This window comes from Lutjanus erythropterus, chromosome 17, assembly GCF_056507025.1.
Source record: "Lutjanus erythropterus isolate fLutEry1 chromosome 17, fLutEry1.hap2, whole genome shotgun sequence".
Lineage (NCBI taxonomy): Eukaryota > Metazoa > Chordata > Actinopteri > Lutjaniformes > Lutjanidae > Lutjanus > Lutjanus erythropterus.
The window spans coordinates 30,027,050-30,315,407 of record NC_139333.1 but is presented as its reverse complement, the minus strand read 5'-3'; the positions used below and the strand labels follow the sequence as shown (position 1 = coordinate 30,315,407).

General features: G+C 38.8%; 11 protein-coding genes and 1 long non-coding RNA gene across 21 annotated transcripts; 5 read left to right on the top strand and 7 right to left on the bottom strand.

Annotated features, from left to right (window-relative positions):
• Positions 1-4,744: 4,744 nt before the first annotated feature.
• adgra1a (adhesion G protein-coupled receptor A1a) lies at positions 4,745-24,807 on the bottom strand. The gene is made up of 6 exons (XM_084741483.1): positions 24,290-24,807; positions 10,943-11,070; positions 10,500-10,623; positions 8,427-8,578; positions 6,714-6,809; positions 4,745-6,627 (listed from the first exon to the last, which is right to left on the bottom strand). Exons 1-6 carry the CDS (start codon positions 24,290-24,292, stop codon positions 5,127-5,129), a joined length of 2,004 nt encoding a protein of 667 aa, XP_084597609.1. The 5' UTR covers positions 24,293-24,807; the 3' UTR covers positions 4,745-5,126.
• Positions 24,808-29,306: 4,499 nt separating this feature from the next.
• On the bottom strand, positions 29,307-37,495 carry tmem26b (transmembrane protein 26b). Its single transcript, XM_084740952.1, has 6 exons — positions 36,830-37,495; positions 35,695-35,791; positions 35,509-35,592; positions 33,952-34,154; positions 32,706-32,785; positions 29,307-30,654 (listed from the first exon to the last, which is right to left on the bottom strand). The coding sequence occupies exons 1-6, from the start codon at positions 37,015-37,017 to the stop codon at positions 30,404-30,406; spliced, it is 903 nt and encodes a 300-aa protein (XP_084597078.1). The 5' UTR covers positions 37,018-37,495; the 3' UTR covers positions 29,307-30,403.
• Positions 37,496-46,182: 8,687 nt separating this feature from the next.
• LOC146312474 (uncharacterized) lies at positions 46,183-48,044 on the top strand. The gene is made up of 4 exons (XR_014772204.1): positions 46,183-47,338; positions 47,526-47,559; positions 47,654-47,786; positions 48,012-48,044. It is a non-coding gene; the product is annotated as an uncharacterized LOC146312474 (long non-coding RNA).
• Positions 48,045-49,020: 976 nt separating this feature from the next.
• cabcoco1 (ciliary associated calcium binding coiled-coil 1) lies at positions 49,021-60,050 on the top strand. Of its 2 annotated transcripts, none has more exons than XM_084741177.1 (6): positions 49,021-49,668; positions 49,761-49,849; positions 54,518-54,687; positions 56,759-56,903; positions 59,293-59,365; positions 59,450-60,050. In XM_084741177.1, the coding sequence occupies exons 1-6, from the start codon at positions 49,612-49,614 to the stop codon at positions 59,522-59,524; spliced, it is 609 nt and encodes a 202-aa protein (XP_084597303.1). In that variant the 5' UTR covers positions 49,021-49,611; the 3' UTR covers positions 59,525-60,050. The 2 variants fall into 2 exon arrangements, with proteins under 2 accessions (XP_084597303.1, XP_084597304.1); XM_084741178.1 differs by having other exon boundaries at positions 59,430-60,050.
• Positions 60,051-76,253: 16,203 nt separating this feature from the next.
• On the bottom strand, positions 76,254-88,822 carry LOC146312472 (uncharacterized). Of its 2 annotated transcripts, none has more exons than XM_084741494.1 (5): positions 88,613-88,822; positions 85,472-85,689; positions 83,151-83,459; positions 82,845-83,012; positions 76,254-77,907 (listed from the first exon to the last, which is right to left on the bottom strand). In XM_084741494.1, exons 1-5 carry the CDS (start codon positions 88,732-88,734, stop codon positions 76,883-76,885), a joined length of 1,842 nt encoding a protein of 613 aa, XP_084597620.1. In that variant the 5' UTR covers positions 88,735-88,822; the 3' UTR covers positions 76,254-76,882. The 2 variants fall into 2 exon arrangements, with proteins under 2 accessions (XP_084597620.1, XP_084597619.1); XM_084741493.1 differs by having other exon boundaries at positions 83,151-83,462; positions 88,613-88,821.
• Positions 88,823-92,480: 3,658 nt separating this feature from the next.
• Positions 92,481-131,693, top strand: LOC146312469 (AT-rich interactive domain-containing protein 5B-like). Its single transcript, XM_084740457.1, has 10 exons — positions 92,481-92,714; positions 94,957-95,211; positions 108,235-108,463; positions 110,521-110,751; positions 121,279-121,430; positions 121,550-121,817; positions 122,705-122,757; positions 124,461-124,558; positions 126,895-127,087; positions 129,153-131,693. The coding sequence occupies exons 1-10, from the start codon at positions 92,661-92,663 to the stop codon at positions 130,407-130,409; spliced, it is 2,790 nt and encodes a 929-aa protein (XP_084596583.1). The 5' UTR covers positions 92,481-92,660; the 3' UTR covers positions 130,410-131,693.
• LOC146312471 (high choriolytic enzyme 1-like) lies at positions 113,511-114,380 on the bottom strand. The gene has a single exon (XM_084740460.1). It carries the CDS (start codon positions 114,321-114,323, stop codon positions 113,541-113,543), a length of 783 nt encoding a protein of 260 aa, XP_084596586.1. The 5' UTR covers positions 114,324-114,380; the 3' UTR covers positions 113,511-113,540.
• On the bottom strand, positions 117,133-118,220 carry LOC146312470 (high choriolytic enzyme 1-like). Its single transcript, XM_084740459.1, has one exon. The coding sequence runs from the start codon at positions 118,139-118,141 to the stop codon at positions 117,359-117,361; it is 783 nt and encodes a 260-aa protein (XP_084596585.1). The 5' UTR covers positions 118,142-118,220; the 3' UTR covers positions 117,133-117,358.
• Positions 131,694-132,554: 861 nt separating the features above from the next.
• On the bottom strand, positions 132,555-137,994 carry LOC146312468 (uncharacterized). The gene is made up of 3 exons (XM_084740458.1): positions 137,668-137,994; positions 136,416-136,799; positions 132,555-134,619 (listed from the first exon to the last, which is right to left on the bottom strand). The coding sequence occupies exons 2-3, from the start codon at positions 136,600-136,602 to the stop codon at positions 133,352-133,354; spliced, it is 1,455 nt and encodes a 484-aa protein (XP_084596584.1). The 5' UTR covers positions 136,603-136,799; positions 137,668-137,994; the 3' UTR covers positions 132,555-133,351.
• A 4,070-nt stretch (positions 137,995-142,064) lies between these two features.
• LOC146312467 (rho GTPase-activating protein 23-like) lies at positions 142,065-227,839 on the top strand. 7 transcript variants are annotated; one of them, XM_084741546.1, is made up of 24 exons: positions 142,065-142,587; positions 203,938-204,129; positions 207,379-207,409; positions 207,698-207,793; positions 209,428-209,506; positions 209,594-209,654; positions 210,847-212,296; positions 213,534-213,698; positions 214,844-214,952; positions 215,194-215,233; positions 215,362-215,499; positions 216,965-217,273; positions 217,359-217,420; positions 218,629-218,735; positions 218,995-219,107; positions 221,119-221,271; positions 221,389-221,467; positions 223,376-223,449; positions 223,577-223,666; positions 223,757-223,882; positions 223,999-224,043; positions 224,133-224,226; positions 226,545-226,576; positions 226,683-227,839. In XM_084741546.1, the coding sequence occupies exons 1-24, from the start codon at positions 142,579-142,581 to the stop codon at positions 227,685-227,687; spliced, it is 4,659 nt and encodes a 1,552-aa protein (XP_084597672.1). In that variant the 5' UTR covers positions 142,065-142,578; the 3' UTR covers positions 227,688-227,839. The 7 variants fall into 7 exon arrangements, with proteins under 7 accessions (XP_084597672.1, XP_084597671.1, XP_084597670.1 ...); XM_084741545.1 differs by lacking the exon at positions 142,065-142,587 and adding an exon at positions 172,639-172,854; XM_084741544.1 differs by lacking the exon at positions 142,065-142,587 and adding an exon at positions 203,776-203,858 and having other exon boundaries at positions 207,701-207,793; positions 209,594-209,648.
• Positions 227,840-233,333: 5,494 nt separating this feature from the next.
• acbd4 (acyl-CoA binding domain containing 4) lies at positions 233,334-247,594 on the bottom strand. 2 transcript variants are annotated; one of them, XM_084741548.1, is made up of 11 exons: positions 247,386-247,593; positions 245,287-245,416; positions 243,986-244,106; positions 241,503-241,587; positions 241,083-241,203; positions 239,031-239,168; positions 237,350-237,447; positions 236,681-236,891; positions 235,469-235,695; positions 235,297-235,356; positions 233,334-234,097 (listed from the first exon to the last, which is right to left on the bottom strand). In XM_084741548.1, the coding sequence occupies exons 2-11, from the start codon at positions 245,375-245,377 to the stop codon at positions 233,969-233,971; spliced, it is 1,281 nt and encodes a 426-aa protein (XP_084597674.1). In that variant the 5' UTR covers positions 245,378-245,416; positions 247,386-247,593; the 3' UTR covers positions 233,334-233,968. The 2 variants fall into 2 exon arrangements, with proteins under 2 accessions (XP_084597674.1, XP_084597675.1); XM_084741549.1 differs by lacking the exon at positions 235,297-235,356 and having other exon boundaries at positions 247,386-247,594.
• A 2,736-nt stretch (positions 247,595-250,330) lies between these two features.
• Positions 250,331-287,640, top strand: LOC146312465 (1-phosphatidylinositol 4,5-bisphosphate phosphodiesterase delta-3-A-like). Its single transcript, XM_084741080.1, has 16 exons — positions 250,331-250,932; positions 263,036-263,091; positions 263,184-263,295; positions 272,437-272,665; positions 273,396-273,525; positions 273,694-273,919; positions 275,426-275,627; positions 279,242-279,386; positions 279,519-279,671; positions 283,133-283,276; positions 283,368-283,527; positions 284,903-285,019; positions 285,158-285,336; positions 285,492-285,627; positions 286,915-287,064; positions 287,154-287,640. Exons 1-16 carry the CDS (start codon positions 250,842-250,844, stop codon positions 287,312-287,314), a joined length of 2,391 nt encoding a protein of 796 aa, XP_084597206.1. The 5' UTR covers positions 250,331-250,841; the 3' UTR covers positions 287,315-287,640.
• The last annotated feature ends 718 nt before the right edge of the window (positions 287,641-288,358 follow it).

The window sequence follows — 288,358 nt, the reverse complement described above, 5'->3', positions numbered from 1 at the left end:
TAAATAATTCCATCCATATCACAGACTTCATCAGCAGCTTAAATTAAGATCCAACTCCATGACAACAAAGTCAACTTAAATCAGTTAATGAAGGCTGTGAAGATGGAGTTAAAAACTGTGGTTGTGTGATGTACTGATTCATATTTAGTGTGTTACCTACAGAGGATTGTGGTTGACACCCGTCCACCGTTATCAGGTGGAGAAAGCTAAGCAATGTAGTGCTGTGGATAGGATCAGCAGCAAAATCAATAACACAAACTAGCACATCGAGGCAGTGATAGACCAGCAACTCCTGTGTTCTGTGAGGTAAAATTAGCTTACATATTATAATTAAAATTTAACTTTATTGTAATATTTTCCTGTCGGAAAAGGTGATCTAACAGCAACGTCAAGTGATGAAAATATTGTATATGTAGCATACGCTTAACCTGACATGCCAGATGTTTTGTCACACAGACCCATCTGGAAAGTTAGAAACTGTTTGGAAAAGGGCAGGCACTTCCAAAAAACACTTAGTAGGTGATTAGACGAACCATCTGTCTATCACGTCTAACAGGAGCTAACTTCAACCAATCAGATCAAACTCTTTCAGAGAAGAGCAAAACCATCCTGTCCACGGAGAAAAGCATTCAGTGTTGTTCTTTGCTCTTCTTTCAGTGAAGAAATACTCTCCAGTTGTGATATAACTGATGCTATCACAGTATCTACACTAACCTCTTCAGGAGCCACCATTGTTTGTTCAAGACGAGTCACTTCCATGGACGCTTCTGGCTGTCATCACACCTAAAACTATCTCGTGAGTGCCTCACGAGGTAAGTGTACACTTAAATTGATAATGATTTTTTAGTTTTCTAAAATACATGTTGCTGCTGACCCTGTCCACATCTGTGCATTGCTTAGCTTTCTACACCTGCTCCTGCTGAACTCCAAACTGGGGGCCTGCTAACCACCATCTACTGTAGGTAATACACAACCACGCTTCAAAAAACCTGAATTATTTCTTTAAGTTTGTCAAACTGCTACTCCAAAAGTCAAGAATGACCTTTCACTGCTGAAATATGGAGCTGGAGGTCATTAGAACACTACCAACTCCTCTAAAGCCCAATCATCGACACACTATGGCTCCTTTATTTAATCCATACACAAACTAAAATGACAACTTGTGGTTTTAGGGGAAGTAATTGGAACTTTCTGCTAAGCCAGTTTAATTGCCTCCTGCGTTTAGCTCCAAACTTTCTCAGACAGAAAGTAAGTCAGTGTTTTCCTATAAAGACTCTGATTCAGTCTGATGATGGCTTGTAACACTGGTACACAGACTTAATTAAACCTGCCTTATGAAACAGAAAATGAGCCTGATTTATGCTGAACTAAGCCTGGCCTGACTGCTAATGTCGCATTATGAAACAACTCACTGGAGAAAACATATGGAAGTTTCTGGAACGCCTTGAAAGGGTTGCTGATGATCTTCTAAAACCTGAGTTTAAGTTTGTATGATGCTACAAACTCTATGATCTCTCAAAAATCATTGAGAATGAGTTGTGTGTAGTTTCTCATCACAGTGAAAGCTGGCACATAATTTTGGCACTATACAAAGTTTGTGCTTTGTAGCACATTGCACTTTTTTTTTTTGGAATTATTATCTCACCAAGTGAGGGTTACTGTAGTACATACTAGTGCAATATTTGTCAGACAAGAGTCTCTTTGACTCTATTTGGCAGCATACATAAAGTGTCTCCATAGAAAATCTTCATAGGCTTCATAAATTAATCTTTTATCAAGATGTAAAATTCTGCAAGGGTGGATCATAATAATAAACACATATAGCACAAACACACCACATCTGTATGTACCTACTCATGCACAGTTGCACACATAAAAAAACACACACATGCTCACACTGATTCAGAAGTGTTTTCACATGTGTAACCACTCATTTAAAATGATATTGTGTCTAGCAATGCCATTAGAAACATAATAACATTAACAAATATAGATCTTTTTAAAACCATTAATCCAAGTATTTAAAGGTGCAATCAGTGGTTTTTACTGCCTCTTTGCATAATACTCAGTCATTCCTCCTCATTGGCTTTTCTAAACAGACTACTACCACTCATAATGCTCTCTACACACTAGTTTCTTCAAAATTCAGTAAACATGGGCGCTTCAGATTCTTCCACTTGCTGGTTAATAAGCTTGTTGGTGTTTGAGATTTGTGAACTTTCTGCCATCACTCATTTTAAATGTCATTATAGCTGATCTTACAGCACATTTATATTGTCCGCCCATGTTGTAATTGTAATAACGATTTAATCTCCACTGGGGAAAGGAGCCACAAGTCTTGCTCCAGCCACAGAGTCAGAGGACACAAACACAGGCTAGAATGGCAGCCAATCATCTCCAGCAGCTGTGATGGAGCTGGAAAGCGACACAGCTGGATGCTGTGTATTTTGGCCGTGAAGCTTGAAAGTCACATCCCAATAGAGTGTTTTGCTTCTGAAGCCAGTGCCATGGTCAAAGGCAATGACAAAAGTGGAAGTCTTTATAGGTTGACTTCAGATGGTGGGAACTTTCCCCATGGACAAGGACCCTTTGGACGAACTCAGTATTTCCACCGCAGGGACCAGGGTCAAAATTATGTTGGGGAGGCATTATTTTAGTCCTTGCTCAGGGTTAGTACTTTCCACAAATACAGAAACAAAGTGCTGAACATGTCTGATTGGGTGAGTATTCACAGCATGTTACTGCAGCCACCATTTTTAAATCTGTAGCCGCAAACCTTTTTTTTGGTCACTATGTTTGAACATATCAATATAGAGTTACAAAGAAAGCATACAACAAATGGACCAACAATGCTACTGCTGAACAGCAAAAATGCCTTTTTATATGTCAGCAGGTAAGTTTGACTAATGTATGTGGGTATTTAGATTGTAGTAGAAACACAGACAACTGGCTGAAGGAAGCTTTTAGTTCTTTGAAAAGTAGTACCCTGTGACTAGTAGTTCAAAGTACTTTGGGTGGAAACACGGTTTTGATTTTGGTTAGTCTAGACCTAGCTGGTGACCCGAGTCAAGTGGGGTCCAAAAAGAGCTTTTCAGACTGCATTTAACTAGAGGCTAAGGTAGATATTACTTCTAGGCTAAGAAAGCTTTCAAACTGGCACATTCCAAAGTTGGCTTACCCCAGCTTTAGCTCAGGGCTTGCTGGCCCTGCTCCAGAGCAGGGTTAACCCCAGTTTGCAGGGTTATCCCCTGAAAATCAACTAAATGCAGGGCTAAAAGGTGCCAGTGTGAAATGGGGTTAAAGGCTGTTAAAGAGTTGTCACATATCATTCTAGAATGTAAACATTAGTTGCGTGTTCCAATGGACCTTTAACCCAAGAGCAGCCCTTGGCTAAGAATACAGATGTACAGTCTAATCTACTGCTGCTTTTTGTTAATTGCTGATGCACCATGCTTCTACCAGTGATGATGTTCTCCCTCTATGTCTCTCTATCTGTTTTGGGTCAACTACATATTAGATCAAATAGTCCTCTACTCCAAAACCCAAGTGAGTATACGTGCAGCATTTGAGAGATCGACGGGGCTTCAGATTTCTCCCACTTGGTAAATAATGAATATATGGGTGTCTGCGATCTTTAGAGAATGTCCATTTATTCTGATACTATTTTTTCTGATTGATAAATAAAATGTAAAGTATGTCCTGTAATTGAGAAATACTGCGTCAGCCAACTAGTCTGGGAACCAGATGACTCTGCAAGCTCATGTTTCATTTGCTCTGGCTCATACATTTGGCCACCCAATTCAGAAACATTTCCACCAAGCCTGGATCTCTGCTGGCCAATCACATCCATTTATTTAGGAATGGGTGGGTTTGATATGATGACTGACAGAAGGGCGTCACCGGTCCAGATCTGAAAAGTCAGATGTCACACATTTGGAGTGCAACAAACCAGGTGAACGAAACTCCAACTGTCCAACAAGGCAGTGCTGATCAAATATGAATCAAGATTCTGTTACTGCATTGCTCATTTCTCACCTAATATTGTTGACAGTTTGAGACCAGGCTGCCATTTTTTCCTGCTTGAAATAGACTAAGAACCACCCAAATTTGCATGTGTCACTCAAAGCTGTCACATATTTTGCTGCTTTGATTGGTTGTAGGTCACACTTCATTAGTTGTAGGTCTGTCCAATAGGCAGGGACATTTTGATCCGTGCCTGTTGCTAACAGCCTCTCTGATTGTGATTCTGACAGACTAATGAATTACTAATGAATTAGTGCAGTGATGCCAGGCTATCAACCAACAGGTGTTAAGCTTGAATTTGCTGAATCAACTGCCAGTAGAAATTTGGTCAAAAATTTCCACTTCTTATGCAGGGAAGAGGTCCATGTGGTTCCTAGTAACCAAGACTCACCACGGGACCTGGGACTATTTCTGTATATCAATATGTCTAATTCCAAAGGGGATCCAAGTGGACTTGCTATCACCTCTGTCCTAGATGCAGTCTTTGGGCCTATTCAGATCAGATCTGACTGTCCACAAGTCCAATTTGAACCAGGTTTTTTTGATTGATTAATTTATGCACCTTGGGTTTGGGTATGTTTCTCACTGGTCTGTTTGGGATCAGGTCCAAAGTCTTGAATCTGTGAAAACCTCTGGGTTGGTGTATTCCTCGCACTCCTTGTATACCTGACATGTACATCTTTGAACAGTAGAAGGAATGTGGAAAAACTGGCAAAACTTTCAAATGCCCCACATTAAAGGCCCCAGTTGGAAGCGACAGGATATGAACTCAGGACCTTCTTGCCGGGAACGTGCTATCTACTGAGCCACTGTGCCCCGAAAGAGCCATACAATACTGATTGCAACTTTAAATTGCATGGAGAAGAATATTCATTCAACCTTAATTGAGCCTTTCTTGCTTTTTAATATTCTTTATAAAAACTTATTAGTAACACACTTAAAGTTGTCATAAAGGGTTTTGAAATATCATCAGGATACGAGGCCTCACTGGAAACTCAACTTGTGGTTTAAGGGCGAAGCTGAAGGCATTGAGACCCAAACACTTATGGAACAATTCAATTACAGGGCTGCTGGAAGGTCTGGCAAATACAAGCATAAGAAAACTATACAGTGGTTTCATTCCTCCAAGGGCCAGTTCGTATGTTTCCTGTGGCGTCTGAACCAAACAGGCCATCCTCCTGCAGGCTCCTGTTTCGGCCGATGGTACCTCGCCGGTTGACAGTGGCGTGCTGCCGAGGCAGAGTACTTGTATTTCTTGGGTAACCTTGCTGTTCTGGCTCTACGCAGAGAGTATCCTTTTCTTTGTCTATTGTCTTTGACATGCAGCTGTATGTGTCGGAGTCTTGCTGATATTGCAAGGTGAAGGGATCGGGTTTCTCACAGCAGCTTGTAGTGGAAGAGTGATCAGCTGAACTGTACATGTGCCACTGGCAGGTGTGGACCCCGTGAGAAGGCAGGAGGAGGCTGTGACAGGAAGTAATGCTGTCATGCATGTTGTGTGCGTGGCTGTGGCAAGTCATTGAGTCTTGGACACTGTGACAGGAGGTCTGACGTTGCAAACTGTGGCAGGAAGCCAGCTGCTTATCCAAGTGAGGGCTGGGGCAGGGAAGCTGGAGGTCTGGGAGTGGGCTGTTGGAAACCAAAGGTGAGCCTTCAAGGTGGTGCGCAGCATGAGGGCTGTCCAGGTGAGAGCTATGCACACTCCCATCCATGCTGGTGGAAGTCATGTGAGAACGGTAGTCCTGAAGACATGGGCGCGGGCGGTTGAAGGAGCGTGACTTTGTTCTGTTATTAAGGCAGCTCTGAAGAGGCAGAGTGGGACGAGGGAGCTCGTCAGAAAGAGACTGTGGACGTGGTGAGGGCACTGGGTCAGCGAGAGGTGAGATGGGGGTTGGGGTACTGGGACCCATCATGGCGACGCAGCATGGACCTGTGTGATTGGGTGTGGGGCTCTGAGGAGGTGGTGTCATTTTGTGGTAAGAACTCTGCACAAGGTGAGGTGAGAGTAGCGGCTGCTTTCCTGAGCATGGGGAGCTCAAGTGGCAGTGTGGCTGGTGGAGCTCCTGCCTCTGGCTCTGTCCGTCCCCATTCCCTTCATCTGTCTTGGACTTGGACGGGCAACAAGCCCACCAGCGGTGCCAGACATCGTCACGTTTGGCACAGTGCTGGATGAGAAGGAAGAGTCCTAGAGTGACACAGAAAGCCCCATACAGGCAGCTGAATATCATATCCAGGAAATGTCCCAGTGACACCGCCAACGCTCCTAAGGCCCAGGTAGCCAGGAACAGAAAGAGGGTGAAGGCTGTAGCCCGGAGCTGAGATTTAAATGAGTGCTCATTAGCCAAAACCGACACACCAGTAGCAAATGGCGGACAGTCCCCAGCAGGCCCAGAAGCTCCCCCAGTGTCAGCGGGGCAGTGATGGTTTGACTCACTGGATGATAACTGCTGCTGCTCTTCAGTCAGAAGTCGCAGCTCATACTTCCTCTCTGGGTGGCGTTTAAGCTGGATGTAGGCGCATAAGAAGTACACACACATGATTAAGACCAGAAGACCCACAGGGGCATAGAAACCCCCCAGGCTTGGTTCCCACGCCATCCAGCAACTGAAAACACACAGAGACATCAACATTTATTTCATTTATTAAACAATGAGTGAAAACATGACTGTTTAGAAATAGTGAGGACTTACTACAAAGCGTCATCCCTGCTGCCATAGTTATCCATACCAAATGCTGCTGTAACTCCAACAATTATGAGAGGGATTCCATCACTTACGAGATAAAATCTGCAAAAAAGTGAAAATTATTAAGTAGCTGGCTTGGGGATTTTTCAGGGTAACAGGAGAAAATCAAGCTGAATCAAAGCACAGTATCTTATCCAGAGCTATTCTTAGCCCTTAGCCTCTTTTCACATACATTGTTAACCCAGGCTAATGTTAACATTCTAGAATAAAGTGTGACGACTCTTTAACAGTATTTACCCCCTTTTCACTTTGGCCCCTTTCAGCTTGTGTTTAGTCGTTTTTCAGGGGATAACCACGAAGACTTGCCCTTGTCCAGAGCTATGCCAGCAAGCTCTTGGGGTTCAGACCACTTTGGATTGTGCCAGGATTCTGTCAGTGTGAAAGCTTTCTTTGCCTGGAGCTAATTGCTCCCTTAGGCTAAGAAGGCTCTAAGAATGTTTTTATCCCTGGGCTAAGTGCAGTGTGAAAAGCCCTAATGACTTTGATGATCCTCTGACTTTTTATCTTATGCTACCATCTGGTAAAAAATCAAATCATACTTTACTGTGAGTCATACTTTATGATCAAATACCTGCAGAGCTAATGACATTCCCTTCAGCTTCAGCTGTACTTGGTGTTTAGTGCTATTTTGCCAGGTTACAGTGCCAACTACTAAAGATGAGGAGCATAACATTATCATTTTAAGCATGTTACCATACTGACTTTTGGGGGGTTTATCTTAATGCTAAGCCAGGCTAAACACACTGACGGAAGATCTGTATTTAATACAGACATAAAAATGATCTTTCTTTTCTCACTCTCAGAAAGAAAAATAATCATTCAAAGAACTATATAAGTTAAGCTTTAAGATTAGAATGGATCAGAACTTTCAACTATCATCCTCTTACACTTCACTTAAAGTTGAATGAAATCAGTGTGCTTTGCTGAAATGTATGTAACCTAAATAAACTGATTCTATAAGCAGCAGGGAGGTTTGATTCACTGGGACAAGAGGCACCAACTACAACCAATAAGTGATGCAAAATTCTTCATGACTGATTTGTGAAATTAATTCTAATTCGGCTTAATTGTAAGATTTGTACCATTTCAAATTCTTTCAAATTTATTCTTGAGAAAAGAAAGTTCTGGACACTGCTCTCTGCTCAGCATCACAATTTATTGATCACACTAATGTTTTGGGAACTCTTCAGAGTTACTTCAGTGAGTTCAACACTTTTCAACACACCTTCAGCTGAGATAGATGTGTGAATATCTCCTTTTAACAAATTCTTTCAAATTAAAACTCCTCATATGGTTTTGATTCATGGATTTTCATACTGTCAGTGCTTGTCAGTGCTGACAGGGGAAGCAACTAGCTGAGGACAATGCAACAACCAGCTGGCCCAACACTCCAAAATTTGCTTTCTCAAAATCAGCTGAGAAGCTTGTAAAAGGGAGAAAAAGGTCCACAGGCATGTGCATCACTGCCATAACCCTTCGATGCAACACGGCTGAACAGCTTTCAAGCTGTTTTACATCAAGCTCTTCTGACTGCTGCGTGTTGACAGAAGCCAGTGAAGCAGTCATGATTAATTCACACATTGTAAATTAGTGATTTAATCAGAACATTGCTCAGCTTCGATGTACACATAAACGCCTGCTTGCTGGCTCACAGCTTACCTGAGGATGGTTGGTTTGGTGCGAGTCTGGGCCGGTCCATTCCTGTCCTGGGTCCGAAGTGGGTCTTTGGACACATCTTTGCAGATGTTTCTGGCAGTAAACGTCAGCCACAGCATGGTAGACAAAGAAGCATAGTGGAGCACGATGCCAACCTAACACAGACAAAGATGGACACAACAAGACGATTATTAAAAGCAGTGTAAGTTTACTTTCCAAATTTGCATCATGTTGCTAACTGAGCAGTCACAATGTTATGTTAAGAATGTGGCTAAGAACTAAATAAATGAGCATGGCCATCAAATGAACAGATCCAGAGTACAATACACTGAATCATAAAGACAGACAATCACTCTGCTTCTTTTGCACTAGTGCACTTAACTACTCTCATATTATGATTTGTGGAGTCACAAAATCATTTAGGGTACTGGAAATCTAAAAATAATTTATATATTATATTATATTTTTTTGTACTTGAGTAGTGCATGGTGGTTCTGTTTATTCACTTCCCTTTGGACTTAAAAATACTGATACATCAGTAAACAGTACTTTTATATTGCTTTTCTGACCCATCACTTTCCATAGAGAAATATTTATATTAAACATATTAAATATTCTTAATATGAAATATTTTATTTCCAAGTCAAACCTGGACCCCAGGAGAAAGTACAACTATGAAGAGTAATGTACACAGATTGGCATAAGGATAGATGATAGCAGTACTGACTTGATTAAGGCTTTGATATACAGGTATACAAGTTAGAGGAAAATTGAGTAATTAAAGGGCTACTATATGAACACTGTATAAATATTATTTGTTCATTAGAAATATATATTTACACAAGATAACACAAACAAAAAATATTTAATCACTGATTTAAATACAATTTCAAAAAGTTAAAGAGTTAATATATACAAAATATAAAGATAACTAATTATACATATATATATATATATATATATATATATATATATATATATATATATATATATATATATATATATATATATATATATGTACACTTCTTTCCATTTTCATTTTGTTATTCTTAACTTATTTTTGAGAGTTTTTATTGAACAGTTTGTTTTTTTCTTTACATGTTTGTAATGAAAATATATCAGTCAATCAATCAATGAAGCTTCCTCAGCAAGATGATCCTAGCTTGCAGCCATCAAAAGTTAAGAATTTTGGGTAGTTTTTACAAGCAGCAAAACTACTGATAACATTACTCTCACAGTCTCTGACCGCACCAAATTTCTCCCAAATGTCCGACTTGGCCTGCGATGATGTATTGTCCACAATTTTGTATTCATCACTGACTATTTTTGCCTTTATGTCACAAATTTTGATGTACTCGCTAACAGCTAGCCTACATCGCTGTCAGTCCAGTGATATCCCATTATTTGGTTTGATGTGGGGTCAAAGGTTGTCCTGGTGGCTGATTACTCGAATTGATTTAAATGTCCAAAATACGGCACCATCATGTTCATTTCTGGTCTCTCCAGAAAAAGAAAGAAAATATATTTGTTTTCACCCAATGTCTGCTTGCAAGTTTAGCTGTGCCTGTACTCGTGAATTTATATAAATATATTTTTAACCCATTACACAAGTTGTTAGCAGGTTACTAGCATGTACCTGCAGGTACAAACAGATTCTCATACCTGCTAAACATCAGCATGTTAACATTGCCATTAATATGGTAATGTTATCATTTAGCTCAAAGCAAAACTGTAGACTACAAGGTCAGAGAGCTGCTAGCATGGCTGTAGCCTCGCAGTCAGATTTGACAGTGATTAACAGAAAAAAATACAGGCCAGTGGAGTTAAATACCTTCAACAGGCACTGTTCTATATGTCTGAGCAACATCAGAAACCAGAAAATAGTAAGCCTTGACTATTTTAGCTAACGTTCTAAACACATGTACATAATTTAAATTCACTCCCAGTAATTTTAAAGCTGTAATTTCTTGACCAACAGTTGAAGAGGCGTTCAGTTCTCTCACACTGTGTAGAACACATTTTTAAAAATGCTGTCAAATAGCACTATGCTGAGAAAGTAGGAAAAGCACAACTTACAATTTGACACACAAAAGGTAAGCTGATCTGATTGATGCCCCCGGCAAAAACTCCAAATGTCAGCCCCGTGTGAAAGAGGAAGTTGAGGAGTGTGTGCCAGCCATTCCTGCTGATGCGGATCACACTGCAAACAATGAACACAGTTCAGTTATAGTTATAAACGTGGACTTCCTTTTGCCTAGTATGAATCAAACCCTGCATATTTCATGCCTGCACACAGCTGGCCATCCCCTGCGCAAAGTGGTAAGTGTTGTTGGATTGTATGTTTCAGAAGTTACCAAAATTGTCCACCCTGCCAATTCCACCATTAGAGAGGGTTTCACAAGCTGTTCAACATTTTGGAGCAAGCTGAGGCCTTTACAGCAACCAATGGCTCTTTCAATGTACATATGGATATGTGAGTGCTGTGAGTGAAACTGTCTTTTAATAACTGTTCTTCTCACCTGTGGTGGACAATGTAGGTCATGATGGAGACGAGCAGACAGAGCAGCATGACTGCTGTGCAGGCATACACCACTGGATGCAGGTAATCCCCGGGGTATGGTGGGAAGGACAGCACTCTCTTCAAATCCTGCAGAATGACACACGTTTACACAATATTTAGCCCCACAAAAAATGCATAATACAAAGAACAACACAGAGATGCTATTGTTCAGTGAAAAACAATGCAGATTGAAGATGATTTTTAATATAATGCTTTCAGTTTAGCAAAAAGTTATTACAAAACCATCCAGATGGTCCTGTGTTGATCAGGACTTGGTCACGAGTGTGTTGGTGCATTTGTCTGCCTACGTTGTTCAGATTAAAGGCATTTTGAGAAATATACACTTTATTTTGGAGTGTTAGATGTAAGCTTGCCATGGCAGTAGGTGTTACCAGTGTTATGTGGTGTTTGGGCATGCACAGATACATTTACTGCCCACTGCCCCCGCCATCTAAGTGTGATATCAAAACTTAGTCACACGCCGGACACTAAAATTATAAACTAAAAAGTGTCAGCTCCTTAATGCAGCAGCAGAGTGACAGCACAGAATAGCAGGAGTCAGATTTCAAATGTAACGCTGTTGGCTAATAACAGCCCGATAGGAGGTTGATTACTAGATATTGTTGTAAAGACTGAATTCCCTTGAAAAGCGATTATACAGAACCTCAGCATCACCACCGTTGTTGCATGTGGGCCATAAAATTGACATAAAAGTAGTTACCATGAAGGCATTAGCTAGTGCTAATTTGGCTATACTAAGTTAGTCCTCACTGTGGTATCCCTAGTGAGATGTTCAGATTGATACCCATCTTATAACTTTGTGTATTAAATACAGAGATGCCTCTTGCAGGGTCACCACAAATTTTGTTTTGAAGGGTCAATCTCATGTTGGCATCAGCAGACTGATCTATTAATACATTTACTGATAAGTGCTGTCACGCACAAGTCAGGAACACAACCTCTGATTAGTCAACACACTCAACCCTAGGCATTGCTAATGGCCGACTGACAACATGCTAACATTAACAACAATGTGAATTTTCAATGCAGAAAAAATCCAGAAGACACTGGATGTTTATCATGGATTTATTTTACCACATCTCCAAGAAGGCACAGCAATCCAAGGCTGATTACAAAGCTTCTGAAAGAGATATGACTGCACAAGAGCCGTAGTTGTAAAGGTACAATGCTATTGTTAGCATTAGCTAACATTATCCTTTCCTGCTTAGCTTACCTCAGGGCTAACCCCGTCACTGTTTCAGCAGTTGGGAAACAACAGGTGAGACTTTTCTTGGTGTTGAGAAGCTGCAGCATTTATTAAATGACACACTGTAACCTGAACTGTACATTTACTGCCACACTGACAACTGAGTATTCAGTTTAAGTTCCTGCATCACACACACTTTTGTACTGCCCTATTCCTCAAAGGAGCTACGCTACACTAATGACACTTAAGTCCAATAAAATGCAATTATTTAGGCAGTCGAGGTACACCACCATCCCGCCGTAATATGTTGCTTTGTAAGAAAAGATCCATACTGTCACAACTCTGGTTATATACTGGAACTATTTCTTCATGAATAACAGTTTGTTCCATTTAAATCTGTGCAGTGCCGCACATGATTTGGTGTAAATGAGCATAATGTGTTTTTGGCTCATCAATTGGAAGAGTAAAATTTGTTAAAGAAATCTGAGGCACACAGGAAAATAACAATTTAAAAGCCTTCATTAACTGGTGCCTATTTATTTAGCAGTTGAAAACATGGCTAACTGAACAGCACCACAGCGACACTTCTTTCCACAGCTGAGCAGCACTCCATGCAGATTGTTTTGTGACTGTATACCATAATTCCTCAAATAGTGACAATGGCATTAGTTACCATAACTGCAGAGGGAAACAGGCCTTTATTTGAAGCAGGCTTGTATTAGATAGGGCTGTGCTGATAACTGCATTACTGCAATACCGCGGCCATGTGATGCCTACCGTGGGGTTGACTGCATTACTGTCACCACTGCAAGTTCTATTTTTGAAAAGTTTGTGCAATGCTTTTGAGAACAGAGCTATACACACGACAAGTCAAGAACACAGCCTCCGATTGGTTGACGAGATGCTGTTCACCGCCACACCATGCGCACACATGAATGTGGCTCCAAGCTAAGGCTCTACAGTAAGGATTAAGACTAAACACATGATCTAAATGTCTTTCAAGTCAACTTGACATTGGGTCTTTAGATTACACCAGATGAGCAGTATGGAGACATTTTATTATATATATTTTTTAATTGTTCCGTTTGAAAACTGGTCACAATTCACTGTAATTCTTTTGAAGATTCTGAAGTGCTGTTTTCCAGCAGTGTTTTGTGGACTAAAAAACTGAGGGTGAGTGGATAATGACTGAATTTTCATTTCTGGGTGAACTATCCCTTTAAGGATGCTGGTAAAAGAAAACAATCCCGTTCCCTCTTTGCATGCAGCCAGTGCTGCTACCAACGATGCTGCCATGACCCATCAGCACTCATAACATCCAGCCTCACTCATGCTAGTCAGAATGACTACATGAAGCCTGCAGACTTGCTGCTGGAGGTTGGAATGTGCTGCATGTTTCCGAAGCCCTGCACAATTACTCAAGCCACTTTCAATATAAGTGCATTAATGAAATCTCCTGACATGGTCCCAGGATCTAACAACACACTGTCTGACTGGACAAATAAACCTCCCTGTGCATTGTGGTGTAATGTAAATGTATAGTGATATAATGTAAATATACATTTTTAAAATAATATGGATTGCATTGTATTGAAGCAGCTCCTCTCAGCTGGCTGGGTTTAGGCAGTGAAAGTCTTTGTACTACTGCTAACTGTATTGCCTTAACTGCACTGACATCACTGTCTTAAAATAACTCGGTGCACATCATTAAACATGTAAAACATGGTAACAGGGATTTGAGTGTCTCCTGAAATATGAAATCAAATTAAAAACAGGCACATTATCAGACTGTGTTTGGGACTCTGTAGCCTATATTTGTGTTTTGGAACGCTCAGGCAAGAACAATTTTCTCTCATGATGAGAACCCAACCGCACTTTTCTCCCAGCCAGATACTGTCTGGTGATGTGATAGGATGCGAGGAGCTGCTTTGACTGGCCATTATGAACGCCTTGCCTCAGTCCTCTGCTAACACTGTAGGGCTGCAGCTAGGGCTTATTTTTATTATTGATGCAGATCTGTAGATTTTTTTCTGTCAATCCATGAATTGTTTGGTCTAAAATGTTAGAAAAAAGTGAAAATGTCCATGACAAGTTCAGTTCAATCTGAGGTGACAGCTACATTTTTGCATGTGTAACAGTTCAAAAGCAGAATATATTTAATTTACTATCAAAGAAAATAGAACACAACAAAATAAAAGACAATCACATTTGAAAAGCTAGAGAATAATTCTTCCATCTCTGGTTGTATTAATCAAACTGCTGTCTGTGGATGGATGCAACCTAATGTTGTCACAATACCAGAATTTTAAACTTTGATATATGCTAGTATGAAAAAAAAACATACTCTAGAGCTTCAACTAACGATTAATTGATCCTGTCACAATCTTGTCAGTTGAAAAAGAGGTCCACACATTTTCAACGATTATTTAAGCCCAAGATGACAACCTCAAATGTCTTTACATTACATTTACATTATTCCACCACAATCACAATGTCTCTATCTATCTATCCATATATATATATACATATATATATATATATATATATATATATATATATATATATATATATATATATATATATATATATATATATATACATATATACATATTTATATTTGAGATATATATATATATATATTTGATTCAGTGATTAATTGTTGTAGCTCTGAAATATTAAGTATGTCAAAAAAAAAAAAAAAAAAAAAAGGAAGTCCCAGGCACACAGAGCTGGTAGAGAAAATGTCACTGAACACTGTCTGGGTTTACTGCTGCAAACCAAATTTTCAGAAGAACAATAAAGACTGAACTGAGATCTTGAACGAGTATTTATTTCCAAACTTTAAAGATTACGTTGTTTTTTTTCTTGCAGACAGTGCAACAAGCTGCAAACACAATACTGACATACTGTCAACTTATAACACTGATTGATTGTGTGTGTCTACATTTACACATGTAGCATTCATTTGAGTCATGTCCACCTGGAGAATGAATATCAGTTCTTCTTTTCCTTCAGTTCTTTTTTGCTGTCCAACTTCAGCCTGAACTGACAATTGACACCTGACCAATACTGTATTCTTTATTTGTGCAATGATCCCTCAGATGTTCTTATCAAACACATGCTGTTTAAGCAGAGAATTTTTGAATTACAGTCACTGTAATCACTAATATTACAATATGAATATTTACTTTAGTGAAGAAACCAATAATTGCTTAATATTTTGTACCTAATTTTATCGTAAAATCATGTTGAAAATGTGTGTATCAAATATGATACAGTAGGTTTAGATAATTTATTTGTGAATCCCTCGATCTTTATTCTAATGAATTTTATGAAACAGTCTGCATTATTAAACCACAATCACTTAAATACACTCTAAAACAAACTAATCTAAAACTGAAATATCATCTTAAAATGAATTTAGAGTGCAGATTTACATGTTTATATGTGTTTTTTTTTTTTTTTTTGTTATGTTTTACATATGCACCCTGCTCTCATTATAACCAATTGTGTGTTGCAAACAGTTATGAGCAAGTGAACACTTGGTAATAATTGTATTTTTAATACACTGAAACTATTCCTGGGCTGTCATAACTCTAATTACTGTTTGAAAAAAAAAAAAGCACCAGCTGAAATAATAATGTAGTAATGAACAATACTTGCTACTGTTTCTAAAATCAAAATTATTATGATCAATGAATTTTCATACATTCCGATCACTGTAAAAATGATAAATATTGGATCTGATATCTGATAATCAGTCAACTCCTAATAAAAAGCACCACACACTGCCACGCTGAGTTGTCCCTACAAAAGTTGACAAACAAAAATGTGCTGAGATCTTTGGTTGTCAGTCTAAAATGGTGTAAGACTGCAACTAATCATTGTTTTCGTTATCGATTAATCTAGTGATTGTTTTCTACTTTTAATCAATCAGTTGTTTGGGTTCATAAATGTCAGAAAATGTTGAAAAGTGTTGATCAGTGTTTCCTAAAACCCAAGATGATGTCCCGAATGTCTTGTTTTGTCCACAACCCAAAAATATTGAGTTTTCTGTCGTAGAAAATATTCACATTTGAGAAACTGAAATCAGTGATGTTGGACAACTACGTAAAATGATTAATTGATTGCCAAATAGTCAAATAAATAAGAATTGATTAATTGTTTCAGTTCTAAAATGGTGGCACACAAACATGAGACTGATATCTAATCTCTCTCACTAATATACTAACTATTAACTATTTCTTCACTTTATTTCTTTGCTTTTGATTGACATTTCAAATGACTGTTTTCATCCTTTGGATTGATGTCAAATCCATGAAACTACCAACAAATCCACGTTCTGAAACATGAATCACTGCACTTGCATTAATGTTGTTTAGCCGAGCTCAGATGACTTCGCTGTGGAGGCAGCGGTGTGGAGGAGGCTGAGAGAAAGTGACTCATATACAGTAAGTGATGTGCATCTCCTGGACAGGTCGAGCATTCCCTCTGTGTTAAAAGGCAAAACGTGCCTTCAGACAACAGTTAGGCCTTGTCCTTTCTCCCACTGGAGCACACTCCTGCATGTGCATAATTCAAGCTGAAGATTCCTGTGGAGGCAGGAATCAAGAGCTAACTTGGCTCCGTCTTTACGACAGCGTCAACTCGCTTTTCCTTTGTGTTCCAAGGCCTTGTATTTTAGAGACACTGTCACGTCTTCCTCCTCTCATCTCTCTCTCTCACTCCGGGACAGCATGCTCTCTCATCGCGCTCCACTGAACAACCCATCTATTAGACAGAGCATGACTGATTAAATCCTTTGCAGATCCCGTAAAATGAAAAAATACAGGCCTGCACACACAGCAGCAGAGATCTGTGCGCTCTACACTCCACTTATCTCAGATGACCGACCGCACACTGTGTCACGAGGTAAGACTTTGTAATTAGGCTTCCTTTGTTCTCAATCTGGATTTAGAGCATCAGAGCTTTTCACCAGCTTACAAGTGTTGCAGGGACTCCAGATACGAGTTACAAGATGCAAATTCTGATTTTTTTCTCATTTCATTTGACTGATTGAAGATAGACGCCTTCATCTCTTATTTTATCTTGCAGCCCTTCACTTTTTCTTCCTACTGATTACGTTTCTGTGAGATGTACAAGCTCAATCAAACACTCCAAAAAGCACAACCAAAATTATCTGGGTCATCATTATTATTGCAGTATTGTAAAAATGTTCAAAAAGTACAAATGCACACATTGAAATCATTTCACTGTTATATTGAAAAGCTCTCAGGAATTTGCAATGGAATCATGCCACAACGAAACAAACCCACACTGCACACTGTGCCTGCATCTGGGAGACCGTTGCCAGCTTTGGTTGACACTGGACAGAATTTACCGTGAGTTTTTCAAAGGTTATCGTCAAGCTTCAAATTACACAGTAGATTTTGGGTATTTTCCGTTGTGTGCCGGCACTAAAACATGTCACATTCACATGCATACATGGAAAGATGCAGCAGCTCAGTCAATTGCTGTGAAAAAAAACTCTACTGTTGCAACTACAGACAGTTAATACTCTCAATAGCATTTAATAGATACTACATAACAACAGCATTAAGCTCCTGTTTCAAAAATCAAAGAATAATCCAAGCAAGAAATCAAAAAATATAAAAATCACAAAATCATCTGGGCGACACAGGCACTTCTTTTCTGCCTGTCATTCACATCCCTTCAAACATCACACATCAACATGGTAAAATAATAAAGCTAAACATTCATTCATTCATTTTCTGTAACTGCTTATTCCGTAAGGGTGGCGGGCTGCTGGAGTCTATCCCAGCTGACATTGGGCGAGAGGCGGGGTTCACCCTGGACAAGTCGCCAGTTCATCACAGGGCTGACACATAGAGACAGACAACCACTCACACTCACATTCACACCTACGGGCAATTTAGAGTCACCAATTAACCTACCATGCATGTCTTTGGACTGTGGGAGGAAGCCGGAGAACCCAGAGAGAACCCACGCAGACAAGGGGAGAACATGCAAACTCCACACAGAAAGGCCCTGATCCAGCAAGCCAGGGGATCAAACTTATAAAGCTTGACCTCAGACCTTATAAAGCTAAACATTGTTTAGCAAACTTCTGTTTTTCAACTACAAATAAAAATACTTCTTGTACTATTTAAGGAAAATAACAAAAGAAAATGAAAATCTAAGAAATGAACAATGTTTTTAGAGCAAAGTAAACTTTCAGGGGAACCAAGCTCCCATTAGCTCCCCCTTAATTTGGACTATGGTTACCGTGAACCTCATTTGAACTGGTAATACTAATCATCTGGGACTTTAGCATGGTTTATCATGAATCTGATTATCCCTTGTCAAAAACTAATCTCAGTAGACCTTTGAGTACAGATTCAGCATTCAGAACTTGGCTCAATAATGGTATAACAACTGTTAATCATTTTTATGCAGACAGAATTTGTCTCATCTTTTACTGAGCTTTCAGCAAACTATCATTTACCCAACTCTCACCCTTTCATTTTTTCCAAATTAGAGTTTATATCATCACTGTCGGGCAGAAACCTTGTATATCCAAAACTGTAACATTCCAGGAAATGAAAAAACTAATTGAATACTGCTTAGTCTAATTTAGTAGCTCTTTTAAATACTTTTTAATAGTAAATAATAGTAAATAGTAAATATTTGTGAAGCTGACAGACAGACATAAAGCATGGCCAATAATGATTTATATTGTAAAAAGTCAAAATATGAAGATACAAGTTTTGCACATTAAAAGCAACAATATCAAAAAGCAGTTTCCTCATTTCCCTAATCACCCCTGAAACCCTGATTGATGTCATTCTGAATGTGGATCCTAATCGGAGGAAAGGCAGCTCAGTTATTTGTGTGTCCAGTCAAGGCCTGGGACGCCTGGGTCTGGTCTTGACCCAGACTGGCAAATTTTTGGTCAAACATATTTGAAACAATAAACCAGGCTGATGGTTGGATGATGATTTCTTTTATTGTTATTGTTTTTTAAAATGTATTTTCTCTTTGGTTTTTACCGTTAAATGTGTCATGACCTGAGCTGGGTGAGGGTATGGGATGGGGGCTGAGGAGTCAATGGCTTGGTGATGGTCAGAAAATGCTGTTAAACTTCCTGCCATCTATGCTTTAATAACTATCAAAAGGCTTTGAAATTCAGTGAAAAGATTGGCTGAAATCCAATCTCAAAACCCACTGGCTATGGTCTAACAATTATTTAAATTTCTTTTTAAAAAAAAATCTGCATTTACAGACATCTATCGGTTTATCGAGATTAGCCTCAAACTCCATTCGCGGGTCATAAGTTGCTAATTGGACTGTAAACAATGACTGCCACATAGAGAAGGAAGTCTTGGCCTGGATATCTGCTGGCTGCACCAGAAGACTAAAAACATTGTTGTCCTTGTTCTGTCAATTAATGCTGCCTCGTCAAAAATTAAAAAATTAAAAATACATAGCACAAATCAATAGCAGAGTAACCCTAACCCTAACCCTCTACCCAGAGAACCACTAAGTAGCACAACTTGATTGATGGCACATATCGCCAGAACACCTCCTGAGGCTGAGTATCAACAGAATTACTATGCATCCATGGTGTTCGCAGCTGTTTGGTATGCGGATGTTTGGGAACATAATCCAGCCCTTACATAGTCTGTCCGATCACGGTGGTAATTTGGTAAAGGAGGCGCTTCAGAGATTTAGCTGTGCACTTTTCTACAGTTGGTAAAGACAAATTAAAACTCATTTTATAGTGGATAAAGAAACCACTAACATCTGGGTTTTGTCTTCAATGGGAAAGGGTAAAATTGGCATTAATTTATGTCACAGGACCTGAAAAGTAGCTACAGGTATTTATTGTCTTCAGCTCTGATCAGCAGAGCAACATCTTAGTTTAGTTGGTTAGCATGCTAACCAAGTCACAAGCAAGTCTCAAATCTTATCCTTCAAGTGTCAAGCAAGTCCCAGGTCACTGTGGTGAGAATCAAACAAGTCATATGAAATTCTGAATATCCTCCAGTTTCAACAAATCAGTTAAATCAGGTAAAAGAGAGTAGTCATGAAAAATTGTGTGTTATTTTCAGCATTAACCAAAACTGCTGACATCTTATAAATCCTACTGATATTTAAAAATGTGTGACAATCAATAGTAAGCATCCAAAATAAAGAACAATGGTGAGCGGGGCTCTGAAATGATAACATAGCTCTGTTGCTCTAAAGGGCTGTAATGTGAAAATACAAGTATAACTCATCTGTCTAAGGAATCCAATTTTTCTTATTAATTTTGGATTGACATTAGCCCCCGCCATGATACATGCCTCGTGTCTTAGCTTCTGGATGTCTGCTGAGAAAATGCAAATATTTAATTTATAAAAATAGTCAAGTCCTTTGACTCATCTGTTTCAAGTCATGAATACCAAGTCAAGTCAAATCAAGTGTCGCACCTCTGACGCTAACATTTGCTAATTACCTTAAAACACTTTAGACATTTCACTTAAAACATCACATGCCAACCCCGTGGTGGTGCTGAAAGAAAAATCACAAAAGTCATAAGGATACATCCTTTGGCCACCATAGATGTACAAATATTAATAATAATCCATCCAGTAACTGAAACTGCCATTTGTAGGACCATGCCAGAAACAAGACAAAGTCAAAGCCTAGTAGATGACTACAGCGTCTACAGTATGAAGGGCTCTTAACTTGAAACAAGGGCTTTTAATTTGAAACAGAAATAGGAAATGGAAGCAAAGACCTGCACAAGAGGTGGACTGTCTGCGCTCACTGTAGAGCTTTGTTTATGTTTATGCTTGACAAAGTGTACCCAGTGCCAGGGTGCACGCACACACACACACACACACACACACACACACACACACACACACACCCATCATGCCTCTTGCGTTGAGCGTTACCCTCCCAGAATGTACTGTTTGCACCTATTAATTTTGAAAGAGAAACAGCCAATGGGGAAACCCAGAACTCAACCAACCAATGGTGCAACTTCATCAGTCATTCAGTAAGTCAGTCATAGTCTGTCTCCTTTATAGTACCAGCCCATGGCTTTACTGCCGTCCAGCTAAAAGAAGAACGGTTAAAATCAAAGCATCAGAGGCTGAAACATCCTGACTTTTACTTCCCAGTGTGGGTCAAGCTCCAAAACCACACTTCCCATAATGCATATCCAGACATCCTATTACAAATGCGTAGTCTCTCCGTCATGGTCAACATCACAAAGTAATTTTGTTGAATTTGAAAAACCTCATTTAAAACCACAGAAGACATTATGTGATTGCTTCCACAGGCTGAGTAGTACTCAGTGTGACTAGTAAATTCACTTTGCATGTAAAATCAGAGCACTGCTTTAATTAAGGCAACACCTGTGTCACAAATCATGACTCACTGTTTTGTTGTGAGGTATGAGTAAAGTACTTCTTTCAATGCTTTTATTATTCATGTTCATATCGTGTTTACACAGTCCCTTTAGTCAAATTACCATAAACTCCTGTGACCTACTTACTAACTAATAATAACTACTGGAAAAAAGGTTGCAGAGACAGAGAGGTTGGTAAGTTGCCACTGAGCACACACCAGCCAACAGTTTCAATTAAGATTACCCACTCTGAGAGTGAGTGTCAGTGAGCAGAGGCTTAACAGCCCTGCCTCGACAGTCTGCATACAAATAACACCACTTTATACTTTCAAATAACATCAAATACATATGGCAAAGTTACATTTTTACAGTATTAAGAGTGACAAACTGCATTTTATGGAAGTGGATGGATGGATGGATGGATGGATGGATGGATGGATGGATGGATGGATGGATGGATGGATGGATGGATGGATGGGTGGGTCAAACAAACACAGCACTTAAACTCAGGAGGCCAAGATCTGTGTCCCATGTGAAACCAAAACTCAACAACAACCCAAACCTAACAACAGCCATGTTTCCATCCAAAGTATCTGGAACTTTCAGTCCCAGGAACTACTTTTGAAAGAACTAAAAGGTTCCTTGTTGTTGGCATTTCCACTGTGGTCTACAAACCTGGTGACAGATTGTTTTTCCGTGTCATTTTTGTGCAAGACTTCATCGTCTGTCCATCTATCATGCAATTCTTCTGTAACTCATAACCCATGTGTCAAAGTGCAATTAATGAAAAACAAACTGGTTTGGGGCTACAGATTTTTAGAAATGGTGGCTAATTTGTTCAAATGAGATTTTTGCACATCCAGCTGTCTCAGATGCAGGCGTGTTGGAAAGGTTAGGTTAGGTTAGGTTTAGGTGCTTTGCTCCCTAGGACTGGCATAGCACAAAGTCGGGCTTTGGCATAAGCACTGCATACAATTTAAAAGGTTTAAAAGTCTTATTTGTTGTAGAGCTGCGGCAATTAGTCGATCAATTGATAAGCTGATCCAAACAAAAAACAACAACAAAAAAAAACAACATAATAAACTATTTTCAGAATTGCTTAAGTTTTCAAGCACAAATGTCAAACATTTGCTGGTTCCAGCTTCTTAATTGTGAGGATGTGCTGCTTTTCTTTTTCATTTATCACAGTAAAGTAAGAGTCTTTGAGTTTTGGAATAGGGATATTAATGATTAATCATTCATTGACTAATAAATTAATCACTGTTGAGAAATTAAAGCAATTCAAACTTTAATAATCAATAATTAATGTTTTGTGTACCATTTCTCCGGAGCTCACAGGTTTGGTTTGGTCTGCGATGTTAGTCTAGAAATGGTAGTAACTGTGCCACATTTGACAATGATTTGTTTTAGTTTCAGGATTTTAACACATTTTTAAATTGTATGAAGTTGTGAATTCTTGTTTGGTAGGACATGATTTGTCCTGATTCTTTAGAATGTGTGAGATATTCTTATAGCTGAAATTTATTGGCAAATGTACAACAATACCGTTATAGACTGATATAGCTGTGATAGACAAATATTGGCTGATATTTTACCAGCCACACTATTATTTGCACATCCCTTGTTAAACAGAATAACTGTCCCTTTATCACTGTTTGGTTGAAAACTAACTTTTCCAGTTCATGTCATCTCTGGTCAAAGGATAGAAGCTTTATGCTGTTTTCACCAATGTTATAAAAAAAATCAAAAATCTGAATCTGGATTTGAAACAGTCTTTAATACTTTAAGCTCCATAACTACTAAATGGCCAGAGTCATTTGGACCTTTGACCAAACCAGACCAGAAACTAGATAAATGCATTTATTCTGTTAGTTTGTCCTTTTGAAATGAAATGAAATGACACCAAATTATACATTTTATCAAATGTAATGAGTGTATATACTCACAGCAGTATTTTTCTGTAGGATAATAACCATCAGTGATCTGATTCAAATTTTAGATTCATCAAGGATTACTCAGAGCGAGAAACAATAAGAATATAAACATGTTATTTTAACATTATAAAAACAAATTTCACCTAGAACCACCACAAAAAGTAATCACAGTCTATGGGAAAAGGCTGGGAACAAGTACAAAAATAAAAAGTAAAAAAAAGTTAGAAACATTGATGTTTGTAATAAGGGTGCTTTGTTTCAACATTTGAGAGCTTTAACAAAAAAAATCAGTGAGTTATTGGTGCTGAGACAAAAAGTCCCTGGTCTCCCCTACTTTATTTTTTAACTGAGTCTAATTAATTATATAATTATAATAATTATTATAATTATTTGTATTTCACTATCAGGAAATGGGAACTCAGACCAACTGTTAAGTTTTGTTGACGGAGACAATGATAGTTGCTGTGCAAAAATTAATATAACAGCAGGAATTTCCGTGTGGTCAGTTTGACCATCTGTGGATGAAATAAGTCAAAATTATCACATTGTCTTTTTCGTGTAATTTGTATTAAAAAACATTTTAAATGAAAATACAGATACTTTTAGGAAAAGTCAGTTACCAGCAGTATTGTATTTTTTAATTCAACAAAGTTGTTGCTCATATTCATTTAAAAACGGTCAAACTGACCGTTTTATGTTCATGCAGCCATGGCAGCAGTAATGAGGTGTGACACATCATTAAGAAGAGTAGTAAAAGCATCTCACCATTAGTTTTAGTGTTGTTCCACTTCAGGTGTGAAGCTCTGGTGTGTCCCGGAGGCCCCTGCTGCCCCCCTCCTACCCTGCGCCCTCCGGCTCCATGTAGACGAGCAGAATATTTAATGGAGTTGGCGTTCTTCCTCCAACACTCAGAGGATGATCCGATCACAGGAGTTCACCCAGCAGGCCGGCGCTCTGCCTCCGGCTCGGCGGCTCCAGGAGCAGCGCTGGCGGCCAGGAACGGCCTCCCGGGCCGGACTCCATCGTGCACGGCGCGGCACGGCAGCAGCACTGAGCGGGGATCAGAGCAGAACAGTCATCTGACACCGAGCCTACACTTCACATCTTTATCCAGCTCTGAATGATGCACGAGTGTGGGCGGCGGGAGAGAGGAGGACAGATCACGTTCAAGAGGGGACACGGAGAGCGTTTCAAAATAAATTCACCTACATTATAGAGCGCAGACTGGCAGGAGATCAAACTGTAAAGAGAAGCGTGCCATGCTCACGTACGGTTCTTATTTGTTTAGTAAACGTGCTATTAATAGGACCTGACTGCATGTGCGTGCGTGTGCGCTCTGGCTGTGATTTGGATCACAGGATGAACAATCATCCAGTTATTTCTCCATCATAACAAAGCAGTTAATGGATCAAATGACAGATTAAAAAGATGAGAAAAAAAATCTATCAGTGATTTTTAAATGATCAGCAGATGAATGAATTACCTGCGGTGGTGTCTTCTTCTCCTCTCAGCTGACTAGAATCCAGACCCTCCTCAATCCAGGTCAGTGGAGATAGTGGCTGCGCTCCATTTGCTTGTAACGATGTGCCGCATGTTACGTAGTGAGGAAGGGCGGGGAGAGCCGGTTAAAGAAAAGTGCAGGCGGCACATGAGGAGAGGAGAGGAGAGGAGAGGAGAGGAGGCTGTGACGTTTCAGATGACAGTCAGAAGTAGGTTGTGGCAGCTGAGGTGACCATTCATTTTGAGGATGACTTATAAGCGCTAAAGAGGCAAATACCATGTAGATTCAGAGGTGAATCCACTGGTGAGGAAGACGAGTGCCCCCTGTGGTGCCCCCTGACAGATGAAACATGATAAAATGCTCTCCAGAGTGTCCTCAGGTGGACACAACAGAGTGTCCCTCCAGGGGAGAAAATTTGATACAGGGCCATATCAGCTGCCCTACATGAAAATAAACTGGCTTCTATGTGCCTTTAATTGATTAAATAATTAATAGTTCTCTCTGTGTTTTGACTACAGACGTGTAGTAGTTGTTGTACTCTAAATAACACAATTACACAATTTTGTTTGTTCTTTTGTTTTCCACCCTAGACAGCCTGAGTCCACCATGAGGTGAATCTACTTAACTACTGTACTTGAGTGCAATTTTGAGGTACTTGACATGACTATTTCTTTTTTCTGACTTCAGCCTATATTTCTACTCCACAGCCAGTTGCCTTTATATGCAAGATGCATCAAGATTACTTTTCAGAGTGAAATTTAGTTTTTTAGACTACATTTATTTGATAGCATAGCCATAGATTTCAGGGAGGATGGAGGGGACAGATCCTCCGCAGTATTTTAAACGTGAATTTGACCCCACAGTCAGCATGGTGGCAAAAGTTCACACATGTACACAAGTATAGATAGTTGTGTAAAAAAAAAAAAAAGATATTTCTACCAGCTGTATTTGTGCAAAGTCTGAACCCCACCTTTCCCCCACGCTTGACTCTACCTCCATCTGTTTTGTCTTGTTACGTTTTTTTTTTTTTACATCACTTTCATCTTGTTACATCTGCACTACAGATACACTAAAGAATCGTCTTTTCTACAACCCTTACAAGCCTGTTTTGAAAATGTAAGGAGCAGAAAGTACACCCCCCCAAATAAACCCAATTTTCCACGTAATGTTATTACATAAGTTTAATATCACGTTGAGTCGGTGTGAATAAATAAAATACTTTAAGTCAGATTTGATGAAGCAAACTTTCACATAAACTGTGTTGGAGTGTGACACACAGCTTCCTTGGGTGATCTAGTAAATAAAGTTTACTTGATTTGTTTACATTCAGTGTGTTCTAAGCATATTCACATTATGTTTGCTTTTTTGGATGAAAAAACTTGATTTTATATATTTCAGTTACATTTTACTCAAACATATTTCGCTTCGTGTTTATTAGAGCCAAAAATATGTTTTGAATGCACAGATATTTGTGTTAAAGTATACGGAGTAAAAGAAAAAAATGTCCAAAAAAATCATACTCAACAGATACCTACTCTACAGTAGGCAGTACAGTAACCAAGTAATAGTAGTTCATTACTTCCCACCTTTGCCAGTCAGAAGGTGATTTGAGGAGGGATGCCGCCCCCCTTTTTAGCAAAATGACCAAAATACATCTTTAACCCAGTATCCTCCTTCTCCATTCCCAGGGGGTTTGTTGACTTGAATATGTCCAGCCTAGTCTGTCTGACTCAGTATCTGGCTGAGGTTTATGATAGTTAGACCATGTCTCTGAAATATCAGTAGTCTGTGTATTGATAAATCCACAGTGCTGTCTGTGGTGCTGAAGTTACAGAAACATTTGTAATTGCACAATTTTCTCTCAGTCCCGCCATTCTGTCATTTCCATCTTATAATATTGTCTAAATGCTATACTATAACTCCTCAATTCTGCACTATATATTGCCAAAATGCTGTATACCATAGATCAGTGTTTCTCAACCCTGGTCCTCAGGGACCCCGGTCCTGAATGTTTTAGATGTTTCTCTGCTCCAACACACCTGATTCAAATGATCAGCTCATCATCAAGCCTCTGCAGAAGCCTGATAACCAGCTGATCATTTGAATCAGGTGTGTTTGAGCAGAGAAACATCTAAAACATGCAGGGCAGTGATCTCTGAGGACCAGGATAGAGGAAACACTGAAATAGAGTATATAGGCTTGCCTTAATGCATCATCTTTTATTAAATTGTCGCCTGAAGCCTGAACTTGTGTTTTTCTTTACATTAATAATAATAATAATAATAATATTAATAATAATAATAATAATTATTATAATAATAATTATAACAACAACAACAACAACAACAATAATAATAATAATAATAATTCATTATACTTATATAGCGCTTTTCAAAATACTCAAAGACGCTTCACAAAAGACAAGAGAAAGGAAGAAACAACATACAAAAAAACAAACAAACAAGGGATGAGGAGAAGAAACTGTCAATGGTTGAATGCGGTGTTGAACAGATGAGTCTTGAGCAGTTTTTTGGATATGGGGAGAGAAGGCAAATCTCGGATGGCTATGGGGAGTGAATTCCAGAGGGTGGGAGCAGCGATGGAGAAGGACCCGTCCCCCCAGGATTTGTACTTGGTCCGGATGGGTGGGGACAGGAGATTAGCATCAGCAGAGTGGAGTGCACAGGTGGGAGTGTGTCGGTGAAGGAGTTCAGACAGGTAGGGTGGGGCCAGGTTATTTAGGATTTTGTATGTAATTAGGAGGATTTTGAAATGAATTCTCTTGGGGATGGGGAGCCAGTGGAGTTTGTGGAGGACGGGGGTGATGTGGTCACAAGTGAGGGTATGGGTGAGTAGTCGGGCGGCAGAGTTCTGGATGTACTGGAGCTTATTGAGGGAATGAAAACATTCCCACTATAAATTGATGTAGAAAAGGCAAAAATTGTGCATAAAAATCACCAGACTGCAGGAAATTAAGTGTTTGGTGCTCAATGATTTGGCGCTTAATAATTATACAATTTCAACATTGTGCCAACCAACCCTGTGATGGGATTGGTTGGCACAAATTCAAAACATGACTAATCATGAATCCTATGAATTAAAAAGCATTTGTATACATTAAACCATGATTATTTATAGCTGAGACCTTAACCTTTCACTTGCTGCTGGTTACAATATTCTGATATAAATTATGCCTGAGAAACATGGCAGTGTGGGAAACAAACCAACTCCCCTACATGGAACCTCTACAGTGAGTGTGCTTCAGACCCTTCCATAGGGTTCCAATTGTTACCCCCAGGAACAGTTCCCCTTGCATATAAGGGATAAGATCTGTATATAAAAAAAGAAAGTAAGATAAAAAAAAAAATAATAATACTAATTTAGGGACAGTAAAACTCATTTGAGACCAAAAGATAACATCAAAAGCAAAATTTAATCATAAACGTCAATCATAAACTACAGTCCCCATTTGATTCCATTATTCTCCACTTCCATGTCACTGGTCAGGACATGATGATGTTGTATTGTTGCCTGCTTTCACAGTTTTTAGGTCCTTCAGTCAAACCTAAAAGGGTTTTACTTTGCAAATCCTCTTCCGAGAGTGAAACACCAGAACTCAGTCTCTGGTGTCTCAACAGGAAATATTTCTTCATTAGGACTAACACACGAGGTCAGTGTTTTCTGGTTGGGATCTCTAACCAGTCACTCTGCACAAGTTACCATTTTGCCATTACCACATCATAAGATTGTTATTCTGATATAGCAACACATGCTCACACTCATCTTGTCAAATATGAGTGATCCTACATTTCAAACTATGATGCTTTACATAACTACTACTGTCAGTTTTGTATGTGCAGGGCTCTGCAGTCTATTTAATGACAAGTGTCTTTCTGCAGTCTCGCAGAATACATGACAGTCCCCTGAGAACCCAAACCATGATCTTTTTCTAAGCTTTATGAAGTAGTTGTTGTGCCTCAACCTAACCAAGTTTTAGTGCCTTAAACCTTACTAAGTAGTGTCTAAACCCAATCATGTATTTGGTGCCTACACCTAACCAAGTAGTTTTAGTGCCTATACCTAACCAAGTAGTTTTGGTGTCTAACCCTAACCAAGTACTTTTGGTATCTAAACGTAACCAAGTAGTTTTAGTGCCTAAACCTAATCATGTATTTGGTGCCTATACCTAACCAAGTAGTTTTGGTGCCTAAATCTAATTATGTATTTGGTGCCTATACCTAACCAAGTAGTTTGGTGCCTAAATCTAATCATGTATTTGGTGCCTAAACCTAATCAAGTGGTTTTGGTGTCTAACCCTAACCAAGTAGTTTTGGTGTCCAAACCTAATCATGTATTTGGTGCCCATACCTAACCAAGTAGTTCTGGTGCCTAAATCTAATCATGTATTTGGTGCCCATACCTAACCAAGTAGTTCTGGTGCCTAAATCTAATCATGTATTTGGTGCCCATACCTAACCAAATAGTTTTGGTGCCTAAACCTAGCCAAGTAGTTTTGGTGTCTAACCCTAACCAAGTAGTTTTGGTGTCCAAACCTAATCATGTATTTGGTGCCCATACCTAACCAAGTAGTTCTGGTGCCTAAATCTAATCATGTATTTGGTGCCCATACCTAACCAAGTAGTTCTGGTGCCTAAATCTAATCATGTATTTGGTGCCCATACCTAACCAAATAGTTTTGGTGCCTAAACCTAGCCAAGTAGTTTTGGTGTCTAACCCTAACCAAGTAGTTTTGGTGTCCAAACCTAATCACGTATTTGGTGCCCATACCTAACCAAGTAGTTTTGGTGTCTAAACCTAGCCAAGTAGTTTTAGTTCATTAACCTCATCAAGAATTTTGGTGTGTTCACCTAACCAAGTAGTTTTCTATGCAAATCTAATCCATCTGCGACTGTCTGGAAGGGCCCTTTAAAAATGTTATGTAAATTACTAACCAGGGACGAAGGCTGCAAATTAGCTATAGTTAGAAGTCCCATGTACATTGCATTGGTTGCATTTTTACTTAAATATAAGAATGCTTGCATGTATCATCCTTTAAAAATTAACAAATATAATACAAATAGAAAAATTAAAGTTCATTAAAAAAAGTCCTCATTGGCTATTGGTTTCACATGGGACACAAACTTCAGTCTTCTTTGTGAAAATCCTGTATTTGTTTGACTTGTCCATCCTCCCCAACTCCTCTATAAATGCACTTTTTCACTCTTTATACTACATCACCTGACCTCATGGCCTCTAGACATAACATTAGAGGGATACGTACAGCATCATAGTTTGAAGCATAGGGACACTGACCAAGCTGCTGCATTTGACACGTAACATCATTACTGTAACTTTTTGCACCGGGATTACATTGAAAATCAGGAGGTCTTGTCACAGATGAGGACAGAGAGCCGGTAGATGTTGAGAATGACAACCAGGAAGTTTTTGATGGCGAAGAAAATCAGCATCTGGTGCACCACATTGAAGTAGATCATGACAGTGAGGCGGACCACCAGGAAAGGCCCATCCTGGATAAACAAAGCCTCCACAGTACTCCAGATATCAGTCCTGAGGTTGGAGAGGAGAGAGGTGGCGCGTTCGGAGAGGTCGTCTGAGGATGCACCCATTACTGTTGAGACAAAGGAGGACAAATCTCTAAGATGACTGCATTAGCTTGGCTGTAATCCATCTTACTTCACTGAAAAGATGTCTGTTATATTTTCTCTTAAAGGCTGACATTTTCCAAATCATTTCTCTCTACAGTATCTGTTGGCAACTATTGTATGGTTAAGGTTAGAGAAAAGTGGTTACAGTAAATGTAACAAACTATGGTTAAGGAATGACTGAAAGACAGCATTTTGTCTTATATTTGTTGAAATTCTCCCCTGACAGCAATCAATAAATCAAATGTCCTGACAAAAAAAGAGAAATAATCTGGTCTCTGTGGTTGTCGTAGTCCTGTCATCCAAACCAAACATTTTTTTTTGGCTTGAAAGAAATGATTAGATAGCCTCCCTGCAGTGTTGTGCACATTCACAAAAAGAGCTAACTCAAAGTTCAGTTCACAGAGATTAAAATGAACTAGCTCACATTCATTTTTCCACTTTATCTATTTATTTATTTAGTTTGAAATAGAACTTCCTCCTACCAGGGACACTGGAGTCTACATAATGACATTATACATTCATGTTTTTGTATTTATTTTATTTGTAAATGTAAAATTATTTGTAACTCAGTGCAAATAATTAGTTTCTTACAATAGTAGCCTAGTCTTTGGCAAAATTAGAGATAGACGTTTGCTTGGAATGCAGATGATGCCTGACATCTGAAAGAATTCAAACCCCATACAAAACATTACTAGATACTACAACAGTAATGTGATTACTTTGACGTGTGCTTTTATTGAAGATACAGTAGAGTAATATGACTTATTCTAGATGAAAATATATCAGTTGTAGCACATATATATTTAATTCTCATACCAAAACATGACAAGTGCATTTCAAGTAGTCTGTGCGTTGTGGAGCTTTTTTTTATGTTACAGTTGGCCCCAGTCTCCCCTATCTTAAAATATTGAATTAGGATCTCAAAATAATGACTTAATGCCTAAGTCAATACTTCAAAAATACTAAATCATTATTTTGAGATTTCAGAACATTATTTTGACAAAGTTTCTCATTATTATGATTTACTGGGTCTTCTTTTCCCCATTATATTGTCAGAAATGTGCCTCCATAGATACAGATGTTTGGAGATGATTGTATAATGAGGATCTCTCTGTGTTTCTCACTGTTAACAGACTCCAGCCTGCAGTGTGGTTCATACACTTCACTGATAAACCACAGAATAATAGAGAAACATGAGGCTTCATGATCAAAACAAAGTTTTTATATCACGTTGATGCTTCTGTCCATATTCAGACTCTCCCTCTCTGCTGTAATCACACAATAAGGTGACGATGTGAGCGCTATTATCTCTAATGCTCACGTTAATGTTCCTTAATTGCAAACTGATTTGTTTAGTTCACTGTTCACCATAAATATGAGCACCTTCAACACTGCTCCTTTACACTTTTGCAAAGCACTGCCTACCTGTCTGTCTACCTACATACCTGCTACAACAATAAAAACAGTTATGACTGCAATCTTAGTTGTTGTTGTTTTTTTTTCATCTAAATGAGACATGAGGTAGTTAGATACATGTAGTGACTCGTCAGGTTGTGAGCATTCATGTGTTTTGGGGGAGTAGTGTTGAAAGGAATCCTGAAGGGAGGGGATGTTTTTCTTTCAGCTGAATACTTTAAAAATCCAACACACTACTGCTGATTTCTCAAATGTTAGCAACTTTAGTTGGCAACCAGCAAGAAAGTTGGATCTACCACACTGCCCACTCTACTTCCTGTACTGATACTGAACGTTGGACATAAATCATGAACTGCAGAATCAACTGTGAAGGTAATTCCTCAGGATCCTTGGCAGGTAAATTTATTAGGTTTTGGGATCTGTGCAATACAGTATACTATATATCCACATAAAAATACATGCAGTTCTTATTATCATCAACAACCGGTGGAGTTGCTGAGTGGGGCTGTGTAGCTCTGTGTGTAGATGTATTTGTGTTGCTGATAAAGAGCACAGTATGTTCAGTCAAACCTGTCTGAAACAGAAAGCTGTACTGTACCTGAGAAGTGCAGTGGAAACTGCAGCATGCTCCACGTCCACACAGCCAGGATGATGTAGACCATGGCTGGACTGCTGTCACTGTTACACACACACACAAACACACACAAACATGTTTATTTATATAATTTCTGAGGATATTACATCATTGGTCCTCAACATGGGTCCAGGCCCCCCTTGGGGGAAAAAAATACCAGAATAGAAACTAATGGAAACAATTTAATTGATGTTTGTTTTTGACACTAAAGCTTTGAAATAAACATATTCTTATATAATCTCACTGACTTATTTATTTATTTTCATCACTGATTAATCGGTCAGTTATTTTTTCAATGAATTGATTAGTTGTTTGGTCCATGAAATGTCAGAAAATGGCGAAAGGTTGATCAAAGCTCAAGATGATCCTTAACCCTTATCTTGAAGCCATAATATGCCACTTTTTCCTAAAAGAAAACAATGTATAGACTCATATGAACATAATCTCTTTCAATCATCACTTATCACCCATTAGAAATGTGTGCTGGTGTCTGTATCTGCAGAGACTCTGCAGCTCTCTGACTGTATCTTCTTATCTTCTCATTACTTAGCTGTGCTCGGGACGCTTTACGTTGGTATTTGACGTCCACTCAACAATCAGCTTCTTTTTCAGTGCATTTATGAACAGCTTGGACAAATACTGCTGACTTTACTGCACAATCAAAACATTTGGGAGGCTTTTATTTGATAGGAAGCTGGGATGACATGCAGCAAAGGGCTGCAGACAGGACAGCTGCTGTACTCAATACATGGGGACACATGCTGTACCAAATGTGCTATCAGGCCACTAAAATACATATTTTTCCTCTGGCCTGTTGTGCTGTTTATCCATCTAGATTTTTGTGTGACTTGCAGAATTTCGGGGATATCGGTCATAGAGATGAGATAATGGATGGCACGCTTTTAAAATGTATTTTTGGCACTTTGAGCACCACAAGCCGAGTGCCATCTAGTTCCATTATATTGAAGAGAAGGAAGACATCTTTTTGGCTGATGTCTCCACAATTCTGCAGCTTACACCAAAACAGTATAGATGGATTAATAAGAAAAATAAAAAATATGAATTTTTGATTATGTATGAATTGTCATTATAACCACTGACCCAGCCGTCCCAATCAACTGGTCCTGAGTCTGAAACATGTCCATAAAAATATCATACAAGACAACCTTTTAAATTCTTTCTCTCCTCTTCCCGTCCTCCGCTCACTCACTTGATGTCAGACAGCGTCTCAGAGGTGAACTCCAGGATGTCCGCAGCTGTCCCCACAAAGATGAGCAGTAACTGGGAGAGCTGGTCCCTGGTCAGCTCTCCGGCGGCCGGCAGCAGCCACTTCCCCAAAATCAGTAAAATGAGCAGGATTTGATGTAGAGCTAGGATCCAGTCGTTGGCACACACTGAGGACAGAGAGACCCCCTGTGTGTGTGAGAGAGACATGGAGACCAGTCAGAGACAGGATCAGATGATTTACAGGCTCAGAGAGTTTTGTCTACACCAATCACAGATTATGCCTTTCAAATATCAACAGTAACATTCATATCAACAGTTTTAGGCTTTAACAAGGCTTCTACTGGAGTATGAAGACGATAGATTCACCCAGGAGCAGGTTTGGAGAGTAATGGATTACATGTAATATACATGAAATGCCTCCATACTGCTCGTCTGGGACTATCCTAGTGTCCTAAAGCCCCAACATGCCGTTTGCACACCGTCACACCACACACACACACACACAGTTCAGACAGTGTGCATGTCCACATGAACGTGGCTCCAAGCTAAAGATCTAGTTTAGTTTAGTTTAGTTTTTGCACGATTAAAATACATATAAAAGGTAAAAAAAAAAAAAAAAAAAAAAAAAAAAAAAAGGAAAGAATAATGAAATACAGTGCAGGGAGAGGCAAAAAAGCCCCCCAAAAAATACTAAAAACATGGTGTAAATAACATTTTTAGTCAACTTGGCATGTTGGGTCTTTAGGAGACTTGATTACACGAAGATGAGCAGTATGGAGGCATGTTTTTATTCTGTTGTTGTTTTTTTTATGTTTGAAAACTGGTCACCATTCACTTCCATTGTTTGGGAGATTCTGCAACACTGTTTTCCTGTGAAACTCCAGCAGTGTTTTGTGGACTAAAAAACTACTGACCTTCAGTCAGCATGAGGGTGAGGAGATAATGACTGAATTTTCAGTTTTTGGGTGTACTATCCTTACTCCTGTACTTTTAAGGTTATATATTATATAAGTAAAAGTACTGACAAATATACAGTCTTTGTCCTCTATTGTGAAAACTGGGGGAAGAAAATGTGGTCAAACATAGAACACAGTGTAGCTGACAGTGCAGACCAGACTTTTCAGCTTGTAATTGTTTTTATTGAGGGTGGGCCGCTTCATTAAAGGCAGTCAGCTCTATGAATGTGCTCGGGTTATAAGGGGAAAAAACACCCGCAGCCTTACAACAGCCTCTTTGAGGTGAACCAGTATTACCAAACACTGAGCCCCACTGTCTAGACATGTGAGGACATGGAAAAGCAAAAAGTGCAGAAAATCATACAAGGAGGATCTCAGCAGAAATGTTTATCATTCAGTTACTTGGGATATGAATATCATGCCATAACAGAAAAACAAATGCCCCCATATTTCTCAGGCTTAAAAACAGTTCATCTCATCTCTGTTTATTTTAAATTATTTCAACTAAAGATACACTTCAGGAAAATGCTTTTAAATAATGATAATAAGCTTAGATATTTCATGAAGTTTAACCTTAAACCTACCTCAGGTGGCTCGCTGCCATTGGTCGAGTTACTCCAGAGTCGGAAAAGTCTCTTAATATTTTCAGTGGAGTCAAGTTTTTCACACTGCAGTGAGAGAGACAGAAACAATGAACATTCTCACAGATTTATGGCATGAAAGTGTCAGAATAGTAGAGAATATGACAGAAGAGAAAACATGCATGATACCATTGAGTCAGTGGATTTGTTGTCCTGATGATGAAGCTCTAAAATCCATAATGATGGGATAATACTGATGAGGAAGAGGAAGATAGCTGGAGAAAACCTGCAGAGAAAGATAACATCATGACAGAAATATTACAAATATTATTATAATAGCTGCACTGTAAAACAACCACACTGGAATTTAATAGATTTAACTTAACCTTTTTTTTTTTTTTTTTACTTTTCTCAAGTAAGCTTACATACAGGAATTCTTTTAACTGAGGTCCTTTGGTTTCAAGTGATGAGTTAAATAAATGTTTCATCAATTTATTAAACTGAGTTTCTAAAGAAACATGATCAGCACACTTCCCAGCATGCATTGTTTGGGTGTCAAAAATTACTAAATTCTTTGTGTGAAATAAAGTTTGAAGACTCTTCAAACTGAGAAAATGTAAACAGAAGTAAAATGTTTTTGTTTAGTGAGACTGAAGAGTTGTTGGTTCAACTAAATATTTTAAGTTTATCAAACATGTTTTGTCAAGTACAACTGAATTAATATCAAGTTCATTTGGTCAGAAAAGTTTATTTGTTTTTGAATCATTATTAAATTACCCCAACTTGTATTTTCAAATTCGGTCAACTTAAAATTTAAGGCAGCCTGAACACTAACTTTTTTAAGTTAAAACAGCTATTTTTTTTTTGGGGGGGGGGGGGGCTTTTTCGTTGTTTCCTTGTCTTTACTGGCCTTCAAGTTAGTTAAACCTAAAATTTTTAATGTATTAATTTTCAGAACACTTCAGAACTTATAAACAGTTTTTTAAAACTTGAAGTCCTTTGGCTTGAAATTATGAGCTGAATGAATGGTCTGTACAGAGTACAATACATTTCAACTTAATATCTTCAGCTTGTTCCACGTTTTCTTGTTTACAACTGAATTAATATCAAGTTTATTTGTCTAGAAGAGCTAATTTGTCTTGAGTCATTACAAATTATCCCAACTTGTCTTTTCAAATTCTGTCAACTTACAATTTTAAGGCAGCCTGGACACTAACTTTTTCTTTTTAAACTGTAATTATATAGTTTCTTTCTCGTTGCTGGTCTTTCTAACCAGTCAGCTAAATATTTATCCCATGATAATGAATTGTAATACAGCTCATACCATTTGTAATCGTTCCCCCTCCTCCTCTTCAGGGTCAGGATCATCTCAGCCACCAGAGGCAGGTAGAGGATGGTGAGAAACCAGTAGAGTCCATTGTCCTTCACCCACACCACCCTCCACACCCCTATGAGAGAGACGAGGATGAAGAGAGACCTGGTCACCACGGCACAGATGAACTTGAAGAACATGTCTTTAAGTCTTTGAGTGGATCACAGTGGAGGAGCTGTGACAGTCCTGACTGCTGCTGCTGCTGCTGTGGGGGACAGACAGAGCGGTCGTATGTGAAAGATCTGAAGGAGTTCAGTGTTACAGAGGAGGGAGAAAAAAGGAGCCGAGGCACGCCTCCAGCAACCTGCAGGACTACTGGGTTTTGTCTGTGTACTACTTCAATCTTGATCATATGTCAGGAGCCTGTAGGGACATGCAGTTGTAGACTTTGAATCACTGTGACCATATCTGACTCTTGTTCTACGGGCTTACAAAATAGCATCAATCAGTGAAATACATTCTTTAACAATTAGTCTGGTGACAGTCTATATTTTTAAATAAATCTCCTGCACTGACCCAAACCAAATGAATTAATCTACCGATACATGCAAGCAGAGGTGGCATAAGTCCACATTCTGTCCTCAAGTGCAAGTACAGATACTTGTAAAAAAAAAAAAAAAGAAAAAGAAAGAAAAAACTGGTAAAACTAGAAGTTCTTGGCAAAAATGATCAGACAGTGTAACAACTTGAAGGGAATTCATAGGAAAACAGGAACATATCATAGGACTCTTCGCTGATGATGTTAATATGACTCTCCAGGACCCAGACAGAACCTTTCCTAAACTGATGTTGATATTGGAGGACTTTGATAAATACTCAGGTTATAAATTAAACTTAGCAAAAACAAAAATTCTCGCTTTAAATTATTCACCAAGCGAAGAAATTAGAGAACAATACAAAATCAAATGGAATACTAAAGTGATTAAATATCTGGGCATGGTATTGGCAAAAAATCTAATTAAAACATTTGAAATAAACTATAATCAGATCAATAATAATATAAAGATGGGCAGGGGCGCCACCGGTGGTGGTGGTGGTGGTGGTGGGAGTTTAGGACGATTCTAAGGGCCTGGGCCTGACAGGGGGCCCTTTGAGGGCTATCAATATTATTTTAATAGTATTATCTATCATACGTTTTTGAAATGAAATATTTCATTTCATCTGTTAAAATAAGCAAATTATATATGATTGTGATTTGCTATTAAAAACAAAATCCTTGAATTATGTATGATTATCATTTCACCCCTCTCCCTTTTTACAGAATGGTATGATCTGATTCTGGCAGAGGGGCACGTGAAATGTGCATGTAAATGCGCAGCATTGGCTACTCAGCTGAAATGCGATCAGGTGCGTAGGAAACATATTAGAAGTTGATAAGCATGAAGTCTGGATACCAGAAACGTAAGGAGAGGCAGCAGAAGGCAGAACGAGACAAGAAGGGTCGACAGTTAGTGACCCAGTTTTTCCAAAAGAAAGGTATTATTCACTGACACTCGATGCCATGATACAACACACTAGATGCTAATGAGAGAGACTAGCCTATTTCGTCTTAACCTGGTTGGAATATCAAGGCAAGTGCTGTGTCATTTTATTTACATACTCCACGTGTATTGCCATCTGAGATCAGATAAATGTCATGTAGAACTTGAACTTAGGCTACTGTAGGTTACTCTTCAGCATGCAGTGTCATCATAGTTGCACTGCGCCAGACTGGAGCAGAAAGCAGCGAGGTTTTGTGTTGAAGCGGTGGAATTGTCACGAAGGCAAAATGACAAGAAGTTGTTGTATTGTGAACTGTAGGCTACAAACAGAGTTGCTAACGGGATCAGGATGTTCAATATACCTAGGAAGAAGAAGCATCCGTTTGCATATTTAATGTCAAATATGTAGCCTATAGACAAAGGCTCGAATTATGTAAAGTTAGGCTACGTTTGAGAATATGTCGAGGGTGTCTGCAAGTCTTTGGCTACAAACTGGGGATTAGTAGACAAACTACGACTAATAAACAACACATTTAAACTGGGCATTCTGATGGTTATTCTATTACTATGGGCTTTCTGCCCCGGATTGGCGTGCACAGGCCCAATGTTTGTAAACAAGACACCCATGTATGTGCAAGATAAAATATTAGCCTACACAATGCTGGTGCTAAGAACTGTTTTCATAACTAATGAGGTGCCCTCAACATACACAGTACAGATTCAGCCTCAGGGATAGGACCCCAGCCCTCAACCCAAATCCCAGTTGAAGGAGAAGGAGGTGAGCAATACAATCCACAAACAAGGGATTTAGGGTTACTATTTTATTTTCTAGGCTGCAGTGAGCAGCTAGGCCTACTAAACTAGTGAGCAAATTAAAGTGTTGGTGATAAGAGACAACTGTCAACACTAGAAAAGTCTCTTACATTAAAATGAAAAGAGATTTATTTTGTGAGCAATTATTCTTAGGTAATTTGTATGAAGTTCATTCAATCCAGGGTGTCAACTGTTTCAGTCGTATCTCAGTGGATTTATAACAGATTATGTATTGTGCACATTATAGACACTTCAGAACTAGGGGCCTCTTCAGGCCATGATGCAGAAGCCAGAGACAAGACCAGAGGTGTTGCATCACAGGAAGAGGAGAGGGCAAGTAGCATCCCAGCCGATGATGATGATGAGGAGGAGGCAGCAGTGAAGGAACAGGCTGAGTCAAGGGACAATACAGAGACTGAACAGCATGCAGGTGATCTGTTGTCTGCTGATCCAGGGTTATGGCCAGCTCATTTAGATGATCGTGACAGGGCAGATATCATCAGGAAATTAGCTGTTAAAGATGATCAAAAAATGCCCAAAGATTCAGATAGGAAAACATTTCCAGATTACTTAAAATATACAAAGGAAGCAAATGGGAGAGAAAAGATGAAAAGAGAATGAACTCCATTGTAAGTGGCCTAACAATATCTAACAATATTTGCTCACAAAAGAAAACCAATATGTGGGGGTGAAGGGGCGGGGCCCTAAACTGTAATCTTTCAGGGGGCCCAAGATTTCTGGCGACGCCCCTGAAGATGGATATCAGGAGGTGGTCAGCCTTCAATATGGACTTTGAGACACAAATTGATGAAATAAAAATGAATGTGTTACTGAGACTGTTACCTTTTTCAATCTATCCCACAAATGATCCCAGAAACACAATTCAGACACTGGGACAAACTTATATCTAGATGTATGTGGAAAGAAACCAAGGGTTAGGTATAGGACCCTTCAGTTACCAAAAGAAGAGGGTGGGCTGTCCTTGCCTAATCTGAAACAATACTTCTACGCAGCCCAGAGGAAAGTTCCTGGTCTGTACATGCTGCCCTCTATATCAGGCAAGATGGAAAGACATAGAGGCCTTTCAAATCCAAGCAGAATTAGGGGATATAGGAAATAAAATGGGTCAACAAAGCAATAATGAAATTATTAACAAACTCTGGATATCTGGAGCAAGATGATAAAAGAATACAAGATGGAGGGAGACGTTAAATTATTAATTTGCTTGTTCTAGATCCTAAATTCAAACCTAAAATCAGTGATGATGGATTCAGATAATGGTGGGACAGGGGCATTACAGCAATATGTACGTTAACTCACAAAGGGTTCTTAAAAAGTTTTAGAGAATTACAAAAGAAATACGGACTTGAAAACAGACTTCTTCAGATACCTGAAAATAAGAGATTACTATGATAAAAGAATAAAAACCAACTTTGTCTGGAGAGGGCAATGCAGTGGTAGATATTCTGACTGAAGCCTATAAAAAGATGAGTAAAAAAATAATCTCCAGAATATATCAGGGTCTTTAGAAACACAATGGAAACAACACGGGATACATTAAAGCATAATGGGAGAAAGAACTAAACATAGAAATATCATGAGAGGATTGGCGTTCAGTGCGGAGTGCACAGCATTCATCCACGAGTTCAAAGAAGTGGAGAGTATTCGGTTGGAAAAATTTGATCCACTTCTTCATTACACCACATATTAAAAGCAAACTATCCCAACCACAGGAACAGTGCTGGAGGCAGTGCAGAAACATGAACGCCAATGTCCAAAAATTCATACTTTTTGGGAAAAGATATGTCTAACTGTGGGAACGATTTTGGGTTATAACATCCCTAACAATGTCCTGGTCCTGTATCTGTGCTTTGAAAAATGAAGTGATTATCAAGAAAGACTGGTATTTGTGTAAAATACTGTTACTGGCATGAAAAAAAAAAATCACTAAGAACTGGTATAAATCAGAACCTCCAAATATCAATCAGTGGATGGACAAAATTAAAGAAATCCACACAATGGAGCGGATGACCTTCTGTCTGAGGTCCAATGGACCGATCTTTGACAGGAAATGGGAGAAGACACTACAAATTAAACAGGACAGGTAAAGACACTGGACATGATACATCACAATATGGTCATCAGAGGAGCCCCCACAATTTCTGTAAGTTTATTTGTCTTCTTTACCTGTTTGTTCATTATCTGTTTTACCTTAAGCAGAAAATACTACATAAAAAGTATATATAAAAAAAACAAACTAGAAGTAGTGTTGAACTTACAACTCTGCAGTAAAAGCGAACAAATACAAAAAAACATACAGGCTCTGAAATGTATAAAAGTAAAAGGTCACTCTCTGAAGGACATTTCTACCAGTTATTTCAGTGCAAACTCAACTGAACCTCAACTTTTCTCCACAGTTAACTCACCCTCTCTGTTTCAGCTTCTTCTTTTACGCCACTTTTGTTTTGTTATGTCCTGTTACATCTTTTATCTTGTTTTTGTCTTGTTACACCTTTTATGTTGTTTTCATTTTGTTACATTACATTCATCTTGTTAAATCTTTCTTTTTGTCATTTTTGTCTTGTTACGCCTTTTACATCATTATTGTCTTGTTACATTTTTATGTAATTTTCGTCTTGTTATGTCCTGCTGTATCTTTTATCTTGTTTTTGTCTTGTCCCATCTATTTCGTCTTATGTCTTTTATGTCGTCGTTGTTTTGTTATATCTTTTACATAATTTCTGTCTTGTTACAGTGGAGGATATAATTATTTGATCACCTACCAATCATAAAGAATTAAGAACGTACTCCCAATCTCAATTCATTACCTGCATAAAAGACACCTGTCCACAGAATCAATCAATCAGACTCCAACCTCTCCACCATGGACAAGATCAAAGAGCTGTCTAAGGATGTCAGGGACAAGACTGTGGACCTGCACAAGGCCGGAATGGGCTACAAGACCACTGGCAAGAAGCTGGGTGAGAAGGAGACAACTGTTGGTGCGATTATTCGAAAATGGAAGAAACACAAAAGATCTCATCTCGTGGGGTATCAATGATCATGAGAAGGGTAAGGAATCAGCCCAGAACTACACAGGAGGAGCTTGTTAATGATCTCAAGGCAGCTGGGCCCACAGTCACCAAGAAAACCATTGGTAACACACTACACCGTAATGGATTAAAATGCAGCGCTCGCAAGGTCCCTCTGCTCAAGAAGGCACATGTACAGGCCCGTCTGAAGTTTGCCAGTGAACACCTGAATGATTCAGAGAATGCTTGGAAGAAGGTCATGTGGTCAGATGAGATCAAAATCGAGCTTGTTGGCATCAACTTGACTCGCCATGTTTAGAGGAAGAGAAATGTTGACTATGACCCCAAGAACACCATCATGGAGGTGGAAACATTATACTTTGGGGGTGTTTCTCTGCGAAGGGCACAGGACGACTTCACCGTATTGAGGGGAGGATGGACGGGGCCATGTACCGTAAAAATCCTGGGTGACAGCCAGGTCACTGAAAATGGGTCGTGGATGGGTCTCCCAGCACGACAATGACCCAAAACATCCAGCCAAGGCAACAAAGGAGTGGCTCAAGAAGAAGCACATTAAGGTCATGGAGTGGCCTAGCCGGTCTCTGGACCTTAATCCCATAGAAAATCTGTGGAGCGAGCTGAGACTTTGAGTTGCCAAGCGACAGCCTCGAAACCTTAAGGATCTGCAAAGAGGAGTGGACCAAAATTCCTCCTGAGATGTGTACAAACCTGGTAATCAACTACAAGAAGCATCTGACCTCTGTGCTTGTCAACAAGGGTTTCACCACCAAGTACTAAGTCATGTTTCGCCAGGGGATCAAATACTTATTTCACTCAATGAAATGCAAATCAATTTCTAGATTTTATATGATGTGATTTTCTGGATTTTCTTTTTGATATTCTATCCCTCAATGTTAAGACAATCCTGCCATTAAAATTATAGGCCATTCATTTCTTTGTTAGTGGGCGAACTTAAAAAAAAAGCAAGGGATCAAATAATTATTTCCTCCACTCTATATCTTGTTACATCACTGTCATATTGTTATGGCTTGTTATGTAATTTTTGCCTTGTTACACCTTTTACATCATTTTCATATTGTTAGCTTGTATTCGTCTTGTTACAACTTGTACATCATCTTTGTCTTGGACACTTATTTTTTAAAATTCAGTTCAGAATGTGAATGATGAATTAAGATAGATATTACCTTTGTGTTAATAGTTGTATAGTGTTCAGTAATAATTATTCACTTTGTTTACCTTCCCTACTACATCACTGTATAAGGATATACAGCAAGGATAAGCAGCTGAGTGGAATGTAAATTATTAATATATTAATATTAATATTATGATATTGTTATTATACTTAACGTCAAATATGAATTTACAGAATTGAATTTTGTTATGCACCATCTCAAATATGATTTCAAAGGTATGACAGAAAAACATAAATTACGTAAGAAAATAATTGTTGGTCCGTCTATGTTTTACTTTTAACTATATGATTATTTTTACTTGTTTTTATTGAAAACATTGTAGTTGCTCATATTTATGTAAAGTGCATAATAACAGGCCTCCCTCAATGAGAAAATAATAATCCTGCTGACAGACAGACATGATCAAATTAAAAAACTATATAAGCTGTTTTTCATATTTTTTTTCCCCTGTGAAGCACTTTGAGCTGCATTAAAGGTGCTACATAAATCATGCTCATAATTATTATTATTATTATTATTATTATTATTATTATTATTATTATTATTATCAGTGGTAGTAGTGATATGAATGAATAAATGATTTCACAAGACAAGATTAAAATAATAATCCATGCTTAATGGAGTTTGTGAACGCAACACACACATATTCCATATTCATTTCTGACAGTCTATTCTAGTGAAAATTGTTTCTAGCTCTCACACACACGCGTGCGCGTGCGTCCATGGCAACGGAATGGTGACGTCAGCAGGTGCTATATAAGAACTGAAAGGCCTTTAATTTCTCATTTGCGCCTGGATTTGACACTAGTTGACCCGATGCAAAGCTTGTCTACTGGAGACTGGAAACTTGGACAACATCTGTTGGACAACGATTTGTTGAGAAGAAAACGAAAGTAAAAGCGAGAGGAAAACTTTCTTTCTTTCTTTTTTTTTTTTTTTTGTGCTGCTGTTAATGGAGGAGCAGCTGCTGGTCAGAGTCAGCCACTGGTTTAACTGCCATGCAGGTAAGACAACTTTTAATATGACACGTTATTTATTCATTCATCTGCCTGAGACATTTTAACTACAAAATGCATGTTAATTGTTGGCATTTTAAAAGGTTAGTTCCAGTGGTGGACAGTAGCGAAGTACATTTACTTGAGTACTGTACTTAAGTACATTTTTTTGAGTATCTGTACTTTACTTGAGTATTTTCTTTTTTGGAATTTTATTACTTTCACTCCACTACATTTCAAAGACAAATATTGTACTTTTGACTTCACTACATTTCTAGGAAGGTTGTTGTTACTTTTTGACTAAGTACAGCTTTTTCTTTTCTAAAATGCAGTTGGTCACATGCTGTGTTCCTCACAGAAGGAACTCTGTAACAAGAACAAGCAAGTTCTCCCTCTTTCATTCAAACAAAAAGCAGTAATGGTGATGGCAGGAGAAAGACAAAATGAAATCTCAAGATGTTATTATAATTATTAATTGTTCCAGGTAGCTTTTAAAGTTGGATTGTTTTTATTGGGGTGAAAAATACCACATAATTCATGTATATATACTGCCTCTGAAGACAGAAAGAAATCTCAGTTATTTAACAGACTTGGAGAACTCCTTACAGTTATCTTCAATCTAATGTTATAATGTGATTTTAATACAGTTACATCAGAAATTGATAACAGCTGTCCTTTTTGTTTTTGATTGTATTTCTATGCTGAAGTTTTTATAGGTGTTTCTACAGACTTTGTGTAGCAGAGTGGTTCTACAAGTAAATCAGTGCATCATTAGATGGTTTCAGAGAGTTACAAGCTTCTGTAAATGCATCATGAAAACAATACAGCATGTATTGATATTAGAAAATGTACTTTGTAATTTGTACTTTTGAATACTTAAGTATTTTTAAAAACGTACTTTTGAATACTTAAGTAGTTTTAAAAGCAAGAACTCTAATACTTTAACTTGAGTAAAATTTTGGCTGAGCAACTTTCACTTGTAGTTGAGTAATATTTGACCAAGAGTATTTATACTTTGACTCAAGTACCTGGATTGAGTAATCTGTCCACCACTGGTTAGTTCTGATTCACCAGAGTCATATTATTGTATTGGGTGGTATCTTCTAAAAGGGGGGGGGGGGGGGGGGGGGGGGGGGGGTGCACCAGGGACATCCTAGTCACCTGCAGGAGGAACACAGGTTCCACTGTTGGTTCAGGCCTGTGGAATGAGGCACATACACACTTCATTCTACACTGGCGTGCAGGAGGCACGAGGTCCAAGAAAACTAATTAAAACTAACGAGGCTAATTCTGTTCTTTTGTGTGTGAATGCTGTTTTATTATCTTAATCTTAGCATGCGTTACATTTATTGTTTTTATTCATTTCAGACCTGCTTCCCTGCTGGTTGATGTTGGCTGGTAGTTGTTAGGAAAGTAGATCGCCGACGTACCAGGTATTTTAAAGTTTGGTCTTAATTTTTATTTTTAATTGGTGTGTATTTTAATAATTTTTTTTGTAATATTTTTTTTATAATTGGTAATATTTATTTCCCTGCAGAGCATCAGTGGTCCATGTACTGCTCTTGCTGTGGAGCAATTTCTCGTTTTTTTATTTTTTGTTTCTGTTTTTTTTTTTTTTCTTTCTCTAATCCGCCCTGGTAAGTGAGACGGTAGTGGGCAAAAAGAAATGGGTATTGTCTGTGGGGCGGACTAGTTTTCTTTACTTTATTCATATTTCTTTGTTTTGTTTTGTTGTTTTTTTGTGAGCTTACTTCCCCCTCACCACCGGTGCAATCCCACTCATTCAGTCAGGATGGGTTTAATGGGTGCTGAGTGTGCAGTGAATATATTCACATGTGTAAACTCTGTGTGAAAACTCTTGTGTTACTTTTATATGATAACACTTTATAATGAGGGTACAAATCTTATACTAAGTAATGTTTAACTAATCCATGATAATTTAATGCAGGATGTATCATGAAGTCCTGTTTCTCACCACTAACTAGTGATAAAGTCACTATGACTTTATGTTATTAGCTCACACTTAATAGTTCATCAGTTAATTCACAGTTACTTCATACATGACGTAACATGCATCAAGTTAGCTGCATTTCAGTTATGTGAAAGTTTATTTATGTTACTATATCTAAGTTTATTATGTAAATGTTTCCATCTGATGGCCAGTTTTATTAGAAAATGGCTTAATATTTCTATGACAGCAGGTACTGTTTTGCCGTCAGAGAGGCTGAGCAAATACATGGGTCTAAAATACACTTTTATTAAATTGGAATCCAACTAATTTAATTGTATGAAATGTATGAAGTTACTGTGAATTAACATTCATTAACTTATGATTCATTTAAGGGTGAACTAATCACATCAAGGTACAGTGAACAGCAGCAACTCAGGTGGTGGAAGAAGATAAAAGGAGAGAAATATGAAAACTGGTTAGTAAGACATACAGTATGTGACTGTTGTTATGTTATAGTCTGTTCTAAGTCACTGTCTTTTCAAGTCAGAAGCTTGTAAGTGTAAGACTGAGAGAAATTCATGTAGGTTGCAGTGTAAATTAGCTACGTAGTGTGTTCAACACCTGTTTACACATATAATATAGATCATTTAGTAATTCAGAGATCATTCTGGCTGTCTTACTAATAACTGTGTGTTGTTTTCTCCTCTTGTCTTCCTCCACCACCTGAGCTGCTGCTGTTCACTGAGGATCAAGAAGGTGAGTGTGAGATTCTGACTCACACAGGAAGTTACCTGGAAGAGGTTTAATAAAGGATGTCATGGATGTGATTGTGTTAATGAGCTAAATCTTATATGCTATGTCTTTTTACACATATATGATCACTTATTAAACAATTTAGAGATTTCTATTGCCTCACTAACCATCACCTTTCTTTCTCTATTCTACCGACTAAGCTGCTGCTGTTTGAACTGATAGGTGAGTTTGAGCGTCTGACTTTTAAAATAAGTGACAAAGAACATAATGTATGTTATTGTACATAGTGTATACTATGTCATATATACATACAATATAATATCTCTATTTAGTAATTGAAAGGTGATTTTGGCTGTCTTATGAACCATTTTCTTTGTCTTTCTCTACTCTTGTCTTACTCAACCACAAGAGCTACTGCTGTTTACATAATGTGGAAAAGAAAGGTGAACTCCAGATAGATGTACTACTTGTGTTTGCCTTTGCAAAATTATTTAATCATTCAAGGATGATTTATTCATGCATTTCATCTTTTTACAGACTCAAAGTTCCTGCAGTATATCCCGAGTTTCACTGAGGCCAAAGAAAGAAAGTTCCTTCCTGACAAGATGAGAAGGCTGAGTGACCATGAGATGAAGAGTGGCTCTTGCCTGTGGACTAAGTTACTGACTGAGTACGTTCCATATTACAGGAATAGTTTGACTTAATGGGAAATATGTTCATTTACTTATGCGCTTACTCAAATGAGCTGTGACACAACTGTCTTGTGTAACATTATTTCAACATGGATTAACCTGCAGGCCAACACTTTATTGTCCACTATTATAACTAATGTTGAGAGACACTGACAGCAGATTAAGACCCGGATCCATATTAATGACTTGTTTTAATATCACAGGCCAGAATTCTTCTGGGAGCCACTGAGAGTGGACGTCAATGAAAGTACACAAAGCCAGAATCACACCAGCAGTCCACTGAACACTGAAGCACCTTCAGCATCCAAATATATCTGAATAAAAGCAAAACTCAGACATGTCAAATGATCCTGTGTTCTGTGAGATCCCTTACCCTCAGTGATGTTGGGTTAATGTGAATCTTTTTTAACAGTAAAACACTTGCAGGTTTCATTAAATGTGAGGCAGAAACAACTTGACAGAAAAGAATCCATTTCAACAAGCATCTATTCTGACTTATCTGGAGATCTGTGTAAAAGCCACAGCAGCTGTTTTCACACCAGTCCACATTCTAGATTTTTTAATGAATTTTTTTATCAATGTTGATCTATAATAAAAAAGGGGGGGTTACAGGATTTTTTAAAAATATAATTAACATATTAATGTATGATTTATACTTTCAAAATATAATATTTATACTACTAGTACTACTACTAATGATAATAATAATGAGCACCTTTAATAACAGAGTTTACAAAGCATACAGTGACGTTAATCAGTGATAAAACAAAACAATTGTTTTGTTGTGATTGGCTTTTATCAGACAAATATTTCATTAACAATAAAATGGAAGAGGACAGACAATATTAGTCATTAGTGATTTCTAATTTTAATTTCAGAATTTTGTGAGCAATGTTGACAAGAAGAGGGTTTGATCGTTACCACAAAACCCTCAGACAAATAAGGTAAAATAAGTGTCATTTAAGTTGATCCATAGATTCTATCCAGTGAAGCATTTCTTACAAAAGTCAAAGAGACTTAGATGTAAATTGCTCTTATATGAATTGTGCAAAGATGTCAATGACTTCATACTTGATAACATTCTCACAGATTTTTCTCTCTACTATAGAGACATATTCAGCAGACTGCCTTGTTATTCACTGCTCATTATTTTGAGTCTATTTAATTTAATTAATTGTAGCAACATTTATACATATTGTATATGGAATATGGCGCACCTTACGTGCGGGTAATGTGAGTTATGATTAAGAATGGCGGAATGATATAAGTAAGACGTGACAACTTTTGTTGTCAGTAATCTTTTGTCCTACGTTTTGATTCGGAAATTGAAGTGGATCGAGTTACACAGATGAAATAGTCCTGTGATCTCGCTTTACCCACAGCCCTTCTTTAGTTTATTTAAACAAGTAAATTTACAGTTAAGACAGAAAGAGAATCCTGTCTTACACACACACAAACACGTAAAATATGCTAATGCTTTTTTCTTATTAATCTGAGTGTAAAACCCCATTTTTTTTTTTGTTTTAATGAATATATGTATCTCTAATTCAGTCCTTTAGAAAGCAAAAAACCTATCAAAACTGGAAATGTTTGTAACAGATTTGATGATTTAACGTGAATTTTCTATCACATTTTTTTTTTTTTTTCATTTTATATCTTATCTATTTACTTGTATGATGTTGGTGTAATATTACAGTGTTTCGACGGTGTTGGAGTTTTCTTGCTAATGTTACTGTTGTCAATAAAGTTGGGGAAAAAAGCTCGCTGATAGTGTGTTACTGTAGCAACGAGTGGAGCGTCAACATGTCCGCACGCCGGGAAAAGAAGGAACGACTAAACGTAAAGAATAATAAGCTACAGGTTATAACTGCTCCTTTCTGCTCAGTTTGTTGTGTTGTGTGTTTGTTAATTTGACAGGAGTAATTTTCTGAGTGTCTGTCCTTCCTCTTCAGACAGAGGACACAGTCTTCCTACAGTGGGACGCGCTGACACACCAACACATCCAAGAGCTGCTACAGAAACCTGCCGATGAACTGCAGTCGTGAGTAGCTTTTTTTTCCCACTTCAGTCGTAAGTAGTATAAAAGTAATGTGACTTGACTCCTTTTTGTTACTTTTGATTACCTCAATAGTAATTGGTGAAATTGTTGAGTCTAATGTAGTTTTTTAAGTTTGTTTGTCCAGATATTCCTTCTTTTGTTATGCACAGATGCGTGTGTAGATGAATAACTGTGGACATTTAAATGTACTTGTCAAGATGCTGTCAAAGATGAACTGCCAGTAGTAATGGTATTTACAGGTTAGCTAGCTATAACCGGATTTATGTGTAGTTAACATTAACAGTTGGTCTGTACAGTTAACGTTAGCATGTGGTCTGTGTAGCTAACATTAACAGGTGGTCTGTGAAGCTAATGTTAGTAGTTCGTCTGTGTAGCTAACTTAAACTGTTGGTCTGTGTAGCTAACATTAACAGGTGGTCTGTGAAGCTAGTGTTGGTTGTTGGTCTATCCTATAACTGTGTCTTTAAATTAGATATTGAGTTCTTAGATATTTTTTACAGCCAAAGACAGAACTATCACAGTACTGTGTTGTTACTCCTCTTTTCTGATTTAAAGACTAAATAATGTTAAAGCATTTTTTTTCACTACAGGTCATGATAATAAACTGACTGTAAGATGAGCTGCTTTCATGCAGACCAGAGTGGTGTTGTGAGACTTGAGAAAGTGTTATGTGATCACACTGTGCAATGTATTTTAAAATTGTAGTCCTGCTAAAAAAAAAATCCCTATTTTTACTAAATGCAACTGAAATCTTTTGTAATGTGATGGAATACAGTTACCTTTTTTGTATCCTAACTACGTAATTCTTTTGAATGTAATCTTTAACTCTTGAGCCTGCAGAATTGTATGAGTATCTATAACATTAAATTGATAATTAATGTGTTGTGGTTAATATTTGTTTGTGAAAAACACCTGTAATGTAACACTGGGTAAACAGTCTAGACTTTCTCCACAGCAGCCATATTGAAATGAAACAGTAGTATAAACACAGCTGGTACCAATGATACTAATTAAGGTCCTGTACCACGTAGTGAAGCAGAGCCTTTCCAGTGTTCCATGATAAAACAACAGCAGCCTGAGTCTGTTTGACCTGTGGAACCCGTGGAACCTTAATTAGAATCATTGCTAACACCTGCGTTCATGTTAGTCCTGCTGTGACAGAGGTCTATTTAGTTTAATCATCATTTCACAGCTGTTTCATCAGGATGCTGAATGCATCATCAATGCATCATTCACAGACGCATGGCCCTGCTTTATTTTTATTTTCACTCTGTTTATTATGTTCCTCTATGTTCCCACTGTGTGTCCTCATCAAGTGTGTTGTATTGTCAATTGTTGAGTGTTGTTTATATAGGGTGAAGTCAAAGGCCATTTTCCACAATGTTGATGTTGTTTGACAGCTAGTCATAGCCCCAGGGGCTGTGTCAGCATGATTTTGATTATTTGCAGGTCAAATTGACAAGCTAAACTGGGCAGTGTTGGTTGAAAATGTAGTTTACCAACTTACTAGCTGCTTCACAATGAAAACTGAACTGTATCTTAACTGCTCTCAAAAACAGGCCAACTAAAATGACTTTCAAAATGTAGTTTCAACTACCTCCAAAGTATGTCACAGGAAATTATCACAATTACAGCTGCAACAGTTAATAGATTATCAATTATTATAATTATTATTATTATTATTAATACTTTGTAGCCATTTCGATAAAATCCTGATTAATTGTGCAGCCCTATTTGTTATTATACAAATGTCCTTATCGCAACATTGAATTAACTTTCATTTTATACATTATATATATATATTTCTTTTCTACTTTCTATGTAATTTTAATACATTTAATGTATTTTTATCATTTTTGGAGCATTTTTTGTAAATACTGATATAAAAGATACTACAAGAAATAGGGGATGTCATGGTTTTCTTTACAAACTGCGAAATTTAGATAGCAACCTTTTTTCAAGATTGTTCAACCTTAATATAGAGAATTTTACGTTTGTTTGTTTATTTATTTATTTATTTTTAATAAAGTGAAAGAGTTTGCTTATAAGCTTCCAAAACCCAACTTCCTGTAATCAAGAGTCAAAAGAAACACAAATATATAGAAAAAGATATTTGATGAAAAAAAAATGACCAAATTAACACACGTGCATGCTGTATTTAAGATGTAAGTTTAAAACATTTATTTTCCAGATTTCAAAGCATTTAAACTGAAAATAAATTGGTGGTTTGGGGATTGATGTTTTGTGGCTGTGCAGGGGGAGGTAATAGTAGATGGTGTCTGTAATCCCTCCAACAAGATGCCTTAACTAGCCATCGTTGTCAGCGTTGGTCTCAGGCTGGACATCCTGTTGTCCTCCGATCTAAGCAGGTGAACCGTCTTTGTCGGCATTAACATTTGATATGGTTGGATCAGAGACTGTTAACTAATTTCCGATGCTTCCCCAGAGTCCGATATCTCAATGCAGATGTCGAATTCTCTCAAAAGTTCCTGTGTTTAAATATGTTGATAATGCTATGGTGATAGGGTTATAACCTAACACTGATGACATCATAGAGTCCATGCTAGATCAAAGGACAGGGTATGTGATGTCATCACATTCCCTTTGGTGATATCACAGCCACCTAACATTCTCCATCCATCCATCCATCCATCCATTGTCTTCTGCTCATCCGGGGCCGGGTTGCAGGGCCAGCAGTCTAAGCAGGGATGCCCAGACTTCCCTCTCCCTGGACACTTCCTCCAGGTCTTCTGGGAGGATCCTAAGGTGTTCCCAGGCCAGCCGAGTGACATAGTCACTCCAGCGTGTCCTGGGTCTTCCCTGGGGCCTCCTCCCAGTGGGGCATGCCACCTCCCCAGGGAGGTGTCCAGGAGGCATCCGATATAGATGCCTGAGCCACCCCAGCTTTCTCCTCTCGACATGGAGGAGCATTGGCTCTACTCCGAGCTCCTCCCGGGTGACAGAGCTCCTCACCCTATCTCTAAGTGAGCACCCCACCGCCCTGCAGAGGAAACTCATTTCAGCCGCTTATATCCAAGATCAGTGCAACAACTGCAATACTGCTGCCGCCACACCAATCCATCTGTCAATCTCACGCTCCATCCTCCCCTCACTCGTAAACAAGACCCCAAGATACTTGAACTCCTCCACTTGAGGCAGGAACTCTTCTCTGACCCGGTCGAGAACCATGGCCTCGGACTTGGAGGTGCTGATTCTCATCCCAGCCGCTACGCACTCGGCTGCAAACCGCCCCAGTACAAGCTGAAGGTCCTGGTTCGAAGGAGCCAACAGGACAACATCATCCGCAAAAAGCAGAGATGAGATCCTGTGGTCCCCAAACCGGACACGGTCGAATGCCTTCTCCAAGTCCACAAAGCCCATGTGGACTGGTTTGGTAAACTCCCATGAACCCCCAAGCACCCTGCGGAGGGTAAAGAGCTGGTTCAGTGTTTCAGGACCAGGATGAAAACCGCATTGTTCCTCCTGGATCCGAGGTTCGACTATCAGCCGAATTCTCCTCTCCAGCACCCTGGAATAGACTTTCCCAGTGAGGCTGAGGAGTGTGATACCCCTATAGTTGGCACACACCTATATTTGCAAAGTGGCCACATCCATATTTCCAACAGATTGGTAATGTTGCTCTGTATTCTCTGGATGTGTAAATATGCAATATTTAATATCCCCTTTTCTGGCACTAATCTTCTACCCCCACTTTTAACTATAACTAGGCACCCATGCACCCAACTACTGTAAACTATAGTTAAAGGAATAGTACAACCAAAAATGAAAATTCAGTCAGTATCGATTCACCCTCGTGTTAATTGTGAGTCGGCTTTAGTTTTTCAGTCCACAAAACATTGCTGGAATTTCACAGGAAAACAGTGTTGCAGAATCTCCCAAACAATGGAAGTGAATGGTGACTTGGATTATGCCAGATGAACAGTATGGAGGTATTTTATGGTTTCTTTCCAGTTGTTTTTTGTTTGAAAACTGGTCACCATTCACTTCCATTGTTTGGGAGATTCTTCAGTGTTGTTTTCCTGTGAAACTCCAGCAGTGTTTTGTGGACTAAGAAAATAATCCCGACCCTCAATTGGCATGAGGGTGAGTAGACAATGACCGAATTTTTATTTTTGGATGAACTGTCCCTTTAAACTAGTAATCAGACTACATGAACTACACCCCAACACTCCTTTGTTTTTGAGATTTCTGGGTAACACATAAGCTAACACATAAGTCATGACACTAACCAGGATTTTAAATGCTTATGTTAAGAGTTGTTGTCATGTCATGACACCTTTTCCATTAATTTGAATTTTACCACTTTAAACTAATATTTTGACTTGAAATAGTAAATGGTGTGTCAGGTTCTTCTCCATACTGGACTTAAATTCCAGGAATACTAAAGTCTTTCAGTATTTATCATGATGTTGGCCTAAAGGTATCAAATTTAAAGATATGCAAGCTTTTAAAATCCCTACTGTGTATAGGCTATGTTTTTATTGTAAGAATGTGAAGTCCCTTTTGGTTGCTAAAAGTCTAATTAACCAAAAACAACAAAAATTGTTTCATCAGCATTTCAGTGATTCTATGTTTGTGAATTATTACTGCTGGCAGTTCTGATCCGGATGTTCTCTCTGTCACCTGCAGGGAATTAAAGGTGGTTCTGGGTTTTAGGAACTATCAGACTTGTATGAAGGAAGCTGCCCTGCTGGATTTCTACATCTGTGGTTTCTGGTGGGCAAAAGAGGCCAACTTCAGCCCCGCACAGACCTCCTTCACCATGGCTGTTCTACACATGCTGCTGGAGAACATCAGAGGTGAGGAGGCGGACGCGCAGCAGGCACACTGGAATTCACTCCTCTTATTTTAAACATTTATTTGAATACTTATTATTTAATCATATCAGATTAAATGAGATTACACTTTAAAGGACCACACTAGGGGGTTTGCGGGTTTTGCATGCATTATCCAATTCACTACAACCATCATTAACATTTCAGTGTCTTTTGCTAACAATTCCAGGCAGCTGTTAGTTTCCATTCATTCTTGTACAGCATGAAAATCATGTAGCAGACTGCATCCATTTTTGTCTAAATGACATTATTGATGCATGGTAAGGAAGCTGGATTGCAGAGTGATTTGAAAAAGTCTGCTCTGCGTTATTACCATGTAAAGACAGTGTAACTCTTTCAAGAGTCTGTCAATAGATTTTCTTTATTTTGACCAAGTTTTTATTATATTTTCCAAAAGGTTTGTACGTCAACAGACTCCCTAACCTTCACCTAATCACATAACATACTGGTATACCAAGACACCGATTTTTTTAAATTACTTTTCCTCCTTCTCCTAATAAATGTGTAACTTTTAAAGGGATAGTTCATTATCTGCTCACCCTCATGCTAATTGAAGGTCAGGTTTAGTTTTTTAGTCCACAAAACACTGCTGGAGTTTCACAGGAAAACAGAGTTGCAGAATCTCCCAAACAATGGAAGTGAATGGTGACCAGTTTTCAAACACATAAAAACAACAGAATAAAAACATAAAATGCCTCCATACTGCTTGCTTGGTCTGATTCAAAGCCCCAACATGCAGTTCGGACACCGTCACAACACACTTACACACACACACACACACACACACACACACACACACACACACACACACACACACACACACACAGTTCAGACAGTGTGCACATGAACGTGGCTCCAAGCTAAGGATCTACAGTGAAGATTCAGACTAAAAACATGGTGTAAATAACATTTCTTTAGTCAACTTGGCATGTTGGGTCTTTAGGAGACTTGGATTACACCGGACAAGAAGTATGGAGACATTTGACTCTTTAGTTACTCAAACTGATTAATCGATCAGCAAAATACTTGATTGATTTAATAATCAATTAATAATCGGTTATTTGATTAATCATTTCAACTCTACAATCCAGTACTATAGCCTGTCATTAAATCCTGCCTGTTTAAATAAGAATATTAGAGATACACCTCAGTATAAGGCTATCTGATGCAGAACCACCACAATGTTAACTATAGCCTCAGAAATGACCATAGTGTTAAAATGACATTTCAAGTTTCACATATACAGTATATGAGCTCTTTCAGGGCTCATGAATGCTGGGATAATGTGTTAGATTGCAACAAATTGTACAGATGTTCCTTTCTTCAGTCTGTGTAATACTTGGCAACCTTCCAGATTTTCCAAGGAGACTCATGTTTGTCATTGCCCTCTCTGTATTTCCTCACAATTCTCCTGTCTTTCTTCCAATTTATGATGCATTTCACACCTTATTTTCTTTTTCATGATCACAACCTGTTTCTGACTATACAGCGTGTGTACACCCCATACAACTCTAAAAGTTTCCACCCAGGCAACATTACGGCTACACCAAACCAGACTTCCAAAGAGTTTCTATTTCTTATGTAAAGTTTTAAAGACAACGGGCATGTACTTTGTAGTATCTGCTGCATCCGTTGTCTTTTAGGGGCAGGGACAAAAAGATTTAAGCAAGTTCACACCTGAGGGTGGAATTATTCTGTAGTCTTTCCTGAGAATTTAAAGTAAATTAAAAGTATACAACATAAAAATGCTGCTGCAGTGTATTCAATATTTTGTTATTTTCATTCTGTAAAAGTCTCCAGAATGCAGGAGACAAAGGCTCTGAAACTCAAGTTTTCATATTGAAATCCACTCTGTTTTTGAAGTCTGGTCTATGTATGATGACAAACTACAAAACATGTGAATTAACAACATTAATAAATGAATGTAGAATGTGTTGCCACAATGCAGGAACTAGCAACTTAAAAAGTAAATACCTTGTATAACTGTATGCCGCTACATGTCAAATATGGCCTGTGCTTCTTTGCCATATTCCAGAGAAACAGCTGTCTTTAGTGGAGAACTTGGTGGAGTTTGCGAAGGCCTTAGAAGCTGCCTGCCGCTGCTCAGCTTCAGAGGCCGACACCACTGCACTTCTGAACAGAGAGAAGGCCACAGCTCTCATAAGTTACATCAGAAACAGGTCAGGAAGAGCTAGGTAAACTCTAGATGTGGACTTTTTTTTTCAAAATCTGTGTAGAGTGTGACTCACTCCGAGACGCCTGGAAGCTTACAAATGCAAATACCTCCTGTAAACCCCAGCCAACATGTCCATGTGGGCTCAGCGTGCGTCACTGATATGCTGGCATCAGGTTGCATCCATCCATTTGCTCTGTGCAGCCCCATGTGGGTTATGATGGTGTTCACTAACCTGCATGGTAACAACACATAGCAAACATACAGTTTTGACATCAGGACCCGATTTGTTCCCTTTAATGGTCCCGTCATTAACCCACATAATGAAGTCCTGATCATCACCGCTCCATCTGTAACACACACCGGCTTTACCTGCAACACACAGGTGGAATACATACAGAACATGGAGCTGACAGACAGATCTGTATGCCAGGCTGACAGGGACAGTGTGGGCGGTGGACATGTTGACTGGGTTCATTCAGGAGACACAGGGATCACAGCATGTTTAGTGAAACACAGCAGGTGGACAAACAGGACATGTTGGCCTCTCAGTCGCTTCAAATCACAAGACATGAAAAGGTAATACAGATTAAAATGTTATCAGTATGTTGTCAAAGTTTCAAAAGTAAAACTACGAACCTTTTCAGAGAATTAAAATAGTTTTTATTGAGTCATTAACATTTAGGCACCATTTAATGTTGTAGACATTCAGGCTGAGCTCATTTGTACTTGATGTATATTATTATTATGCATTAACAATCGATCATATTTTACAAGCTGATTTGTAAATAAAAAGATCATATGCAATTGATGTTGTAACTACAGCCACTCAATAAATGATGTAAAAAGTATAGGGCTGCAACCAAGCACTATTTTATTATTGATTAATATGTTGATTATTTTATTAGTTAGTTTCTTAGTTGTCTGGTCCATAAAATGTCAGAAAATGATATTAATACAGATACTGTTTATCCATACAGATTCTTATCAGTACTCTTATTTATATTTCTCACCATAATTTGGTGCAAAAAATAATGACATGAAAATATGTGAAAATATTCAACAGCCTTTGTTTTTTAGAAATAACAAGTTTAATTTAACAATTAAATTTAGTAAAGTTAGCCCACATTTTTGAATGTCTTGCCCTGTCCAGCATTTATGTAAGAGACCAGTAAAAGACTGGTACTGATTTAGTATTGGTTTAAGAAAAACGGTAAAGAACAGTAAACTGAATATTGTTGACTTGTGGACAAAACAAGACATTTGAGGACGTCATCTTGGACTTTGGGAAACACTGATCAACATTTTTCACCATTTTATTGACCAAACAACCGATCAATGACTGAAGAAAATGATGAACAGATTGATGGATAATACAAATAATCATTACAACTTGACCATGTGCTCTAAATGTCTGGACCTATTTTTCAATTGACAAGATTTTGACAGGATTAATTAATTAATCAAGGAAATGACTGACAGATTAACGGACAATGAAAATAATAGTTACAGAGATATTCTTATGGTGATGGCAGATGAAGACATAAAATAAAATACTTTTCAAACATACACATTCACTGAGGAAAACAAGAAGAAACTATAACTGACAGGTTTCTTTGACTTGGGTTCTTCTGTGATCAGAGAATTTTGACTTTTTATTCTTAAAAAATGACTCAAAATGATTAATCGATTAATAAATCCTGTCACAATCTTGTCAGCTGAAAAATAGTTCTGAATATGTTTGGAACTATTTTTCACGTCTTTCCTGTAACAGTTATTTTTTTGTTATTATCGATTAATCTGTCGATCATTTTGTCTATTAATCCATTAGTTGTTTTGCCCATAACATGTAAAAAAATTGTGAAAAATGTCACTCAGTGTTTCCCAAAGTCCAAGATGACGTCCTCAAATGTCTTGTTTTGTCCACAACTCAAAGATGTTCAGTTTACTGTCAGAGAGGAGAAAAGAAACCAGAAAATATTCACATTTAAATAGCTTAAATCAGAGAAATTGTACTTTTTTAATTAAAAAAAGTACTCAAACTGACTTATCAATTATCAAAATAGTTGGCAGTTAATTTAATGATCGATTAATAACCAATAAATTGATGCAGCTCTAATAGGACACCATGTCTGCTTCCAGACAGGTGTCACATTTTGAGACATGAAACTTTGTTGTCTTATCCTTTAATTTATCTCCCTTCTGTATAAATATGTCATTTATCACAGCTGGAAGGTGCTGGAAAAGCTTGAAAGTGCTTGAAAAGTGCTTGAATTTGAGTTCAGAAAAGGTGCAGGGACCCTGGACATGTGAAATAGTTCTGTGCTCTTTTAGCCTCTATTGTGTTTGAATAATTGAAGTGATGCAGCTGACCCTGTGTATTGTTTTGGCTGCAGTGTGTTTCAGAAATACACACTCTATGAGCTTCTCTTCAGCACATCCAGAGAGGAGCTGCTGACAGGCATGGAGGTGAGGCGGCCTCTGATTCCTCTGTGTGTGTGTGTCCATGTCTTAATGCATTTAAATATCATTTAAAAAATGCCCGTTTTCCAGAGGAGCATCGAGGTGTTCGGCTGTCAGGATGTCACTCCACTGGAGGAAGGCATCTCCACTGATCTCTGCTTCTAGTGACCGGCTCTGTCTCTCCAGAAACACAAACAGGTGATGATGATGGACAGATGGTTGGATGGACGGACAGCATCACTGTGAGCAAGGACTGACAGCAGGGCATCGTCCATCTGTGGACTGAGACTAGAGAAGCAGTCCACATTATCTTTGTCCTTTGTCTCTGTACCATTCAAACAGCTCATGTGACTATAGACTGCCTCACATGGATCACATAACACATAAATTAAACGATCATTTATTATGAACTAGGCTCATTTTATACTCTATTGGTCAAATGGTATGTAACAATGACAGATGTTATACCTGGTAGTCATTTCTTAGTACAATAAATTCAAGTGCTGGACCTAAAAGAGGGAGGTATACCAGTTATTCTACACATTTTCAGCTGATTTGTTTTCCTTAACAAAACTTTTCAAAGTTTACTAGCTAGCTAAAAGGTAAAAAGTTAACAAAATGCTACAAAATGTGGCTAACTAAAAGGTAACAAAAGTTAAAAATTGTTCACTGACTAGTTAAAAAATTAACAAAATGTTACAGATTGTAACATTGTTGTAAGATTGTTGTAAAATGTTAATAAAGCATTACATGTTTGCAAGCGAGCTGAAAAGTTAACAGGATGTTACAAATTGTTTTATAACTAGCTAAGAAAGTTCATTAGCCTAGTTAGCTTACTCGTGATGGCTCAGCAGATAAGTTCTGATTTCTCCTCCTTTGAGAAAAACGTGTTGGATGAATTAATGGAAAAATATGGACAAATAATAGAGGATGAAACAACACACAACAGCACAGAAAGGAAAACAGAGACTGGCAGGCAGCAACTGGCAGACTGTTATAACAGATCAACTAGCGATCCTTCTTCAAAGAAGTTGATTGTGTTGCTCAGTCTGTCTCAAAAAGGCAAAAAGTTAAACCACTGTCACTCAAGCTCACATTACATCATAAAAACATAAAATCATCATTAAATCATGCAATAAACAACAAAGTAACAGTAATACAACATCTATATGATGAACAACGATTGAGTCAGGTTTAAAAATCCTCTAGGTCCAACCCAGCCTCGACTATGAAACTGATGCATCTGCAGCGCCGTACCTCATAAGCACACTATGATTCAATTTTAATTGTTCAAACCTTCATAAGTGAAGAAGTTGGTCTTTGACCACTGTACATACATGTACTGTAAAGCTCAGCAGAGTCAGAGCAGATTAATAATGCAGGTAGGAATGCATGAATTTCAGATGGGATGTTAACATCTGTCAATAATGTATGAGCTTATATTGCAAGCTTATATGTTTTATTCCATATAGTGTTTCCCACAGTGAACAGGCTTTTCAGTAGTTTGGTGAAAAAATAATAAGGCAACTTGTCATCATGAATCAATCTCAGTTTCTGATTTTGAACTCAAATGTTAGAGGAGATGGACTAACAACACTGTCAGTTGTCTTCCTGGTGTTTGTACTGTGAACTGGATGGTAAATAAAAAAGTCCACTCCGTGCCCTGGGTGCTCTCAGCCCTCCATTCAGCAGCATGTTTCAGATGCAGACCTGTTTTTAGCCTGTCACAGATTGCCTGTGCTGTTCTGGTCTGCTTCCTTGTAAATGGTATTTTATCCCCTCCATCCTTTCTCCCTCTCCTCTGCATCTGTGGTAATAATAATCACCACATGTTTTATTTAGAAAGCTTTTATCAGGGCACAATCTCAAACGGCTACAAGGGGAGAGGGTTCACATAGGAAAAGTTCTCTGTCCGTCTGTCTGTTTGTCTGTGAGAGAGAGAGAGTGAGGAAGGATGTTTGAGTTTCCCAGGATTCTAACAAGGCATGTGGCTCCCATCAGGCCTTAGGAGAGAACCAGGAGAAGGTTCACAACACCTTCATTGAGAGGAACATAGTGACACAGAAAATAAATTCATCTGTATTCATATGACATTATAATGCATTTATGAGGCTTTATAAAACCTTTATAAATGTTTATAATCATGCATGCATGCCAGCATTCATAACTCCACGCCAAAGTTTCAACAGTGAACTCAAGTCCTGGGTTGCATTTTACATTTTTAATTCAATATGTCAAAAGAATAATGTCTTATAAACATCAATAACAAGCCATAGTATGACTTTGTGGCCTTCATGTAACATGCCATTTCACAAATGTAGAATTTATACTCTGTTATATTTATAACTGGCTAAAGTTATGGTTGTTATAATGTTTAATAATACACTATGGCATGACATTTAAATACAGTGATAGCGCTGTATAGAGTTATTAGCAATTGTCTGGTGTTTATAAGACATTATTCCATTTCAGAAACAAATAATTTAGAATCTTATCATACTCAGATTTTTCTATTAAACACTATTGTCTTTATGGCATGGTGCTATAGAGCATTATGAATGCTGAACTTATATTACATTATGTCCACCACTTTAAACTACTGACATTTATGGAGTTTTAGAAATCCTTATAAGTGCATTACAATGTCTTATGAATGTGCCTGTAATGCTTTATAGACATTACTTTCATTGAAAAAAATAATTTGCAAAGAAAAGTCATCCATCAATGTCTTAAAATACAAACATTATTATTAGAACATTGGCGAGTCAGCAAATAGTTAACAGTTAAACAGTTGCCTATTTACACATCCTGCAGGTACAGAGGAACATTAATACTCAAGTGGAGTCTTGTTTGTCTTCACCTGACGTCCAATACTGCCTTTTAGCTCTGTCTTCACTTGTAGCTGCTAAATACACCACTACGTTCTTCAGGTGCAGGTGCTGTAAAAAAAAAAAAAAAAAAATCATACAGAAATTTAATTAAATCAACAAATATTTTCTCATTAATCTGCTTACATATGCTACTTTTATTTATTCAAGCCAATTTCAGAACACTTCTGAACTCATAAACGTCTAACTCGACGTCTTTTGATTTGAAAGAATAAGTTGAATGAATGTGCTGCTTAAAATTCATCATTTTATTAAATTTCTTTAAAAAAAACATACATCATTAGTATATTAGCAAACATCCCAGCATGCATTGTTTGAGAGTCAAAACTCTTCTGAGACACATGTTATATATAGTTCAAAGAAAACATGTATGATGGAAAAATCTAATAAATTATAATCAGTGTTTAATGTTAAAAATGTCCATCAGTGTGACTGAACAGTTGCTGGTTCAACTCAAGTACAACGGAATTAATATCAGATTTATTTGACTATAAGTGTTTCATTACAAAATTACCTCAACTTTGGAAAACAAATTCATTTATTCATAAAATGAAAACAATTTTTTTACAGTGTAGTCTCTAACTGTGTCTTTTTTCCTTAAAATCAGCTTCCTGTTGCTGCTTGAAACAAGGCTGATGAGAGTCACTGTGTCTGTAAAACCAAGACGCTGAAACACTGGAATTACACATAATTATTTCATTTGTTAGTCATAATCAACCACAGTTTGTCTTCTGCCGTTCTGTGATAATACATTGCAGTTTATTCAACTGTCTGGGACCAGTTCTGGAGAAAATGTGACAAGAATAAAACCTGATGTAACCTCAGAAAGAATGCTTTTATTACACCAGAGAATTTACAGAACAAATGTGGCGTCACATTAGAGCTGCAGTCAAAACTCAGTAATTACATTCAGCATGTTTGTTCATCCTGGAGCTGCTCAAGTGAGCTGAACTATTTCATGTTCAAGTTCATTGAAAATTATGAATTTGATTAACACAAAGAAAGAAAATTCTATTGGTACTCAATATTACTTATAATATATAAGTTAGTAGAACATCTAATTGAATTTCCAGTTGTCACTGCTTACTACAATGAATTCATTTAAGAATTCAGTTTTACAGTGATGAGGACTAAAATCTACTTGTGGTTCTAACTTCTTCTAAGATGTGTGGAGGCAGTCTTTAAATGTGTGTGTGTGTGTGTGTGTGTGTGTGTGTGTGTGTGTGTGTGTGTGTGTGTGTGTGTGTGTGTGTGTGTGTGTGTGTGTGTGTGTTGTATGACAGTTGTCAGATACAGTCTGCCCTCTTCTGGACAGTAATTCACATTGTATCGTCCAGGTTTACCTGCCATGTAAAGAATCCCAGTGTTCATGTGTAAATGAACGCATTAAGAAATTTGAAAATAAATGAATACATAGAATGATGCTTCCATTAGTTTGACAAAGAAATCTTAACTCAAGATCCAGTCATTGTTTTTTTTCTTAATCACATCTCATGGTCTTCATCAGTCAAAGGTAAAACAGTTTATGGTCTTTCCGCTGTGTAATGTTCATACATTTGTTTCATGTTCCTGTCCACAGCTCTCACCATCAGTTCTATCAGTTATAATGACATTGTTCTCTGCAGAGTTACTGCTCAGATTTCAGAACACAACCTGCTGTCCTTCTCACAGTTTTTATCCCAGTATATCAGCATTAAAGTCAATTTATATCACTGGTAAAAACAACAAAATAGTGAATTAAAAAGTCAAAGTTATATCAGTCATAGTTTTATGTAGTATATTTTATTTTTATTAAAACAAAAACCCACTTAATGTAATATATATACTAAATATGCACCACTTCACTTTTTTCAGTTCTGATTCTGATATCTGATGTTCAATATTTGCTGTATTATTATTATTATCATTATCACAAATAGTAAGGAGTAAGATTATATGAGGCTGAAACTGAACCTCAGTTAAATGATGAGACGTTACTTGTCAGTTGATGTTGATGCACATCCAGTCAGAGTTTTCAACATCTGGAAAGCTTGCTTAGTTTGTGTAATGTAACTTAAGTAACTTTTAAACTTTTCTCTTTTGGTCCATGGCTGAAAATATGGACACTGATTGGTGCTGGTATTATAGAAGGGGAACTCACTGATTGTAATGCAGATGCCATCAATTTCAAATGAATTTTGAAATGAATGATTTATAGATCACAGGTGTGGAAGTTACAAATGTTCTTCTCTGAATCTGTGTAAGCAAGGCTTTTACAGTGTCTTTTACAAATCTAGTTTACACACACCATCAGAAATTATCTCAAGACTAAGTTCAAGTATAATTCTTAGAACATGTTAAATGAGGCCTCTGGTGTTGAGTCAGGATGTTGAATCGTGTTAACTTGTTAAAACAAATGGGAGCATTTCTTGTGTTGGGAATAAAAAAAGGCCATATTGAGGTTTGTTTATTAGTCTGAAGAAGAACATTGAATCATTTTATTAAGGGTCCTTCTTCTAGCATGTTCCTTGAGTTCCTCTTGCCAGCTGACATGCAGTAGTTTTATATCTGGAATGACCTCATCCTGCACACAAAGACGAGACAAAGCACGAGTCCCAGAAAATAACTGCATAAAAAAAAGTGGAAGACTCACTGAGCTCTGTTCCTTTAATGACATCAGAGTTACTCAGCAGTTTTAGTGGAAACATGATCCTACCAAAACACAGATTTACTGCTTTTAATCAGTGCAGAATATGACCACTGAGCTCGTAAAGCAGATGTTCAATTACACCCCTCTAAAAACTTACTTCTCTCTCCTGAGGGTCTGTGGATTCCTGAGTCCTCAGCAGTGACCCAGTGTGGGTTCATGACTGGACTTTCATGTGACACCAGATGATTCTTCATGAATACTTTTCTGACCACAGGTTCTCTTTTCTGTTCTAATTTAACAGTGAGATAATGGAACACTGGAGTGAAACCTGAGCTGTCACAGTCAAAACTCACAGCAAAACTATTTAGGTCAGGTTTACTCAACTTGCTTTGCCCGGGGGTCACTTTTGCAAAATGACAGGATACCAGGAGCCAGTTAAAGGGATAGTTCGCCCAAAAATAAAAATTCAGTCATTATCTACTCATCCTCATGCTGATTGAAGGTCAGATTTAGTTTTTTAGTCCACAAAACACTGCTGGAGTTTCACAGGAAAACGGTGTTGCAGAATCTCCCAAACAATGGAAGTGAATGGTGAGCAGTTTTCAAATGAAAAAAATAACATATAACAACTGAAATGCCTCCATACTACTCATTCTATTGTGATTGATTGGTGATTGCAATATAATTGATGATAAGTAGGAATGATCATTTTTGTGTCACAATTTTCATTTTCACAAAAAAACCAAAACAAAACATAAAATCATGATGATGTATATTTATTGAGGTCTGAACCAAACAAACATGTAGAGAACAATAGTTTTTGGCTAGAACATCTCTGCAGCCCTACATCACTTCATTATAATGCTGCTTCTTTTATCTTTTTGATCATGAAATTTATTTTGTCAAGGACTTATTGGATAACAAGGGAGATTTTCTTACATATGATTCATTAGTGTTAAAGTATGGAGATGTATATACATACATATTTAATGATATTTGTTTTCATTTGTCATATTCTTTGCTTTGTCAATATGTACAGTGTTACATCATGTCAGTGAAGCAGTTTGAATTGATTTGACTTCCAGAAGGTATCAGTGCAGTCTCTTTATTATGGAGATTTATGATTAAAAAAAAAATCACAGGATGATTTAAGTGTCTATCACCTCCATATTACAAACTATAAGTGGTTGGTGAATTGTAAAATTCTTATCCTTTTAAAACATAATTTCTCATCCATATCATTTTCAAACATGTTGGGAATATTTGTTTGATATTTGTCTTCCTCCCAAACAATTTTTAGGTAAATTTACTGTTCAGCTAATTCAACATATTTATGGGTTTTCCCATTAAAACCTTTTCACAAGATGTTGCAAATAAGAAAAAATGTTTAAATGATGGTGAATAACTGATGATGATGTTTGTAGATTTTGTGCTGAGGAGGTTGAGAATATAATGCTTTTATTTTGGTTCTGTTCTGTTGCTGCATGTTTCAGGCAGCAGGTGGCAGACTGGTGGGCTGAACAAGTTACCCCCTCTCAATATAATGTTAGGTTTTCAGGATGATCACAGCAGTGTATTGCTGAACACTGTTGTGCTGCTTGGCAAAACTTCTATATTCAGAAATTCAAAAACGTGTTTCTTTTCTCTGGGATTTTTTTTTTGCATGAAAAGATGAAAAGATCATTTTGAAAGGTAGAGCTAAATAACTGGTTATAAATAAATGGAAGTTCCTGGCAATAACAAAGATCTGGGATGCTGAATTGTGATTGATTGTTAATATCTTTTTATCCTCATATTTTTTTTTTTACTGCAAGAAATGATTTCTTATACGCTATTTAAAATGTATATGCATGTATGTATGTATGTCTGTATGTCTGTCTGTCTGTCTGTCTGTCTGTATGTATGTATGTATGTATGTATGTATGTATGTATGTATGTATGTATGTCTGTATGTCTGTCTGTCTGTCTGTCTGTATGTATGTATGTATGTCTGTATGTCTGTCTGTCTGTCTGTCTGTATGTATGTATGTATGTATGTATGTATGTATGTATGTCTGGCTGTCTGTCTGTCTGTATGTATGTATGTATGTATGTATGTCTGTATGTATGTATGTATGTATGTATGTATGTATGTATGTATGTATGTCTGTCTGTCTGTCTGTCTGTATGTATGTATGTATGTATGTATGTATGTATGTATGTCTGGCTGTCTGTCTGTCTGTATGTATGTATGTATGTATGTATGTATGTATGTCTGTATGTATGTATGTATGTATGTATGTATGTCTGGCTGTCTGTCTGTCTGTATGTATGTATGTATGTATGTATGTATGTCTGTATGTATGTATGTATGTATGTATGTATGTATGTATGTCTGGCTGTCTGTCTGTCTGTATGTATGTATGTATGTCTGTATGTATGTATGTATGTATGTATGTGTTTTGTGTTTAGTTCTATTTATTGTAAATTTATGGTTATTGTCATCATGTTTGTAACACAAGATACACTTGCTATTTATGTTGTGTTCAATTAAAAATAACAATAATAATAATTATAATAACACTGTTTTATCTTTACCAAAACATTGCAGCTTCTGTGATTTGGATATTTTTTTTGTCCATATTACGATTTCAGTAATATTTCAATTAATTCTGCAGTCCTAAACAAACAATAATAATAATGCTATTTATTAGATATAATGAATAAACACTAAAAGGCCCATAACTTATCTGTCTTTGAAATTCTTTATTTTCAAATTAACAGAAGCTGCAAGTACATGGAAACAGTACCTGCTAATGATCACATACTTAACCATGAAATTTAGTCATAATTTGCGATTTGTGTCATTTCAAACATATTACAATCTATTTACCATGAAATTATGGGACCTGGAAATTGAAGTGTTACCAAATTACCTTCTACTACAGGGTAGTAGGACAGCAAGAGCTGTGGAGCTGAGGACACAAGGAGCCTGGACGAGGTGGGACCTCCCCAAAAGAAAGATCACTTGGACCGATCTGTGGAGGCTCGAGCCGCTCTTCATATCCTCCCTTCTCCTACAAACCTGCACAGACGGGGGATGCAGGAGGGCCGTATGTGCAAGTTGTGTGGTCAGAGAAGAACCATGGCGCACATCTTGTCAGATTACAAGACGTCATTGACCCTCGGCAGGTACAGATGGCACCATGATAACGTGTTATTGATGCTGGCAGACATCTTGGTACAGGAACGAAGGAAGAAACACCAGGCCGAAGCCAAAAACTCAACCAAGCCCTCCTTACTTCAGTCAGCAAATGGATGGGAAATAAAAGTCGACCAGTTCCCAGATGTTGTGCTGTCCACTACCCTGAGGCCAGATGTAGTCATCTGGTCAAAAGAGGGATGGAAAATCGTTTTGTTAGAGCTGATTGAACCATGGGAAAAGGTTTGTGAGGAGGCTGCAAAGAGGAAAACCAGCAGACACCAGTGATTGTAGGGGCAAAGGAAGGCACAGCTGGCTTTTCCCAGTGGATGTGGGCTGCCGGGGATTCCCCCTCACAGGCAGCACGGAATCTGTCAACCAGTGTCGGAGGAAGAGGCCAGGAGAGGAGAAAAGCAGTTCAGAGTTTGGGAGAAGCAGCTGAAGGAGCCTCCTGCTGGTTATGACACAAAAGGGAGGAGATGAGCTGGAAGCCAGGAGGAGCAGGGCAGTGAGCTGACCACCACTGACACCACCCGAAGACCTCATCTCCTGGCCAAAGCTACAACTAGACTAGCCATGACTGGACTAGTTTGGAGTTATCATCTTACAGATGTATGTAAATCTGGGTTCAAGAATTGACACTAGTCCTGCAGGACTTATAAAGTCCTAGGAGTATAAAAGATACATTTACAGAATCAGAATGATCTTTCTTCTTCTATCTTATTTCTGTGTAACTTTTGTTCCACTTCAGCTAACAGTTGTCTTCCCCTGAAGATCTCACCGTCTGATCCTGCAATTTGTAAAGATCAGTCCTCTCTGTTACTAACAGCCTCACCTTTCCCATCATGCAACACTGCCATATCTGTCCCTCCTTCCTAGGAAAACTGTGTGATTCCGTTTATTTTCTTTGTGAATTAGAAAATGGTCAGAGGACAACCTGCCACCCTATCAGGGGCCAGATTTGGCCGGGAAATACCACTACAGGTAAGAGGAAAACATGTTTTTTGATTTTGGGGTGAACTGTCTCTTTAACACTGCACTTTGCAAAAGCCAAATAAGAAAACATGTTGTTCCCTTAATATATATAGTATACATTCAATACAATATACAGTGACCATATTGTCCCTCATAATCATTTATGTTCCCTCAGAACAAATGACACAATACAGAAATCAGTACAGTGGTATTCAGGTTTGGGGAGTAACAGATTACATGTAACAGGATTACATAATCTGGATTTTTAAAAAAGGTACTGGTGACTGTATTCCAATGTTAAAATAAAGAATGATATCCTACCATACACAGTGACACACACAGCTGTCAATTCATTATCATGGACTCTAGTTAAAAAATGCTTCCCTGGGTGGAAATGTCAACATTTTTGTCTTTAAATTAATCAATCAATCAATCAATACACACAACAAAGGAAGGAGCAGCAGGATAATAAACCTAACAATCAGCATAAAACACTTAGAGCTACCCTTAATCTATTATATTGCTATTTAATTGGCATCTATTTTGGTAATTGATCAGTTATTTTGAGTCATTTTTTGAGTAAAAAAGAAAGTCTAAATTCTCTGATTTCAGTTTCTTAAATGTGAATATTTTCTGGTTTCTTTACTCCTCTCTGACAGTAAACTGAATATTTTTGAGTTGTGGACAAAACAAGACATTTGAGGACTTTAATCAATATTTTTCACTATCTTGTGACATTTCATGGTCCAAACAACTTATCGATTAATTGAGAAAACAATCAACTGATTAATTGATAATGAAAATATTTGTTAGTTGCAGCCCTAAAAACACTTTATTAGGCAAAATAATTTCACCATTTTTTATGTTGAGGTAATCCAAAAGTATGAAAAAGTAATCAAGTTACATTACTTTAATATTATGATACTTGAATTACATTACTGACTACATTGTTAACAGGTAATTAGTAACTGTATGAGAATACATTTTTAAAGTAACCCTCTTGACTCTGGTAGTATTATGGTAATAACAATCCCACAAATCATGTCTCCCTCAGGGTGCGTTCACAGACACACCCTCAGTCTCAGTCTGATGTGTCCAGATGTTGGTGGTGGTGGTGGTTCATGCCTGCCTCTCTTCACTCCCAGCACATTCCTCCATCGTCATGTCATGTAAAACCCTGTTTTCTCTGCAGAATCACCACCAGTCTCCACCCTGAGGGGAACCCTGCCAGTGGAACTCAGCAAATTGTTCCTCCAAAACTTTTTTACTTGATCATTGTTGCATTAACACGAGTCACGGGCTCCATTCCAACTCTTAATTCCTGCCTTTTCTTCACAAATTCATTAACTCATTGGCACACTGTTTTAATTTAGATGTATTCCTCATCCTCTCAGGCATTATTAATGTTACTTACATAATGATGGTATGGCTCTCTGTATTTATCATCCCCCTCTCCCCAGAACATCTCCCTGCAGTGACTGCACTAAATGAGCTTCCTGCACCTCCGCCTGACTTTGCTTTATTACTCAAAGTGCTGTAATGCTGTAATGCAGTGGTGATATATGGGCGGGGGTGATGGAAAATAGTTGCATGAGCAAAAATAAAAAGTGTGACAAAGGTCAGTATTTATGGACGTACCAGTTTGTGCTGCATGTGCTCTGCATCATGACCTTATAGACATGCTAATGCTAGGATCACATGACAGGATATTTCTGCCCTCTGAGATGATCACTGCGTCACAGGAGGTGATCATACAGTCACACAGACCACATGTTGGATCCCAACCAATCAGAGCTTGTATGACGTACAGTGACTTTCATCTAACGGCACCAACAACCATCCTTCACCTATTAAAAATACCATTATCACCATGTAAAAATACTTCAATTAAAGGTGCAAATGTATTATCTGCAGAATGTAGTTAGAGTAAAAGTACTCCCTCTGCAGTACAATGTCCCTGTGACTGATGTGATCCTCTCTGACATTAGATTGTTAACCCTCTATGGTACGCATTATGATGCCAGTGAGGTAAAAAATGTTTGGAGTGTTTTTATGTCTCAAAATAGACTAAATAAACATAATTTGAAGAATTTTTATTTTTATTTTTGGAAGTTTTTGGGGTTCGTTGCCTGTAGGCAACATTGTACTATAATGGTGCATAAGTGAAGGATGTTCCAGCACTTTTTCCACTCCAGATTCTTGGCCTTTTCTATTGCTTCTGGAAGAGGAATTGCAAACCAGCAAACTTGCTGAGCATTCAATAAAAATATACAGAATAATTCACTATAATTGTCTTTTACAATGCACCCCATCTTGTGCTGTACTAGAAATACCTATCACTGTACTGTCACTTTGGCTGCCCTCATCCTCATCCATGTCACTTTCATCCTCCTCATCAGTCTCCCTTTCTCCTGGCAAGTATTCTTTAAGATCATCCTCGTCACTACTTAGTCCTAGGTCATCGTCACTGTGCTCAGCTAAGCTGGAAGTTTAATTTCTACCCTTTTCCTTAGAGGAGCATAGAATGAGGCTGAATTCATTCTGTCAATGAATGAAAATGTGTGTAAATTATAAGAAAACAGGACAGGCAAACTTCACTAGTAGACTATATAGTAATATAATATAATATAATATAATATAAAATATCTTAAACACACACTACCAAAATCTTATGCTGCTATAGTGATTCCATAATGGTTCACTGTTGCATAAAGGCAACATTGCAATTTTCCATGATGGCACGTTGTTGCCTCAGGGCAACAGCTGCATTTTAACATGTTTCCAGTATTAAATTAGTAAATAAGTTGCATGAAACTATCAAAACTTAAAGTTTCCTCACCTATTAGTGTGAAGACATTTTTTTCCAGGTGGAAAAGGGACAGGAAATAACTTTTTGAGAGTCTTTTTTTGCAGCAAGATAGCAGAGCTGTCTCCTTAGAAAAAGCCCACCAAGAAGGGTTTCAAAGTGGCTTCCTGGAGGTCATGTGACAAATTAAAGCATTGTTACTGGTTCCCTATGGTTTTCCCTCTTTTTTAAAGTATTGCATCATTTAAAGGGATGCATTGTGGAGATGTGACAGGGCAAAAATGGGTTTGTTGCCTGAGGGCAACACGGTACCATAGAGGGTTAACATCGAGGCCTCAGTGTTAGAGCAGAGTTTTGCTGCTGTAGCTGCTGGAGGTGGTCGGACAAGTTACAACACCAAGGGTTTCATTTGGAACATGGGCTTAGGACGTAATTTTAATCTTAAGAAAGACCAGGTATAACCAGGTGTAAGTAGTTATTTATGAAACCTTGGTCTAGTCTAGTCCACTTGAGTCAAGTCTAGACTTAAGAGATGTACCTGCTGGTTATGTTGCAGTTTGGAAAACATGCGTCCAAGTCTGCAGTGAACTTAACATCAGCTTTATGAACAAAGTGACAGGAAATATCAGTTAGAGATGTGAGAAAGTAATTGCAGCACTCTCCTAAACTGCATGTTTGTGTAACATTCTGGATTTTGTCATGCTGTTTCCTGTTTTATTTTGTAACGCTACCTCTTGTGTCATTTCAGTTTCCTGTGTTTTCCCGCCTCTCTTCAACCACACCTGAGGCCACGTACTTACCATCCCTGTGTATATATACTCCCACCAGCTCCATGTCTTTGCCAGATTGTCTTTGTTCTCTGTGACGTTACTTCTAGCTTTCGCTGTGTTTGGTTCCCTGGATTGTTTGGACTTAGCCTGTTTATTGGATTGTAGGATTGTGCTTTTTCTCTGTCTGTTTTGTTTGCTTTTTTGGATTCTAGTAAAGACAGTGATTTGTGTTTGAACCTCACTCTGCCTCCTAAATGTGTTTCTCTACACTTGAGTCTGAACCTACCAGAGTTCTTACAGTTTTTTTTGTTTTGTTTTTTTTAATCACCATTGGTAGACAGTAATGAAGTACATTTACTTGAGTAACTCCACTACATTTCAAAGACATATTGTACTTTTGACTCCACTACATTTATAGGAAGGTTGTTGTTACTTGCTCTTTTTTTCTTTTCTAAAATGCAACTGGTCACATGCTGTGTTCATGTTCCTGTGTAGCCAAGTAGCTCAACAGACCAGTGAGTTCTTGAAAGCAGAGTTGTAGTTTGTTCGTGGTGACAGACTGTACGGTAAATGTTGCAACTACTCGTAGTAAATGTGTGGGGAGGAAAAAAAAGCCCAGCTGTTTTGAGGTCCTTCTTGTTTTTGATTTTTAAAAGAAAGTACCCCAGTACTTTAACTCGAGTAAAATTTTGACTGAGCGACTTTCACTTGTAGTTGAGTAGTAATTGACCAGGAGTATCTATACATTGACTCAAGTACTGGGGTTGAGTACTTCGTCCACCACTGTTTGTCCCGCACTATTTACAATCTTCTCTACCACAGCCGGGAGCTTGCCTTCCGAAAAAAAAACCACCTAATTTCAAGGCAACTATTTTGGCTAAATGTTGAGCGTTAAGTCAAACTCAAACTCTCAAGTTTTGAAATAAGCTAAAAAAAACCTATTTCATTTTCTTCCTTCCTTTATATAAACTCAAAATTTTGACTTTCAGAAACCCAAGACATTCTGTATTTTAAAAATTGTTCACCTGATTTATGACTATTGCTGCTATTGGTTGCTTAAAATTTAAATGGATGCAATTGAATTTATTAAATTATTAACCACTGTTCACTTTTACTTTAATGAATTTCCTAAATAATTTTTGAAATACAAAATGTTGATTCCAAAACTCAGATTCCCATTTTTCTACAAAAGAAGAGAGAATGACAGAGATGGTTTGAAAAACCTTTTAAAAGTTTATTTCAAAACATAAGTTTAAATTTGATACAAAACTCAAACATTAGTGAAGACAGCTGCCTTAAATTATGAGTTTTCTCAACTTTCTTCTCCAGTGTTCCTGACAAAATCCTCATCTGTGCTGCACTACTTCAGGGGAAATCACTGACTGTAAGGAAGGTGCATCAATAAGTTAAGTTGAGATTTACGGATCACAGGTGACGAAGTTCCCAGAACCTGAGTAACTTTTTTTATGCTCAGTATCTTTCATGAATCGAACTTAGGCACACTGATGGAAATCTTTAGACTCAGTTCAAGTCCAAAATGAAGCCCCTGAAGTGGACTTCAGTGATTTCATGTGACAGTAACTTCATCATTTCTGTTATAACAGCTAATATAAATGTCAGAATTTATCAACCTTAAGGCAGAATTCACATAAAAGTAGTTTCAGGTGAATGTGGTGTTGAACAAGTGACGACTTATGACGCTGGTATAAGCAACTGTAAAATGGATTAGAACTGTACACTGTGATGAGAACTGTCAGTGTGTGTATACAGTCTATGTACTGAAAAACACATTTACAAAAGGCTTGTGGTGTTCTTTACAGTTTATTACCAAAAATAAAAAAAAAAATGTAGTGCAGTTGCTTGCAAATGTGCATTTGATAAAGCTTCATTAGTACCAGAAGCACAGAGGCAGCAGTCACAGACAGAAAAAAGCTACACAAACATGCAGATACACTGCTGCCTGCCACAGTGCACACAGCTGAAACTCCCTCCACACCTGCATGTCACTGCTCTCTATGTTCCACAGTCTGGTGAAGATTTATTAAATGTGTTTACAAGCAACTGCCTCCAATCTGCTTAATGATTATGCTTCTCATTAGTCTTTACTTTCCACCAAGTTACTTTTTTTTTTTTTTTTTTTTTTTTTTTTACCAGATGTGTAAATAAAAGAAGACGCAGGTTTAAAAAATGTTCTTGTTCCTTTAATGCAAAAGTGTATGTTGCCATTTTACTCAAACCGGGTTACAAAAGTTTTTGCAGAATGCTTCACAACACAAAGTTCATGAATGGCTATAAAAATATAATCAATGAACTTAACATTTACATGGCACTCCTATTTACAGTCCATCTACACAGTAGTGATTATTCATGTTTTTCTTGAAAATGAGTGTGTCTATCCCGAGAACCCCAGAGAAAGCACTTATTTACAAGAGAGAACCTCAGCTCCAGTCAAAATGCATTGTTCATGTTCATAAACAAATACAATTCATTACAGCAAGTAGATTGGTGTTTTCAAAGTTATTCTATAAAATTGAGATAGTTTTCATATTCTGTTTGAGACCGAAAAGCCGGACTTTGGTCCCACAAACAGAGTCTCATTTTTTTTTTTGGATGGTTCAGACATTCGGACCAATTATAAGAAAGTGTGACAGGATATGAGAGCCAGAAGAAGGAAAAACAATGCACCAAAACAAGATGAGACACGGGACCAGATGGGGACAGAAGGAGACCAGAAGTTTAATTGACATCTGGTCTGACAACTTTGTAAAGAGTCAACTAGAAAAAAAAAACATGGACAATGTGGACAATTTTCAGTTGTAGTTTCACTTTGGTGCTGCTGGTAGTAGTGTCATAATAATATGTTTCTTTGTTCGTTCTTTCCATAAACAGCTTGATTCAGACTTTTAGGTGTAAAGGCAGACTAAGATTTTGGATGGATTCTTGAAGAGATTATGGCCGTCTTTTTCGCTGCTACAATGAAAGGGACAGATTTTGCCGTACCGTTCAACGTACATCCATCCATTATACGTTGCCATCTCTGCCAGAGTTTCAGCCAGGGGAGTTTTGGATGAAGTATGAATTCAGTGTTCTTCTTGGGTTTTCTTGAGTTTTGTCTGGTTCCAAATGTGGCAACAATCCACTTGTTGAACCTCAGTCTGCCGTGTTTCATTTTTCATTCACCACACACACACACTTTGCACCTTCATCGCTCAGCAAAGTTGGTGGCACCATTCCATTTGCATGACTTAGACGGCAGAGCCTCCAAGTTACTGTACTTACTGTATTATTGGCCAGAAGTACTTGTTCTTGTTAATTTATTAATTAAAGAGTTCAGTGTGATCCAACAACGCGCACACAGCTGTTTAATATGTTTGACGAAGTACACTTGGCTTATATATTTTTATATTTTCCCATATGTTCTCAAGCAGTGGTTCTCAAACAGGGAGCCATGAGGCGAGTCCAGGGGTGCCTTAGGATTTTGTGACCAGCATACATTACACAACTCATCAAAAACTTTTTAACAATTAATCAATTAATCATCAACTTTTCTGATAACAGATTAACTGTTTTGTGTCATTTTTTTAACCAAAAAGAAAAAAAAAAGAAAAAATTCTGTAATTTCAGCTTCTTAAATGTGAATATTGCCTGGTCCTCTCAGACAGTAAACTGAATATCTTTGGGTTGTGGACAAAACCAGACGTTTGAGGACGTCATCTTCGACTTTGGGAAACACTGATCAATATTTTTCACTTTGTTTGACATTTTATGAACCAAATAACCAACCAATAAATTAAGAAAATATTCAACAGATTGATCAATAATGATGATAACTGTTACAGGAAACACTTGAAAAATAGGTCCAAACATGAAGCACACAGACGTTGTGTTTGGACCCATTTTCAACTGACAAATCTGTGACAGGATTAATTAATTAAGAAAAAGACCAATAGATTGATTCACAATAAAAATAATTGGTTGCATATCTAAAAGAGTTTCTTTTAAAAAAAAATCCTTCAAAGAGAAGCCCAGCTGTCATCATTTTGCAGTTGTTCGATGGTGATGTTGTCTTGACCCTTGGTGTGCCTTATGCAGAAACAGTATGAAAACCACTGTTCTAAACGTACGGGGAAAACGTTTTCCTGTTATATCCTGAGGAAAAGTCTGGACAGGCATTCCAGGGAATCCTGTTTCTTTGGATTAAACATGCTGCATGGTGCCAAACAGCTAAATTCAGTACAGAAAAGGGTTATGGGTATGTGACTAGAGGGGAGGCTTCAGACTGGCCTGTCCCGTTTGATATCAAGAGCTCCCTGATAGTTCGACATGAGGCAGCAGATGACCCACAGCTGATTGACTGAGCCCACCATGGACAGAGGAACAGGCCCGTCCCAAATGTGGTACTCCTTCACCCTGTGTATGACTTTCTCTGCTAAATTCAGGCAGGCAAAAGCCTGGAACCTCTGGGCGTCCTCCATGCTGGGGTGGGGAGGTTTCTTCAGTCGAGGGATGATGAGCGTTGCCCCCACCTCTGACAGCATCCCCGTAATCTGGAAACCCTTGTGGGTCACCACTCCGTCTCCGGGCTCCATCAGTTCCAAGATCTGTGATTTCTGAGTTAATTCTTCATCTGATATGGAGCCTGCGTACAGTTTAGACACGAATGTGATCACGCCACATGGAGCAACGCCAATCAGACCTTTAAAGCTGCTGTGGTTTTTACATTCGGAAACTTTCTCTGACCGCAGTGAGACGGAGGATGCCGTTTCACAGAGGATCTCGGTACTGTCGATGCTCACCCTCGCCTGAGGGCAGTAGAGCCTGAATTTGTCAGGCATTGTGGCCTGAACTTGCTCTCTCGTCATCCACAGCGGCAGTGAACCAAGAACCTGGTAAAGGTAGCTCGTCCACGTCAAGATGGTGCACCTAACTGTGGACAAGCTGACCTGAAAGATGGACGACAAAATTTTCTCTTGAAGCCCAGCTGCAATGCGACAGAGGAACATGAACAACTCATCGACGAGCGGAAGTTCTCGCTGAGTACCGGGTGTCACTGGTGCTGTTCGCTGGGCCTTGGACCAGTACACAAGCCTTGAATCAGAGGGGTAAACCGACTCCCAGAACACAGTAAAAACCTCTTTCGAGCTGAATCTTGTGTAGTACTGAAAGTCCTCGTCTGTGTTACAAAACTTGAAAATCAGTGGCTGCTCCTTCTTAGCTGTCAGCTGCTCGAGCTCAATTTTTAGTGTCAAAACTTGCAGCTCCAACTCTTCAATTCTGTGATTGGCACTCTCCAGTGTACCTTCAGGAGAACAAAGAGTACCCTGATGAGTATCACAGTCCATTTTCACTTCACAGTAATAACTGACTCTTACAAGGTGAAGAGTAATAAAATTAAATAAAGTTTACAATGAAATGTCTGTGGAGGTTCTAAGTCATTCAGGTCATGTTCATATCTTAGACTATTCAGAGGGTTTGTTAGAAAAAGACTTTAAGTTTTAATCCTCATCACAGTTGGGTACTGAACTCTGCACCGACAGAACTACTTTGGTACTACAGAGTGGGGATGTTCCTGTTTCCCTGTTGTTTAAACACAAATTTTAATTTAGACTAGTCGATGAGTAACAGTAAGAAAACACCGGCAAAGCAGCTATTAATTATTACAATTATAATATTAATTGATCATGTTAAACACTGTCTGAATAATACTATGTATTAAGAGCCATTTGAAGCTGTTAATCACAGTCTACATTCGCCAAATCGTGTTTGAAATGCTGCTGCAATGTGGTACTTTGCGCTGTGCAATACAAACACATTAACCTACAAAACATGACAACTCATAAAATGCGTCACTTTTTCAGACTGAAAAGGACCACAGTGTCTGTGGATAAACTACATTCTTTACCCAGAGCTGACATTAGCTGCCAGCCTGACAGACAGTGTGGCTAATGTTAGCAGTGCAGCTGCTGCTGCTCTGCTTGCAGATTAATGTCTGTATCTGTGCTGCATGTGGTCACATGTTGCTCCATCGAGGGGTTATATACAAGTTTATTATGTCGCAGCCTACATTCAACTTAATTTTCACCTTGTAGATTAAAACACTGCCAAACTGTGCTGGTTTTACAAGCTGTCATCTGTCCGACTGATACAAACATCCGGGGTTACGTGGACAATATGGGCACACGAGGCTACCTGTATAATGGCGCCGCAGCCCCAACTAGTGGCAGGCAGCTGCATAACACCTTAGAGGCAACAGTTAACTGGCATTGTACATGAATAAAATATTGATAAATAGTTTAACTGACTAGTATTTCTGGTGTCAACAAGCGAGACTGCTGATGTTTAATCGTTTAGTTGACTACTCGCACACATCCCTACTACGGAGAACCAAATTTTGATACCTGGGCGCCCAACTGGAGAAGCAAGTAACTGAAGAGTGAAGAGAGAAAGTGTGGTGAAACTTTAAAAAACACCAGATGACACTTGCTGCAATATTTATAATGTGAAATGCAAAGCTGGTGAGGGCAACATGTGTAATCAAACAAAATATAAAAGCTGAAGAGTGTACAGCTAATGTTAGCACCAGCGACAGTACATAAAGATGAACGTCACGTCTCCAACTGTACGAAAAATGGGACTACCTAAAGACTTGGTATTTAGCAACGATGAGTGTGGTTTTGCAGAACGTAGCAGTGCATGCTTCATCCAGCTCATGAATGAGCTCCATGACCTTTCAGGCTGTGCTCTAACACTACAAAAATTGGAGTGAGAATCAAAATAAAAGCTAATTTTATTTAGAAAGCTTAGAAAATTAGCCAGACTAGACTGAATAATACACACATACTAGGGCTGAACGATTTTAGGAAAAGATCTAATTGCGATTTTTCTGGCAGATATTGCGATTTCAATTCGATTCACGATTTTTTCTTCAAATCAAGCTTCAGTGCAATATTCACAATGGATAGTAACATTTACAATCATTATTAATTATTCAAACTAGGTATTTGTGAGGGCTTAAAGAAAAATAACATTAAGAGAAAAACTACTGACTATACTGAAGACAGTTCGCACACATCATCACATTAAATCCGTATAAATAAATAAATTAATAAACAAACACACACACACACACACACACAGGTCTGGTCCATTCATTAAGTTCCATATGACGTTCGCTGCATTGTTGGTTATGATGCACGTCAGAGGAGTGTAACTACGATGCGAGATAAATGTGTTAGCGAGCTATGTTGAGTCTAAATCCAGGGTTTTCAGTGTCACGAAAGTGGCTCTCTTTTAACCTGCTAGATCACCGTGGTAATTTATGCTAAACTCATGACCTGGTCGGGAGCAGGTTATGTTAAGAGTTTCAGATTAAATCGTCTGTAAAACGCGCCGTTCTTTAACTTATAAGTGTCCTAACAAGGTTGTTTATGAGCGATATAGCTTTTAAACTGAGGGAAGACATTAAAAATGAAAAGCTGCTGAGCTGTATGTTCGTAATATCACCGAACGAATCCATATAATGTAAAAAAGGAACAGCGGCACAAACGGTATACATCGCGCTGTCATGGTAACCTCCGTTTGGTGATGCAGAGTCATTTTTCCCGTTTGCTCCAGATCATATTAACACTTTAAATTGACATGGTATATAATCCACACACTAAAATAATGATGAAGCAACTACAGACACTTTGAATACTTTTTACTGTTATCTGTTTTGTCTTGGTGATATTGCAGCTCAGATCACTGATTAGAAAATTCATCATCATTTATCACGGAAAATCAAATCAAATCAGTAACACTCATTTTACGTTCGTTTAGCCAAAAACTTCAGTGATGTCCACGTCTCTGTCATCAAAGGACAGTGTCAGACAGACTTCATCATGTTTAAATCTGCTGTATGGAGTTTTATTGTTTAATGTGCAGTTTTCATGTTAGAATAAACGGCAGCATTAAGACCGCATTTAGTCCATCAGTCATTTTCTGACAGCATTCTTCTTCTCCTGCTTTATTTGCAGCAACAATGTTGCTTTTTGCCGTAATGTATTTAGTATACTTTCCACAGCTCATAATTATAACAACTTGATCTTAAGTGGCTCGCGATCACTTCATTTCATGCGGAAGAAGAGTCAAATGACGCAACAAACGCCCCTTTTATGTGAGCGCGCACAGAGTCTGAAGACGAAAGCCTGGATTAAGAAAGTGAGTTGATAACCACCGTCGTGATATCCGTTATCTCTGATTGAGGTTTTAGGCTTTGTCGATCCAGATCATACAAAGAAAGCCTGGCTGTGTTGAGCTTGCTTCTAGTACAGCCCTCAGGAGCACTGCAAAAAACCGCAGCTTTGGCGATCACGTGATCGCGTTGTCTGAAATTGCAATTTTGATCAGAAAACGATAAATCGTTCAGCCCTGACACATACAATATGATATCTGTTTAATTGATGTTTGTATGTAAATGATATTAGTCTACCTTATCAATAGATTTAGTTCAGAGGTGTAGTGAGAAGCAAATCCAAGAAAACTTTGTCTATCTACCTGTTTGAAACAAGGCAGAGTTTACTCACCTATTTTCAAATTAACTATCAGTCAATGAGAGGAAACATGCCTGTGTTTTTACCAGTACATCCCTGATTTTGGATTTATTTAAACGTTATGATGGTCAATTTGAGAGGTTATTGACAGTCAGGTGAAAGTCACTTAAGTCAGAAATCAGTGAAGTCTGATGTTGGTAAAGGGTACAGCTGTGCAAGGAGCCAAAAATCAGAAATGTACCATCATGAATTGATGATCATGACAGATAAAAAGTCATCTGTTTGAAGTTAGAGTCTGTAGGTTTAATTTTGGGATTAAGGCAAAAATTAGGTCACAGTTTTGCTAGCTGACAAGACTGCAGATGTTACTGAACAGTTCTGTGACTAAAATATCTGTCTCAGTAACAGACTCTCTTCTCCTCCATTAAACGTTCGTCACTTCACTGCATTATTATAAATCATGATGAAGTGTCTCTCCTCTTCATCTCCTCGATGTGTGTCAGTGTGCAGTTTGTTGTGGTCTACAACATCCTCACTGGTGTCAAGTGAGTGGCACTGATGTAAATTATCCTGCTTTCTTAATACAAAAACATGAAAATCGTGCACCGTTTAGTCATTATATAGACAGACCTGAAAAAAGGTGAGGATTTTTCCCCTCAGAGGACAATATTTCATTAAAGAAATAAATTATTATTAATAGTAATACTAAAGAAATAAAAAGATGAATATAAATAGTGACCTTTTCCTAAAATACTGCTGATTCTACGGTGTTGAAAACTTTAAATCTGAAGCTTGCAGTGCACCATAGAAGCTTCATTTGATGCACGTGAAATGAAGCCTTTAGTGCGTTTTGGCCTTAATGCAGGACGTTAGGCTCCACCCCGCAGCAAGTTTTTAAGAAGTACAAAATATCCTGGATAAGGGCGCTGCCATCTTGCGCTGGTGATGTCATTTGGAGCCAGAGCCTGTGCAGCAGTGACCAGTGTTGGAGCCGTGGTATTGAGCTCCTGCCCACACATACTATATCACCAAATAAATTAAAAGGAAACCGAACACTGACACTTGAACAAAATTTAGCATGTTAAGAACTACCTAAAATGACAGAAACCGTCTTTGTCATGTACTTTGATGTTTTAGTTTGGCCCATGAGATATCGAGGTGCGCTCGATCATAAAAGACTCATGGATCACACCAAGCACAGCCGCACACACAGACTCACCAAGTGAGGCTCAAGCAGGCGTTTTCATTTTGTGCTAAAGGCAAAAGCAAAAAGGCTCCAACTTATTTTACTTCTTTATCTAAAAAGCCAACTATTCAGTCAGATAGCAAATTATTATGAAAGTAATGCAATAGAATTTCGAGCAGTTTCAAGCCCTTTAAAAAAACATTAAAATTCAAGCATTTTCAAGGATTTCCAGCACCTGTACAACCCCTGTATTTTGTGTGGTGTGTAAGATGTTGTTAATAAATAACACAAAGTTTGGACTTATTTTTTACAGCTTGAGTTCCATTTTTGTTATTACAGAGAGGGTAAAGTATCTGTGTTGTATTGGTTCAAATTCAGTTCAGATGAGGATCAAAACTTTCAAGTCTCTTCACACTCCAAGTGCTACTACCAGTTAGTTACAATTTAAGACAATGCCACACATTGTTTCTGCAAAACAGAAAAAGCCCTTAGTCTAATAAGCCTTACTGTCATACTTACCAGCAGGACGATGGCAGGCATAGTCGTGATCTCTTGCCACTGGATCTGTAGGTGGCGGCTCCTCTGTGCTGTCCTCTGGGACAGCCACTTCCTCAGACTCATCAGAGACGGCAGCGTGAAGACGCTTTCTTGACCGATGGAACAATGACTCCCAAGCCCTTGAGTCTCCTAGAGGTGTAAAATATACATAAAATCACATGTATATAAAATTGTAAGCATCTAAAATATTAATAACCTAATATAACAAATTATTGTGATCTTCATTGTAAAACATAATGTGTACAAGGTTGAACACTGTCCTCTTACCATAACCCCAGTCATTCCAGAGGAATCTAGACGGCACTGCTCCTTGTATAAGCTGGATTTTCTTTTGGTCAGATATAAATGTATCCTCTGGGCCAAAGTGTTGATTACACACGTAGGAGCCCCCGAGGTAGTACCTGAAAGAAGACCCCTGATCTCTTTTAACTGCCCTCAACCAACGGGCGCACATTTCTGCGTCCGAAGGAAATTTGTGGAAAGTCAAATTGGGACATTTTAGTGTGGTATTTTTACAAAGGGGAACACTGCAGTAGCATCTTTTTTTTGATGGCAGGTCCATGATCGCTGGACGGGCTGCTGTTGAGAGATGGACACAAGGAGAAAGAAAAGAGTCAAATGAAATGGTTTAGCTTGAATTCACTGAGTGAGCATCAGGGTTAGAAATTAATATTTAAAGTGTGAAAATCTACCAGCCACTGACAGAAGTGTTCAAATTCACCAGCCACTGAATAGCAAATTATTATTTTGTGTCTGAAATCTACCAGCCACTTTCACATGCAAATATCTCCTCCCATTTAATTTTGTTTTTTTAAGTAAAGGACGCTACCCTCTCCCTTGTGCTAAAGAGGGTGTCTCCAATCAGAAGATGAAGTGAAGCCATCAGTCACAAAAAGAGATTCAGAAAAGATCATTTTGTCACAGGTGAATGCGCACTTTTATGTGTGTGCATGAAATTAAACTTGTGGTTTCCAGCAGCAACCTGTGTCACACATAATTTTAATACACAACAATGATTATCTAATCTGTCAGTAAAGGTTTAGTTACAACTCCGGACCAAAGTCCAGTGTTGAATTTGACTACTTTATATGGTTTTTTTTTGTTACAATCTCTAAAAGTTAATGACAATAGTCTCTGAGGTGTCAGGCATGACTGTTTGGTAAAAGAAAATGACTGACAAGCCTCACAGGTCTGGTAGGAGGGCCTCTTTACACAATTTTGCTAAGCATCCTGGGGAGTTGCATGCTGATCCCAAATATTGTGCTGATGCTGCCAAAACCTTCAGTTGGGAGCACCAGCGCTCCTGGTAGGGAAAGTTAGTCTGAAGCCTTGCATGCTAATTCTAAACAACAGTTTGAAACAGGTGAGTTATTATACATCAACATAAAAAAAACAAATCTTAAAAGTCTTTAAATCTGAAGTAAATTTTCTACAACTCGTGGTACAGGGAGCCATGCAGCAACAGTGCTAACTGCTAAAGTTGCTGCTAGCTAGGCTGCCAGCTAGCCTACTTTCCCAACAATTTAAGTGGGCCTGGGTGATATTATGGATCAAGCAGGTCCTGACTGACAACAAGTTGTGTACTCCAAAGGATGGAAGTGGTTAGGGTGATAAAATAAGTTTGCTGTATTAGTGCTTCGGCATAAACAAAATCACAATATTTTTTGAACAAATAATCATCAGTAATGTGGATATAATGACTAAGTGGGTAAAGAAAAATAACAGAATATTCAGAACAGTCTATTAAGTTCAGAAAATGATGCCACTTTACTGTAATGCAGCCTTTAAAAACCAGGAAAGACAACAGCTATCAGTGTTTCCTCTAGGATTTTTTTCAGCAGCGGGGGCAGGCGTTCTTCTTAGAGAAATATTTCAATAAACTCATCTGAAAAATTCAGTCAGTTGTTACATAATGGCGTGTAGATATTAACGTTAGCCTAATACTATCAATTAGTTTACTCACGTTAGCGACACTGAGTTGGCACTGGGCCAAATTAACTTAAACTACCGATAAGTTACGTAACGTTAGCTGGTCATCAACATATTGTGAACGTCTGTTTAACTTGTAAAATCTATGTCGAGTTATCTCAAGCTAATAACTTACGTCTACCTCTTCTCCGGCTGGTAATTCACTGCTTTATTGTTTATTTGTAATTCGGGAATTCGATCCTCTGACTCTGCCCTGTCGCCTAGGTGCTTGACGCGCTTGACGACCGCGCCCCCCAAACAACGCTAGCATCATGCAAATGAGCATGCGCAAGTATATTTCCATACTGAGCAAGATAGTTATCTGCAGTTTATCTTAGTGCTTGAAAGTACCCGACAGGAGTCTGTTTTGAAGGTGGAGAGATGCGGCGGTGGTGTATTTGCGTCAACAATAATAATAAAAAAAAAAAGAAATTTGAAGGAGTGGCGGCTAGGATTTAGGAGTGGCCAGCCGCCACTCCTAAATGAATGTAGAGGAAACACTGGCTATGCAATATCATGATGTAAGGACAACTAAAGTCTAAGAAATACATATATACAATACAATATTGATATACTGCCCAGCCCTACATCTCAGACATTTCAAGCATCATCAGACTTACAAAGGTTCTGTGCTGTTGCAGAATCAGGATCTGTTCCTTCATCCTCTCCACCAGTAGGGGCCATTTGATTTTGCTGTTTAGGAGGCGTGCTGAAGTGGTCTGGGACTTGGAAGGTCTTCCCCTCATTCCAGGCGAATCGTGTCGGACCAGCTTCTTTACCATTTGGGAAATGCCAACTGCAAACTCGAGAGTTGCAGTTTGGGATGTAGTTTTCACGTCTGTAAAATAAGAAATACATTACTTCAACACATCCAGGACACTTGAATCAGTCATTACACAGACCAGGGGCGTCCAATACGAGGGTAATTCAAAAAGTTCTGAGACAAATTGAAAAAAAACTTTATTTATGAAAGATACAAAATTATTTTTCAACATAAGATCCACCTAACTCAATACACTTCTGCAAGCGATGTTTCCACCGAGAAATTCCTTCTTGATAGAATTCTGGAGCTTGTCTAGTCAACCAGGTCACAACCTCCCTCTTCGCTTCAAGTATGGACTGAAATCTTGTTCCTTTCAAATGTTCCTTCAACTTTGGAAATACGGCTCGAGAAGGTGAAGAGTCTCCATAAACATTTTGCAAAGCTTCAATGATTTCTGTAGGTTTCCATTGAAGTTTTGTTAGAAATTTGATGTTTGCTCGAACTTCAAATTGGCTCATTTTGGACGGTCAAAAAAGTTGGTTTTGTAATATGTAACCTGGAACATTGAATAACAAAGTTAGAATGCTGTAACTTGTCAAATTTGTTTAGAAGTCATCAGTGGTACGATTCAAGGTCATTTTGTTACACTATTTTGACTCAGTTTGAATTTATGTCATTTGTCTTAGAACTTTTTGAATGCCCCTCATATAAACTTGAGTTGGTTTTTTTTTTGAGCAATTTTAAAAAAAATATCCTGCTGATGAAGAACAGATCAACAGATAGAAACAGAGGGATGCAGGTGGGTGGGGTGAGCCAGTGTGTGTGTGGCAAGAAGCAAAAGGTGTAGTTTGTGACTAACCACTAAAAAAAAGGTGGAGACATAAAATTAAAATGGTCAATCAGCTTTGCAGATGTGACTCGTGGGATCACGGATTACTGTAGAAAGTGAGTTTGCGAGGAGGAAAATCATGATGCCAGGTGAAAGTGTAACATTAAACATTTCATTACTACAGCAGTTAGACAGTAATAATGCATGTTACATACAAGACACATTTGTCAGGTCTGAAAGTAGTGCAGCAGGGTCACATTTTACTGATTGTGAACTATGTAAATTAAAGAAAAGGCTTTTATATTATATTTATGTTCAACTACACTGCAAGACGACTCTGAACTGTAAATGAAAACTAGAGCTGAAAACAAAGTTAACTTTTATTTGATTTGATTTTAAAAGTCTTTGCTGTTTAACTGTAAATTAACGTTAGCTTTTATGTTTCACTTCATTTTATGTCAAACAGGGCACTTTTACTTTAAAAAAAAATATGTTGGTAAAGGGATAATTGTCATTTTCTTCAGTAATAATTATTAGAACCCTTAAAATATGTTGCTTGTAAAAAATGTTTGCTTGACCCAAGAGAAGTCTCAGTATACATGCACATGTGGCAGTGGTTAATTCTGTGTTGTGTTTAAACGCCCACTGCAAGATAGCAGTGCTGTTGTCTATCACGCCTGTTCTGATTGCATAAATAAGTAAACTTTGGTGAGTTTTTTATACAATGACGGCTTTCTTAAAATTTGATTTCAAAGAAGAGCAATGCATCATCTTGCTTTAAGTATCACAATACACTGAACCATAACCCCTGCAAAAAATATTGCATCTATCACAGGACTTTTGCTGGGCCTTGTGTCAAGAGGACAGGCAGAGCTGAGACACACAGCTGCACACACAGACAGCTGCCGAGAGACAAGGAGCTCTGGAGAAGAGGGACTGGGGGAGACAGGAGGTTCTGGAGGAGTCACACAGGATTCTGCTCTGAAGCAGACCTGTTTACAGGCAGGAGGAGAAGTCAGAGTTTACATTGCAAACTTCTGGGATTAAAAACTGTGTTCTGCTTCTCATTTCTTAACCTGACGACTTCGCTAAAGTACCTCATTATAATGCTGTTTTCGCTCACATTTTTCCTTTTCAAAAAACTGTGATTTGGATAATGCATTTGACCATATTGCAATTTTGATCTTACTGCAATTTACTGTGGAGTCCTGTTTACTCTTTACCATAAGAAAGCCTGTCTGCTAACACTGACTGCTGACTAGAGGCGAAAAGCACTTTAAAGTAATTTAAAGTACATATCTGCCTCATGAACACACAGAGAGGACTGAGGAAAAAGAAGAGAAGCTGGACAGAATTAATTAGGGGAGGGCAATACCATAATATTTCAATCTAATACCATGTCATTTAGGGGCAGATGCTTTATATTCTTAAATAAGCCATATGTATTTTCATGTAGGGGAGAACAGTGTGCCATTATTTATGAGGTGAATGCATCATCAGTAAACTAAATCTGCCTAAATATGGGAATCCTTTCACACTTACACTAAAATATTATTAATGTATTATTATAACGTCATATTCAGACATTTACATACCTTTCTACCACACACGCTTTCATTTACAGCTGTGAAATATCTCCATGCGAAGCTCATGCAAGCTGATCATGTTTAGACACAGAGCTGCTCAGATCGTCCCCAATAACTCAAACCGATTCCAGCAAGTAACCACTATCGTGTACGACTTCTCGCGATTATAACAAACCAAATGTCAGAAAGATCGTTCAAAATCTAGTGAGTTAGAGTTGATGCTCATTGTATTGTTTACAAGCGGATGTTGGTCTCCCTAATACGGCAGGGCCATGCAGCAGCGGCTGATGACGCATGTCTGAATCTACCATCAAAATGACAACACAAGTCGTTCTGTGCTAACAGCAGAGCCAAACGTTGTTTCACCTCGTAGTTTCTCTCTTCCACTATCGTAAAATCGTCCGCAGCTGCACAACATTGTGGTTTGTCATTTGTTAACCAGTTTCTATGCTAACAACTATGTTAACATTGTATACGCGTGTTTATAGTAGCTAGCATATCGGTAAGTTAGCTTAATGCTAAATGCCTTGTGAGTCAGAAAACCAGAAACTGTTCAGAAGTTTCCTCAAGAGTTGTAACTTACCTGATCAACTGCAGCCACCTCTTCTTTTCGTTCTCGTCGCAGGGAAAACGGTAGAACGACAACTGGAAGTACTGTTTAGTCTCAGACCTGTTTAAACAGTATGGAACACAGCACTGCGGCATGATGAAAAACAAGAACCTCAGGCGGCTGGACCCGGAAATGGTTTGACCGCGGGATTGAAACGTCACGACTAACGTCAGCCGACGTTATGGTCGCGCGTTTATGGCATGTGAGCTTGATTTTCATCAGAGTATATTCATAATTATTAACTAAGTACTGTATCAACCGTAGGTTAATTATAACTAGCAGTGGCGTTGATAAATGAATCGTTTATAAAGATGCTGTGGTAGCAGCACTTGGTTTACATATCCTCTTCCTCCTCCTCCTTTTCTTCTATTCCAGCAGAGTTTTTCTTCTTCTTCTTTCGACTCGGCAGACTCGACGCTACAGTGGCGCATTGCTGCCCTCTACCGTTTGTTTTTTAAAGTTCATTGACAGTTGTTTATATTCTCTCATACTATCTAATGCTGTGCAGATATTTCAACAGTTTCTTCATATTAGTCCAGATGTTCAGGCTGAGTAAAGTGCGCACAGTAAAAATCACTTCTTCTTCTGCTGCTGCTTGGGAACTTATGCCGGTTGGCAAACAACTTTATGGTGCATTACCGCCACCAACTGGTATGGAGTGTGAATCTGGACTCTAATTTAGATTTCAGAATCAGAAATACTTTGCTGATCCCCGGAAGTCAGGGATTGTTTGTGTTACAGTTGCTCCCATTCAAGAGTAGAAGTATATATGCAAACATATAGAAATATAAAAATGGAAACAGAATTTGTAAGTATGTAAAAAACATGTAAACAATCTTGTTTATTATACCACTATATACAATAATATGGAAAAGTAGAAATAAAAGATGTAACAATATGTAAACGACAAAATATACAACAGTGGTACACATAATATTCTAAGAACAACAATAATGCTGAGATGTGGGATAATAATTCTGATTTAAAACATGTAAAGTAGAAGAGAAAAAAGAAACAAAGTTATTTTTTATTGTTCAACTAGGCATGTACAACATTAAGACAGTTAACAGAGATTTATTATCCTTGAGGATGAAGTGAACAGACAGTACAAGTGATACAAAAAATAAAAAAAACAACTAAGCAAGTGTTTTAAAACATTCATTCATTTCCAACTAGTAGAGGTCTTTGGCACATTTGGAATGTATCAGTTTAAGAGACTTGACAAAAAGTTGAATTTCATTAGAGTAGCCATGAAGATGGGCGGGGATTTAAAGACATTTAGCCTTGTAAATAAAATAAAGCTCTTCTTCTTCTTTTTCTTCTTCTTGGAATTAAAAAATATACAGAAAAAATTTATTATTTTAAACCTAACCATGCCAAGGTAAATCTTACCTGCCATTATCCCCAAGAGACCTAACAATGAAAAGTCCTGGTGTTTTGATTTTGACTTATTGCAATTTCTATTTTTTTTCTAAATTCTCTAGATATTGGCATAATATTGTTATCGTGAATTCTTTGGTTCACAATAAGTGGGATCTGAAAATCTAATGTCACGACAGCCCTGGTACACACACAGTGACACTTTTAATGAGAGCTCTGCCCACCTGTGCAATTTTTCTTTTCTTTTTTAGGCATATTTTCCATTCCATTCTCACTTCAGACATTTTTTATTTTAAAAATTACTGCTAAATTCAAGTGTTTGTGCTACCAATAGCAGAGAAAGGCCACACCAAGTATCTTGTTATGAATTACAAATAAATTTGCTCATCAAATTTTATTAGTTGTTTAGAATAAAATGTGTGAGAAATGTATTTGATTGTCATTTGTAATTTGAAAATACAAAAATATATTCTGTACAATAATAACTGATGATAAATGATAATTATGACATTTTAGACATTTAGAAGCCTCAATATGGGTCTGAACTTAAAGGAGTAATATGTAAGAATTATAATTTAAAACATTCAAAAATGAAGTAGAATTGAATGTGAAGATGTTTATGTATTTTGTTGAGTTGAGAGGCCCGCCCAGTTTTTTATTACCACATTGTACCTCAGGATGCCATAGTGACTGTCTGGCATCAGGACAAAAACATTCAAGGAGTTTTCTTGCAGTGTTTGGCTCCTGGCACCTGAGGCTGACCCCGCCATCAGCCCCGTTCAGGCCTCAGGATGTGGGCGCTGACTCCTGTCTGACCACACTCTCACTCCTCTCACGCCTCTGCTGTTCTGATCGGATCAGCTGTAAATCATCTCAGAGATTGTGTTTGGTCCCCAGTCCGGCCATGTTCACTGGGAGGCTGCAGAGTTTACTCGCTAACAGCAGCTAGCAGCAGTTAGGGGCTATTCAGCCGATATGATGCCCCCTATTTGATGGGGGAATAAATTTGCCCGGTGGTAAATTCTTACCCACTCAGCAAAAATTGGTTGAAAAGACGTTGAAAAAATGGCTTTGCCAGTCATGTAAGAAAAGTTTGATTTTGGTTAAGTTGAAAGTGAAAGATGAATTGAAACCAGTTCAGGTGGACTAAACATAGTCCAAATTTCAACCTCTATATTTGGGATAAACAAAGGCCACAATGGACCAACCAGATGTAGCCCAAAAGAAAACGCTGAAAATGACGTCGGATGCTCGGTGGGTACATACTGCACCTTTAACTCTTCCAACATTACAAAAATGAGATCTGCTAATTTTCCACATCATAGATTTGAAGTGGCCAATCAGGACATCTTGGAGGTGGGATGCTGTGATTTCAGTAGTGCACGCTGGGTGATTTATCTACTTAAATACCAAAGCAGCTCCTGTCCTCAAGCTTCTAGACATGAGTTACATAAATAAAATATGGAATAAGAGACTGCTGGAGTTGTTGTGCCATTCTGTTTCTTTGTTTATACCAGAGGATACCATTTTATTTGGAAATAATATGACATATAATACATGGATTTTAGGTATTTCATACACACAAATACCAGCTCTTAAAATATATTTTTTTTGTCTAGCAATATACAAATTTCAAAATAAAGTAATTGCACTGTAAATAGATTTAATTGAAATAAACACATTTCAAATAAGAGAATAATATGACACATAATGATGTAGTAGTATGACTTATAATAATTGTATTTTAAGTATTTCAAATACACAAATCCAAGCTCTATATTGTTACAATTTACATCTTATTTTTTCTGCCAAGGAAAATACAAATGGCAAAATAAAGTACTTGTATTGTAAATACATTTAAGTGAAATTAAATTGAAAAAAAAAATCAATTTGAGACTAATATGACATACAATAAATGTATTTTATTGTATGAGAATAAAATACATTTATTCTCGTATAATAAATGACATTACATGAGAATAATGTATTATTTGAAATTAATATTACATACAATAAATGTGTTTTAAGTAATACAAATACATAAATACCTAGCTCTCTATGGTATTTTGTTACACACATCCTTTTTTAAGCCCAGCAAGTTACAAACTGCAAAATAAAGTAACTGTATTTTGAAATACTCTCTCTCTCTCTCTCTCTCTCTCTCTCTCTCTCTCTCTCTCTCTCTCTCTCTCTCTCTCTCTCGTCCTTGTCACAGGTCCTTGCAGATTCATAGAGTGATAATAATATAAATGGGGGACGTTAAGCTTTCAAAATAAAAGCAGCAAAAATATAAACTTTAAATATGCGTTGGAAATATCCGTTTTACCTCATCCATGAATGCGGGCTGAGCTCTCTCCATGTTTGTGTATTTCTCAGGACTGACAGAAGATAACCGGTTCACGGTGACGAGCTCACTGAGACGTTAACTCCTTCTAAAGTGATTTCAGCGGAGGAGAGTCCCCAAACTATCTGAGTGTGTGTGCGATCAGATCGGCCAGGACAAATGTTGTGTGTGATCGTGCACATTTTCTCCGCACCGTGTGAGAGCTCTTCCCTCCTGATGTTGACGTGAGGCTGCCTCCTCCCTGCAGACTTCCAGGACCAACCTGCGAACCACTGAAGCCGACAAGTTTGGAGAAAAATGTGCGGAGTTGAATCAGTGTGCAGAGACGACATGGAGCCCGGATCACTCACGGTACGCTCTTACTATCACCACGTCTATTATTATACTGTCAGCGATTCTATTTTGTAAATGCTATTTTATTTTGATCAGTTATCTACTGGAGAGGCTTGTTAATATGCGATATACTGCAGTGTTATTGGGGGAAAAAATCTTATGAATAGGGGTGACTGGGGACGGTTGTAACCCTTTTTGAATTTCTCTCAGCTACTCTTTGGATTAGATCAACCAAATCTTTATATATTAAACATTTGTCCGCTAATTACCCTTACATTTAAAGGTTAAAATATATAAGCTATCATTCATATTATTTATTTAATAGAAAGAAGTCTGATGTTGAATGAATTAATGAAATAATAGTTTATTTCAGATAAAAATGTATTATTTCACACAATAAAATTCACAGTTAGCAACCAAAAAACGCTTTTTTTCCCCTCTATCCTATAAAATGAATCAAGATACGATACCTCAGAATATCAGAAAAACTAAAAAAAAAAAACATTAAAAAAAAGAAAAAGAAAATTTCCTCTGAATTATTTATACGTATGAATCATTTTACATTGTAATCCTTCATTATTTTGCTCTTCAAGGCTTTTTTGAAACTCAACAGAAAGTTACACAATTTCGACTCATGACTCAGTCCTGAAACACATCTGTATTTCACACTGGTTCTCACTTGTCTCAAAGATGCACAACCCTCTTAAATGATAATTTCCTTCTTTTAATTAAAAAGAAAAAACTGAATTCAAACAGGAGGGATTTTATTTCAAACTCCAAACAGTATTTCCATTCATTTTAAATTAAAAAAAAAGTCTAAAAATGTTAAGGTGCAGGACTCTATAAACAACTGGTCGGTAGATTCGTGGTAATCAGCTTTATTTATTATTCTATTAGCTCTTTCTGAAGTTTAATCATAAGGTCTATATGTGTTTACTTATATTTAGATAATTTACCTTTGATGTATTCCATATGTGGCTTCCAACAAAGTTTATGATTTATGATCACTCCCAAGAATTTTGTTTCATATATTCCTTCAGTTTCAATTCTATTTAAATTCTGTTTTATTTCACAATTGTCCTTTGCATCACTGAACACCATAAATGTTTGTTTTACCATCATTTAGTGATAGCTCAGCTGAGCCTCTGGGGACAGTTGCAACATGTTGAAGGGGCAGTTGCAACATGTTAAAAATACATTATTTAACCAATCGGCTGAAGCTTTATGTCTCAGTAAGATAGTATTCTGAAAACATGCATCGTTTGTTTTTACAATAATATATCATTATTTATTTATGTATTTAGTAATGTTTATTAAATAACTGCTACAGAGTTTTGCTAGTTTATGCATAAATCACAGGCCTACCCTCAGTCAGTGTGGACATGTTTAAGATGCTGTTCAGTCTCTCTATATTTAAGTGTGAGACAAGAAGAGTGGAACAATTTGCAATACAACAAACTTATATTAACCATGCTTATTTTACACAACTGCAACCGAGTCTAGTTCAGTGGTTGCCAAACTAGGGGGCGGCCCCTCTTGGAGGGGGTTGGAGCCACTGGGGGTGCTGTGGATGACCACGGGAGAAATGTAGAGTGAAACAAAGTTGAATGAATATGATTTATGTTGGGAAATAAACAAACAAAAGTTTGCCAATGCTATTGCGCTAACTTTATTAAACTAAACTTTAGCGTGAATCATTTTTAATCAGTTGCTTCCCAAGTGATTATTAATTATTGATATTAATTGTGGGGTGGGGGGACGTGAACGTTTGTCGGCTTCTGAAGGGGGGCGGGCCAGAAAAAGCTTGGGAACCACTGGTTTAGTTTATATTGAATAATACTGTAACAACTTGTTGCAACTGTCCCTATCTGTCATGACAAAACATAATGTGCTAGCAAGACACATGCAAACCATTTCACTTGGAAGACACCAAAACAAGGACTCAAACTCTGTTTGAATTCATACAAATGGTCGGGACAGTTTGATAAAAATAAACTCATGAAAAAAAGAACTTTCAAACCCCCAAAACAAGTTTTTTTTTCAATATATACAGCAGCATAGGTCAAATGTGTCTTCTGTCTTTGTGGTGGGGGGAGAGGCTCTAACTGAGCATGTCAGAGTAAGTTATATCTCTGTAGCATAGATTGGATTAAAAAAAAAAGCATTGTTGCAACCGTCCCCAGTCTCCCCTAATTTGTGATTTTATGCTCCTTTTTTCTCACCTCTAATAATCAGCACCTTGTGTTTGTTCCTCCTGCAGTGGGTGGGCTCACCCTGCGGCCTACACGGACCGTATATCTTCTACAAGGCTTTTCGGTTCAACCTTGGCTGTCAGAAGCGGCTGCTGTCGCTGGGAGACTTCTTCTTGGTGCGCTGTCAGCCGGGGGAGCCGCTCTGCATCGCCGAGCTGCAGCTGCTGTGGGAGGACAGGACCAATCATCAGCTGCTGTCCAGCTCCAAACTTTATTTTCTACCAGAGGACACGCCACAGGGCCGGAGCGCCAGCCACGGCGAGGTAATTTAACCAACACACTCGTTCCTTGCTGCGTCCTGTTCAGCTGTTTTGGTCACAGCATGTGTTTCACATGCAACTATTCATATTACACCATGAAAATGTTCCAAAACCACGTTTCCCATGTGCAGAGAGCATGATTAACATGTGAAAATCACATGTGAAACACATGAACTTCACATGTGATTTTGCACATGTGAAGTTCATGTGTTTCACATGTGAATATCTACATGGGTTTCACACATCACATTATGAAAATGTTCCAAAATCACATTTCCCATGTGCAGAGAACATGTTTAACATGTGAAAAACACGTTTCACATGTTTCACATGTGATTTTGGAAATGTAAAATTCATGTGGTTGTGTAAGGGTATTATGTATTTTCAAAAAAAATGTAGGAATCATACAGATTTAATAGACGTCTTTTTTTTTACATAGTCCGTGTTTTTCTTCTCCCTGACACTCATCCATTGTTCTCTTAGCTCTTCGGTTGTTTTAACAGCGTACTTCTCTAATGCAGGACAAGGCTGTTTAACTTTATATCTTCAATAATAAACTAAACTTTAAAAATAACAATTTTATTTATTTTTCTTCACAGAAATAAATAAAATGCTGAATACAGGCATACTGTATATTTTTAAAGAAAAACTTTTCTTATACCCCTTAAAATCAAGAGACCATTGCGACTCTTTTGATGCTTTGGTGACCCGAACCCGTAATTTACACTGAGCGCGGCTGCGCCATGTAACGGCTGCACCGCGGTTTTGCTCCGTCATGCACGTGACTTTAATTTACACTAGCAGCGTTTCAGAAGCATTTCAGCAGCGGAGTGTTTCGCCTGTCTGATTATGTTAACTTGCTCTGATTTTGTTGATTAAGTCCTCTTTCCTTGCTCTTTGTGCTTCTACCATGGATAAGCAGGCTACGTAGTTAAATTGTTTATTTTCTGTCTGTCTTTATGATCGCGAGTCTGCATGGGGTCTTTTATTTTGAAAATCGACCAGATTCACCCCTGTTTTTCCCATGCCTGACTTCCTACCCGTTCGACCTGCTCTGTGCCAAGTGATGCACCGTCCGTCAAAAACAGACTTGCTGCATAGTCTCTGCGGAGCGGAGCGCCAAGCCGCTTCTGGGACGCTGCTGAGATGCGCCACGGCGCTCACAGTGTAAATTGCAGCATTGACTAGAATGGGAGTGCATTTCTCCGAGTAGCCGTTACGCGGTGCAGCCGCTCAGTGTAAATTAGACGTAAGTGGAGGTCAGGACCCCAGGTTGGCCTGTGCTTGGCGGTTGTCATCCAAGTGTCATATGCACCACACGTTTGAAATTTTCATTTAAGTTTAATACATTTGTTAATGAAGGTGCGTACACATTGGCGCGGGACCTGCCACATTTGGCAAATCAGTCCATCAGACAGTGAGAACTTTGAGTAAAATCCTGACTTTTTGCATGTATTTTTGTCAGGATTAAGAAACCCCTTGCTGCGTGTAAAATGAAGTTAAGTGAGATATTTGCATATCATCTAGGTCAGTGGTCCCCAAACTACCGGATAAGGCCCGCCTCCACATTTGGCCTGGCCCCCTGAACAATACCAGAGACGCGTTATGATTTTTTTTTCAGTCTGGCCACGCGATCGAGACTAATACACGCATAGAACGTGACATTCTATTCCACCCTTCTGCAGTCTGTGCCCCTATCTGAACCCCCCCACCCCACCCCCAGAAAAAAAATCCTAGACTCGGCCCTGTCAAATAGAACGCAATAATGGCGAAAAGGTTAGGTAAGAGAAAAATTGATTCAGAATGCAGGGTATTTAACCTGCAGTGGACAAACGATTATTTTTTTGTTCAATGCAAAGAAAAGGCTGTTTGTCTCATCTGTCAAGAGGCGGTGGCGGTATTCAAAGAATACAATCTGCGCCGACACTATGAATCCCGTCACAAAGACAAGTATGATAACTTGCAAGGCCAAATGCAAGCAGACAAACTCTCAAAGCTAAAAAGTGGACTGTTAGCTCAGCAGAATACATTTGTACGCCAAGCTCAGCTGAACCAGTCATTCATTCGGGCCAGCTTTCGGGTTGCTCACCTGATAGCAAGCAGCGGTAAACCTTTCACTGATGGAGAGTTTGTCAAGAAATGTTTGAATGCTGTCGCGGAGGAGGTGTGTCCCAAGAAGAAAGATGTCTTTAATGCCGTGAGTCTGTCGGCGAGTACAATCACCAAACGCATTGAAGAAATCGGGGGTAATGTATATGCCCAGCTGCAGCAGAAGACGAAAGAATTTGGCTTTTTTTCATTAGCACTGGATGAGAGCACGGACGTGCAGGACACAGCGCAGCTGCTCATCGTCACACTTTTTCTGTTACAAACTGACCCCGGCCCCCCATCAGAGAAGGGAAAAGTTATGTGGCCCTCACAGGAAAAAGTTTGGGGACCCCTGATCTATGAGAAGAGAAAGATTATAACAAGCATGAAGTATCTGGCGTTGAGCTTGGCTGATAATCATTGCCTAGAAATGTCAGAACTTTCAACTGAGTTTGGTCTGTGTATCCAGTGCTGCGTTCCATTAATCTCGAAAGTTGGAAGTCAGAGCTGGGGACGACGTCACAGCAGTTCCAGTTCTGGTCAAAAAGTTGGAAAGTCAAAAAAAAAAAAAAAACTAAACAAGTGGTTCCCAGTCCCTCCTTGTTCCAAGTGTGTAGGACAACTGCAAAAGTCACGAAAAACAAAAAAGCCCATATCTAGAGCCAGTGTCGGGCTACTGTAGAAACATGATGGGTCAACATGGCGGCCCACACGTAGATGTAAAGGACTCATTCAAATGTTACAAAAACAATTATTTTACACACTAATGACACACTGGACCTTTAATATTTAAATCATAGCTGGACATTTATGAACTAGCCACTAACTAAACTCTGTGAAATGTTCTGTCATGTTTTACAAAATAACTCTCCTGTTCAGTTACATTTGTTTTACGTGTTGTTGTTTCAAAGTCTTCTCTTCTGCTGGTTTGTTTGGCCCTGGAGCTAGGTGAGAGGTGTTACAGACTGTGGTTCCTGTTGGACTTTTTTAGAGGAAACTGACTCACAGATTGGAGATTTTGTTTTTAGCAATGATTCATATCACAGGCCGTAATATGTTCCGCTTTCTGCCTGCTGTGACACAATGGACTGATAAGATATTTCCCTTTAAGCATAACTAATGACACCATGAAACAAAATATGTAAAAAGCATTTTCCATTAAGAACAAGTACGCACCAAAAATTGATGTGATAACATATTCAAATGATTTTAGGTGCATTGATATTAGTGTTTGGCAGAGGTGGCAAAAGTACACACATTCTGTACTCAAGTAGAAGTACTGACACTTGTGTAAAAAAAAACTAGAAGTACTGATTCAACTTCTGTACTTCAGGAAAAGTGAAAAACTTCATGAGCGTCATTCTCAACTTATTTCATTTTTGTGTTGTTTTTTAATATTACATTGTTTTCATCTTGTTATGTTTTTATGCCATTTTTGTCTTGTGTCTTGTTACATCTCATTACGTCTTCTTACACCTTGTCACATCTCATTACACCTTTTAAGTTATTTTCATCTTGGTAACATCTGTTACGTGTGACCATTCTTTTTTTATCTTGTCATTTTTGTCTTCTTACGTCTTTTTACGTTGTTTTCATTGTGCATTGAAAGTAAAATAACAAGCCTGTTGTGAAAATGTAACGAGTAGAGAGTGCAGATATTTGTGTTAAAATGTAGTGAGTAAAGTTGGCAGTAAAAGAAACACTCTACTACTATACAAGTATAGTAATCTAAAAAATCTACTTAAGTATAGTAAGATAGTATTTGTACTTAGTTACCTCCCACCTCTGTTTGCCTGCTTACAGTGACGCAGCTGATTGTGTCTGTTCATGTTTTACTGGCACAGCTCAAAGTGTAGAAAAGACACTTCACTATAAATCTGAGAGTGCTGTGTTTAGTGTGTGTCTGTGACAGGATACACTAAGTGTGAGTGACAGCTGAAATGGGCAGGTTAGAGCTTGAAACGTGTTTGAGGGTTAAGACGTGATGCAAGCTGACAGGTTTAGTCACTTTCCACTTTTCTTTCTCTTATTCTACAGACCTGCAAACCTTTAAGAGGTGAAAAAGGCGAACCAATCCCCTGTAGAACCGTTTTGTGATTTTAACAAAGCACTCTGGTAAATCTTCTGTTCATATTTTCTGCAGACATTACTACTTTTACTTTCAAGGAAAAAGTACTAAGTAAGGTACTAAAGTAAAAAGTACAAAATAGATTACTACAATAAAAGTAATGTTACTTCACGTTACTTAGTACTTTTAAAATTTGTGCTTGTAATGAAATATTTTTTTACATTATGATATTAAAGCTTTTACTTAAGTAAAGGATCTGCAGGTCACAGAATCTGATGGGTCACTAAATACAGCGCAACATCATCACTAGCTTTGACTTATTTTGCTGAGTCACCAGTTAACACAGTCACTCATTAAACCAGAACACCGGTGGGTCTTGTTTCATTACGTTTTTATTTCCATCGTAACTTGCAACAGTGATGGATGTTAAAATGGGATGAGAATATGGATGCAGTGGGACTTAACCTTAACTCAGCAAGTTAATACACAAGACACTGAAGTTAACGTTAGCTGAAGTGCTAACAAGATGGCACGCTTTCCATTGTAAACAGGTTTGGAAAGATTTCATACGTTCTGTTAGGACACTTTTCAACTTGATTTGACAGGTTAATATTATTTTAGCAACAAGTTACCAGGACTGCTTAATGACCTGACAGTAAACGTTTCAAATCAATAGTCCAAGATTCGACTGAGATTCTTCTTGTCGAGGGTTTGGTTTTTTCTTCGTTGTCAGTCTGTGTATAAGAGTTACAGGATAAAACAGATAGAAGCTATAGAATTTTATAGAATTTTATGTTAGCTGGTGCACTTATTGAAAAATATCCTCTGGACCACATGCACTTTCTGGTTAAGTCATGACAGAGGGTGAAAGGAGTTGTTCATGAAAAAGTTTCAGCTCTTGTTTTTTTGTCTGTGTACACAGAGAAATGCAACAGCATGACAGACTGTAAACTTAACAGGTGACGTTTGCTTCTTTGCTTGTTGTTTGTGTTTGTTTTTGTCACAGACAGGGTCAGATTGGATCACAAAATAATCTCAGTATGAATTTTCTCACCAAATCGTGCAGCCCTGGACCTTACTTGAAAGAGACAGTTTGTTTAACTAGAAACAGCTGTTTATTTGCTCTCGCCAAACTTGCCAGAATTCTTTTGCATCATCGTCAGCTTAACTCAGACTTTACAGAAACTAAATAAAACGTTCCAAAAATGTCTTGGTTCATCCTTCAAGTGTCCCAACAATCACCAGCTCTGGTTTGGTCCAAATACATCCTTAATTCACGGTGTATAGGAGGACGGAGCATGCGGCAAAGGTGATGCTGGACAGCAGCTGCAACCTCGGGAGAGAAGCTCTGCACGTCCAATAACTGAACTATAGAAGGACGCACACGTTTAAGTTCTCAGACTGTGTGAAAATCTTTGATTCGAAAATGACAAATTTTGCCAAAAAGGACTATTTTGCAGATATGATTGTATTTGGAGCCAGTGTTTTTATACGTATGTAACTCATGAAAAATGAACAAACAGCATCAAGAGACTAACATGCAAGTCAGAATATTCTTAATTAGAGTGAAGACGTCTCAGAATTATATTTGGAGATCAGTATCTGATTGCATGCAGGCCTGCAGTGAGTGAGAAGTGCTGCTTCTTCACTGCTCTCTGTCTGTATGAATTGATTAATGATGCCTGTGCCTTAAAGGGAGCCAGTGGCATTTCTGAAGGTTACTGTGTCACACTGCTGCAGTCTCCAGATGAATTTCATTTTACAGCATCAGTGCCTGAACCAGCCTCCCTCTGCTATTAATATTAATATTAAGACAATATTATGCAGTACTCAGCGAGGTAATTTGGGATGTTGTAGCGCTGCCTATCAGGCAAAGTGCAGCTGTGAGCAGTGAAAGTGAAGCTGGTTTAAAAGGCTGGAGTCTCATTGTGTTTGTGATTACTGGGGAAAAAAAGGGTTAACATTCTTTATGGTTTAATTTGCCATTTATTTTCACCAATCATCATCATTACATTTCTCTTCAGCTACGTTTGGTACCACATTAATATATATATGAGTTCTGGAACGTGTGTAAAGGAAAAGCCGCAAATATTCACTATGGAGAAACTGGAACTGGACATGTTTTTTTTTTTATTATTTTGCTTGGAAAAATGGCTTAAACAATAAATCCATATACAGATACAATACAGAAAATAGTCCATTTTAATCAAGTAGTACAGCTAGTTTTGTTTGTACCAAGCAGGATCACAAATGTGTGCAAGATTTAGAGGGATCTATTAGCAGAATATGGTAAAAATGGAAAATAATGTTGTTGTATTGTTGTATTTTTATTTTGTTATTTTGTCACAGGTACTGAGAAGATTTGTCAATGTTGTTGATGTGTATGAATGCTGTGTGCACTTTTGTAAGGTCTTATTTTATGCTGTTTTGACTGAGTCCAAAAAGCCCCAAAAAGATTTTGTTTCTTTGTAGAATACCCTCCAGGTGCACTTGTTCATTTCCAAATAAAGCAGATTTTGTATTTTGGAATCCTGGGCCTTTTTGGTGAGGTTACTGAGAACACACGCAGAACAGACTGTGGTTTTGTTCTCCCTGCAAAAAAGCTCCCTTTGATTTTTAATGAACTATACAAAAAAAAAAAATTCTTGGCACAAAAAAATCACAACTTTTTTCATGGTTTTCAAGTTGAAAACATGCATCACATTATTTTTAGAATAGCTGCTGTGAAATCAGGCATTTTAGGCCACAACAATCCCAAAAAGAGCCCACAAAAATCCTGGAGGGACTGATTGTTACATGTAAGTCTGAAGTCTTTGCACTAAACTCTCAAGACAAGACTGACAAGTTCCAGGTCATCTCCCAAGTCCTAAACTTTGAGTTTCAAATCTCAAACAAGTCATAATGTCACAGTAAGTTTCCGGCCTGTTTGATATACAAAGTTACTCAGCTGCTAAGCTAATATTAGCTAAGCATTAACTCAATTACTATGCTAATAGCCTCTTTGTGTTCCTGTTGACTAATTTCCCTGAGACAAAATTTAATTTAGACTAGTCAGCTAGTCTAATAGAAAGAAAACAGTCAGAAAGCAGCTAAAATTGAGCACAACTTATTAAATGATCATGTTAAACACTGAAAAAATACTGTTCTTATTAAGAGCATTTTGAAGTCATGAATCACAGTCTACAGTCACCAAATTGTAATTTAAATGCAGCTGAAATGTGTGTCACTTTGCGCTGTGCAATACACACATTACACATTAACCCACAAAACACGACAAGAACTCACTAAATGTTTTATCTTTTCAGACTAAAAGGATCAGAGTGTAGGTTAACAGCATTGTTTACCTGTTAGCTGCCAGCCTGCTACACAGTGTGGCTAACGTTAGCAGTAGCAGCTGCTCTGCTTGCAGGTTAATGTCCATGTCTGTGCTGAATGTGGTCACATGTTGCTCCGGTCAAGTGATGATATACCAGTTTGTTCTGCCACAGTCTACTTTCAACGTTATTTCCATTTTCTACATCAAAACACTACCAAACCGCGCTGGTTTACGAGCTGTCATCTGTCCGACTTTGCTGCTAAAAACATCTGGGCTTGTGTTGGACATCAGGGCATACGTACTGGGCGAGAGGGACTGTTGTCTGATGGGGTCACAGGCCCGACTAGTGGTGGGTGGTTGCATAACAGCTTCGAGACAAAAGTTTACTGGCACTGTAAATGAGTAAAATATTGATAAGAAGTTTAATCAACTAGTGTTTCTGATGCCAACTAGCGAGGGTGGCAAAGTTTAATTGTGTAGTCGACTAGTCGCGCACATCTCTAGCTCTTTGTGCAACTTCAGATGTTGAATGAAGTTGCAAGTTGTTGCATCTGCACATTTTGCATATGCTTTTAAAAAAATGAAACTAAGGATCATTTCATTTGTGTAGAAAAGGGAGCTCAGTAATGTAATGTTACTTCTTCAGGGTTCTCTTCTACAACTTGATTGGATGCTGTCAGATTGGTTCAAACAAAGTGGATCAAGTGGATTAAGTGAATAGGATTAGAATGAAATCTTCAGGAAATCAAGGGAAATGATCTGATTTGTGGATTCACACTTTTTAAATTCAGACTTTTTAATCTTGGGGTAGATCTTTGGGGATGTATCAAGTATTTTTAAGTCAAAAGGTTCAAGTCCAAGTGAAGTCACCGGTCACTGGTGTTAAGTCCAAGGCGAGTTTCAGTTTTTTGATTTTAGTCAAGTGAAGTCTCAAGTCAAATTTGTGATTCAAGTGGGATTTGTGTCCAGGTCATGTGGTTTATATGTAGCAGCATCATTGTGTAGAAACCTACATCAGGTCTTGTAGGAGAAGGTTTTAAAAAGGGCTTGGGAACATAGTATTTTGATGCTAAAACAGATATATTGACCAAAACCTGAATGTTCTGGGAAGCTACAGATGATATAAAAACCTTAAAATCCTCTGTGCAGCATTCAGAACCTGAACAATGCAAACAATAGAAAAATAATCATCTCCTTAATGATGAAAGGTTCCTGTCCTGCTTTAACTCGTTGTAACTTCATTGTATCACAGTGGCAGTGATCTCCTCAGTGCAGGAACATTGTTATGGATACAGTATGTATTGTGGCTGTATCATGTCGTCACTTGCATAACAAAATGCTGACGTATTCATCCAGTAAGACTGTGAATTTCTTGGAAACCTTATTGTGTAATGAACTAATGTGTGTCATCTTGTTTCTGCTCTTGGTTATTGTAATGATATGAGTCAACAACCCCCCTCCTCTTTCTCCACATTGTTTTTACTTTTCCTTTCTGGCAGGAGCAGACGATCACACCGCCGCTTTGTAAAGGGGAAAAAACTGACCCTGGATCAGAATGTGTTTGGGTAAACTCTGTTATCAGCATAGTCTGGCTCCACACGTGTAATGAGTTGACAATTCAGTCTGGTATCAGGCTCTGATCTGCAGCCAGTTTAAGATTTCTGAAAACATTTTCCCTCAAGGAGGAAACCAAAAAACAACGTGATAATTTGAGATGTCATCTGCAAGATATTAAACTTCACAGTTTGCTGTAAATCTGCTGTTTCCCATGTGAAACTCGGTTTGACTGGAGCTTTACTCCCAAATTCTTGTACATATTTGTGGTACATTGTGGACACTTCTACACAGGGTTCTGCCTCAGTTTCCACGTTCCAGCCTCGTGTTGGGTTACTGATTTAGGAATGTCTCCATTAGATGTTTTTTGCTCCACAATCCATGTCTTGAGTCAAGTCAGACTAATTCAAGAATCCAAGCACTGGAGATTATTTCTTAAAAGAATAGTCCACCCAAAAATGAAAATTCAGTCATTATCTATGTGCCCTCATGGCAGCTGAAGGTTGGGTTTAGTTTCTGAGTCCACAAAACACTGCTGGAGTTTCACAGGAAAACAGCGCTGGAGAATCTCCCAAACCACACCGCACACACACTTCAGACGGTGTGCACGCCCACGTCAGTGTGGCTCTGAGTTACTGATCTACGGTGAAGATTCAGGCTAAAAACATGGTGTAAATAATAAGTTAACTTTTACTGCTTCATATTCACTTTCAGCTGTGTCAGAGTCAGTGTTAAGTTACTGCTGATGAAACCTCTGAATGTAAATACTTTGTGCTGCTTCATCATAAAAGTGTTTAAAATAATGAAACAGCACAGGACATTTATTGTGAAGGCTTTAAAGAAACAGAGACATATATGAATGGTTTATCCACCGCTTTACAGCTGCTGGACTCGAGCCTCCTTGAGCTCGTCTTCAGTTAAGACACAACGTCAAGCAACTAGCCCCGTTGTCATGGAAATAACCTGATTCAATGGCAGAAAATCCTGCAGAAAATCCTGAAACTTGTGATAAATGTCCAATGACTCTAGCATATAGTACAAAACAAGGAGTTTCCGCCTCCTTATGTCTGAGGCCGTGGTGCTCATATCGACAAGTTGCAAAGAGGCGTGATGACAAACATAACTTCTAAAAGTGTGTTGTTCAAGCTTGCTGGTTTGGTGGGAGGGGCTAAGCAGAGTGATACAAGCAGCAGAGTGAGAGGCAGGTTTTCCAAAATAAGATCTCGTCTTTGTCTAGCCTGTGTCTCCTAGACATGACACTTTGACCATTTTCTCATACTTCTTAAATTCAGGTCCTGAGAAAGTGCCTTTGTCTCGTCTCAGCCTGAGATTAATTTGAGCCCAACTGAAGATCTTAAAACATCCTTTTCTTTCTCTCACTGCACTGATCTTAAATTTGTCTTAAATAATCAGTTCTTGAGGTAACAGTGAGATCTAAAAGAAAACTTTACTTAAATGAGATCTTAAATTTCTCCCGGTGGTCAAATTAAACTCATGTTTCTCCATACAGTTGACAGGGAGAAACTTCTGAGACACCTATGAACTCAGCAAACATCTCCTGCTTTTCCTCTGTTTTGCTCCTTTTGTCTCCTCAGAGAGGGTCAGGAGAAACAGATGAGACTTCAGTGAGCTCAAAATAAGAATCTTATTTATTTCTCACGAGACAAAGAAAATGATTGTGAGAAACAAAATTTAACTCTCGGTAGAACTGATTTTAAAACTCTAATGTGGGTGTGATGTCATATCCCTGATGTTTTTCTTCAGCTGGTGGAAAATTAGCACCATATGGCTGATGTGAATATCAGTGTGACTGGATGTCAAAGTGTGTCACTTGCAGTAAGATGAGAAGCCTGATAGTGTCGGTGCAGCAGAAACACAGTGAACTCTGCATACTGGATTCTACATGTAAATGATCCAGAGGGCTGATGAACAACAATTAGCTTTTCTGCTGTTCCTTCCTTTTTATGTAGTTCTACTGCACACATTTCAGGAACTAAGTAACGGCCTTGTTTTCAGTTTGCTGACTGTGCATCAGAAGGTTATACAATATGTTGTAAGTGGCAACATTCAGAAGCTGCAGGTTCACATTGTGCAGCACCATAGAGAACACTATAACTTACTGATCAGACTGAACTGTCTGTTTGAGGATGGAGAAAAAAATACACACACAGATTTATTCAATTCCCCTCTCCTTTCAGCGTGTCCTTTAACAGACAAATCTGTGATATATTTATTGTAATAAATCATAAAATGATCATGATGTGTCATCAGAGATCAAGGAAACATGTTAAGTTGAAATACTTGCTTCACTTGACATGAACGCTGCAGCCGTGGTGACCAGAGTAACTGTTTTGTACGTCCAGTTCACATTAATCAGAGTTCTAATTGATGCCAAATCTTTGCAGAATATGTAAGTGTCTGTTTTTGAGCTGTAAGAAATCATAAATAATCTTGTAGATGTTTATTACTATTAAATTGAGCAAAATGTTAATGGAGTTTGGCAGCAGTGAGACAGACAGCCACTTATCTCGTTGTCCAGAGTGTGTTATTTCAGAGTAGTGGGTTTTTGTTTTCAGGATAACAGGCTGAACTTAACATTGACAGACAACTGACAGTAATAAACAGCTGATCAACTTACAGTGGAGGACTTGTCTTCACTTGTTATTGTCAGTTTACGAGGTTGCATGCATCTTGTGCTCTTGCAGAGGTTCTGCAGCCTGTCTGTCTTTGCCATGTCTTGTATTGTATATTGTATTGTATAGAACAAAATGTAATATAGTACCAGCAGCATCGTTCTAATGTTTACTGTGTATGAGCACATTAATACCCAGCAGCCCTCCATCTTGGCCAGGCTCCAGCCTTTGCCTCATCGTGTTAATAAATCATGTATTTATCTGGTGAAGCAGTCCAGGCGCTCTGAATGATCAAGGCCCCGTGTGATTGCAGGCAGACTGCAGATACATAATGTAACAAGGTCACTCAGTATCAACAATGTTCCATTAGAAAATAAACACGATTTGGTCATTTGGTCTGTCAGCAAAACAGAAAAGAGAGCAGACAGCTTTCATATACTGTTTGTGTGTGTGTGTGTGTGTGTGTGTGTGTGTGTGTGTGTGTGTGTGAGCCTATATTAGATTAGTGGTATACATAATGTAACATTACTCAACACAATAAAATGAAATTCAAAAGTAATGTTTTCATTATTGATGAAAGCTACATATTTGACAGTTATGTTAATAATGACGTGTTTGTATCAACCCCTAAGGATGCTGTTGACCCCTGTACACTAGCTAGCTGCTTAAGCTAATGCTAACATCAGGGTTGGGAGGGTTACTTTAAACATCTATTCAGATACAGTTACTAATTACCTGTTAAAAGTAATGTAGCTTGATTACTTTCTGTTACAATTATTTTCTCAATAATCGATTAGTTGTTTGTCAGAAAATGGTGATAAATGTTGATTAAAGCTCAAGATGACATCCTCAAATGTCTTATTTTGTCCACAACTCAAAAATATTCAGTTTACTGTCAGAGAGGAGTAAAGAAACCAGAAAATATTCACATTTAAGAAGCTGAAATCAGAGCATTTGTTTTTTTAATTAAACAAAATGACTCAAAACAATTAATTGATTATCAAAATAGATGCAGATGAATGTAATAGTTGTTAATTAGTTTGTTCAGCTGTTCTTTCCTTTGTTTTGTACATTTTATTGATTGATTGATTGATTGATTTGAACAAAAAAATGAAGTGAAGCATTTTTTCACTAGAGGTCATGATAATGAATTTGCAGCTGTGCTGTGCATGATAAGATATCGTTCTTTATTTTAAAATTGTAATCCTACTAATAATCCCCATTTTTACTAAATGTATTTTTTTCCTGTAACTGTAATGGAATGAAGTTACCCTTGTTTGTATCCAGATTACATAATTCTGTTACATGTAATCCATTACTCCTGAAGCCTGCTCACTGTATAGTTGATGTGTGTGTGTCTGCTGCAGGACGAGGTGATTGCAGTGTCTGAGAAGGTTGTAGTTCGACTGGAGGACTTGGTGAAGTGGACAGTATGGGACGAGCACGCCTGGACCAGAGGGATGAAAGCCTTACCCCTGAAGATGAACCCAGTGAAGACAAACAGAAGCAGGACGGACTCCTTCCTCCGTTACCACGACTCAACTCTCAACTGTGGCCTTCACTTCAAAGACGTCTTAAAGGAGAAAGCAGCGTTGGGTAAGAGCTGATGTCTCACCTCTCTGCAGAGCTGTTTGACATTATTTTCCAAAATTATTTTCTTTGTTGGCACTTCCACAAGAGACAAAGGGTGGATGAACAGTGCGTTGCATAAGCCTTTTTTCCACTAGCGCCCAATATAATGTTCAACTGTCCTTGCATGGTTAAGTGGACGTCAAGGTGTCCTACTCCTGCATGGAGAGGAGCTGGGACAGTCAGTAACGGAGGCTCTTTCCTGTCAGCTGTGACATCAGACTGCTGCTGTCAAATTAGTAGTCTCAGTCTGAGAGCAGAGAATTGTCCTGTGGATGGGAGCTGGTTAATATCTCCTCTATGTGTAAAACTGACGTGCTTGTAATGTACTTTAAAAATATGTCAGCAACATTTTTTTCATGAGTTGAAGTAAAAGGTTTCAGACTTCTTTTGTGCACACAAAAGGTTTATTTCTGTCAAATGTTGTTCACATTTTTAACGGGAGACATGTCTGGACTGCAGGCAGCTCAGTCTAGTACCTGAACTCTTTTACTACAAAGACACGCTGTTGGAACACAATGTCCACAATGTGTCTTGTCAATGTCTTTATGAAGTAAGCAGGGACGTCTCTGAAAAAGACGTCATCTGGATGGCAGCACATGTTGCTCCAAGACCTGTATGTACCTTTCAGCATTAATGGGGCCTCCATAGATGTGACAGTTACCCATGATGCCATGGGCACTAACACATGCTCATGTGGACTCAGCACACTGCACACTTTTCCACTTTGCTTTAATCATGACATGTATGGGTAATTTTGAAGTAATTTGTGAATAATTTCTAAGAAATTTAAAATATATTGCCAAGTATTTACCAGGAAATTATGGGACCTGGAAATTGAAGCATTACCAAAATTCATTTGATTGAATTCAGTTACTGATTAACAGTTAATAAGTAACTAATACTCTGAGTTAGAATACTTTTCTCAAGTATTTGTCTAACACCAGTACTTTTACTTGTAATTGAGTAATATTTTAGTAATGTAACAATACTTGTACTTGAGTACAGATTTTCAGTACTCTTTCCACCACTGTTATGTCATTAATGTAGCAGGAGACATCAAACATGTTCATGAGACACGAAAAGGAGCTGGAGTCACAGCTGACTGTCTGTCTGCCAGATCAGTGATGGTTTGTCTGCAGTCTTTGCTTCTTTTGGAGCCAGTACATATTTAAATGACTCATCGAAGTGCTGATAAGACACAATGGACCTGGGCTGCATCTCATTTCTCTTTTTTGTGGCAGATCTATCAATAACATCCCTGCACACTTCATTCATTTAGTTTGGATAAGTAAGTAAGACATTATTTTGTGTGCATGTGTGTGTGTGTGTGTGTGTGTTATTTATTTGCACATTTATTTGTTTTCATCTAATAAACACCAAACAGAGACATTAAAGCTTTTATGAATGCAATAAAAACAGTGGAATGAGGACAAGAACATTACGCTTTCATTAAACTGTCACTGATGAATTTCAGTTTCTCTGCTTTTGTAAAACTCAAATCTAATTTGCCTCCTCATTTGCATAATTACACACAGCATAATAGCGTTCACTTTTCTCTTCTGCTTTGTTGAGTTATAGTTGTATTTTCAGCTCACCTCTGGCCAAAATTACTTTAAGAGCAATTTCACACTAAACTCACTCACTACAGTAATGACTGTTTGCCTTGAACGATTTAGACGAGACATGCAAGTAAAACTAACAGCTTGGTCGAGAGTGTTAGTGCCCATGGCATCATGGGAAACTGTTACATCTGTGAAGGCCCCATTAATGCTTAAAGGTTCATACAGGTTTTGGAGCAACACATGCTGCCATTCAGATAACGTCCCTGCTTATTTCAGTAAGACAATGAGAAGACACAATGTGCACGTGTTCCAACAGCGTGGCTTCTTATTGATGAGCTGTCATTTCCTCTCATCTCTATACATTCTGCAGCTGGCGTTGAGGTGTGCTGCTAAACTGACTCAAACACTTCAGAGATGTTTGTTGAAGCCAGCCATGTCCCCTTCTGTCTCTTCATTCAGGTGAAGGCTTGGGCCAGAAGCAGGTGCTGGTCCTGTCCTACCCCCGGTACTGCAGGTACCGCTCGGTTGTTGCCCGGCTACGTGAGCAGCCCAGATCCCTGCTGACCAACCAGGTGGTTTTGGCGTTGGGTGGCATCGCACTAATGTCTGAGAGCACGCACATCCTGTACTGTCGAGACACGTTTCACCACCCCACACTACTGCACAACCAGAGCATATGTGATGAATTTGGTGAGTAAGACTCAATATAACAGTCTAACAATATATTAGAATTTAACAGGGATAGTTACTGTATTATGTCAAAATTTTCACCAGTGACAATTTTTAATCTTCTTGTGAAGTTCTTCTTCTTCTTTGGGGTTTAATGGCAGTTGGCATCTATGTGTGTTGCATTACTGCCACCCACTGCATTAGAAAAGCTTTACTGTGCAAACTATTTACACATTTACACATTTTAGTCATTTCTATTCTTGATAGTTTTAGTCTAGTTTTAGTCGACAAAAACTAAAAGGGTTTTAGTCCACTTTTAGTCATTAATTTTAGTCAAAAAAAAACAACTTTAAAACATTAAAATGACTTTAAAACATTAAATTAGGCCAATGCAGATACAGGAAATTGTAATTGAGGTTGACAGGTTGTGTTGCAAAGCAACAGTTAACTCTCTTAACGCTTTTGTATAATAACCAGATTCCTTACCAGTTTGATAGTAGCCTAGACTTTCCCACCCGTTTTATTTTCTGCTGGATTATGTGTAAAGTATAGTCATAAAAAAATCATCACGTCTTATCCGCCCACCGAGCCCTTGTGCTGACGTTACCGCCATGGTCCATGAACTGTGTGTGTGTGTGTGTGTGTGTGTGTGTGTGTGTGTGTGTGTGACTGGTCCAGTGTGCACTGTGCCTGGATGTGGGCGTGACCAAACAAGGCAATGCAGGTGCATTGCTGATATCTTCAGCAGACAGATTGTACACACAGTTGGAGGAAATGCATTTTGATATTCCTATAGCCAGGGTTAGGAGGGTTACTTTAAAAATGTAATCCAGTACAATTACAAGTTACCTGTTAAAAAATGTAATCAGTAACTTACTCTAAGTATCACAATATTAAAGTAATGTAACTGATTACTTTTAGTTACTTTTGGATTACTTCAATACCAAACATGCAAATAAAGACGAGAGAGTGTAAAAGATGTGTCATCTGTTCAGTGTATTTTTTTGAGAAACATATAAATATAAATAAATAATAATAATGATGATAATTGTGACAATCATTATTGTTATTGTTATTAATAGATGTAAAAAATCACTACCTGAAAGAGGTGTGTCAGGTATTAACATGCTTCAGAGTGACCTACATGTAATTTGCCTGCCCTGGTGTCTGTATTTCCTGTGACATGAAATGTACAGGAGCTGACTTTAATTACAGGAGTGTCAAACATGATCATCTGCAGAAACTGATTTCCTTTGCACACAGAAGCAGTTAGCCTTAATGGTGTTGTACCAGTAGCCCTTTCTGGCAGAAATCTTGCTGTTATCACTAAAAACATGATTTGTTTCCCCCCTCTAAACCCAAGAAAGGCTTTTAAAGTGTTAAAAAGAGACTGGATGGTTATAATTTACTGTTATGATATTAGATGTATATAAACTGGGTGATTCAGTTTTTGGTGGTCTAGCGTTATCACTTTTTGGCACGACACAAGTCAGCATCAGCACCTACAGTCCCAAAATGTTTTCCAGTAGTAGTTATACAGTACAGTAGTAGCACAAGTAGCAGTATTGACAGGTTATTGACAGGTTATTGATGTGTTAGCAAGCTAACCAACCTTAACTTTAGTTTACAGGATTTCTGTGTATTTCAGCAAACATTAGTGGTTTGTCTTCATACCTGTAGATGTTTCTTTAAGTTGGACATTGAGTCCCTGGATGATGACAGTATTTTGACAGCTGGGAGACATAATTTGATTTAAACTCAAAATGATGCTGGAGTTTCCATCCAGTAAAAGCATTTCTTTCCCCGGCAGTGGCCATAATGATGAAGGATCTTATCTTACATTATGTTTACACACAGATCGAGGCTATGAGGCTGGTCGTTTCATGTGTTGATTTGTTGTGGTGTTGTGTCATAAAGTGTTGCAATACGTGCGCACTGTGCATGTGTCTGCTGCATTGTAGTACGTCCCATTTGATTTTAAAATGCAAACCTGCTAAGTAATCCCTGTTTTTATCAAATATACCGTTAATCTGATTACATTTTTTTCTGTACTGTAACAGATTACCGTCACCTTTTTTTTGTATCCTAATTACATAACGCTGTTACATGTAATCTGTTACTCCCCGAGCCTGCCTACAGCCAACCCACTAACATTTTCGTCTCGTCTCCTCTCGCAACGAAAACAACAGATACGTCTCGTCATATTTTCGTCATCAAAGAGCTGTTTAGCTCATCACCGTCTCATTTTAGTCATGAAAAAAAGGTGCGTTAACGAAATCATTTCGTCATCGTCATCATTAACGAAAACAACACTGACCCAAAGCCATCCCATTCACAGCATTGTTCACCCTATAACCCAGACCCATTTGTCTGAGGTAACTATCCAGATCTTCTCCCTGCACCATCCAACTTCTTAATCCTTTTGGATTTCCCCTGAATTTCAACCGCACAGTTAATCACCACTGCAATAATAGTCTCTCTGGGAGTTCCCCCTCACTGACTTGCAAAGAATGGATGACTTTCAGCACAATGAATCAAAAGGTATGGAGGGAAAGGGTGAGTAAAGAATCAAAAACAGAATCAAAATAAGGAATAAAGACAGATAAATACTGGTAGTCAACTTTATTTTTGTGGGGGTTATATTAACTTTATAATAGATATTCTACACATGAGGACGGACCATTTATTCTTTATATCTATTGTCTGAACATTTCAAAGAATACTGTCACAGGAACAGAAATCGATAGCTGATGATGATCACAGGTTCTAGTAACTTATTAAATGATGACTTTGGATCACAAGTGTAGTTGTCAGCAGCCATAGAGCAGGTTGATCCTCATGATGTCCCAGTAGGACATGGCGTACCTCTGGCCAATCTGAATGTTGGGGTCGGGGATTGGGGTGATGGAGTCTCTGCCATACTGGATGGAGAAGGCTGTTCTTCCATAGTGCATGATGGAGGAGTAGTCGTAGGGAGTGTTCAGGTTGTTGGTGTTCTGCTTGTAGAAGTTGTAGGCCATCTGCGGGTCGATGTTCTCCCAGTTGATCCTGACGTAGCCGTCGCGGTCGCTCCTGGTCTGCTCGTGCTGGAAGCCCAGAGCGTGGTTGATCTCGTGCTGGATGATGCCGTGGTAGAGGCAGCCTTGTCTGTTGAGAGAGAGAACCTGTATGCCTCCCACTCTGCCCAGAGAGGAGAAACATCCGGCTCTGTTCTCCACGCTGATGTAGTCATACTCGTTCTGACGGGGGACGAAGCGGAGGCAGGTTCTGCTGTGGTAGTCCTGCATGGCGTATTCGATCTTCTGCCTCTCCCAGCTGGGGAACTCGCTGCTGATGGTGTAGGGGATCATCACCAGGCCGTTGGAGGCTTTCCTCCACAGGCAGCTCTGGGACCAGCACATCATGGCATTTCTGGTCCTAGGAGCCAACAAGTCTCCTTCCCACAGGATCTCACTGGTGCCATTGTTGGAGGTCAGAATCCTGGTGGTGATGTCGACGGACTGGTCTTCGTCTCCGCTCCCTTCCTCCATGAGAGGATGTGCCTGAGAGAGGCGGAGCAGGAGCAGCAGCAGCAGGCTGACAGAGGGAGTCATCTTCAGGGTGGATCTGCTGGCTGTGGAGCTTCTGTGGAGAGCTGCTGTGGAGAGACTCCTTGAAGCTGATGTCTGACTGTCTTCAGTCCAGGCTCTTTATACTCTTCTCTACAGGTGTGTCTGCAGGAGGATTATGGGTTGGGGTCCACATTGCTAGACCTAAATAAACCTCTTCCATAGACAAACCTACTATTTCAACATGGTTTGTTTTCTCTGCTCAGTAGATGGATCAACACAGTTAGTTTACTGGGTTAGACATGTTTTTTTTCCCCTTTTTTCGATGGGACATAACATCAGTAGTTTTGCACGCACAACCGTATGCATATCTCACCAAGAAGTTGCCATGATGAGTTGTGTTTGTTTGTATGTTGTCAGATGAATGGAGATCCAGTGTTGAGGAAACAACTTAAAACTGGTTGGTATTAACGCTTTACTTGACGTGGTGTGCATAAGGCATTCACTGTCAAAGTAATGACACCTGTGAACTTGAAGGAGTCATAATGAATGTTTATGACTGTTGTAATTAAGTGTAATTCAATCAATATTACCATTTTAATGCTGACATTGTGAAACTTAAACTGTTTATATTTATATTCTAACATAACATTTTCCTGTCATATGTAGTTGGTTTTAACACTGACTGTCATGAGACATTTATAAGTGGCTCATGAACACTTTCTTTGATCTCAAGTAAAGTGGTACATCTTAGACTTGTTATAAAGATGTTATTAAGATTTATTACACTGTGAAATGCTTTTGTAATGATGTTCTGAGTTATATCCTGGATATCAGATGAAGTGGTACCATTTGGATTTGCCATAAATATGTCATTAAATGTTATGAGGCCAGTTTGATAAAGTACCAAGGTGATTTAACTTAGAGAGTTAGCTGATGGACAGACTGCAGTTAGCTAGATTATATGTTGCTAAAGTAGGTTAACTGCTGTCTGCTGTTATCTGTTGCTGGTGTTAGCCAGTTAGCTGTGAGCTAGCTGCCTAGTTAGCTGATTCAGTCCAAATCCAATAAGTTTGATATGATCAAGTTCAATATCCAAATTGCAAAAGCTCAATTTTTTTTGAAATAGGTAAAATGTGGACCAAAGCAACATTACAGTGATGTACCTCAAAGTTACAGCAGGGGAAAAAAGAACAATGGATCTATTTTAGATGATCACTCAGGTGTGATTTCATGCCAGTTTGCTGTCACTAGTGAGGAAATAGCTTGGACACTTTTCATGAGCGCAGCAGCAAGTCATTTATTATAGTTGGCCAGTGTGGGGGTTGAACCCATGACTTTGATGTTATTTGCACTCATGTCCAATCATCTGAGCTAACAGACCCTTCCTGGGTGACTTTTGAACAAAAATTGTTCCAGAATGAATGAAGGACAGAGCAAAAAAATAGCTTAATTTCATTTTGCATGTGAGAGTTGGTGGAATTAAGTTTAACATTTTTCATTTATTTTGTCTCTGAAAAGAACGTCTCAGGTTATGGATACTGAGTTAATAAAGGGTGATCTTCCTCTCAGAGTTAAAACATTCTAGACATTGTTCATAAGGTAAGACCATACATATATCCACCATGTTCCTTCAAGTCAGGATGGAAATTTCAACCACGAAGGGACTCAACTCCTCAATCTTCTGATCTGAAGTGAGAAGTCTTGTCCATCTGACCATGTGGTCACGATGAGATTACTTCTTTTTTTCTTTTAACTTTTTTTTTTTATGATTTAATGTTTGTACCAAAATCTGTTCTGCAGCAAATCAGGGACAGAAGAAAAGACAGTGGATCCATTTTATATTTTTAGTCAGATGTGATCTCCCTCTAGGTTGGCACCTCACTTTAACCATCTGAGTTAATCACAAAGTTGTTCCAAAGTTAAAGTAGGGGAACAAAGACCAGTAGATCTATTCTGGATGTTGAGTCAGGAGTAGTCACCTCCCAGCTTGGTGTTACTTTTCATATTAACAGCAGCATCAAGCCATTGGAGACACATTTAACTCATTTGTTAAACTACAAACGCTGAGCAGTGCAGGGATCAACCCATGGTCTCAGCATTATTTCCACCACACTCTAATTATCAGTGAACCAGTATTTTGGGAGAGGTGATTTTTTTTTTTTTTTCCCTAAATAATAAGTGACAGAACAAAGAACAATGGATCCATTTTGGATGTTTAGTCAGATGCAGGGCTGTAGTGGGGGGGTAAACATATTTAAACGCTGTTTACAGGCCCTTTAAAATACAAAATAGTGTTTCCCCACCTTTTTATGTTGGTTTATTCATTTGTCAGTTCGCTATTTTTATGTTTGAGTCAACTTCCACTTTTTTAAAGTATTAGATGACAGTTCAGAACACAATCTCAAATATGTTGCCTTGCACACGCCCCCACCTCTCTCCCTCCTCTCCCATCTCGCCCTCTTCTCGGCCAAAATACAAGGGACAAGGATACAACACCACATGTCTGCCGTAGCGTACGTGCATTATAATCAGCTGAAGCTGCCACACTGACCATTGAAAGCCACATGCACCTGCACGCCATCACGCTGCTCATCCTGGGTCTATTTTCTTTCTCTGCACAGCCCTCCGACAGGTATAAACTACAAGTACAGTTTTCAAAAATGGTTAAAATAAATACCTAATTGTACCAGAGGCAATGCGATGCAGCAGGCTAACCTTGTGGGTGTTGTTACCTTGTAAATCAATGAAATCAATGCGTATACATGATCCTGTAGTTAAAACAATGTTCTTGAAACATTTAGAACTCCATTTCCAATGATGCTGTCTGGATATTACTTAACAATGAATGCACTTTGTGTACAGAGAGAACCAACTTCATTTTTATTGTTTCATTTTGCATGAAGTTTTTCACAGACAGACATTTATTCTGACTGATATTCAACTGTTGAACATTTCAAAGAATACATGCACAGAAACTGAAAACTGTAGCATGGATTGCACAGCTTTTATCAGGTTTTGATAGAAAGTGTGGATTTGTTGCATAGTTAACTCTTGATCAGGCATCACAAGTGTAGTTGTCAGCAGCCGTAGAGCAGGTTGATCCTCATGATGTCCCAGTAGGACATGGCGTACCTCTGGCCAATCTGAATGTTGGGGTCGGGGATTGGGGTGATGGAGTCTCTGCCGTACTGGATGGAGAAGGCTGTTCTTCCATAGTGCATGATGGAGGAGTAGTCGTAGGGAGTGTTCAGGTTGTTGGTGTTCTGCTTGTAGAAGTTGTAGGCCATCTGCGGGTCGATGTTCTCCCAGTTGATCCTGACGTAGCCGTCGCGGTCGCTCCTGGTCTGCTCGTGCTGGAAGCCCAGAGCGTGGTTGATCTCGTGCTGGATGATGCCGTGGTAGAGGCAGCCCTGTCTGTTGAGAGAGAGGACCTGTCTGCCTCCCACTCTGCCCAGAGAGGAGAAACATCCGGCTCTGTTCTCCACGCTGATGTAGTCGTACTCGTTCTGACGGGGGACGAAGCGGAGGCAGGTTCTGCTGTGGTAGTCCTGCATGGCGTATTCGATTTTCTGCCTCTCCCAGCTGGGGAACTCGCTGCTGATGGTGTAGGGGATCATCACCAGGCCGTTGGAGGCTTTCCTCCACAGGCAGCTCTGGGACCAGCACGTCATGGCATTTCTGGTCCTAGGAGCCAACAAGTCTCCTTCCCACAGGATCTCACTGGTGCCGTTGTTGGAGGTCAGAATCCTGGTGGTGATGTCGACGGACTGGTCTTCGTCTCCGCTCCCTTCCTCCATGAGAGGATGTGCCTGAGAGAGGCGGAGCAGGAGCAGCAGCAGCAGGCTGACAGAGGGAGTCATCTTCAGGGTGGATCTGCTGGCTGTGGAGCTTCTGTGGAGAGCTGCTGTGAAGAGACTCCTTGAAGCTGATGTCTGACTGTCTTCAGTCCAGGCTCTTTATACTCTCCTCTACAGGTGTGTCTGCAGGAGGATTATGGGTTGGGGTCCACATTGCTAGGCCTAAATAAACCTCTTCCATAGACAAACCTACTACTTCAACATGGTTTGTTTTCTCTGCTCAGTAGATGGATCAACACAGTTAGTTTACTGGGCTGGACATCTTAAATTGTCTTCAACCAAAAAGACTTGACAGTGTCTGTGAAACCAAACTTTACTTTTATTTTCTTATGTTGCAGAGTCAAATGAAGACAGGGCTCCTGCACACTGTCCAGTCCCTCCAGGAAGTTGTCTTGTGCAACTTTTACGCAAATTTGACCATTGTTGGTTCCTGCATGTTCCACCAATCACAGCAGTCCCCCATGCAAATGCGATATATGTCCATCTCATTCAAAATCCTGGGGGGACTGACTGTCCTTGACTTGCAATAGACTTTATTAGAATACAATGTTTGGGTCCTTAGACCTTCATCAGATAAAACATAAGTTCATTAAAACATACACTCAGTATCTTTTATCATTGTACATATTATATGAGTCTGATCAGACATGAATGTAAACTGCATCTTGACTGGTTGGTACAACTGTGTGGTATATTTGGTACAAATGTATCTACTTCTTGGCTGTAACTGTTGCAATCCCAATATTGGTCAGACAAAAAGTGCAATTAGATATTTTCTTCAAATTGATCAGCCTTACAGATAACAATGTCAACAATACATGATGTTATAAACAGAAAAGACGGTACATCCCAAAGGGAAGGGAAAGTTCAAAATAAGATCATCTTTGTTTAGCCTGTGTCTCCAGAAATCAACTCAGTTTAAGGTCAATGTGAGACTTTGACCATTTTCTCAAACTTTTTAAATTCCTGAGAAGCAGCCTTTGTCTCGTCTCAGCCTGAGACTAATTTGAGCCCAACTGAAGATCTTAAAATGTTCTTTTTTTGTCTCACTGCACTGATCTTAAATTTCTCTTAAATAATCAACTCTTGAGATCACAGTGAGACGTAAAACTCAGTTGTCTTAAATGAGATCTTAAATTTGTCTCTGTGGTCACATTAAAGATGGTTGTCAAGGAGAAACCTCTGAGACACCTCTGAGCTCAGTTGAAGATCTGTTTTTTCTTTTGTTTTGCTTCTTTTTTCTTCTAAAGGGAGGAGAAACAGATGAGACTTCAGTGAGCTCAAAATAAGAATCTCATTTATTTCTCATAAGACAAAGAAAAGACAATTGTGAGAAACAAAATTTTCCTCTGGGAGATCAGAAACAAAGATTATGGGATCTGAATGTACAGTGTTCAGTGTAACTCGTGCTTCTTGTTTGGCAATGTTTTTTTTTTTTTTTTAATCATAATCTGGGTTGAGAAAGAGAAGGTTATGCAAGTTTTAGCAGCACATATGTTTCTACCATTTGTCATATTAAGAATTCAACGGAACACCCACATAAAAGATTTGTTATCTGTCTGTCTATCTCTGTTTGTTTTTTCTATTGTACCATTTCACAGTATTAAGCAACTTTTTTAGGAGGAGCAGCAAGTCTCCACAACACACTCACTTCACCCTTCAAGAGCCAGTACTGTAGTACAGTAATCCTTAAAGGGACAGTTCATCCCAAAACAAAAGGACACATTTTGGCCTGTAGTGCTGTTTATCCATCCAGATTTATTTGGTGTGAGTTGCAAAATTTTGGAGATATCACCTGTAGAGATCTCTGCCTTTATTCCAGTATAATGGGACTAAATGACACACTTGTGGTGCTTAAAGTGCCAAAAAAAAACAAAAAAAAAACTTTCAAAACCAGTGTCTCCTTACAAAACATTACTCAAGATAATCCACAAACCTTATTGTGAGCAGTTTTAAGTAGGAACTACTTCCTTTCTGTGGTAGAATCAACCCAAATTACTTTAGAATCTACCAGAACTACTTTTTTTCTAAAAGACAGAAAATGGTTCCAGCATGAAACTGTTCACTGTGTATTATCTTGAATAAACAGGTCATGATTTCTGAATTTTTTTTTGTTAAGTTGTTCAGGACCCAGATGTAAACACGGACACAGCAGGTAGTTGCAGGTGGTGAGGTGGATTTATTGTAAAAAATAATGGTTGAAGGGGTGAGGCAGGAAGATGAGCATGATCCTGGGGGCACGGGAGAAAACGACTTTAGGAAAGACACAATAAGATCTCAACTAATATTGAGTGGCTGATAGTATAACACTGAGCAGATCGAATAATCTGGCGCTGAACACCAGAAGAGCTGACTTCTTGAGCAGTGATGAGGTGATTGAGAGCAGGTGCAGAGTTCAGCCATGCGCCAGATGAGGTAGCCACACCCACCACACACACACACACACACACACACACACACACACTCACACACAGGTAAGGAGGAGACGAAGGGGAAAACAGAGAGCACAAGAAAACACAAGGAGCACCACCAGCTGAGTGCCATTTAGTTTAATTATATTGGAGAGAGGGCAGACATCTCCATGGCTGATATCTCCAAAACTCTGCAACTCACACCAAAAAAGCTTCAAGATGGATAAATTGCACTACAGGCCAGGGGATTTTTTTTTTTTTTTCAATTTGGGGTGAATTGTCCCTTTTAACATCCAGCATGTCAGATTAGAAAGATCTACTGGAAAAACATGGCAGAAATGGAATGTAATATTCACAAGTATGTTTTAATTAGTGTACAGTACTGAAAATAAAAACCCATGTGCTTGTGTTACTAAAAATGAGGCCTGTATATCTACAGAGGGGGCGGGTCCTTTTCCACAGAAGCCGCCATGTTGCACCGCCATGTTTTTACAGTAGCACAGAACGGACTTTTTGCAGCCTTCAAGCTCACTGGTAGATGCCACTAAATCCTATGCACTGGTCCTTTAAGTGATTCAATTTAAAGAAGCGCCTGTACAATATTTAGCATGCAAGTAACATTTCAAGACATTTTAACCAGGTTACAGTGTTTGCACCTACAGTCTTCAGCGTAAGCGAGCACATTGAACTTTTCTAACATAAATGATTGATGTCTTTTTCTGTCCTCAGCTCCCAATCTGAAGGGCCGCCCCCGGAAAAAGAAGCTATTATCCTCTCTGTGTCACATTTCACAGGGTCAGAGGTTAGAGGTTAAAGATCACTGTCAAACCTCACCGTCTCCAAAGGAGACTGAAGTAACAGCAGGAGACACCTCAGACAGGGTACAATATATTTTCTACATATTTTCTCAAACACAGTAGTAATTGCATTCATTTGTGTATTTTATTCGTTGATGCTTTTGATGTGGACACTGAATTTCTGTGTCCATTTTTACTTCCAGGTGACGGCAGACGAAACAGGCAGAGACAGTAGCAGCAGTATAAATCACAGGAGCCAGAGAGCAACACTAGCACTGTCAGAGGAGAGAAGAAGAAGAGGAGGAAGAGGAGGAGAAGAAGAAGAAGAAGAAGAAGAAGAAGGAGGAGGAGGAGGAGGAGGAGGGCTGCAGTACAGAGAGGAGGAGCAGGCTTTCCTGGTGTCTCTGTATAAATACATGAAGGAAAGGAAGACACCAATCGAGAGGATCCCCTACCTGGGCTTCAAACAGAGTAACTTACACTACATTATTCTTCAATTATGCTGGAAATAATATTCTAAAAGATCAAACTCTTGACTATTAAACCAGGCCAACCTCCTAGTGATTATTTTTTTTGTTAAATGTAGTCAGCTCTGTCAGATGGGAAATCTGATGTTGAGTTGACGTCTTGCAGAGTTGACAAAATTATACATCTTTTTCATTTCACAGCATAGTTATAATGAGCAGCCGTTTTATTTTTTAAAGTTACTCACAGTTCTCTTCATCAAAATACACATTCCATAATGATCAGAATTCTTATTTAACTTTTAGAAGAACTGCTTGAGCGGTATGCCCGCTTTTTCTTTTTAACCAGGAAGAGAGACAGGGGTCCTTGGGGTGTAGCTAACCTTTTTTATGCCTGATCAAATCAGAGTTGATGGAAATCTGGGACACAACTTTAAAGGGCCAACATTTTCATTAAAAAACATTTTTAAACAAAGATGATTATAATAGCACATTTTACACTGATGTTATCAGCAGGTATTTAGTTAGTATTTAGTTTTAGACTTTGAAAGTGTTTAACACATTTTTAAATTGTTCAAAATTGTGACAAGAGTGTTTTCTGGCATAGAGCAAGTTTAGAAATTGGAAAAAAAAAATCTGACCAAAATGTTTTATAAATTACATGTATTTCACATTAATACATTTTTAAAGAATAAATTCTCAACCAAAAAAAAATTGAATTAGAGAGTTCGTATTAATAATTTTAATAAGTTTTTTTGGTAAGACATGATTTGTAGAATGAGTGATATATATTTTACTTAAAGGAAAAACAGAGACTTGTTAACATGGAATTGAAAGCAGTGACACATGGTTGTGTAGCTGTGATTTATTCCTGTGTGTGTCTTTGTGTGACAGTAAACCTGTGGACTCTGTTCCAAACTGCTCAGAAGCTGGGAGGATATGAACTGGTGAGTTTTATAGATTTATTCTAGCTTGTAAGGTGATAAAGTTACTTTCTGTTTAGTAATAACACAGATCAAAATGTTAGTAAGTCATTATCTCCATCTCCTACAGGAGAGATCATGTGTGTGTGAGAGAGAAGTGTCTGATATGTTATGATCCACTGACATGAATAAATCCCTGCTGTATGTCTGCTAGTATTAAACACATGAGATGTAGACTTCATTAAGAAATCAACTGTAACTCATTTAATTCTGAATTTCATGACATTTGGTTTGTTATAATCTCAAGGTCAATTGTATTTGATGTTCTAAATAAATAACAAAATATTCTAAATGGTGGTGCAGTGGTTAGCACTGCTGCCTCACAGCAAGAAGGTCCTGAGTTTGATCCCCCAGCTCGCTGGGTCAGGGCCTTTCTATGTGGAGTTTGCATGTTCTCCCCCTGTCTGCGTGGGTTCTCTCCGGGTTCTCCAGCTTCCTCCCACAGTCCAAAGACATGCATGCTGGGTTAATTGGTGATTCTAAATTGCCCGTAGGTATGAATGTGAGTGTGAGTGGTTGTCTGTCTCTATGTGTTGTAGCCCTGTGATGAACTGGTGACTTGTCCAGGGTGAACCCCGCCTCTCACCCAGTGTCAGCTGGGATAGACTCCAGCAGCCCATGAATAAGCGGTTACAGAAAATGGATGAATGAATGTAAAAATGTTCTGACTATATGAATAAATAAATAAATATATAAACATAAATACATTTATAAACAAATGTAAAAGTAAAAAAAAATGTTATAAATAAAATTTTAAAAGTTATAAAATAGATAAATGTTTAAAATAAATAAATGTTCTAAGTAAATTTTTAAAAAGTTCTCTGAATAAATCTTTTCTAAATAAATGTAAAAAATGTTCTAAATAATATTTAAAAATGATAGATAAATAAATAAATGTTCTAAATAAATATAAAAAATCTCTAAATAAATGTAAAAATGTTCTAAATAATTTTTAAAAATGATAGATAAATAAATAAATGTTCTAAATAAATATAAAAAATCTCTAAATAAATGTAAAAATGTTCTAAATAATTTTTAAAAATTATAAATAAATAAAGAAATGTTCTAAATAAATATAAAAAAAATCTCTAAATAAATGTAAAAATGTTCTAAATAATTTTTAAAAATTATAAATAAATAAAGAAATCTTCTGAATAAATATAAAAAAAATCTCTAAATAAATGTAAAAATGTTCTAAATATTTTTTAAAAATTATGAATAAATATAGAAATGTTCTAAATAAGATTTAGAAATTATAAATAAATAATGTCCTATATAAATATAAAAAAATCTAAATAAATGTAGAAATGTTCTAAATATTTTTTAGAAATTATAAATAAAGAAAGAAATCTTCTAAATTAAGATAAATATTTTCTAAATAAATAAAATATTTTAAATAAATAAAAATAATAATAAAAATGTTCTAAACAAATAACATTATATCCTAAATAAATTCTGAAAATGTTCTAAGTAGAAAGAAAATGTTCTAAAATAAAATGTTTGAAATCAACAGAGACACAGTGGCCTGGAGATCTGCACTCCACTGAATACACTCTTCTAGTTAGTAGTTAGTTTAGTAACCACTGGTAAAGTTCTTAGTCACATCTTATAACCCCTTTATGAAGGCTGCCTCACTTCATTGTGTGTGTTTGCGTGTGTGTGTGTAGATCACAGCTCGCAGACAGTGGAAGAACGTGTACGATGAGCTCGGAGGAGACCCAGGAAGCACCAGCGCTGCAACCTGCACACGCCGACACTACGAAAGGTCAGTGTGTGTGTCATCTTTTAGAAATGACACACTCGCACTATAATATGTGTGCGACACTGAATGACATTTCCTGCTGCATGAAGCTCTTTGTTAATAAGATGTGCCCACACACTCGCTGGTGTAGTTACACGGCTGACTTTTACCTCTGTGTACAAACACTGAACACCCTGGAGGAGCTGCAGCCACTGGTCCTGGAACATTTGTGTTGTTCTCAGTGGAGAGGTTCACCACAGATCGCACTCTGCCAAGAATAAACCGCCGCTGCCAGCGCCAGATACTCATGCAGCAATTGATTCTCTAAAAACAGCCTTCAGCTCTGCCCTGCCTCTCTTCACTCAAGCACATCCTTAAAACACCAAAGTCCCTGTGAGTGTAATCCAATCCCCCGAAGGCTCCTGTAAAGCTCTGCACAGGGCCTTCATGGATTAACACACTATATAAAGGATCATTTCTGTAGCTGATCTTTAATTATTTTCCTTTTTCCATCATGATTGTTGTCTTTTCTTTTTATTTTAGCTTTGAGTTATGTAACCTTATAACACTGACATGCTGAAAATGTTAGCAAACAGTGGCTAATTATCATTATCAGTAATCTGACGTCATGTTTGTGTTCATCTGGCAAATGTAAATCTAAAATTCACTCTCTTTTAGCTCTGTTCTGGTCTCCACCAGCTCCTGATGGAAATATCTGGCTCTTAACCTGCTAAATGTGACACTTTTTTCACCAGTTAGTCTGTAACTGTGTGTGTCTGCCATGCAGTGAGTTTACCAGAGCGTTTTCCACTGAAAATACCTACCTGCTCCTCCTGTTAAAGGCAGTTTTTCCAGGATTTTAGGGGGATTTATTGGACATAATGTTCATAAGTATGTTTTCATGAATATATATAATCACCTATAAGTTGTATTTTGTTACCTTTAATAACAAATCGTTCATTTAAAATATATGAAATGCATTTATTTCATTATAAAATCACATCACAGCAATAATCACAGTTCCTGAGTGTGTTGTTAAGTTTCTCACCACCTCATAATAAACCGTCTGCACTGTCCACTCGAAACCTTAAAGAGCTTTTAATCTGAAACAGATACAGGAAGTGTTGAGTTTATATTAACAGGTGTTTAACACAGTTACTTTAACAGGGCAGTATCAAAATGAGGTTTTGTACTAAAAGTACAGTGAGCAGTTGAAGTCAGCTGTTGTTCCAAAATGCAAATGTTAGTTTTTGTCAGTGTTTGTACCACGTTCTGTTCAGAACATGGTGGTTCATGTTGGTGGACTGATTGACATTTTTGTGCTAGTTTGTGGTTTTAATCATTAGTGAGGTGGCTGTTTAATTTCTTGAGCCCAGCTGAATTTTGCTACTGTGTTTAAAAGCCCCTGTATTAAATATCATTAACAGAGGTGGGAAGTAACTAAGTACAAATACTTTGTTATTGTACTTAAGTAGATTTTTCAAGTATCTGCACTTGAGTATTTATTTTTCTGACAACTTTTTACTTTTACTCCCTACATTTGAACATAAATATCTGTATTTTCTACTCTTTACATTTTCAAAACAGGTTTCTTTAGTTTTAATCCATTTGAGAGGAATTATTGATTATTTTTATTTTGCATCACTGTGCGCTGCCTTCCAACATCAAGACTGATTTCAACCTGAATGGATGAAACAATAACAAAAGGAAAGATGATTTCTTTGTGTATACATCAATGCATAGACATGGCAGACATAACAATATGAAAACATTGTAACAAGACCAAAAAAATGACAAGACAAAAAATGTATTAAAAGACAAAGACAAAAAAGACATAACAAGATGATAAAGACATCAAAAAAGATGCAATGAAACAAAAAACAACATAAAAGATGGAACAAGGTGAAAAACTAACAAGACAAAAAAGAAATAACACTGAAAACTACATAAAAGAAACGAGACAAAAATAAAAACAGATCTAGATGAAAAGATGTAAGAAGACAAAACACACAGACAGACAGACAGGGAGACTGAAGGTTCAGTTTGCACAGAAACAGTCAGTAGAAACGTCCTTCAGAGGACGACTTTTTACTTTTATACATGGAGTACATTTGAGAGCCTGTACTTGAGATAAATCAGTATTTCTTTTCTTTCTTTTTTCCATAAGTCTGTTCTTGGACTTGAGTGCTGACTGTGTATTTTTGCCGCCTCTGGTCATTAAATTAAACTGTTTCAGTGCAGCAGCTTTTCTAAACTCTTGAGATACTTGTGATAGTTATTCAGTAACAGATTCGTCTCTCAGCAGCTCTTGACCCAGTGTCTGCTCTCATTATTCATTCATCTGTTCTCCTCCTGTCCAGACTCATCCTGCCTTATGAGAGGTTCATCAGAGGGGAAGAAGACAAGCCCCTCCCTCTGCTCAAACCCAGGAAACAGGAGACGAGCTCAAGCAAAGGACCATCCAGTAGTATCTGTACTCCCAACCTCAAGACCAAACCATGTCCTGAGAAGGAGGACATCCTGGAAGTCAAGGACCAGGACCACAGCAGATCAGTCAGTCTCTCTGTGTTATCCATCATTACATTGTCTTTGCTTCCCTCATGTGGTTCATGTGGTTTATAACATCAGAATGAAAACTGAGGACAATCCTTCAAGCATACATTCTGAAAGTGCAGTGTAAAACTCCATGTTATGTGTCAGGCGTGCAAAAGCAAAACTGATATTCTGATCAAGTACATGCAGTGCGCTACAATGTGCAGAATGTCCATTATCTAATGTGCAAGCTTTTCTTTCTACAGGTAATATAGTGTCTTGTTTCATTTTGAAACAAATAATTCCACAAAATAACCTTAATGCAGAGTAGTCGTCTTTGTCCTACCAGGGAATTAGTATAATTGACCTTTCCAAAGTCCTGCTGATTTTTGCTCTGTGCTCCAATAACAGCTGAGCAAACCTTGTGCCCTGGTCTCCTTTCCTGTAAAAGCAACATATATGCATACTTCCCAACCTTGAGATGTCAAAAACAGCCAGGATTTCGATGCCAGAGACTTTGTTTCCTGCATTCTGGTGACTTTTAAAAAATGAAAATAACTCAAATAAATAGTAGGTACACTGCAACAGCACTTTTATGTTGAATACTTTTAAATTTCATTTTATTTGATGTGGCAGATTTTACAAATGCATGCCTTTTCCTTTAAAACTGTCCTTAAGAAACAGGAATCTTTTTTCCAGGAAGTCTGGTTTGGTTCAGCTGTATTGTTGTCCAGGAGGAAACAGTAGACTTTTGGAGCTGCAGGGCTTAGACATGCTGTACAGTGCCAAAACAGGTGATAAGGAAAAGGGAAAAGGAAAAGAAGGTGTGAAAATTTGACAGAAATCACGACAAATAGAGGCGAATTTTGTTCATGTGATTAAATAGAGCGAGGGCAATGAAAAGTGGGGGTTGCAAGTATGCATACAGGGTATTAACCTAGCTAATGTTAGCAAAACAGTAGCTAACTATTTAGCTAATGTTTGCAAAATGCTAGCCTACAAGCTCGCTCATGATTTATGGAGTTTGGCTACTTAGACAGGTAACATTTTGCTATAAATAGCTGACTTAAGACGTGAATATATGTCACATGTACAGGTCCCCCAGCAACGTCTTTGAACCATCTTCAGAATGTGGTTTTCTTTCCAGCATAAGTGTCCAGGAAAACAGGAAAGGAGAAAGTTGACTGAGGTACCAAGCTTGCTCAGCTGTTGTTGTTTCACTGAGTGAAAAGGCTCATTCATGTAAATCATGAACATTAACTAAGTACTGTGTTAATTGTGTGTGAGGCCCCATCATTTCTCACTGTTGTTATCAGTAGCTGCACAGCCTGCAGGAGGAGGAGGAGTCTGTAACTGATATCAATACACGTCTCAAAATTAACAAACTGTGATGTAAGTGGAGAAGGATAGTACATGGCATGCCTGCACCACCCTGGGAAAAAAATAATAATCGCTGCGAGAGATGCAGCACATGTTAAAGGTGTTTTAGTGTCATCTTACCAGCCCGTTCTCACAACTACTGTGTCAAATACACCTGCTTGTTCACTGCTTCAAGCCATGACACTGTAGATAACCCTGTATAGTCATTTGTGATGTGTTGTCGAAGTCAGCCATGTATGGAGGAGGCGGGATAGATTGATGAATAGTTCAAACAAACACAGGACTTTCACTCAGAGACCAGGGTTTGTGTCCCAGTTACAGCAACAGACAATAAACACGCACCTCTTTTTAACGTAACTTATTATGCAAGTACTTTTTGTGTCTAAACCTACCCAAGTCATTTTTGTGCCTTTATTTTATTGATAACTTGATCGCAGAGTCCTGGTTATTAACCAGCTAGGCAACTTAAGAGAAGAAGCTGAGAAAAGCTACTTGACAACCTATGTTTGGTGCTGAATGATACAAGGAGTATTCAAGGATACATATTTCAATAAACTTATGTAGGCAAGAGAAATATATAATGTACCCACATCATCACAAACCTTATCTCAATTTAAACCAAGGTTTTTCCTTATGTCTCATTTATAGTGTTTCTGTATCTTTCTAATTTTTCTTCTTTTCTCCTTCCCTTCTTTTCATCTTGCAGGAACTGATGGAACAAAACTCTCAGTTGAAACTTAGACCCCAGATCTGCATAGCTCGTCTGGATCCCCTACAGCCTTCACACCGTGTCAGAAAAAGACAGAGCCCAACACAGGATCCGAATGATACGGAGATCCAGCTGATGCTGCAGCACAAAGTCGAGGTGAAGAGGAAGAGGAGGTACAGTGGGTGTGACCCTTCCTACTTGACAACTTCTCTGATGGCAAGTGACAATAAGAGTGTGCTTCCACTGGCAGCTCCGATAATTTCTAACCACGCCTACTCAGCGGTGGACCTCTGGCAGCACCAGCAAGTACCACTACAAGACCAGTGCCATGCTGGAAAACCAAGAAACCTGCAATCTCCATCAATCCCAGAACCCCCCAGTGAACAAGCTGAACTACCAAGGACAGAGGACACCTCTTCTGGCTTCACAAGTCTCTTCAGCTCCTCCGGAGCTAGCAAGGTGATTGTGTCTCCTCTTGTCAAGAAAAAGCTCAGCAGTATTGGATTACCCAATCAAGACCAATTCAAGTCCAACTTTGGCCAGCCCCCTTCACTTGTTACCTCTAGTTCAACCAATCGTTTCAAGGAAGAGGCAGCAGAGCAATCAGCTGTCGCCACAGAGTCCTCAGTGGTGGTAATAAGTCGTCCTTCGGTGATACAGCATGCGGAGAGCTTCAAGGCACGATTTCAGAAAGGTGTGATTAAGAACAGCACGCCGCCTCCTTTATATTCTCACAAACATCATTCCCATCTTGTGCCACCTTCCTACTCACCCTTCTTCTCCAACCAAAAAGAGCCTCAGTGTCCATCAACACCTCTGCTCACTCCGAGGATGCCCCGATCCAGCTGGACACCCCAAGGCTTCCCCAGTGACCTCTTCTCATCTTTCGCACACCTTCATTGTTGGCAGAGGGCTGCTGAGAGACCTGATGGGCCAGTCAAAGCAGACTTAGGTCATGATGGATCTAAACAACCCCAAGAGGAAGGAGCTACTCTCTCAAGAGACCGTCATAGCTTGGCGGGGTTCCTTCAATCTGCTGATGGGTCAAAGTACTCCACACCTGCTGATCAGGACAAAGCTTTCAATCCAAGAACAACAGTGTCTGACGAGCAACCCACTGATCTCAGTCTACCAAAGTCCTCTGTTAAGGCACTTCACCATCCCTACAGATGTTCCACAAGATATCAGGAGAGTACCTCCATGCTCTCTCAGAATGGACTCACAGCTGTCAACGTTGCATCAATAAGACAGTAACACAAGATCACAAATAGTGAGGTCAAATTCTGTTTTTTCCTGAATTGTGATGTGAACCCTACGATGGCAGAGCAGGGACATTAAAATTAATTAAAAACGGAGTAGGGGGAGGGATGATATTCTGAGACTTGGATATGAACTCACAAATTAACATTAACGAGAAAAAAACTTGAATTTTCTGGGATTGCAAAGTTATCTTTTCATTGCAGTTTTCATTGCACTAATTTCAATGAGTTGTTGATTATAGAGCTGCAAACATTAATCGATTATTAATCATCACCAATCAAAGTCAAACTTCTCTGATTGCAGCTTCTTAAATGTGAATATTTCTCCTTATAAACCAGGGTAGAAACCCCAAAGTCAAATATAAAATTTAAAAAATGATGATGTCGAGCAACAAACACAAACTCAATTCTTCCAGAAAACCTAATCTCAGTGTCACCAGCTTGTCCACACAGTTGCTTTCCTAGGAAACACTGAAAGACAACACGAGACAGAAGCTTGCTCTTACAACGTATTTTTCATATTTTATGGAGAAACACATATTTCTCACACATTTCTCAAAATAAAACTACAAAACATAAACAGACAATTTTATACTCTTATAATAAATACAAATCTTTGAGTACAACATAGATACCTTGGACTCAATGGGACACAAACACATGCTGGTACAGAAAAATTGTCTCAAGGCTCACCACAAATTTCTGTTACACTGGTTTCTTTCTGTGAAATCATACTGGATGGTTTTATTGGATTTCCCTGTAATCACAGTGGTGCTGTGTGACCAGACTGATCCTTGCTGAAAACACTGGATCTGCCAGACGAAGATGACATGACATTATGGACAGTATAAAGAGGGTGACAGCTATAAACTCTCATGAACCGTACAAGTCACCATCCACAAAGACAAACAGAGCTGGGTATGGACAGAAATACAGTCCTGTTGAACTTTTTTTCAAATTGTGAATGTTGTCTAAACACAAGTAGCAGGACAAAAACTCCAGCTAAATAAAATTCAGTCTATAACTTGTCACATTTTGAGAGTGATTTAACAAAGCAAGCTCACCACAGGGTACCACGATAACCTGACTGAACTGACATTTCATTTCACTTCATTCATTTGGTCTGACATTGTGTTTAGATCAGCTGATTTCTTGCTGGGAGGGAAGTTATTTTGTTTTGCTCTTAGTAATCAGCAGTGAGTAACAAATCCACCCTGCTGACGCTTGTTTTAAATGTACACAAGAGAAAGAGGAGCAGGAGTGTGTGTGGAGTTTTGAGTATGGCTTGTTCATGACCAATAAAAACAAACCAGTTTAAACCTTGACTGGTCTTCGTCCACCTGACCGTTTTATACATTCTTAGATTTGAAATCTTGGTTTGTGCATGACATCTTGAGGAAGACATCTCTGAATGACACTTGTTATCCCTGTCTTCTTGATACAGTGGGGCTCATATACACGTTGCTGCTGATACACCCACCAAACAACAGAAGACATACCTCAAAGCTTGTTAGGCACAGTTTCGAGGAAACATGTCGTCCAACCCAGAAACTGCTCAGTGACTAACTGGGTTTGTATATCGCCCAAGCCCTACTGTCATGGAGTTATAGAGATATTCAGATTTTCAGAGCATTTCAAGGACTTTTCACCAACTTAAAAGCTGAAAAAAGCCTTGAAATGCTCTTTTTATTTATGATTTTTTTTTTTTTTTACTGGAAAACATCCACCTAATGAGAGAGATCATGTGAGGCAATCAAAAGCTCCACCTGTGTGGTGGGACTGTTTTGTCAGCTGGCAAACCTTTGATTTAAATCAGAACTACGTGACGACAGAATAAGTAAACATGATTATGAATCTGACCAGACAATCAGTTGCGGGCTTCAGTACTTGACTTGACACAAACACGTTTCACTCAAACCCCTTTTCAACCAAACTGAATCTGGTTCTTCCAACTGGTTCCATTCAGGATACTTGGAACTAGGAGCAGGAATTTCTTGATGAAATGATTACAGATGCATTTTGATGTATCAAGATTTTTGATTTCTATACATGATTTATTTCTTCTAAATGTATCACTATAAATTGCTTATTTTAAAATGTGTTTGTAATGACTGACATACAGTGCGGCTCTGGTCCTTTCAAGTTCACAGAAGCATAAATGCTTCCATACAGATTGTATCCATCTGCAGGTGATTACATTCAGCCATTCTCACCAAAACTCAACAAGTAGCTTAGAGTTTAGAACATAAACACAAAGCAAGTCAGTCTTATTTCACCATCCAGTTGGTTCACCAGTCTTACAAAATCGATACAGACAATGATAATGTTGACTGGTTTCTAACTGGTTTCTAAATTTCTAATTGTCAACTTTTCTGCATCAATTCAAGATCTTTCGGTAATGAATAATGGTGCATCTTAATTTTTTTGAGTCTATTTTTTAAGAAATAATTCTCTGATTTAAGCTTCTTAAATGTGAATATTTTCTGGTTTCCTTACTGAAACACTGATTACCATTTCACCATTTTCTGACATTTTATGGACCAAACAACTAATCAATTAATCGAAAAACTAATTGACAGATTGATTGACAGTGAACATAATCGTTAGTTTCAGCCCTCTATTCTAAGAATTAATTTGGAACCTTGGTGCTATCTTGAAAACCAGCCTGTTTTTCCACCGGTTGCGCGTAAAAAATGTCATCAACGGATGGCGTTGCACGATGCTAAACGACCTACAACATTTGACACGCCCACTTCAGTTTACACTTCAGGCTCCAGTTGGAACAAACTTTTCAGATTCCAAAGAAATTTATTTATGGTCAATATTCTCAGAGAGGTTCAAAATCAGGTGCATGAACTGGAACCAAACTGACTTCATGTTGGTGGAAAAGGGGTGACTGTACCGAAAAACGTATATTGTTTTGATAAGAACCCCAAACTATGTGTGGCTCAGCATGTGACAGTCTAAAGTTGACTTCTGACCAAAGCTGCAGCTGCACTCTGGACACTGATACGGTCTCTCGCCTGTATGTTTCCTCATGTGAACCACCAGGTTGCCCTTCTGTGCGAAGGATTTGTGACACTCTTGGCACTGATATGGTCTCTCTCCTGTGTGTATCCTGGTATGATTGACCAGGTCTGACTTCTGACAGAAGTTCCTCCCGCAGAACTGACACTGATATGGTTTGTCCTCTGTGTGGATCTTTATGTGTCTTATTAAAGTCTTCGTCAAGGAGAAACATTTGGTGCAGCAAGGACACTTGTAGGGTTTCTGTGCCGTGCCTGCTTCGAACTGAACAATGAGCTCGGTGGATTTTCCTGAAGGTCTTCTTGGAAGGAGATTTTTAATGTTGAGATGTTTGGGCTCAGCTGGATTCACTGAAAGGAGTGGCTGATCGTCTGTGGTGCTGTCTGACTGTCCACCATCAGCTCCAGTTGGCTCCGTTTTAATGCGATCAAGTGGAAGTGCTGCAGAGGTGTCTTTATCTATGTCTGCAACAGTCTGGATCTGGTAGAGACACAGCGGCTGCAGAGACTCCTGTTCAAACTCATTTCTATCATAGGGAGTGACAGTTAGAGGAAATGTCTTAACTCCTGAATCTTCCTCTTCTTCAGGAGTTACTGATCTCAGGTGAATTCCTGCATCCGCCTTTTCACTGAAACAGTGGTATGGTTTCTCCACTGTGTGTTTCTGTCTGTGAACAAGCAGACTGTGCCTCTGCTCGAAGCTTTTGTCACAATCTTGGCATTTATACGGTTTGGCGCCTTTGTGCGTCCTGGTGTGAATGATGAAGTCAGACTTGTGGCAGAAGTGGCGCTCACAGAACTGACACTGATACGATGAGGATCTGTCCTCCGGGTGTTTTTTGACATGTCGCACCATTGTCTTTTTGGAAGAGAACCCACTCAAGCAAACGGGACATTTGAAGGGTTTCTTCACTTTGAGGATCTTCAGTGGCATGTTCAGGTCACACTCCTGCTTCACATCGTCTTCTTCCTCGATATCGACCAGGATCTCCCGGTCGTTCAGATCATGTTCACTGGCAGGAGAGGAGTCAGGATGTGTGTTGTTCACGTTGGGACAGGGGTCTCTTTGCTCTGTTGTGGTGTTTTCTGGTTCCCAGCACACACTGACATTCACACTGGCAGCAGGCTGCTGTGGACCAGACTGCAGCTTCACATCTGTGGCACACATCTGGAGTGGGTCTGAAGCACAGGAGAGGACAACATTTATTTCACAGACTTTCACGACTTAAATGAATGAAACAATAACATGAACACGGACATGACTCTTTTCCTTGCTCTGCTATCTTTATGGATCAGGTCTATTTTTTACCAGAGCAGCTTTCATCTCTGAAGTAGGGATCCCACTGTGAGGAAATTTTCCCACAGTTAATAATGTTGTGACAATACCAGTGTTCAGATTGCACCAGGCACTTCACAAGAAAAGATATTAATCAATGTTATAAAATAAAATTATCCAAACAAAATTCTCTTCCTGCCTCATTTTAACTGTAACTTGGAAAATGTAAACACAGGTTTTTGTCACTTGATTTCAATGAGAATCTGACCAGGGGGCAGGAATTAAGAATAAATATACAGAAATAGACGATCTTCTCACGGATGATCTTGTTAACTTATGTAGGTCATATGGAGGCAGTAATAAACTGTTTCATAACCAGTACAAACTCCTCACAGTAACTTTAAGTTAAAAGGAAAAATATTTTTTTAACAAACACGTCAGATTTATTATCTAATAAAGGTCTTTCTTCCAAGTTGTCGATTTCCTTTGTTTTTCTTTTTTAAAATTGCAATAAATATGGTATGAGAGACTTTTTTATCATGGTATTATTGTACCATGAGTTTTTGGTATCATTACATCCCTAGTAACAACATCACAGATATTTAACATAAGCCAATAACGGTTTTAGATTAGATTTGCTGTCATTTAGGGTGACAGGAGAAACGAGTTAACATTTAGAAAATAAAATGGCGATCAAGGACATTTAGGCAAACATTCACAGCAGGATGGATGAGAGTCATATTCCATAGCTTTAAACTACTTATCAGAAATTACCAGAGTTACAGAAGAGTCATGTTTTATTGACAATAAACCGCACAATTAATCACAATTTAATTGAAATTGCAAGTTGGCCAGGAGCAACAACTAATCAATAGAAATCACATTTGCAATTTTTTGATAAAGGAAAACATCATTATAGTGAAGTCCTGTAGTGCTCTGATGATGCTCTGGCCTGCAAATCTTCAAATGTTCTCCATTTGCAAGAAAACAATAGAGCTGTGACAATTAATTGATTAGTAATCAGTTATCAAATTATTCACCAACTATTTTTCTAATCAATTAATCAATTTGAGTGTTTTTTTAAGAAAAAAAAGTTAAGATTCTGATGGTACATTGAATGTTTTGAGTTGTGGACAAAACAAGACATTTGAGGATGCCATCTTTGGCTTTGGGAAACACTGATCAACATTTTTAACCATTTTCTGACGTTCTTTAGGCAATTCAAATCTTAGAAAATAATTCACCAATTAATTTACTATGAAAATAATAATTAGCTGTAGCCCTAGAAAACATGTTTTCAAATGTCTCATCATCATGATTTTGTTTTTTCTTATAGTGGAAAATTATGAGGCAAAAATGACCATTCCCTCTAATCGTATTGCATATCGCAGTGGCAATTTCAGTCAAAATAATCACAACATGACTTTTTTTTTTTACCATCTCTTGCAGCTTTAATTGACAGCATCTCTAACACATCTGGAGTCTTCTTGAATTCCATTCAGGAATGATGCATCGCAGAGCAAATCAAAGACTGGAAAATGTACTTTTCTAATCCAAAGTTAGCCTGTGAATATTAGTGAGCTGCACACCAGTAAATCACTGACCTCTGGAAAAACTTTAGTTTTGTTTTTATGTGTTTTTATAATTTGATATAATGCCATGATTTCCTTCATAGAAAGCAAACTTATGATAAACTGACCTTCACTGTGTGATTTGGCAACATCCAGCAGTCTGCGGTGGCTGTCCACCACCCACTTAGAGCAGGACATTTCCTCTTCATACTCTATAATAGTTCTCTCTACGATCTTGAAGATCTCTTGAGCGGCTGCAGACAAACACTCACTGACGAGTGCTCTCAGCAGCTCCATCGTCGCTGACTTCACCATGCTGAGGTGGTCTCCACGGTCCAGTCGAAGGACGGGGGTGTTTATTGAGTAGACATGAGCAGTTGAGCCTCCTTGTCACTTCGGATTGATCCACAGCTCCTCAGATCCCACCTCGCTCTGGCCATGTCTGCAAACACATCATGTTGTTCTACTGGCAGGAGATTCAGCCACAAGAATCAGGAGAGTGAACTGGAGATCTGAAAGATATTTTTACAAGAGAAAGAGAACTCATTCAAATCTGAAGGCAAAAATTGTACAAGAATAAGTACAGCATTCATAAGTGCCTTTGATTTACTTCTTCTTTAGCTTGTTCACATGCATGTGCACACTGTCTTAACTGGGTGAGTGTGTTGTGACGGTGAGCGCACAAGTGAACAGCGTGTCAGGGCTTTTGGAGACTTGGATAGATGACCAGATGAGCAGTTGTTTATTTTATTACGTTTGAAAACTGGTCATCATTCACTTCTATTGTTTGGGAGATTCTGTGGCACCGTTTTCCTGTGAAACTCCAGCAGTGTTTTGTGGACTGAAAAACTAAACCTGACCTTCAATCAGCATGAAGGTGAGTTGATAATGACTTAATTTTTATTTTTGGGTGAACTATCCCTTTAAGAGACAACAGCTAAGTCTAATGTAGATTAAGGATTACTTGTGGTAAATTTATCAGTTTTCAGGTAGTGGAAAAAGTGCTGTTTCAAAAAATACCAAAAAATACATGAAATACTTTACTCTATTATTATTTTGGTTGCTATTGTGTAATCTTTCATACACGTATTTTAGAAACATATTATGGTTCACGTGTTTACACTTTGTCTGTTGCTTCAACAACAGTGCCATTACACATCCATGCTGTTGTCTGTAGCTTCTGTACTTGAAGTTGCACACATGATAACAAAAGTGTGAGAACTTTTAACCAAGTTTGTTGTAGTCAGCGGTTTACACGATCAGTAGCTACACACAGGAGGTATTTCCGCTACACCAAACAGCTAAGCTAATGTCAGCTCAACCAGCTGTTTTTATGTGCTGTCAGTCATAACAACAGCTAAATGTAATGTAAGTTCTTACCCTGCTGACGGTGTCACTCGTTTTCTTTTCAGCCACTCACTACAGAAGCAGCGCAGTTAGCTTTAGCTCGGGAAGGCTAGCTAGCTAAGCTGTCAGTTCACAAACAGGAGCTTGTGAGAGAAACAACCTGCTAAATACATTTATAACACAACCTGTTAACTGCCAGTTTTACTTTATTAATGTGCAGCTGGCGTTCCGACCAGTACAAGCCTCACAGCTAACTATCCAGCTGTAAGGTTCCGTTAATTCACTGCCCACGGTCAACTTAACGAGTCACAAGCAATGCTAAAAACATAGCTGACCTGTGCCAGCTTCTTCTTCTACGGTTCTTCTACGGTTCTTCTTCTTCCTCTTCGCATCACCACCACCTACTGGAGTGGAGTGTGGCTCCTTCTTCGGTTGCTATCCATTGTACCGATAACAATAGCGCCACCTAATGTTCAACTTTATCACACTTTTCTTTGTACTGAATCCTCAACGACAGGTGACGACCAAAATACTGAGCAGACCAACACTGTTATTATTATTATTATTATTATGTAATTATGACTTTTTTTTATCTCATAATTTCGACTTTTTATTTCATTATAATGACTTTTAATCTCATAACTAAGACTTATTCTCAATTTAGACTTTTTATCTCATTATGTTGACTTTTTATCTCAATTATTATTTTATATCTCATAATTATGAATTTTGTCTCATAGTTTTGACTTCTTATCTCATAAAAAAGACTTTTTATATCATAATTTTGACTTCTTGTCGTAATTTTGACTTTTTATCCTATGACTTACCATGGGGACATTTTTCTTTTTAAACTGACAGAAATGGGCTTCCATATTAGTATTGTATTATACTCACCCACATCTAAATGTAAAACTTTCCAAACAAAACCATCATCTGTAATTATCTTATCATCTCTTATGTATGATGATTACAATGCTTGTTTTTAAACCCGTGGCTCAAAATGTCACAAATTTATTCTATTCTTAGTTTGACTGTAGCTCCATGAATCTGTGTATTCAATCCATGTATATGCAGCATATTGCGCACCAGATGGTGCTGTTCACCTTTCATTGTAAAGTCTTCACAGCCTGTTTGAAGTATCTGGGATTACTCTGTGTTCTGTATACCACTGGACTGGTACGCACACGTTGCTTAATACGCCCCTGTTAAACGGAGTAATATTAAATTTTAAAGATGCGTTCACTGTCCAGAGGCAATAATCTGCAGAAATAAGCAGAAAAGCAATAAATTACATAACTCTGGTGAATGTTTGTTTCCCAGGCCACGTGTCTGTGAACACTGAACTACTGTGCAAACAGGAGTAATAAGAGTGATTTGTGAAGTGGAGAACAGTGGGCCGCTGTGGCGGGCCAGCCTGCCCGTTCCTGTTGTTGTGGGGTGGGAGTTTCCAGCTATACAGCTCAGGGGAAGCACCACAGGATGTCCTTTTCCTCATTCCTCAAGGATAGAATGACTCTACATGTGTGTGTTACTGGGTTTCTTGAGTGTGTGTGTTTCTATTAAATTACACAAAGGGGAACATGTTTCAAATATGTCAACATTCTGGGATTTCTGTCGGTTGCTTTTACTTCTCAGTATTAAAAGTCAGGTCTAATCCAGTCAATATACATGGCCTCTCTTTGATATAATATAGTCTTATTGATTTAAAAATGGTCAAATACCATTTTTTTCCCTCTCAATATCAATTCTGAGCATCTTTTTTTTTTAATGTCACATCAATGCATAGACTCACATACTCACTAATCCACCTAATCCAGCATTTTAGACTGCATCATACTGGTATTGATGTTGGAACAACCCTATATTGATCACATAGTTATTGAACAACTCATCAATACTTCTCTGGTCATCAGTAGGAAACCTTTGGGCAGAATTCTGTGCAACTTTTTGATCAGATTTTCACAAAGGTGCACAGCTTTGACTCATTTGTAGCAGCAGCAATGCTACTGTTGGTAATGGTATCCTTGATTTTAGTATAGGGCTATGGTGTTACATGGTCTAAATGCTTTTTAAAAGATTTCCCCACCGTGATGAGACATTACAAATCTGTCTCAGCTGGTTTCTGAGCTCTAATTTGAAGAAAAGTTAATTTTGGGTTTATCTAATAAGGATGAGATAAGAAAAGAGGATGCTCTGTTGTTGTTGTCATTGATTTTTATCTGATAGCTTTTGTTGTTACAGGTGACATCTGCCTGTAGATGATGACATGAAATTCACAAAATAAGATACCAAACTCTAACCTGACACGCCAGATGGTTCGTTACACAGAACCATCCGGGAAGTCGATCTGAGAAACTGTTTAGAAAAGGGCACGCACTTTCAAAAAACAATTGGCAGGTAATTGGATGAAACATCTGTCTATCATGTCTAACATGGTATAACTTCAACCAATGAAATCAACGCTTTCATGGATGCTTCTCGCTGTTGTCACACCTAAACCTGTGCCTGTAGCTGCCAGTAGTCCCTCCTAGGATGCTGATTGGCTTTTGTGATCTCACAAATCCAGCTGCCTCGGTAACCAAGTTAATAGCTGAGATCTAGGAATACAGCAGCATCACTAAGAAGAAGTCAGACAGGGCAAGGAACATGAGCAGGTTGTCAGACAGGTTGTAAACAAACCCCCAGACCAGCCAGACTTCTTTGAATGACAGAACGCATCAAATCATGATCAGAAACTGTACTTTGTTAACTTCAGTCACAGTTTACAGACCCACTTCCTGCTTCAGGTTTGAACTTGCCTTACCTACCATAGCTGTACATAAAGTTCTCCTGTGTACTGATTAATTATTTCAGGTGCACTCACTGTCAGTTTTACCTCCAAACAAAGTGGGTCAGATAATTTGGATGAACCTGTCTGATTGTTTCTTCTCTTGTTGTGTGTGGACAAATATCTGTACTTTGTACCCTTCATATTTTCAAAACAGCATTGTTTTAATGCTTCTGAGGGAAATTACTGATGATTTTTATTTTGCATCATCACTTGCAACTTTCCCAACATCAAGACTGATTTCAACTTTAATGGATGGAACAATAACACAGAAAAGATGATTCCTCGGTGGTTCCAGCAGTGCACTGACACGACAGGAAGAAAAATGGCATAAAAGACATAATAAGATGAAAAGGATATAAAAGACGTATCAAGACGAAAATGACCTAAAAGACAAAACAGGACGAAAAACAACATAAAGTATTAAGAGGACAAAAATAACTTAAAAGACGTAACAAGATGACAAAGATCTGAAAGACATAACAGGACAGAAAACAAGATAAAAGACATAACAACATGACATAATGACATAATGTGGTGAAAATTACCTAAAAGACATAAAAAGGTGAAAAACAACTTAATAGATGTAACAAGGAGAAAATCACCTAAAAATTATAACAAGCTGAAAGCAACATAAAAAACATAACAGAACAAAAACAATTTCAAAGACATATCAAGACGAATATGACCCAGAAGACACAAGAGGACGAAAAACACCACAAAAGACAAAAACGACTTATAAAAAGTTGCAAGACAAAAATAACCTAAAAGATGTAACAAGATAAAAACAATATAAAAGATGTAAAAAAGTACTAAAAGTACTTCTACCTTTGCCAGGGTCTATTTTTTTTTTTTTTTTTCAGAAGTATCTGTGCTTCTGCTAGAGTAAACAATGTGCGTACTTTTGCCACCACTGAAATTAACTACTCACATGTAACTTGTTGTATGTAAATGAATTACAAAATAAGGGATGTAATTGTTGTAGTGTGTGACAGTTACTGAGGAGAATTATGTAATTAAATTACAGGTATTAACAAAAATACTGGTAATTACAAAGAGGTAGCATCCAAATATTCCTTTCAAGTTGTCTGGTGGAGATCTGCTCTTGATCGCGTGACCTCTTCAAGTTCTCTGTGGGTTTGTCACTATGAGTGTCCCCTTTCTAATAACACATAATTATTTGATCCACTTTTATTGTGAAAAGTGCAACTATAAGTTTGTCTGCTCTTCTGCACAAATTTCCCCACACTGTTCCCTCAGACATTTTACACTGCGTGAGACCTGCAGGAAATGACAATAAAGCCCTTCACTTTGCAGCAGGGACTCATCTGGTGTGAAGTGTCCCTGATCCATTGACAGTTTACCAACACTGTCATCAGTGGAGGTGTATGAAGCTTCATAGTGAAGCACTATGAAGGAATGAGTGCGACAGCTGCTGGGGGAATCCTACTACACCATCAGGTCACATGGTACACACAGACACACATACTCTATCCCTCTGATCCCTGCACCCTCCCCTTCCCTCTGTCTCTCACTAATGCTGTGTACAGTGAGGGAGGGAAAAGGTTTTAGAGGAAGGAGGAGGAGGAGGGGGAGCAGCTGAGAGGCAGAGAGAGCAGAGCAGAGCAAGCGAGAGGAGGAGGAAAAGGAGAGGCAGTGAGCGGTGTGAGCCCAGATTACAACCAACCACATACTGGAGCAGGGAAGACAGGAGCGTGGAGGACAGAAATAAAGGGATACTCCGACTGATTCTCTCCTTCTGTGTCAGTGGCAAGGAAAAAATATAGGGGATTGCACACAGGTTGTGGTCAGGAAGAAGAGAGTGAGAAGAAAGGGGGAGAAAAAGAAAGAGGAGGAGTATTGTAATTCAAAGAGCGAGCGTTTCAGAGGACGGTGCTGTCACACAGGAGGAGGAGGAGGAGGAGGAGGAGGAGGAGGTGGTGGTGTGTGAGTGAATGAGTGTGTGGGTTTGCAACACACCAGCAACACGAGTGATACAAGCCGTGTGTGTGAAGTGAACTCCCACCACACCCCTTCATCATCACAACCCCAACATCATCTACCGAGAAGCAACCTGAGGTTTCACAAGCCATGCTGAGGACCTGGAACTGAGCACCATGGCCCAGGTGAGGAGAACACACACACAAACACACACACACTCGTCAGTATATCAAACGGCTGCATGCTTTTGCATATGTATTAGAATGCCAGAGGTCAGAAGTAACTATGTACAAATACTTTTCTGCTGTACCTAAGTAGAGTTTGGAGGTATTTGTACTGAAATTGAGTATTTCTTTGTCTGTCAACTTTTTACTTTTACTCCCTACATTTGAACACAAATATCTGTACTTTCTACTCCTTACATTTTCCAAACAGACTCATTTCTTCAGTGTTAATGCAAGATGAAACCAATGTTAAAAAAAAATGTATAAGACAGAAACAACATAGGACATAAGGACATAACAAGAAGAAAACAGTGTAAAAGACAGGACAACACGAAAAGAATGTAAGATGAAAATGATGGAAACAGCATAACAAAATGAAAATAATGTAAAAGGTGTAAGACATAAGACGAAAATGATGTAACAGTGCAAAACAAGATGTAAATTACGTCAAAGATGTAACAAAACAAATATGATATAACAAAAATTACACTGAAGATGTTACAAGATGACAATGATGTAACAATACATAACAAAATTACATAAATGATATAACAAAACGAATACGACATGATTAGACAAAAATGAAATAAACGTCGTGACAACACGCAACAACATAACAAGATGAAAATTATGCAAAATATGTAAACAAGGCGACAGTGACATAACAATACATAACAAAACTGCAGTGACGTAAAAGGCATAACAAGATTATAATGACATACAAGACAAAAACAACATAACAATAAATAACAAGGCAAAAATGATGTAACAGACGTGACAAGACAATGTCATACAAAGGTGTAAATGACGTAAAAGATATAACACAACGAATACAACGTAACAAGATGGTTATGGCGTAAAATACATAATACAATACATTACAATATATAAATATACAAATACAATACATTTGTTATAATATGATAACGAAAACAAAGTAATAATACGTGAAAAGGCAAAAATGTGGTAAAATATGTAACAAGACGAAAATGACATAACAAGCCAAAAATTATTAAGTAACAAAATGAAATTGACACAAAAGACGTAAAAAGATGACAATGACAAGATGAAAACGACATGATGTAAAAGACATGACAAGACGGCAATGACATACAAATGCGAAAATGACATAAAAGATACATAACGAAAAATTATGTAAAAGATGTAACAAGGCGGCAACAACGTAACAAGATGAAAATGACTCAAAAGACGTGATGAGACGACTACGACATAACAAGATGAAAATGACATAACAATACATAACAAGTAACATGACAGATTTGATGTATTAAGACAAAAATTATAGAAAAGATGTAACAACAATGGCATAACAAGATGAAAACTACAGAACTACATAACACTCAACAAGATGAAAGTGAGGTGAAAGACGTAACAAGACAAGATAAAAATAACGTAAAACACATAACAAGATGAGAGAGACCAGACCATTGTGAAAAGTTGAGGTTCAGTCAGCTTTGCACAGAAACAATCAGTAGAAATGTTCTCCAGAGAGCAACTTTTTACTTTTACACTTTGAGTACATTTCAGAGCCTGAACTTTTTCACTTTTACTGCAGTAAAGAAGTTGAATCAGTACTTCTACTTTTATCAAAGACTTTTGTTACACATGTATCTGTACTTCTACTTGAGTAGAGAATGTGTGTACTTTTGCCAACTCTTTTGAATAAACAAAATTGAATATTACAGAAAGAGAGGGAGACTCCAGCAGAGTCCACCTTAAGTTTTCATCAACCAGAACATGCCCTTTGTCCTCTCTTTGTCTCGCTTTTACTTCCTCTCACACTATCAAGAAACATGCAGGCACCTAGTGTGTGACATGGAGTGAGCACTCAAAACAAGTTACATGTAGGGCCTGGACTTTTGGGGCCGATGCCAATATGATTATGAATATTAATATATCGTCTGATATACAGGATACAAAATAAATAACACAAGTTTTTGCAATCTCTCAAAATTGGTTTACACTGACAAAGATATGTACCTCAGGCAGGTTATTTTGCTGTTTAACAATAAATCTTACTGTTCAAATGGATATCAGGGCACTGAAACAGCAAACTTTCACTGATTCTTTGAATAATTATAAATAACTCAATTTAAGAAAAACACACATAGCAAAAGTTATGTATCTATTAAACTCGAATTAAGAAAATGTGTCAAATATGAACAAATGCTGCATATAAAGCATGAAAATAAAAACAACCCACATTATTCAGTTTAAAGGTACATGCTTGAATGAACAATGCAGTCCATAGTGAAAGACAAGTCTTCACATTTCTGAGAGTTTGAAGTACATCATTAGTGAGAAATTATATAACATTATGTGCATGGATCCAAGGCTGGATTACCCAGTGGGTGAAGCGGGAAACTGCGCCAGGAGGCTGGACCCTCAGTGTCCCTGAGGGCCCCAGTGTGTCTGTGTAGCAATTACTTTGCCATGATTTGGTTAGTTTCAAATTTGATTGTCATTATCGACCACTAACGCGCAACAAAGACTGAAATCTTAAGAGCTTTAAAGTCGTACTGAACTTAGTGTGTGAGGAAATACAAAGATACTGCATTTTTTTTTACATTTTTCAAAGACAATATTTGGACATATTAGTGGCAACATTGTCTGAACATCTAGCTTCTGAGTGTGTGTTTCCTGTGGCATCAGCTGACTGAGAGACAGTGTTGCTGGGAGAAACACTTCTGCAGGACAGTACTAAGTCATACTCTACAGAATACTGACACTGAAACATTTTCAACAAGCCCAACAAGTTCAACACGTAGGAGCTGAAGTTGGTGTTCAACTAAGAACCTGGGAGCTAATATCAGCTAACTTTGTGGATCTCCTGAGCTTGTGGTTGCATCATGAGAAGTCGTGTACGTGATATGCTTGGCATTCAAGTGGTTAAGTTGTGAGATCATTGCTGCTAAAAGGCATGGGTGCCAAAACCTCTGGCATCTAGAATCCACTGAGACTAACAACTTAGCAAGCAGGTAACATGATGCAGGAAATACAGAGGCATAATGAAAAGATGAGGCCCTTGAAAATATCAACATTTTCCTCTGGATATACAAAGAAAAACACACTACTAAAATTATAGTGTCTTGACCTGCCATTTCTGAAAATGTCACCAAACACGTCACAATTCACATCATGAATTCAGAGAAAATTTTTCATTTTGGAGGTTGGAAATACCACAACAGGGGGGCGTTGACACTGACACTGGCTGACAGTAGCTAGTGTTAGCCGTCTTTCTTTTGGGTTCAGCTGTGATGAAAAATTACCAGGTTGTCAAAAGTCTCGTGACCTCAGCATTTGTTCACAGAGTATCACAGAGTAAAGCAGAGAGTGCTACAATAACAAATGGTGAACCACTAAAGTCGCCCAGTAAAGTGTTTATTGTAATTTAAATGACTGAACAAACTGTCCAAACAGATATTACCAAATTAAAGTACCAACAACTGATATTTGCAACCAACAATTCACACTCTCTGGAGAACATCAAGTATATATGAATCCATCCTGGTCTGGACCTTGGAAGTCCAGATGAAACAGTGTTCCTTGAGTCCCTAGCTTCAGTATCATGACGCATTTCCGAGTAAAACAAATGCTACATAATGCTGGGAGGAATTTAACTGGGACATTGAAAAGTGTGCGTGTCATAACCCAGCATACCATGCTGTTGCTTACTAAGGAATCTTAAAAAAGTCGAAGGTTGATTTATGGGTGGTTATCATGATATTATTGGTTGAAATTAGGCTTGCCATCATCAATCACAGCTTTATTTCTACAGCAACATATTGCATATTCTGTGACATCATTACATGGCCTATAATACATATAAAGTAGGGCTAGACCGATATACTGGACAACTGATATATTGGGCCGATATTTGCCTTTCATAGCAATATCAGTCTATAACTATATCATAATATATGTTGTCTGATATGAGTGTGATATGAAAACTTTCTTTTTTAACAGAACACAATTCAGTTTGTGTTTATTTGTTAGCTTTATACGCATCTTTTTATTTATATTTGATCAATTAATTCAGGTTTAACATATTTTTGCTCTATTTGTGTTTTATTATTATTATTATTATATTATTATATATAATTATTAGTGAAAGTTTACCGTTTTAGGGTCATTTTGTGCAATAAAATTTATTGTTAAACGAAAAAAAAAACAAACATCCTGCCTCAATTACATACCTTTGTCACAATTGTGACAGTTTTGTGTGCGACAGCTTTAACATATGATTTCCTTTGCTGTGAGGATCTCCTTTATGTGACCACCTCTGAGACAGTCATTTCTTTTGGGCCAGTAGGGGGATCTGTGGTGTCTTGGTGACTTTTTGCCATAGTCTTACTCTAGTTTTATCCAAAGATTTTTAGGGGGATAAAAATGACCAAAAAGACTTGTGGTTAAAAAGGGAAGAAGATCTACTGGAACAGTGTGTGTTTGGGGCTTTCAGTGGAGGGACTGCAGTGTACCAAGTGCAACAAAACCCAGTGAAATGAAGAGGGGAGTATTTTGGGCTCGTCTCTATGAGGGAGAGGGCATCTCTGTGAGAGAAAGGAAGGTTGTGTATTTTTAGCCAATCGGCTCAAGTGATGCTGTTTATTCTGTCCGTGTTATGCGTGTGTGTATGTGAAGACTGTGGGACACACTGTATGGTCTTTTCATAGTTGGTGACAGATAGACAGTAAGAAAAAGAGAGCATGGGAGGTCTGTGAGCTCTTTATAGTATATAGAGGACAGTTGATCCTTTAAGATAGAGCAGGCGTTGAGTGGTGTGTGTTAGGGTGGAACGAGTCATTCTGCCCAGCCAGCAGGATAATGGAGAAACTATGTAGTCAGCCTGAGTGTGAAAGGTGCATTGTGTTTTTGGAGGTTGAGCATTTGTGTGTGTGGAAACGTCAGGATATCCTGCTCTTGCTCTTGTGGACAGACAAACACAAACTGATGAACTTTACAACAATATGTGAAACTAGACTAGACTAATACACCACAATTATATTATACTTTTATTACAATATGACTCATGTAGTGCACTTTTGGCTGATTAAATATTTAGTCTTGGTTGACTATGGGAAGACTTTAACCTTTACTTTACTTTAAATGACATTTATTGATCTGATTCCATCTAAATACACAAGACAAAATGTAATTAATATTAATAATACAAGTAGTATTAAAGTTGTATTAAAATATTAAAGGAGCTGGAGATGAGAAAATCTATATCAATGTCATGTCTGTGTCTGAAGAGAATCAATTTTCCACATCAAAGTGTGTTTACAGGGGTTGTGGAGATTTTTTTACTGCCACTGATTAAAGGGACGTATAGAGATAAAGCTGTATTAATAAACAGCCAATCAGTGGATGGTGGAGAGGCGAGGTGGTAAATATTCTTCAGCTAAAATGATCATTGGATGATAGGGAAGTCCTCACACAGAGGCCTGTATAATCATTGGATAATACAAGTTGAGAGGTGGAGCCTCAGGCGTGATGGAAAGTTGTATGAAACCTTTGTGTCTGGGCCGCACCTCTTGTGTGTACCTGTGTGTGACGGCTACCTCGCTCAACTGCTGGGGCTCGCACCCATGTGGGTCACACAGACTGCATTGCTACTGCAGTGCTGCTACATCGAGTTTATGAAGAGAAGTGAAGGGCTGTAATCAAAAAGCTGTCTGTGATTTTTGTTTACCCTAGTTCAGAAAGAGAAAGAAAAAGAGGACCCTGGAAAAATACTGTCCATGACCCGATTTTGTCACTTCTGTGGCATATTGTGCAGATATAGGCAGTGAAATTGGAACAAAAGTTGTCATGTTTCTGGAATGATGTTGATATGACTGTCAACAGATCATGTTCACTGTCTATTTTGGCTGAGATGAGGGGAGTCATTGAATCTCTAGTTCTAGTGTGGCTGCAGCCGTGGGTTGTTTTGCAGCTTTAAACTCATATAAGGCTTTTCACAGTGCATACTCTTAGACCAAGGCTATCCTTAGCCCTGGGTTAAGAGTTGACCCTGGGATAATTTAGCCTCTTTTCATACTCACATTGTTAACCCAGGGCTATATGATTCACACTGCCCGTCCTCTAGCCCTGGGTGAAATGTCAGTTCATACAGCAACTCATTTAAATGTTTTAGAGTATTCCTTGACTAATCCTCCAATCTTTTAGCCCCTTTTCACACTGGCTGCTTTAAGCCCTGAGCTTAGTCAATTTTCAGTCCATACAATCTGTTCCCATGTTTCCAAAATCATTGATAATTGATTTGTTTGCACAAGATGAGTGTATATGCAGAGAACCAGCACAACAGACCAGCCTACGTTGAATGCATAGGTAGACTATAAACATGCGCTACAGCCCATCTTAGTCCACGTATACCTGATATGCATAAAGACACACAAATCATTTAACAATACCATTAGCTATCCTCTAAATAAAATAGAGCCATGTGCTAGCTGTTTATTTACCTTGCAAGGTGGTTGGATTTGTGAGATGACAAGATCACCACCAAATTCATCTGCATCAAAAGTGGTTACCTCTAATCAGCATCCTAGGAGGGACTACTGGCAGTTACAGCCATGGTTTTAGGTGTGACAATAGTTAGAAAAGTCCATGGAGGCGACTCGTATCGAACAAACAACGGCAGCTCCTGAAGAGGTTAGCATAGATACTGTGATAGCAACAATTATATCAGAACTGGAGAGTATTTCTTCATTTAAAGAAGAGCAAAGAAGTTAGCCCATGTTAGATGTGATAGACAGATGGTCCATACAATCACCTGAGAAGTATTTTTTGAAAGTGCCTGTCCTTTTCCATATAGTTTCTAAGGACGACTTCCCAGCTGGTTCTGCACAACATTCATTGTTTCACTTTACTATCAATGAAGGAAACACTGCAACAAATTCTAAGTATGAAAATATAATAGTAGAAAATATAATAGTATTAATGATCGCTCCAAGAGAAAGGCACCATCAATCCAAAACCATCAGTATCAGCAGCTCATCTGTGTCAAACTGTGGTGTGAACTGTGGTGCAGCTGAAAATGAGAGTGCACGAGATAAAGGTTTATAAATACATATCCTGCATTCTATGTGAACAGCACAGAGGTCTGTGTGAGCTTCAGTCCACATACATGAGTTTTACTCTGTGACTCACTGAAGTGACTCAGACTGAGCTGACATGTCCTCTGCAGCGAGTCCAGCTCAGCAGCTCTGCTGTCTGAAGCCTCCGGGCCTCTCCGAGGACTTCTCCTTTATATCTTCTCTCTCAGGCGCACTGCACTGGCCACTTGTGCTCTAATGGCCAGTGTGTGTCCTTACATGTGGATTTCACTCAGTACACTGCCCTCACACACTCACCCAGCCGAGGGACGGGCACAGTGACAGAGGACACAAAGACGATAAGAAGGAGGATGGACAGAGGGCATGTTTGTGTTTTCGGACAGACACTTTTATGAACTGTATCCGACATTGTGTAACTCTATAATCCTACTACTGAATAACCAAATAAGCAATCAGGTCTGATCAAAATGTTACATTACATATAACAAATTCAAGTTAAAGGCCCTCCAAAGTGGCTTCAAACACCATCAAAGGTTATGTCTAAAGCTACAGAGTGGAGGTTATAGAAAGATTGGATCATGGTTAAAATAAATGCACACTGACTGTTGGTGAAGGTGACTGGATGGATGCATGGTGAAAGCAGCTTCAGGATGTGTTCAGGTAGTACTGCTGTTGTTTCTATAGTTCAATACACAGCAAGTTCTGAGCACAGAACACGGGAAAAAAAGACTTGAGACTAAAAAACACAGCCGAAATGTATTTCGTGCAGACGAGGTGTTCGGCCAACCGTCTTTCGTCCTCCTGGGATGCCTCCTGCTTCCCCCGAGTGTAATTTCCAGCTGTTTTAAGTGATGTGCATGTAATTTCCATACTCTGCGCTCTGATTGGGTGATTTTTGTTTCATGTTGCCACTTTGGTTTGACCGATGGATGATGTCATCATCTGGCATGATGGCTGACAGTCATTGGCCACTGAGACCTCCACCATTGTAACATCATGATTTAAAAGCCTGCTGTATCTGAGATAGTGTGTCCCCTCAGAGCTGCCATAGAGTTCAACAGAATTGCACTATGTCTTCATATCGTGCTTATTATTTTATTTACATGACTAAGTTCCAGACATGGTGGATAGTTAAAGACCCTTTTAGACCCCTACAATGATACCATCATCCTTTGTGATATTTCTTTGTTGACATCCTCATATGCCAATTCAACAGACATTGCTCAACCCTAGATGTCACTATCTTTGCCACTATTGTTGCACAACTGTATCATGAACCATGATAGTGAACAACCTGTTTCCAAAGAATATTTTCCATTACCATTTATTTCCTCCTTTTTGTTTTTTTCAAGTTGAGTTGATATATGCATCTCAACTCTTCCACTTGTTGCTGAGTCTTTGTGTATGGATCCAGCATGGGGCCAGGCCATTGTTCTGATGGCCCATTATTCCTTAACTCCAGTGGCTCTAGAAATGTCCCATTATACTGAAAGCCCAATTTTCCAACAGTCCAACAAATGTCTGTTGCTCCAAAGGCCGATTGCTTTGAAAATACACACTTTCCCTGTACTTGTTAATTCAGTGGCTGCCAGCCAAGTCCATGCTGCTGAACCAGCAGGGGTTTTGCCCTTAATAGTCTATCTTTCTGGCTTTACACCAAATGACATTTCAGGTGATTTTACTGTTGCTGACAAATTTCCAGTGTTGGAATAAAATTCTGTGAGTTCTACCCGGCATGCCCCTGTCACCTGAGTCATTAGATGTAAGCAGTGATATAACACACACGGAAATGTTGATTAAATCTATACAATGAAAATTAGGGTTAGGAGTAGGGTTACCCAAACTTAACAACTGCAGGGAGAGTGTGTATTTTTGGAGCAGGAGACCTTCAGAGCAGTGGGAGTTTGTTCTCAGGATAACGGGCTGTAGGAAAAATGGGCTTTTGGTCCATGGGGACATTTTTCGGATTATCAGGGTTTTGGAATAATGGGCCGTCGGAAGAATGATATAGTACCACTACCAGGGAGACTGAGGTTCAATTCATAATGATGGGTTTCCTGACCCCTTCTTTAGTCTTTGAATCTGTCTATGTGAATGTAGGCTAAGACATTTTGCAGCACTACCAAGCACATGATATGCAGTACTTGTGATTCCACAAGCAGCACCACAGGGCAGTCTATTTTTGACGGATGCCACGTCAATCTGGACAGAGCAGAAAGAGCGGGCAAGAAGTCAGACACAGAAAAATCATGGAGAATCTGGTCAGTTTTCAAAATAAAATACCCCATGTATACTCATGATCATAAAAGCAGACAAAAAAAGAAACTATTTAACTATGTCGCCTTCTTATCCGTGGTAGAAGCACAAAAGACAAAGAGAGAGCAACAAATCAAGAAAATCTGAGCGAGTCAGCTGTGTGGAGAACGATTCAAAACCATGGCGCAGATGTTCTGCGCCCAGTGGAATAAACTGGTTAGAAAGAACAGTCATTATTCACATGGTCACAAGAGGTCCTATAATAAGGACAACAAGCCTGACAAATGGTATAATTTTCATGCAGCCATACAGAGTGCAGTGTAGCCTGGCTACAACTTTAGGGAGATCATCTATGTTTTGTTTTAGGCCTGTCAATAGAAATACAAGTGTGTGGGTCTTTGGTAAATATTTTTAAGAATATATTTTCAACAACATGTGTATGGTAAAGATACTCAACACACTTTCACAATAAGCAGTAATCACGCAATAATATCCTGCCTTTGTGCTTGTTTGATACGTGTTTTTAATGTGATCAGGTTTGTTATTGAGTTCAAACCATAGAGCCACAAACACACTCCAGAAACATTATGAAGTGAGACACAAAAGCACTGTAGGGCTATTCTTACATCCGGGCCTGTAATCGACATCCCAGCACCAGACCTGACTGTTATCAGCTCGCAGCAGAGGAGGGGGGGGTGGAAGGGGAGGGGCGGGGGGGGGACAAAAGAGAGAGAGAAGCGGGAGGCGGCAGTGACAAATTACAATGACAATTCCCCATTCCTGCACGCTTCTCAAATGTTTTCATGTCACAGGCAGATCCGTTTGATCACATTTAGTTCAGGTCCCGTCTGACAAGATTTCAGCTGCCGTAGATTTGGTCTTTGTGTAGCTGTGTGGACACAGCAGAGAGTGAAATGTACTGTTACAATAGTCTTTTTTTTATTCAGGGAACATTATATTTTCTACAGAAAAGTATTAGGACCAGGAATAAGGAGGAAATTTTAGAGGAGGAAGACTTTTTTTAAAAAAAAAAATTTGCATTTTGAAAATAAAGTTTTTGGCCAGACAATAGAAAATATAAATCAGAAGGGGAAGACTTTTTTTGTTCTTTATTCATTCTTTGATTTATTTGTGACATTCTGACTTCATTTACAACATTTAGATTTTAATTTTGACATTTATACTCAACGTTTCGACGTCATTTTGGTCATTTCAGCTTTACTCTCGACATTTCAATTTCTGTTATGATATCTCAACTGTATTTTCAGCATTTTGGCTTTGTTCTTGACATTTAGACTTTACTCTTGACTTTTCATATTTTATTTTTAAAATTTCAATTTGTTTCTTGTCATTTTGACTTTATTTTCAACATTTTGATTTTATTTTCAATATATAGGCTTTACTTTTGATGTTTTTGAATTTATTCTTGACATTTTGACATTTCAGCTTTATTCTTGACATTTCAACTTTAGTGTCAGCAGTTTGACTTTATTCTCAATATTTTGACTTAATTTTCCGTATATTTTGCTGCAGTAAACCTAAATAAATCACATTTTCCCTAAATGACATAACCAACAAATTACTTTGAACATTTTTTTATGTACTTGTAGTAAACTTTGTTTTTTAGTCATGCTAAAGGTGCAGCTCCAGGGATGATGAAGGTGGTCATCAACTTTGATTTTACATAAATACAGACAGTTTGATGTTATAACATGAAAGGATGTGTTTCACGCTACAACAAGTTAGTTTCACATTATTACAACATACAAAATCGTCACGTTGTAACATGAAATTTGTTGTGACAATATACACAATAATTATCTTTAATGTGAAATTAAATGTTATAAAGTGATACTGATCCATTTTTATTTTTCTGGTGTGGCAGCAATTTGAACTCGGATGGTCAGATTAAGATGCCTAAGTTATCTGGTTAAACTGCAATAATTTATCCAGCAATAAGATCACATGCTTTTATAATATTCATCATTCAGTACACCTGTTACCTGCATCAGTTTTCACTAAGCTTCAGTCTGTCCCACTTGTTTGTCTTTATTAAAGCAGAGGAGCTGTTTTCAGGATCCACCCATTAAAGTTCCAGTACAATATTTTTCTGCCACGTGAACCGCCGTGCCTCAGAGAGACGAACATGCAGACATTTGCGGCTGCAATGCCATTCAAGACAAGTTGCAGTAGTGACCACCGTTCACTTTCATTTTTAAAAATAGCGTGCACGGCTCAGCCTGACTGTATAATGCTCAGCTGCTTTGAATTGCACTGCTGCTTGACTGCTTTCTAATTAGAAGCGTCTGGTTTAAACTCTGTTTTCCTTCTTTTTGAACTGCATGCAGAGGACGAGTGGAAATGTTGGGAATGTTTTTAAATGGGCCTTCCACATCGGAGCCTTTAATATAAATTACTTTTGGTAAATGAACTGCAGTTTTGGTGGTGGTGAGCACTTCAGAGATATGTTTTACTCAAAAGATAAGAGCTGCAAACCTGCCTCATAAAAGTTAATTTTCAAGATGCTTAATTTCAGCAACACAACACATAATCCAAAAATATCAGCATCAGTGGTGTCCTGTCCGAAAATAGAAGAACCGAAGGACCGAAAGGAATGGAATGGGAATTATCTAATGTATGTAACTGCAGTTATGTCCACTATCTCCTTCAATGATCAGTGATAGCAAAGACAAACTAGCCTGTGGCACACACACACACACACACACACACACACACACACACACACATAGAGTCCATGTTTTAGCAGCTGCTCTTCATTGTTTGCCCATGAATTCATGCATTTAGACACAGTTCACCAAACAATATAGTGAAATGTGTGCTGTTGATTTAATGAGCGAGGAATGCAGTGGTGAAATGAAAACCATCCCAGCCCCTTGCTTGCTATTGTCTCACAGACAGTCAGACTTTATTTTGATCCACCTCAGTTTCCTTCAGAAATATTCAGTTTTTAGCATCAGAAGGTGCCTCAGCCAGACCATATATTTTTTGCCAGAAGAACACAGTCCTCCTCTTAGAAATAAAAAGTTGTTTTCAAAGCAACAAAACACACAGTCTATAAACCGAACCTGGTCTGATATGACACTTGAGACGCTGTGAAAGCCTCAGCAGCACAATTTGGGGGTGTCCCTGTAAAAACTATTTGTTACTTGCAATTGTATCTCAGATGTCTTTAAAAAGCATATGTTCTGTATTCAAAGTGCAAAATATTTATTCAAAAATATTAACACAAAAATGTGCTGTGGTGTTTCCTCTTATAGTGTAATTTAATACTTGGTTGCTTCTGGTAAGGCAGGTCCTAGTAACAGAGTCCAAGTTTCCCACAGTCCAATTTTTTCAAGGTTCTAGGTTCCCAGTGTCCTATGTTGCCAGGGTCTTAGGTTCCCAGTGTCCTAGGTTCCCAGGGTCCTGTTGCCAGAGTCCTGGATTCCCAGAGTCCTGGGTTCGCTAGCTCCAATGTTCCCAGGGTCCTAGGTTCACAAAGCCCTATGATCCCATTGTCCAAGGTTCCCAGTTCTTTATGTTCCCAGGGTCCTAGTTTAGCAATGCCTTGTGTTCCTAGAATCCTAGGTTCTGAAGCCCCTATGTTTCCAGGGTCCTAGGTTCCTGAGGTTCAATGTTCCCAAGGTTCTGTGTCCTCAGGGTCCTATGTTCACAAGGCCCTATGTTCTTAGGGTCCTATGTACTATGACCATGGACAATGGGAACATTTGAGATGAGGGAGATAGGACCCTTAGAACATCAATGACACCCATCCCGGTACAGTTAGTCAAAATCATGTTTATGTGACATCATAGTTGGGTGCAGTAGATGTGCAGCAGAGCACACTTCTGACCACAGCCAGTATCTGTGATGGGTGCGGTGGGTGAGGTGACATATTGAAACAGCTGCTTCTCAGCTCAGTGTCAAGTGTTAAAGCTTCTGCCTCAAGAGAATCTTTGGAAATTCTTCTTCAGAATTTTCCAACGCGTTCAGTATTGTCTTGATAATTGTTTAAATCATTAGTTATCTAGTATGTCCAGAATTAGTGTGTCCTTTACTGAAGGTCTGACATCATCAGCGTGCTGCCCCGCTGGGCTCATATATGACATCATCAGCGTGCTGCAGTCTGCATGGCTCACACCTACAGCGGCTGATTGTACCATCTGTGCTGTGACACACAACTCTGTGGGGATGGGCTGTGGGGTTGTGTGAAGCTTGTGGTGCGTTTGTGTACAAATGTAAGTGTGTGTATCTGGGTGTGTGTTGTTCAGCTCCGCTCTACTTCATTCAGCTGTATCAGAGCTTTAAATAGAACGATGAAAGCCTTCTTTTTGTGGTGTGTGTGTGTGTGTGTGTGTGTGTGTGTTTGCTCCTGACCTGATAATAGGTTTCCTCTAGAGTGCATCCCCCCAAGGGTCCTCCAAAGAGAACATGTTACGTGTGCGAGAGTGTGTGTGTATGTGTGTGTGTGTGTGTGTGTGTGTGTGTGTGTGTGTGTGTGTGTGTGTGTGCAATACATCTGGCAGTAAAAGTAGGCAGTCTGATCTCTTGTGCTCTTTGATTTTACTCTCCACATGTAAGTAGTTCACATTAACACACCTGCACTCATCCACACCTGCAGTGACCTCTCACTTCATCATTCTCACATTCAGCAGACAATGTGCTCACTCACTGAAAAGCATCACTGCTCTGACTTTTGCTATAGCATTTTATCATTTAACTGGTCATTTCACTCTTGTTCGATCTGGTTTCAACCATTTATTACACTGCACTCCCAGTGCATTTGAGCTAACCAGATGTGAAAAAACATGACCCCTGCCATGAAGTTTCTGGCTACTCATGAGTACCAGGAACTTTTAATGTAACAAAGAAGTTTAACAGGTTTAAACACCTCTTGTCACTGTGTCTGTAGTGCCTAACTGGCAACCATGGAAGCATTATGAGAACTAGATATTGAATGGTGCCTGTTTATTCCAGTGAAACTCGTTTTCTTTCTTCCTGGTTTGTTTCTGGTTTATAAATGGCTCTTTTCCATATACAGAGCTGTCCTGCATTTCCATTACAACACGGCTACCCGCCTGAAGGTGTGTCTTTTAACCAAAGACGAGCTTGAGGAGGCTCGAGTTGAGGAGTTGTAAAGTGGTGTATAAACCCTTCATACATGTCTCTGGGATAAACCCACCGTTTCCTTACTTTTTTCACAAGAAAAGTCCCATGTTGTTTTCTAATTTGAACACTTTTATAATGATGCAGCATAAACAGGAAATGTTTTCATTTGGGGGTTTCATCAGCAGTAACTTAGCTACAACCTCAACACAGCTGAAAGTGAATATGAAACGGTAAAATAAAGCAGACACCCGAAAGTACGAACAGCAGAACAGGAAGAGAAACTGCATTTCAAAGCAGAGATTCAGTTAGAAGCAACAGAAGAGACTTTTAAAAATGTCTTTCTCTCTGCTCACCTGCACACACATGACTTGAGAACCACAACACTCTCTTGTTCAAGGGGAAGAAAACAAGGGTCGTGATGGGTTACCAAGCATGACGTGACCACAGCCTACTTGGAGTTGACCGAGCTTTGGTCCTATTCCAGAGTATGTCCATCTTGGCTGCGGCTTGGTACAACAATGAAAATGGTAATGGAAATGCAAATCAGCACGGCACAACTTGACTCACCAAAAGTGCCAGTGGAAAAGCCCCAAAAGTCATATCACAAAGAGTGATAAAGGTGGAGGTGTCGACTCTATCCTTTTTGGCTGTAGTTCATTGGATCTGTTTAAACAGTGGTTATCATTGCTCATGCTTGCTATTTAGTTTCTGTATAGCAGTTATTCCCAGAGACTGGGTTGTGAAATTTGATTTGGGTCACCAAATGTATAATAATGAAGAAGGCTAAAATGTCAATGAGATGACCTGTTAACTCAGGTAAAATTCATTTATTTTTCATTTATAAAATATTTAACATGTGTATGTTTTCAATAACACATGTCAAATTAATCTAAGGTGATACAGAAATGGCAGTAAAGATGGTCAGGAATGTTCAAATGAATTTTTTCAGATTTATTGATAAGATCTATTATGAATTGGGTTGCAAACATTTAAAAATAATACTTTAGGAAACACTGCTCTATAGCAGTTAAAACAAATAAGGACAATGTTTAGATAAATAAATACAGAATTTCATTTCAGAATTTTTCAATATATTGCGACTGTATTAACTAGAGGTATCTTGAGTGGATATGTCCATAGAGAATAGCAAAATGGTCATTCAGCATACAGATGTTGTGGATTATTGTCTTAATTAGTGTACTGTTTTGTTTTGTTTTGTTTTTTTTATCATAGCAGATGGGGGTGTGGGAGTCTCATCTGCTCTCTACATGTGTTTCCATTTGACCAGAGTGCATGAAATTCTCCTGTGCAGTTCAAAAATGAGATCAGTAACACATGTTCTTTATTCAGTCTTGTCTGCAGCTCAATTAAAGCCTGTTTACTGGTAAAAGTCTTAATGTGAAAATTCTTGATTTTCACTTTATTGCCACAGATTCAAATGATAATTACAATACATTTTTGGCCTTAGATCAGATCTGAGCTCCTAGCATCTTGAGGATCTGATCTGTTTTAGGTGCAGATATCCAGTTCTGATTCATGCTTACTGTAGGTGCAAGCTGCTGGAATTTGACATGCTCAGCCAAAAGAAACACTGACGCACTGTGTTTGGAAATACAGAAGTTATTATTGTTCTTGTGTACCAGACTACAATCTACAGCATTCACAGAGACTCTTTACTGCTTGTGATCGCTCTGCTCAATGCTTAATTATTGCCCACATTGGAACAGTGACATCACATCCTTCTTCTGTGTAATTTTATTGGTTGGAGGGTCACAGAGCCACTCCCCTGACTTTAAACATGAAGTTCAGTTTACTTGTCATGGTTGGTACCAGTCTTTGAAAACTGTTGTATAATGTCTTCTGTGTCTCTGGAGAAGTTCTGTCAAGTTTGAGTAAATAACTGTAATGATGTCATCCTGATGTCATTAGGGTTATTTCCACCTGGAATTGAGATGAGAAAATTTATAGAAAAAAGCCTAGAGTTGAGGAATTTCAAAATTGTATGAGGCAATAAGTGAAAAGATGGGAACTGGTTTACTGCAAAAAAAATCATACTGGAATTCAGTGGAATCAACTAATCTTTTCTCTTGAAGTCAACATAAATATACAATATTACAATATAAAATTTATTTATTCAAGTTAATTAATCTTTTTAGTGTTAATTTTTAGAAGACCTAATACTAATAGATGTACGTTTTTCTAACTTAAAGTCTTCTGACTTGAAATGATGAGTTGAATGAATGAACTGTACAGAGTTCAATCAAATCATTAAATTAAGTGTCTAAAGAAACATGATCAGCATATTAGAAGACTTCCCAGCATGCATTGTTTGAGAGTTAAAACTCCTCTGAGATCCTTCATCTTTCAGACTCTGCCCCCTTACACTTTTTAATACATTCACTTATGTGCAGTTTCATATATTGTCTTTTCATCAGTGTTGGAACAAAGTGTCTCCAACAGGAGCAGCTGCAGCTGGAAGTTCTTTGTGTGAAATGAAGAACTGACTCTTTAAACTGAGAAAATGTCAAAAGAAAACAAATTGGTTTGTGATGTTCATCAGTGAGACTGAAGACTTGTTGGCAACTTAATATGTTCAGCTTGTTGAACATGTTTTCTCATGTACAACTGAATAAATGTCAAGTTTACTAAACTAAAAACTTTATTTCTTTTGAATAATTTACCTTGTTTTGACGTTTCAAGTTCAGTCAAAATAAATGTTTAAAGCAGCCCAGACAAACTTATTTAAACAAAGTTTATTTACGTTTATTTTCACAGTGTGTTATGGGAAATTTCAGTCTGTGCTGCTTCAGTGTTGACCATTCAATCCCCTAACTTCATGGAAGTGCAGCTTCACTAGAAAGAGTCTGATTAGGTCAACAGTAACCACCTTTAGTTCTCATAGCTTCTTATGAATGTTGCCCAAAATGCCAGCTAATGTTTTTGAGATCATGCAACAAAAGATCAACATTTCTTCAGCTACAAAGAATTAGTAGACCTCTGATGCCTCAACCTTATTGCCAGAAAAGAACATTGATATTAGATAACAATGCAAAACCCCAGATTATGATTCACGTTTTTTAAAGTAGCAATTGCACAATTTCACACGGTCTCACTGCCTGCCAAACTCCATTCACATTTTACTCAATTTAACCATTACAAACATTTACGTCTTCTACAGGATTATTAATGATTTCTTATGACTCCAAAACAGATACTTAATCATTCAGGGAACATTCGGTATTAATTTCAACACTAATTTAGTTGAAATGGGCAAACAAAAAGTTACTAGAAATTTCAAAGGAGGGACCATGGATGGAAATTTGTTGTCAGAGTAGAGTGTATTTCAACTTAACATGTTTTCTGTGATCTCTGATGGCATGTTGCAGTCATCTTACCATTTATTACAGTAAATATATTACAGATTTCTCCATTAACATCCAATACCACCATTGGCATTACTACAGTTGGTTGTGTGACTGAATTATATTATAGATCTCTGTTGCACATGCCATTACCACGCTTTCCAAGTGACTTAATGTGCCCATGATATAATATCCAACCTTCTAAGTCAAATCAAATCAGACACATGAGAGTTTAAATGTCGGCTGTAAACATAATCAATACAAATCATATTAAAACAGTGTAGATGACAGCAAATATCAATGCCAGATGGAGCACATGAATAGTGAAAGCTGTGTGTGTTAAATAGACTGTGACAAGGTATATTGGCGGCAGCGTGAAGTGTTTCCACAGTAGCAGCAGGTTTACTTCAGGTGAGTAAGCCGAGCTGGCAGCAACAGTCCAAGCAGGAGCCTACAAAGTAAATGACTCCTGATACCACTCACCATCTTGGCAACATTAAGCCTGGAGTGCTTGTTATGCATTTAGTTTGTGTGCAGGCGATGCACATGCATCAGTATAATACAAATATGTGGCAACAGCTAAATGGCATTCAGTGGTGGTAAATGTAACGCCCTCGAATAGCTCCGATGCTGTTTTGAATTAAATCGATGTAATCAGTCAAAGTTTTGTCAGGAAAGTACTGTAAACTCTGCCAGAGATGTGTGACAGGATGCAGAACAGGCCAGATAAGACTTCTCTGTGTGTGTATGTGTGTGTGTGTGGTGTGTGTGTGGTGTGAGGGCGTGCGCATGTGTGTGAGCTGGTGAGCGTGGTGAGTGGTGGTGGGGTTTAAATCCAGCAGATTAAGGCTGTTGTGTAATGGTATGTGGGCCGTGCTTTGTGAGATTGACATGTGCTCTCTGTGGGGATTGTATCAGTGGGTGAACTGGGGGGACGTCACTGCTCCTCTGACCGCCAGCTGTCTGTCTTAGAAGACTTAACATTTGTCGTCTCAGCAACTTTTTCCATTTCATTTGAATTACGTTGGAATTACACAAAGAGACAAATTGCCACAAGCACTTAATTTTTAGTATTCAAGAGCAAAATTGAGGCTGTGAATTTGCATAATGACTATCAGCAATAGAAAAGGTCACTCTTATTCAGGATATTTTTAGAGCAAACATTTTGGTGGATTGTGGTTTGAATTTAGCATGTTCAAAGATGAGCACAGTATTGAGCAACAATGAAAAAAAGCATAGTGTGTTTCACCCAGTCTTGAGAAGTGGGACAAATAATGTCCCACAAAAAAACTTAAAAATAAATTTCTAAACTTGCTCTGTGTTGGAAAACACACAACTACACAACTTAAATGCACTGTTATGAAATGTAATAAAGCCTTCAAAATCTGAAACTAACAACATCTACTGATACCATAGGTGTAAATTTTGATTTTCTTGTTATGTTTTTTAACAAAATATGATTACCTTAAGGACTCCTGTCTCAGTTCCTGGTTTTGAATACTGCTCAAACACTGGTAAACTTTCTATTTTGATCATTTCATTAAATTTCATTTAAGTAAATAATTTCATTAAATGGCATCTCTGTTCTACATCATAGCTAAATAAGAATTATGGCTCAGAAATGTGTATTTTGATTAACATTAAGAGCAACTTTAGAAAATAAAATTGCTACTTACTATGACTATGCTGTGAAATTAAACGATTAAATGTTTTGTGTAAGCACTTGGAGGTTAGCTTGTTACAAGGTTTCATTGCCAAGAGAATCAGCCAACCCCCCCCCCCCCCCCCCCCCCCCCACCCCCCCCACCCCCGACAATACAGCTTTGTCCGGATTCTCAAGAATGAGTGAACTATTAAGTAATTTTTACTTGGAAAGTCTTACAAACAAAGGTAAAAACAAAGGACACAGAAAAAGGATGTGCAGGATGTGCACAACCTTGTAAATTGACAATAATAAGCGATGACGAGTCCTCCACTGTAAGTTGCTGTTTATAAATGTCAGTTGTCTGTCAATGTAAAGTTCAGTCTGTTATCCTGAAAACAAAAGCTCACTGCTCTGAAATAACACACTCTGGATGATGAGTGGCTGCCTGTCTCACTGCTGCCAAACTCTAGACAAAACAGACATTTGCTCATTCAGCTAACGTTCAGCATTAATTAGACCTCTGATTAAAGTGAAACTGCCTTACAAAACAGTTATTCTGGACACCTTGGCTGCAGCGTTCATGTCAAGTGAAGCGAGTACTTCAACTTCACATGTTTCCTTGATCTCACATACTGACACATTGTGCTCATTTATGATTTATTACAGTAAATACAGTTCAGATTTCTCCTTTATATACTCAAAAATCATGTGAGAAAATGTCTCAATAAACTTTATACAGCATTGTCATTTGTAACACCCCATGGGCGTGTCTGTTTTAAGAGACAACACTCCTCTGAGTTTGTGATGTAGAGTGGTTTGACAAACTGCCACCTGGTGTAACTTTCCTGAACTTTGGTGAAACTTGTTCATGAGCTCTGTAGAGTACATGAAGTCACAGAGATGTGTGTGTGGTGGTCCTGCTGTGCTGCGGGCGAGTGACACTGATGTGAGGTGATAGTTCTGTAAAGTAGAGCCTCTCTCTGAAGCCACACAGCTCTAATTCAATCAGCAATTTACATGTGATCGGGCCGGGACAGTCATCCCTGCAGAGAAGTTCCAACACGCCTGGACCACTGATGCTGAGGTCACGTGCTGTCTCACACACACACACACGTAGGGAGCTGTGTGTGTGTGTGTGTTTCAAGTGTGTGTGTATGAAAGCTACATATCTTGGCACTATCTTGTCATCCACCACGTGTACACAAACTCTTCCTTACATGTTTCCCCTTCATTGTGAGTAAATATGAGTCTTTAACTTCCCTCAGCAGTAAACAGTCAGCTCGCCCTCTAGTGGTCAGTTGTCACCACTGCATGTTCCCCGTAGCTTCAGTGAGGATTAGATGGATTAGATATTTAGCGAAATCTCCCCATGCTGCTGTAAATAGACAGATGGGTGTGTCCCCCACCCTCCCCCATCATGCAAACACACACACACACACACACACACACACACACACACTCACCAGCCTCTCTGTTGCCATGCCAGGCCACAACATGACAGAACACTACAGAACAGAGACAGATGTTTCTCTATTTAAGACTTTAATTCCAAAATAAGAGTATCCACAGACTGAAAGATTATTTATTTTTTTATGCCACTAATTTTTCTTTTTATTCGTGGAAAATATGTTTTTATTTGTTGATATCATGCTGAATAGTCTCAGTGACCAGTGACTCCATTGATAAAAGACAACAAGAGCAAACAAATTATTCTCTGCAAAAGCAATCATAGCATATTATTATTTTACTTTCAAGTTATTATCATGTTATTGTTGTGTCATTAAACATACGATATGATACGGTACAATGCGATGCAACATGATATAATAATTTATTGTCCCCATGGGGAAATTTGTCTTGGACTCACGTGCTGCACACAAACATGTCTCCTCAGTTGCGCTAAATCAAACAACATAATAAATTGCACATAATCCACATTGCACATTCCAACATATTGCATATACAAAGAACATAACAAATATTGCACATATCCTGTGGTAAAAACACCATGAAACTATTGCACAATCCCTGCAGCCTCAAACAGCATTATTTAAAAGCTTAATGGAGGTAGGAACAAATGATTTTTTTAAACCGGTTAAGTTAACAGTGGGGAACTCTATCGTTTGCCAGAGGGAAAGAGCTCGTATGAATGTTTTGCATTATAATGACAACTTAGACTATTAGAATGTGATAATTAATATTTTCATAATGTCACCTTATAACAGTATCAGTCATATTCTATACTGAATCTTTTTGTGGTAACAAATTATCATGTTATCATGAAACCTTGTTATACTGTAAATCAGAAGAGTTTTTGTATGGTGTTATAGTATGATTATTTCTGGCTATAACGTGAGAAACATCTTGTTATAAGGATCAACATTTCAAGTCAGAGCATGATTCTGAGCAGTATTCTTTTTTTCCAGTGTGGCAGCAATATGCTGCTATGTATATAAACTGTTCACAAAAACCTTCTAGTTGTTAGAAATTGTGAATTAAGCCACATGGTTCCCATGGTGCAAAAATGGCTACAAATATACAATTTATGAAAGTTTAGAGTAAAATTCAACATTAACTAGGGTTGTGAAATTAATCACGAAATTATTGAGATCGCAATAAGGCCAATTAAGGGCAACATCCAAATCGCAGAACCAGAACTAAATTGCATTTTTTTTGTAATAGAAAATATGAGTACATTTTGTTCTCCAGATGAAAGAAAACATGCTTGTTTCGTACAGACCCCCCAAAAATATCACTGCAAAGGACTCACAACCTTGGCACATAAAGCGTTTGCTATACTAATGGAGCCACTTGGCCACCAACCTCATAATTTTCAGTGGCTTGTGTTTGGTCTGGGCTGCTTTTCTTTGTGCCGCTAAAGCAGTGCACACTGTGTTGCACATAGCTTGGCGAGCTTGAACCCCACCATGTTGAAGTTTGTGTGCAAGCTTGCACTGAACCCAGCAGTCTGAAAGGGCTTTAGCACATAACCTGACATACCAGATGGTTTGTTACACAGAAACATCTGTGAAGATGTCCTTAGAAACCGTTTGGAAAAGGGTAAGTACTTTCAACCATGAACACATCTGTCTATCATGTCTAGCATGAATTATGTTCAACCAATCAGAGTGAAAACATGGAGAAAAACCTTCAGTGTTGTTCTTTGCTCTTCTTTCAGTGAAGAAATACTCTCCAGTTCTGATATAACTGATATTATCACAGTATCTACACTAACCTCTTCAGGAGCCGCAATTGGTTGTTTGAGATGGGTTGCTTCCATGGACGTCTCTCACTGTCATCACACATAAAACTACGCTCATAGTTGCCAGTAGTTCCTCCTTGGACACTGATTGACTGCTTTTGGTGCGGACACAAATGGACAACTTGAAGCCTGGAAAGATGGATTCTCGTGTGATCTTGCAAATCCAGCTGCCTCGCAAGATAAAGAAAATAAAGCCTTTCTTACATTACTGTTGGCTAAATCTGGTGTGATCACACAGAATCCTCATCAGACTCCACTTTTTAATATTTGATCTCTGTAATTTTACACACACATCCTGTTCTTCACCAAAACAAGGTTGCGGTGAGGTTTAAGACAACAAAGCCTCTGTAACAGGAGGTCCAGGGAAGATGTGGCGTAAGGACAGAGAGTTAACTGAGGGGGGAGGGGCATGAGGGAGGTCACAGGGTACATGAGGAGGGCGACTGGGGGATGATGGGACGACGTGGATGTTAGGTCCCCACAGGCCCCCTGCAGTGAGGATGAAACTCTTTTCAGAACAAGGACAGATTAGTGCCTCCATAGCACCACCACCACCACCACACACACACACACACACACACACACACACACACAGTCATCCTGACAATCACCACTTTCCAACACAATGTCTCGATTAAATCCTCAGCAGCCTTGTTTTTATCGGAGCAGGGGGGTGTTAGGATCAGGACCTCGGGGCTGCTGGGTCCTGTCTGCGGTTCTTGCTCGCAGAACATTTTGGAACCCTTTGTTTAGGGATGTTTTGGCTTCAGTAACTGCTGCTAATCTCCTCTGATGGAAGATCAGATACAGTAATTCTAATTAATCCCCAGTCCTTTCATCCACATTTAGGGTAACATTTGAATCTAAAAAAGACAAACATGTGACCAGCTGAGCAGGAACTCAGGAACAAAGGCAGAATATAAAGAGGGGGGGCACGAAGGGAAACTCAAAACTCATTTACACATTGTTTCACTTGTGTTCAGGATTTCCACTGAATTCTTTTGCACTGACACGGGTGTCATAAATTAGAAATACAGTATATCTGCTGTCTGTCCTTAATGTATGGACAGAGACGGGGAAGACAATGGGAATGTTTTCTGCTATAGTCACTCTCAATTTTCTGAAAGACAAAAGTAGAGTGAGGAGTCTTATATCTCTGACCGAATTCAAGGCTCTAGTAAGTATTTTGTGTAAATCAGTCCTTTAAAAATAGGCTTTTAGCTCACATTAAATTCCTTAGCAGCAGTCAACCACTGCTGTTTTTTCTTTTCTTTTGTTGGGGGTGGGGCATAGGTGGGGTACTATGGGGCAACTGATATGATTATGACATTTTATCTCATAATTTTGACTTTCTAGCCCATAATTATGACTTTTTGTCTCATAATTATAATTCAGACTTATTATCATTATATGACTTTTTATCTCATAATTTTGGATTTTGATCTCATAATTTTAATTTAATGTTTGGTCTTATAATTTGGACTTTTTAGATCACAATTATGAGGTTTACTCTCATAATTTTGACTTTTACCATATATTTTGACTTTTTATTTAATAATTTTGTCTTTTTATCTCATAATTAGTACTTCTGACTAGAATTTTGACCTCTTATCTCACAATTTTATGTTCTAGCTCATAATTTTGACTTTTTACGTTATAATTTATGCATAATTATAACTTTCTATCTCATAATTCTTACGTTCTGTCTCATAATTTGGACTTTTTAGCTCACAATTTTGAGGTTTTATCTCTTAATTTCAACTTTGTGTCTCATAATTATGACTTTTACCTTATAATTTAGATTTAATGATCTCAAAATTTATTTATTTTTTTTCTCATAAGTAGGACTTTTTATCATAATTTTGACCTTTTATCTCATAATTGTGACTTTTCATCTAATAATCATGACTTACCATGGGCTTATCACTGGCAGAATTGGGCTTCCATGAATATCACGTTGGGAGCTGAAGGATTGGCAGTCCTGATGCCGGCAGCATGATAAAAAATTAAACCAAACTTCATCACCGAGTGAGAGCAAACAGGAAAAAGCCCCCAAAATCCCAAACTGACGTGGTCTGACGTCATGATGTCAGATGGTGTTGGCTGATGGGAGTTGGACCGGTGCTTACATAACAGAGTTTAACCGTCCCTCTGCGGTCCATGGTGCCTGATTGCATGTCAAAAGTGATGTAAGAGAGACGTGAATTATTAAAACTAACATGAAATAATGACGTTTTTCATGAACTTTGACAGAAATAGACTAAATGACACTCATTTATTCATCTGTACATCATTACATACTCATCTGTCATTGGTTGGTTTGTCCACATCGGTGTCTGGTTGATGGGATGACAGACACAAGTTGAAATTCCCTGAAAAGTCCTAACTTTGTGTGTATGTGCACGTGTGTGTGTGTGTGTGTGCGCGCCTGAGTGTTCATTACGTGAAGCTCTTTGCCCAGAGAGCCATTTCATTAGGAGTTCCCTGCCTGTCAGGGCCAGAGAGAACAAGTGAATGATCAGTGTTGGTAACTGTGACATGTGTGTGTAAGTGTGTGTGTGTGTCTGTGAGAGCAGTGCAAGGCCAGTAGAGGGTGTATGAGAGTGTATCTACACTCTCAGCTTCTTTCTTCTCTTTCTCCTCTTTCTCCCCTATGATTCTATGCCCTGTTATTACATAATGACTCTGTGTGTGTGTGTGTGTGTGTGTGTGTGTGTGTGTGTGTGTGTGTGTGTGCATATACGTACATGTTTGCGCATGCTCTCTCTTCTGTCCTCAGGGCACTGTCGGCCAACATCAGCATTGGGGCTGTGACTCTCGCTCGACTGACCATGAGCGCGCGTGCTCACACACACACACCTGCACACACACACACATATACACAGAGACACACACACAGACACACACACACACACACACACACACACACACACACACACTCACGCTCCTTCAGGCATGACTATTCTCCCACTAGATTCCATAACACAACACACAGTCAGATAGAAAGACAGTCTGACAAAATGGAGTGAAATACATCCAAGAAAATGTGGAAACACACAACAAACAGTCTGATGAAAAGATCGCACACACTGATGGAAAATGACAAACTATAGGTTGTCATGTGACCTGTCTCTACAGCCTGACCTGGCCATGTAACCCTGTATCATACGGTATACTATGAAGGCCTGATAATAAGCAATTAAATAAAATAATGATAATAATTACATTTCTAAACTGGCAGAAAACATCCTTGTTCCAGACAAGAATTAACAACTTCAAGCAATTTAAAAATGTGTTAAAAGTCTTCAAAATCTAAAACTAACAATATCTACTCATAACACGGGTGTAAAACATGCTATTATAATCATCTTTGTTTTAAAATCGATCTTTTAAATGAAAATGTTGGCCTTTTAAAGTTGTGTCACAGATTTCCGTCAACTCCGTCAGATTTAATCAGGCATAAAAAGACTTAACTATATCTTGAGGACCCCTGTCTCACTCCTGGAGGGAATACTGCTCAAGCACTGGTGAACTTTATATTTTTAGACAAATTCATTCAATAATACTCCTATCAGATGTGTCTCAACCATATCATGTCAACTCTGTAGTCCTTCTAAATCAAAGCTACATAAGATTTATGGTAAATGTGTATTTTGATTAATATTCAGAGAACTCTGAGCAACAACAAGAATGTAGACATCAGCTCTGTCAGATGGAAAACTGAATGGAGTCGACATTTACGTTTAATTTTAAATGTAATCACTTGGAGATTTGGATGTTACAAGGTTTAATAGCTAAGAGTTAGATTTTTAAAAATATATTTTCCAGCATAATTGGAGACTAAAAATGAAAAAAAAACAACTCAAAATATGGTTTTGTCCCAATTCTCACGAATGAGTGAGGCAATTTTGAGGGAGTGACGAATGAAAGTTTAATTACACTGTTTTTTAATTACAGTTTTTCTCAATTGCTAACATGAGTCAGTCAAAACTGAAGTCACACTTTCAGAACTTTTCACACAGTCAAAATAGACCAAACACTGCTGTCAAACAAAATTCATTCACAGACCACATTTTCCGAAACCTACAATCTTTTCTCAGTTATACATTACCACCGGCAAAACACTGTCTATCTGCAGCACGCTGTTTTCAAAATTACATAAAACAGAATGATATCAAAATGTTTTTGCAGCAACCATTTTGAAACATATGACAATCTTAGCAGAATACTAACTCACTCATGAGTGATTATACCATATTTTTTATGAGTACATCATTACTGTAGTGCTGAAAATTCAGGGATGTCTGTTTGCTTCAACTGTCTATTCAGTTCTTCATAAGTAAGTGTACTCTCTGCAAAGATCTATACAGAAAATAAAGAACACTGAAGAAAAGTACTGCATTTGAGAGTTATTCTTGTTACTTATACTTCAGTACAGTTGCTACAGGTTATTTTTATTCTATTTTGAGATAAATCATTCAAACTTCATAAATAAAAGGTCATTATTTATGTAATGCTCTCTGTGGTTTGTGTTTTTAGATCAGTGAGTGACAGGTTTGTTTTCTGAGTGAGAATTTTTCTCTTTATTTTGGTCTAACAAGCTTATTTTGAGACGTGTGAAGAGTTTTGGTGGTTTGAGTGAGTTTTGGAGGTGAGATCAACTGTTTGACCAAGATCCATGTTGGTAATGCTGCAGACTGTATGAGGAGTTTTGAAAAAGTGGCTTCAGTGTTGACTGATGCTTGTTAGTAAGTGAAAAAAAAACTGTAAAGTGGGTCAGCTGTGGCTCAGGTGGTAGAGCAGGTCGTCTTCTGATCACAGGGCTGTCAGTTTCGATCCCCACCTCCACCTGACCACATGTGGAAACGTCCTGGGGCAAGACACTGAATCCCAGGTTCAGCGGGGATCCACAAACCAGAGCATTTCTGACTGCTGGTCTCAAGCCCAGATTAATGAGGAGCATTGCCTCAGGAAAGGCATCCAGAGTGAAACCCATATCAAATATGCAGATCCATGAGTTGGGGGGAGCCTGGTCTGGGGCGAGTAGATTATCTCCTGTGGCGACCCCTAATGGGAGCACCAAAAGAAGACGACTTTTGAAGAAACTACTGCCAGCCCAGATTTTCTGTTTAAATTAGTAAATAATCACAAGCCTGATGAAGTAAAGTTAAGGGACCACTGTACAGGTTTTCGTGGCATCTAGTGGTGAGCTTGTCTCAGCTCCACTTCCAAGCATGTAGCAGGGGCGTTTCCAGACTTTTCTGGACTGGGGTGGCCCAAGTGGGGCACTGACTGAAGTGGCATATGAAGTGACAGTTTCTTAGATTCCTGTGTTTAAAATTTTAATTTAAAAGATAAATGACCAATCACAAGGCAAGTGTGAGTGGCACCATACAATAATATCAAAAAGATATTTTACCTCCACTGTGACTCTTTCCTCAGGCTGTGAGACTTATATTCATCCTCAACATTATGACAAATATTTTTATTTTTATGATTTCTTATTGAAGTAAATTAACTTTGTAAAAAATAATATAAAAATCAAACAGTTGGTTCAAACTAAAACCCTGCCTCTCACCAGACAGATAAAAAGTTCTGAAACTTTGTCATGAATCAGGAGAAATACAGGAGAATTGTGATCATGGGAGGAAATAGGGAGAGGCCAATGAAAAACAGGAGTTTCCTGGTAAAGTTGGCAGAGTTGGCAAGTATGGGACAACTTTGACCATCAGAGCCGTCTCCATGGCTTCATAGCCTGAGTCAGTGATTTTCAAACTTTCTATGTCCAAGGCACACCAAAGGCTGTGCCAAAATCTCAAGGAACACCCGTATTCATGTTCCTCTTGAACCTACTAAAACAATGGAGGCAATGAGTACTGGCCAATCAGAGTCAGAGTTCCCGGAGTGTGGCTGGCAGAAATGGAAAAGTAAGTTTAGACATTTGTGGAGGAAGTACTCAGATCTTTGGTTAAAATAAAAGAAACAATACTGCAGTGTGAAAATACTCACAAGAAAGTAAAAGTTCAGCATTCAAACTCTTACTTCAGTTAAAGTACAAATGTATCATCAAGAGTACCAAAAGTAATAGCAAAGATTGGAAGTAATTAAGTACAAATACTCCATTAGTGTACATAAGTACATTTTTCAGATATCTGTACTTTACTTGAGTATTCATTTTTCTGACAACTTCATATGCTCTACATTTGAAAACAAATACCTGTACTTTCTACTCTTTACATTTTCAAAACAGGATTGTTAATTTAATTTTGATGCAAGAAAACAACGTAAAAGGACATAATGAGATGAAAACAATGTAAAAAGCATTGAATGTAAACAATGTAAAAAGATGTGACAAGATGAAAATGACATAAAAAGGCGTAACAAGATGAAAACGTAAATAATGTGATAAGACAAAAATCACTTAAACATAAAACTAAAATAATGTGACAAGATGAACACAATAATGACGACATGACAAAAACAATGTAACAATACATAACAAGATGAACACAACGTAAAAAGATTTAACAACGTGACAGCAAGACGGAAATGATGGAAAAAGATCAAGATGAAAACAAGATGAAAATGATAGTGGATGAAATCAGCATAAAAGACATAACAAAACAAAAATTACATAAAAAACATAAGATGAAAACAAATTTAGAACAGAACATAAAAAGACAAAAATTACGTAAGAAAAAGTAACAAGATGAAAACAACATGAAAGACATCACAAAATGAAAATGATGTAAGATGAAAACAATGTAAATAATATAACAAGATGAACATTACTTAAACATAAGACAAAAACAACATGATAAGATTAAAACAACGTAACAATACATAACAATACAAACAGAGCATAACATAAAAAGATGTTACAAGATGAAAATTACCTAACAAAAAGAACTAACAGCCAATTTAACAATAAATATAGTATTTAATTGAATTATTAGTGATGCTTTAATGCATAAACGTCACTTTAATGCTGCTGTAAAGTTCTCAAATAAATGTAGTGGAATAAAAAGTAGGCTCCATTGTAGTGGAAGTATAACATAACAGCATAAAACTGAAATACTTAAGTAATGTGACAGTACCTCAAATATGGTCTTAAGCACTGTACTTAATAAATTCGTTATGTTCAACTACTGTGTTTACAGTTCTTTCAATCCAAAGGCGCGCGCCTAAATTCCGCCTTTATTTTGAAGTCCAGCTTGGCAGACTTCCGGTTCTATTGTGTCTTAATATGGCGACATGACGCTGGTCGGAGCGGGACTGTTTACGTTGCGTAGAGAGGGAGAGGCGGGCGGACCGTTCACTCAGTTTGGACCGAAGCTGAAGCTCCTCCAGACGACAGGACCTGAGAGACAGACATGTCCACAATGTTGACAGACAGCAGAACAGTGTGAAAACTGTCCTTTTTTTTCGCTTTACACACAACAACCACACGCTGAGAACCCAATGAATGGAGTTGCTTTTTGCCTTGTTGGAATTCCTCCTCACTCAGACACTGAAGTAAGTCACAGCTGAATTTACTGAACAAGTGTTTCTCTGCTCTCACTCATCACTCAAAGTATTCACTGGTTTATTCACTTGTTTTCTGTCTTTATTCTGCTGCATTTCTGGGTTTACATTTGTTGGTCGGGTGATAACAACCCTACAGATACAAGCTCGTGTTAGAGGTGCAGATCAGCTGAAGTGTGTGGAGCTGTTTGAATCTATATCTTCTCCAGAATGCAAACGACCTGGAACAGAGCTTTTACTGCATTTAAAGGGACACTGATTGATTTTTAAAATGTTTTTCATTCAACTCTTGTAGCCTATATTAACATAGTCACAGGATAAATGTACTGTATATATTATCAGCCTGATATTGTCACAGTGTGGCAGATGATATTGGTATCTGAGTGTATGTTGTCCAATATGCACCAATATGAAAAGTTTTTCTTTTTTTTTTAGACCTTAATGCAGATTATTTTGATTTATTTTATGCTGAATCTTACTGAGTTGATCTGTCTTTATAACAGTCCAGCTTAGATGCTGCAATGTTTGGGTTGATGTCGGTTTGTGTGTGTGTGTATATAAATGTTACATACGTATCGTACCTCAAAATCATTTATGTTATATATATAAGTAAAATTAAAAACAATGCTTCAGTTGGTAACACAAATGAATAGTTAATGAATAGAAATGAAAAGATTTTTCAAATCAACTTAATAAGTTAGATGAACACAATTTCTTTAAGTCAGATGTGCTTAGTAATTTGATTGCTTTCAAATTAACAGTTTACACATATGCAACTTAAAATGAAAGGAAGTCAGCTTAAAAGTTTCCAATTTTCCATTTCAAGTATTTGTTTTACCTGAAGGTAAAATACTGCTCCTTAACAAAGTAATAGTGGGACCTTGGTGTGTCATTTTAGTTTGTTAATTGCTAATGACTTAACACGAACCTGACTTAATGATAGCTGGTTTGTTCTGTGAGTTTACTAAAACTTAAACAACACATAATACATTATTTGATCACAAAATATCATTTAGTCTTGCATTAAATCTTCTTTCTGAGTCATCAAAATGGTGGCTGAACTGTAGAAGGAAAAATCTGGAAATTATGTGGACGTCATATATATACTTCAAGGCACGAAAGTCACTTTTTGGATGATAAGTATTTTTCTTCTGCCGTCTTAAGTTCAAATCACTAAGACTTTAAACTTGCATTAATCTTATCCCTGAGTTACTGGTATACAATGAACATAAAGATGCTATGCTAATAAAGGTTTTGCTAGGTAGCATGTAAGATTTTATCATGGCTGCATGATTAGGGGCAGTTGTAACATAACACATAAGAATTTACAACAAAGTTACATTTGCTCCAGAGGCAAATGGCCCAAAATAAGCACCTTGTTTGTCTGTGTTGACATATTTTTCTGTTAGAAAATGAACATATTTCCCTAATTGTAAATGTTACCTTTAACGCAGTTAAAATAAGTCAAATCTACAATGTAAAGATGACCAACTTCGCACTACTCAAAAGAAAAAGTTGAGACAATCAGTTGTCACAATTTTGTTGAGTTTATAGACTTTGGATTTGGAGGTTATCAGGGCTTAAATATTTAGAGTTAGCATTACATGTACGCTTTGACTACAGTGAAATTAAAATTATTGATAAAGGCAACACAAAAACTTTTAAGTAAAGGCAACTGTCATTCCCGTCTCATTGCAATAAGTTAACAACTGAATGATTATAAGTATAGAGACCCATTATTTCATATGCATTAAAGTTCATATTAATTAATGAATACAAAAAAGAAAATTCTGCTGGCACTCAACATTTTTAAGTTGGTAGAACTTCTAAACAAAGTTTCTGCTACTTATTAAATTTAATGAATTTTTAACATTTGGTTTTACAGTGATAGCAGGCTAGACTTTTGCAAAAACCGAATTAAACTTTTGCTTAAATCTGAAACAATTTGAACCATATATGAAAAAAACTTTGTTATTAGTAACTACTACAGTAATGTGATTGCTTTTTATTTGATATACACCAGATTAATGTGACTTATTTTTTTCAGCGTTACAATTGTGGCCAACCACTGTTATAGTACTTGGTCAAGGAAACTGTAACACTCTGACTTCTTGCATTGAATTTAATATTATAGTCTTGTCCTTATCAGTGAAAATATATCAATTATATTATTAATTAGTGCACATATATATGTTTCTTATATCAAATATGACTAATGCATTTCAAGTAGTCTGAGTGAAAATATAAAAATTGTATGTATAGATGTATTAGTTGGGCTGTAGTTTTCACACGGTTCATATCTGCTAGTTTAGCGTCGGTGTGCACCGTAATGTCCGGGCAGTGGGACTGTGTGTTTGGTGATGTTCTGGCACACTTGTCCGTGTCTTATGCAACTTGTCAAATTCCCCAGCTTGAGACAAAAGTGCACGCTGCAGGCTGTTCAACCACAAAATGTTAATCCATGAATAAGTGATGACTTCAAGTGCACAGTTTCAGTTTGAGAGCAGAGGGACGCAAACGCTACGTCCAACTGCAGGACGCAAAACCTAATAACTCGCAATCAGTTCACCAAAACTCAGCCGTGTCTTGGACTCAGCCCGTGTTTTTTCACCAGCAGAGGATCATATGCTGCATTCTGCAAATAACTGAATAATTTTCTCCATGATTTCAGGGAATGCAGCACATATTTCTGCTGTGACAGTTTAACCGCCCCTCCCCTCCCCAGTGCAGAGATGATGGGGTACGGGTGGGTGGGCAGAGAGACAATAAGAAATTGGGCTGGAATGCATGTATTTCCATATGCCAGCCCACATATGAACAGTCAGTGACAGAAGGCACATTGTAGCCGTTAGTCTTCCCTCAGTGCAGAAACATTCATTCAAAAGTGGCACAAACATTTCAGGAATACCTTCAGAAACCATTAACCTAATGAAGCATATTAATGAGGGTTGTTACTAATCCTGATTCTGACATATTTTTCTCGTCTCTCATCACTTTGATCGCTGCCATCATCACACGGCACATTGTTCTTCGCTGGGAGCGCATGATGAGCTATTTTCGCCTCTCACTGTGTGGGTTTCATATTATTCACAGCTTATTACTGTGGGATTGTGTCATGGCCCAGTTAGCATCAGGGTCATGGGTCATACACTACTGATAACTGCCATCAGTGGTGGAAGTTTCAAATTAAAGTTACAATCTGTCACATTTTCATACAGGATTAAACAAGACTGGGCAACAAAATAACAACAACTAATGATTACTTTCATAGTTGGTTGATTATTTTCTCAGTTAATAGTTGTTTAGTTGATCAGTGTTCAAGACGATGTCCTCAAATGTGTTTTTTTTGCCCAAAGATATTCAGTTTTTTGTCAGAGATGAGTAAAGAAACACTTCATTGATAGAAATGAGAAAATTGTTCAATAAACTCAACGTCACAGTGAAAGAACAACATACAAAATCTTTCAAGTTTCGCAAATCGAGGGTTCCTTTCCAGACACGACTGAAGAAAAGTGTTCCAGGGTTCCCCAAACTCTATAACACAACATTAAAAAGAGAGTACAATAAATAAATAAATGTAATGCATAGCAAAATGTAAACAACCAGTACGGGCAATACATTATGTAAATAATATAGTATAGTATGAACTGAGCTAAATCCAGAGCTAAATGTAGCTCAGCCTTTTGTATTCCAGGCAGGCAGGACGCAGCAGTTGCTCTGTGCCTTACCTCTCCACGCCCAAACTTGTGATGAGTCTGAGAGAAATTTCTTATCAAATATTCTTCATTATGAAGAACGCTTGCAGTGATTGGCTGCAGACAACATCAAATCATTTTTTTCCAGATCTGGGTACCAAAATGATTGAATGCAGGTATTGTTTCACTGTTTCAAGTTTGGATGGATTATTTCAGTTGATACCTTAAAGTATTTAGGGCTGCAAAAAAAAGTCATATTGTGATAATTTTGACTGAAATTGTGATATGCGATAAGATTAGTGGAACTGATCAGTTCATTTTCATTGAAAAAAACTGTTAAAATCTTGATGGTGTCATATTTATTGAGGTCTGTACCAAACAAACATGTTTTTTTTTTAGATTTTTAGGCCTGAGCACCTCTGCAGCTCTATAGCTCTACAGTACTTCATTATAATGCTGTTTTCCTTTGTCAAAAAATTGCGATTTGGTTCTGTGATTTGGATATTGAAATTGGCCATATTGATTTTATTTAAATATCAAATATTTTATGTATTTATTAATGGAACAGTTCACCCCAAAATCAAAAATACATATTTTTCCTTTGGCCTGTAGTGCTGTTTATCCATCTAGATAGTTTTGGTGTGAGTTGCAGACTCTTTGAGATGTATGTCAGTATGACTGTAGAGTTGTCTGCATTCTCTCCAGTGTAATGGAACTAAATGGCATTCTTGTGGTGTTCGAAGCACAAAAAACATTGTTATTCAACATAAGTCACAGATCTTAACGTTTCATGCAGGAGCTGCTTTCTTACTATTAGAAAGAAAGTAGTTACAGTCGATTCTGCTGCAGAAAGAAAGTAGTTCCTATGTGAAACTGCTCATAAAAAGGTCTGTGGATTATTTTAAGGAACCAGATCATGATATCTGGAAAGTTTTTCAGAGTTTTTAGTGCTTTCAGCTCCACAAGCTGAGAGCCATTTAGTCCCATAATAATGGGGAGAAGGCAGACATCTCTACAGCTGATACCTCCAAAACTCTACAACTCACACCAAAACAGTAGCACTACAGAGGAAAAATGTGTATTTTTGATTTTTGGGTGAACTTTCCCTTTTAAAAAGGTCCGTCCAAAGGCATTTATTAGTTTCTGACTTTGGGAATATAGTAACATGTTCCATTACTGTAACTGTGGACTATCTCTATAACCAAACACCCATTCAGACTACTCTCTGCAATCTTTCTTCACTTCCATTTACTGAGCCTCCCCTGAAACATCCTCTCTATATATTTCTCTGTGTGGTGGCATACTACTGCACTGTGTCTTGAATTTGTGGTGCCACTTGGAATTTATATGGTGGCTCCAGTTGCATTTTTATCCTGAAACAGTGCCAGTGGGCTGCATATCCTCCTCCATATAAATCTGTCTTATCAGTGATGGGCTTTTTACGAGCGTCTGGCGCGGCTCCCGAGGATGAGTGTGGTGCAGCCTGCAGTCAGACGATGTCATACGCTGGATGTTGCAGCGAGCAGCTGAGTCCTCAGATTTGTGGTGGTTGAAGAGTAAAGAGCTGTTTTTTACAAAGTCAGCAGCTTCGTCTTTGTTAGTCACAAAGGCAGACTACTTCTCTGTTGAACTTATAGACTTATAGACCATGTTTGAACAAAAGTTTGAATTTATAATAAAGGGTGGCAGCACTGGTATCAATCCACCCAGCACTTGTGTGCAGCATCTGTAACATGGGTTGCAGCTGGTTTTAAAGCATGCTCTCCTAAAAACACTTGAATTATGGCTGCCACTGACTTTTTTCCATTTCCATTTATTGCAATAAAAGTGCAAATTATTTTTTGTCACTACCTTTGTGCTGACTTTCCAATAGTGGTAAAAGTTATGATTAAAAAATTGTACTAAACTGGTCTCATGTAGTGCGCCTATTCTGATAGCTAATGTGTAATTGATTTCTTTTACGTAAATATTTGAATAGCACATAATGACAGTGTTTTTCAATATCCTCTGACCCAGTAACTCCAAATCAATACCAAGCATTATAAGACCCACTGCACTGGACAAATAAGACACACTTATTATTGTAGGATTTTAGAGCTTCTTCTAGTTTATCATGATTTTTTATCAAAATTCAGCATTTTTTGACCGACTTGTTGGACCCGTTCACCGGTCACATTAGAAAGTTCTTTTCCTTCATCAATCTTGACTTGTCTTTTATCAAAAAAATAAACTAGGAGAGTGAAACATGCATAGAAGTGTCGAGTCGTGTGGAAATAAACTGTTATGTTTCAGAATCCCCACGGAAAGTTTCGTCAGTCAGATAGTGATTTTGTCGCTTCACTTCACTGTGTACTTTGTGCATGTCAATTTGCCACCATTGTCTCACAAACATCCAGGGAAAACCCTGACTATTGATTAATGTTACTATTGTTTTATCGATTTATTGATTTATCATCTAATCTATAAAATTCCAGTAAATAATGAGAACTTCCCGGGGCGGCTGTGTATGTATGGAGGCTGTCAGTCCTCTGCAGCAGCCGCTGGTTCAACTCCCGCCTGTGGTCCTTTGCTGCGTGTCATCCCCTCTCTCTTCACCCACCTTTCCTGTCTACAAGCCCAAAAACATAACTTATAACAAATAAATAAATAAATAAATAATATGGGGCCAATAATATCAGCCAACTGAATATTGGTCAGTTAATATTCTTTAACTACATCGCTGTTATTTATCTTGAAAACAAATGTAAGATGTAAAAATGAAGCAGTTTCATTATGAAGTTCCTCATCACACTGTTAGTCATCATGATCTGTGTTGTTTCATGACTTCCCAGATTGAGTGTAGTCCTCCTGGCTTTTCCAAATGTCTGGGTTATCTAAGTTCCCCTCCTCCTCCATCAGATTCTGTGTGTTCACTGGAGCAGGCTCCTCTTGCCTTATATGTCTGCATCAGGCTGCCAAATGTTGCCCTCAGCTCAGGCAGTAAGGGGTAATTAGTTTGTGCTGGTTTCACTCCACATGCTCACAGGAATAAAACAGTGGCATCTCTCTTTCACAGCAGGTCCAGGATTTCACAATAAAGGCTCGTTTACTGAGAGGCTTCTTTCTGTAGAGCTGGATCAATTGTTCTCATCATGTAGCAATAATGTCAGCCTGTATGGCACTTCCTCTTGATTGATCCTCTATTGATTGTTTGTAGGAGGGTCTTAGTTCATGGTCACCTACACAACAACAGTCATTGCCATAGTAATGATGTAGTGATCTAAGCTCTCATAGTGCACTGAGTCTAATTAACTCAGTAAAAGTCTGTAAAGTGCACTCTCATGATTCAGCGTAATTCTAATGGGACAGAGGGAGGAGATGATTTAATGTGATGCTCCTAACAGTTACATTAGAGTGCAGTTGGATAATGCTGACTGATAGGTTAAGACCCATACTGGAAAATTAAAGTATAATGAAAACAGTAAGTGTGATCAATATAATTTAAGTGTTTTTTTAATTGAGATCTTGTTTATATGCCTATGAACTTTTATTCTGACGGTTGATGTTCGCTGTGTTGTTGCTGTGTGTGAGGTTAGTGTATCTCTGGCATTATATCTGATGACAGTGAGATGGAGTGTGTCAGATTTAGGGGAATTTTTTGTCCCAAAGTCCAAGATGATGTCCTCAAATGTCTTTTGTTTTGTCCATGAGCCAAACATATTCAGTTTGGGTCAGACAGGAGTAAAGAAACTAATTAATCCTGTCACTGTCGTCAGTTGAAAGTTTTTTCTGTAACTTTATGTCTTTTACTTTATATTAAGTCTTTCTTGTTATGATTATTTTCATTATGTATTAATCTGTCGATCATTTTCTCCATTAATCAAGTAGTTGTTTGGTCCATAATATGTCAGAAGAGGATGAAAAATGTTGCTCAGTGTTTCCTCAAATGTCTCATTTTCAATATATTCAGTTTATTGTCAGAGAGGAGTAAAGAAAACAGAAAATATTCACATTTAAGAAGCTGAATTTTAGAACTTTTTAAATTAAAAAATGGCTCAAACTGATTAATCGATTATTAAAATAGTTTGTGATTAATTATTGCAGCTCTAGTTCACTGTGCAGTTTCGTAAGTTTTGTTAGCTATCTTTTTTATCCTGTTCTTGTCATCTGAACAAAAATCAAAAAATGAGGAGAATCTCAGTTGACTGAAGGGTCAATGACAAATGATTTGACTGATTCCAGGTTTTAGAAAAAGACTAAAGACAATTTTCCTTCAAATACAAACTGCCCCATCATTCTGCCTCTTGATTCACGACCTCTTTAGACAATAGAGAGCAGAATAATCAGGTGGAGATGACGCTGCTTCTGTTTCTGCTAATGGGAAACATTTAGTCCTATCAGCATGAAGAACTGAAAAAAGCAATATCGCTAAGTGACTTCCCCAATAACAATGATGAAGTTTCCCCATACCAACAAGCACTTACACCCCCCCCCCACACACACACACACACACAGTCAGGGGGAGGGAGGGGCTGCTCAGGAGTGACAGGGAGCAAATAGCCCGCTGCAGATGGGGAACTCTCATTGTTGTGGGGGTTCTATTTTTTTTTTTGTGGACTTGGCGGCTTGGCTGTGTACTGTATGACAGAGTGGGGGCTGTTCAGTGTGTGTGGGGTGTGTATGTGTGTGGGTGGGATGGGGGGGTGGACAGGGTGAGACTTGCTGCGAAATGTGTGACAATGGAGCTCTGTTAAGCTGTGTGTACTGTGTGTGTGTGAGAGAGAGAGAGACAGAGGAATGATGTGGGTAGATGGTGTGTGGGTCAAGGTTGAAAGGTCGGACATGAGGCCAGTACAGCCTCGTTTAATGCTCATGGTTCCCACCTAAACCCATGGAGGAAAGGTGTGTGTGCGTGTGTGTTGTGAGGACATGAACCTGTCCACGCACTCACATTGTGGGGACTCTAAGAAATCCTGTCACAGTCTTTTTATTTTTCCTTTAATGATTGTTTTCATTATGTCGATCATTTTGTTGATTAATCTATTAGTTGTGGATGTGGATTAATTATGGTGAATAACTGTAATAACTGTTAATGATTGTCAATGACATTAATGACTGTTAATGATGTTAATAACCTTTGATGACTGTCAAGACTGTTATGTTTTTACTGTCAATGACCATCCATGATATTAATGACTGTTAATAACTGTTAATAACTGTTACTGACTGTCAGTGAATCAGAGAATTTCTACATTTTTATTAAAAAATGGCTTAAAACAATTAATCGATTATCAAAATAATTGGTGGTAGTTAATACTATTCATTGCGGCTCTTCATGTACTGTCCTCTTAAGTGATGGAAACACATCTGTGTGTGTGTCTGTGTGTGTGTGTGTGTGTGTGTGTATGTGAGAGAGAGAGACACAGAGAGAGGGGGGTTACTGTGCACACACTGGACCATTCTTCTTCCAACAGGTGGGCTGCTCAGGAATGTGTCAATGAAAGAGTGGTGGTGATTACACTGCTGCAGTGGAATGATGTGTGTGTGTGTGTGTGTGTGTGTGAGAGAGAGGGGAGTAAAAACACTCGGCGAGATGAGAAAAAAGAGAAATGAAAGCAGAGAAGAGTTCAACAGAGAAACATCTGTTAGAATGAGATCGATGAAACAGATGAAAGCAGAGAAAGTGACGCTCAGGAGGGATCAGGTGCAGTCAGTCGCTGCTGCTGTCCACTCTTAACTCTGTATGAATCTGTGTGTGTTTGTGTATGTTTATGGTTGTGCACATGCCCCCCTTTTACTCTGCCAATCCAGAAAGCTCCAGCTGGATCTCTCTGGGGCGGATCTGGGCCCATCTGGGCACCCAGCTGCTTCCCTGCACTGCTGGGATCAGGTAGCACAGTGCAGTCCTGAGACCTCACACAGTGCCTCATGATGCAGCAGCACACACACACACATGCACACATACAGGGAGGGAGGCTTGTCTCTGAAGAGGTTCAGGTCTACTGGTGTGTTTGTATTGAGCACCAAATTCATCCACTCATCTTTGACTGTGAAGTTCTGGTAAATTGACTGCATTTAAATTGCACTTTTCCAGTCTACTGGCTTCAAGGGATGTTCCTGGGGACAGTGAAATAGACCAATTATCACTAACAGCAACTTATCCTAAAGGTAATTAATCACCTGAAGATGCTGATTAAGTTGTCCGTGCCTCACTTTATGTTTTATCATCCATGGAGGGTTAGCTCACTGAACTGTTGCAGCTCACACGCTTGTGGCGTCAACACAGAAAATCTTTCTGCTGTGGTGCTGCTACTGCCAGCCTTGTTCTTCTACACCGAGTCTGCAGAACACTTGAAGAGAGGAAAAATATTGTAACCAGAAAGCAGTGTGATCCCCCCCCCCCCATTCTCTCTCTCTGAGAGAGGGAGGGAGAGAGAGACAAGAGGGAAAGCACTGCCGTATTTGTGACATATTCTACTCATAAAGTAGTGAAAGGTGTCATGTTGCTATGGTGCTGATGATATTACCAACCGATCATTTTCACTGTATTTTTGCTGAGAACCGTGCATGTCTCACTGAAAACGTAGGCGACATCCTGACTCTGTGGATGAAGTGAAACACACAGCTGCTGAACACGCCGGCTGAGCGGCGTTCTGTATCCTGTTAGTTTGGTGATGCACAGCTCCCACAGCCAGACTGGCCCCACCGTTAAACTTCAGCGCTGGCTGCAACCATGCTAAAATTTGATGCAGCTACTACAAGCTGACACGGTGCACTCTTCAACTTTTTTCAATATATTTTGGTTGGACATGTTGCCTTTGCTAACTTTGCATTTTGGATCACAAATGTTGCAGAGGTTGTTGTCTAGTTTTGAAAAGTTGAACCATACTTGTGACCACTTTCATAAATTGCTGTGACTCTCTAGTGTTCTACTCTAGTCTTTCACCCAGATGTCCTCACAGGCACCAGAATTTGGCACAGATTGATTTAACATGCATTGATATTAGGTAGTACCAATGCAATTCAGTCGGTACCCTTAAAAGTTCAGAATTTGGTAGCCAGTCCGGACTGTAACGTTGCATGAAGCTGTTTTTTCCACTCTTTTACCCTTTGGTGCACAACATGGGTCTAAAAAGTGGATGAGTTTATATTTTCTATATATTTGCAGCAAATTAACATCATCACTCAGTTTTCCAAGAATTCCTCAATTAACTTGATCATCTCATATCCTTATTTTCATTTTTCCTTTCATGCTTTTTGGATAAAAATCATTTTTGTATCACTATTCCTCTAATCACAACATTGTTTCCCATTTGATTTCATGTATTCTTTGCCATATCTTTGAAATAAATGTATTTTATCATTTAATGTTCCAGGTATTTATTAAATATCTTGTTTTTGGTTATCACAAATCATTCTTTTTTATGGCAGATGCTATTAACACCCAGGCGTCAGTAGCAAACCGTGGTATTTCCACCCAGAATGGAATATGGAATGAAAAATGTAGTTATTTAGTTATTCATGTTCAGTAGTACAGTTTTTCCTGAACCTAACAAAGTAGTTTTCATGCCTTAAACTAAATCTAGGAGACACTGAATCCCCCCTCCCCCCAGAGCAGAAGGGAGAGTCAGGTACCCAGACTTTTATTCAAGGATGAGAACCACTGTTCTAAATCACAGCTAAAATTATTACAATAATAACTCACAAATGTACAGTTCATTTTAGACTCATGTTGTGTATTATAGCTAGTGCATCAAAGGGTTGAGACTATATATTTGTTATTTTATTGACGTGTGATATTAAGTAACCACTGGACTCGCTCCCAATTTCCCACGGTTTGGTCTCTCGGTTAAAAGTTAAAGAGTAAAAGAAGACTGATACAGTCCACAGCACAGAGGTCCAGTATTATCTCAGTGTCAATCACTGACTGTTGTTCACCTGCAGGGCCTCGTGTGCTGTTGGCTTTATTGTGCGGGAATCAGGCCAAAGGTGTCAAACTGGCACCAGGAGCCCATCTGGCTTCATGCCTGGTGTTTGGCACAGTCATAGCCAAGAGTCAGCAATGCTAACATCAAAGGAAGGACTGAAGTTGTAATATGGATTAGCTCACATGTTAACACAATTTGTTCTTTGGTCAGCACTTAAAAAGCACTGTGGTGTGATGACAGTGGGATCACACTACACAATGACCCTGACGCTAAACCTATTATGATGAAACTGATGACAGATCTTCTGTAAATCACCGGTGTAAAAATAGGACAGGCTGCTGTGTGAAATAATTCACAAATCTGCTCTCCCGTGTAGAGCACCGAGGCCGTGCTTCTGTTGAATCCTTGTGGAAGGCGTGTTTCTGTAAGGATGGGCGAACATCAAAGACCAGAGCTTCGTCTGCTAAACACCGATTTCATCATTTCCACGTGTGTTTCTGAGCAAAACACAAATCCTAAAATAGACTGAGTGCTTGTCAAACTTGCCAGGTCAGAAGAAGGCAGAGCAGCTAATACAGATAACCAGATTCAAAACAAAGAGAGTGAAGTGGCTACAGAGCTCATCACTCTGTCAGTGGAAATTTGCCCATAACAGGCTTGTTTTTTTTCATCTTCATGTCTGCATACAACACGCTGAAAGAATGTACATTTAATCAGGTCATTTCATCAGTATTGATGCTTAGTAATAGTTTTCTTGAAGACAGAACAGAAAGACAGTTTCACGTTCACAAAATCACAGAAGGGGGAAGATGTCTCTATTTAAAGATGGTCTCTGGTGTCAGATGTGAATGTCCTCATTGATCTTTCTCCAGACGTCCACAGACTCCCTGCTGAAGACCTCTGACCTCTTCCCAGTGGACGGTGTGAGTGGTTTTGGTCTGATGTTTGCAGACAGCTGATGTCTGTTTCTGGTGTTTGTTCAGTCTCTTGAGTCCTTTCTTTTTCTTCTTCTTTTGGTCGCTGTGCATGTTGTTTCCACAGTGGATTACATAGACATGTGCTGGATTGGCTGAAAATAAAGCAGATGGGAGACCAGACTTATTTTAAGTTATGGGTTAAGTTTCATTATGGCCGTGTTGTCAGTTGCGTCGCCTCCGGCGCACAAGTAACATCACTTCTGTCGTGGACTTGAACACTGAACACGGCACATCTGCACCACAGGTTTGATCCGTGCTGTGCACAGCTGCACGCCCCCACCAGCAGCATTTCAGAAGTGTTTCAGCAGCAGAGCATTTTGCCTGCCTGATTATGTTGACTTGCTTGGATTTTGCTGATTTGGTCCTTTTTCCTTGTCCTACCATGGATAAGTAGGTTACCTAGTTAAATAGCTGCTTTTCTATCTGTCTTCCTGATCACAACTCTCCATGGGGTCTCTTATTTTGAAAACTGACCAGATTCTCTCTGCTTTTTCTGTGTCTGACTTCCTGCCCGCTTGATCTGTTGTGTTGAATGGCAGCGATCAGCATCGGCTGACATGACCACAATCTTTTCCTAAACCGTACCAAGCAGATTTATTGACAAAATCTAAACGAGCAACCATTTTCCAATGTAAGCCATGTGGGTAATGTCATGTGAGTTATGTCATATGACCTACGTAATGTAGTCCAGTAAGCCAGTTGCTGCTAGTGCTCTACACCAGTAATATATTTTGCGAGTAATTGAGAGTTGACTTATTGTGGTGTTTATGTGTGAAGATGTGTTGGTTATAACAGGTAAAAATCAACACTGCATGGTTTGGCTCGTGGCCAAAAGTGACGATGGAAAAGTCCGACTTAGATCAGTAGATTATCTGTGTCTCGCTGGCAAACCTGCCATGGGAATCTGATTTTTATGGTCTGCATGTTTGATTTTGCATAAGCTTTTTATGCTGGGTGCCCTTCCCAACACACCCTGGGCTTGGGACCAGTAATGTGTGTTCAGAGTAGCTTCTGAGCTGGAGTGTGGTATAATAATATAATAATCAAACACTGCACACTTTGAGACAATCTGTCTTGGAAAGTATTCAGTTTTACATAATCTAGTTTCTGTATTTTACCCCCCACAGTGCTTGTGCTTTGATCAAAAACATAGTACTTTACAGTATGTCAGACTAGTTAATGGTATAGAACACAGTGTGTGTGTGTGTGTGTGTGTGTGTGTGTGTGTGTGTGTGTCCTTTGCTGTTGCTTCCTTCCTCTCTTATAGCTCTACTGCATTCTTTGAAAGACAAACAGCCAAACTGTTTGGTCCCGTTGCCTCCTCAGACACACAGAGCCACTGTCTCATGCAGAACAATGCTCTTATAGATCTGCCAGGCTGCTCTGCGGTCAGTACTCGTCCACAGTAAAGATACAGTGTCAACTTGACCAAGCTGATCTCAGAGCAGGTCTGTTCTCAGGGCACAACAATAAAGAATGTTTGGAGGTCTGTGGTCACAGAACGTCCCAGGCCAGAGTCACTGACCGCTGCTCGTGTTGGCTCAGCCAATCCTGAGTGGGTTTGTTTTCTGCCCAAAGATGATAGTAAGTCATTGAACATTATTGTCACTCAGCATCACTGGGTTCTTTGACCTCAAAGTCTGAGGGTAAATACTGGGGCTGATCAGGGCATATTTTAACACATCAGTATCTTATAAAGTAAAGCTGATGCTTTCTTTACTTAACTACACTGTGTTTTGTCCACCTCAGCCTGTTAGTGTGCAACAGTGCAAGCAATGCGAGTGTATGTAAGTGAAAATTACACTTTGCAAAGTCAAGTGATATGGTTCCTTGACAACAAAAACAACAAAAAAATCTTGTAACTTTCTGACTTTAATCTCAAAGAAAAGTATTTTTTTCCTCATAAATCTTGAAAGATAATAGGTAGTTACTTCTCTGAGAAATTGTTTGGTTGCACCTGTGCATGTGAGTGAAGTGGACAGGTCAAAAGATTCATTCAACTCCAGCTGTTAACATCTGTGGAGCAGCAGGGATCAAAGCTTGCAGGTAGCTTCTTATTTTCAGCAGCTGCTGACTGCTGATGATGATTGGTGACGGTGGCAGGTCAGATCAGCAGTCATTCTTTTCATCGTTTTGAACTAGAACCTTCAGTATCTGGACTGAGTAGCTCTCTGTGAATTGTGAAAATGGTCAGACCTCAGGATGAGGTGAAAAGACAGACCGGTGTCTCAGTTTCTGAAAAGAGACAATACACTGGCTCATGTGTGTGTAGATTATTATTATTATATTATTATATTTAGAGAATCCTAGGGAGAGCAGTCATGTCCCAGGTGACAACGATTCAAAGAAAAGCAGAAATATGAATTTGGAGTTATTTTTAGCTCGGGATGATTTTCACAGTTGACTAAAAATAGGTCAATTAGTGACTTTTCCCTGCCTTCATCACAGACGTATTACGAGTACGTGTCCTCCTTTTATACTCATTCATGCCTCCAATCTCTTCTACTCATGTTAGCATATTTCGGTCAGTGCACTGTATATATTTATCACGCACAGGTCAATTTATCCAGTGCTCTTATTCCATGTGACAGATGTGAAGAAGATGTTCAGCATCAACACACACACACACACACACACACACACACACACACACACACACACACACACACACACACACACACACACACATACAGACTTTCATCTTCCACTGTTAGACCCCATACAGTATCATGACAATGGTAGCTCTACTTCAGTGACCTGTATTTGTAGTTGAGGTAGGAATTGAAGATCGGTGTGTGTCTCTGGATGAGAGGAAGTAAAATAAAATTTCAAAATAAAATGCAAAGCTGTTAGAGATAACTGTATATGAAAATAATAAATAAATTAGGTCAGAGATGTAGGAGTGTAAAGCATGATTGTTGTAGATGTGCTGCACACGTTGACTGTGTCAGGCGGGGACTGTTCTGAATGCACTTCACGTCTGTCGAGGAACGGCTCTTTGTGATGCAGTGCTGCCCACTGGTGGCTGTAAAGTGAAAGTGTGAAGTGATAGAAGGTCCTCCTGTGTCTTTGCTGTGTCTGTCTTCTTCTTCTTCCTCAGCATTGTAAACATGTGTTATACTTTGGCCAATTACCTAAAAATATTTTAAGAAGACGCAAGTATTTATTATGGATTTGTTATGGAGAAGCTGACATTTTCTTTACAGCTGCAAGGAAGTACTTTCCAGCCATACTGGGCCAAATGGATACAGTATTCTAATTAGAGCTGCAATGGTTAATTGAGCAACTGATTAATAATTGATTATTAAATTAATTGCTATTAATCACTAAACTGTTTTGAAAATTGATCCATCAGATTGAGTCATTCATTCATTTTCTGTAACTGCTTATTCCGTGAGGGTCGCAGGCTGCTGGAGTCTATCCCAGCTGACACTGGGTGAGAGGCGGGGTTCACCCTGGACAAGTCGCCAGTTCATCACAGGGCTACAACACATAGAGACAGACAACCACTCACACTCACACTCACACCTACGGGCAATTTAGAGTCAACAATTAACCTAGCATGCATGTCTTTGGACTGTGGGAGGAAGAACCCAGAGAGAACCCACGCGGACACGGGGAGAACATGCAAACTCCACACAGAAAGGCCCCGCCTTCGGATCGAACTCAGGACCTTCTTGCTGTGAGGCGGCAGTGCTAACCACTGCACCACCGTGTCACCCCAGATTGAGTCCTTTAAAAAAAAAAAAAGTCAAGATTCTCTGATTTCAGCTTCTTAAATGTGAATATTTTCTGGTTTCTTTACTCCTCTCTGACAGTAAACTGAATATTTCTGAGTTGTGGACAAAACAAGACATTTGAGGACGTCATCTTGGACTGTGGAAAACACTGACCACCTTTTTTCACCATTTTCTGACATCTGACAAAACAAACAACTGTTAATCGATGAATTCAGATAACAATCAACAGACTAATTGACTATGAAAATATCATTAGTTGCAGCCTTAATCCTACCGCAAAAATGCCAGACAGTGGTGTTTGGTGTTTTGTCAGAAATCAGAAACAAAATTGAAAGTGTCTGAAAGCCGGAGGGTGGAAGTGTTGGTAGCAGTTTGTTTTGAGATGGTGGAGAAGTAGTCTTTCCCTGGGTGGAAATATTTCCAGTATCATAAAATGACATGTAGGACATCAACACTGCTGGTTTCCTGATGTTTCTCGGGAGAGGAAACTGATGGTTTTAGAAGGAAGAGAGGACATTTTGGGGTGGGGACTAACACCAGGGTTTGTGTAGTCAGCTATTGTTCTCACACTGTTATTAGTTAAACACTAATATTTGTACTAGAATCAATTAGTAACAAGAGGAGCTACTAAAACACAGTAATTGTAGCCATAGTCACTGTATTGTCAGTGACTGACACTAACCTGTGTTTACAGTGTGTGTGTGTGTGTGTGTGTGTGTGTGTGTGTGTGTGTGTGTGTGTGTGTGTGTGTGTGTTGCAGCTTTATTTGCGTGCGTTCAGATCACTGATGTGTCCCACGTGTGGTATTGTTGAGTGTCTCTATTCAGTGTCCTGTGCTGCTGCGTTGGTCAGTTTAGTCCTGTCATCAGCTGCAGCGTCCTCTTTATCTCTCTATTCATCCTGTCTGTCTTTGTCTCCGTCTCTGTCCTCTCCCTCTCTGTCACTCTCTCCTCAAACACTTGTCACTTTACTTTAACAGAGTCTTCTTGAAATGAACGAGTGAGAACATCCAACAATCCAAGTATCACAGTATGAAACTAATGTAACTTGATTACTTTCCATTACTTTTGGATTATCTCAAATAAATGACTAAAATGTGGTGAAATTGTTTAGTCTGATATAGTGTTTTTAGGGCTGCAGCTAATGGATTAATTTCTCAATTAAACGATTAGTTGTTTGGTCCATGAAATGTTAGAAAATGATGAAAAATGTCTTATTTTGTCCACAACATTTCCTGTCAGAGAGGAGTAAGGAAACCAGAAAAAATTTACATTTAAAAATCTGAAAATTTGGGCATTTTTCATCAAAAAACATCTCAAAACGATTAATCGATTCTCTTCACTGGCAGTCTTTAAATATTCAGCAATTGATGTTTATGTAGCTTTTTAAATTTATTTTTATTTATTCTTTATTTTTTCAGTGTTCATTTCTACAGTTGGTTGACAATTTATGTTATATTCTATAACATGTTAAAGAATATTTTAGCTAAATATTCTTTATTTTCTGAAAGCAGCTTTGTGAGTTCCTTTGCATCGTCATATTGGTGCAAAATTGATGCACAGAGAAAAGATCTGTTTTCATTCCAGCTCAAAAATTAACTATATCAGCCACTACATGCTGATAATGGGTGAAAATTTCCCCTGTAAAATCTAAAAATATTGGCATATTTTAAATCCCATATTACTTGGACTCTATTTATGATAAAGTATGTGTTGATGGAAAAAACAAACAATATCAGCTGATATTAAGTTGCTGACTCTCAAAGATTGATATATCATCCTAAAAGTCTGTGTAATAATAATTTAAAATTTTGGATTTTGGTGGACCTATAAAGATTTTCACCTTTAATATTTTTACTCATCTCCCTGGCTTCTTGTTTTACAACCTGCCCCTAATTAACTGATAGTATTAAAATATTAAGCAGTTGACTGGTACTGAACAGTACTGATGTTTATTTAGGTGTATTTTCTTTCTTTGTACGGTCATATTGGTGCAAAATCCACAGGAAAGATCTGTTTTCATTCCAGTGCAACAATTCTCTATATCAGCCACCACGTATCGATAATAGGTGAAATTTCCCCCCCTAAAATCCTCATTGGTGTCAGTCTTAAAATCCCATATTGGTCAGGCTCTAGTTCTGTTAGAGTATGTGTTAATTAAAATAAAAAAAAATCAGCTGATATTAGGTAGTTAATTCCCAAATACTGATGTCAACCTAGAAATATAGTAATTTAAAATTGAGGATTTTAGAGAGTTGTAAATGATTATTTTCACACTTGACTGTAGCTTCAGTGACATGATTTATTGTTCCCAGTGTGTCCTGCAGGGATCATCTCCCTCTCTCTGTGTTCCTCTCTCTCTCGTCTTCTTTGCTGGTTGACTCGTTCCTCCCTCTCTCCTCTCTCTCTGTGTCTGAGTCTTCTCCTCTCAGACTGAGATCGTGGCTGACAGCTCTCTTTATTTACCTTGCTTTCTGCTCTCTCCTTCTTCTTCTTCTTCTTCACACTCATTCTCTTGCTCTCTCTCCCTCGCTCCTCGTTCTCTCTAAACTTTAGTGCTCATTTGTCCCCGACTGCAGAAAGTTTACAAGTTACTTTGCTGAAGTGGGTGAGTTGACTTGGGTCGAGTCACCAAGCCATGGAAATTTGACGACCTGGGAGTGAGACTCAATAATCAACTATCTTTGTCCAGAATAATTAATAAATTAATAAGTTAATAAACACAGATGCAATAATTTGCAAATCCTTTTTGACCTCTCTGGACCTGAGCTCATCTGAGGTGGACTTACACAAAGTGTTAAAGTGTGCTGTGGTCTGACGAGTGGAGCAGGAGGACATCATGTCCTCCGGGGCTAAAGAGGAAAAGGACCATCCAGATTGTTACCAGCGCTAACTTCAAAAGACAGCAGCTGTGATGGTATGGGGGTGTGTTAGTGCCCATGGCATCATGGGTAACTGTCACATCCGTGAAGGCCCCATTAATGCTGAAAGGTACATACAGGTTTTGGAGCAACATATGCTGCCATTCAGACGACGTCTTTTTCAGAGACGTCCCTGCTTATTTCAGTGAGACAATGTCAAGACACATTGTGGACGTGTTCCAACAGCGTGTCCTCATAGTAAAAGAGTTCAGGTACTAGACTGAGCTGCCTGCAGTCCAGACCTGTCTCCCATTGAGCAAGAATGAGAAAGAATTTCACTTTAAAACTTCAACAATTAGTGTCCTCAGTTCACAAACTCTGAATGTTGTTAAAAGAAGAGATGATGTATCACAGTGGTAAACATGATCCTGTCACAACATTTTTTGGAACACACTGCAGGTATCAAATTCAGAATGAGTGTATATTTATAAAAAAATAATAAAGTTAATAGGTCTGAACATGAAATATCTTGTCTTTGCACTGTATTCAGTTGAATATAGGTCCAAAGGTTTTTGCAAATCACTGCATTCTGTTTTTATATAGGTTTTGCACAACATGCCAACTTTTTTTGAAACTGGGGTTTCTACATTCTACCTACAGTAGAAGAAACAATGAATTCATAGATTTAATATGCAATTGATTAATTATTTTGACAAGTACTACAAGACGAGTCACAATGAGAATGTAAAGAGAATGTAATTTTTGAATTTCATTTGCACTGAAAAAAAGGTGTGATTTTTGCTGGGATCACTGTCAAACAATTACAATTTTTTAATATGTTGTAATATATTTTATCTGCGATTTAGATATTTCACTTGGCCATGTTGTGATTTTGATAATATATAGATTATTCTGTCTGCTCTGGTAGGTGCTCTGTTTGTGTATACCATGAACTAAATTGAATAGCGAGTCAGATAGCCAGAGAGAAACATTCCTCCTCACGGCCATCATGTGGTCAGTCGCCCTCATACCAGCGGTGTGCGCCTTGAGCTCCAGTGGAGACCTAACAGAGCTGAGGCATAAAGAATCAGGGCAGAACAGATGCATATTCTCCTCTGACTCACACATCACATTATGTTATTTTTACTCTGGCTTGACTCCTCCATGATTACGAGTCCTCACAGTCAGGAAAACACTGTCAAAAGTGCACAGATTGGTCACAATGCAACACTCGTTAAGTGGAGATGTACGCACGGCAACGCCGCAATAATGTTCACAGCAGTTTGTTGTGTTTCAGGCAGCACAACTGAGTAGGTTTGTTTTACAGTTGGAATATAGCAAAGGAATGGAAAGGTTAAGATGCAACGGAAAAAAAGAAGATGGTGGGAGAGAAGAGCGAAATAAAGTGTTAGAGAGGAGAAATAAGAGAAGTGAGGAGAGGAAAGGAAACAAGAGGCCAGAGGAGGACAGGAGATGAGAGATGCAGAGGCTGCTGGATGATGTTTGCATGGACGTCAGCCTCTTTTAGCATCTCCTCATCCCACTTCTCCCTCTTTATCTTCATTCTCCCTTTCTCTCGCTGTCTGTCGTTTTAGCTGCTCTCAGGTGTCAATGAAAAGAGGACTGAGGGGCTGACAGCACTGCTAGAGATGCTGCGGAGGGGATACAAGAGAAAGGACACGTGTGCGCACACACACACACACACACACACACACACACACAGAGTCTGGCATTCACATGCAGAGTTATTCAAGAAGCACAAACATTTATGCTAGTTGACAGTTTGGTTGTAATGTTTTACTCTCTCACACACTCACACTTTCATTTGAGCCACGTACACACAAACGCAGAGACATGCTCGTTTGTAGTTGTTCACAGTTTTACTGTAGTTAGCCTAGCTTAACATAAAAGCTGTGTCACAAATCACTCTCATGTTCATGCACTCAGTCACTATACCCAACAAATACTCAATAGTTTAGTAGTAAATTGGTGAAATGTTGCATGATGGCAATTTTCACTTCAGTGGACTTTGCATGTAGAGCTGGAGATCGGTGCCGAACCCAATGGGACCCGACAGGTTTGGGTTGGTTCTCACATATTTCATGGGTTCACATGAGGTTTGGGCTTTATTACTATTATTATTGTTTTTCATTTTATTTTATTGTATTTCATTTATTTAATTTTCCTCCCCAGTTAAGTTGTTTCCAATTTCCCCTCATGTATTGACCATGTTGCTGCCAACTCCTACCGTTTGGTGTAATTATTACTATTTTGTACTGCACATGTTTAATTTATGGCATATGTTCCCACCCTAATTTAGTATATTTTAGCCTTTGGTATTTAACCCAGGTGTATTTTATTTGAGTGTATAAGAGTGTGAGAGTGAGAGTGTGTAAATGTTCTGTCCTCAGACATGTTGCATGTAGATTGTTCACTTTTTTTCATTCATTCATTCATTTTCTGTAACCGCTTAGTCCGTAAGGGTCGCGGGGCTGCTGGAGCCTATCCCAGCTCACATTGGGCGAGAGGCAGGGTTCACCCTGGACAAGTCGCCAGTTCATCGCAGGGCTGACACATAGACAGACAACCACTCACACTCACATTCATACCTAGGGGCAATTAGAGTCACCAATTAACCTAACGTGCATGTCTTTGGACTGTGGGAGGAAGCCGGAGAACCCGGAGAGAACCCACACAGACACGGGGAGAACATGCAAACTCCACACAGAAAGGCCCTGCCCCAGCCGGGGAGCTGGGGGATCGAACTCAGGACCTTCTTGCTGTGAGGCAGCAGTGCTAACCACTGCACCACCGTGCCGCCCCTTTTTTTCATCACGGTTAAAGAACTGCTTTGTTAATGTTAACTCCTGTTCTTGCAACCTATCTGACTTCTATTCAGTTTAATGAAGGGAAAATAGGCTGTCTGATTTTTTTTTTGTTACCTGTCTCATGATGCATAGTGGGAAGCTTGTTAAGAAAAATGTCAGGCTGTAATCAGGCTTGGGCTGAAATGCTACTGAGAGTCAGGTTTGGGTCTTGTGGAATTGTAATTATTTTTCCATGGACAAGGAATTCATAGTAAGTCTCTTCCCTTTATGCATTGCCAGTCACTACTACCATATGGATGGTGTAGGGAGTTTCGGTCATAATTTCAGACTTAACTTAGAGGAAATAAAAGTCATAATAAGGTTTCCTTTGCTCTTTTGTTGTCCCTGGATCCAGGGGGTTTCTCACCAGGGCACTTCTTCGTGTTGTCAGGGCAGGTGGCGGAGGTGTGGGTCTGGTTGTTGCCCCTGTTGGCCAGCTGCCTCCGTCCGCTCTCCCTGTTCGGCGTCTCCAGGCGGGTCTTCCAAGGTGCCTTGTCCATTGTTGCTTGGGCCTGTCGCTGCCCCGTAGGAGTCTGTCCTCCCTCACAGGAGGTCTGCTGTTGCCTTTACACTGTGGGCATCACATTTAACCCTCAGTCTGAGCCTCATCCTGACTGGACGCCTGTAGCCCCACCTCCACCAGTGCTGCGAATCTGCTCAGCCTGATCCACTGTGTCAGGTTTGCTTGGAGTGGACAGGGGAGTCCTACTTCCATCATACTGTGTCTTCCTGCCCAGTGTGAACCTTAATCTGAGCACAGTGCAGCGACTTCACCCATTGCCTCTGGGTACCCAACTCTCTCGTGTCCTCCAGGGGGTGACAGAGGTTTACTGTCTTCTAGGTTTAGTTAGGTTTAGGTAACAAAATTAAAAAAAATGTTCATTTTTGACCCATGGTCACTTTATTTAAAAAATAAGAAAGGAAAAAATAAAATAAGGACATGATGAATACCTGGAATACTGAATGAAGAAATTAATCTAATGCAAAGATATTGAAAATAAAAACTCTAATCTCATATCCAATAGCTCCAGTGAAATTTCATTAATAATCCACACTCCATAAATAAGAACTGACCTCTCCTCTTGTTTTTGTCAACCTCATGTTTAATGGAAGGCTGTTCCACAGTTCTGCACCAGTGTAAGAAAACAGCCTCTGGCTACATTATTTACTTTAGGCATTATACATGACTGCACACGGGCCCTGGTATTGTAGTTGTGTTGTGTGTGCACAGAAAACTAGTGAAAAATGCTCATCCAAAGTTCCCAGAGCCCAAGAGGACATCTTCAAATTGCTTGTTGTGTTCAACCAAATGTATCACTTTAATATTAAACAGAGGCAACAAAAGCAGTAAATTCTCCAGATTTCAGGGGCTGGAACCAGAGAATGTTTGCTTGATCTTTTATTGTTGATTGTAGATTTGCTAATAGATTCATCAAATAGTGGTTTTAACACACACAGCTCAGCCAGTGTACCCTGGGTACCAACAGTAGCATCATGTGAGTCTTAAAGGAGGAGACAGGGAGACCCAACAAGCTGAGAGAGAGAGTAACATTGCTTACTGCTCCACCAATAGGCTGGACTGTGGAACACAGGGATGAGAGGAATGTGACTGAGAGAGAGAGAGAGTGTGTTGGGATGTCAGCAAATAGACCCAAGGGAGAGGGAGAGAGAGAGAGAGAGACAGAGAGACAGAGAGAGAGGCATGGCAGGGTGAGAGGAGGGAGGACTATACTTAGACAGCAATAAAGATAGTCAGCCAGAGCCAATGCTGCACTATAGTGCCAGCATGGAGGGGGACACACTGGATATCTTAACAGCAGCAGAAGCAGCAGCAGCGTGGGATTGTGTCCAATTCTAAAATCTGCTCTGACAACAAACTGCCTTCTCAGCTCAACTGGTGTAGAAATTCAACTGGTCCGGGATGGATCCACTTCTGAAATCCAGAGACGAGCCAAACTAGCCACTCCAGTGAGATGAGCGTGGTTTTTCTGACATGGGGGACAACTGTAATTTTAACTTCTAATGCCCTTTCACAATCAAAATGCAAGGATGCCACTAAAGCTAAAGAATTCCTCATCTAGAACTGTGAACTGGACTGAATGAAAGGTGAAAGAAGGCAAGAAGAGGTCAAGATTTGTCTATTTTGATCGCAGTAATTTGCCTTAAATTTCAAAGACGAGGAACAAGGCAAACCTAGATTGGTAAAAGAAAATGAGGACTAACTCAAGACAACATGGTAGAAAACTGGACAAAATATGACAAAGTCTGATCTAATCAAAAATTGAGTGCTGTCCCTGGCTTTGGACAGGATCGTCATGGCTTGACCCAATCTGACGCGGTCTGATGAGTTGCCCAAAGGAAGATGAATGATGAAGCTGAAGCTAAATCCAAGCAGGATCCAAGGATCTGAGGATTACAAATTCATACATTAAAGACTTGGTGTTCTGCTGACTGTGACACTAGAGGAGTAGACCAGCGCCTTTTCCTTTGATTTACACTTGATTGTCCCTTCTGGCCGAGATGCATCGAGCAGAGATCGTGCGGAGGTGACCGCATATCTCGGTTGTGGGGTCTGAAGCCTTGTGACCCTTGCTGTGTGCGTGTGTGTGTTAGTGTGTGTTGGCTGCACAGACAGTACATGTGCGTACGAATGTGGCGGTGCTATGCTGAGGGTGTCGGGTGTCGCGCCAGCTCCGTCGGGCCACGAGTGGCGATTCCAGTGTTCTGTCGGGGTGGACTGTAGCGACGCCGAACCTCGCTGCATCTGGCTGGCGGTTTTGAGGGGTGTCTCACCTCGCGCCTCACCACGGCCGACCCCAATTGCCTCGCCAAGAAGACGGGGCTCCCGTAGGGTCATACAGCGCCATCGCTTATCCTGGGTAACTGATTTCTTTTCAGTTTCTTCGTCATTTTCAGGTTTCTCTTTCAATTTTCTTGTCAGGATTGAAAATAATCTAAAACATGCTTTAGATCATCAGTGGACACTTTGGACACAAATTCCTTTAGAAGTAACAGAAGGGGCATGTAATCACACCTCTTTAAGTGGGAAGTTCTTGCAAAAGCATGATCACACAAGGAGACAATAGGACAGTTTAAGTGTTGATATTAAAGTTATTAATATGTCTGACACATTCTTGCGCTCTTTCTATTAGCAATAGTCTCCAAACACATTTTTTCAAGTAAAGAAAACTAATTTTTATACCATCAATGTACAAAATTTTTGGATGTATTGGATCTCCAAACATCAGCTTAGAGGGAACACCTGGTGTTGATGCCCCCTTTTTTCCTAAATGTGGGGTTTAACAGGTTGTCTTCTTATCTGTCACTGCGTCAGATAAGGAGCCTTTGTAGTGCCTGACATTCATTTTATTTTCTGATGTCCCTCATCTATTGGGTCAGGCTATAATTTGACTGATAGTGCATACTATTATTCCAGCATTAGACCTTTCTATCCACTATAATGATAAGAGAAACAATCATATTTGGCTGCAAATCATCAGTGACACTGGTTTGGTTCTGAGACTCATGGTCTTCATTAACCTGGGAACCAGATCAATCTGCTGACCTCATGTTTTTCATTTGCTCTGGCAGATATGTCAGGCCACCCCTTCCATTCTGACAACATTCCACTACCCCTGGATCAGATCATGCCAATCTCAACCATTTATTTAATATAGGGCAGGTTGTATATGATGAGAAGTGTCACTGGTCTAGATTTGAAACATCATCCCACCTGTGTCCAGTCAGCAGGTCCGTTCAGAGCAACGCCTCAGGCTCTCGATACTCAGATCAAACTGTCAAACTAGGCAGTGCTGATCAAATATGGATCAAGATTGTGTTACAACATTGTCTATTTCTTCCCTCAATTGTTTCTGAAAAAAAATGTGTACTGTGTAGCTGTAATATGAGAAAGATTGCAGGTAGGTCATGCTTTGTCACTCTGATTGGTTGTAGGTCTATTCAGTTACATCCAGAGGCAACTGGATAGACCTGGTCTGCACTAGTTCGTAATGTTCTTGGAAACTGAAAATAAACTGAAAGTGAAAGCTTAGAGTTCACTTCAATTATAAACAGGATAATGCAACCAACAGCTTCTGTAGTAGGTTCTTTTTGCAAAACTTTGTGCACATATATAAAAATTTCATTACCAAACTTCTTAAAGTTACATTCAAGCAGCTGAATATCACATGCACATTTTCTTGTAAAATACCTCAAGTCTCAACTTGTTCCAAAGCAAAGCAGTCGATGTGTTGATGCTGTGTGGGGTGAAAGGAGCCATTTCAAAACGCCCCCTTTAAAATCTGACAGTCCTCTGCAGCCCACCCAGACCTTTAATGACGAATCTGATCAACTAGACTAATCAGACCAGTGACTAGATATGTGATTCGTTCTGGTATTAATGTGACAGGTCACCAAATACAGTATAACACCTGTTAAACTAGGTCAGATAATTAAAAAAAACATAGATGTATGAATTGAGATTGCAATTTTTTTTTTTTTAATTAGTTGTGCAGCCCAGTATAGTGGACCAGTGTTGGAATCTGTCTGACGTCCATCCTGTTCGTATTAGATGTAATGCAGCTCTAAAAACAGCCGCGGCTGTCATCGTTTTGAAGGCTCCTCATCTCCTGTCTGATCTGATCTCTGTGGACAGGTGTGTTTCCTCCGGGAAGCTTCTTCCGCCATCTTGCTTTAACCTTTCCTGTCTACTCCGATCAGTGCAAGAGAAGGACGACATTATTGACCGTCCCTTGTCCTTTTCCGCCACGCGGGTGTCCTGCTTTTATCACAGGGGAGGCCAAAGTTGATGTCATTGAGGTGACTTTAACGGCTGCACCGCGGAGTGGAACAGAATGGCTATTAGCAGCCTGTCATCGTGCACAGATTGGAGGAAGATTCAGCACGTGGTGTTTGATTCATTCCAGTGTGTGTGTGTGTGTGTGTGTGTGTCATATCTGTGTGCCTCCTGTAGAGGTTATGTAATGTAGCACTGAGGGGGCCTGTTGACTTGCAGAGGGGAAGGGAGATGAGGCTGATGCCCTCACACAGATTCATGTAGCTTTATATAAAACCTCATGTGTGAATGTATATGTGGGTGTGTGTAGTCGTGCTTTTACATCATCTGTTCAAGTATGCATCGAGGCTCACACCTTTTTTTAAAGTGCCTGCCCTTTGCCAAACAGTTTCTAAGGACACCTTCTCAGATGGTTCTGTGTAACAAATCATCTGGTGGTGAAAAACTGTTGAAAATTGTTGATGAGTGTTCCAAAGTCCAGGATGATGTCCTCAAATGTCTTGTTTTGTCCACTACACAAAGATAATCAGTTTATTGACATAAAGGACTACAGAAGCTATAAAATATGAATATGTTAAGAAGCTGAAATCAGACAATTTGGACATTTTTATTTAAAAAATAACAATTAATTGATTAGCAAAATAGTTGATTAATAATAGATTAATTGTTGCAGTTCTACATACACTCATACACAGTATACCTAATTTTATTGCAACCCAACTCACACTTAAAGGGACTCATAAGGATAATGTTAGTATTAATTCTTAAAACTACAGAAAGAAAAACACAGACAGAGCAGAGAACTGTGTCACAGAGAGAGCTGGCAAAAAAAATCACACCGTTCAATAAAACACATTGTGGCATGTTGGCATTTCACACTCGGGTTGGGTGGGCGAGTCAGGTGAGTGTGTGTGAGTGAGAGAGACGGGGAGAGAGAGGTAGGCCTGTGACAGCATCTCACCTCTGTGTGTATAGTCACTCATGTGTGAAACGTCACCTGCAGAGATGTCGCATGACGAGGAATCTAACACTACAGTGTACCCAACCAGCTCTCTCTCTCACACACACAGAGAGAGATATGATGACTTCATGCTCCGTGGCTTCGCATAACACACCCACAGCCACACACACACACAAAGAAATGTCAGTGGGCAGGAATTCTCTGAGGTTATTTCATTGTGTTTGTGCAGCCTGATGGTGAGGATAATATATGTTATGCAATGCTGTTAGAGTGGGTCCTTAAAAAGTTTGAAAAAGTCAGTCTGAAGTGTAACGCTTAAAGGGATAGTTTGGGTTATTTGAAGTGGGGTTGTGTGAGGTATTTATCTATAGTCGGTGTATTAAATGTGATCTGTGGAAAATAATTGGGCAATTTAATGCTACAACTCCAATGCAAATGCTGGAAAAGCTTTTCAACCTGTATTCAATTGAATACAACACAAAGACAAGATATTTAATGTTCAAACTGATTAACTTTATTGTTTTCTGTAAATACACACTTGTTCTGAATTTGATGCCTGCAATACGCACGAAAAAAGTTGTGACAGGATCATGTTTACCACTGTGAAACATCTACATACATCTTCTTTTAACAACACTCAGTCAGAGTTTGTGAACTGAGGACACTAATTGTTGAAGTTTTAAAGTGAAATTCTTTCTCATTCTTGTTTGATATACGACTTCAGCTGCTCAACAGTCCGGGGTCTCTGTTGTTGTATTTTGTGCTTCATAATGAACCACACATTTTAATGGGAGACAGGTCTGGACTGCAGGCAGCTCAGTCTAGTACCTGAACTCTTTTACTACGAAGACACGCTGCTGGAACACGTGTACAATGAGACTGAAATAAGCAGGGATGTCTCTGAAAAAGACGTTGTCTTGATGGCAGCACATGTTGCTCCAAAACCTGTATGTACCTTTCAGCATGAATGGTGCCTTCATAGATGTGACAGTTACCCATGATGCCATGGGCACTAACACACCTCCAATACCATCACAGCTGCGGTCTTTTGAAGTTAGTGCTGGTAACAATCTGGATGGTCCTTTTCCTCTTTAGCCCGGAGGACATGATGTCCATGATTAGTGAAAACAATGTGAAATGTGGACTCATCAGACCACAGCACACTTTTCCACTTTGCGTCAGTCCATCTCAGATGAGCTCAGGTCCAGAGAAGTCTGCAGTGTTTCTGGATGTTGTTGATATATGTCTTTCTCTTTTGTAGATGCAGCGACAAACTGTGTTTACTGACAACAGTTTATGAAAGTGTTCCTGAGCCCATGTAGTATTGCAGCATATTTAACATAGTTTTTAATGCAGTGCTGTCTGAAGGATCAAAGGTAACAGATATTCAGTGTTGGTTTACAGGTTTGCCCCTTACATGCAGAAATTTCACCCTGCAGTTTTGTGTTGAGAAACATTGTTCTTAAACCGTTGGACTAATTGACCGCCATCTGTTACACTGACTGGGTACCTCATGATACCCCTGTTCAAAAAACCCGAACTCTCCCTTAAAATATAGTTCAGTTTGATGATGTAATTCTTTCAGCGAGTTATGCAGGTTTCTATTCAGCTACAAATTAACCAGTTATTTTCACTTGTTTGACCATATAATGGAAAAATCAATGTACAGTAATTGGCTTCCCTTTGTGGAAAGTGTGTGTCTCTTCCCTGCTCTGATTCAAACTATTCTTAGAGGCGAAGGTTTCCCTAAAACACGCCTCTGAAGGGCTCGGCCATCCACTTCCTGCCTCAAGAAACAGACTTCCTGTTGTTTTCGTAACTGGCTGAGTCGAGTTTGACTGTTTTTTTGTGTCTAATGAAAGTGCGTGCTTTTCGTTTCTGTGTGTCGGTGTGTATGCTGGTAAATACCCAAGAGTCGATGTTTTCATTCCCTCCATGATGGCGAGAGTGATAGTTTTATGATCCATCCAACATGCAACAGGACTGCAGACTAATCATTTCTGGTTAAAGTACTTATAAGGGCTATGGTGATTCAGCATAGTATTGCAGTATTTTGCATGGTGGCATTGTATTGATACATTGCCGTCAAGTATCAATCTTTTATTATAGAAATTATAATATATACTCTTATTATAAAGTGGAACATCCAGCAGCTAAAGAGACAAATATTGTCCTCAGGAGTTGGTGGAGACCAAAACAGAGCTAAAAGATGGTTAATAAATATCTCTTCTTCATTGGGTGTAAAGAAACACAATTCCAGATGAATTATGATGTTGCCCATTATCTGCAGGATAAATAAGCAACTGTTTGCTAATGCATTAGCTTCAGTTCCACAACTTTTTGCGTATGTCTTCCCTATTTAGAGTTTTGTTCTGCTCTCTAGTGATGTCCAAAATCTGTGGAGGCCTACTTCTTCTACCTAATAGAACATTAGTACAGAGTTCCAGCAGTGGCACTTGGGTCAGCTGATCGGCTATCAGCTGTTTCATTCATGCACCATCAGTGGTTCAGACATCAGCTGACTCTGATGGTTTGAAGCCTTTAGTGTTGCTGAATTTAACAAATATATGTCTGTTTATTCACACCAGACCCTAAAGATCAGTGTTGGTATTTAGATAAAAATAGTTTCCAGGCATGCTGGAGCTACTGTATATCGTCTTCTCAAGGTTAAACATCATGTGAATTAGCAACTGAATTATGTTCAGTGTTGGAGAACCCACTGTGTTTGTGCGTCTGAAACACTGGCTTCATTCTCACCTCGTTCAGCCTATAGAAACATCGGTGGATGTTTTTAGTCACACTCTTTGTCTATTGTTCGTATGATTTTCCATATCTGTGTTTATGAGCCCTAATAATTTCCTGTTGTTCCGTGACTGATATTTATAGGCTGTATATATTTTTAACTCCGCCATTGTTGGCTGGAGGTAATAAATGTGATTATAGGTGAGGTTGTCGGTGAAAATAGAGCTTCCTCTTCAGAGAGAGGAAGTCTCAGAGAAATTCCTGGCATCGGTGGAATTCGACCCTGGTCGGATCTGGGCAGAGTCCTCAGTGAATGGACCAGATACGCCCACATCCACCCACTCACGCTTCCTTTATATGTATTCAACGATGGATGAATACTCAGTCACACACAGGAGCTGGATGGCGAACCCTCAGAATGATTCTTGAGATGTATTTTAAGACTCACACGGTAAAGTCTTGTCAGTTTTCATGCCGTCCCAAGAGGAAAAGGGAAACTTATTGATCTAAACATTTTCTCCTCTCAATAGGCTAAAGGGCGGAGAGATGGCATGGTGTCGTCCAATGAAAATAGGCGCCGGCCGCTGTCGACGGGTGAGGTGGAGAGCATGTCCTGGCAAGGCCCACGGACCATTTTCCTCCAGAAGAACTCACAGGGATTTGGCTTCACCCTGCGCCACTTCATCGTCTACCCACCAGAGTCCTCCCTCCACAGCCTCAAGGTGAGCACACTACTCTCTGGTCTTTTAGAGTTATAAAGATACATTTACATGGACTTTGCTCAACTTAACCATCTAAAAAACTGTGACACACATATTCTGCTCCCATACACAGCCCACATCATGACTCAGTTATGCAGTACTGCTGTTTATTCAAACTTTTTTCACACACAACTTTTAGCAGCATTTTTGACTGCTCAGCACCATTCACACATCCTCAATGACATTTTAATCAATTGCATAAATATCACTCACACATGTGTCATTCTTCCTTGAGCTTAAAATGACTCCACACAACTAACTTGGTGGCACATCTCACTCATGTTCTAGCTACTGCTCATGTGACTGTTTGTTACTGTGACATATCTCTCTTTATAGCATGTTGCTCAGAGTTTAGTTTAGCACTGACATGATAGTTTAGGCTCGGATCACACTTTGTTTTCCACCAATATCCAATCCAGTGATTTTTGCCATTATCAGACTGATGTCAATGCTGAATATTCCCTTGTTCTGCGCATGGGGAGACCTGTGGAACAACTTTAGTACACCAGTGACTCCTGTGTTTTTGGCAATGACTTTCACCCCTGTGGAAACATGAAAGCATCATCACCAAGAATACAGAGGCTAATAAGACACACACATATACAGTCAACAACTTAAAAATTGTATATTACGAAATTAGGCAGTATGGTTGGACGATGGCCATAATGAAACATCATCGAATGAAGGTTTTTGCAGGGGGTCTCACAACAGAAAAGCCAACTTGCTCATCAGCTCAGTGCTGTAGTGACTGTAGCTGTTTCACTCAGTCAAGAAAATTTTCCAATGAAGGGAGCAGACAGATTGACTCCCATATCCCCGCCAGCGAGCGTGAAATACAGCCCTGTGCTGGCTTTAAAAGGGCCTTGTTGCCCGCACCACATGTCTGTAACTCAGTTGTGTCGAGCTTTAAAGTTAGCCAGTTAGCTTTACTGAGGAAGCTAAGCTATGACAACAATTGAAAGACGCACACTTGACAGCTGCCCGCTGAAAACATACACAGCTGCCACCAGTGTTACCAAGTGTCTTGTGTTCACCTTACGGTGACAATTAATTAATAAAATTATAAACTGGACATGGAGATGAGAAGTTAGTGCAGTGACTGATTGATTGATTGATTGATTGATATTTTTATTGTAAGAACAAGTCTGAAATTCATCTTGAATCACAGCAGCTCCACTTGCAGCATCATAGATAACAAACATTAGGAAAAGAAACATAAAACATACAATTAATATGACATTATAGTCACAAAAATAAAGACAAGAGACAATAATACACTACATTTAACAGTATCAACACAGGATGACATTCAAGGCCTCTTAACATACATTTAATCTGGGATTGAGCTCCATATTTCATTTAAAGTTTTTCAGTCTAACCTTATTGAATCTCAGGATCATGTATCTCTGGTTGGATGGTAACATGGCTGGGATCAGAAACAATGTTGTTTGCCAATCTTAATATGTTATTATGGTTGGCTGATTCATAGGGTTTTTCCAAAGGTTGGCCTATAATCTTTGAGCAGATTTTCATTTGGTGGAGCCGTTTTGACTTCAGAGCAGTGGACAAACACTTGTACCATGTAGCATTACAGTCCGTAAAACACTCAGAATCATAGAAGTGAAAAGTAAAAAGCAAACTAAGAATTTGTTTACTAAAAGACCTAAGACCTAAGGCAGCGGAAAATAAATTCTTTGTTTTATCTTTTGCAGACAAGTTCAGTGTGATGACCAGCAGCAGCTTCTTTTTTCCGTCTCTTAGAAGTCAAAAATAGAACAAAACTCCTGACTCACGGCAACTCTGAGGGGGCGACCTTACTCAAATAAAAAAGGCTTTTAAGACATGATGTTACGATGGAGAGGGCTCGACCATCACTCAAAGCATGTAAACATGAGAGAAAATAAGCATAATGCATAATAGTGTTCATTATAGATGAGAATTAATGTTGTGGTCGTGATAATGGTTTTAACCCGCTTTTTAAAAATGACAAACCATCATGACCTAATTCACAACAGGCCTCATCAATAAATCTTAAGAGAGTTAATTTGTGCAAAAATGAACGTTTCTGACCATTTTTACTGACATTTTCACATCACCTTATATTAATTTGACACATGCTCATACTTTATAAATGAAAAATGAATGTATTTGGACTGTGTCAACAGGTTATATAATTGTTTTTATTTTCCTCACCAACAACACAAACCTAAAAAAATACAACTCAAAATTTCAAGGCAAACTTACTGATATAGATTATTGAGTTTTGAATAAAACTCAAACTCTTGAGTTTTAAGATAAACTAACAAAAGTTTTGCCAGCCTAGTTGAGATAATTTACTTTTCTTCTTTAGATAAAGTTGAATCTTTAAAGTATAGAAACTATTATCCCAAATTATCCCAACAAAACATTATTTAGTTGGTAAAACTTTTCTTAAAGCATAAGAGTTTGAGTTGTGCTCAAAAGTGTATTGAAGTAAGTTACCTTGAAATTTTGAGTTTTCTTAACTTTTTCAATTTTACTGTGCAAGACATTTTACCGTACTTCTTAAATGATACAAAATAAAATTCCTAAGTGCACTTAGGCATTTAGGAATTAACAGGCTCTTTATTCTCTCATCAGTAAAACAATATACACTATACATATATACATATATATACAATATACATTTTGCAGATTCTTTTCTGTAGTCTTTAATTTATTTGGTGACCCAAATAAACTCTCCTATGACCCAAGTGTGGGTCACGACCCAGTCTTTGGGAACGACTGTTCTGTGGATACTGTGCTGACTTTGTCTAAGCCTAAATCACTCTGATGATTTTCGCAAGGTGATACAGCCACACAGACTTCTGGGTAGTGTAGTACTTTAGAAAGTGTGGTTGGTGTTGTGTAGCAGCAGACCTCAGTCTGTGTGCAGAGCCCTTTGTGTGTCCAGGTCAGGAATGAGCCAACTCAGCGAAGCATCAAAGCCTGCAGATAGAGCCAGCCAGCAGGCCTGCCAGTCAGTCAGACAGACAGACAGACAGATGGACAGACAGGGAGTCACTATGTCAGTCAGTGAGACAGTCAGACACTCGGTCAGTCAGGCAGCTGAGCAACAGGCAAATCCGTCCAGTCAGCTGGAGTCAGTCTGACCTGTGTAGGAGTGGAGCGGAGCAGCGCCCTCCTGTGGTCCTCCTCTGCTCTAACAGCTGCTCTCTGTTTGTCCCACAGGATGAAGAGAACGGAAATGCAACTGGAAAAGGTGAGTGTTTCTGCTGACCTCATCAGCCACACAATGATCAGCCACTTAAGTCTGATGAATCAGTATGACAGGTTCTTGTAAGTGTCTCTACAGCACATGCACTCATTAGGATCAATTGTGTTCTGTTTTATGATGGACGAATGGTCAGGATGTGTGTTCATGTGTGGGAACTTTTTCTTTCCATGTGTAGGTGGAGCTGATTCAACTTTGTGGGTTTTGCTGATATTTTCGGTGCAGGAAACTGTGTGTACACATAATCTGTATTGTCTGGGTGTGTGTGTGTTTAAGCAGTGTGTCAGCGGTCTCGTTTGGAGCCGATGGACACCATCTTCGTGAAGAGCGTCAAAGAAAATGGCCCCGCTCAAGAAGCTGGACTGTGTACAGGTAAAAGACAGAGCTTGGGTCATCACACTCACTAAAATCTCTTTAATTCGACTCTTCTCACTGTCCAGCTGCCTAAATCTGCCTTAAGCCTTCATTACACCAAGTGCTCACAGCTATAAACTTAACAAGCAGCAGCAAGTACATCCTCCTATTTTTTGCCCTGTCTTTTTTTTCTCTCAGGCTTTATACAGATGGCCAGTGTGTGAGTGACTGCAGCTAATCTCACATACTGCTGGACCCATCATCCTCAAATTCTTTGTGCACATTTATGACTGTACACGCTCTTGTGGCTGCAGTGGTATTGACTTACTCCTCTTACTGGCAGATAGAGGCTGCAAATCATCAACAACTGCTAAGCTAAAAACAAGGCTTACCTCATCTGCTGCAGGCCACATTTTGGTCTTTGTCATGGCTCAAAAACTGATATCCACAAAAAAGTTTGGTCATTCTCTTAAATCAGAGCATCTGCAGATTAATTCCTACCTGATATATTATGATCCACTTAAGTTACACATGATAAGAGTAGAATAAATCCCAGCCGTCTTCACTGTACTTCATTGGTCACTGATGTATGTCAACGCTAAGCGTCTCACTTGATTCTAAACCAATTTTCATGAAATTTGATTTGTTATAAACATGAAAAAATTAACATGATGGTGGTTACTTGTTAGAATTAAATTCAGTTACTGAAGGTGATCTAATCCACTCAGTGCAAAAATATGAATCGTCTGAATAGCCACAACTTCCACTGGAACATTATAGTATTTGAAATTTCAGCTTTTGTTAGTTCTTCCAAAAAGCTATATTTCTATATCTGTTATAACATTGTAAAGGTGCCTGGTTGCTTGTAATGTTGTAAATAAATAAGAATATTAAAACTGAGAAGTTTGGATTTATCAGCCTGTTTATTGTTTCTTTCTTAAGTTTACACAGTTAGGTGAACCCAGGATGTCTGGTTACAATACCATTAGTATTATGTACATCTCACAGAAAACTGAGACTATACTTGCAAATCTTCTCTGGTTGCATCTGGCAGTTGTGGTAGCAAGGTGCTTCACTGTCTGTTGCCTGGCGGAGATCTGCACTCTACTGAGCGACCTCTTCTAGTTTTTTATAACACCAGAGGTCACAAATGCTGCATAACTTGCTGTTGGTTACCAGAATTTGATTTTCCATCATGGGTCTTGATGATGCAGTGTGACAGCCACCAGGACTGTCCAATCAGTTAGTTACATGTCAGTCTGTTTAACTAAAAATGTTATTTATTCTACATTTGTATTTACAGTTAATATTCTGTTAAAATGACACTAGAGTTGAACATCAATAAAAGTTAGTTTACAAAAAGGAAATATGCAATATAACATTGTTATAAAGTATGGGTGGGTTTTTGTTACCTCGTGGGGACCCTGGTATAATCACCACTATGTTGGACCAGTAGTCCTCATGGGGACCAAACATCATTTCTACAGTCCAGGATTAAGGCTAGGAGGCAGGGTTAAGGTTAGGGTTAGGTATTATTTGGTTATGGTTAAGGTTACTGTAGGGTTTGAGTTAGGTTGTCCACAGTGAATGGAAGTCACTACAATGTCCTACCAAGGATAGCTGTGCAAACATGTGTGTTTGTGTGTCTCCAGGGGACAGGCTGGTGAAGGTGAACGGGGAGAGCGTTCTGGGGAAAACCTACTCTCAAGTGATCGCACTCATCCAAAACAGGTGGGACACTGGAGTTTATAAATCATCTCTTATGTTCACATCTGACCTGCTACTTACCTTGTTCATTTATTTTGATCTTTTTTGTAGTGAAAACATTTTGGAGCTCTCTATTATGCCAAAAGATGAGGATGTGTTGCAGTTGGTAAGTGTGAGTATTATCTTTCTTCTATTTTCTCTTCTTTCCTTCTTTTCACCTTGTTACCACTGCAGTTAGCTAGGCTGTTCACGTATAGTAATAGCATCGGATGTATTTCACTTATAATTCCTGTAGCTGCTCATTGAAGTTTAACTTCAGAACCTGGAATGGAATTGTGCATGGGTAGAGAGGAGTGTACCATTAACGTTCGACAACAGTATTAGTTTGTGTAGACGGATATAAAAGAATGCATGAAAGTAACAGCCAATAAAAGAAGCCAAAAAAAAAAAAGACTGGGATTTCTGCATGAAAAAAATTACTACACATGCCAAGAATGAATACACTGTATGCTAATATTGGTTTGCAGTTTTCTGGTCAGATTAAATGTGTGGAATAAAAATCAATCATTCAGATTGTTCAGTTTTTTTGTTAGTGCTCACCTTTATGTTTGAAGAGTGGAATTCATTGAATAAATTTTGTTTACAGGCAACAATTCCCATGAGAGAGCCAAACTAACAATAATCTATCTGCTAGTGTTGTGTGTGTATCAGAGCCTGACACGTCTTATTCCTCTGTGTCACAGAGCTCCACTGTGGTCCAAAAACTATTAAAAACACATCAGTGAATCACACTGTTGTACTGGATGACGTGTTCGTTCATTACCATGAACACACTGTAGTTTATTTTGACTTACTCCCACATACACCGTCCTGCTGCCCCAAATACTCAGTAGAGCAGCAAACGTCAATTAATCCGCTGCTGGAAATAGTCCCTAACAAATGCACTATTTCTTCTGTTCGCTTAAGTTTTGTTATAAATTACATTATCCAGCTGTTTTAGTAACTTACTGAGCCTGTTATGGTTTTTTTTAACGACATATTTTAAGTGTAAGAGTATTGACAGGCACATTGTTGACTTTGGTCTTTCAGTGGGCTTTGCTAAAAATACCAAAAATGTAGAACAATGTGCAACACATCAATAAAGGCAGACTAGAATAAAATGACTACAGTTGTACTAAAGGAAATAGAGTTATATGGTTTGTTGAATAATAAATATTTATCTTTTTAAGGACAAAAGAAAGAAATCTAGCTGCATGGTGCACGTTGCATCTGCCCCATTCTGCCCTCTAGCTGTTCCTTCCATCTTTGCCCTTTAATTCTTTCTGTCATGTTTGACGTTGTGTCCTAACCCGTCTTGTCCTCAGGCGTACTCCCAGGATGCCTACCTAAAAGGCAACGAGCCATACTCAGGCGAGGCCCAGAACCTCCCTGAGCCACCACCTCTCTGTTACCCTTCCACCAAGCCCAGCTCCACCGCCCCGCAGCCCAGCCACAACCTCCACAGTCCCCTGGACAACTGGCAGTGCCGGCCCGGCCCCACCACTTCTCCACTGGACAACCGCCCCGTTGCTGCTTCTACCCCCACCTCCGGCTGGCCCGGGGGTCCTGAGGATTCCAGCAGCCACTTTGCCCCGTCAGGCCGCCATCGTGGCCGCTCATCATCGGCCGTCAATGCGCTGGACTTTCACTTTGCTAACCACAATGCTGCCATTGCTTCTGCAACTCTGCCTCCGCCGCGCAAGAGCAGCCTGCCGGCCTCGGCCCGCTCTCACGCCGACGCTCTGTGCCACCAGGCTCTGTCAGACTGGTACTACAGCCAGGCCGAGGCCGCCGAGCGCATGTCCCCCCGTCACCGCAGTATATCTCAGGATCGTCTAGCAGAGCTGGGGCTAGGGTTGGCGCTTGGCCCCGGACCTACATCTGCTTCCACCACCTCCATGGAGCATCGCAGAAGAGAAACTCTCCTGTACCACCATCAGGCTGCTGCTGCTTCCCATGATTCCTATTGGCTAGGGGGCTGGGGGGGTGTATCAGGACCAGGAAGCAGGTCGTGCTCAGAGAGCCTGCTGGCAGCATACGCCGAGTACGAGCACAACTACGGGCGCTCTGTGGAGACGCTGGCACAAGCCTCAGCGCTGGTCTCACCACGCTACGAACACTCCACACAGGGACCCCAAACAACGAAATTTAGTGAGCAGAAAGTCTCAGCGGGACATCAGCACCAGACCACCGTGACGTCCCCCATTACTGCCTCCTCCACGGCGCCTCCTAGTGGCAGGCAGTCCGGTCAGCAGATAGCTGAACCCCAAACCAGGCGAGTCAAAGAAGAAGAGCTGGTGGGCTACAGAAGCTACAGCCCGTCTTTTTCCCGCAAAGCTGGCCACCTCCTCCAGCAGGCCCACTCCTTCAGAGAGCCCGGCTACAGTGGCCCCCACCTCAACTGGAGCCCCGGCAGCAGGGGCAGCCCCGCGGACAGTGAGGGGGGGATGGTACCCAGGCCCCAGTCTACCCCTGCCCTGTCTGCATCAGAGGACGACAGAACCCCTCTCGGAGAGGACAGGGAGGTCATCTCCCCCATCTCTCTCAACCAAGAGGTGGTGCTGAGGCAGAAGCCGCCATCCGGCCGCCGAACCCCGGTTCAGGCCCTTCGACATCCCCACTACACCACGCCTGTGGAGTCCCCTGAGCCTCCTGCTTTGACACCATCACCAGGGACCCCGTCTCCAGTCTCTGGGGGACCCAGCTCCAACCGCAGGGCTAATGGTAGCCTGGCACAGCATGCATTCAACTCCCTGTCCTCTATTCCCTTCATAGGTTAGTGACCTTTTCTCTGTAGCAACTGACTTAATGATCAAGATGTCTCACCTTACAGCACTGTAACTAAACAAAAAAGTGTTAGGTTGTTGTAAAAGTAAAAATGTCTTTCTGAAGGTGAGATTAAATGACACTAACTCAGTGTTATAAATTAACACAGTTTATGGCATTTTCAGTTATTAACATTTTTTTTTAACTTTTTAACATTTTTTATGTATTTTTTGCAATTATGTTGTCTGTTGCTACAGAGCTTTTCTTTATTTGTGCAAGGCTTTAGAAGTGCACCTTTTCTTTCTGTTTCTATCCTTTCCAACAATTTTCTGTGTTTATACCTGTCTGTGACATAATGCTCATACCCCCAGTACATTTAGTTTTCTGTGTACATATAAAACTGTGTTGAACACTGAGTGTTAAATGTTGTAGTATGTTTTTGAAGCTTTACATGTTCAGTGTTTGTATTCTGTAAATAAGGAGCAGTAGATGGAGATTTAATTCTGCAGAGAGACTTATTTGAGCGAGAGATGCTCTGGAGTCAGAAATAATCTCACAGGTTCAGGTAAATTATAACAGAACTGTAGACTGAAACTTGGTGAGTATGAGAGGAGAAGTGTTTAAGCCCACCATTATTATTACCTTGAGAGGCAGCTGGATTTGTGAGATCAGGTGAGAATCCATCTTGGCAGGCTTCAAGTTATCCATTTGTGTTCTCACCAAAAGTGGTGCAGCCAATCAGCATTGTAGGAGGGACTACTGGCAGCTACAGGGGTGGTTTTTGAGGTTAGCCTTTCTCCATGGTTTTTGATCTCCTCCTGATTAGCTTCAGCAAGAGTTTGATCTGATTGGTTGAAGTTAGCCCATATTAGATGTGGTAGACAGATGGTTCATCCAATCACCTGCCAAGTGGTTTTGAAAGTGCCTGCCTTTTTCCAAGTAGTTACTGAGGATGACTTCTTAGATGGTTCAGTGTAACAAACCATCCGGCGTGTCAGGTTAACAGTAAACTGTAAATTTTACATGCTCTTTAAAAAGAGTTCCTGTAGTTGGCTTTTTCAATTTGTCAGGTAGCTCATCGTCACTGTGGTTCTCCATCAGAGGTTATTTCTGCCTCCAGAGCAGGTCAGCTTCAGAGATGTTCTAACAAACTCCACCTGAGGAAGCTCTCAGCATGTCCTGTCTTGTGTTGTCTTGTTGTTGTTAATAATGTCTCATCCCTTGTCACTCACCTGTGATGATCCAGATGAACCCACCAGTCCTAGTACTGACCTACAGGCCTGTTATGTACCAGCCTGCTCTGTGGTGTCCAGTTCCCAGGCCCCCACTATGGCCAACCTCACCTCCACCACTGTCTCCCCCACCCTCTCCTCCATCTCCCCCTTTGTCCGACTGCGTTCTCAGGACTGCAGTGAGTCTCACTCACCTGAAATACTAAATACTGACAGGCTTCACTGAAAGGCTAGACCAGTGTACAGTGTGTTAACATGTTCCTGCATGTCACCAAACACCACTGCTGGTGTTTTTGAGGCAAAATAGCAAGCAGTTATGTAATGCTGTTATTTTGACACACTGATACACTGTATTTGTCTAGCCTTAGCCTCAGACTCATGTTAAAGGAGTACAGTGACATACAACTGAATCACTTTATCCACTTTTTGGAGTAATAAAAAAACTTTGCCTTGAATTTATCATTTAACAAGAAGAAAATCTGAACATTTATGACTTTGATGAAAGATCTTTTGCTGAGCTCAGAGGTGTCTCAGGGGATTCTCCTTGATGACCGTATGGAGCAACAAGACTTTAATTTGACCACTGAGACAAACTTAAGATCTCATTTAAGACAACGAGTTCTCTTTTAGATCTCGCTGTTATCTCAAGAGCTGATTATTTAGGACACATTTAAGATCAGTGCAGTGAGACAAAAAAATATATATTTTAACATGTAGTTGGCCTCAAAATAGTCTCAGGCTGAGACGAGACAAAGGGTAACTCTGGTTTGGTGGAAATAAAACCTTAATTCACCGAGTTAGATATGCTATGTCACTGTCTTTAAAGCCACCAGACTCAACTGAAAAAAAAACAGCAACTGAACCTCATTAATCATCATAAAACACACTTAATTCAAACTCAGCAGAAAAAAAAAAATATGTCTTGCTTGGTCTTTTCAATGATTGATGTGAAAATATTCTTCACCATGTATTTGCTACATTGGGAAAAAAAAGTTTCCCTATCTTTTCTTAATTTTCATTTTGAACTCTTGATAACAAAGGAGAACTGCATGCTGTTAGCTGTGTAGGCTAAAATTTATCAAAAACTGGCAACTGAAAATCTAAAAGTCAAGGTATTCCTTTAATAGACAGTATATATATGTTTAACCCTTTAATCCACCCACCTGGCTGTCATCACATTAATCACTCACAGTTTGAAACAACAGCTCACTTCAAGTTACTCGTTGTCTTGTCATTTCACATGTCACAACCATACATTGCATTTTTTACACTCTTTCTCCTCCTCCTCCCCCTTTCCTCTATAACCTGCCTTCTCTCTCTTCAGGCAGCATTAAAGGTCGCCGCTCCTCTTACCTGCTGGCCATCACCACCGAGAGATCCAAGTCCTGTGATGAGGGTCTCAACACGTTCAGGGAAGAAGGCCGTGTCTTCTCGTAAGTCAGGAACCTAGGGCCTGGATTCTAAACTAAATGTGTCTATATAGTCCCAGAAATGGGTTTGTCTTGTCTGTAGTTATTATACAATCTCTTTTCCACTTTTGAACTTTACTGATTTTTGGATGTATGTTGGTTGTTATAATTTCTCAAGTCATTTAGTCACCAGTGGTCACCACAGACACTGTCTGTACTCTCTAAGCATGCTGTGTGTGTAACTTGTGTACTTTGTATTCCACAGCAAACTACCAAAAAGGGTCAAGAGCTTTTTCACTGATGGGGTGAGTCCTAAACACAGTTGTAATTATTACACTGCACTACATGTATATGTACTGTGTATGTACATGTCCAGCAACCAAGCAAATACAGTCAAGTGTGCAATCCCTAATACCCTTAAACTGTGTTGTAGTCTCTGGAGAGCCTGCGAGCCCAGGAGGAGGCCCGGTCCAAACGCCACTCCACCTCTGAACTGGGAACCATCACCTTTAGTGACGTACGCAAGGAGGGCTGGCTGCACTACAAACAGATCCTCACAGAGAAGGGAAAGGTACAACACTCTGAAAAATGAGCCTTCATCAAACCTCTTACCAACAACCTTAGTTACTGTTACCACACCTGTCAACATGCACATTTTATAATCATAACAGTAGCAGATTTACTGCTTGAAAATAGTAGTAATGTTTAAAATAATGGCTCCAATAATAGTATTGTAAAATTAATTCTTATAAACACAAGATCTGATTAAACTGATGTGATCCGCTCTCTTTGCAAGGACTCTGGCAGCCGACTTTTTACGGAGACCTGTGAAGAGTAGAGATATAAATCCTTTTATTCTTGATATACAGTACTGTCCAAACTTTTTAGGCAGGTGTGAAGAAATACTGTAAAGTAAGAATGCTTTCAAAACTATCAAATGTAATTGTTTGTTTGTTTGTTTGTTTTTTAAATCAGTTTACAAAATGAAAAGTGAGCGAACAGAAGAAAAATCTAAATCAGTATTTGGTGTGACCATCTGTCTCCTAACATGGATGTTGAGGATGTTAGGTCTGAATTTACCACTACACCAAGGTTTCTTGACTGGTTTGAAGGATTTAACATTTAAGATTGCAGCACTGATTTTTTTCCTTCCTCCTTATTTCAGTGTAAAATGTTCATTTTTCGAATACAATCACTGATTTGTTCAGTTCACCTACTCAATGCTTATATGGAGCCATAGTCAGCAGGTGATTTTGTTATGTAAAAGTATATCAAATATAAAATGTGTCTGCTTAATCAGGGTAAGATACTTGTTGGTTTTCATAATCTGTGTCAGGCAGAGCATGTAGATGTTAATACAGAAGAGGCCCGAGAATGGAGCCTTGGGGAACACCACGTCACACAGATGTGTATTACTAGTTGACACAAAGTAGTCCCTTTCCTTCAAATAGAATTTAAACCAGTTTAGTATTGTGCCAGAAAGTCTCACCCAGTTTTCCAGCCTGTTTAGTAATCCGGGTTGAGGGTGACTGAGATTGAATAATAACGAGACTGAAACTTTTCCACTGTGTTGAATTAGAAATCATTCATGACTGTCACTCATAATGAACCGAGAGAGTTCCTGAGAGGACGACTACTTGCAGATTTATTGCCAGACAACAGTCCTATTTCTTAGTCATCTTGGTGCTAATTAGCCATGTGTTAGCAGTCTCCTGTCTAAGTGGTTTCTTGCAGAAAAACAAGACTCAGCAAAAGATAACAGAAAAGCATCTGTGCTATAAAAAATAACAGTCAACATCAGACTGTTTTCTTTTTTACACAATACTTTCTAATATTAAAGTTTTAAGAATAAGTGCAAAGCAAAGTTATCTCAGGTCATTATATCCAATAAAGACCTGGACGGTGCTGTTAATGTGACCCTCTGCTGTAGTAACTTCAGGTTGAGTAATCTTGTCTTGAATGGTTACAGTTGCTACACTGTGATCAATGTTTTCTATTCAAACTCAAGTTCTTGTTTCTGTTTTTTCTCACTGTAGAAAGTAGGCGGTGGCATGCGGCCATGGAAGCGCGTCTTCTCCGTGCTCCGCTCCCATTCGCTCTTCCTCTACAAGGACAAGCGAGAAGCCGTCCTTCACGGTGCGGGGGCGGGGCCCAGCCAGGATGAGCATCCTCCAATCAGCATCCGCGGCTGCCTGATCGACATCGCCTACAGTGAAACCAAGCGTAAGCACACCCTGAGGCTGACCACACAGGACTTCTGCGAGTACCTGCTGCAGGCGGAGGACAGGGACGACATGCTGGCCTGGATCAGGGTCATCAGGGAGAACAGCAAGACCGACAACGAGGTTAGATCTTCATACCCTGATAGAGTAACAGAATTCACACAAACACACACACACAGATCTAATTTCTGATCTCTATCTGCTCTAGGAGATCGGCTTCTCAAGACAAGCTCTCATCAACAAGAAGCTGAATGACTACAGGAAACACAGGTCAGACACTGGATTATATTTAGCAAAACATCTCCGCTTGATAACAACTGTTGCTAGGTGCTATAGCGTCTGTGAAAACATGGGATACGTTGGAGGTGTTAAAAAAGTGAGGAAGGAAGTCTGGGAACATGACCAAACATAATGTGATTAACACATTACCTCATCCAGGAATATGATTTCTGTCATGTCAGATGGATTTTTATCAGTTATGGTGGTTGTTTAATCGAAAAACAACAACTCCCATGATCACATCATCACCGCATCTTTTGGTTTTAATATTAGGGAGATCCCCAGCTGCAGAACCCACATTTCCCAACATGCCTAGTGCTGAACTGAGTAATTTGTCAAGTTTGCTGTTTTATGGTCCTGAATGCAAATTTGTTAGTTTGTAATGTGTTTGTTAAGAGCATGCTGGTTTATGTTGGTAGCCTAAATGTCATCTGTGTGTTTATAGTTTTAAAGCTATAATGTGTAACTTTTCTGCATTAGGATGTCTAGAGTTGCTAGACATATTTCATATATTTTGTTGAGTTGTGTACTCATATCATCCCAAATATAACAATAGTAAAACAAAGCAATGCAAAATTTATTCAGGGTAACGGTGTGTTTCCTGTGGGCTGTTGCTAGGTGCAACAATGTCTGGGAAAACACGGGATACACCGAATGTGTCAAAAAGCGAGGAAGGAAGTCTGCAAACATGACTAAACATAACATGAATACAACCTCATCTGTGAACATGATTTCTGTCTGAGTCATGTCATATGGATTTTTATCAGTTAATGGTGTGTCAGTGAAAACTTTTGGTAGTGTTTTTATATGAGGTGGACCTGCACAAATTACATATTGTACATACAAGACCTGGAAGAAGCTCTCATATACTGAAATCCAAGGGTTCCCAAACTTTTTCAGTTTGAGGTGTCACACATTTCCCATCATGCCCATTTGCTGGACTGAGTGGTCTGTTAAGTTTGCTGTTCTATGGTCCAAAATGCAGGTGTTACTTTAAGTTAGTGTCTGTAATGTGTCTGGTCAGAATAAATAAAGGCCCTGCTCACTATTTGAAGAACAGTATGCATTTGTATAATAAAAACAGGTCTGCAACCCATTTTGGGCCACAACCCTACATTTAGGAAACACTGCCATCTTCAAACCTCATATTCAAAAGCATATTTAATTTCATCTGTCTTTGTTTGTGTCACTTTGTGCAGTCTGACAGGTAATAAGCCGGACACGTCTCCCAGAGCCCATCGAATGATGCCTCCCTTCCTGCTGGCGAAGACTGACAACACCTCAGTGAACCGAGCCTCCAGAACAGGTGATTCATCATATGTGTCGCTGTACTGCTTTTAAAGCTGAAATGATCAAATAAAATGGAAGTTGCTGTTTTTTGCCTTGGTATGACCCAATATTTTGGGGTTTTTTGAGTGTCAAAGGTGAAAGCAGAAGAATTCTATTGCACCTTGAATATTTGCTGTGTGCCTCATTGAAAATGCCAGTAATGGACAATAAAATAATAATAGTAATAATATCAAATTTCATGTATTTGTGTGTGTTTTTTTTGTTTGTGAACTCAGATGACAACAAGGCTCTGTGGGGCATCAACATCATGAAGAAGGCCAAGAAGACAGGCAGTCCAAAGGCCTTTGGTGTGCGACTGGAGGACTGTCAGCCTGCCGTCAACAATAAAGTGAGCCTTCAGTGTTTTATGATGAGACTGAAACTGAACAACTACACTAACAACATGACTCACCTCACCAAAATAACATGAATCCTACCTCTGTCTGAAAAACTCAAGTCAGCTGTAAACAAAATGACACAGAACATTTAGTTTAAACTTTGCATTTTAGGAATATTGAATAATCAACTATTTTCATTTAGCAGGGTTTGTAGATTATATTGTTTTCTGTGATCAATGCCGTGCTTTTCTTGGTTCCATTATTTGTTTTTCACTGTTCATTAGCAACATATGGACTTGAAAATAAACTGGCTTCTATTTGTTGAAGGTATTTTGCAAGTGATGAAAAACTCTTTGCTATTAAACCTTTTAAAGTTTTTACTAAATGTAGACATCAGCTCCACTAGATAAAACATCTGATGGAGTTGACGTCTTACAGAGTTGACAAAACGTCACATTTTTTTCATTTCTCAGCATAGTCGTAGGTAGCAGCCATTTTATTTTAAATACACATTTTTAAACTATAATTCTTATTTAGCTTTGATTTAGAAGGACTACAGAGTTGACATGATATTGTTGAGACACATCTGATAGAAATATTATTGAATGAATTTGTCTAAAAACTGTTTACCAGTGAGACAGGGGTCCTTCGGGTATAGCTAACCCTTTTAATGCCTGATTAAATCATGTTTTTGTACAAATCTGATGGAGTTGACAGAAATCTGGATACAACTTTAAAGGGCCAACATTTTCATTAAACAAAAAAGATGATTATAATATTATATATATTATTAATTGTTGGTTTTAATTTTGTTGGTTTTGGATTTTTAACACATTTTTTAATTGTTTATTGTCTGGGACAAGTATGTTTTCTGGCACAGAACAAGTTTAGAAATTAAAATAATTAAAATAAAGCAAACCAAAACATTTAATACATTCCATATATTTCATATATGTAAATTCTTAAAGAATAGATTTTCACCAAAAAATTAGGCTGCTGGTATTAATGTTTTTTAAGTTTTATTTTGGTCAGACATGATCTCAAGAAAGGGTCATAGAGGATGAGATGTTGGGAGACAGATAAATTCTATATAAGTTTAGTTCTATCATGGTGACATAGTGGTGTAGTAAAGTTGTTGTTAAACTGGGTCATAGAGTCACTGCAGGGTGGAGGGTGGATGACCAGGGGGGGAAATGGTGGGTGGACTTAAAGCTGTATGAAAATGATTCATGTGGTGACATGAAAAACAAAGTGTTCTGATGTTAGTGAGGCTGTTCACCAACCTGAATCTGTTTCTTTTAATATAAATCAACTTGACTTGTTTTCTTAGTAATTTCCTCAGTGTTGTTAATGATTGACAGAAATTGAATTTTTTTGGCTTCTGAAGGCGAACATGACCAAAAAAGCTTGAGAATTACTGCTTTAGTGCATTTTCAGAAAATTCGATCAAGGACCAAGTTCCATCCAAAAATAACCAGTCAGATAAACAGCTGCACCAGGGATGATTGAAAGAAATACAGCTGCTGATACATCAAAGTTCTATATAAGTTATATAAATTCATCTCCAGGGTTTAATCCAGACTGGATCAGATTTGCTAGACTGGTATCAGGTTGGATCAGTTAAAGTAGAACTTAAATAAATTAGGGCTGAAACTAATGGTTATTTTCATTGTCGATCAATATGTCGATTATTTTCTTGATTGATTGGTTAATTAATCCTGTCACAATCTTGTCAGTTGAAACTAGGTGACACGTTTGGACCTATTTTTTAAAGTCTTTTCTGTAATGATTCCCTTCATGATTGATCAGTCTGTCGATCATTTTCAACACTAATCAATTAGTCCAAGAATAAGGCGTGAGAAAGTCCTTAAATGTCTTGTTTTGTCCACAACCCAAAGATATTCTGTAAAAATGACTCAAGCCAATTAATTGATAATTAAAATATTTGTTGATTAGTGTAATAATTAATGAATCATTGCAACTCTAAGATAAATATATGAGAAAATGTTTCTCTCTTCACAGTTTGTCCCTCTGATCGTGGAGATGTGCTGCGGTGTGGTGGAGTCGACGGGTTTGGAGTACACTGGTATCTACCGGGTGCCGGGGAACAACGCCATGGTGTCCAACCTGCAGGAGCATCTCAACAAGGGCCTGGACATCAACACTGCTGAGGAGGTGTGTAGGATACACACACACATCAGTGTATATAGAACACTGTCTCTTTGAAGTTGTTGTTTTTATAACGCTGCAGTCAGTATGAACAGTAAACCCTGACTCTTTGTGTGTCCACAGAGATGGCAGGACCTGAACGTCATCAGCAGCCTCCTCAAGTCCTTCTTCAGAAAACTACCTGAGCCGCTGTTCACTGACGGTGCGTCCAGTCAGTTGTTTGTTGTCAAGTGTAGCATGAATTATAATGAATTAGTACATTCATAAGACATTATAACGCAGTCATAAAGCTTTATAAAATTCTTTATGTCTAATATCATGCATGACAACTTATAACTGTGGATATAATGTGTTATAAGTTCAGCATTCATCAGCATTGATAATGCTTTATAGTTCTATGCCAAGTGCTTGATAGAGGAATCTGTAACATTTATAGTGTGTTATGAGAGCATTCATAGTGAATTATAATGTATTCATAGTACTTTTAATAATGAATTATATGTTCAGCTGTCTTATGGATGCTCTTGAGAAGTTATAAACTGGGGGCTGACTGATGGGGCTTGAACCTATAAGTTATAAAGCATTGTGTGTTTTTGAGTGTAGTCATAAAGCATGGGCTGCCACGGTAACATTTTCTGTGAACATTAAGTCTAGAATCCATGAAAAGGACATTCATAAGACATTATAATGCACTTATAAGGCACTTCCTATTTATAAATGTTTAAAATCATGCATGACAACTTATAACAAGGTTTATAAATTATTATAAGATGTGAATAAAATGTATTAAAGTTCAGCATTCAACATTCATACTGTTTTATAGCTCCTTCCCAAAGTGAGAACATTGTTTAATAGAAGAATTGGTAACACATTTATATTGTTATGAGGGCATTCATAGTGAAATATAATGCATTCATAATGCTGTTTAAGGCACTTTATCACCAGTCATAAAACATTATAGTTGTGTTTCACTGTGTGATGAATTATAAGTGTCTAAGTGTCTTATGGATGCTCTTGACTAGTTATAAACTAGAGGTTGACTGATGGGGCCTGAACATATAACTCATCATAAGTCACATCTATAATGTTGTATGGCTGTTGATGTAGTGCGTCAGAAAGCATTATGTGGGTTTTTGAGAGTCATAAAGCATTATGAATGTGTTAAATGTAGCTATGAATGCCCCATAACGCACTATAAATGCAGTCTTCATAGTGTTACCAAACACTGAGTCCTGGTTACACAGCACATTATAACTGTAACTTTAGCCTGTTAAAAAAACACATACACAACTACTTAATGTATTATAACAGATTACAGATTCTATGTTTGTGAAATAATGTCTTATAAACAATAATACACTATAGCATGACTTTAAGTAAAGTGACAGCTCTGTATGTGGTTAATAGCAATTGTATGATGTTAATAAGACATTATTCCATTTCAGAAAATATCATCTCTTATGATACATGAGAGCAGTTTTTTGTGTCTTTATTTCTGGATAAAGTTGTGGTAGTTATAATGCACTGTGTAACCCAGGACTCCAGGATCCTTCTGTTGTTATGACCCCCAAAGTTTGAACTACGGGATGAGGGGTGTAACAATAATTAAAAGTAACCCAAGAAAAAAGGAAGAAGGAAAAGTGGAGCAATTGATTAATAAATTAAGTTCAAATTAAATAAACATTTAAACAACAAAGGAACATTAATTTAACATGATAAATCAGATACAGACACACAAAAGACAACTAGTGTTTTACTAGCCATGAAGGCTAGTAAAAAACTAATGAACACTAACGTTACAGCTAACAAGGAGCAGTCCAGCCCGCCACCACAGGACTAGACTGCAGACATGCAGCCCTGATTACTGATTGGCTGCACACCTGAGCACACCTGTTGCCAATCAGCCACTGCAGCAGCAGTATGGGAGGGGAGGTGCAGCATTCAAACACAGAGAGCACAGCAATAATATTATAATGCATTATAGACATGACCTTCATAGAAAATCTTACTGAGATTTTCAGCATTTCTTTTTCTGCCTGTTGTCAACATGTGGAAATGACCATACATAATGCTGAATTGTATGTTACTCATCTGTCTGCCCTGTCTCCAGACAAATACAATGATTTCATCGATGCCAACCGGATAGAAGACGCAGAGGACAGACTGAAGACCATGAAGAAACTGGTATGTGTCAAAGGGCAGCAGGATGTAGAGGAAATGAATTTGTTTGTCATTTTAAAATCTAATCCACCGTTTTTATCCACCGTTCTTTGCAACGCCCGTTCCCTTCTTCCCATCATTCTCTGTCCAGATCCATGACCTCCCGGATCACTATTATCACACCCTCCAGTTCCTGGTGGGCCACCTCAAGAGGGTGGCAGATCACTCTGAAAAGAATAAGGTAACCTAACCCTCTCTTATGAGCAGTGTTAAGACAGACTGTGGTCACTCATGGAGCCAGACACGAACATAACCTTGATATTATTTCCAGATGGAGCCGAGAAACCTGGCTCTGGTATTTGGTCCCACTCTGGTGAGGACGTCGGAGGACAACATGACTGACATGGTCACCCACATGCCTGACCGCTACAAAATAGTGGAGACACTTATCCTGCATGTAAGACCCAACAGTGGCTCCTTACAAAACAACATAAGCTGCACCATTCTTTACAAGTTAGTTGTGTGTTTGGTGTGAACATCGTCCAGTGATTCTGTGTTTTGTTTCTTCAACAGCACGACTGGTTCTTCAGTAATGGAGAGTTTGATAAGGAGGAGAAGGTATGTTAGAGCACAGCAGTGCAGAGAGCTCAGAATATCATGAATAATAGGATGCTTTAGTACTCACATGTCCTTATTTGTACTTTCAGGCCCCAGAGGATAAGAGGGACATGCAGCCTGTGCCCAACATTGACCATCTGCTGTCTAACATCGGCAGACCGGGCATGCCAGGAGAGGCATCAGGTGAGGATCCAACACTGAAGTCATAATCTAATCTGTGACACTTTCGCCTTGATTCCACCGGATTCGGTTCAATGACGTCAGTCTTTGTCCGTTGTTACCTCACCAGGAGCGTTTTGCCTGCCTGATTTTGTTGTTCACTTACTCAGATTGTGTTGAGTCATTTATCCTTGATCTTCCATTGCTAAGTAGGCTGCGTAGCTGAGGAGTTTCTATCTTTTTTTAAAATCTGTTTTTACAATCGGCAACAGGACATTTTATTTTGAAAACTGACTGGATGCACTGTGCCGTTCCTGTGTTTGACTTCCTGCCCAGCTCGATCTGCTGAGTGCAGAGTGGCACAGCTTCCATCAAAAACAGACTAGGTGCATATTTGAATCAGAGCAGAAAAGACACCCACTTCTGAAACGTGCTGCAGTGTTTCTAGTGGAATCACAATCATTTTCTAGAATGCCCGGTTCTAGCGGGTGCTTAGTAGCCAGAACACGATAGACGTGCCTGACCACGTTTGAAAGCAAAAGTGTTTATAGATTTTCCAAAACACACTCGAAGGCAAAGAGAAAAGCCTGCCATTATGCAAAGGGGCAAGATCGTAGACTTTATAGATAGTACACAAATCTGAAAAGTGAAGCCAATGCAGAAGTTAAACTTAAACCTGCGGTCTTTCTGAAGGCCAGGAGGGGCCGACTCCACTGATTACAAACAGACAAACAGTAAGAATATGAGAAAATGACTCTACTTCTCACTTAATTTATGACTTCAGTAAACAGTTTCCTAATGATTTTCCGGTCTCAGTTGCTAGTTTTTTCTTCTATACAGCATGATATTCATTTTGTAAATGATGGAGTAAAATAGACTAAAAAGCAGGGTATGCTTGTGATTGACAGGTTCTCAGTCAGATCCAGTGAAGATAGAGGCGAAGCAATGTGTAACATTTTGGTTCTTTTCAACATATCCAAGCCTAGTACACAGCATATCTAAGCACAGGAAACAGGAAGGGAGAATTTTGACCAAGTTTCCAAAAGGGGTGGGACTTATGAAGGGTCAGTTCCTGTCAACAGTGGTGTTAATGTTGGTACCGGAAAGCAGCCTCCACAAATGCGACACTGGAAATGTTTTGGAGGAGGGAGTTCGATGCCGCCTTCACATGCTCCTTGGATGGTCCCATTTCCTGAGTTTGGAAGTCGTTCTTCTGACTTCCAGGTATTCATGAGCTTGTAAGAGGTACAAAGTGATTTTGTCCCAGACTTGTCAGTACATTCACCAAAACCATTACCTGACATTATTGGGGTTAATGCCAATAAACAACTTTTCTTACTAATCTAGATCACTCTACATGGGCAGCAAGTAACAGTTACAACCTTATGCCATATGACAAATTACATGAATTAATAAAAAGTTATGTATAAAATGTCATCAGACAGACTTTCCAAGTTGTTGCTCCAACTTGGGGGGGTATTCCCCTAAATTTTCCCTTTTGGGAACTCAGTTTTCCAACATGAATGCAGGATCAGAACCACCTCTTGTGGTGCACACCGACCCCTTTAGCCCCAAAATAAAAACTAGATACCTACAAGAATGCACAAGCCTTCTTATCCTGTCTAACCTTCTGTGGGTCTTATGGAGACCCTGTTATGTGCTTGTGTAGTTTCAGGAGTCCAGCATGAACTGACAGAAAGTGTAATCTTGCTGTTTAGCATTCACCTCAGAACAGAACAGAATCTTTAAAATCTTTAAAACAGCTTTTTTCATAAAGATGACTAATGCCAATCAAAACCTTAATTTTTACAGTAATTGCTTACCTCTACCAATCAGTGACTCAGCTCAGGGTGTCTTTCCTTCTCTGTACTTCTCTAGCTGTCATGTTTCTGCCTGTTTACTGATGATGTTTCCTACTTTTTCTCAATTTCTTTTTTCCGGACCTTTCTGCACTCTTTCTCTCTAGCTGAGACAGTGGATCAGCCTCTTCGGTAGGACCGGGTCTCCCTCCTTGTGTGTTTGTGTTTGGTGTTTCCATCACGCTTGGATTCATTTGCCCATTCATTTACTTTCCGTCAGTCTTGGTTTCCCACCAGTACACCGTCATTCCTCTGTCTTGCTGATGTTGGCGAGCTCTAGCCATTTTTTTTACTTAAAAGCTGCAGTTGTTTGATTTTAAAGATGAATCCCCTGATAATGGCTAGAGTTCTCCAGAAAGGTTGCAGTGGTAGCGTGTGCTGTGATTAGCCAGATATCACACCTTTGTGCCATTCCTAACACTACTATCACCACCAGTCCAGTGATGACATGATTCTAATACACATCTTGTTCCTTTCTAATAGATTCCACCACCAGCGATTCACTTAAGTCAAAGGTAAGCAAGAAATCTCTTTCTTCTACCAATTCTCAGAATAGGATCATTGATTCTGGAATATGAAGTTTGGAGTGCTCGTTATTTGACTAAAATTTGATCCTTTTAGCTTTCATCAGGCTCCAAGAAAGACCTGAATGCAAGGGACTTCCTGCCCATGTCCATCATCTCAGCTGTGACCCGCAAACGTAAAAAATGCCTCAGTACCCACTTGCAGGGCAGCAGCGCTGACGAGGACTCTGAGCATGAGCCAGTCAAAGCCAGCAACTACAGGGGAGAAGACGGAGGTGAAGGGGAGGAGGAAGAGGTCGGAGGAGAGGAAGCGGTGGTCAAGGGAGAACATACAATTCCTAAAAAAGAAAAAAGGGATGAAAAGGAAAATGGGGTGAAAGCTGGAGAGCCCGCAGAGGGAAAAGATTCACTGGCAGGAGAAGAAAAGGCTGAAAAGGATGTTGGGAATGGAACAAACCAGTTAGAAAGGGAGAGCAGGCAGAGAAAGACCCTGCCAGGAAATGTGCCACAACCTCGTCCAAATAGTTTCCTCTGTTCACACCATCAAATCCACGCCACATACCCAAGACCCCCACCTGGGACTAACCCTCTTTCCCATTTGAAGCCTCACAGTCTGTCCAGAGGACGCCCCACAATCCCTTTCTGGATCTGCCCCACCAGGCCTCCCAACCTCTACCAAGCCTCTAGCTTTCAAGGGCCCCAGCAGCCAGACTGGAACCAGTCAGCACCAGTCCGCTACAGGAAGACCAGGGGTGGGAGGATTCGGGCTATGTCCATGAATCTGGACCTTGAGCTGGGCAGGAGTGAGGACAGAGTGAGAGGGTGGAGACCAGAGAGAGTGGAGGTGATCCGAGTCATCGAGGGAGCACCAGGTCAGCATGGGTGCGCCGGGGTTCCTCAGGGATCAATTGCAGGTTCCGGGCCGATTCAGCAAATAGATCGCCTCCCTCGTCTCGCCCAGGAGGCTCCGCCTCTCTCCTCTTCTCCCTCTGGTTGGATAGATCAGAGCACCCCGGGGTCTTCCACTGTGGTACTGAGGAGATCAGCCCTGGACCCGCGGGACAAAACGAGAGCGTGGCGTCGTCACACGGTTGTAGTTTAACCCGATTGTTTCATCTACTAATGCAGTACGAAGTACTCACAAACACTGGATCACCTGTGTCACTGCTTCTAAAGCCAAGTGTCCCTCTTGTTGCTTTGGGGATCTGAAGTTGGAGACATGATCTCATGGTAAAGAAGTTCTCTGACATTGTGTGCAGTTGTAGAGTTTCATTCCAAAATAAGATAACCACCATTTGAAAAATGTGAAACTCACTCTGAGAACAACAGTTCCTTCCAGTCAACCGCTTTTGCAGCAATTTATCTTAACTCCTTTACTTATAAAATAACTGTAGATGTAATTATCCACATCCTTTGTTGTGCAGAGAACATTCGGTTTGGAATGAGATCCTGGTATTTCCTGGAAATTCTCGCCAGAATCTCAGTGGGATCCCATAATATGTAGTTTTAACTCTGCTTCTACACATCAGTTCAGCTGCCATTATTGAGGCCCAGTCACAGCAGAAAGTGGCACAGAGCTCAAAGTTCATCTGAGAGTCCTTGTGAAATAGGCACTAGATGCTTGGTGGTTAGATAGTGAGTACTTGCAACAGCTAGAGTCACACTAGTGTTAGTCAGTCACAATAGCTCTCTAGCTTGCTAACTGACACTTAGCATGGTTGCTGACAGGTCAGCAAGTTCACACAGTTTGTAACCATCTACAAAAGCATTAGCATTTTATGGAGAATTTTAGTTCTGCTAAGTTAAATAACTGGACGGTGCCACACAGCTAATAAACTCCAGGAGAGGAGTAAAGCCTGACCAATCCTGGAGTTTTGGAGCTGATGCTAATACAAATATGAAGGCGTAAAAAAATTCTGGCTAATAGTAACAAACTGTAGCTGGCTAGCTACCTCACTTACATAGAAAACATGTGATAAGCATCGCTGACATGACAGTTGTCTGGGGCAGGGTTATATCAGAGTTCTGTTGGAAGGGGTAAATGATGGAAACATTAACTTCCAAGCAACATATTTGATGATCTAGTCAGCAAATTACCATGAAGACGCCGCTTGATTCCACCACTGTGTGTTCAGCTCTGACCTGTCCTCTGCACCATTTGACTGCACTAGACTAATATTGGTATATTTATGTACCAAGCTCTATTTTGGATTTCTTCAGTAGTCAGTACTGTCAAGATAACGTGGTCAGAGGTTCAAGTTCTGTAGCTTCAAGGATTTATTTTGCCAAGTGAGCAAATCTACCAGTTCAACAATTCCATTGACATTAGTTGATTTTACAACAAAATGTTGCAATTTTTTAAAATGCTGGTGTGATGGTGCCTTTACAGTGATATAAGTGATAACACTGTTCACCTGTGGTTTTATCCAGTAACTGTTCACACTAAGATTAGCAAAATATTGTTTAGATAAGTGAACAATGCAAAATGCCAAATCTAAATTAAAGTTAGCTCATAATCTGACATGCAGACCTTCTTATCAAAAAAGAGAAGGACAGCAGCAGTATCCTCAGGTGTGCTCTATAGAGATGGTCAGACAGAACTGCTGATAGGATATGCTGAGAAATCAGAGAATCAAACAGAATTTAATTAGAGATTGTCTGATATAAATTTTTAGTTCCTGATACCTGATACTTGTGGCCAAAAGAATGTGCGATAACGATATTTGGCGATATATCTATAGAAAATTTTAAAAAGTGAGTTTTGCAAATAAATTACATTCAAAAATAGTGTAGGGAGAGTCTGTAACTGAATTAGTTACACAATCTTATTATGTGTATTATTAACATGATAATAATATTTCATTTTTTAAATGTCATGGTTATTGGGAAATTACAGGATATTAGGTTTATGCATAGACTTAGTGCAAGGGTCTGTAACCTGTGGTTCCAGAGCTGAGTGTGGCTCTTTTGCTCCTTAACAGTGGCTCCCTTGTTGCTTAGACAAAAAATGAGTCAGTTATTTCTGTATAACATACTGTTGTCATGGACACAGTTCTGATCATAAACTCTGGGGGAGCAATACAATTATTTTTAAATCCATGAAACCATCTTAAAAGTAATATTTTGTGTCAAATTATTGCTTTTTTGGTAAGTAACCATATAATAATTGGGATAATATACCGTGAGTAGGTCATTATTGTAAAATAAACCACTTCAGGATGATTTGTCAGGGTTTATTTCAGAATAATGACCTGCTCACCATACATTATGACTTACTTAATTTTCATTCATCATAGCTAAATGCCTTCTCCCTCTAAATTTTGCTGGTGGATTGAAATGGAGAATTTAATAGTTGCTTTGCTTCTTTTTTCTTTTGGCCATGAATGTCTGACCCCTGACTTAGTGCATCAGTACCAATACCTGATCCAGCATTTCTGATGCTGGTATCTGTATTGGAATAAACCTACTTTTAAGAGGAAAAAGCAAAAGGTATCCATAGTTCTGTTTTAAAATAAAACTTCATTTATGGTGAGAAATCCACATTATTTAGATGAAGTTGCTGAAGATTGTCACAGTAAAGTTTTTACAGTGTTATTCTTGATACCACCACTCGGTGGCGCCAAAGTGAGGTGTTCTCAGATCCAGCACTCACAGTAGAGCTTTGACATAAATTCTTAAAATAAAGTTTTGGAATGAAACCCTTCAATTGTAAACTCAGATTGATGGATGGTGATAATAAACAAGTAAAAAAAAAAAAAGGAAAAAAAGAGAAAGCCATATTAGACATTTGAAACTCCAGAGCTCCAGCAGCTGCTGTCACACCTCAGCCCTCACCAGCAGAGTCACACTGTGCTGTATGTCCACTGGTGTCTTCCCTCACATGGGCAGACCGTATGAACGCTCTGTCCTGTCAGCCTGAGCGCAGCACAGTCCACTGATTCACAGGACTTCAGTTTACTACTCGGCCCTTTACGAGCTCTTCCAAAGCCTCCTGTGGATCTGCAGGGAACTTCAATGATCCGTGGGAGCAGAACCTCTCACTCTCTCTCTCTGGTCGATGTCACTCGGGCGTTACGCCAAAGCTTCCATGGACTAAAAAAAGTGCATGCATGGGGTCAGTGACATATCAAAATATGCAAACCCTAAGTGTTCAACACAAGCCTACCGTGCTTCCCTGTGTGAGTGTGAGAGTGTGAGTGTGTGTGTGAGAGAGTATGCGTGGGGAGGAGGGCCAGAGTTTCAAGGAGCAAAGTGTTAAAGGCAGCTATGTGAAGTCATGCCAAAATTATTATTTTTTTGTATTTGGGTAATTGTATAATATCAGCAGTTTGGAGCCAAGAGAGAACCTAAGAGAACCTTAGTGCAACAGTGAGGCTCCACTTTCTACTATTATATCAGTGTTACTAAGAAAGTATCGTCATGGGAACAGTTCAAAGTGAGCAAATAACCTCCTTAAATCCAAAACCAGTGAGTCTTACCTGAGTGATATTTTTTGCATTTTTTCCTTTTTCACATTTTCAGTATTTCTGCTTCCTCCCCAGAACTTTACTTTTGTTATTAAGCCGAGTCTGAAAAACAAAAAAAAAAAACAAAAACAAAATGGAGCTGACCCAAACTGTACTGCCAACCAGTGTCGTCCAATCAGACTCCATGTTTGTCTTAATCATATCTAGACTCAGTCTGTCCTTCTCTCTGTCTGTGCCCTTGTGCATGTACTTTATGTACGTGGGTGACTGTGCGTGGACCAATTTTGTAACAGTTGTACAAAGCCTTGTTAAGTTAACCTCTGTATATAAATATTATACATAATATATTAAATTATTTGTTTTGGAAATGTGGTTGTGTTTGTTTGTTTTGTTTCAAATGTTGAGTTTACCTTCACAGTGTTAATAATCACACACGGTTGAGAGGGTTACTTCTGATACAATTCCTAATGACAAGTATCACAATATTAAAATATTATTATTAATATTTAATATTAAATGTAACTTGATTACTTTCCATTTCTTTTGGATTACCTTAATATAAAATATGGTAAAATTGTGTTTTTAGGGCGGCAACTAATAATTATTTTCATCATCGATTAATTGGTTGATTATTTTCTCAATTATTTGATTAGTTTTTGATACATGAAATCAAGACATCGTCCTCAAACATCCTCTGTCTTGTTTTGTCCACAACTCAAAAATATTAAGTTTACTGTCAGAGAGGAGTAAAGAAACCAGAAAATATTCACATTTAAGAAGCTGAAATCATCACTTTTTTTTTTTTTTTATAAAAAAATGACTCAAAGCGATTCATTGATTAATTAATCTTCCTGTCAGACAGGAAGAGTCTCATAAAAGACACAGTGCAGTGCTTTTGAGGCTTGACTGGAGACTGAAAGTCAGGACATCTCGTCCTCTTCGATGTCAATTTTGACCAGTCTTTTTTCAGTCTGTCAATAAAGTCCCCAATGTTAGGGTTGGTGGATCAATGATAAATTCTGATCTGTTGCATGATTCCAATATCTTTAAATTGAAGTTATTAGAATTCCATCCATCCATCTGCATGGATGTGATTTTTATCCATTCTTAAGGGACAATTCACCCCAAAATCAAAATACAGATTTTTCTCTTACTTGTAGAGTCATTTATCCATCTGGACCCTAGACTGTCAAACTGTGGTATGTGAGCTACTTCTAGTGGTACATGAAGGAGTATCAGAAATGTTTTCTTAAAATTAAATAAATTATATTATTCAATCAAAATGCTGCAAAATTTTGACTGAAAACATGCAAAATGAGATAAGTGAAATCTAAGTTAAAATAAGTTTTGACTTTCTTATATTTCTGTCTCAATATCAATCTGTTACATAGTCACAATCATGCATGTAGCACACTCATACATCACATGGTTACCTGCAGTTACGAGCTAAAATGTGATGAATGTATGAAAACACTACAATCATGGCTCCAAATGGGAACCATTACAAAGAAAACTTCAGACCAGGAGGAGATTATACAATTATAATATACTACAACAGTGAACTTGTACTTGTGCTAGTGGCTACTTAAGAAGCATCTGCCACCACCAAATCACATGAAACAGTCAGGTGGTACTACTTGGCTTGTGGTGCTCAAAGCACCAAAAGAAAAATATTTGAAAAACTCTCCAGACTCCAGCTCCAGACTTCATGACCTGGTTAGTCAAGATAATCCACACACCTTGTTGTGAGCAGTTTCATGCAGGAACTACTTTCTTTCTACTGAACTACAACTGCCAATTGTAACACTGCACAGAAGGAAGCATACAGGAAGATGCCATTAATGTTTACATCCTGTCACCAGCAGGAACGTCCTCAGTCAGCTACATTATTGGATGTTAACTGCAGTGAAACTGCAGGAATGATGATAAAATTCTTCATATCTGCCAGTGACATTTGACACAACACAACCTTCTATTTAATATAGAATTTTTTTTTAATTTGAGCTCATGCTTCACTTTTTTACATCACTGTTACTCTATCATTTAATGACAACAGTCTCAGTTACACTTGTCATCTTAGTGTACTTGATCATCTGATTACAGACGGAGTCACACTCCAGTACAACAAAACATCCGATTGTTTACACTGATACTGGATTCACAAAATCAGAAACAAAGTGGTGACAGATTTTGTATTCTAGATGGAATTAATGCAGTTAACTCACAAGCAGTTTTAGAGATGGAGCACCACAGACAGTTTCACTGCAGAACGGAAATATTTGTCATAAGAGACACTGATTAACAATCTGACGTCAAACAATCAGATGTGAAAGATTACACTGAAATGACAAGTGTAGCCAGAACACAGCAGCTTGTCCCCATCACACCAGAGACTTTCAAAGTGACGGTGACATTATTACAACGACATGACCTCATGTGTAGATGGATTTCTTCCAGTGGAAAGCAGATACTTTGGCTGCATTGTGCTGTTTCTGACACTGATAATATTCTGTATGTTACAAAAGACCCACATTTGGATGGAATCTGTTGAATTAGAAGATGTCTCGCTAACTTGGATAATATCTTTCATTCAGGCTCCTCATGATCAGTAAAAGCACTTATCCAGGTCAATATCTGTGTCCTGCTGATTCATCCAGTTGAATAATTTAAATAAAGATTCATTTGCTGTAGTGAGTGAAAGGATTCCTGGTTCCTTATGTGTAAAAACAGTCAGATACATTTCTCTCCACGCAGACAGCAGGTCCACAATCTCCACTCCCTCCTCTCAGTGCACACAGTGAGGAAGGATGAAGCCCCGCCATGAATTCATGTGTGATTCAATCCTTTCTGCTGTGAAATTAAACTTTTTGCACCGATGGGTCACTGTACTGCAGGTAAACGTCTTCCTCAGCTCCCTTCACGAAGATATGCGGCCTCTCTTCTGGGCTCTCCTCAGCAGGTAGACCACGCCCTGAGCGACGAACGGCCACAGAAGGAAGAGAAGGACGGTTTGACCGGACACGTCAAACGGCCACCAGCTGTCCTCCTGAGACAAATGTCACACATGTTGTTATTTATCAGAGATCACACACACTACTGTACTGAGACATACCTGAACATCACACATCTGACAGCTGGCCTTCACTAAATATTAGGACTGGAACGAAAAAATTCTAATGTGTTAGAAGACATATCAGGAGAAAAATAAGTAGTAAACACCATGTCTGTGCGTTTCTTGTTTTGAAACTACAGTGACCAAGAGCATGAGAGGGTGGTGCTACACATATCATTAGCGGTGATGCTCCGCCCACAGCAGAAGCCAGATGTAGCCAGTTACTGTGATTAGTGAGCAAAGCACAGGAGACGCCGCCTGCCGATACTTAGCAATGAACACTGCTGCTCTTTCATGTCATCAAATGTCATTTTGTGCTTCCTTTACAAAAAAAAAAAAGATCAGATCAGGTACTGTTAAAGCACCGGTAATGTTTTAAAAGTTTTAGCACCGGTATCAGGGGAAAACACCCAGAAGATACTCTACTCCTCACACACCACTGATCTAATGATCTCCCTCAGGCTAATGCTTGGTGAAGATAATAAGCATCTTAGAATAAATTTAAAGGGTCTTAATACCTATTATTTAATGCTTGTTACAAGGACTTTAGAAAGCTGAACCTGTAACTCTGAAATTATACACAGTGATTTTTTTTACTGTATGCTTGACCTAGGGGTTCTTGACCACTTGGAGGCAGCCTAACAGGCACTTTATAGTTGTTTCTGTTCACACATCCAGCAGACACAGGCCAGCATCATCATCATTATGCCTCATGCTTGTGTGTGTTTCACTGACATTCATCTGGGCACTACCACTCTGACAGACCCAAATATTCACTTTCTTTGCTTTGTTTTTGGTCTACAGAAAAAAATCTGTTTTTTTAACTTCTACATGTTCCACTAAGTTGAGCAGCTACTCTCTAACTACAGTATGTAGTATAAGTACAGTGGGACTGAACCAAAACAATAAAGTTGCAGGCTGTAAAACCAAAATAAAGAGCTAAAAGATGCTACAATGCTCTGGAAAGCTGTAATATTAAAATAGGTCCTAAAAAGGTTCAGAATTAACTTTGATGTTGACAGTGAGCAGTTAGTTTGAGGACATTATCTTCAGTTTATAATGTTGGTGAACAAAACCACCAGTGCAAAAGCAAATGGTTACTTTACAGAGGTGAGATGCTGCTTCTGTCCTACCTGTTGTTGTGAGGCTGTGGCTGCACACTGCAGACATGGTCTCCACTCTGAACCCTGAGCCTGACACACACAAAGCTGCAGTCAGCCTCACAGCACTTGTTCAACATCAGTTGGTCTTCCTAGAACAATTCAACACTTTTGTTGTCAGCTGTTGTTATATATCTGTGCTCACATGTGTGGCGGCGAGCCTCTCCACCACCTCCAGCCTGTCCATCACACTCCTCATGTCCTCTCTGAGCCTCCGTAGAGCCAGGATGATCTGCTGCTGCAGCTGGGCCTCGTGCAGCCTCTCCACCCCGCCCTCTGAACCGTCCCCTCCTCCTCGCCCGGCCCCGCCACCGCCGCCGCCGCCGCCACCGCCCGGGCCCCCCCGCCTCGGACTGCCCTGAGGAACGCCACCTGCAGACCAGAAGAGTTCCTTGAGTTTGATACGTCAGTCAAACAACACACACAGCCACAGTGACAACAGTAGTAAGTCAAGTCAAAGTAATGACCTGAGCCTGACAAGTTAACCAGCTGGCAGCTTTATAAAGGCTTTACAGATAAAGAGCTTTAGTTAGTGTGTAGTGTGTCTATTTACAGCAGCACTGTCTAGTTGGCTGATTCAGAATGATTCTGGGTCTGTCCCAGCACCCACACATGTGTGACATATTTCCAATAACTGCCAACGTGCCTGTACACACTGCCAGGGTGTTCACAGACACACACTTAACAGACAATCAGGAGCAGAGAGGAGTAACACTAATAATATTAATAAAGCATTTCAATCAAATTATCTAGAAGCAAATTGCTCTACTGTACAGATATATTGTAAATGATAAAATCTCTGCAGAAAGAATATACTTTTCAAAACCTTTGATAAAACAGGTCAGGTCTGGAAATTAGAAATCAAGACCACCCAAACAAGATGCATCTCAAACTGTAAAAAGCAGCAATAAAACACGGACATTTCCATGGGGTCAATATGACCACCTGTGACCAAAATAGGTAAAAATTCTCATGTTTTCTTTGTCTTTTGTGTCATTTATATATTAAAAAAACATTTTAATGAAAATACAGACACTTTTAGGAAAAGTCAGTTACCAACAGCAATATTATTTTCTTAATTCAACAAAGTTATTGCACATATTGTACATAGCTTTGGAATGATTAATACTGAAGCTGAATCGAGCATATCATTTAGGTCAACTTCTCCACGTCTGCTGATTATTGTTGATCCTTAAACCAGCTTATAGACGCAACAACTGGGCAGCAGACTGTGGTGAATAGTCAGATACACCGACAAATAAAAAGAAACTTCCTGGCATGCCATAATGTTGACTTTAGTGTTAATTACTTCTACAGTTATTTCAAAACTATTTCTTTACGTATTGTAGCAGCTTACGTTCTCTCCAGTTGTGGTAGGAAGCTTCCCTCCCAGTGTCTCGACTCCTCCTGCTGGGACCCTGACCCTTTCCGTCCTCAGCTCCTTCTCCACCCTGACCTGCTCCCACCTGTCTGACCTCCAGACGGCCCTCCAGATGCTGGCTCGGAACCGGAGACGACTCCAGGGACACGTGGCCGTTATGGAAACCATTGGACTTGACAACTGGAATCTGGAATTTGAAACAGTTCTTATTTACATATGATGAAACTCTCCATTTACATTTTTCATTCAGAGCTTTAAACTTCATGTTCCTGCTCAGATTAAGTCTGATATTATGCCGTGAAGTTAATTTGTTCTGTATTTTTTCCAGTGCCACACGTGCTGCATCACTCTGTTGTCAGATGTGAGTGAGTGAGAAACAATTATGTTTATTGTCGATTAATCAGTTGATTATTTTCTCAATTCATCAATTAGATGTTTGGTCCAGAAAATGTTAGAAAATGGCAAAAAATGTGAAAGTTCAAGTTTTGGTCAGTTTTGTCAATAGCAGTTTACTGTCAGAGAGGAGTAAAGAAACCAGAAAAGATAAGAAGCTGAAATCAGAGAATTTCTTTTAAAAAATGACCCAAAATGATTCATTGATTATCAAATCGATCAAAAATGATCGTTGCAGCTCATGAGTGGTACCTTGATGGTGGTGAGTTGCTCCATTGAATCCACAGAGTCACAGAAGATCTCGCTCTCTGAGTCGCTGGTCAGCACCAAACCCTCACTCACACCAGAGTCTGCATGACAACAGGAAGCATGTTACAGAACGCACAACAGTCTCTTCATATCTGTTTGAATTATTAGTGGATAATAAACAGGCTTGTTATAGGAACTGTAACTTTATGAAAGTATACAGGCTCAAACAGAGAGTCTGCTAGACTCCCATCCTTCCCAGTGCCTCCTGAGTAAATATTCGCTGATGTCCTTTTAATTCATATTTCCATGTAAATGAAAAAAATACTGACTAGGAAAATTAGATGAAATCTCTGTTCATTCTGCCCTGATGAATAAAGATGAGACAAAACAGTTGGCTCTGTTCAGGTGGACATCATAATTAGATCACAGTAATCAGACTCTCACAGCAATAATAAATGTGGTAAAGTGCTTCATCTTCACCAGCGGCCTGTCAGAGAGAGAACCTGTCTGTGGACATTTTTCTCTTATATTCAAACCAAAAGTCAGACTCTGTCTGTATTGTTCCCAGTTAAGACAAGCACTTTGTAGATTAAAGAAAAAAAAACACAAAAGACACATGGAAACACACTATTCCAAAGTGTCTGTCAAGTTACGTAAGTTGATTGATTGGATAACATATATGTGAAGTCCCCTTTAGAACTACAAGTAGGCTCATGTTGGTGAAGCTCAAATTGAACATATTGTTCAATTTAACAGAGCTGAGCTCCCAGTAAAACATCTGCTCCTTCTGAAAGGTCATCTATGATTTCTCATAACTCATTAACAGACACTAAGTCATTCTGTGAACATTTAACATAGTTCAGTATTATTTTGAGCTCCATGTAGAGCAAATAAAGGAGATGTTTTCCAGATAATCCTCATGCCTTGATGACACAGTTTACACATTTTTACATCTGATTTATTAAACAATCAACTGAATGAAACATGATGCTGAATTTTGCAGAACACCCCAGAAAAAGGTAAAATGTCAGTTTACCAGGTAATAAACATGATCAGTGTTTGATAACCAATAATGATAAATCAGTAATGACTTATGCATTCATTCTTATATGATAGGGGAGACCTGGGATGGTAGTAACTTTTGTTGTTTGAGCATCAGTAACTCAGTAGTTGTTTGTGCTTCATCTGTCAAACTTTGACACACAGAATCCATATTTGTCTTCTACAAATAAAACTCTATTGGATGTCTTCTACACAATCACAGATTATGTGAGTTAATGCAAAACAAGAGTTCCCCACTACTGGGGTAGGTTGTAACAATGAGAGGAAATTTGCTCATTTTAGATCCACACTATCCAATTTATGAAAGAACTTTAATTAAGGATAGAGTTTTGAATAAAGTGATAATTTAAAGGGACAAAAACAATGAAACTGGGACTAAAACTATGATTAAAATTGTGACTAAAAATTGTTCCATCTTGTCTCAAACAAAACAAAGACAATAGACTAAAATGTGAGTAAAATTCACTAAAATGTACAGACTAAGACTAACTGTAACCCTCCAACCCTAGAATTTTAAAGCATTCACTCTAATCTCACGTTGTTTCTATGTACATTTGGTGGATCCACATTATGTTTTGAATGAGTTCTAGACAGGAAGAAGACAGGCTCATCAGTTACCTACCATTAGTGATGGTGTTGGCAGTGAGGTCTATAACCTCAGACAGGTTGAACTCCTGATCTGGATCTTTACCCTCTGGAGGAGAAGAGTCTTCTTTAGGGGCACCCTGCTCCTCGTCCTTCATCTCGCTGCTTTTAAGACCTACAGGAATGGACAAATACTCTTACATACTGCCAAAATGTGCAAAATTTGCAGAGCCAGTCATTTGAGCTATTGTTAATATGAAAAATAAATGAATTTGTGCAACTTCAAAGAGCAATGCGCCAGTGATGAAAAAAAAAATGTGTGTATTTAAATGTCAAGGGCGGAAAATCTGAAAAAAGTAGAATCTGCCTGAAGCTTTAATATGTGAAAAATGTACAACAGGAGGCCTGAGAGAACAGACTGTTTTAGTGGATGAACATTTCAGCTGAGGGCATTTATTGATGTTGTATCACTGTAACACTCTGTGTTCTGTTACTACAAGAACAACAACCCCTGTTGTTCCTGTTGCTGTGCACACTGTGTTCCTTATCAAATTTCCAAACAACTACGAACAATTTAGCACAGAGTAAGAAGCATATTGATCTCTGTTTCCCAAAGGATATGTGATAAAAGCTATTTCATGACAGCAATACCTCTGATGCACACTTATATATGGTACTTCGGACAACAAATTCCAATATTTTGTCCTAATGTGTCGAGCAGCAAGTGTTTGTCTATCATCTAAAAACTGGAGTTGTACATAAGAAACAGCTGAGGCTCTCTGTTCCACAGCACTGCTCAGTTCAGAGGTGGAGCACACTGCTGAGCCAGATCTCATTTCTTATGAAAGATTATCTCCCAGCAGATCTCAGCACAGCCCTGATTTTCCACTCGCAGATAGCTTTTAGAGATCAAATTGGCACTCGATCGCCGTGTGTGGACAGCTAAAAGGCGCAGTCTGAGAGCTCACTAATGCCTCTCTTGAAAGATATCAAGCAGGCTTAATATCTGGGGACTGTATTTCAAAGCCTTTAATAGAGATCAGAATCATCCAGATAAGATTAAGTGTCAAAACTGAGTATTTCAAAACCAGGATATGTGATCCTGATCCTACAAAACGGACATGCATTTTTGGTAACCCAGTCCTACACAGATTCCAGATCAACTGCTGTTTTAAGATATTTCAAAACTCTAAAGGTACTGATTAGGATTGTTTTCAAGTAGGACACATGGCACATATTTAATCATTCTTGGAAGCACTAGAAGAAAAATTGAACACTTAAATGTTCAATTTTTTGCTGTTCAGTGATATTATGAAGCACAAGGCAGGTGAGAATTGCATTGTTTGTTTTTTGTGGATTTACACAGGTTCTCCAGGTATCAAACTGCCTTTTCAGCATCCCATTTACAGATTAGAATTTCAATGCAATTTCTGCTAAATGAAATTCGAATGACTTTGTAAATTGGAAATGGGGTGTTGAAAACATCTGCTTGCCTATCCCAAAATGGCAAATCTAGATTCTGTAATCCTGATCCTGGTGTATCTGAATCAGAATGATCCTGAAAAACAAACCTTCAAGATAGCAAAAAAACAACAACAAAAAAAAAAAAACAGGATTATAAAATATGGATCATTGTGATCTAGATTGAAAGTTTTAAATACTGGCCCCAGGTCATGTTGGGGTCGGCTCAGGGAGTCATGTAATGAGCTACAGCCAATGAGAGCAGAGTCGGGTTGGGGAACGGGAGGAGTGAAAATGAAGAGATGGAGGAGCACTGGAGCAGCAACCAGAAAATACAGAAAAAATTGAGAAAAAAGTAGTTCTACAGTAAACAAGCTCCAGCAGCTACAACAGTGACATGCTGAACACTGATGCTTCAGTGTTAATAATCTAATGTCACTTCTTAGGTGTGTTCTGGTGAAAGACTTTGTAATGTGTGACTTCTGTCACTGATCAGACATGAAGTGCACAAAGCACAACAACTTCAAGATATCCGATTACAATACAGAAGATTGTGTGGTGTGAACAGTACAACAATCTGAATGTTGTGTGACCAAGGCACTAGAGGCTGACTGTCAGGCTCACTGACCTTCTCTGAGTGTGAGCAGTGACTCTGGAGGCCGCGGCATGTCATCGATGACCAGGTAGAGAGGTTCGAAGTGGTGGAAGAGCGAGGCCGTCTTCTCGTTCATGGGCATGGTGTCAATGACCTGCAGAGTCAGCGGAAACCTTTATTGATCACTGAGCTGCTGATTAATTAACTAATCCCTGCATTCATGTGAGCAGACAGCACAGACTTTTAATTTATCTGTGTTTAACGCTGCACTTCACATCCATAATGTCACTGTGAACTGATCTGATCATGGAGATAAAAGACAAGACACAATCTGATGGAAACAAAACAGTGTTAATACCTAACGTGACGTATTTATTACAATCATGCCAGGAATAGCACATGAACTTATAATGTTAAACTGAAATGTATGAATGAGATATCTGTGTCCTGTACCTCCTGTGCTACTTTCTTCATCTCGTCCACGTATGCTGCCATGGCGCTTTCACTGCTCATGTCTCCCAGCCGGCTCCACGCATCCCTGACACACACACACACGTAAGAACATCAACCATTACTCAACATGTGATTCAACTAATGTACTCTTGACCATACATTGTTCTGTGCTCCAGTATAATGTCATGTAAATTCTTATTTTGCAAGGTCATAAAAAATGAGGGATACAACTAATAAGTATTTTCATTTACAAAACCACTTCCAAAAAAGTTGTGAAAGTTGTAAAACGTCAATAAAAACAGAATGCAATGATCTGCTAAATGTTTTCAACCTATATTCAACTGAATACAGCACACAGACAAGATATTTAACATTCAAACTGATGAACTTTATTAGTTTTTGTAAATATACACTCATTCTGAATTTGATTCCTGCAACATGTTCCAGAAAATTTCTGACAGGATCATGTTTACCACTGTGATACATCATCTCTTCTTTTAACAACACAGTCAGAGTTTGTGAACTGAGGACACTAATTGTTGAAGTTTTAAAGTGAAATTCTTTCTCATTCTTGTTTGATATACGACTTCAGCTGTTCAACAGTCCGGGGTCTCTGTTGTTGTATTTTGTGCTTCATAATGCACCACACATTTTCAATGGGAGACAGGTCTGGACTGCAGGCAGCTCAGTCTAGTACCTGAACTCTTTTACTATGAGGACATGATGTTGGAACACAATGTCCACAATGTGTCTTGGTGTTGTTTCACTGAAATAAGCAGGGACATCTCTGAAAAAGACGTCGTCTGGATGGCAGCACATGTCGCTCCAAAACCTGTATGTGCATTTCAGTACTGATGGGGCCTTCAGAGATGTGACAGTTACCCATGATGCCATGGGCACTAACACACCCCCATACGTCACTGATGCTGACTGTTGAAGTTAGTGCTGGTAACAATCTGGATGGTCCTTTTCCTCTTTAGCTGATGGACCCGAGGTCCATGATTTGTGAAAACCATGGCCTTGCCCTTCCAGAGATTTTTCTAAATCTCTTAATGATATTATGGATTGTAGATGATGAAATCTCTACATTCCTGCAGTTTTGTGTTGAGAAACATTGTTCTTAAACTGTTGGACTTTTTGCTCACACTGTTTTTCACAGAGTGATGAATCTCCCCATCTATGCTTGTGAACAACTGAGCCTTTCGAAGATGCTGCTTTAACACCCAATCATAATTCTGTCACCTGTTACTAATTCACCTGTGTACCTGTGGAATGTTCCAAACAGATGTTTTTGGAGTGTTCCACAACTTTCACAGTCTTTTGTTGCTCCTGTCCAAACTTTTTTGGAATGTAGAAAAGAAATGCAGCACATCCTCAAAAAAAGTCAATTCATTGTCTGATTGATGATTCCAGCTTTGCAAAAGGCCAAACAAAAGCTAAAAACTACAGGCAGCAGGTACCTTCAGCTTCTTAATCTGTTAGCAGTGAAGTGAAGTGACAGGAAATGTTAGTGACTGTCCATCAAGTTCAAACCCTGCATTAACCTCAGTGTTTGGCATGTGTCCAGTCAAGATGTCCTTAAGCAACACTGATCCTCTGTCCACTCACTAAGTGTGCAACACAATCCCTGGAAGTGTCAGTCTGCATGTAGTTGCGTCCCAGGCGTCAATGCAAAACCCACATGCTCTTTATCAAGAACCAAAAACTGTTTAGTTGCAGGGCTGCAACTAACAATTAATTTCACTGTCGATTAATCTGTCAATCATTTTCTCCATTAATCAATTAATTAATTGGCAGGATTAATTCATTGATTAATGGAGAAAATTAGTTGAAAATTAGTTGTTGTGAGTTAAAAATTAAATCCAACTTTTCAAGTCTTTCCTGTAATTATTATTTTCATTGTTTATTAATCTTTCCATCATTTTCTCTATTAATTAATTATTGGTTTTCAGAGTCAGTGTTTCTCAGAGTCCAGGACGATGTCTTTGTCCATCAAAAATATTCAGTTAACCTGAATATGAAATCTGATCATTTGGACTTAATTTGTTAAAAAAAAAAAAAGAGTCAAAACGATTAATCAATTATCAAAACAGTTGGCGATTAATTTAATAGTTGATTAATAATCAATTAATAGTTACAGCTCTATTTATCTGCAAACACAGAGTGAAGATTAACTGTACTTATACCTAAAAACAAAACATCTTACCCACAGAGAAACCAAACCAAATTTCATGCAAAGTGTAGCAACCTGATGTTGTAATGTGTACCGGCTACATTAACAAAAAAAACCAACACTGCCTTTTTAAATAGAAATGTGATGTACAGTATAAAACTGCATGGTGTTCAGTCAGTAGAAGAAAGAGGACCACTTCTCACTGCACTGAATATCTGGTGTATCTGCTACTGAAAAGTAACCTGCCTCCTATTACAATGACATACAAGTGTGTACACACACACACACACACACACACACACATACAGACCATTTGTAGCGACCCACTGGGTCCCAGAAGCCAGGTCGAGGCACCGCACAGGGTCCACACACTGCCTGCTTGTACAGGCTGTAGAAACGCAGCATCACCTCATAAGACGGCCGGTAGGAACCTGCGGGACAACAGACGTTTATCAGCGTCATTTAACTGTCTGCTTAGTTCTGTTTACCTGAACATAAAATGCCTCAATACCAATTGTCTGGTGTAATTCAAGTCTCCTAAAGACCCAGCATCCCAAGTTGCCTTGACAGACATCATTTTCACCATGTTTTTAGCCTGAATCTTCACTGTAGATCCTTAGCTTGGAGCCATGTTCACGTGCAGATTGCACTAGACAAGCAGTATGGAGGCATTTCCTGTTTTTTCAGTTATTTTTTCTGTTTGAAAACTGGTCACCATTCACTTGCATTGTTTGGATTCTGCAACATTGTTTTCCTGAAAAACTCCAGCAGTGTTTTGTGAACTACAAAACTAAACCTGACCTTCAATCAGCATGAGGATGAGTAGATAATGACTAAATTTTTATTTCTGGGTGAACTATCCCATTAAATGTCTTACATTGTCTACATTTAAATAGTCTTCATATAAACTGATGGGGTCTTAATTACAACCTGAACACTAATTTCATTCATCTGTCTATTTTTACCTTTCCTTTTCAGACAAAATAACAATATTTTGGTGCATCAGGGGTAACATTTCAAAAGATTTAAAAAAAAAAAATCATAGAAATCATCATAGAAAGTATTATATTTAACTCTCATACTTGTAGACACTCGATAGTTTTACACAAATGAGTTAAGTTTTTTGTTGTTTGAAAATCTCTGCATCTTTCCATGTTTTGCAACACAGAACCTTATAGTTCCAAGCAGAAAGTGACTTCTTAGGATTAGAAGGTTTTTTGTGACTCGGACTCCAAACAAAACAAAAACATTTGATGAAAGAGACTTTTTCCACTTGTCATTTTTGTTATTTAGAATACAAAAACTTTGAAGCTCCATATTTTTCAGCTGCTCAGAAGACAGATAGAATTCCAAAGTGACAACTTGGTTGTGAAGTCCACACTAAGCCACTGGGTTTTTTTTTTTTACATACAGTTTGTTTTACACTTCCTCTGCAGAGAGACCACAGCATGAATCACAGCTGCACTAACAGGTCAACTGTCCAAAGCTTCTGAATATCACAGTTCAGCCACACAAAAATAAACTAAGAACCATTTCTACAGTCAAACCAGCAGCAAACCTTCTGCCAACATGGTGTATGAGATAATGTGATGGCTGTAAAAGGCTCAGTACCATTTTTGGGGAGGTTGTGGATGACGTCCACAGCAGCCTGGAAGCGTTTCTGGTGATCGACCACAGGCTCTGCCATAGCTGGGACCGGCATGACACTCTGATGAAGCTGGAGGGACAACTGCACCTGGAGCTGAGAGGACACACAACACCAGGACCAATCGGTTAGGAGAAAACAATCAAAAAGTTACATAACATGTTCTGATCTATGTCACATGCAACACTAAACACACATTCATATCATGCTGCATTTATACATGTGACAGGCTAACACATCTCACAAAACAGGACCTAAGATCTGTAAAAAGAACTCCCCTCCCCAGTCCTTAGACGTTAAAGTTTATGTGAAAACCAAATCCCCCAAAATGATACAGACTTACTAAATTGTTAAAAACACAAAATAACTTATTGTATTCACCCCTTTCAAATACTTTGTAACACTGCTCAAGCTCTGTGAAGCTGTGACCTTGACTCACTTCACGATATTAACACTGATCTTAATGTTTTCTGTGGAACATTCAGTACCATGGAAATGTTCTCAAATCCCCTCCCTAGTTATTGCTTTTTTCAATAATCATGGTACTGATTAATTAATTGGACTATTTGTCTCCATGATGTGTTTTTGATGGTAAAACTCAGCTCAACGTTGAGTCAATTTTTCCCTGTGGTATTGAAAATGAGACCAAATATCGATATTATCTAAATTGCAATATGACCAAGTGCAATATCCAACTAGCAGAACCAGAACCAAAATGAAAAAGGAAAAATGTGCAAGAAAACAACATAATGTAGTGCTGCAGAGATGCCCTGGCCTGAAAATCTTGTTCTGCATATGAAAGGAAACATGTTTGTTTGGTACAGACAGAATTTTTAGTTTTATTTGAGTAAAAATGAAAACTGCAATGCAAAAATGATCATCCCCACTAATCGTATCGCATCTCAATTACAATTTCAGTCAAAATAATCGCAATATGACTTTTTTTCCGTATCGCACAGCCCTCATTTATATCCATTTGTAAATATTTGCCTTCACTTTACGATTAAAGTAATCAAATAGCCTAACAATCAAAGAAAACAAAGTCAACGGGAGGGCAGAATGTTTTATACACTATAGTGACGCCATATGGATTTTCATGCATGTCAATTCACATTGTTAGGGACAGTGATTACAGAAAGAGCTTCTCACATTATAGAATACATCACGATTCACTCGAGTCTTGTTGAGTGTGACATCACCATCATCAGGTCATAATTTGATAAAAGTGTTTCCATATTATAAAATTAAAAGGGAAATCAGCTCAAATTACATTATAACAGTTATTATTATGTGTAGCTTCAAGGATTGTTCTTCACCAGTCTAGTCTATTTTTTCTATTTTTTTAATGTACATAAAGAAAGAAACATAAGGGACTGAATACATCCCTACATTTTTATTTGTAAATGTGCTTTGTATTCTCTTTTTTCTTTCTTCTCTCTTAATTTATTATTGTCATTATTATTCGTAGTATTATTATTGTTGGGTTTGGATTGTGTCGTGCCAAGATGTGGTGTGTTTTGTAATTCTTTTCTTAAATTATTTTAACACTGACTTATTGCAGTGTGTTGTATTACACTACATTACATTGTGTATAAAATGAGAAAGTCACTAAAGAAACTTAAGTTACAACTACAACAAAAAAACCCTAAACATTTATCATTATGTCATATTTCAACTGTTATGAAAACATATTCCTGTAATGTACTCATACCGCCCACCACAGTGTTTCAGTTTCGTGATGTGTTTAGGGTGCAGGTTAATTTGCAGCCTGTATGACGCACAAACTACTAATACTATTTATTGAGCTGTTTTCTGATTATTTGTGTATATATTTACTGCAAATTAATACCGACCTGAGAACTGCTAATGACAGCATTTTCACACGCTGCATATTTCTGCAGAGGAAAACCGTAGTGCCAACAGTACGTTGAGTTTAATAAGACAAAACAAGAATGTGAAGTTTGGACAGCTGAGCTAGCTAACTGAGCTAACTCAGCTAACCAAGTAGTGAGGGCAGCCGGTGGTGCAGCTGCAGCTTAGCAGCAGTTAGCTTAACTTGTCTTACCTCAGTAACTGTGTTCCATCACCAGCAGCGTGAACTCAGACGGTTCGGTCTTTATCAGAGAAACCGCGAAAACACGAACCGCTCAGTGAACGGGCTTAGGGCTGAGGTGTCGACTGTTCACTGTTTACTCTGACTGTCAAGTTTATCTACCCATGAACCCACAGCACCCGAGCCACTGACCTACCGTCAGGATGTAGTTTATGCACACCACTTCCTTGTCAAGTCACATGACACGTGCTCCACCCCGCCCACTCACACATTTAAAGGAACACCTCTAAAAAAAAAACAAATACAATTAAATAAATTTAAATAAACTTAAAGCTCTTTAAAAGAAGATAAAGATTTTGAAGTCGTACTTCTTGCATTAATATTTATTTCTTTATTTATTTGCTTATTTCTACATTCATTTAATTATTTGATTTTATTCAATTTAAACGGCTCAATATTCACCTTGCTTTGCCCAAGGGACCACTTTGGCAAAATGATAGGAGGCCAGGGGCCATTAATAAACAAACATTAATACCGTTCTTCATCAGTTAAAATGAACAAACAACAAAAGGCTCTCTAAAATGCTTTATTTTCACATTAACTGACTTATAGCTAAATTAACTTGGTGCAGGAATGCACAGATAAATTATATATTTTACTGAATTTAATAGCTGCAAATACATTTTAGTTGTAAATGCTTTATTAACAGTTGGGACCTCTTCTATCACGCAATCACGGAAGTGTTGGAATGATCCACAAACATAAGAAATTTTTTTATTAAAATGTCACTCTTATTGTGTTTTTATTGATTTATGTTTTTATTTAATCATTAGTCGGTAATCATTAATTTCTATAGGTGATATGTGACATTTAACATAGCCCATATATTTATTTATTTATGATCCCATATTATCTAAAAAGCAAATTGAAAAAAAAAACAAAAAAAACATTAAAAGCTACATGTGACACATAAAACAACGAAACAGAAAAAAGAAGCATTTCAAATATTGGCTCAAATATAGGTTTATATTATAAAGATGAATAGGCCTATATGAGGTTTGACGTTTGTTTCCATAAAGCTTCCCACCACACCCACCCACATATCCTCAAACTCTGCTCTGAAACAAAGCTATCTATGCTTTTAATCTCTATTCATGTTCTCACTGATTAACATGTAGACAGTGTGCTTTTTCTCTTCAGTAACATGTAGGAAACAGTTCACGTGGCAGCACAGAAGCTTATTTCAGACCAACCAGAGGCATCGGTTCATTAGAGACCCTCTGCAGTCCGACTCGGGACACTGAGGCCTATTTGTGCATAAATCACTGTGCAGCACCATTACCCCAATTACTGCAAACAGTATGAGAGGATCAAGTGTGTTCACTGATCAGTCCGTCCATCAGACTGTGATTTGATAAAATTAGACCGAGAACAGGACGACTATCTCACACAGCACATATGAGCGTCTCTCTTCGGTCTTTAATCCGTTTAAATTCTGTCTGAAGTCAAGTTGCAGAGACAAACAACACCCAACCCGGAAATATTGAGAGTTTGCCTTCAAAACAAAAGCATAGTCGTTAGACTGTGAAAGAGTTTTTTTTAAAGAGTTTTTTACTTTTACTTTACTTATTTTTATTACTTTTTACTTTTCTTATTGTCACAAGAAAAATAACTCACACAACACAATGCAGTAAAAAAAAAGAAGTATTGTGAAAATGTTTGCTTTAAATTTAGTGATAAAATTCAACTTATTTTACCAGCAAATTCTTGATGAAATATCATTTAATATGGGTGTTATTTAAGTAAGCTATGGCAATGTGTGGTTTTGTAGTTTTTAGCTGTATAACACACAGCAAAGATGCAGAGAGTATTTCAGCTAGATTAACATAGCTAATATTATATAGATACTATCTGAGATAAAAATAAAATTATTTCCTCACTAATCAGTTTTGGTAAATATTACATGTAGGACAGCAGGGACGTAGCAGTCATGGAAGGGGTACCAGTCACTTTCAAAAGCAACAACACATGCTTAAGACCAATGTTTAATATGTGTTAACTGATTTCTTTTCTTTGTTAATCATAGGGGACACCTGGGGGACTTGTGCCCGGGGTCAAATGTAACGCACTCAATTCCTCCAATCAGAACCAAGCTAGAGTTATGACACTTACTTTGCACATGCTCAGTAGGATTCTCTGCCTGTTGTGGAAAAGGAGCGATCATTTCACCTCGGCAGAAGTTTTCAACAAAAAATCATTTTACGGTATGAAAATTGCTTTTTGGATAAAGTATTCTTCTTCTGCTGTCAAAAGTTTAGATCAATTTTATTTTGAGGTTATTGGTTGAAAATTAACATGAACAAAATATGCTAATATTGGTATGCTAGCATATAAGATTTTATCATCAGATTGGGGGCAGTTGTGACACTGTGTTACAAGTGTCTTTTATATTTTTTCATTTTGTTACATCTCTTGTTATGTCTTATTCATTTTTTACGCTGTTATAGTGTATTTACTTTTTTATGTTATTTTTATCTAGTAAAATCTTTTTCATCTTGTCACATCTTTTACACTGCTTTTTTTTTTTTTTTATCTTGTTATGCATTTTGTGTTCTGTTACATATTTCATGTTGTTTTTTGCTGTTTCCTGTTCTGTCTTTTCTTCTTATTACATCTTTTTTTGTCTTGTTACGTCTTTTTCATCTTGTTATGTCTTTTTTGTCCTGTTATCTCATTTTTTTTTCACCTTGTTACATCTTGTTTTTCTTGTTACGTGTTTTACATTGTTTTTCATCTTGTTATGTCTTTTACATCACTTCTTGCTGTGTCTTTGTCATGTTACATTTTCTACATTGTTTTTTTGTTTTTTTTTGTCTTGTTACGTAATTTTTTGTCTTGCTCTGTCTTTTTTAGCTTTATGTCATTTTGTCTTGTTATGCTTATCTAATTCACATGCATACACCAAGAAATCATCTCCTCTCTGTGTTCTTGTCCTGTCCACTTAGGTTTAAATCAGTTTTGACGTTGTGCAATGACCCAAATAAAATAATAACATAAATAATAATAATTCCACTCAAATGCATTAAATGTAAAGCCTGTTTCGAAAATGTAAGGAGTAGAAAGTACAGATATTTGTGCTAAAATGTAGAGAGTAACTTTTATTTTGAAAGTGCCGTCAGGAAGCGGCTGTCTGATGTTGTCGAGCCTGTGTCACTCCTCAGCTCTGTGTTTATAAATCCAATCTCAGTGACATCAGCAGGGCGAACGTCTGGACAGGCGCCTGTTTTCCTCCTCCAGGATAAAAGCATGAGGAGCAGCCTGTCCCCGCGTCCTCCTGCAGCAGGAGCTCCACACGGCTCCGTCCTCTCACTCTGATCTCCTGCCCGAAACAGTGCGCTCCGTCCGGACTCAGGGAAGCAGAGGGAGAGCGGGAGGCAGAGCGGAATAACGCGCAGCTTCCTTGCGATCATGTTGGGCAGCAAAAAGAAAGGAGCCCCGGTGGTGAAGAACGGAGCCGGGACGTCCGAGTCAAAGACCATCGATCCTCTGAGGAACCTGGGTGAGTTACACCTCCTGGAATCTGAGTGTGTCTCTGAATGTATTCAATGATCAGAGCCTCTACTCCTGAGATAATAACACTGATATACTGACTGTAGGACCGTTATCTCTCCCTCCCCCCTCTGACTGCTGATGGGGAAATACTTTAATATCAGTACTGAGTGGGGAATAAGAATGATAGATATAACCTCCAGAATACATTCAGCAGTGAACGCTTCAATCAGTCAGGCTACTTTTTCCTCAGCGTGACTACAAAAGAAAAATACAAGCCAGAAGTAAGTTTGGTAACTCTATGAATGATCTTTTTAATTTTTTTTCCAAAATGAAATGGACCAATCCAAAAACAATTTACTTAATTTTTAATTGACATGAACCCATATGACAATATAATAATCAATCACAACAACAAAAAAAACAACAAAGAGCCCCCCCCCAAAAAAAATATTTGAGACATCCAGTTATCTTATACTTTTTTCTGAATGTCCATCCCCTAACTTATTATTATTAGTAGTAGTAGTAGTAGTAGTAGCAGTAGTAGTACTAGTAGTATTATTAACTTATTTTGCCTTTCATTTCATGTAATAGCTGACCTGAATTCCCTATAGTACCTCTTTTTGTACCTTTAATTGTTTTTATATAGATTGTTATAAGTGAAGTTCAGTTCTATGAGGGCATTCTTAGTGAATTATAATGCATTTATAATACTTTATGACTATACTCAAAATGCTTTCTGCTGCACATATGATACATAGTGACTTATTTAAGTTCAGGTGTCTTATGGATGCTCTTGGCTAGTTATAAACTAAAAGTTCACTGATGAGGTTTATAATACATTATACCATCAAGACTCACTTATCCAACATTAAACTGTAATAAGGACTTACAATATGTCATAATAGTACATGCAGTATGACAAGTTATCATCGTCTGTGTTCAGGAAAGTGAAGCATGCATCATCATAATGTTGGTGGTCAGTAAAGTGTAATGTATTTTTAACTGCATTTAAAAGAATTTATGTAGCATTATAAGTGATTATTATGTAAGAAAGTTTACTTTGAATATATCATAAAGGTTTAGCTTAAAGGAACAGTCCACCTCAAAATCAAAAATACATATTTTTCTCCTGGCCTAGTGGACTAGTGCTGTCCATCTAGACTTCTTTGGTGTGAGCTGCAGAGTCTTGGAGATATCAGCTGTAGAGATGTCGCCTTCTCTCCAGTATAATGGGACTAAATGGCACTCAGCTTGTGGAGGTCAAAGCATCAAAAGAATATTTTTAAAAAAGTCAAACCTAGTGTCTGTTTCCAGAAATCACGACCCAGTTACTCAAGATAATTCACAGAATTTGCTGTCAGCAGCTTCTTGTAGGAACTACTTTCTGTCTAATAGAAAGAGGTCTGGATTATTTTGAACAAGCGGGTCATGATTTCTGGACAGAGACATGCTGTTGAGTTTTTGCAGCTGTCTCTTCTACAATGATGATTAAGGGCAGCATTTGTTAAGTAGAGCAAGTTAATATCTAAGATACATGCATTTGAATACATTCAATTTTTTTAAGTTATGATCAAAAACAGAAACTTTTAAAGACACGGACTCTAAAAGATGAAGGGTGCAGCTCAGTCTAAGTGGTGTGCTGTCGTCTAAGAGCTGACAGATCCAGGCTGGTGTCACTGATCTGATCTGCATCTTCAACCACACTGATCATCTGAAGGAGAGGTCGTCTGACTAACAGACTCATGAGCATCAGTGGTGCATTTCTGAGAATAACTGAGTTTTATTCCATTCAGGAGTCCTTGCAGCATGGCAGCGACGTGCTGTGTAATATATTTGTTCAGACTGATTTTAAACTGTGGTTTCCCACAGAGAAAAAAACCCAAACATGTAGCAGCTGTTTAAGCAGAGTTCCATATTTAAGGTTTCCAGGTGTAGCCACCGCTTTCACTGCTGTCCTTCTCCGGCTCTGGTCACTATAATCAGGTCAGTACAGCACACAGACTAACAAAAAAAAACATTTGATTTAATTTATTAATGCTCAGAGAACAAAAATGAAAATCACAGGTCAACAAATAGAGATGCTGATGAATGCAATAATTTTTTTTTTCTCTAGCATATACATTTGATTTGATTTCCAGGCCTATGATTCGTTGATCGTGTTTTTACAGTTACTTCCAAATGAACCCTGTCAACAGTGTGTTCTGTGGATTAACCACAGTAACTAGGACATTGTGTCTGGAAATAGATTTTGATGTTGTGCTAAAAAAGCGTGAATTTTCAATGTTTCCAGTGGCACAAATGAAGTTCCATTCACTAACTTTCTTCTGGGCTCAGAACATCTATCAGAATCTAAAATGCTTAAATACAGATGAAAAACCTGTGCTGTCTAAGTGTCTGACAACATTATGGAAAGAATCCCTACAGAGAGAGAGTTTTTTTTAAAAGGGTAAGATCCTTTTGTTTAACCAGAATCTGACACTATATCGCTTTGTTCAAAGCCACCAGACTCCACTGACAAAAACAGTAATTTTATCTCTCTGGTCTATCACTGCCTCGATCAGGTTTAACCAGTGGTGGAAGTAGTACAGTAGTACAAATGCTAAGTTACTTAGTTTTATTTAAGTTTTCAGGTATGTGTACTTCACTTGAGCATTTCTTTTCTTGACAACTATTTACTTCTACTCCTCACATTTAAATACAAATGTCTGTACTTTCTACTCCTTACATTTTCAAAAACAGGCTTGTTAATGTAGTTTTAATGCATTAAGGGGATTTATTGATTCTTTTTATTTAGCATCATTGCACACTGCCTTCCAACATCAAGACAGACGTAACAAGACGAAAAAAATGTAACAAGATGAAAACAATTTTTAAGTCACTATGAGACAAAAACAATGTGAAAGGGTTAACAAGGACAACAAGACAAAATGACATAAAAGATTCAGCAAGATGAAAATGATTTAAAACATGTAACAAGATGAAAATGATGTTAGACATAACAAGACGAAAAAGATATAGCAAATGGAAAAGACATGAAAGGTGAAATGACAGTGTTGTACAAGACAAAGCAAGATGAAAACAACACAAAACACACACACACACAGACAAAAACAACATAAAAGACATAAAAGACGAACTGACAAAATAATTGTCAGTTGTTAATTTGCCACATGACAATTGCTGAATGCAAGGATGATAAAATCATTGTCATTGTCGCACCTGTCATTTTGCAAAAGTGGCGCCTGGGTAAAGCAGGTTGACTGCGAAAACACAACAGTTCTCATTTTCAGGAGATTATGCACTAATTAAAACAGACTTATGAATATTATATTCCATTTCTGTCATATTTTGACAGTAGATCCTGCTAAATCTTACGCATTAGACCTTTAAGAAAAAGGTCTATTTCTGCAGCGATCCTTTTCATAATGTTCTCTGACAAGTTAGCCTTTAATGTAACTGTCATATTATAATATTACTAAGCCTCAAGATCCTGTTCCCATAGTTTATCCAGTGTGTCTGCACAGATAAAACCAGTATCAGCAGCAAAAAGCTGTCAGACACAGTTTTTATTGAGATGTAGAGCATCACCATCTAAACAATATAGACAATCTTTGATTGACATTGGTTGATTGGTTATTTTCTTGATTAATCAAGGCATAGTTTAGTCCATAACATGTCAAAAAATAGAACACAAAATGATGTCTTATAAGAGCTGTTATTTAAATAAATTAATATAAATAAATTAATAACTTAATAAATAATTCAGTCCATCTATTATCCATAGCTGCTTATCCTGTGCAGGGTCATGGGGGGCTGAAGCTGATCCCAGGTGACTCTGGGTAAATAATTAATTATTTATCCAAAATAAATAAGCCTTCCAAATTCTAACTGATTTGTTTTCTGTTTTCTAATCAACTATTGATCAGTAGTCACAGCTGCCTCCGTCCGTCCTCTGATTTGGAAAACACCCTGTCCTCTGTTCACATGTGTGGACTGTTACTGGGCAGTTCCTAAAAGGTCTCCATTACTGTACTGTAGAGACGCCTCTGTTTGTTTGTTCTCTAGTATAACTATGTCACATTCATGCACTACAGCCTAGTTGTCAGTGTTTTCAGTCTGCTGTGATCGCTGAATCAAAAAGTGTCCTGTAATCCACTGTGGATAGTTAGGAGGTGAAGTAAATCCTCTAAATATAAAAGACAAAAATAGCTTGGTAGAGATTCCCTGTGTCCGAAGGTGTTAATCCTGATCTGGGTCTCTGCATCACATGTAATTTGGAACAGTTACACCGTATGACAAAAACACAAATGATAGTTTGTGCATTACTGTACAAACTGCTGTAGAGGTGTAGGTTAACAGACTTTTTGGACAGAGCTATGCTAACCGTTTCCCATTACTCCCAGTGTTTATCCCAAGCTAAGCTAATTCTTTTGTAACTAATAGCTCCATACTTAAATGAGATTGATATCCATCTTCTCATCTAACTTTTGTAAAGGAAGTGAATATTATTCACATTCCCCCTACGTTTCAAACTGTTGATTTAAAATAATTTTTGTGTGATTTTCTCCTTTTGCAGCCTGTAATTCATTTATTTGACTGACAAAAACTGTGAAAATAACTCATGTAATTGTTTTCTTTACCTGAGCCAGTGGCCTTTATTGAGTGTCAGAGTTAATTACTGCACTGAGAGAACACTAATTATCTGTCAGAGCTGTGTCTGACTGTGAAGGCCTTTACTGTTGCATGTGTGTGCCTCTGTGTGTGTGTGTGTGTGTGTGTGTGTGTGTGTGTGTGTGTGTGTGTGTGTGTGTGTGTGTGTGGTTCGTCCAAGGGGACATTAAAAACAACTTTATTATCTGTGATCATCATCCAGAATAATTAAAGCTCTTGTTCTACTAATTAAGATCTGACTTTCCACACAGAGACTTAACTGCTCTAGAAACTAGAAGAACTCTGAAACTTTCTATGTTTTAAATTTACCAGCTTTAAAGTAGATTTTAGAACACAGGAAAGTTCTAACATGTATTTTACATCCTGGATGATAGTAAAACCCATTTTAAATGAATGAACAATTATTGCCAGCTCCTGGTACTTCACTGAAGTATTTCTACTCCAGTATGTTTGCACAGCTACACTTAACTTTGCAGAAAGTTTGTGGGGGTGGGGGAGGGGCGGAGCCACTGTAGGGGGGACGTGGATGACCAGGAGAGAAATATAGAGTGAACCAAAGTTGAATGAATATGGATTATGTATGGGAAATAAACAAACAAGTTTCTGATGCTATCATGTTCAGATTGTCTCACTGCACTGATCTTAAATTTGTCTGAAATAATCAGCTCTTGAGATCACAGTGAGATCTAAAAGAGAACTCAGTTGTTTTAAATGAGATCTTAAATTTGTCTCAGTGGTCAAATCAAAGTCGTGTTGCTTCATGCAGTAATACAGGAGAAACTTCTGAGACTTCAGTGAGCTTATAATAAGATTCTCATTTATTTGTCGTAAGACAAAGAGGATTGTGAGAAACAAAATTTTCCTCTGGGAGGGTGCAGCTTGGCCTCTTTTACTTGTTTACTTTCACTTCAATGCAACATAAGTCAAGAATTTCAGAACCAATTTCCAGTAATTTTCCACCTCTGGAAAAACAGCCATCCAACTGACTTCAGGTCCTGCTGGATACACAGGAGAAATCGTATAGTAGCACTGTTTTTGTGTGCATCTGGCCTTTATCTCGACTCCCTTGATAGAGTAAATATCAGCACATTGTAGGTGTTCAGCACAGCTGCTGTTGTTACATTAGTCAGACCACGTGGCTGAGGAACAGTGTTCTGTGGTGACTACCTGTCGTTTTGAGGTCAGTGTGTGTCTGATCGACTCTCTAATGGTTTGGCTCTCTTCCCCCTCACGCACACAGACACACTCCCAATGACTTTCTCCCGCCGCTGCACCACTGCTTTCCTCATTTACAGTAGCTCGCTGCCGTACACAGGGGAGTGTGTGTGTGTGTGTGTGTGTGTGTGTGGCCGCATGTGTATCAAGACGCCATTGTGAGTATAGTGACCAAGCCCTTCCCAAACCACACTGAGACTTCTGTTTCATCTGCTGAGTCCTGCTTACTCAGCATGGGACTCAGCAGTATGTGTGGAGGAGACATTAAAAGCCATGTCACAGCATTTTATAGCTTCCTTTTTGCAGCTGGCATACAGAATACAACATATAACTTAGTATTTTCCACAATACACATGTACACATACACATCTCTTTTCAGGAACTAGAGATATTTTACATTCCACTCGTTCTGTTGGTTACTATTATTACTGGATGGTCCATTGATTAGATTGCTTATCTTCAAGCGGGGCTGCAGGAGATAAAAGGAGGCCATCCCATCCCAGGTCTGCAGCTGCAGCTCATCCGTCTTATCTGTTGCCACTTTACAGGTGCAAAATAAGTTCCAGCATTTATAATAAATGTATAAGGTTTAAATATTACAGGGGAAATCTGTAATATATTAACTGTAATAAATCATAAAATGATCGTGATGTGTCCTCAGAGATCAAGAAAACATGTTAAGTTGAAATACTCGCTTCACTTGACATGAACGCTGCAGCCAAGGTGTCCTCAATCAAAATTTCCTTCCTGTTTTCACATTAAACAGACTTCAAATTAATGCCGAATGTTTGCACAATGAGTAAGTGTCTGTTTATGAGCTGTAAGAAATCATAAATAATCTAACAGACAGAGTAGATGTTTATAACTGTTAAATTGAGCACAATGTAAATGGAGTTTGGCAGCCGCTTAACTCATCGCGAGTTATTTCAGAGCAGTAGGCTTTTATTTTCAGGATAACAGGATGAACTTTACATTGACAGACAACTGGCAGTTATAAACAGCTGATCAACTTACAGTGTCGTTCAGTCGTTTTTGTCAGTTTACAAGGTTGCATGTGTCCTGCACTCCTGCGGAGCTCCTGCAGCTCGCCTGTTTCTGCTGTGTCTTGGGAGGATGGTGTGTGGGGAAACAACTTGCTTCAACCATAGGCTGTATATTAAGAAGGATTACAGTCTATTTAATAACTAGTCTATGGTTCTAACTCACTTTTTAGACATTAAAGCTGCATTTATTTTACTTTTTGGACAATTGTGGGCACCATAGCAAGCTGTAAGCACAATATTGACATTTCATTTTATAAAGTTGTTATCTGTGAACGTATGCCTTCTTGAGTTAGACAGAAAGAGTGATATCACTCATGTCTGTGCATTGAGTGCTGAGCCAGGAGCCTTTAGCTTTGCAGAAAACTTGATGGGGAATATAGACAGAGGGCTGTACTAGGAAGTAGAATTAATGGGTTAGTGAGGTGTGTTGGGTTTTCTTTGTCTCTCTTTTCACCTGCCTAGATCACCATCACCATGGTAACTTATTCTGCACTCATAACCTGGTCCAGATGTGGTTATGTTCAGAGTTTCAGATTAAATCAGCTGCAAAAAGCACCTTCCTCTCACTAATTCTTTTCCTGACAGTATTCTCTATAAGTGACACAGATTCTCAGCTGAGGGAAGACACTATATACAGACATGTTGAGGTGTTCACTAGTAATGTCACAGAACGAAGCTGTGCAGTTACAGTAGTGCAAACTGTATGAGTAGTGTTGCCACTACATACATTCAGCTGGTGATGCAGAAAATAATAATATGATTTTATGCTTGGTTCTGATTTGCTGCCAAGTCTGTTGAAAAAAAAAAAGCTTAGTCTGTTGGTATTTATCATAGATAATGTTCAATCAATACAATTTCTTTCACTTCATTTTGGCCAAAAACAAAAGTGATGTATGTATCCTTAATTATGGGACAGTGTCAGACCTAAAGTCACGTCTTCAGTATCATTAAATCTGCTGCGTCAAGTTTCAAGTTTAAGAGTGTGATAGAATATATAGAATATATTTAAATATTCTTCATAGCGTTCCATTGTAACAATCTGTTTATCTTTATGGAAGTTGGCGGCACACAATTGGTCTGTTTTGTGCAGAAGAACAAGTCAAATGTAGTGTCAAACTCCCACATAAAAGATAAAGCCAAAAGCCTATAGTTTCTTTATGAAGTTCTTCTTTATGAAGTTAATCAGCTCCTGGCTTCAGATCCACATGATCTTCTAACTCTCTGCACACTTTTCTACCTTGTTATATATTTATATATATATATATATATATATATATATATATATATATATATATATATATATATATATATATATATATTTAGAAAAAATCATTCAAATGTGTGTTTAATGCCCTTGTTTTAATATTTGATTCATGAGTCATGACTGCATTTATCATGAGATCTTTGACATCAGACACTCTACACTGACTCCCACTGAGCTGCTCTCTGCTAATCCAGTCCATGACAGCCACCGTATTAATAATCCCAGCTCTGACTCATGTACTGCTGGTGAAGAAACAAGGCCAAAGATCGGTCATGGTGGAGGAGGCTTACCAGATGTTGCACAGTCAGAGTGAGAGTATACAAAGGAAGATTTAACTACAGCTGGATTCATTCGAATAGAAAACAGCAAAGTGTGGAAGCTGAGCTGTAACAGATTTCAAGGAAAGTGTCAGCTCTGGTTTTCTGTGAAACTGTCCAACCTTTTCTGTGTCAGGAAATCAATTATGGTTTTCTTTATTGTATTCATTTGGAAACCAGTGATAACCACTGGATGACAGAACCACGAGTCATGGAGGCAGTGGACGGCTTTTAACTCTTTCCCCAGGTCAACTGCAGAGGAAGCAAAAGTACACACATTCTGTTCTTAAGTAGAAGTACAGATACTTAATATAAAGTGAAACATAAAGTAAAAAAGACCAAGTACAGGCTCTCAAAGTATAAAAGTAAAAAGTCGCCCTCTGAAGGACATTTGTACCAGCTGTTTCTGTCCAAAGCAAACTGAACCTCACCTTTTCTCCACAGTCAAGTCTTCCTGTCTGTGTGTTTCATCTTGTTATGTTTTTTACTTTGTTTTTATCTAGTCGTGTCCTGTTACGTCTCTTATCTTGTCGTCTTTTGTCTTGTTATGTATTGTTCTGTTGTTTTTGTCGTTATATCTTTTACATCATTTTCCCTTGTTATGTCTTGTTATGGCATTTTCGTCTGTTTGTTACATCTTTTATATCATTTGCGTCTTATTATGTATGTCACATCATTTTAGTCTTGTTATATCATTTATATAATTTTCAGCATGTTGTGTCATATCTGCCTTGTTCCATCTTTAACATTATTTTCATCTTGTTTCATATTGTTACATCATTTCCTACTTGTTATGTCTTATTACACCTTGTCCATCTCATTTTGTTTTTATTTTTTTGTCATCTTCATCTTATGTCATTTTCTATTACGTCTATTAAGCTGTTTTTGTCTTGTTACGTCTATTTACCTTTTTTTTACATATTTTTTTCTTGCATTAAAACTAACAAGTAACGATCGAGTTTTGAAAATGTGAGGAGTAGAAAGTAACTTTGTCTTAAAATGTAGGGAGTAAAAGTAAAAAGTTGTCAGAAAAAGAAAGTACAGTAAGTACGTGTTTGTACTTAGTTACTTCCCATCTCTGGTCAACAGTAGAGTTAGTAGCGACTTCTGAGGTCCACAGTTGTAGGTGAGACGAGTTATAAAGTTATGAAGTCTCAGCATTAGTTATGTTTTAGTTGTATTCTAAAGAAAGATCTTAAGGAAAGGTTTCATCATGGAGGTCAATGTACGTGACTTTAGCTATCAATAATACGTATATTGAAAGTTGTTGGTAGTGATAGTATTAGTAGAACAAATCAGATTTGAATGGAGTTTTATTCATGTTTTTGGTTGGACTGCAGCAAAGCTGGGGTCCAGCACTATAAATGAGAAAGTCAAGTCAATTCAGTTCAGTTCATCAGCTTTATTGGCATGACTGTGTAAAATACAATGCTGCCAAAGCATATCAATACAAATGAGATACAGAAATGAGAAGGTCTGTGACTGACTGACTTACTGAATGAGTGGAGTTTCCTCTTTCACAATTAATAGAACAGTTCTGAATAATGGGAAAGTAACACTTGACACAAGAGACATGATGATGTCACTTTTGGCGTATGCACCCTTACACTGGGGTCACTGGGTCAAGCATCAGGGTTGGGAGGGTTACTTTAAAAATGCATTCCAATACAGTTACTAATCACAGTAGTCAGTAACGTAATCCAAGTATCACAATATTAAAGTAATGTAACTTGATTTCTTTCCATTACTTTTGGATTTCGTCAGTATAACATATGATGAAATTGTGCCTAACATGGTGTTTTTAGGGCTGTAACTAACAATTATTTTCAGCCTTGATTGATTATTTTCTCAATTAATCAGTTGTTTGGTGAATAAAATCAGAAAATGATGACAAATGTTGATCAAAGTCCAAGATGACGTCCTCAAATGTCTTGTTTTGTCCACAACTCAAAACTATTCAGTTTACTGTCAGAGAGGAGTAAAGAAACCAGAAAATATTCACATTTAAGAAGCTGAAATCAGAGAATTTGGACTTTATTTAATTAAAAAAATACTCAAAACAGTTAATCGATCGATTAATCCGGTCATAATCTTGTCACTTGAAAAACATGTCCAAACACAAGGACATACATGGACCTATGTTTTTTTTTTTCCAAGTCTTTCCTGTAAAGATTAGTTTGATAAATATTGTATTTTCTCCATTAATCAGTTTGTTATTTGGTCCATGAAATGTGAGAAAATGTTGAACATTGTTGAACAGTGTTTCCCAAAATCCCCATTGACATCCATAAATGTTTTGTCCACAACTCAAAAATATTCAGTTTACTGTCAGAGAGGAGTGAAGAAACCAGAGAATACAGTTATATTTAATCAATTATCAAAATAGATGCAGATGAATTTAATAGTTGATTAATAATAGATTAATCATTGCAGCTCTTAGTGTTTTATGTTTGTTTAGGTTAATTAGTTTGTCCAGCGAATCCTTCCTTTGTTTTATTTATCTTCTACATGTTGGAGAAGACATGCATTTGTCAAGGACCGTCTAACAGCTAAGAGACAGGACTCTTCAGTTGAAGAGCACCTTAATGATCAGTAGTAGTGACTGCATTATAGAGCTGAGTGTTGTCTGCATAGAAAAGTTGCTTAAAGTATTTCAAGCTTAAAATTAATTTGGTTGAAAAGTACTGGTTCAAATGTCATGCACTCAGGGACATCCTACCTGATAGTACAGGGACATTAGCAGTTAGCATCAATAGGCTATATATATATATATAGAAACTAAACTGTTGACATATTGCTTGCGAGTGAATGAATGTGTGTTACAGAATCCCTTCTGGTTGAAATACTGGCTGAAAGGCACATCTCCTGATTTGTAAAAGGTGTCACAGGATAGGACTTTCATAATAGGCCAAAAAGCACTTAGCTAATTGAATTTTCCTCTCCTCTGGAATCAAAAGTCCTCCCTGTCTCACCTCATCCCTGTATAATCTCTCTTCGCCTCTTCTCTCAACTTTTTCCTCTTCCACAATATCACTTCCTTCTGTCTTTCTCAGTGTCTCTGTACATACCTTGTCATTTCCAGCCATACTCAACTGCTGGTTCAGGACCAAAATATCAGAATTACAGAGCTCCCATATGAGCCGCTGCACGTCAAAAGATGTATATTATACATTTCCTCCCTTTTCTCTCCTTACCCCATGCTTTCTTCCAGCGCTAGATCCCTTACCACCATCCTGTACACCAGGGATGTCAAACTCATTTTAGTTCACAGGCCACTGACTTACACCAGATCAGTAAAACCACTGAATAATGACCTATAAATAACAGTCCCTCAAAATTACCCCGTTAAGTGTAAGAAAGTAAAATGATCTGAAGACACTGACAGGGGTAGAGATTACAGAACAGATGAGGAACAGCCTGAAATGTCCTAAGAAAAATCAGTGCAACTTTAACAATATAAATCAGCAATGCCAGTACATTTTATTAGATACTTGGAAGTTATTATTTCTCTGAAGTTTTCACACTTTCAGTGGCTGATTTTGGTTTTCATCACATCATATGTCTGTCTTCAACCATCTTTTTTGTCTCTTTGCTTTCCAGGAGTGCAGGATGACGAAGATGTGAAGCAGATGTTGCAGGGCTCCAGTATGGTGAAGGTAAAGCTATTACTAACTATGAACCACTAGTTGTTGTTAGCATAAATAAAAATACAACTGAGATTTACTGGGTTCGTTTATCATGTGTAAAGGTCCGCTCGCCTCGCTGGCAGAAGCGACGAACTCTGAAGCTGATGGAGGACGGTGTCACTGTCTGGTGTCAGTCCCATAAAACATCCAGTCGGGCTAAGGAGCAACAATCCTGTAAGTGTACAAACAGTAACCCCCTGAATAAACCCAAATTCTTATTCCTATACCATATTTATGCTACGGTGACCAGATGTCCCAGTTCATCTGGAATTTTCCCAGTTTCAATCAGGGTGTCCCGCGTCTTGAAAAATATGAAACACCAAAACATCTCACTTTTCAACATTCACTAAGAAACTGGCAGCACAATTAAAATAATAATAAGTTGCACTTGTTTTCAGGGCTTACACAGATATTTATCATGATCTGTCCCACTCATTATTACCTAACCCAAAACAAACAATGCACCACGCGTCTGAATTTCAACACTGATTTGTTGTTTGTTTGTGTGTGTGTCAATCAATCAATGTGTTGTTGTCGAGGCTGTTGTTAGACTGTGAATCACAGGCAAGTGTGCCTGTCACTTCGCTAACAGTTAGCTGTCATGTCAGAGAGAAAGTCTGTTTTTTCTACAGAGCTCAGCAATGAAAATGCTGCGTTCATGCCATCCATGGTGTTGAAAGGTGCACTGGGTTGATGTGCAAAGCACTGAAATTATAATAATAATGTTCCTCTCCTGACTGGCTTTGGCAAGAGTTTGATCTGACCGGTTGAAATTAGTCTGTGTTAGATGTGATAACAGATGGTTCATCCAACCACCTGCCAAGTGTGTTTTTTTGAAAGTACGTGCCTTTTTCCAAACAGTTTCTAAGGACGACTTCTCAGATGGTTCTGTGTAACAAAGCATCTGGTGTGTCACATTAATTTTCTTGAGGAAACTCATAACTAGAAACTATTTTACATTCTTGATTAGCCATTACGTATAGGCAAAGGCAGATATTTCATGTCACAACAGACATGTCCCAGCTGGAGGTAGACCACGGATGGGATAAGTTGGTTTGGTCATGATGAGGGAACGAAACAAGATGGGTTCCTTCCTCTCATCACTATAAAGTCTGTGGCAGCTAAATTCTCTACCGCCCTGTCTTGCTCTCCTTCTTTTGTTCTGTTGCCTCTTGGTGCAGAATGACAGAGACACAGTGTGTCCCCATAAGCATAGTAAAAGCTGTAAGCATCTTGAGCCACATGGTTTGAGGCCAAATGGGTAGAAGCTTGCTGTGTTGCTGCCAGAGGAGTGCTGACTGAGATTACAGCATGAATGGGAATAAATGACAAAATAAGACATTATATTCCTCTCTTTCCCCCGATGGTCTGAAAACTTGATAGATTTGTCAATGGTCACTCAATTCACATATGAAATATTTGGGCAGTAAACAGAGACCCATGGCTTCATATAGGCAGTGAACCAAACCAATGTGAAGCATAATGAGGGGGAGGTTGCAATATTTCAAAACTTAAAAACACGTACTTTTTTGCTTTGTCACAATTCTGAATCTCACAAGCTAACACTGACAGACAACAGTGGTTATATGTTAAAATTAAATATAAAAAATATGTATAAAATTTATATATATAAAATTATTGCTAGGAACAATTCAGTAGTCTCTGGATATCGTTTGGGACATGTCCATTTGTCCCTACTCAATTCTATGCCTTTGCATTTAGCCATAGTTAATGTACATAATTTATAAGGTTGCCACCTGTCCTGTATATTATGGGATTGTACTGTACTGTAAATTGTACTGTCCTGTACTGAATGTACGTTAATATAAATGATGCAAGGCTGCAATTATTGACAATTTCCTTTACATTCATGGTGAGTGTAACAGAGAGAGGACTTTGAAATTGATGCATAAAAAGCACACAATGGCACATAAAATGCAGGAAAATTAAGTGGTGCTCAAAATCTCAGAGGTGATGATCCCACTCTTGGTGTATATCCCCGGACGTGAGGCCGCTAGGTGTCCCTTGTTTTTCTACATTGACTGTGGCAACCCTTAGTAATCATACTGATTTCATGTAATGTGCTAATGTTATTGCTATGTTGTGTGGACTGGATGTGTAGACTAGATGCTTTCTGCTGAGATGCTTAGGAATGGACATTGTGCAAATGTAGTAGGCTAGTTCAGATTTACAATAGACACAGATTGTGCAGTGCTTTTGATTTGTTTCAGCTTGGAATGATTCCAAACCTTAGGCACTTTCTGTTATTTTCAATACCCAATCTCTTGTCTTCACCCTCCATGCTTTGATGCTAATATATTGCATTGCTGATTTTTATCAATCTAGTTACCTAAGTTTCTTGAGGAATCATTTCAGCCCCTCATTAGATGTGGAAATCGATGACTTCAAATACCACAGTCCATATGTAGTCAGCAGCAGAAAAGACTTCCTGACAAGGAAAGGACAGCCTCGGAGTGCTTGTAATAAGTTACATCCAATACAGCAGCCAGATGTCTCAAGAGCTGCCAAGATCAACTTTTTCAAAGCCTGTGTGCTGAAACATGGACTATGAATAAAATGCTCCATGACTGTCTTGACGGAACATACACAAGACTTCTCATGCATGTCCAGAACCTCTCATGAAGGAACCATCCCACAAAAGCTCAGATTCATGGTGGCATCAGTGCCACAAAGAAGTGTCTGCTTTGCTGGACATGGCTACAGGGCAAAAGACCAGATAATCTCAGACATTCTGTTCTGGAGACTTCCTTGCCCATCAAGAGGGAGCAGACCACTCGCATTTCCAGATCTGCTGACGAGGGGCACTGGACTTAAATGATGGCAGTTGGTGTGGCAACGAGCAACAGAAACCAGAGGAAGCAACGTGTGAGTCAGAGCTTGAGGACTCTTGAGAGATGAGATGTGGTCAGCTGAAACTAGCACAAACTAATTAGTTTGAGGTATATCCTTGCCTTTAAACATATTGCAAGTTTATGAAGTTGCAGCATCCTCACTCTGTCCTCTGACCCCATGATCAAAGCTTCCCCTTGACCCTCTCCTCCTTCTGCTGCAGTCATTGATTGCCTTGCTGTGGCGAGTCGTTTTTTTCCTTTTTCTTTCTTTTGAAGTCACTTTCATAGCGAGATGTTTCTTCTTTATTTCAGTGACTGTCCAACCCTCCAGTAACACCTCATTAACAGCACTCGCTTTTCTCATTTCTTTGCTTTAGCAGGTCTTTTAATTCCATTGGTGATGCTGTTAAAATGACAGATTTTCCTTTATGGATCTCTGAAAGCAGGACATCAATCCCCAGACTTGTAAAAATCCTTTTACTCTTTGATGCCAATTTCAAGAATTAACACTTTGTGACACATGGAGCAGGAAACAGCCTTATATGGTATTATTGGGGTGTTAATTATGCTAATTCACAAGTCTTCTGCATGTGCATTCAGATACGCACAGGCAGACCATTTACACAGGTATCTTTAGTTAGGATTGTTTTCTGTTCATATGAACCCACTGTACAAACAAAAGCAAGAAATATTTAAGATAAATGTTCTTGGATGAGGCCCATTGACCTTACCTAACCTGAATAGATTGAATAAGAGTTGGATGCTGCCTTACACAGGTCCCAGATTGGGTCTTGGATCCTTGGAACTGGGTGGATCCTTTGAGGAACTCCCCCACATACATTAAAGACTGTAAAATTAGTTTTGTAAATCCTTAAAAATCCCCCTTTGAGGGGCCCCACCCAGAGTTTAAGAACCCTCTCTGTATGATAATTGGTAACAAGCATGCCTTTCCTTTTCTGTCCCACAAGAGCTCAGTGCTCTGACTGGGCGTGTAAGGTGAAACATGGACATACAGTCTCTATTTTTGCGAACTTTAAATGCTACTTTCTGCTCTGCACAGACACGGACTGACTCTCCCTCTCATCCACTATCTGACGCTCACACACGGTGCCTTGATTATAGAGCTCATCTATTTTGAGCCTAAGATGGCAGCCCATCCTGCTGCAGTTCAAACAGCGAGATTATAGGACATTATACGGTGGTAAGAGTCTGTGGTTTGGTGCTATATAGTTACCATATGACTCGCCCACCAGATTAGCCTCCCGAGCTCAGTACAAGCCTTTAATTGCCACAGTATGTATGTCATGCATCCTGCTTTAATGACACCCTCAATTATTACAGATGTGTGCCCTCGGAGAACTTCTAAATAGTCCTATACAGTTGTTTTTTCACACCCAAATACACATTGCAATGCTAAAGCAAGTTACATTTACCACTTTCCTTGCCGCTGTCCTGTTTTTAGTTGAATGATCTGAATTCTATAGGCTTCCCCTCCCTGATCCAGTAGTAGATTCTTTTTTTTGGAACTTTATTGCCTTTAGTGCACATTAACAGGCATTTAACCATCATAAAAGAAACAAAACAGAAAAAAAAAGAATTATCTTGAGGTTGGGTCTCATCTGTCATGCAGAGATAGCACTGTAAAAGGTAGAGCATATACGCCTTATCTAGTTCTGAAACTCCAAAAAGGGATATTTAAAACAATAAATAAAAACAATAGATGAATAAAAATAAGTCAAACGATAATAACAGTACTTATTTAAATAAAATGTAAATATTGAGGTATGAGAGTCTTAGGCAAGATAGTCAATAACTGGGGTCCACCTTCTCATAAAAATAGGTACTTTTAGCTGTAACTGGGCAGTCATATATTCCATCATGTAAACATGTTTTACTTTCTGTAACCACTGAGCAATCATGGGAGGGTTCGGTTTCATCCAATTAATAGTAATAATCTTTCTTGCAATCATCAACAAAACATGTAATATATAACATTGTTCTGTGGTAAACATGTGGTCAGGAAACACATCTAATAAAAATAACAGAGAGTCCATAGGAAGGTCCATTGGCAAAATTTTTTCCAGTTCTTTGACATTTTTGTAGGTATGAGAGAGTGGGAGTTTGTCAACCGCACCCAGTAATTTATCCCCCTAGTTGTAGGTCAAATGTGTTTGCTATAATGTAGCTGGGTGGTCTAGTGCAGGGGTTTGTCTTGTGGTCCTTTCACATTAGGGAAGGTCTAATAACCCTAATCCAAGATTATTGGTTTAATCTAGAATAATGGATATTTTACATGGCAGTCAGGTTTTTAATGTCAAATCCTAATATGCCAAGTTAATGTCAGAAGTGTGGACATCACTTGGATTTAAGTCAGACTCAAGACACAAATTTGAAGGTTTTGGACTTGACAAAATCAGAAAATACTTGCAACTCGACTTGGACCAGTGACTCATGACTTCACCTGGACTTTTTTTTTAACTTGAAAATTCAAGGGTTCAAGGACATTTATTATCACTATACAGCACAGTGTTGTACAGTGAAATGAAGTTCCCTTGTAATGCACACAAAATACAACACAGATGATTAATTCAGTTCAGAACGGAATGGGGTGAAAATTAAACCTCCCCACTTGCAGCTGCTTTATAACATTTAAACTATTCCTTCTCAGCAAGCTGACACTTAATTTCCCTGATCTGTTTTGTTTGCACCAATCTGACAGCATTAAATCAAGTTGCAGAAGAGAACCATGAAGAACTGACATCATGTAACTGAGCTCCATTTGGAAAAAAATGATACCAAATATAATTTTGTTCACATACAAAAAGTATGGGGTGCAGTTTGCAAAATAATCTGTCTCCGACTGCTGTTGTTTGTTTTCCTTGGCTGACCTGTCCGTTTTCTGTTGCTATGTAGACCAGTGTTTTATTTCTTTTTCAAGACTTTCTAAATTGTTGTATTGCTTTACCAGTTTTGGTGCCATGGTCTAATTAAATGCTTGCCTTTCTGCTGCAAACAGTTCTCTGGCCTTCATGTTGGTTTATTCTTTCTGCCTAAAAAATGCAAGGCTAAGACCAAAACTACATATTCATAGTTTTTTCATGTTTTAAACAATCAATGCCACAGGAAGCACTTGGTCCCATGTTCCCATAATCTTGCTTCAAAAATCATATCTTTAAGACCGCACTATTATTTGCAAGTGATCAGATCAGATCAGATCAGTGTATCCAGACATAACCAACCTGTCTGCACTGGCTGCTGTAACAATGCAGATAATCACACTGTAAAGTTGGTATAAAGAAGCCTCCCTCCAAAGTGCCAGCATGTTTCAGCATCTGTCCACGGACTGCTGCTCTTTGTGTTGTCCTTGTCGTTGTCTACTGTATCATGAATGACACAAAACACAAACACACAAATTTCAGTTGCCAGAGCGAAATGCATCTGTATAAACTGACACGCTAGATGGTTTGTTGCACAGAACCATCTGAGAACTCGTCTTTAGAAACTGTTTGGAAAAGGACAGGCACTTTCAAAAAAACATTTGGCAGGTGACTGGATGAACCATCTGTCTATCAACAACAATACAATATGATCTGACTTGCAAAAATCACATTTAAATTGGTTTGTAGCTGTCCAAACTTTGCAAAATCAATCTGGATACAATCTAGATATGCCAAAAAATTAACTTGTGCTAGCAGCCTGAACAAGGCCAAATTATGCTAGGTTCTAAATCGTAAAAAATATGCAGGTAACTACCAAATAAAAGCTGATAATACTAATACTTTTACTGAAGTAAAGGATCTGAGTACTTCTTCCACTGAAAGTAGGTTGCATCTAGCATTCAGATTCCTTTATTTCATGTTGTAGAGATTATAGTATACCTATACTCTGTGAGCATCTTCTTTAGAAACAACATTCAGTATATTTTGTGCAGAATTCCCCTCTGACTGTTAGTTGTCAGGTCGACACAGAACTTTACTGTCAGTCTGTGACCTCTCAGGACATTTTAAACAAACCGTGTGGAGTTTCTAGTGAAACCACGAGCAAATGGAGCTCAGCAAACACCAGCTGATGTTCATGATGTAGTGATGTTTTATTTGGTTTGTTCAAATCCATCACGCAGTGTGATGTGATTGTTTTTAGAGCACATATACGGACGCAGTCGTATGGAAATGAGTGTCAAGGTGTGCTGGATGAACAAACAGGTTGAAAATAACACTCAAACAGCTCGGTTTGCCAGGGAAACACTTGCGGAAATGTTGCTTGATTTGTTGACAGTGTGTGTTTCCAGGAGACAGACAGCTCACCTGTGCACTGAAGTTGTCTATATTTAGTAGGAATTAGATTCAACAGTGCAGCACTGTCATCAGTGTTATTGGTTGCCAAGCCAGTGTTAGCTCTGTGTCCTTACACACTGTCCTGCAAAAATATAACACAAGTACAAGCTGGTGTTTTAGCTTTCAGAGCAAACCAGATTACAAAAAACCAAACATGCCGTGGAGCCAGTTCTTGTCCTTGCCCAACCTCATACCATGGAACCATGATTTCCTGTTGACAGGCAGCGGAAAAAGAGTCCACACACAACATCCAAACGCAAATCCAAATATAACACAAAAAATACAGCATGTTGTAGCAAAAGTGGTAGTAGCAGTATAACCAAATAGTGGTAATGTGAACTGAGGTCTCTGGAACTGACAGGAAAGATTATGCTAAAAAAAAAAAAGGTAAATCAATGAACAGAGGCAATATATTTTCCTTTCCAGGTGTGTGTGTGTGTGTGTGTGTGAGTGTGTGTGAGTGTATACAAATCTGCATTGATGAATCGTGTAGTGACTCAAAATGGCACCACCTTAAATACACACTGAGTGAGTTGTTTTTGTGAGTTGCCTTTGGTAGACTCCACATGTGCATATGCAGAAGGATATAATAATTAGAGCTGTCCCAATAACACATTAATTTTGATTAATTAATCATAGAAAAAATAATGCTAAAACAACAGAAAAAAATATCCCAAAAGTCTTTCAAAAGTAAACCAAGAGTGAACGAATAATGATAGATATGTGCCTTCTGCGTGCTAAAAAAAATCAATTGCACTATTTTGGAATAATACTTTTCTCAAATCTCATATATACAAAGAGGGAAGCAAGACTTATTTGAGAAGATTTGGGGACCATTTAATTTGTTTGTGAAAGATACGTAGAAAACAGATAAAGAGAAATGACCGTTTGCTAAGCCCTGCCTCCAAACACTAACTGTCCAATCATAGCTTAGCAACCGTAACTAGAGCTGTCAAGCTTTACATTTCTCTCCATGTTGAAGGTGTGCAGGATTCTCTGAGAAGAATGATACTCGGCGTTTCATGAGTCTGGACAGTGACGTCTTTTAGTAGTCTCTCAAAAACATGAAACACAAGAGTACACGTGTGGTGAATGGATTAAACTCTTCATCTGCTCTAACATAAGCTGCACACATTAGCATGTCTGGCTAACTAATGCTAGCTTACTAGCTGCAGTAACTTTACCTCCAAACTTGTTAGATACCACTGCATCTGCATTTGTTCTGTGGGGGGTTGAGGAGGAGGATGTCTGATGCAGAATTAAAGTGGGTCAATGATGATGCATCTCTCTCTGACTCGCTGTCTCAGGTCTAAGCCGGGTTACCTTGCTCTTATCCCAGCTGTCTTCCACAATTGCGGTCCAGCTGGTCTGGTTTAGGTGACCAGTTAGGTGAGGTCTGCTGCACTGATTGAGTCCCTGCACTTCCTTTTCCCACGTTAATGAGTGTATTTCAATGTTAAATCTGCCACCGTTATCACCGATTTGAAAAAAACGCCCAGATGGAACTGTTGGTAGGGGCACCGTTCTGTGTCAGTAAATCTACAGGTGCATAATGGATTGCAATGAACACTCAGGGCAGTTTAGGTGGTAGAGATTGAGGTAACTGTGTGAACAGTGAAAAGTGTGTTAATTGATAATGCAGAGCTTGAGAGATGGATGGATAGACAAGATCAAACGTGGCAGCTATGATTGTGTAATGCAATCCAAGCAATCCAAGCATGCAGACTGTGGTCCAAAGAGTTGTGCAAGAGACTAAAAGTTCCCTCTTCCCTCATTGTTTCTCCTCTAGTGATGAGGATCAGGTTATGCTACAAAAGAAAGACCAAGTCAGCAAGCAGAAGTGTTATGAGAAGCCACACTATATTCTGTATAGAGGGAATTCAGAGTTAGACCGTTAAACTCTTGTTCATGATTTCTGTTGTCAGGGTGTTTGGGACGGACCTGAAACATGGCACAGTGACGTGCCAGAGCCACTGTGGGAATAGTGGTTAAGGATCAATACAAAACCTTGACCTCGGAACAATAAAGCACTCATGAGTTCATCATGGACTGGACAGATAACGAATCAACTCTTATGCTTTATTGACTTGTTCTTTCTTCCTCTTCCTCCACCTTCTTTTCATCCTCAGTCTCCGTCATGGAAGTGGAGTGCGTCCGCGAGGGTTGCCAGTCAGAGACGTTGCGTCAGATGGTCGGTTCAGTGCCTGAGGGCCGGTGTTTGACGGTGGTCTTCAAAGGGCCCCGCAAGAGTCTGGATCTCCTCTGCCAGAGCCAGGAGGAGGCTCAGCACTGGATCCGTGGCATCAGGACCCTGCAGGGCAGGGTGGATAACATGACCCAGAAGGAGAAACTTGATCAATATCCGTTTCTTGTCCTGTTTTTTGCTGTTTCTTGCCCTTCATACGGGGGCAGTAACACCATGCTAAGTACTGAGTAGAATGAGAGAAGATCATTGTTTCTGGTAAGGCGTGTCCTTAAAAAATGTGACGACCATAGGTTAGTTAGCAGCTGTACTTGTTGCTATTCAAGAAGCTACTACCTTGCAAGTAGGAATCCCCAGACGATCGGTAGGCAGCACAATCTCCAATTGTCTGGTATCAAGAGACTGTCAAGAGTGTACCATCCAATAGAAACATATATTGGCTACCTCCACTCTTTTCATCAAAGAAAATGCTCCAAAAAACCTGGAATAACAAAAAAAAACATCCTCGAGATGCAGTTTAGGTTAAAATACATATGTCATGTTGCAGAAGTGTTGTCATGTGTAGGAAGTTATGTCATGGAAGTCATGGATGTAATGTAATGTAACAAAAGTAACTTTAAATAAACTTTGGCATTTCATATAGGACATAAACCCTGATCTCCTGGGTAAAAATCCCTCTGTTTGTTTGACCCGTACATCCATCCCCAACTACTTTAAACTACGTCGACTGACTTCCTCCTTTTCTCCCATCATAATTACTATGGCCGCTAGAGGTCGCCACCTAACAATAAATGTAAAAATGGGTCGTTGTATAGAAGATCTATATCTATACATTCAAACTGGCATTTTCTGCTCCTGTTGTTTCCTTGACTCTGTTTGTGTCACCTGGATTCATGCTTATCTGAGTCGAGCTGATCAGAACCACGATGATAAGATGAGCTATGATGAAGTCCAGACACTGCTGCAGATGATCAACATCGACCTGAATGACCAGTATGCCCGCAGCCTTTTCCAGGTAGCACAACACACACGTACTTAAAAATATTGGCTCTGTGTCTGTGATTTCAGTCAGTAACTGACTTCCCTTAACTGTGTCACTTGAGTCTGACCACTGAAAGCAACTTTAAATGTTCACACCTGAACAAAGAGTTATCACCTGTGTCTCGCTCCGTTTCTCTGACAGAAATGTGACCAGTCAGCTGACGGCCGTCTGGACCACGGGGAGATTGAAATCTTCTGCAGGGAGTTGTTACGGAGACCGGAGCTGGATGCTGTGTTCATCCGTTACTCTGCTAACGGCTGTGTACTGTCCACTTTGGACCTGAGGGATTTCTTCAAGGACCAGGGGGAGGACACTTCAGTCACACACGCCCAAAGCGTCATACTCACCTATGAACTGAATGAGTGGGGTACGGTGTACTACCAATACATTGAAAATTACCCAACATTTATCTGGTGTGTCTCGGCAAAAAGGCTCTGCACACCAAGCTGGCCACCGATACAATACCAGTGAAAGCATCAGTGTATGGCCTGACTGAGATTTTAAAAACTGGCGTACAGAATGCAGCATGTTAAACTGTATCAGAGCCATTTCTGTTACTAGTATCAGTACTGGAACCAGTGTTGTAGAGGTTCACACTTAAAAACAGCTCAAAGTTCAGTTCAGAGATTCAAATGATCCACTTCATGTTCATAATTTACATTTTAAAATTTTGACAGTCCTAAAAATGAACTAGTTGACAGTTTTTCATCTTTTTTTTCTTCTTTTTTTTTAAAGTTGATTTAATTTGAAATAGAGCTTCCTCCTACCAGGGACACTGGAGTCTACATAATGATGTTATACTAAATGGTGCACAATATTCATGTGTTTGTATTTATTTTATTTATAAATGTAAAAGTACTTTAAATTCAAAAATCTTAGAATAGTAACCCCGTCTTCTGCAAAAAAAAGAGACAGACTTTGCTTTGAATGCAGATGATGCCTGACATCTAAAAGAATTCAAACAACGTACAAAAAAATACTTAAGTACTATTATTACATGTTACAGCAGTAATTTGATTACTTTGAGGTGCATTTTTATTTAAGATACAGTGGTTTAATATGACCTATTCAATTATTCAACTGCCCTCAACCCTTCACCAAGGGGTCAGTGGTAAAACTCTGCCTTCTTGCAAAAGTTAATATTACAGTCTTGTCCTTACTGGTGAAAATATATCAGTTGTATTATTGATTAGTGATTTTTTTCATCATATTGTCAGAAATGTGTTTGTATAGATATGAATATAAGTGTTTCTCAGTGTTAACCAACTCCAGCCTGCAGTGTAGTTCATACACTTCACTGATAAACCACAGAACTATAGAGAAACATGAGGACCTGTGATCAAAGAAAGATTTTATATCACGTTGACACTTCTGTCCACATTAACACACACTCTCTCTCTTTCTGCTGCTCTCTTCCTTTAAATCAGCTGACAATGTGAGCCATTATGCCATTATGTCTCTCAGGAGTGAATGACGCTCGTGTTCACATTCATTAATTGCAAACAGATTCATTCAGTTTACCATTCACTAAAAATATGAGCATGCTCAATGAACGCCACTCTTTTAGCATGTTCATGCACAGCACTGTAAAAGAAAGAAAATTGTTAGCTGCAAAAGTTTTGTGATAAAACCACTGCACCTAATCCTTTTGCAAATTTAATATCTCAATTTCCCTCTATAGTTTATAGTGTAGTGTTTTAACCTACATTTATTTTACTTACTCCAAGGTTGAAACAATTGAATTCACTTTTGAAATTGTAATATATTTAGTTGCATTTCACCAACTGCACTAAAACCACCAGCACCAGTTTGCTCCCTGTATAATAACTGCCTTCCTTTGCTAACTTGTATTTGTGCCTTTTGCCCAGTACAGCCCAGAAGAACCAGTTCATGACACCCAATGGCTTCACCATGTACATGCTGTCTAAGGAGAACTGTGTATTTAACCCGGAGCATGCTCGAGTTTACCAAGACATGAAACGCCCGCTGGCACACTACTTCATCTCCTCCTCCCACAACACCTACCTCACTAAGGACCAGCTGACGGGGGACAGCAGCACAGAGCCATACATCCGGTAAGACTGAACAGAGACGCTGCTGAACTGAATTGTTTTCAGCATCAGATAAGGTTCAGTTATTTTCATCTTCACAGTTGATTTGGATCACTTACTAACACAGTCAGCAGTTGCAGGTGCAGCAGTGGATGTGACACATTGCACATTGAGGCAATTGTATGACTTGAAGAAGCAAAAGTAAATGAATTTTGGTTACCAGAACATCGTAGCTTGAAAGCCTTAGTTTACTCGGACTGGCCTTAAATAACTCTCCATGGCCTCAGCGTTTGATTTATAAAGAAACTAGAGCAGTGCCTGTTCAGGGGGCTGCCCATTCAGAATGTGTGCTGGTTCAAAGTGGACCAATTGCTTGAAGTGTTCCCTGGAGCTTTCTCAAGAACCACTCACCTGATTGCCTTCACACTCAATTCTGTGCTCCTTTATGTCCTTGGCAACATGCCCACAAAGTGTAAAGTTGATCAGATGTACAGTTCTCAAGATATACAGAGGACATTCATACACACATACATACTGGCACAGATTCCTTCCTTTATAGTTAGATGATGCTGCCACAGCGCCACCTATTTGCCAAATGGCGCCAAATTTGTCATGGTCACTCGGACGACCACCAAATGTGGTTGTTACATCTTTTACGTCATTTTTGTCTCGTTGCATCTTTTTCTTTTTGCTGTGTTTTTTACTTTGTTTTCCTCTTGTTACATCATTGGCAGTTTGTTCACATTTTTTACATCGTTGTCTTGTAACATCTTGTTATGTTGTTTTTGTATTGTTAAGTCTTGTTGGTCTCATTACACCTTTTACGCAAGTTTGGTCTTGTTATTTTACGTTTGTCTTGTTACACCTTTTACATCATTTTTGTCTTGTTGCGTCTTTTTTTTCTCCATCTGGCATTAAAACTACAGTAGCAAACCTGTTTCAAAAATGTAAGCAGCAGAGAGAACAGATATTTGTGTCAAAATGTAGGGAGCAAAAGTACAGATACATGAACTGGAGCACTGTAACAAAGCATGGTTGCTTAGTTACTTCTGATCTCTGATGAAATATCTAAAAACTTCAGCTGTTAAGCTTCAGATGTTAAGGACCAAATTTGGTGACTTACTCAAAATTTTAGGGCGAGACACAAAAATACAGGTATGGATAGATTACAGAAGAACAGACTTTCAAGAAAAAAAGAATTAACTTATGGTTCCAATTTTACAAACCAAAACATGAAGTTTGTTGTTATTGTGCCACCATCTGGCCAGACGAATGAACTGTTGTCAAGAAAATCTGAGGGCAAACAGGCAGAGATTCTTTCCTTTACAGTAATGAGATGCTTATGAATTATAACATGCAAGCTGCACCACACATGGAACCCAAACGTATTTCAAGGAGAGAGGAGAGTAAAGGAGGTGAGGAAGGATCTCCCAGGAGGAGCTGCAAGATGCTGTTATGCAGAAGGATGCCTGGACTACCTGGCCATTATCCAGATCTTAAAAAGGATGGATGGTAGACTATAAAGTGCCAGGTTTGTTTATAACTCACTGTATAATTCCATTTGCTGGACTACTAAACACTTAAATAGCAGCTATAGGGAAACTTTTTGCTCTCATCATCTGAACAAGCTGGAGAGGAGCAGCCAAACACACCATCAGCTCTGGTCACTGTGAGGCCAGAATGTTTCTTTACATTCAGACTTCATATCTTGCAAGACATGTAATCTGTAGACATTGTTGGGCAAGTTACTTAGGAAGTGTAATAAGTTACCTTTTACTAAGTAAGTGCATAACACTAATTATTACTTGGTATCAAGTTGGTGGCCTTGTTGCACTCCAGAGTTGCTGATCCAGCAATTATCTGTCCAGATGTCAGCTGTGGTGGAAACAAAGCTGACCTCTCTGAGTGTGCATACTTCCCTCTGGTAGAGCCAAACAAACTCAAAAAAATGACAATACTTCCACAAGTGAACAGTGTGCTTCTCTTCATCTCCATCATCCTCCATGCTTCGGTTAGCTTTTTGGCTAACAGCTGACGTGACCTGCCCTGACCTGCTGCACGTACACATAATCATAAGACAGCCTACCGAGCTGACGTGGAAGTGAAATGAAATAATGAAAAATATAGCAAGCTATAACGGGTGACAGTGCACCTGCACACACAAAAACACAGTATAACCGGTGATGGTGCACCTTTAAAGTGACAACATTATTCATGTCTGCACGTAGGCATTTTAAACAAAAAGAACACAAGTGTGTAGGTTGATTATTAAGTGAAATAAATAATAAAGAAGTCCTACAGTACTTACATCATGGGCACCCTCTCCATAATACATCCATGGGAACAACTCATGCTTGCTATTGCTTTCGGAAGCTTGGATTGTCCTTAAGTGACTCTTGCAGCTTTCTTGGCTGCTTCTGTCGTGACAAAAAAGCTCAGAAAAATAGGCCAGTAAGGTCTGGGCTTAGAGCCACAACACCCTAAAAACCTCAATAAAAAACCACTGTTATCACTTGTATATTTTCAAAGTTCAAAACCATCAAAAAGAAGAATCAGGCAAAGTCGGGAAAAATCACTGGAGGAGCAACAAAGTTCTGCCACACAAAGTTTATTGGTCTCTCTAGGTAGAAAAATCAACAAACTTGAGTCAAACCCAGGTTTAGACTGAAGAAAGAGGTGCAAAACACCTTGTTATATACTGTTTAGGAGGCTCTAGGCGCCTCCTCCCACTTTGAACATTTTGGCTCACAATGCATTACATGAAAAGAACACTGAACTGTTTAAATGACATCATAGCAGCTGGTCTGATATCTTATCTGCGTGGTCAGCACCAGGCACATCTCCAAGATCCCCAGCCTCACTAACATTGCCGGATGGCATCATGATCTTCCATAAAAGGGAATGTTGTCCTGGATGGAACAAGCCTGAGACACGAACTACGGCTGATAGAATAAGTCTCGTGCGCAAAGGATATGTGTCCCCCTTGATGGAATGAGTCTCGTGCCTAAAGGATAGCTGTTACCCTGGATAGAACAAGTCTGAGGCATGAACTACAGTTGATGGAATGAGTCTCGTGCCTAAAGGATAAATATTGCCCTGGATGGGATATCTGGTGCACAAAATATACCACTACACTTCTTTCTGTTTTTACTGCTGAAACCTGTTTTGTGTTTGTGCAGTACTGTGGTGCATGTCCATAACTGCAATAACCCATATGAGTCAATAAACTATATGCTTGCATATTTAAAACTTATTTTATGTTATTTTTAATGTTGTTTATTTGAAGAATGAAGCATGTGACACCCTGAAATAAGTGTTTTGAAGGAAGAAGCACTATAAATACCTACTGTGCAACTGAAAAGTGAAAAGCTGTGTTCACACAATGACAGGCTATTTGCTGATCTCTTGAAATGGTACTTATAAATCACATAATGATCAGGGCCTGACCGTGCGATGTAAATTATCTGGGGCTCATGCATGCAGGCCCTGATTGGCCCCAATGTAGCTGCATTACCTGCATATAGTAGTATGCAGGAACACAGAAAGTTATAAAGGTCACAGATCAGTTACAAGCTCTTAAATTACACCTTTTCAGTCATCTCTGTTTTAAAGATGCTTAACTATGATTTTTCTCTCAGAGCGCTGAACCAAGGCTGCCGCTGTGTGGAGCTGGACTGTTGGGACGGAGACAAAGGAGAGCCAGTCATCTACCATGGACACACACTCACTTCCAAAGTGCCCTTTGTCGAAGTCATTGAGACTATCAATGAATATGCTTTTAAAGTGAGTAATTAACAGCTGAAAAAAAACACAGTATTTTGTCTTGGTCTCCTTTGCAGAGATACAGATGCAGATGATTTCTACCCCTTCTTTTCCTTTTCTCACTGACTTTGCACCATCGTCCCCGTCTCCCAGGCGTCTCCGTACCCCCTGATCCTGTCCCTGGAGAACCACTGCTCCGTGGAGCAGCAGACCGTCATGGCCCGCCACCTGCGATCCATCCTGGGAGACAAGCTGCTCACTAAACCCCTGGATGATGTGGATCCACACAAGCTGCCTTCTCCTGAGGTATAGCAAGGAAACACTGTTCCATAACCAGATGAGAGCTCAGTCCACATAAGACTATCTATTGAGACTAATGGTGTCTTTAATTGAGGACAAACAGTAGATTAGGCCTGCATGTACTGGACCTACATTCAATTTTCTTACACAATGGCAAGATTATAAAACCTGATACGATTAAATGATTCGTGCAGACAGATATTTGGAGTGTGCATGCGACTTTTCAGAATGGAATGTGGATGAGGTTAAAAATAGCCACTGACTGGCTCTCAAAGTTTTCATTCTGACTCTCTCACAGTGCCCTGCAGGACTCAGTTATGTATTTGAGGCATTTATAAACACTTTCTTTGTCTTGTTGTCAGCTGGTGATCTGTTAGCAGTATGTGTGAAGAGAGCAGACTGTTACTTCAACTGTTCAAGATCAAGGCACATGCACAAACAGAAATATAAAGACACAAACAGCTGAAGCTGAGAAAGACATAAAAAAAAAAAAAAAAACTACTAAAAATGAATTAGAATCTGAACTGTAGATGATAAGATCAGCAGTTACAGGGTTTGGAAGTATGTCACGACTTTACATCTGTGACTGTTTGTGTTAGAAGAGAAATCTGGGACCATTTGCTCTTCTGTGTCCCACTTACTCTGCATTCTGTGTGCACTCATGATCTGTGCCACAGTGGTCACTTGTCTCCCTTGAGGCTCCTTCATAGTACAGTAGTATTACCTCTTTCATGTATGAGCCTGTAGTGTCATTAAACAACGCGCTTTAATGTGATTATAAGCACGACAGTGATGCAGTCAAGCTCATCTACGACTGTAATATTGCAATTATACAGCAGGATCCAGACAATCTGACAGACAGAATCAAGATTTATTCATATTGGGGCAATTTTCTCTCACATCAGTAGAGCCCTTAGTAACACCCTAGCAACAGAGATGATATCTAGTCCCTGTTGAGTCAGCAGCCAACCTGAGCTAACACTGACGTTTTCTAGAGGTCGTGAGATTTCCCAAACTGAATAAATACCACACATATAAACACTACACTGCTTTGTTAGCTCAGCCTGCTGTTACTGAGATATCGGCTGAAAATAATTAATTTTACATGGACAGATTCAGTTCATACATCCACAAACTTCACATGTAAAGCTAGTTCACAGACTCACCAGGACACAGCTGTGAAACATTTCCAGTAACTTCAGAGCGTTGTAAAGTCCAAAATTAAAATGTACAGAAAAAAGATAGATTTTCTAAATTTCCATACCCACACAGCAATCTGCAGCAATCTAACAGCACCACAAATTATATTCATTAAAGAAATTGTATTTAATTATTAATAATTATTAATAAAAAATATTATAATAATTACTATATTATTTAATTATTAATGTTACTTAAACAGCTACAGGAAATAGTGTAAAGGGAGCTCAGAGTCTGTTACAGGCCCACTATGGTTCGTGACTTAATTTCATGAATGAGTCTTTCTTCTAGTCCAGGAGTTTGCAACCTGCGGCTCCAGACCCACATGTGGCTCTTTTACCCCTCTGCAGTAGCTCTCTGTGACTATGCCAGAAAAATTAAATGGAAATAAATAACAGTTCTTATTCATTATTATATGCAACCATCACAACGGGTGTATGATTTTTTTTCTTTCCTCTGGCTTAATAGGACCCTGTTTGACTGTTTTATCCCATTTATATAATAATTACTACGTATTACTATATGTCGAGTTTAAGATAGCTGAACATGCCAGTGTTTAAAATCACTTTATGGAAATCAATATAAAAAGCCATGGTGGAGAAAAAGTCATTGGATCCTTTACTCAGACAAAAAATACAAAAAATTTACAAAATAAATGCATTTCAAATTTTTACCTAAAACACCAAAAGCAACTTTACTCAATGCAAACTGGCCCCTTTCAGAGTATTTTATTGTTTATTAGGGATGCATGATACAGCTATTTGTCAGTTGATACAATAACCAATCATTTCTTTTTCATTACATTTCTCATTGCAGACACCAATAAGATAAATGATGAATTCTCATTTTTGTACTTAAAAGAAAAAAGTTCATATAATTTGTAGTTTATGCACAGTTCAGGGTAAAAAAAAAAAGGCTCAGATGTAGTGAGACAAGTTGAATTATTTCAAATAAATACTATAAATTCTGAGTGTAATTAACTTGAATAGATAAAACTTTAAAATTTACATTGAGTGATGAGGAAAGATTAGCTTCTTCCACTAAATTCCTGTATATTTTTTTACAGTGTAGATGGAGTGAAACTGTACATGCTCTCAGTAGTTTTTTCACACATTTCATACTGTATCACAAACTGGAAAAACAACTCTGTAGACACTGAGAGCACTGGACACGAAGCCATCACGTTACAATCACTGTAACATGATTTACAGGTACAATCTCCTGACCTCTGACAGCTCTGTGTGTCCTGCTGATGTTCCTCCCTATTAAAAGAGTCCATATCACTGTGCACAGATAATGAGAGGACAACTAGGAAGACCAGCAGAGGTGACTGTGCGATACAGAACAGATCTACTGAGTTTGGAACATCAGTCTTCTCTGTTAGAGCAACACACTTGTGCACTCTCTGTGGTACCAGAGAGCGCTGCTGTTCATTTTCTCAACATGATGTTTTTCTCTGTTTTGTGCTCCTCTATCAGATAAATAAATAAATCAATAAACTGTTTTATCATTATCTAACCACTGTCGTGCATTATTATATTATTAACACTGATGATAAAAGTAGTAATAATAGAAGAAGTATTACAATGTTTTCTTAAAGCTGTTATAAAGAACTTTCAAATTTTGTTGATTTTGGAGCCCCCTGTGGATAAAAGCGGTAGTGTTTCCTCTATAATAATCACAAAATATAAAGTAAAAAACAAATTAATATGAATAAAAATCTCCTCACGCTTCATTTGAACTGGCTAATGTACCAGTCAATGTAACTTTTGCCTGGGAAAATGGAAACGTAGTTCACTCGTATCACCACCCCTGAAATCTGATGGGCCACCCCAAGAGCCATCCCATTATCCTCAAGTATGATTAGTCATCTGTCCAGTTAGAGGCGGGACTTTAGTTTAAACCAACAAGCTAGGTCTTATGGTAAATGCTTTGAGAGTCAGGAAATCTGTGGTGCAGATACCTCGAAAGTGCTTGAAAAGTACTTGAATTTTACTCTTAAAAAACTGTACGAACACTGATTTTGGGGTTACTACTGCAAAAATGCAGTACTTGTGGATTAGGGGTACTAGGGTTTGTTAAAGTGCAATGTACTTAATTACTGTCTACCCCTGGAAGGCTTGTGATATTAGTAAGAGAAATATTCTTAATACTGTAGTAGTGGTAGTAGCAGTATTTTTGTAGTACTGGTGGAGATCATAAAGTAGCAGTCATTGGAAGCTGAGCTGCATAACAAGTTGTTAATATAATGTGTTTGTCGTGTGCAGGATCTGAAGCATAAAATCCTGGTGAAGGGGAAGAAGGAGCACGTGTTGGGGGAGTGCTCGTCCAGCTCCTCAGACCTCAGCTCCTCAGACGAGGAGGCCTGCCGCTGCGAAGCCAAACCCAGGAAGAAGAAGGAAGACAAGAAGGTGGGTTCGACACCACCAGCTCACCTTTATCCTACCAACTGTGGCTCTCACTGAAAAATTTAAAAAACACGATTTGTGTCTGTGTTTGCAGTCTCAGCCAGGTGTGTCTAAGCTGAGTCGGGAGCTGTCAGACCTGGTGGTGTACACCCAGAGTGTTCCCTTTAAAGGCTTTGAACAAGCAGCCAGAAACCCAGAGACCGACATGTCCTCCTTCTCTGAGAGCGAAGCGCTCAGACACATCAAGGACTCAGGTATGATGTGTACACGTGACTGAACGTACCTCCTCAAAGTGAAGGGAGATAGTTTGCCTACAACTGCAAGAAATGGAAATACAGTATGTCCTTCTGTAAGGTTCCATACTAGGTTCTCTCTTATTTCTTATATACAACAATGATTTTTCATTTAATATAAAAAGAAGTGCTTTTTATTTTATATGCCAATGAAACAAATATTTTTCTGACTGATAAGGATGAACATAGCTAACCCCTAAATTCTTGATAGGACAGATATCTGGTTCAATAAATTGTCCCTTAATGTAAAACAAAGTGCCTATATGATCTTCATATATGAAGTCATTGAGAAAAAAAATTAGAAAAAAACATTGTTATGTTAGTATTGTTTGTGGAATTTGTATTCTGTCCTTTTATTAGCCATCTTTAATTTTAATTTTAGGTGGATTTCTTGTTTTTTTTTTCATCTCACAGCGTGTGCATTTTTTATGTTATTGTTATTTCTTCTCATTTGTTTTATTATATGTATATAGATAAAGAACTTAAGAACCAAAGTAACTGAATAATAATCTATGCACACATAAGCACTCATAAATATTCACTCATCGTTCACGATACTCATGACATTTTTGTCAAGGATGTATTATAATTCAAATAGTTGTAACATACTATAACCCTTTTATAATACATTATAATCACAGTTATAATGTAATATAAAATTATTCGAATACTTTACAACTATTTTTTTGGGGAAACATTTCATAATTGAAATGTAAATGTCCATCATTCAGTTGATCGGCATCAAAAATTTCTCTTATTTCTATGAAGCCCCGTTTTGTGTTTAGTTCTTGCACTTTTTTAAGTTTAAAGCCAATGATAACCACTTAATGACTTATCTGTGCCTCAGGAATGTCATTACTTTACTTAAAGAACCCAATGACCACTGACAGTAACTTGTAATCACATTATAATTCATTATAACAGTGATGAAAATGTGTTGGAAAATGGTTTTAATGTATTACAACTATGACAATTATGCTACACCATGACTCCTGCCAAACAGAAGTCAGTGAGTGACCAGCAGTTATGAAGTATTATGTAACCTGACCTTATAACCATGGTAAAATGCTTTATAATGTGCTATGATTATTGTTATAAAGCATTATTATATATGTATGTGGGTGTTTATAACTACAGTTACACTACAATGTAAGTATGCTTATAATGCCTTATAGACATGGTGGTCATAGAGAGTGTTACTAAATGAAGATTTTGTTGGACACAGACAGTTACCTACTGATTGTATTTGTTCAGGCAGCAGAGGGACAAAAACAGAATGACTCTTTCTTCGGTGCTCCATTGGACTAATTGGACTTTTCTTGTCCTTCCCCTCCAGGGATCCATTTTGTGCGTCACAACAGCCACCAGCTCAGCAGGATCTACCCCTCAGGCCAGCGCCTCCAGTCCTCCAACTACAACCCTCAGGAGATGTGGAACGGAGGCTGTCAGATCGGTGAGAGCTTATTCTGAAGCAGAGGTCCTCCTGCTGTACCGTCCTCTCCTTGGTCTAATTTGGTCCCCAGTGGTCGCGTCAAAACAACATTGCTGTAGACAGAAATGTATGTTGCTAACTCAGTTGTGTTCTCTCCAGTGGCTTTGAATTTCCAGACCCCTGGCGAGCAGATGGACCTGAACCGTGGCAGGTTCTTGCAGAACGGTCAGTGTGGGTACGCCCTGAAGCCTTCCTTCATGTGCCATCCTGACATCGCGTTTAACCCTGAGAACGTTGGTGGAGGTCCGGGCCACAAACCCGTCCTGCTCACTGTGAAGGTAAGATGACCCTACAGCTGCCCTGAATCAACAGCGAGAAGGAAAAAGGTGAAACTGCAGGTTTCAAAAGTATTTTCCCCATTGTCAATTTGTATTGGAAATACAATGATAATCTTCAGTATCATAGGAATTATTTATTCTTATTGTTGTTCCAGGTTATTTCAGCTCAACAGCTGCCTAAACCAGAGTGGGACAAGCCCAGCTCCATCGTGGACCCTCAGGTGTGGGTGGAGGTACATGGTGTTCCCATAGACAACAATAAGAAGAAAACTCATCATGTTGACAACAATGGTAAATATATCCACATAATAATGAACACTCTGTGTTATTGCTGTAAAGAGAGTAGGCATACATGAAAGCTCAAAACAATGGATACAAATAATGGATAGATGGCTGAAACAGGGCTGTGGATCTTTTAGAAATTTTTAAAACCAATACAGGTACTTCTATACCAGTTACTGAATAATAATTTTAATATACCAATTTTATAAAATACATGTTAAAATCCACCTCCAGTCATTCTTGAAACAACAGAATACTCTGCAAGAAGTAATAAATTGTGTTTATGTTTTTTTTGCAAACTAAGTTCAAATACTTTGTTAAAATAGTTTACATTTAACTATACCTTGCCTCATTTAGCATTCAAAGATTCATGCAAATAGTCCCCACCCTCTCCACACACCACACCCCCAACCCCTACGACTAAGTAGCTGCGCCTGGCTTCTCTTCTGATTTGCTAGTAAATCGCAGTAACTGGCTATATCCGTCTTCTCCTGTGGGCTGGGATAATTATATATGTAGCTCCACCCCCTGATTAACAGGATTGGTTCCTCAGGGTTGCCCTTGCTTATGATAACATAAGCTATTACTGTCATTATTACAACAACTTGACTTTAACCAAGACAACATGACCTGTCATTGTCTTTGTTGTGACCACTGAACATTAACCAATAGAACTTGACATTAAACAAAACAGTAATGTCTTTGTTATGAGAACTTGACATTAACCAAGACAGCTTGATGTAAACTAAGACAAAGGGTTTGTTATGATAGCTTGACATTAGCCAAGGCAACATAACCTGTAATAAACTTGCCATAGCAATTCTAATTATTAGTCTTAAAGAAAGTGTAAAGCTTTATGTTTTAACATTAAATTCATTTGTGGTTTTGACGTTGGCTGTCATGAAACCATTAGAATTATGTCATGAATATTTTTCTTGCCCACAACTACGGTGACACATCTTGTACTTGTCATAAAGATGTAATTAAGTATTATTACTGTCAAAAGCTTTTATCTCAGCATCATGAATAATTCCCTTGATATCAACTAAAGAGGCATGAAAGATGACACTTAATTGCAAATGTCATAAACATTCATAAAGATCCCTTCATGTTCATGACATGTGCCTGCCATGGTTATGACAGTGTCGTGTCAGTCTTGTAGTGTTAAATTACAGCCAGACAAAAATGGTTGTGAACCACATAAACATGAAAATGAGCTCACACAAAGTTCATCAGGTGAAATTGCGCAGATTAGTGTGAATAAGTCTGTTAGTGAAGATTCTCTCTTTTTTTCAGGCTTTAACCCACGGTGGGACTGCACCTTTAACTTTACCGTCCATGTCCCTGAACTGGCTCTGGTTCGCTTCATGGTGGAGGACCATGACTACACTTCCAGCAATGACTTCCTGGGACAGTTCACCCTGCCCTTCAACAGTCTGCGTACAGGTGTGTGTGTGTGGGACAGTGGAGTTGGGTTATGATGGGGGCTGTGACGTAGATCTGCCCTCCTGACCTGCTTTCCTTTATCTCTGCAGGTTACCGTCATGTCCGGCTGCTTAAGCTGGACGGCTCCAGCCTTTCACCTTCCTCGCTCTTCATCCATGTTAAGATCACCCCGTGTCAGGGCAGCCCGTCGAAATCGTCAGCTAAATCACCGGCCATGTCACCAGCTAAGTCTTCATCCAAGAGACCCTAATCCCACCTCTGCTCCAGAGCAACATGATACATGGATGCCACCATGGGAAGATCCCAGGACATATCTGCCTTGATCCAATGATCTGGGCCCTAATTCATAAATCTTAAAGGTTCTAACTTTGTAAACCATGCAAATGTTGCAGCTATATCCCCAATCTGACTATGTTTTATGGAATAAGAGGAGGTAAAACTGACCAGTATTGCAATTTTATGAAGAAGATAGAAAACAAAAGCACTGGCCTGTGAGGCTTACAACTAGTGAGTGTTGTGATTAACCCCCTGATCTTCCTAAGGGTGTCAAAACAAACAAAACAGATACAATCAGGAAGGTAAATATTGTCATATTTATATTATATATAATATTGTCACATCAAATGTCAGTTTCAGCTGTGGTTGGTAGCTTTACCTCAAAAAAGATCTAGCAGTCACTGTGACTGGTGGATACCTGAAGCTAGAACTTAATGACAACCCACTGAACCAGCATGCAGAGGTCTACATACAGTACATTAATCTACGAGGCCATGACCAAAGTTTGGTGCTAGACTTTAAACTTCTGAAGGAAAGACTTTTTAACTTATTGTCGTGTCTATTTTATTTGAATAGTCTAGAAATGTTGGCTGGTATGTGAGTCAAACTTTACTTAGGTTAGGGTAGAAAGCCTAACCTGACACTCCTGATGGTTCGTTAACACAGAACCATCTGGGAAGTAGTCCTTAGAAACTGTTTGGAAAAGGGCAGGCACTTTAAAAAAAACACTTGGCAGGTGATTGGATGAACTACCTGTCTATCATGTCTAACACGGGCATACTTCAACCAATCAGATCAACGTTTCCATGGACACTTCTCGCTGTCACAACTAAAACCATGCTGGTAGCTGCCCGTAGTCCCTCCTAGGATGCTGATTGGCTGCACTAGTTCTGGTGCTAACACAAACAAATAACTTGAAGCCTGGCAAGATGGATTCTTGCAAATCCAACTGCCTTGCAGGGTTACAGAAAGCCTACATCTCAAGTAATGACTTTATAAATAGTATGCAATGGAGTCA

What these genes read in the sequence shown, in the direction of transcription:
- adgra1a (XM_084741483.1), bottom strand. An exon ending in ACCTACATTGTCCACCACAG is followed by an intron (nt 10,624 to 10,942) that starts GTGAGAAGAACA and finishes CATTGTTTGCAG; the next exon opens with TGTGATCCGCATCAGCAGGA. An exon ending in TACCTTTTGTGTGTCAAATT is followed by an intron (nt 8,579 to 10,499) that starts GTAAGTTGTGCT and finishes TGTCTGTGTTAG; the next exon opens with GTTGGCATCGTGCTCCACTA.
- tmem26b (XM_084740952.1), bottom strand. Translation starts at nt 37,017, where the DNA reads ATGTTCTTCAAGTTCATCTGTGCCGTGGTGACCAGGTCTCTCTTCATC. An exon ending in AGGGGGAACGATTACAAATG is followed by an intron (nt 35,792 to 36,829) that starts GTATGAGCTGTA and finishes CTTTCTCTGCAG; the next exon opens with GTTTTCTCCAGCTATCTTCC. An exon ending in GTTTCCACTGCACTTCTCAG is followed by an intron (nt 30,655 to 32,705) that starts GTACAGTACAGC and finishes TTGTCTCAACAG; the next exon opens with TAATGGGTGCATCCTCAGAC.
- cabcoco1 (XM_084741178.1), top strand. Translation starts at nt 49,612, where the DNA reads ATGTCCGCACGCCGGGAAAAGAAGGAACGACTAAACGTAAAGAATAAT. An exon ending in CCTGCCGATGAACTGCAGTC is followed by an intron (nt 49,850 to 54,517) that starts GTGAGTAGCTTT and finishes TGTCACCTGCAG; the next exon opens with GGAATTAAAGGTGGTTCTGG. An exon ending in ATAAGTTACATCAGAAACAG is followed by an intron (nt 56,904 to 59,292) that starts GTCAGGAAGAGC and finishes TTTTGGCTGCAG; the next exon opens with TGTGTTTCAGAAATACACAC.
- LOC146312472 (XM_084741493.1), bottom strand. Translation starts at nt 88,734, where the DNA reads ATGCCGCAGTGCTGTGTTCCATACTGTTTAAACAGGTCTGAGACTAAA. An exon ending in AGGTGGCTGCAGTTGATCAG is followed by an intron (nt 85,690 to 88,612) that starts GTAAGTTACAAC and finishes CTTATTTTACAG; the next exon opens with ACGTGAAAACTACATCCCAA. An exon ending in CTGGAATGACTGGGGTTATG is followed by an intron (nt 83,013 to 83,150) that starts GTAAGAGGACAG and finishes TTACACCTCTAG; the next exon opens with GAGACTCAAGGGCTTGGGAG.
- LOC146312469 (XM_084740457.1), top strand. Translation starts at nt 92,661, where the DNA reads ATGTGCGGAGTTGAATCAGTGTGCAGAGACGACATGGAGCCCGGATCA. An exon ending in AAAGGAGAAAGCAGCGTTGG is followed by an intron (nt 108,464 to 110,520) that starts GTAAGAGCTGAT and finishes CTCTTCATTCAG; the next exon opens with GTGAAGGCTTGGGCCAGAAG. An exon ending in GAGCATATGTGATGAATTTG is followed by an intron (nt 110,752 to 121,278) that starts GTGAGTAAGACT and finishes TTCTGTCCTCAG; the next exon opens with CTCCCAATCTGAAGGGCCGC.
- LOC146312471 (XM_084740460.1), bottom strand. Translation starts at nt 114,323, where the DNA reads ATGACTCCCTCTGTCAGCCTGCTGCTGCTGCTCCTGCTCCGCCTCTCT.
- LOC146312470 (XM_084740459.1), bottom strand. Translation starts at nt 118,141, where the DNA reads ATGACTCCCTCTGTCAGCCTGCTGCTGCTGCTCCTGCTCCGCCTCTCT.
- LOC146312468 (XM_084740458.1), bottom strand. Translation starts at nt 136,602, where the DNA reads ATGGTGAAGTCAGCGACGATGGAGCTGCTGAGAGCACTCGTCAGTGAG. An exon ending in TGCCAAATCACACAGTGAAG is followed by an intron (nt 134,620 to 136,415) that starts GTCAGTTTATCA and finishes CCTGTGCTTCAG; the next exon opens with ACCCACTCCAGATGTGTGCC.
- LOC146312467 (XM_084741540.1), top strand. Translation starts at nt 203,781, where the DNA reads ATGAATACTCAGTCACACACAGGAGCTGGATGGCGAACCCTCAGAATG. An exon ending in ACATCAACACTGCTGAGGAG is followed by an intron (nt 221,272 to 221,388) that starts GTGTGTAGGATA and finishes GTGTGTCCACAG; the next exon opens with AGATGGCAGGACCTGAACGT. An exon ending in CATGCCAGGAGAGGCATCAG is followed by an intron (nt 224,227 to 226,544) that starts GTGAGGATCCAA and finishes CCTTTCTAATAG; the next exon opens with ATTCCACCACCAGCGATTCA.
- acbd4 (XM_084741548.1), bottom strand. Translation starts at nt 245,377, where the DNA reads ATGCCGGTCCCAGCTATGGCAGAGCCTGTGGTCGATCACCAGAAACGC. An exon ending in TGAAGAAAGTAGCACAGGAG is followed by an intron (nt 241,204 to 241,502) that starts GTACAGGACACA and finishes CTGACTCTGCAG; the next exon opens with GTCATTGACACCATGCCCAT. An exon ending in CTACCACAACTGGAGAGAAC is followed by an intron (nt 235,696 to 236,680) that starts GTAAGCTGCTAC and finishes TCTGGTCTGCAG; the next exon opens with GTGGCGTTCCTCAGGGCAGT.
- LOC146312465 (XM_084741080.1), top strand. Translation starts at nt 250,842, where the DNA reads ATGTTGGGCAGCAAAAAGAAAGGAGCCCCGGTGGTGAAGAACGGAGCC. An exon ending in GGCTAAGGAGCAACAATCCT is followed by an intron (nt 263,296 to 272,436) that starts GTAAGTGTACAA and finishes TTTCATCCTCAG; the next exon opens with TCTCCGTCATGGAAGTGGAG. An exon ending in CAGACACATCAAGGACTCAG is followed by an intron (nt 283,528 to 284,902) that starts GTATGATGTGTA and finishes CTTCCCCTCCAG; the next exon opens with GGATCCATTTTGTGCGTCAC.